Genomic DNA, 256788 nt, shown 5'->3' on the forward strand with positions numbered 1-256788 from the left:
GAACCTGCAGGTGACAAAGATAGGCGACCAAAGCCATGGCGGTGCAGCCTGCCAGCATATGGTGCAATCAGGCCACTAGTTGGAGGGGGCAGGTGGCTGTGTCCATGCTGTAGTGCCCTGCTGGAGCTCAGTGAGGTTGGGCAGGCAGGAAAGGCAGGGCAGGTGACCAGGTGCAGGGAGAAAAAGAGGGGTCTCATACCATGGTCCTTGGCAGTCTGGGGAGCAGGGATGGGAGGTTCGTGCCACTGTTTACCTTGTTTCACTCCGTGTGTGTCTTCTAAGTTTCTCTGTGACCTGATGGGAATTCCATTGCTTCTTGCCCAGGATCGCTGCTGTCTTTGTCTCAAGATGACCACATTGTGCCAGACAAGTTAGCTAGGCACCTCTGCTCCATCCCTTCTTGTTTGCTGTTTTCAGTCACTTTCTTCTTCCATTTGACGTTCAATTTAGTTCTTTATCCCTTAATTTGGTGCTCAGGGTTCCAGGATTGATATCTATATCTCTTTGACTAGGTTTTTCAGGCCTTTGCTGCAGAGAGATAGCATGGTGCATCTGAATAGTCCACCATCTTGATTCTTCCCCTGAAGCCAAATTCTTGAAGATAGAACAATAGAAATTATACGATCTGAAAAACAGAAAAAGACTGGAAAAAATGAACAGAGAGCCAAGGACTTGAGGTACAAAATGAAAAAGTGTAAGATTTGTGTTACCGAATTCCAGAAGGAGAAGAAAAAGCACAGAGTGCAGAAAAGAAATATTTGAAGAAATAATGGCTGAAAACTTCCCAGATTTAGTGAAAGATATAAACCCGCAGATTCAAGAAACTCAGTTAAGCCAAACAGAATAATCCTAAAGAAACCTATTCTAAGATACATCATAATCAAACTGCTGAAAACTAAAAACAAAGGAAAAAACTCCTGAAAAGTAGTGGCAAATAATGTGCCTTACTTAAAGGGGAACATTTGAATGACAACAGATTTTCCGTCAGAAACCACAGAGGCCAGAAAGAAGTGGAATTTTTTTTTTTTTTTTTTATAATTGTGGTAAAATATAAATAACATAAAACTTTCCATTATAACCATTTTAAGTATACAATTCAGTGGCATTAATTACATTCACAATGTTGTGCAACCATTGCCACTATCTGCTTCCAAAACTTTTTCATTGTCTCAAACAGCAACTCTGTACCCATTAAGCTTTAGGCTCCTGACACTTTTGGGATCCACACAGGAGACTGGATTATTGTCAGGGCTGTGGAGAGTGACACACATTCGAAGCAGCGCAGTCAGCCCGCATCTTTGACTTGAGCATGACTGTTTGTTTCCTACATGGGTCAAAATCCGATGGACAATAGATTTGGTTGCTATACAACATATGCACTTCCCTCATTTATGTCAGCAATTACCGAACCCTTCCAAACTGTTTCGAAGCCCTGACATTTGGGCTGTTTCCACCTTTTGGTGATTGCGAATAATGCTGCTATGAACATTGGCTTAGAAGCATATGTTTCAGTTTCTGTTTTTAATTCTTCTGGGTATATACCTAGGAGTGAAATTGTTGGGTCATATAGTAATTCTATGTTAATTTTTTTGAGGAACTGCCATAATGTTTTCCATAGTGACTTAACAATTTTACATTCACAACAACAATGTATGAGGGTTTTAATGTCTCTACACTCTCACCAACACTTCTTATTTTCTGAATTATTTTTGGTTGACAGCTGACCTCTTAACCACTGTGCAGCCAGGGCTTCTTAAAACCAAACAACAAACCAAAACCCAAACCAGTTGCCATCGAGTCGATTCCAACTCATAGTGACTCTATAAAACAGAGTAGGACTGTCCCAAAGTATTTTCAAAGCTGCAAATCTTCACAGCCACCACATGTTTGCCAGTTTGTCATACTTTGGTGGCTTGTGTGTTGCTGTGATGCTGGAAGCTCTGCCACCAGTATTTCAAATATCATCAGGATCACCCACGGCAGACAGATTTCAGTGGAGCTTCCAGACTAAGACAGACTAGGAAGAAGGACCTGGTGGTCTACTTCTGAAAAAAACTAGCCAGTGAAAACCTTGTGACTAGCAGTGGAACATTGTCTGATATAGTGCTGGAAGATGAGCCCCTCGATTGGAAGGCACTCAAAATACGACGCGGGAAGAGCTGGCTCCTCAAGGTAGAGTCAAACTTAATGACATGGATGGAGTCTAGCTTTGGAACCCTCATTTGCTGATGTGGCACCACTCAAAATGAAAAGAAACAGCTGCAAATATTCATTAATAAATGAAATTTGGAATGTATGAAGTATGAATCTAGGAAAACTGAAAGTTGTCAAAAAAGAAGCAGAATGCATAAAGATCGCTATCTTAGGCGTTAGTGAGCTGAAATGGACTGGTATTGGCCATTCTGAATCAGACAAATGTATGACTGTCTATGCCAGGAATGACAACTCAAAGAAGAGTGGCATTGCATTCATGTCAAAAAGGACATTTCAAGATGTATCCTGAAGTACAGTTCTGTCAGTGATAGGATAATATCCATACACCTACAAGGAAGACCAGTTAATATGACTATTATTCAAATTTATGCACCAACCACTAATGCCAAAGACGAGGAACGTGAAAAATTTTTACCAACTTCTGCAGTCTAAAATTGATCAAACATGCAATCAAGGTGCATTGATAATTACTGGTGATTGGAATGCAAAAGTTGGAAACAAGAAGAATTGGTAGTTGGAAAATATGGCCTTGGTTATAGGAACAACACCGGTGATTGCATGATAGCATTTTGAAAGACCAATGGGTTCTTCATTGCAAATACCTTTTTTCAATAACATAAATGGCGATACCTGGACCTCACCCAGTGGACAAAACAGGAATCAAATCCACTAAATCTGTGGAAAGAGATGATGGAAAAGCTCAATATCATTTGTCAGAACAAGGCCAGGAGCTAACTGCAGAAAAGACCATCAATTGTTCATGTGCAAGCTCAAGGTGATGCTGAAGAAAATTAGAACAAATCCACAAGAACCAAAATATGACCTTGAGTATGTCCCACCTGAATTTGGAGGTCATCTCAAGAATACATTTGACATATTGAACACCAATGACCAAAGACCAGATGAGTTGTGGGATGACATCACGCATGAAGAAAGCAAAAAGTCACTAAAAAGACAGTAAAGAAAGAAGACCAAAATGCATGTCAGAAGAGACCTCTGAAACTTGCTCCTGAACACAGAGTAGCTAAAGTGAAAGGAAGAGTTGACGAAGTAAAAGAGCTGAACACAAGATTTCAAAGAGCTGCTTGAGAAAACAAAGTGAAGTATTATAACAAAATGTACAAAGACCTGAGCTAGAAAACCAAAAGAGAAGAACACACTTGGCATTTCTTAAGCTGAAAGAACTGAAGAACAAATTCAAGCCTCAAGTTGCAATTCTGAAAGATTCTATGGGCAAAATACTGAACGACACAGGAAGGATGAAAAGAATACACAGAATCACTGTACCAAAAAAAATTCGTAGACACTCAACCATTTCGGGAGGCAGCATATGATCAAGAACCAATGGTACTGAAGGAAGAAATCCAAGCTGCACTGAAGGCATTGGCGAAAAACAAGGCTTCAGGAATTGAAAGAGTACCAATTGAGATGTTTCCGCAAACGATGCAGTACTGGAGGTCCTCATTCAGCTATGCCAAGAAATTTGGAAGACAGCTACCCGGCCAAGCGAATGGAAGAGATCCATATGTGTGCCCATTCCAAAGAAAGGTGATCCAAGAGAATGTGAAAATTATTAAACAATATCATTGATATCACACGCAAGTAGTATTTTGCTGCAGATCATTCAAAAACGGTAGCAGTAGTATGTCGACAGGAACTGCCAGAAATTCAGATCAGATTCAGGAGAGGACATAGAATGAGGGAATATCATTGCTGATGTCAGATGGATCCTGGCTGAAAACAGAGAATACCAGAAAGATAGTTACCTGTGTTTTACTAACTATGAGAAGGCATTTGACTATGTGGATCATAACAAACTATGGATAACATTGTGAAGAATGGGAATCCCAGAATACTTGTGTTCACGAGGAACCTGTGCATAGATCAAGAGGCAGTTGTTCAAACAGAACAAGGGGATACTGTGTGGTTTAAAGTCAGGAAGGGTGTGTGTCAGAGTTGTATCCTTTCACCATACTTATTCAATCTGTACGCTGAGCAAATAATCCGAGAAGCTGGACTATATGAAGAAGAATGTGGCATCAGGATTGGCAGAAGACTCATTAACAACCTGCAATATGCAGATGACACAACCTTGCTTGCTGAAAGTGAATAGGACTTGAAGTACTTACTGATGAAGATCAGTATGGATTACAACTCAACATAACAAAAGCAAAGGTCACCACAACTGGACCAATAAGCAACATCATGATAAGTGGAGAAAATATTGAAGTTACCAAAGATTTCATTTTATTTGTGTTTTAATTATCTGGTGCTGCTCTAACAGAAATACCACAGGTACCTGGCTTTAACAGAGAAATTTATTCTCTCACAGTCCCGTAGGCCAGAAGTCTGAATTCAGGGCATCAGCTCCAGGGGAAGGCTTTCTCTCTCTGTCGGCTGTGGAGGAAGGTCCTTGTCTTCAATCCTCCCTTGGTCGAGGAGCTTCTCAGGTGCAGGGACCCCAGGTCCAAGGGATGTGGTCTGCTCCTGGTGCTGCTTTCTTGGTGGTATGAGGTCTCTCTGTCTCTCCGCTCACTTCTCTCTTTTATATCCCAAAAGAAATTGGCTCAAGACACAATCCAATTCTATAGATTGAGTCCTGGCTCATCAACACAACTGCCACCCACCCCCCTCATTAACATCATAGAGGCAGGATTTACAATGCATAGGAAAATCATATCAGATGGCAAAATGGTGGACAATCACACAATACCAGGAAACATGGCCCAGCCAAACTGATACACACATTTTTGCAGGATACAATTCAATCCATGACAGCTTGGATCCACAGTCAACACCCATGGACGCAGCAGTCAAGAGATCAAATGACGTATCACGTTAGGCAAATCTGCTGCGAAAGTCCTCTTTAAAGTATTGAAAAGAAAAGATGTCACTTTGAGGACTAAGCTGTGCCTGACCCAAGCCATGATATTTTCCATTGCCTCATATACATGTGAAGGCTGGACAATGAATAAAGAAGACCAGAAAATTGATGCCTTTGAATTATGGTGTTGGCAAAGAATATCGAATACCATGGACTGCCAGAAGAATGAACAAATCTATCTTGGAAGAAGTACAGCCAGAATGCTTCCTAGATGCGAGTATGGCAAGAGTTCATCTCATGTACTTTGGACATGTTATTGGGAGGGAACAGTCCCTGGAGAACGGCATCATGCTTAGTAAAGTAGAGGGTCAGTGAAAAATAGGAAGACCCTCGAAGAGATGGATTGACACAGTGGCTGCAACAATGGGTTCAAACATAGACAATGATTGTGATGGTAGCACGGGACCAGGCAGTGTTTTGTTATGTTGTACGTAGGGTTGCTATGAGTCGGGTACTCAAAGGCACCTACCAACAACATAACAAATCTTTACTGAAGTGAACTACCACATTTTTCTTCCCCAGAGGGGCTGATGGGTTCTAACCACCTACCTTTTTGTTAGTAACAGAGTGCTTAACCACTGTACCACCAGTGCTCCTAAACCAAACAGTAATTAAACTTAATCAGTAATGAATGCCTGCCTGGAGCATTATGCTTTTCTAAAGAACTATCTATAAGGAATCAAATTGACAATGGCAACTGGAAAGATTAAACAGGAAACTTAGAGGGCAGTGAGTTTATGTTAGTGAGGAAGGAACAATTCAGAAAAGGAAGGTGAGAATGTTGGTACAACTGGAAGAATGTAATCCATGTCACTGAATTGCGCCTGTAGAAATGGTTGAATTGGTGTATGTTCTGCTGTGTATGTTCTCAACAACATCAATAACAACAACAAAATAAAAGAATGTATTAAAACAGGAAAAAAAAAAAACGAACCTATGGAGCAGTTTTACTCTGCACACATGGGTTCACCATGAGGCAGATGCATCTCCATAGCAACTAACAAGAAGTCTAACCTTGGATCATCTTCTTTTCTGACATTTTAATTTTGCTTATGTTTATGATTCTTTGTTGTTTCCTTTCCATTTAAGATTGTAAGTAAAGTGTCCAGTAGACTCCCTGGCACATAGCGAGTGCTCATGATTTTTGCCATATGAATTACATTTTTTCCTTTATTAATAATTTTTATTGCGCTTTAAGTGAAAGTTTACAAATCGAGGCAGTCTCTCACACAAAAACCCACATACACCTTGCTACACACTCCCAATTACTCTCCCCCTAATGAGACAGCCTGCTCTCTCCCTCCACTCTCTCTTTTCGTGTCCTTTTCACCAGCTTCTAATCCCCTCCACCCTCTCATCTCCCCTCCAGGCAGGAGATGCCAACATAGTCTCAAGTGTCCACCTGATCCAAGAAGCTCACTCCTCACCAGCGTCCCTCTCCAACCCATTGTCCAGTCCAATCCATGTCCGAAGAGCTGGCTTCGGGAATGGTTCCTGTCCTGGGGCAACAGAAGGTCTGGGGGCCATGACCACCCAGGTACTTCCAGTCTCAGTCAGGCCATTAAGTCTGGTCTTAAGAAAATTTGGGGTCTGCATCATTTTTTTCCTTTTATCTCTGGTTTTACATTCTACAGTGACTGCTTCAAAAATTTTAACTGAAAAATTATATTATTTTGAAAAATAACTTTTGTCTTCAAAGACTGAGCACCTTGCTTTTGCTACCCTCTTTCTTCCTTCCTGGTTTTCATGACAATAATTTAGGGTTAAAAGCCCTACGATTTAAAAAAAAGAAAAAATCCTTTCACAATTTCTGTCTTTCAAATTGTTTGTTACCATAGCAACAACAATTATTTGGACTTATCAGCCTCAGTCTCTGCTGAGAGGTGTTTTTATTTACTTATTTCTCTACCTTTACATAGTTTCAAGGGTCATTGCCAGTTCTTTCTCTCTTTTCATGATTCATGTCTCAGTGACTTATTGTACAATTCTGAGCAATTTTTGCAGAAAAGGGACTTAACTGCATAGTGTATTAGTCAGAACTCTGTGGTTTCAAATGGAAGAAACATCTCAAATTGTCATCAGGAATTTATCTCCATCTCTCAACTCGACTTTTCCTTGTCACTTCTTCATTCTCAGAAGTTGTTTCTCACATCATGGCATGTTTGACCCCATATTCATAACCACTCCCCTAGCACCCAGCAGAAGGGGAGCACCTGTTTCCCAATAAAACCAAACCAGTTGCTATTGAGTCGATTCTAACTCATGGCAACCCCTTGTGCATCACAGTAGAGCTATGCTTCATGAGGTTTTCAATGGCTAATTTTTTGGAAGTAGATCACTAGGCCTTTCCTCTAAGGTGCCACTGGGTGTTATTGGAACCTCCAGCATTTCAGTTAGCAGCCAAGGGACCCTTTCCTATTAGTTTCTGCAAAAAGTCTGGGGTTGAGCGTCATTGACCAGGATCAGATCACACGCCCATCTTTTAAACCAGTGTCTATGACTCTGATTGGGGAGTCATGAGTCACACGCTTACTCTTGGAACTTAGGGGTAGTGTTAGCCTTCCAAACCACATGAGAGTGCCTAAGAGTCAGTTCACCAAAGAAAAATTCGGTTGTTGCTGCCAGGAGGAGGAATTGATGCTGAGCAGGCAAAAATAACAAATGTCCATTGTTTTTTAAGATTCTGCAGATCTGTGAATTGTCACCACTCTAGAGATATAATAAAGAAGACATTCAGATGGCTAGCCATCCATCCAAGCTAGACCTTATACTTAGATGGTGGCTTAGCATGGTCTCACAGTGTTCTAGAGCCTGGATCTCACCTTTGCACTTCAAAAATTTGTTGTTGTTGTCACCGTAGCTAGATCACTGTTCCCTCTGGGCCTGGGTCATGCTAATATAACTCAGTAACTGTATACCTAAACTCCATATTAGAATGAATAGTAACTGCCACAGACCTGAACAGGGCTGTCTGTCCTCTGGTCAGCACATGCTCCCTGTCAGAAAAGCAGAAGTGAAGCCACTTGTGGGTTGCTTAGTGCCAATGGAACCTGGAGAAAATTAGTGTATCACAGTTGTATCATGCCATGATGGTGTGGTAGTTTAAAACATGTCCATAAATGCTGGAAGAGTACAGAGAGAGCATGCTACAGGGAGAGAGATCTGTATGTGCAAAGACCAAAAGGCAAGAGAGAAGTTAAGACTAAGCTAGCTTGACAGGAGCATCGAGGGCAGAGAGCAGAGAGTAAGAGGAGATTAGGTTGGAAGGGTGGTCAGCAAAGGCCTCACTCTGAGTGTAATGAGGAGCTATTGACTTGCTCTAAGAAGGAGAGTAACTGGTCAAATTTCTTATAGAAAGAGCTTTCTAGATAAAGTGAGGAGAAGCAATTGGAGATGGGCAACCGTGAAAGCTGGGAGAGGAACTGAAAGGCGGTTGCGATAGCCTAGGTGAGAGAGCAGAAGAGAGAGAGTATGAAGCTTTAAACAACATAGAGGCAGTGGGGATGAGGCGGCTACATTTAAAACAGTGCTTCAGAAAGTTTAATAATATGTGAACAAATCACCTGGGAGATCTTAAGATGCAGATCTTGATTCAGTAGGTCTGGGGTGGGACCTAGGATCCTGCATTTCTAACAAGCTCCCAGATAATGCTGATGTTGCTGGTCTGGAGACCACACTTTGAGTAGCAAGGATTTAAGGAACCTGAAGAAATAGAATTTACGGGAGTGTGTTACCAGTGGGATGGAGGCGTGGCGGGGAGCGGGCGGGGGAGTATTCGAAATAAGGTAGAATGAGTTGTTGAAGATAATGCCCAAACTTCCAGCTTGAGTGTCTGGATGCAAGGTGATGCTATTTGTCCACAGGCACAAGCTGAGGAACAGGTTTGGGTGGGGTTGATAATAATGACTGATAACCTTTACTGGGTACTTACCATGTGCCAGGCTGTTTACATACATTATTTATGCTGCACAACAAACTTGTGACGTACAGGTACCTCTTAAGTGAGAAAACTAAGGCCAAGGTCCTACAGATCGTAAGTGGAGCAGTCAAGATTCAAACCCTCCGGCAGTGTGAGTACACAACTTGTGCAGTTACCCAATAGCATTTTGGATATGTGGAGCTGAAGCACCTTTCCCACGTGAGGCGTCACATCAAACTGTCCAGTGGGCAGGTGGACAGGATGACCTGAAGTTCAAAACAGATATTTTGAGCAACGGGGATATTCTGGGAGGAATTAAGGCAAAGGAGTGAAAGAAATCATCCAGGGAGGGTATGTAGGGTCACAATTTACCCCTTTGGGGGTGCTATCGATCTTATTCCTTTTTTTTTTTTTTGGCGTTAATATTGCAGAGGAGGAATCTGAAGAGAAAGTTTTTAGCTTTTTTATAAATAACTTTGTTTTTTGATTGGATGCTGTGTTTGTTCTTTACACTTGAAATTTAAGAATTTTTCCAAATTGTCTTAGAGTTCGTTTCTGCTTATTAGTTTTTCTGAATCCCAGTGAACTCACTTCCTTTCCGCCTCAGATCTTTTCAGTTATATTAATTTATATTACTTTTTTTTTTATTAATGCCTTTAATTGATTTGTTTGGTCTTCTTTTGGGGGATGCCTATAGTTTGAATCTCCATGATGTTCTCCACCTCCATTATTTTCCCTCTTAAAGAATTTGATTCCTGTGTTCTGTATTTTTGAAAATTTTCTTGAGCTTATCTTCTATCTTGCTGATTTGATTTTCTGCACTGTCAAGTCTATTTCTTATTGCTTTGGCTGTGTTTTTTTACTTTGGTTATTGTGGTTTGGATTTCATGGTACTCTCCATTTATCTTGGCCTGTTCTTCAAAAGATGGAATGTCCCCTTCTAATGAAGAAAAAAAACTAAGTGTTTCCTAAAATTGGGTTCTGTTTCATGGACTAAATATATTTCAAAACAGGAATTTTTGGCTTTAGCACTTTATTCCTTTTCTTGCCTGCGACAATCTTTTCTCACAGAGTTAAAAAAAATTGTTTATTCAAATTTTGAGATTGACTAGTTGATCTTTGCTGATGTGTGGAAGTCCACAGTTGGTGGCTCTTGGATTGCATGTTGGCTTGGGAAGTGATTCAGAAGCAATGGATTATCTTCTCACTGTCTTAGCTATTCTTGGCTTCTACCTGCTTCAGGATTCCAATTTTTATTTTCCAATCGCTGGTGTTTGTGACTATCTTTGAGCCTCAGTGTGTCCGTCTCATTTTCTCTAAGTCTTCATGTTTTGTTTTTAGCATTTCCATCGTTGGATTTATATTTCTGGGTGTCCGTCTACCAATCCGGGTCTCAGTCTCTAGAGGCCTAGTGTCTTTCTCTGATGTCTCAACCCCACTACTCCCTAAGCCCTTACTCTGTTTTATATTTCTCCATAGTACTTATCCCAATGTGCATATTACATATATTTGCATGCCTCTTCAGTCTAGAATATAACCTCTATGAGGGTATACTTTTTTTTTTTCAGTGCCGGATCCCCAGGAGCATGGTAGGTGTTCAACAAATATTTATTGAAGGAACCTCTGTCTGACTCGCAGATCCTCTCAGAGTCTGTCGTTTTGGTCTCACATTTGTTTTACACTTTCTCAGTATGTAAATGTCTCTTTCCATCTCGGTCAGGCCTTTCAGTTTCTGTCCTTGCGTCGAAGCCTCTAAATTTGTGTGTGGGCTACAGATTCGCGGCCTGTCCCAAGCCCGGCGGTGTGTGGCGCGTCGTCGGGCCTCATGCGCTGTCCCGGGTTGTTCTCCGGTTCTGTCAGGAACCCCCGCTGCAGGGCTGTCTCTGCTCCTTAGCGTCTCTCCTCACGCTCTGTTTTGTAGGACCTCTCCCGACGCCTCCGTCTCCTTCGGCGTCTCAAGGGCCGCCTCCGGCGCGCAACTCCCCCACAGCCACACGTGACCGCGCCGGCGGCGCCTCCACAGCCGCCGCAGTGCTCCGCCCTAGCCGGTCGCTTTCGCCAGCCACGCACGCCCCGCCCCCTGGCCGCGGGGAGCCAATCCGCGCGCACGCTGCTTGGCCTCTCCCCGGCGCCCTCCTCGGCGCGCGCCCCGCCCTCCGCCCGCTCGCCTGCCCGCCCGTCAGTCAGGCAGTCGGTCTGAGCGGCCGTCGGCTCTTCAGTTCGCCTGAGCGGCGGCCTCCATCGTCCTTCACGGTCAGCGGCGGCAGCTGCACCGGCGGCAGGCGGCCCCTCCGGGAGGCGCGGCGGGAGCCGAGCGGCAGCCGCGGAGCGTCGAGCCCAGCGCGGCGGAGGCGGCGGCGGCGGCGGCGGCGGCGGCGGCGGCCCGGCAGCCAACATGGCGGCGGCGGCGGCGGGCGCGGGCCCGGAGATGGTCCGCGGGCAGGTGTTCGACGTGGGGCCGCGCTACACCAACCTCTCGTACATCGGCGAGGGCGCCTACGGCATGGTGTGGTGAGTGTCCGCGCCTCCCGCGGGCCCGGCCGCCCCACCGGCGCGGACACAGCGGCGGCCTCGCCCGCCCTCGGCCTCTCGTGCCGTGGCGACCCCGACCCCGGGCTTGGTCGCGCGCCGGCCGGGGCCTGGGCCCGGGCGGGGCCTGGGCGTTGCTCACGGCGCTTATCTGGCCGGCCTTTGCTCGCCGAGAGGAGACGGGGGGCGGAGGCCTGGAGCCCTGGCCCCCCGGACCCGGCGCAGCGGCGGCTTTAAAGCCCGGTCCCCAGGGAAGGGACGAAAACGTCGCCCCTCCCTCCGTCCCTCCCCAGTTTGCTCGCCTCGTAGCCTTCTTTTTGACGTTCGATTGTAAAACCGGGAATTCCTTCCGATGCTTGTCAGTGGAGGTGGCGGTGGCCTTGAAAGCGGTTCGCCTCGGCTTGTGTGCAGAAAACCAACATAATTTATGATTTTTCTTGCTTCAGTTTTCCACGAACGGCCTTCATGAAATATTTTCAGTGGTGCTTAATGGTGCTCTCCTGCGCAGGCTTTCTAAAAAGCATTAGTGACACCAGTGTGGGTTATGGAATATTTCAGTTCCTAAGTTTTAAAATGGATTTTGATATCGTACTGTTAGCGTTTCACGAAGGCCAAGTCAGCCTCGCCCTCTTGATCTATTAAAGAACCTTTTGGAGTTGGGCCTAATTTGACGTTTTTTTTTCATTACCCCAGGTGCGCTCTCTTAACTGCACGAATGCATCGAGCTGTTTTAGCAAAATGACTGGGCTTTTCTCGTCAATATTTTAGCGGTCAGTATAAATATATGCAGCCTTAACGGGGTTCTCGTAGAACCACGTATAGTCAGTCTCCTTCATCTTGATCCAGATCCCTCAGAAACGTTTGTGGAATGAGAGGCTGTGTTGTTTTTATTAGCCCGAACTAGCTGTAGTGTTTTGTGCTGAGAAAGACTTGTAGAAGTGTAGCCTTCCTTACACCTAAATCTTCTTGTCTGTGTTTATGTTTGATGAAGAAAGCAAACTGGTATTTATTGAACACTTTGTGGCAGGTATTGTGCTAATTACTTTATCTCATTTTATTTGAACAGCCACCTTGAGAGGGAGGAAAAGGCAGCAGTATCCGTCTTTCATAGGAGCGCCGGTGGTGTGGTGATTAAGCACTTCGCTGCTAACAGAAAGGTTGGTGGTTCCAACCCACCAAACCCTCCAGCCACTCCACTGGAGAAATATCTGGCAGTCTGCTTCTGTAAAAATTACAGCCTTGGGAACCCTATGGGGCAGTTCTGCACTGCCTTACAGGGTCACTGTGAGTCGAAATCGACATCACACAGTGGGTTTGGGGTTTTTTTTTTGCATCCCTCTTTCAGGTGAGAATGCATTTCTAGGTAAAGTCAGTTACGAAGGTCATACAAGTAAGGTGTCAGACTTCAGATTCAGTCTGAGATCCAATTTCAAATGCTGCTGCTCTTTCCATTGCACCCTGCTTCCTTAAATAGTATTATTAATAATTTCAGAATTCTAGCATGTTTTACTGTTACCAGCAAGTCTATTTCTGAAATGTATTCAAATTTGAATGATTATAATTTTAGAAATGACATAGGGGCCATGTTTTACGAAGTTACTTAGCTAGGTAGAAAGACTAGTTAAAATTATTTCTTAAGAGACTTTACTGAATCTTGAATATCTTCATTCTCTGCAGGAGCAAAATGCTTCACAGTATATAACTGCGAAAGTTAACATGAATTCATGGGGTTAGGAGCCAAAAAAGAAATTAAATTAGGTCAGGCCTAAAAGAAATAAAAAAAAAAATAGGGCCCTATAAAGTACTGGAGTCTGCCCACAGCATTACGTCTGTGTCTGCATTTCGCTGCCATTAACACCTGCTGGTAAGTGTGCCAGTGAATGTGTCTCATGAGAGGCTCAGAATTGCCGACCACATCCTTTGGCCCTTCTTTTTAAAATTCACTCATCTAAAATGTGGACTGGAAAATCTTCACATTTCTGTTGAAAGTTATTTTTCTACCTGATAAAATTTTTATTAGTTTGAATACGATTTAACTATTTCTATTGCTGCTATTGTCTTGTTTGACCTTCCGAGTTGTCATTCAAGTGAAATATTAAGTCCTCTTACTGTGACTTTCCCTTCCTAAGTAAAACTCAAATATAAATAGAATTTGAATCCTGAGTCTTAGCTTTTTACCTTCAGGTTGATAAAATACACTAGTGAGAATTTGATTTTCTACACAGCATATTATTAGCATATAATAAATGTTGATTAACTGTTGGGTTTGTGGAGGGTTTCTTGGTTGAAATGTTAATATTTGAATAGTGATCTTTTAAAAAACCTAATGTTCCAGAAGGATTTTTGGGTATTCTTTAGCAGTTTTTGTCATTTCCTGAGTCAGGTCATTAGGCATTGTGCCTGTTCTGTGCAGAGCCCTTTCCTAATAATTGTGTGGAGGATATAAAGATGGAAGAGTGGGATTTGAGTTGGGCCTTTAAGAGTGGGTGTGATTTTGATAGACAGATAATAGGAGCAAGTGACAGCTTGAGCTGCAGAATCTAATCCTGGAAAAGTACTACTTAAGTGGCAAGCTGTGTAGGACTCTGAAGACCAACTGAGTTTGACTGTAATTTTGTGTAACTGGGAAGCATCACCATTTTTAAAAGAGACAGTCACATAGTTAATTTTGATTTTGGAGGGGATGATAGAAAAAAACTGGAGTGGGAGAATCAATTAGGCTGTTAGAACCATTTGTTGTTATTAATTGCCAGTTGAGTCGATTTCTCCTCATGGCGACCTTGCGTATAACAGAACAAAACATTTGCTGGATCCTTGCCATCTTCATAATTGTTGGTATGTTTGAGTCTGTTGTGGCTGTTATGTCAGTCTATCTCCTTGAGGGTTTCCCTTGTTTTCATTGGCCTTTTACTTTACCAAATATGATGTCCTTTTCTAGTGATTGGCCTTTCCCGATGACAGGTCCAAAGTAAGTGAGTTGAAGTCTCATCATCCTTGCTTCTAAGGAACATTTTGGTTGTATTTCTCGTAAGACTGATGTGTTCATCCACAGCGCATATTCAGTATTCTTCGTCAACACGCAGTTTGGACATATCAGTTATTTTTCTGTCTTCAGTTTCATTATCCAACTTACAACCATTTACTACCACCACGAGTTGCCATCAAGTCAGCTCTGACGCATGGTGATGCCATGTGTGTTAGAGAGTAGATCTGTACTCCATGGGTTTTTCAGTGGCTGATTTTTCGCAAGTAGCTTGCCAAGCCTTTCTTCCAAGGCGCCTCTGGGTGATCTTGAACCTCCAACCTTTTGGTTAGCAGGTCAGCGCATTAACTGTTTGCACCACCCATCTGGAGATGCAGTAATACGATGGCAGAGGAAGGTAGCAGATGGAAGTGAGAGACCTGGTAGGGGTAGACTCAGTAATGGGGGCTCTCACCAGAAAAGTGATAGGTTGTGGCAAATATGGGTAGAATCAGGGAATAATGAGGCCTTAAAGGGTAAGATGCCAAGAGAGGTGGGATTTAGATTTGAGAAGAATTTCTGAGACAGAACAAGACTGGGTTCTATGATTGATTAGATATGGGCGTTTTTGTTAATTCCAAGGCTTGGAGCTTGGATGGTGGTGATGCCATTATCAGAGAGAAGGAATACAGGAGGCAAAGCAGGTTTGTCAGGGAGAAATCCTGAGTTCTGGTTTGGACTTGTTAAGTTTCTGGTGCCTGTGGGCTATTTAAAGAATATTGAGAAGGCATCTTGAAATTTATAAGAGGGAAGCTGGAGGTGAAAATTCATGTAAACAGTGATTGAAGTTTTGAGTGGATAAGCACAGATTCTTATTTGGGGTCATTGGCTGGGTGAAATTGCTGTTAGAAGTTTTTGTATGTTCATTCTTTTGGTAAACAATACATAATGTTCAATAGATTTTCAGAGAGGTCCATTATTCCCAGAAAGGTTAAGAACCACTGAGGTAGAACAAAAAGACCAAGGAGGTAACTCTCGCAAAAAAAAAACAAAACATTTTAAGAGGCAGGTAAAAGAAGAGGAACCTGAAGAGGACTGCAGTATTGTATAAGAGGAAAATGGGAGGGGAAAGGAATGAGAATAGAGAAATGGAAGCCATATGTTTGATCATCTTACTGCCTAAGATAAGAAGGATCTATTTTAGATAAATTGAGTTTGAAATACTGTTTCTGAATGTGACAGAGAGGTCCTGGGGTCATCCCCATAGAGGTATTAATTGAAGCCTTGAGAGTGGATGGGAAGAGGAAAGATCTGAGAAATGAGTCAAATGAATGCCTGCCATTATGTGTCAGTATAGGGCAAGTTAGGAGAGAGGGCAGAGGAAGTCAGAGACTGGAGACCCAAGAAGGCACGTACGTTACCAAAGGAGCCAAGGGAGATGGGCAGTAAGGGACTGGTATTGAATACTATGGAGGGAGGGCAAACAGAATGAAGCTGAAGACAGGCTGCTCTTGGATTTGTTGATTTTCAGCTTTCCTAAAAAACAAAACAAACAAACAAAACAGATGGTTCCAACCAAAATTTCATTGTGATCATATTCCCGATGATATAATATTGTGACCTATTAAAGTTTTTGTGATTACGACAGGCCAGTAGAACTACCATTTATTCAACACTTTTTTTTTCTTTGTAAATATATTAACTCTAATTCTCTTAAAGGAAACAATGGTGGTATGGTGGTTAAGAGCTACAGCTGCTAACCAAAAGGTCAGCAGTTGAAATCCACCAGGCGCTTCTTGGAAACCCTATGGGGCAGTTCTGCTCTGCCCTATAGGGTCACTATGAGTTGGAATCGACTTGACAGCAATGGGTTTTTTAATCCTCTTAAAACGAAAAACCAAACTCACTGCCTTTGCAACCTTATCCTCTTAACCACACTGCAAAGATGATTACCTTTTTTTTTTAAACTTACAAGGAAACTGAGATACAGAGAGGTTAGTTACCTTGCGGAAGGGCATACACTAAGGAAGTGATACAGCAGCCCAGTCTGTCTGATTCCTAAGTAATACTCACCAAAGATCAGAGTTGAGGAAATAGATGCTTTCAGCAACAGAAAGGATCTGTTGTCTCCTTTTCTTTGTATCACTTTTAAGCCTTCTTTTAAACCTTCCATGCAAGATCATTCACTCAGAAAACATTGACTGAGCAACTATTGTGTGCCAGGTTTCACATGGTCCCTGACGGTTAGTAACTCTTAGTCCAAACGGTGGGATGGAGTTGAGCGGTAATGCAACGATTATACCAGTGTTACACAGGAGGAATATGTGAAGTGGCGTTAGAAAAAGAAGGCCTGAGTGACATGGGAGCTGTCTTTGTGGGGTTTCACAAACTTTTCAGCAAGGTGTTGATGTATGACTAGGAACTTGCCTTTGAGAGTGCGTTTTAGGCTGAGGGAAATGTACGTGGGAAGGCACAGAAGTATGAAAACAGCACATAAGGTTAGCGAAACCACAAGTTGATCTTGTAGATGAGAGAGTCATTGGATTTTATAGTGTTGCCTTCATCGTCTTATACTTTCTACCCACTCTTGCTACTAGTGGTACTCTGTGGGGGTGATTCTACCCTACTCCCCCTAGGGACATATGGAAATGTGACGGAGACTTTTTTTTTTTTTTTGGTTGACTTGCGGGGGTGCTATGGCCATTCAGCATGTATGTGGGGGAGGCAGGCATGTTAAATGGCCTGCAGTGCATGGTGCAACCCCTCCATAAGAACTGTCCTGCCCAGAATGCCAGTGGTACACCCCCCTACCTGAGAAACATTGGGCCCTATTCAAGTTCTTCCTCTGAGACTCATCTCCTCCGTAAACTTGCCCCCCTTTACTCCTGCTGTAGCACTCCCTCTCTTGAACTCTACTGGGTATTTGTACCACCTGTTTGAAAGGCAGGAACAGCAGTGGTATATATCATATATGAAGGCCTGGAGACAGAGATCTGGATTCATATTCTTAGTTTGGCTTGCTGTTAATTTAACTGTTAATAAAGAAGTCTCGTGTATTCTTTGGGGCTCAAAGATAAGGAAGCCAGCCTACACAAGCAACAGAAAAATGTTTTTGAACAGTGTAGAGTACAAGAAAAACTCAGAACAAAATTAAGTTTTGTATTATTACCATACATAATGTGCTCCTGATAGCAGCTTATAACTGATATGCCATTCCCATGAATTTAATTTGTATAATCTAAGTTCTCAGATATTGATAAAAAAATTTTATGAAAAGCATCCAGTTGAGCTTCTTAGGAACTGTATATAGTTTATTTCTCACCTTGCTCACAGTAATGTTCCCATTCATTAAAAAGCAGCTCTGGTTCCCTGGCACGCATCCAGCGCTTCCTGTGTCCCTGCCTAGCCCTGATGCTGTATCTCTCCCCTTTGCTTTTCTCTCCTTCACTGCTGGGGAGAGGTGCCAGCGCCACATCCAGAAGCTATGTGCTGTTTTCTGCTGCCACTAGACAGGCCAGCTGGCCTGAGCTGACTGCTGGAGGGCTTTAGGCAGCAGGAATGGCCCATGTGGTACCACAAGGAAGGGGGAAGAGATTCCAGGAGAATTCTGACCCCAGGCTTTCTGGAATTCCACGCACAACTGCAGGGGAAAGCTTATAGGCAGCTCAACAAATTTATGAGCTTCTGTTTCATCGTCTGTAAAATGAATGTGTTGAGCTATGACTATAGTTTCCTCCAGGCTCCTTTCAGAGGGGCTTTAGGCCTTTACCCCAAATGGAGAAACCTCCTGTGTAGCACATCCTCTCCCCCAACTGATACATTACCTCTCCCCGCTTCCTTCCTTTCCTCTCTCCTCCCTCCCTCTGTTTTTTTCTTTCTTTTTCCCTCTCACCTTTCCTCCTTCTACCCTTCGCCCTCTTTCCTTTGTTTTTTCTTTTTTTTTGTCCATCTATCTTCATATGTATACCTACTGAGATTAGCAGGGTAAGAGTTTCTTTGGGAAAAAAGTTCAATTGCTTAAAAAACATTGGGAAACCATTGGAATAGACGTTCTTAGATTCTCAGTCTTATGGTAAGCTCTGAGTCCTGAACTGATGGCCGTTAGGAGCTGGGAAGTGGAGTATAGGGGTGTGGGGGTGTCTGCATGGGATAGGCCATGACCAACTGGCTAACATTAGTGCATGCCTGCCTTGCTATAGGTGCTGTGCTTTCAGATTTGTTCTCATTTAATCTTTTTTTTTTTTTTTTTTATAATTGTGCTTTAAGTGAAAGTTTACAAATCAGGTCAGTCTCTTCTACAAAAATTTATACACACCTTGCTGTATACTCCTGATTGCTCTCCCCCTAATGAGACAGCATACTCCTTCCCTCCACTCTTATCTTTTTGTGTCCATTTGGCCAGCTTCTAACCCCCTCTGCCCTCTCATCTCCCCTCCAGATAGAAGATGCCAACACAGTCTCACGTGTCTACTTGATCCAAGGAGCTCATTCTTCGCCAGTATCATTTTCTATCCTGTTAAGTCCAGTGCTTGCCTGGAGAGTTTAGCCCTCAGTTTTGAGACTTTTTTTTTTTTTTTTTCCACTGTCCAGATGAGGTACCCAGGGCTCAGGTAACCTGTCCAAGGTCACACAACCAATAAATATAAAGTAGATCTGAGATTTGTATAGACTCCAAAGACTGTGACCTTTTTTTTTTTTTTTTTTTAAATACTGTAGACTTTACTCTGTTCTACGAAGCTACCTGGAAACACACTTCCTACAGCCTGGATTCTTGAATATGTTGGCATTAAAGTGTAAAATGATGACTGTCATAGCAGATGACATGGGCCTGATGAGGAGAGTGGAAGAGGGAACAACTGAATACTTCAAAGGGTTGAGGGAAGTAGGGTTTAAGCAACTTAGTTTTTATCAAGAGGGTAGTGTTGATATTTTTTCTCACCCCTCTTACTTACCTTCACCAATTCCTTGATTTCCCTTCCTTTAATAAACATTGTTAAATACCAGCTGTGTACCTGTCCTGTACGCTAGATGGTAGAAACACAGTGGTAGTAGTCCTTACTCTCATGGAGTTCACAGTCCAAGAGGGACGTAATAACCTTTAGTGAGTATGATGAGGAGCAGAATGTTGCCAGAGGATATTAAAGGTGGCTCTAGGATAGTCTGCGGAGTAGTCCGGAGAGTTTCTAGGTGCAAGTAGTGTTTAAGCTGGGACCTGGAGAGTGACTTGGAACTAGCTGGAGTGTTTCAGATTGTAGATGTACAAAAGTAGAGTGGGGGAAACCTATTAGGAAGTATCTGCAGATGAGAGATTGTGGTAGCTTGGACTAGGGTGGTGGCAGTGGGTCTGGAGAGAAGTAGAATCATGGTTGTACGTTACAGAAACCTCCTGGAACTAGCTTGAGTAAAATGAAAAGTTCATGATTAAGATCTGGGGGTCTTTGTCTAGATACTCAGGGACAGGAAGTATAGTTAAAGCTTCAGGTGTGGTTGGAGCCAGGAACTGGAAAATAGTCAGACCAAGGCAGTTACTTTTACATTTATAAAATCTTTTTATGTGCTGTTTCTCTGCATAGCTGGATTTTTTTTTTTTTTTAAACCACTTTTTACCACTTCCCCATGCACTCGGCCGAAGATAGCTGGCCCTAGCTTCTCGAAGGTATGTGCCTTCAGTTCACTTGACAACCAGAATACTCTTGAGTCCAGTTTCTGGGAGAGGGAATCTGACCCAGCTTGGGGTAGTGTCTACCTCTGGTCTCATCAGCTGAGGCCCAAGGTGGGGTCAGTTAATAAGGCAAGGCATCTCTAAGGTGGCCAACAGATGCTTCTCATTGACTGCTGACTGACTAGTTTAAAGTTCTTAATGCCATTTCCCCTGCTCTTCTCCAGAGTGAAACTGTTCCCTGCTGGTGGAGCCTGTGGAGAAAGGAAGGAAGGAGAGGACTGGAGAAACAGCAGGGGCCAAAGGGCTTTGGGTTGCTTTTAGGTCTGTTCTGCCTTTCTGTTTCTGTCAGTTTGGGGTTATAGCTAAACTGAATGTAGTATTTAAAACAGAATGCATTCTCATGGCCCCCAGACTTTCTGGAGCCATGGAAGTTGGATGAACCCCTGAAACTATTGTTCTGAGATAATCTTTAAACCTTAAACCAAAAAATCCCCTGAAATCTTCTTAAAACAAAACAATAGTCTAGCTTAACTAGTGAAAAATGCCTGCCTTCAGCATTATGCTTTTTTAAGAACTCTCTATATGGGATCAAGTCAGCAGCAACTTGAAAGATAGGAAGCTTAGGGGGCAGTGAGTTCATGTTAATGGAAGAGAAACAACTCAGAAAAGGAGGGTGAGAGTGGTTGCACGACTAGAAGACTATATCAATGTCACTGAATTGTACATGGAGAAGTGTTGAATTGCTGTATGTTTTGCTGTGTATATTCTCAATAACAACATCAAAAAAAAAAACCCCAAAATGCGTTATCTAATATTCGGTACATATATAACATTAATGATATATATGTGAGTTGTGCAGCCTAACAATAAACACCTGAGAACCCACCACTCAGTGAGTGAGTTCTCAACCAGATTTTCTTAGACAACCATTACTGTGTCCCTGGCCACACCACAGGGTTTTGTCTTCTTTCTGGGAGTGTGTATGGTAGAGTGAGTGAGAGCATGAGTTTTGACCATTTATATACCTGTTTGCAAGTTTCTCAACCTGAGCCTCGTTTTCTCACCTGTAAAAAGGGATAATGATACCCATCTCTCAGTGTTACGAGGATTAAATGAGATCGTGTACATGACACAGTGGCTGCAACAAGAGGCTCAAGCATAACAACTGTGAGGATGGTGCAGAACCGGGCACTGTTTCGTTCTGTTGTACACAGGGTTGCTATGAGTCGGAACCAACTCGACAGCATCTAACATACAACAGCAACGTGAAGTGCGCTTAGGACTCAATGCCTATTTATGCCGTTAATGTTATTACCTTGAAGGAAATGGACCCAGTAAGACCTGGGCCCTCCATAACCTCAGTCTCTTTGAATATCCCCCTGGAACACAAAGCAGCATGTGTAGAACTAAAGATACTAGACCTTGGAGCCAGACAAGTTGTGCGTTGAACTCTAGTTGCATGATCTTGGGCACTGGCACTCCCGTTCTTTAAGAGTCACAGCATCTTTTCTGTGCCAGGCCCTGGGCCGTTTTCCTGCCCTCCCTTAAGAGGGTTACTATGTAGTGTTGAAGACAGACTGATAAGGAAGTAAATGACTGTGTAAGGTGGTATGTGCTTTGAACAGAGTAAAAACCACAGTTAGGAGCTGTTCAGGACAGAACAATTAACTCCGCCTTTGGCTCCCAGTCACTAATTAGTTCATCAAATAGTGTATGTACAGGCGCTGTTCTAGGTGCTTGGACATGAACCATCTAGCTCTCAGGGATTTTCTAAGCTGTGGGATGCCTGGCAGAATGGGAGTGGCTTGAAGAGAGCGTGGTGGGGGCTGGAGAGGGTTGGAAAGGCCTTGGGGACCCTGGGACCCTGGCCTTAAGCTCCTTCTAACGAGTTTCCCTTTATTTCTCTTTTTGTAACACTTATCACAAACACAGGTCTAAAATACCTTTTTCAAAGTCTGTTAGCATGTCATTTAATTTTAAAAGGTCCTTTCTGCTTTTCTGCATTTGAATTGAATAAAAACTAAAAAGAAAGTAGCTTATGCACAAACCTATTTTTTAAGTGAGTTATTATTGCTGTTGTTATTAAACGGACACGAATCACCTCTGACCAGCTCCTACAGTAAGCAGATCATATTTGTTTTCTTTCTTTTTTTTTTTAATAATTTTTATTGAGCTTTAAGTGAATGTTTACAAATCAAGTCAGTCTGTCACGTATAAGCTTATATACACCTTACTCCATACTCCCACTTACTCTCCCCCTAATGAGTCAGCCCTTCCGGTTTCTCCTTTCGTGACAATTTTGCCAGTTTCTAACCCTCTCTACCCTCCCATCTCCCCTCCAGACAGGAGATGCCAACACAGTCTCAAGTGTCCACCTGATACAAGTAGCTCACTCTTCATCAACATCTCTTTCCAACCCATTGTCCAGTCCCTTCCATGTCTGATGAGTTGTCTTCAGGAATGGTTCCTGTCCTGGGCCAACAGAAGGTTTGGGGACCATGACCGCCGGGATTCCTCTAGTCTCAGTCGGACCATTAAGTCTGGTCTTTTTATGAGAATTTGGGGTCTGCATCCCACTGCTCTCCTGCGCCCTCAGGGGTTCTCTGTTGTGCTCCCTGTCAGGGCAGTCATCGGTTGTGGCCGGACACCATCTAGTTCTTCTGGTCTCAGGATGATGTAAGTCTCTGGTTCATGTGGCCCTTTCTGTCTCTTGGGCTCATAGTTGTCGTGTGACCTTGGTGTTCTTCATTCTCCTTTGATCCAGGTGAGTTGAGACCAATTGATGCATCTTAGATGGCCGCTTGTTAGCATTTAAGACCCCAGATGCCACATTTCAAAGTAGGATGCAGAATGTTTTCATAAAGCCATAGTCCCCAAACCCCCACCCTTGCTTCGCTGACCTTTGAAGCATTCAGTTTATCCCGGAAACTTCTTTGCTTTTGGTCCAGTCCATCTGAGCTGACCTTCTGTGTATTGAGTATTGTCTTTCCCTTCACCTAAAGTAGTTCTTATCTACTAACTAATCAGTAAAAAACCCTCTCCCACCCTCCCTCCCTCCCCGCCTCGTAACCACAAAAGCATGTGTTTTTCTCAGTTTATACTGTTTCTCAAGATCTCATAATAGTGGTCTTATACAATATTTGTCCGTTTGCCTCTGACTAATTTCGCTCAGCATAATGCCTTCCAGGTTCCTCCATGTTATGAAATGTTTCACAGATTCGTCACTGTTCTTTATCGATGTGTAGTATTCCATTGTGTGATTATACCACAATTTATTTACCCATTCATCCATTGATGGACACCTTGGTTGCTTCCAGCTTTTTGCTGTTGTAAACAGTGCTGCAATAAACATGGGTGTGCATATATCTGTTTGTGTGAAGGCTCTTATTTCTCTAGGGTATATTCCGAGGAGTGGGATTTCTGGGTTGTATGGTAGTTCTATTTCTAACTGTTTAAGATAACGCCAGATAGATTTCCAAAGTGGTTGTACCATTTTACATTCTCACCAGCAGTGTATAAGAGTTCCAATCTCTCCGCAGCCTCTCCCACATTTATTATTTTGTGTTTTTTGGATTAATGCCAGCCTTGTTGGAGTGAGATGGAATCTCATCGTGGTTTTAATTTGCATTTCTCTAATGGCTTTGTTTTCTTTTTTCTTATATCTGTTGCCTAAAATAATTTTTGAGAATTTGACGCCATATCATAGTTCTTCCCTCATTTAGGAATTATATTCTATTGTAAGATAAGCTGTGGTTGACAAATAAAACTTGATGGGGCACTTTAAGCAAAAAATTAATAGTTTACTTCTCAGCCAGTCCAGTCTCTACACAAATTCAAACTTTTTTGTTTGCTGCTCTAATTTGCAGTGCTGTTAATTATAGCATTGATGGATTTGTATTTCTAAGCCCAGTGGCTTGCAGAGCCTTTTGCCCCAGGGATTGGAGGGTTGGCTGATGAGTGAGTGGGCTGCAGAGCCTTAGAATTCCCTTCAAGGCAGATGAGGGCCAAGGCAAATTGAGAGAAGATGAAAACTGCAGCTCCTGCCAGTTAATAAAGTCCCACATTTTACAGTTTGGACTTTAATATGGGTTAACAAGCTTTTTCAAAATACTCGTATCCCCCTTAGAGGGTGAAGCCTCATTCACTTTTTTTTTTTCAATTGTGCTTTAGGTGAAAGTTTACAGAGCAAATTAGTTTCTCATTTGATAGTTTGTACATACAGTGTTTTATGACCTTGGTTTCACCCCCCACAGTGTGTCAGCACTCTCCCCGTTTCTGCCCTCGTTTCCCCATTTTCTTTCATCCTAATTTCCTGCCCTTCTTGCCTTCTCGTCTTTGCTTTTGGGCAGATAATGTCCTTTTGATCTTGTATAATTGATTGTCCTCTGGGAATGACTTCACTTCCAGGTTGAGAGGGTGTCTTAGGGACCATAGTCTTGGGGGTTCCTCCAGTCTGTCAGACCAGCAAGTCTGATCTTTTTTGTGAATTTGATTTTTTTCTACAGTTTTCTCCTGCTCTGTCTAGGACTCACCCTCTGTTGTGATCCAGTCAGATCATTTGGTAGTGGTAGCCAGGTACCATCTAGTATTTCTGGCCTTGGTCATGTAGGCTGTGGTTCATGTGGTCCATTAGTCCTTTGGACTCATTGCTCCCTTGAGTCTTTGGTCCCCTTCACTCTCCCTCCCTCCAGACAGGAAGAAACCAGTGGTTGTATCTTAGATGACCACTCACTCACTCACTCACTCACTCACTCACTCACTCACTCACTCACTCACTCTTTTATACTAGACTGATTATGATTATTTTTTTAATCTTTTCTATTCTAATTTTTAAAATATTTTTTATTGTGCTTTAAGTGAAAGTTTACAAATCAAGTCAGTCTCTCATGTAAAAACTTACATACACCTTGTTGCCTAGTCCCAATTACTCTCCCCCTAATGAGACAGTCTGCTCTCTCCCTACACTTTTTCATGTCCATTTCGCCCGCTTCTAACCCCCTCTACCCTCTCATCTATCCTCCAGGCAGGAGATGCCAACATAGTCTCAAGTGTCGACCTGAATCCAAGAAGCTCACTCCTCACCAGCATCCCTCTGCAATGCATTGTCCAGTCCAAACCATGTCTGAAGAGTTGGCTTCGGGAATGGTTCCTGTCTTGGGCCAACAGAAGGTCTGGGGCCATGACCATTGGGGTCCTTCCAGTCAGACCATTAAGTCTGGTCTTATGAGAATTTGGGGTCTGCATCCCACTGCTCTCCTGCTCCCTCAGGGGTTCTCTGTTATGTTCCCTGTCAGGGCAGTCATCTGTTGTAGCCAGGCACCATCTAGTTCTTCTGGTCTCAGGATGATGTAGCCTCCTGTTCATGTGGCCCTTTCTGTCTCTTGGGCTCGTAATTACCTTGTGTCCTTGGTGTTCTTCATTCTCTTTTGCTCCAGGTGGGTTGAGGCCAATTGATGCATCTTAGATGGCTGCTTGCTAGTGTTTAAGACCCCAGACACTGCTCTTCAGAGTGGGAGGCAGAATGTTTTCTTAATAGATTTTATTGACTTAGATGTCCCCTGAAATCATGGTTCCCAAACCCCTGCCCCTGCCACGCTGGCCTTCGAAGCATTCAGTTTATTCAGGAATTTTCTTTGCTTTTGGTTTAGTCCAGTTGTGCAGACCTCCCCTGTATTGTGTGCTGTCTTTCCCTTCACCTAAAGTAGTTCTTATCTACCATCTAATTAGTGAATACCCATCTCCCGCCCTCCCTCCATCCTCTCGTAACCAAAAAGGAATGTTTCTTCTCCAGTTAAGCTATTTCTCAAGTTCTTATTATATATAAAAAAAAAGACTGATTATTATTATTTGTGAATTGACCAACCAGCAAGCATAATGAGTCTGTCTCTAGCCTTCTTCTGTTTTTTTTTTTTAATAGCTTTATTGGCGTACCATAAAATCCAGCCATTGCAAGTGTTCCATTCGATGATTTTTAGAAAACTTAGAGTTGTGCATCAGTCACCACAATGCAGTTTTAAAAACATTCCTACCACCCCAGAAAGCTCCCTCTTACCATTTGCAGTCAGTCCCTACTCCTGCTCTCACCCTTAGGCATTCACTGATCTGCTTTCTGTTTTGCCTATTCTAGAAATTTCATAAAAATGGAATCATATCAGATACAGTTTTTGTATCCGGTACTTTCACTTGTAATGTTTTTGAGATTCATCCACATTGGGAGATCAGTAGTTGGTTGCTTTTTTTTTGTCAAGTAGTAATTAATTGGATAGCTGTACCAAATGATGAATATTTGGAATGCTTCCAGTTTTTGTCTGTTATGAATAATGCTGCTGTGAACATTCATCTACAAGTCTTTGATACATGTTTTAATTTCTCTTGAGTTAGATGACTAGGAGTGGAATTGCTGGATCCATATGTTAAGTGGTGTGTGTGTGTTTGGGGGGAGGTGGTGGTAAAATAATCTCACTTTAAACTGTAATGAGACTGCTACTTAATTAATTGAACAAATATGAGTACCCTCTGCCCAGGCTACTGTTCCATCACTGGGAATGCAGTGGTAAACAAAACTAAGTCTCTGCCCTTGTGGAGCTTGCTTTTCTGTGGAGAAGGCAGGCTGTGGTGGTGAAGTGCTCTGAGGAAAAACAAAATGGGTCAAGGTTGTAGAGTGGAAAGGAGAGAGAATTTTTTTTTTCTGTGATAAAAAAAAAAAATTAATGCTGCGTAGTTTTAAAATCTTGAAGCACTGAAATGTATAGAAAACTTGTGAGTACAGTACAAGGAAGTTGCTTTCCCTGCACCATTTGAAAGTAAATTGCTGATACAATGCCCCATCTCACCTGAAATACATTTGTATATTTCCATCAAAGAAGGACACTCTTGGGGAACCATGATACAGTCATTGCCATTAGGAAATTAACATCGACACATTAATACTCTCTACTCTTTCTTTTTTTTTTTTTTTTACTCTTTAGATTCCATTCAGAAGTCTGAACTGGATTACAGTCACATGTTGCATTTAGTTGGCATGTCTCTGGTCTCCTGCAGTCTGGAACAATTCCTCAGACTTTTTTTTTTATTTACTTTCATGGCCTTGACATTTTTGAAAATTGGTGGGTTTTATCTTTTTAAGAAACCATCAGACTATTTTCCAAAGTAGCATTTTTCGTTTCTGTCAGCAATGTATGAGGGTTCCAGCTTTCCACATCCCTGCGAGCTCTTGATTTTGTCAGTCTTTTTGATTATGTCTGTGGTTTTTATTTGCATTTCCTTGATGACTAATGATGATGAACATTTTTATGTGCTTATTAACCATTCGTATATCTTCTTTGATAAGGTATCTAATCATATTTTTTGCCTGTTTTTCAAAATCCTCTTTTCCCATTTGACTTTGATATACATAGTTAAGCACTCACCAGATTTTCCTTTAGAGCAGAGATAGCCAAGAGTTTGATGCATAATTCTAATCTACACATGAGACAACATCAGACAAACCCAGTTTAGGGACGTTCTACAAAATAACTGGCCTGTGATATTCAAATATGTCAAGGCCATGAAAGCCAAGAGAAGGCTGAGGAATTGTTCCAGACTGAAGAGTCTAAAGAGGAGAACTAAATGCGATACATGATTCTGAACTGTCATAATTGGCGAAGCGGGAATGGAGTCCGAAGATGAGATGGTAGTCGTGTGTCAGTGTTAATTTCTTGATTTTGATGGTTGCATTGTGGTTATGGAGGAGAGTAGTCTGGTTTTGTTTGTAGGAAATGTTGGGGGTATTAGGTATTGGGGGAAACAAGGCATCATACTGGCAGACTCACTCTCACACACTTCAGGGCGTAAAAATTGGTTGTACTGTTTTTGTAACTTTTCTGTAGTTTATGATTTAGATCCTTTCTGCTAAAAAGTCTCTTTTAGGAAGGCACTTGCAGGAGGGTGTGCCGGAATTTGGGGTAAGGCATCTGAGAGAAAGAACACTGGCTTGGGAGTTAGGAGACCTGAGTCTTGGTCCTGCCACCACTGACACATTGCCTAGGCTTGTGGAAGTCACTTTCCTTCTGCTGGTTTTCGTGTTTCACACCTGTAAAATGAAGGGATTAGGATGACCTCTAGGGTCCCTTCTAGCTCTAGTGTATTGTTACTGCCCTCAGGGACATTGCATGAAATTTACGCATATATGTATATATACATATATGTATATATATATATATATATATATATATGTACATACGCATATAAGAACTCAGGTATAGATTATGTTTCACTGTTTCTGGAGAGCTGCCTATTTTAGTGTAATTTACAGGAAACCTCTGGATAATTATTATTGAGATACAAGAAATGGGAAAACTTTAGATTAAAAAAAACTAGCAAACTGATTTACTTTAATGTTAAAAGCCTGTAAAAATGGTGTGGCGGGTGTGTCTGACCTCCTCTAACTTCACAAGGGGGAGGAGAATCAAGATCAACAACCCAGAGCTGGTTCTTCATGAGCCAGAGGTCAGACGTACCTCTACCCTCCAACCTTTTTACCAATCTGGCATAATCTGTTCCTCCCAAGGCACTCTCTACTTTCTGCTGGGTTTGATAATTCATTGCAATGGTCACAAAGAAGTCACAGGCAGTGCTCACACTTACGGGGTTTATTAGACGACTAAAAAAAATCCAAATCAAACCCACTGCAGTTCAGTCGATTCTAATTCATAGCGACCCTATAGCACAGGGTAGAACTGTCCCATAGGGTTTCCAAGGAGCGGCTTGTATATTCACACTGCTGACCTTTTGGTTAGCAGCTGAGCTCTTAACCACTGCACCACCAGGGCTCCATTAGGGGAGTAAAAGTTTACAATTCAGGATCAGGAATGACTTGGGATACAGTTCCTTGGTCAAGACAGCTTCTTGGCTGTGCCCACAGGTAGGCCTCTCCCTAGCTCTCACCAGCAAGTGCCCAGGAGCACCCGACGTTGCCAGTAACACTCGGCCCAAAGGCGCGCAGCTCTCCCGCTCTGTAGATTGGCATGCCTAGCTTCGCTGACAAGTGCCTGGAGGCAGTCCACTCCACCAGGAAGCCTCCTGCCCGAAGGTGCTCAGTTCTCTCACTCAGTGGGTCAGCATTCCCGCTGTAACCGCCCTGCTGGGAAACCCACTACCGTCTCCCACCAGCCTCTCGGTACTGCTGCCACAGCTTCTAATCATTTTACACTGTATCCGATATTACAGCTCTCTCTGTCTCCTGGGCCTAGGAGGTTCTTAGCACAGGGAGTCTGGGTTCAAAGGATGCACTCCACTCACGTCTCTTCTTCCTTGGTGGTAGTGAGGTACCCTCTGCTCTGGGTTTGACTCTCTTTTAAGCCTAGCAGGGGAGGAAAACTGACCCAGTCCCTTCATACACCTTATTTGCATGGTCCCATCCACACAGGGGTTCCACACACTTCATTTGCATTATTAGCAAGCTGTCCAATCCCTTGGTAGGCCACAGGCATGTTATTTGCAAAAACCCAGAAAAACCCAGTGCCATCGAGTTGATTCCAACTCATAGCGACCCTATAGGACAGAGTAGAACTGTCCCATAGTTTCCAAGGAGTGCCTGGCGGATTTGAACTGCCGACCCTTTGGTTAGCAGCTGTAGCACTGAACCGCAACTCCGTCAGGGTTTCCTGTTATTTGCAGAGTCCTACTCAATCATTTTGTAGCAGTCACAAGACCATGGTGATAAAGGCCATATAAAAGGGATTCATCGCATTGCAAAGCCCAAAGCTAAACACTTGAGGAAAATGACTGTATATTTAATGCTCTGATAGTAAACTTAGAATTTCCTATTACTGCACCTAAGTAGGAGCCCTGGTAACGCCGTGGTTAAGCACTCGGCTACTAAGCAAAAGGCCGGTGGTTCAAATCCCCCAGCTGCTTTGCGGGAGAGAGATGTGATAGTCTGCTTTGGTAAAGATTACAGCTTTGGAAGCCCTCTGGGGCAGTTCTCCTCTCCTGTAGGGTCACTGTGAGTTGGAATTGGCTTGATGGCAATGGGTTTGAGTTTTGGTTTGGTCCCAGAGTAGTTCATTACTTCAAGGGATTAGATTATTTATTAGTAGATTATTTGTTTCCTAGTGACTGGAATGAGTGTTAATGCTGCCATGTTGGTATTGGGGAAAAAATACATAATGAAAATATAGTTGCAGAGAGGAAAATACTTGAATAGAACCAGTTAAAAGTAATCCCGGAAAGGAAATAACCAGGTACAGTACTATTTATAGAAGAAAAAATTGCAGCTGCACAGCTAAAGAAAATAAAGCAAAAAACAATTACTTTCCCAGTTAAGTCTTTCCCACTGAACAAAATAGAGAGTAAAACATGTAGAATTCACCTTGGCCACAGAGTTTGAGTCAGTAGCTAAGTCCTGAGTACTGCTGCCTACTGCTTTGATTTGTTGTTGTTAGTTGCCGTCAAGTTGATTCCAACTTCTAGCGACCCCATGTGTGCAGAATAGAACTGCTGCATAAGGTTTTCAAGGCTGTGACCTTTCAGGAGGAGGCACCACCTCTGGGTGGGTTCGAACCACCAACATTTTGACTAGTTGTTGAGCCTGTAACTGTTGGGTCTTCATTGAAGCTTTCCTTCCCTTTTCAATCTATTAATGCTGAGCCTATCCTCAAATAAACTAATGCCTTTCCCATTAAATCAACTTTGTTTATATCCCATAGTTGAGACAGACCTCCCCCCCACAAAAGATATATGTGTAATATTTATATATACATATCAATGTACACGTTTGCCACAAGTTTCTTTTTACTGCAGGACCATATATACATATACAAATATTTGATTTTATGTTTCAGACCAGTGAAAATCCAGTTGTTAGCATGCTAGATTAAGACTGCCCCCAAGAATGTTCATTACCTAATTGAGCCATTCTACTTATCAGTATGAATTGTTAGTTTTCAAGCATTCTTTCAGGACAACCCTGATTATTTATCATTCATTCAAATGACAATAAAAGTGATATTCTTCAGAAGTGTTGTAAATTCTTTCTGTTTTTAGTCCAAGGGGAGCTGGAAGGAAGAGGCATTTGTAAATCTGTGTCCATGCTGACATAACTGCCAGGAACAGTCATTTATCCCATGCCACCAAGAAAGTATAAGACAGAGATATCCACGAGAAAGCCAAAGTTTTATAGTAACTTTAGGGGTGCTTCTGGCTACCCCAGCAGGGCAGAATTTAGCATTCAAGAACTGGTAAATGTGTGTCTAGCATCCTAGAATTTAATGCTTACTTTTAAGGGTTGAATCATGTTCTCTGTTGAAATCCTAACCCCTGTAACTGTAAATGGAAACCTTGATGGCGTAGTGGTTAAGAGCTATGGCTGCTAACCAAAAGGCTGGCAGTTCGAATCCACCAGGTGCTCCCTGGAAAATCTGTGGGCAGTTCTACTCTGTCCTATAGGGTTGCAGTAAGGCGGAATCGACCCAATGGCAATGGGTTTGGTTGGTTTTGGTTCCTGTAAACAGTAGTCCTGGTTGGGCAGTGGTTAAGTGCTCGGCCAGTGGCTTGAACCCACTGACTGCTCTGCGGGAGAAACATGTGACGATCTGCTTCTGTAAAGATTACAGCTTTGGAAACCCCATGGGGCAGTTTTACTCTGTCCTATGGGGCCGCTATGAGTTGGAATCATTGTGATGGCAAAGTGTTTGGTTGTGGGTATTTTTGTGTGTGTGTGTGTGTGTGTGTGAATATGACCCTGTTTGGAAATAGGAGGTTTCTTTTGTTATGTTAATGGCTCTATACCAGAGCAGAGTGGGTCCTAAACCCATTCACTTTTGAGTTATAAAAAGAGCAGAATAGACACAAATATCCATGGGGGTAGGGGGAAGATAGCCAACATGAGAAGACCAGTCTACAAGCAAAGGAGTGCCAAGGATCGTTAGCAGACACCAGACACTAGGAGGGAAGCTCACAAAAAGAATTGGTAGGCCTGAGACCCTGATTTGGACTTTTAGCCTTCAGAACTGTGAGAAAATAAATTTCTGCTCTTTAAAGCCACCTACTTACGGTATTTCTATTATAGCAATGCTGGGTAATTAAGGCACTTACCTATAAAAATGTAAAGTTGTAAGATATTTTTGTCATGTATGGTTCCTGACTTCAGCAGGGAGTCTAGTGTTTCCCCATTAAGTAAGACATTGGTGTTGGGCTGAGGTATTTTATTTACTTCCATCACCTCCCATTTTAGTTGTTTTAACATAAATGGGTAAATTTCATCAAATGTGTGTTCTGTCTCCATGAATTTCTCTCTTTAGCAATACTAATATGAGGATTGTATTAATGGATTTCCTTTGAACCCGTACATTTTTAGACTAAACCCTGCTTGGCTATGTTGTAATCTTTTTTAAATGTGCTGTTAAATACTATTTGCTAATATTTGAAGATTTTTGCATTGATATTCATTAAGTGAAATTAGTCTTTTTGTACAGCTTTTGTCAGGTTTGGGGTTTACTGTTACACTTGTTTCCTGAAATGAATTCAGGAGTTTTTTTCCCCTGTGTTCTTAGATAGCATTTAGCATTTATTTTACAAACTAAACACGCTCATGTAACCAGCCAGCATTCAGGTCAACAATCAGAACCCTAGCATCCCAGAAGTCCCCATTGCACTCCCTTGCGGTCCTCGCTTTCCTAAGGTAGCCTCCGTTCTGACTTCTAAAAGCATTGATTCATTTTATTTTGCACTTCATATAAATAGAATTATATAGTATGCTTTCTTTTGTGTTTGGCTTCTTTTACTCAATGCCAAGTTTGTACGGTTGTGGATTGTTCACTCTCATTGCAGTATAGTATTACATTATATGATTATTCCACAATTTATTCATCCATCCTGCTGTTGATAAGCATGTGGGTTGTTCCCAGTTTTGATCATTATGAATAGTGCTACCATGTACATGTGTACATGTGTTTTGGTGAACATATGTGAATGTTTCTATGAGTATATACCTAGTAGTGGAACGGCTGGGTCACAGGATATGCATAGGGATTCACTTTAGTAGGTATTGGCCAGTTTTCTAAAGTGGTTGAATCAAATTACACGTCCATGAGCAGTGCATTAGACTTTAGGCTGCTCCATGTCCTCATCTACACTTGGTATTTTCTGTCTTTTTCATTTTAGCCATTCTGGTGGGAGTAAATCAGTATATATTAGGTGTTTGGTTTTTATTTCCGTGATGATTTTAGCTCTTTTTGTTATGTTTATTAATCATTTGGCTATTTTCTTGTGAAATGTTGAAGTTTTTGCCAAATTTTTCTATTGAGACTTCTGTCTTCTTTTATTGGATTATAAAAGATCTTCATATATCCTGGATATGAGTCCTTTTTTGGGGATTGTGTATTACAGGTATCTTCTCAGTGCTATGAATGCCTTTTTATGCTCTTAATGGAGTCTGATTCATTTTTAGATTATAGTTCTCTAGTGAATTTTGTCATCTATTTTCTTGAACATGTCAATCACAGCTATTTTAAAGACCATCTTTGATAACACTGATAATTGGGTCATCTATAGATCTGTTTTTGTTTATTTTTTCTCTTGTTCCTGTTTCTTTGTAGGTTTGGTAATACTTGAGCGAATACTAGACATTTTGTATGAAAACAGTAGAGGCTGTGGCTGACGTTTTTCTCCAGAGGGTTCACCTTAATCACCAGTAGGTAGATAGAGTGAGAACAGATCACTGTAACCCAATCAGAATGAGCTGATTTGAGGCTTGGTTGCAGTTTTTATATGGCTTTATCTAACTCCATTTTTTGGTTCTGTTTTGCTCCTAGAGTGTAGCCATCCATGGATCCTAAATGAGAGCCTCAGATGTTTACTAGGGCTTTTAACCCTGATGGATCTCAAATTACAATTTCTGTCACTTTAATACTGTAAGATTGCAAGAAATTCTTTTTTTCAGATAGCTTTTTGCTTAACCTCATGTCCACGATTTTTAGGTGTGATGAATCAGGCAGAGTTTTGCTGAACTTCTGGGCTTCCATATTGCTGGAAACAGAAGTTTAGAGCATTTTCTTCATTATCATTCTTTTTTTTCTTTTGGTATAATACCGTGTGTATTTTTGGTGAAAGTTTACACAGCAAATTAGATTCCCATTTAACAATTTCTGTATATATTGTTCAGTGACATTGGTTACATTTTATACAGTGTGCCAGCATTCTCACTATTTCCATTCTGGTTGCTTTCTTTCCATTAATCTAGCTTCCCTGCCCCCACTTACCTTCTTATCTTTGCTGAAAGGTTGGCGGTTTGAACCCGCCAACCACTTCGAGGGGAAAGATGTGGTAGGCGGCTCCCATAAAGATTTACAGCCTTGGAAATCCTATGAGGTAGTTTTACTCTGTCCTATACGGTCGCTATGAGTTGAAATCAACTCTGTGGCAAAAGGTTTGGATTTTGGAGAATGGATAAAGATTGCGAGCATCTTTTCATGTGTTTGTTGGCTACCTGAATGTCCTCTTTGGTGAAGTGTCTGTTCATGTCCTTTGCCTGTTTTTTTTTTTATTGGATTATTTGTTGTTGAATTGTTGAAGTTTTCTATATATTTTAGGGATTAGACACTTAACAGATACGTCATTCCCAAGGACTTTTTCCCAGCCTGTTATGTTCTTTTTTTACTCTTTTGATAAAGTCTTTTGATGACCATAGTATTTAATTTTTAAGACACCTCAATTATCTAATTTGTCTTCTGTTTGTGCATTTTCTCCATTTGTGTTTATTTAGGTAGGTCGAGTATTTCTAGAAATTTGTCCATTTCTCCTAGGTTTTTTAATTTGTTGGAGTATAATTTTTCATAAGATTCTGTTATGATCCTCTTTATCTCAGTTGGATCTGTTGTAATGTCACCAGTTTCGTTTCTTATTTTGGTTATTTGCATCTTCTCATTTTTTTCCTTTGTCAATTTGGCTAGTGGTTTGTCAGTTTTATTGATCCTCTCAAAGAATCAACTTCTGGTCTTGTTGGTTCTTTCTACTCTTTTCTGTTTTCTATTTCATTTATTTCTGCTTCGATCTCTATTATGTCCTTTTTTCTGGTAACTTTGGTCTTCTTTTGCCCTTCCTTTTCTGTTTGTTCAAGTTGTCAGGTTAAGTTATTGATTTTGGACCTTCCTTCTTTTTTAATGTATGCATTTATTGCTATAAATTTTCATCTGAGCACTGCTTTTGCTGTTTCCCAAAGAGTTTGCTATGTTATTTCATTTTTTTTTGATTGTAAGTATTTTTAAATTTCACTTTTGATTTCTTCTGTGACCCAGTAGTTTTTTAGTAATGTCTTACTTAGTTTTCATGTATTTATTTTCCTTGCTTTTCCTGTTATTGATTTCTGGTTTTATACCATTATGGTCAGGGAAGATGCTTTGTATAATTTCAATCTTTTTAAATTTATTGAGACACGCTTTGTGTCCTAAAATATCAATCGTAGAGAATGTTCCATGTACATTGGAGAAGAATGTGTATTGTGCTGCTGTTGCATGGTGTGTTCTATATATGTCTATGAGGTTGATTTGATTAGTAGTGTTATTTAGGTCTTCTGTATCTTTGTTGATTTTCTTTCTAGTTGTTCTGGCTATTGTCAAAAGTAGAACTATTATTGTAGAACTGCTTATTTCTCTCTTCCATTCTGTTGGAGTTTATAAATTTTGGAGCTCTGGAATTGGGTGCATATTTATTATTGTTATCTCTTCTTGGTAAATCGACCCTTTAATCATTATATAATGTCCTCCTTTGTCTCTTATAATGAACTTTGATTAAAATCTTCTTTTGCCAGAAATTAATATTGCTACTCCTGCTCTCTTTTGGTTACTGATTGCTTCATATATATATATATATTTATTTATTTTTTTCATCCTTTGATTTTTAACTTATTTATGTCTGCATCTAAGGTGTGTCTCTTGTGGACAGCATATTGATGAGTCATGTTTTTTTGTCCATTTCTGCCATTTCATTTGTTGACATTCAGTATGATTATCAATAGGCATGAATTCACTGCTGTTGTTATACTTTTTTTCTGTTAATAGTTTCTTCTTAATTTTCTGTGCGGAGTTCTTTTTGTTTATGAATTTTCTTTTCCTGTCATTTGTTATTCTTATTTTGTGTTTACTGAGTCTTTTTAATTTTCTTCTTTATTTTGATGAGTAGACTTATTGATTTTCTTTGTGGTTACCCTGAAGTTTACTTTTATCCTCCTATATTTAACACAGTCTTATATATTGAAATTGCTTTGACTTTATTTCCATACAGAAGTTCTATAACTGCACTGTTTTTCCCCCCTAATTTCACCCTTATTTGCAAAAGACAGTTTTGCTGAATATATGATTCTTGTTGACAGTTTTTTACTTTCAGGTCTTTGTGTATGTTATCCTGTTGCCTTCTTGCCTGTATGATTTCTGACAAGAAGTGAGCACTTAGTCTTATTGATGCCCCTTTGTAAGTGATATTCGTTTTTCATGAACTGCTCTCAAAATTTTTTCTTTGTCTTTGGTTTTGGAAAGTTTCATTATGATATGTGTTGGTGAATTTCTTTTGGGATCTATGCTGTACGGGCTTCATTGAGCTTCTTGGGTGGAAACCTTCTTGTCTTTCATGATATTTGGGAAGTTTTCTGCTATCATATCTTCAAAAGTTCTCTTTGTACTCTTTTTTTCTCTCTCTTCCCATTCTGGAATTCCTATTATATGTAAATTATTCCTCTTGATGGTGTCCCATGTAAACCTTAGGCTTTCTTTATTTTTCTTCACTCTTTTTTCTGATTGTTCCTCAAACAAATTAGTATCAAGGAATTTGTCATCTATTCCTCTGATTCTTTCTTCCATTGGTTCATTTCTACTTCTATGTCCTTCCATTGAGTTGTTTCTTTCTGATATTTTATTGAGAGTATGTTCGTTTCTTTTGCTCTAAATTTTTTTTTTTTTTTGGTTTTGTTTTGCTGTATCAGGAGCTTTGCTTCTTCTTTCTCTTTAGAATGCCTTTCTTCCTTTCTGTTAATTGTTGTTATTTTGTGGTACTGTGACTTTGGTGGTGTTGGTTGACTGGGTGTGATTTTCTCTCACTAGTTGGTATGGTGAGTCTCACATCCGCGTGAGTCCTCTGTTGTTAGGCATGTGTGTCTTCCCTTACAGGATTGAGTGAAGGTATAAGAGCAGGTCCCTTCCCTTATATGAGGCAGCAGGTGTTGGGTGGTCAGAGTTCCTCCTCAGCTCTTGTGGGACAGTGTGATCCTTCTGTGTTGGTGCTAGCAGTTAGTACATCTATTGGAGAGTAGGGCAGGTCGTCTTCATAGCCTCAGGGAGGCAGTGCTACCCAAATAGACAGGATAGGCCCTCTGTGCGCGCACGAATTGGTGTCTCAGTAGGTGGTGGGAGATCAAGGGCTCTCAGTGCATGTGTGGTCGGCCTGCAGGAATTGGCTGGGTTTGGTATGGGTGCTGACGCAGGTGGGTGGTCATTGGGTGAGGGCACAGGGCTCACCCGTTCATTGTTGGGCAGGGGCACAGTTGATGCCTGTTGGGATGCGCCAGGTGATTGCTGATAAGGGGGCGTGCCTACTGGGCCATGCTGTGTGTTCATTGGAAGGGTGCATGGGGACGTGCCTGCTAGCACTGGGCTAGGGTGTGGGGCATGCCTGCCAGTTGCTGGGTGATGGTGCGGGGTCCATTTCTGGTCCCAGTGCAGGCGTTGGGGGGGATCGCACCTGCTGGTCTCTGGACTGGGGGTAGGGTGCGTGCCTAGCTATTGATGGGCAGGGGCGTGCCTGCCTACCACTGGGCGGGGGTTCAGGGATTGTTCCCGCCAGATACCAGGTGTGTAGCTTGGAGAGTGTGCCTGCCTGTCGCTAGGCATGGGTGCAGGGATGCTCCTGCTAGGCTGCACCAGGCTACCAGTGCTTGACCTGATCAAATGTCGGGGAGGCTGGCTGTGTAGGGGACCTCTAATTGTTACTCTGTGGTTTTAATATTCAGTGGGTGTTTCCTGTGCAAATGGTCAGGCACTGCCTCTGGTAAGTAGGCTTACCCCTAGTTCCTGGCTCCCTCCCTTCTCTGTGGTAGTCAGTATCGCTGGTGCCCTTGCCCACCTTCCTGTACTTTCCTTTTTTAGGTGTGGCTTATGTTCTGCTCACATCGTTTCATTCTAGATTTGTTTACACAGTATCTCTGCCTCCTATTGTGAATTCTGTAGAGTTGCCTTCTTGTACTCCTCACCTAGGAATGCTGTTTGCTTTGTCTCAAGATGGCCACACTCCTCAGGGCCAGCTGGCAGAGCATTGCTGATTCTTAAATCTCCACATCTGCTATTTTTGTTCAGTCTCTTTTTCCATTTGGTGCTCGGTCTAATTCCTCAGTCTTCTTTTTGATGCTCAGGGTTCCAAGGTTGCCATCTGTATCTATTTCACTTGGTTTCTCAAGTCTTTGTTGTATAGGGATACTGTGGTGTACCTATCTAATTCGCCATCTTGGAGTCCTCCGTTTTCGTATCATTCTTGCACTTACCACTATGTGTTGTTGTTAGGTGCTGTCACGTCAGCTTCAACTCATAGCAACCCTATGTGTACAGAACAAGATGTTGTCTGGTCCTGTGCCATCCTCAAAATAGTGGGTATGTATGAGCCATTTGTTGCAGCCACTGTGTCAATCCATTTTCACTGTGGCCAGACATATATTCTAGTGATTGCCTTTGCCTCTCCAGTAACCTGGAATGTTGGAACTGGAAGAAGTCTTAGAGACCGTCTTCATGTTGTCCGGTGATTGTCAACCAGGGAGATTTGTAAGGGATGCTGTGAAAACTAGAACACTGGAAAGGAAGTGGACTTATTTTTCCTGTTTACTCTAAGAACCTGAACTTAGAGTACTTTTCATTTGTATGCACAAATTGCCGGTTTCTGGTGATCATGAACTTTGTCTAATACTGTTCCTTTTAGGTTTGGAATTTTCAAAAATGGGGGGAAAGTTATATTTCCAGGCATGAGTAGATGTCTGGGAAATAGAGTTGTGGATATTAATTCAATGACTGCTTAGCAACAATCACTATGTAAGGAACTCTGTATTGTATTATAGAATTAGTAAGATATGGTCCCTGTCTTCAAGGTCATTCCATGGACTCCTTGCACCTGAGTTAGAGAGGTCTCGCAGAAACTCTGTGTAATACATTCAGAGTTGCACTTGGAAGCTCTTCTACGCTAGCAGACGCCTTCAAAGCCTGGGTTTCCCTCTCAGGCTCCCTTCATTGCTGTAGCTTTTTTGTACTAATTCCAGAAAGGCCCATAAATGCCACCAGGAACCCTGAAAGCTACCAGTTACAGGTAAACATTAAACAAGGGAAAAGTAAATGGAGGTGGGCAGGAGGATATTTCAGTTTCTGTGGAGGGGGGACTGGCTTATACCTTTGATTACATATACAAGAGTTAGGATCCACACTTGGGATAATTGGAATAAAGATCATGTGAAAGTAGATTAATAATGCAAATGCTGTCTTTTATGTCATGCTTTATACTTTCTTTGTGGTAAAAATATGTATATCAAAACATTTGCCAGTTCAACGGGTTTTACATGTACAATTCACTGACATCGATTACATTCATCATGTTGTATAATCATCACTACTGTTGCTTTCCAAATTATTCTACCACCATTAATAGAAACTTGAGTGCCCCCCAAGCAGTGACTTCCCCTCTGCTCTTTATTGCAGCCACTGCCAATCCATCTCATTGAGAGTCTCCCTCTTTTTCACTAACCCTCTACCTTATAGAGTATGATGTCCTTCTCCAGCAATTGCTCCCCCTTGATGATGCATCCAGAGTAAGGCAGATGAAGTCTCACCATCCTTGCTTCTAAGGAGCATTCTGGCTGTATTTCCCCCATGATGGAGATATGTTTTCTTTTGATAGTCCACAGTATATTCAGTATTCTTCACTAACATTATAATTCAAAGGCATCAGTTCTTCTTCGGTCTTCCTTTTTCCTTGTCCAGCTTTCGCATGCGTATGAGGCATCTTAGTCATCAGAGTGACATCTTTGCTTTTTAAGATTTTAAAGAGGCCTTTTGCCGCAGATATTCCCAGTGTGATGTGTTACTTGATTTCTTGACTGGTGCTTCCAGGGGCATTGATTATTGATCCAGGTAGAATGAAATCCTTGACAATTTCAAGTTCTTCTCTTATGCCACCATTACCACTGTGCTTTCCCGTATTATTCCACCACCATTAGCAGAAACTCAGCACCCCCTAAGCAATGACTTCTGCTTTCCCCCTCCCTCGCATCCCTGGTAATCATTACACCCACTCCTCACTTAGCAGCGTGGTTAGGTTCCAAAGAATAGGCTGTTATGTGAAAATTGGTGTTATGCAAAAATGGAGGATGACCACATCAGATCACAAAATATTATGTGGGACATATATGTCCCTTTGGACCCAAGAGTTGGAAAATGTAGGTGGCCAGACATATATCGTTAATGTGTTAATGTGTACAATACTTAGACAGTAGATTTTTTACTATTGTTGTAAATGCAAAATGACAGATAACGAAATAGTCAATAAGTGAGGAGTAGGTATAGTAAGCTTTGGTCTCTATACATTTACCTATTTTATGTAAGTGGGATTATACAGTGTTTGTCTTTTTGTGACTGATCCTTTATACTTTTAAGATTGCTTTCATGTCTACCATAACATATTCACAATTTTGTAGGATAGGTATCTCTGTTAAGCAGATGGGGAAACAGACCCAGGTAAGCGTGGTGACCTGTCCACAGATATAACAGTCAGCAGTTCAGCAATAATCAGGACTGAACTGGAGGATTTTTTATCTGAGAAGTCCAGCAGTGAGAGACAAAATTGATGTAGGAGCAGCCTACTTTTTTTTTTTTTTTTTTAACTGATAGAGAGATCTCTCTGTGTTTCTGTAGGATATATTAGCAGTGTTAGAAGAGACAGTTGTGGGAGGAAGGCCTCAGGGAAGGAAGAAGGAGCGGGCCACTGGCCTGTACTGAGCCACAGTTGTCTCTATTGCTGTTGTGCATGTTGTGGTCTCGGGTGTGAAGGCAAGAGGAGCTGTTCTTCCTGAGCTCAGGGGAAGAAAGCAAGGGTGCAGAAGTGACCAATGTCTCTGTAAAATCTGGCCAAGATTAATGTACGCCAGGTGGCCTTTGCTTCTGCGTGAAGGAAGAGGTGAGGTTGGGTATCTGCCAAGAGTGTGTGAGGGATTAAGGGCCTGGAAAGTGTGAAGAAAGTTTGGGACAGCAGTTGTACATTTGAAAGTCAACTAGAGCTAAATCAAAGGACTGGCCCTGCTCCTTGTTGGTCCTTGAGAGTGGGGGCTTTGTTCCCTGCCGTGTCCCCAGTACCTGGTACACTGACTGCTCAGTAAATATTTGTCTAATCAGTCAGATGAAATAATACCAGCGATGGTACCTTGAGGCTGGTCAACTCTGTGCTGTCCTCAGAGTTTTCACCTTCTCCTATTTCTATTCATGTCTCTATATTATTTGAATACATGAATGAAAGAAGGAGTAAGTTCCTCACTGAACTATAAGCCTCTTTAAGAGCAGCAGAGAACACACCTCATTTATCAGCATAGAAACTACGTTTTAAATCTCAGCTCTGGCACTGATAGATGGGTGACTTAGAGCACATCATTTAACTTCTCGGTCTTATTTTACTCTTTGGTGAGACTGGTATCATGCCTTTAGTGTTGAAATGACTACCTTAACTGAATCACCGTATAATTCGCTGAGCAGTTTTTCTTGCATTCCGATATGGGCTAGAGAATAAAACACTGGACCAAATGACCGCGGGAGACAGGCTGGCAGGACTCTGTGTGAGCAGGTAACTTCGCGGAGCTCGTTCCTTGTAGGGTTGTGTTGTGTAATCAGTCAGCCCTGGATGCTTGGCAGCTAAAGTAGAAGTGACTCATTCAGCAGGCAGTGTTTTAAGCGCTTTTTGGGATAAAAATATGATTAAGACACAACGCTTACCTTAGAGGGGCCATTAATAAATATGGTACGGAGCTTACAACTTTGAAGTCTGTGTGTTTTTCCCCTCTCCAGGTATGCCCTTTGTTCCTATAAAATTACTCTTAAGCCATGTGTTCATACCGTATTACCACTGTTAATGAATTAATGACATTAAACATCACGAATTAAGGAACATTTTATTTTTATTCCCATGTGATAGGTTTTCCAGTTATTGCCAAGATTGTTGTTGTTAGTTGCTGTAGAGTTGACTCCAACTCACGCTACCTTATGTATAACAGAATGAAAACTTTGCCCAATCCTGTGCCATCTTCAGTATGTTTGAATCCACTGTTATGGCTGTTATGCTAATTCATCTCATTGAGGGTTTCCCTTGTTTTTGCTGACCGTGTCCTTTCCCAAACATTTGCTAAGGCTACCTGTTGCCATCAAGTTGATTTCCGACTCATAGCGACCCTATAGGACAGAGTAGAACTGCCCCATAGGGTTCCCAAGGAGCAGCTGGTGGATTCGAACTGCCAACCTTTTGGTTAGCATCCAAGGTCTTAACCACTGCGCTACCAAGGCTCCTGTTTGCGAAGACTAGACTTTGTAAATAAATAATACTCATCATCTCATATAACATTTATGATGAGTGGCAGAGTCTGTACTACACCAGTTACAAACAGGATTTGTTTGATTGTTGAATACTTTGGGGAAAAGCTCTTTTTAACAGTTAGCAGGTGAGTCCGGGGGAATTTCCATTTTCCTCAGCCTTGTGAAGGAAACCCTGGTGGCAAAGTGGTTAAGTGCTACAGCTGCTATCCAAGAGGTCAGCGATTCAAATCTGCCAGGCGCTCCTTGGAAACTCTATGGTGCGGTTCTGGTCTGTTCTATAGGGTCACTATGAGTTGGAATCAACTCGACGGCAGTGGGTTTGGGTTTTTTTTCCAGCCTTGTGATGGGGGCTTTAGCAGCTGCCTGATAGTATTTATTTCAGGTGTAGGCCTTATGGCAGGGCATACAGCCTCCCTGAGAACAGGGAAGGTGGAGTGGAGGGAGCAGGGGAGAGGACAACCTGCTTTGTTTGTGCGGGTTGGAGAGGTGATTTCTTCCCAAAGAGGTCTCAGAGAGAATTTTCTGCATATAAATCGTTCTTCTCTTTGTTCCTAGAGTTAATATGAACTTGATTTTTTTTGTAATGGTTTTAATGTGTATGATGAAACTACCAAATTGCTTTGTGGTGTTCAGGTTTTTTATGAGAGACTTGTAGCTGAAGAAAAGCATATTGATGATGGGTTCAGTTATTATTACTAATAGCAATTATAAAGAAAACTTTAACTGTTTAAAAATGTTTTCCTGAAATATGCATACAGCAAAATGCATGTATCTTAGTTGTTCAGCCCAGTGAATTTTCACAAACTAAATGTACCTAGGTAGCTAGTACCCAGATCAAGAAACAGAATATGATCAACATTCCAGAAGCCTGCCCCTGCTTCCTTTCAGTCACTGCCCGCCCCTCACCTACCAGCATAACCATTATCCTTACTTCTAACAGCATAGATTCATTTTGCCTGGTGTTGTATTTTATATAAGTGGAATCATATGGAGCGATTCTTTTGTGTCTGGACATTTCTTTCCCGCAGCTTTGTGAGAGTCATCCATTTTGTTGTATATACTTGTAGCTTAACGTTACTTTTTAATGCATACTGCTGACAGGCTAGGAAAGGACTTTCCTCATTTTCTGTAATTGGCCCTGTGGCTTTGCAGCACTGTTAACTCTCCTGTTCTAGAGAGAAGTCTTTCACTGGTCTTAATACTCTCTCCATTCCTTTTATAGAACTGACACCTGCAAAGTTTTTCATTATCGTTTTTCCTGATTTCATTGCTGTATTCTATTAATAATATAATCTGTTGTTGTGTAACAAACTACCCTATGATTTAGCGGCTTAAAACAACAACAAACCCTTACTATCTCACAGTTTCTGTGGGTCAGGAATTCAGGAGGGGCTTGCCTGGGCAGTTCTGGCTCAGGGCCTCATGAGGTTGCAGTCAAGATTTCAGCTGAAGTTGCAGACATCTGAAGGCTGGGCTGGGCTTGGGGGATTCATTTCCAAAGGCTCAGTCACACAGCTAGTAAGTTGGTATGGTTGTCGATGGGGAAGAGAGCAAGCCTCAGTTCCTCCCTCTAGAAGCCCCTCCACAGGCTACTTTTGAGTATCCTCACTGCATGGTGGCTGGCCAGGCTGGCTCTAAGAGAGAGCATCAGGCAGAAACAATCTTTCTGTGACCTAGCCTCAGAAGTTAGACGGCATCACTTCCACCACATTTTATTTGTTAGAAGCAAGTCACAAAGTCTGACCTGCATTCCAAGGGGAGGGGGTTTTTTGGAGGTTAGGGAAGTCATCTGTTTTATAGACTGCTATTTTTTTTTATCTAGTGGAATTGTAGCCAAACCCAAAAACCAAACTGTTTTGTCGAGTTGATTCCAACTCATAGTAACCTAGTTTTAAAACTCTTCTAAACAGAATAGTTGTTTTAGTGGAAGAGTTGGAAACTAATGCCCACTACCACGGTACTGGTTGTAACAAAGCTGTGTTAAAAGGAAAGTCTGTTGTTACAGCGCAAGGGTAGTTAGTATTATTTTATTTGTATACTATATTTATAAATACCAACATTGTGAGGGGAATAGGTACCTGGAGCTTAATGTTCAGTGATTCTGTCTTCTGTAATCATTTGATTGCTATGTCTATTCCTAATTAATCTGACCTGTTTTTTAAAAATACGCTAATAATTCTTTGGGTTTCAAGCTCTACTATATGTATGTGTACATCTAAATATTGAGCTACATACACTCTGACTATATCGCCAAGGCTCAGCAGAGCTATAAAATGATGCAACTCAAGTAAATTATCAGATGGATCAGAAGTATACACTTGCTGCACTTAGTTGGGTTTTGATCATCTGCAGTGTGCTTCCTGGTAGCCTCTGCGCTCTGCTGTAACCAGAGAGCCTTGCCCTTTGCTGAAGACCAGAGTTCCTTTTGCCCTTCTCCTGTCTCTGCCACTTTATCATCGCCAGACACATGCCTATACCCAACACATCTGCAGTACTGAGTTCTTATTTCATTAAAATCAGAAGGTGGTGGTGTTAGGTACCATCGAGTTGATTCTGACTCATAGCAACTCCATGTGATGGGGTAGAACTGCTCCATAGGGTTTTCTTGACTATAATCTTTATGGAAATATATTGCCAAGTCTCTCTCACAGAGCTGCTGGGTGGGGTTCAGACCGTCAACTTTTCATTCAGCAGCCGAGCACTTAACCATTGCACCACCAGGGTAACCTGTTGCCACCAAGTCAATTCCGACTCATAGCAATCCTATAGGACAGAGTAGAACTGCCCCATAGGGTTTCCAAGGATATAATCTTTACAGAAGCAGACTGCTGCATATTTCTTCTGTGGAGCGGCTGGTGAGTTTGAACTGTTGACCTTTTGGTTCGTAGCCAAGCACTGTGGTTCCAGGTTTCCTTACCACCAGGATTGGAGCCCATTAGCACTGGAATCGATTCTAAGGGTGGAGACTGATTGTTCAGGCGAAAGTCTCATACAGGTCTACAGTCCCTTAATCACAGTTCAGGTTTTCAGAGCTTTTTGGATTTCTTTTGTAACACCTTTAGGGCAAAACCTGACCTGAACTGTCATGAGGCTATTTATAGTCCTTATTTTTCCCATTTGGTGTGATTATTCATCTGTTTTGCTGCAGAAATTTCAGTGTGTGGGATTGCTGGGTACAGCAGCACCAGACCTTGCCAGGGATGTTGTGTGATGCATGTATATGCACTGTATTACCTTTTTAAAATGTGAAAAATATTAAATTCCGAAACACCCCTGATTCCAAGGGCTTCAGGTAAGGACTCATGAATTCGTTGTTGTTGTTAGGTGCCATCAAGTTGACTCCAACTCATAGCTAGCTACCACATGTATAAAAGAACAAAACATTGCCCAGATTTACGCCATCCTCACAATTGCATGTTTGAGCCCGTTGTTGCAGCCACTGTGTCAGTCTATCTCATTGAGGGTCTCCAGCTTTTTCACTGATCCTCTACTTTACAAAGTATGATGTCTGTTATGGATTGGATTGTGTCCCCCCAAAATAATGTACTGTGTGGTTGTCCTCCATTTTGCGATCTGATATAGTTACCCAGTGTCTTGTAAATCTGACTTCTATGAATGAGGCAGGATTAGAGGCAGTTACGTTAATGAGACAGGACACAGTCTACAGGATAGGTTGTATCTTGAGTCACTCTCTTTTGAGATATAAAAGAATCGAGCAGAAAGGAAAGGGACCTCCTACCAACAAGAAAGAAGAGCCAGGAGCAGAGCATATCCTTTGGACCTGGTGGGGTCCCTGTGCTGAGAAACTCCTAGACTTAGGAAGATTGATGACAAGGACCTTTCCCCAGAGCTGCCAGAGGGTGAAAGCCTTTTTAAGATTTTTTTTTTCGGTTTGGTGAAAATACACTCAACAAAACCTACACCCATTCAGTAGTTTCTACATTTACAGATCAATGCCATTGGTTACATTCTTCACATTGTGTCACCATTCTTATTATCTCTACCCATATTGTTTTCATTATCATTAACTTTTACTCTCTGTACCCCTTAAAGTTGTCATCTGTGCTTTAGAGTCATTGTTGTCGTTTGATTAAACCAAAACCAAACCCAGTGCTGTCGAGTCGATTCCGACTCATAGCGACCCTGTAGGATAGAGTAGAGCAGTCCCATAGAGTTTCCAAGGAGCGCCTGGCGGATTTGAACTGCCAACCCTTTGCTTAGCAGCCAGGCTCCGTTCATTTCTTCCGGTCTCATGGCAAAGGAGGTAGTAGTTCATGGAGGCAATAAGATCTGTAGACCCTTTCTTTCTACTATTCCAGGGTCTCCTTTTTCTTCTATTGCTCTAGGCAAATAGAGAACACTTGTTGTATCTTGGGTAGCCACTTGGAATCTTTTAAGACCTGAGGTGCTGCTCACCAAACTAGGAGGTAGAACAGAAACTCTATTAGGCCAGTTGACTGGACAGACTCAGGAAGCTGTGACCATAAAAACTTTGGAACCAAGAAATCAAATCTCATGAGGTGTGTTTAGTTGTACCTAAGTAGTATCTACAAGTGGCCCTTCCCCCTTTTGGGCTGGTGGTGTTGTAAAATTATATGTAACGTATTTACGATTTTGCCTTTGTTTTTCCTCTGGCACACAGCTTAGTTTTATCAGTGATATTAGTCAGGCTGTATAATCATTACCCTTTAGCACCAGTTTCCCATCACTGTAGATAAAGCTTCACTGTTTCCCTGGGAATGATTCCCTCTCTCCCTCCCCCTTCCCACTCCTGGTAACTACTAGTAACCTTTGGTCTCTGTATATTTACCTGCTCTTGTCGTTTCATATACGTGATACTATGTAATGTTTGTCTTTTTGTGATTGCCTTATTTTGCTCAGCATGTCTTCGAGTTAATTTGTGTGGCAGTGTGTTTCAAGACTTCAGTTTCCTTTCAGGCTGAGTGTGGCAGTGTGTTTCAAGACTTCAGTTTCCTTTAAGGCTGAGTAAGTAGTCCGTTGTGTGTATGTACCATATTTTGTTTATCCATTCTTCTTTTGATGGGCATTTGGGTTGTTTTCACCTTTTTACTGTTGTGACTACTGCTGCAGCGAACATCCGTTGCCATCGAATCAGTTCAGACTCACAGTGAACGTAGGTGTACGTATATCAGTTCCTGTCGCTACTTTTAGGTCCCTGTGGTGCTGTTTAAGATTTTAAAGAGGTCTTTTGCCACAGATTTGCCCAATGTAATACATACTTTTCCAGAACTCAGTACAGTTTGTAATCCTCAAGTAAACAATATAATTTGAAAATTCATGTCAGTTTTTCATTGTGGAAAATGTAGAAAAGTACATATAACATAAGAAACGTTTACCTATAACGATACTGGAGACCCTGGGTGGTGCAAACAGTTAAGCGCTTTGTACTAAACCAAAGATGAGTGATTCAGATTGACCCAGGGGCACCTTGGAAGAAAAGCCTGGTGATTTTCAATAAAAAGATCACAGCCAAGGAAAACCCAGCGGAATGCAGTTTTGCTCGAGACACATGGGGTCACCATGAGTTGCAATCAACTCAACAGCAACTGGTTTATGTCTGCTACCAACATCCTGGAACTGTTTTCCCTAATAAAATTGGGGTTATGTAATTTGCTATTCTGGTTCTTTCACCCAGTGTTATATATATATTCATTTTCCAGGCTATTAAACATTCTTTGAAAACAATCACAATTTTAATACCATGTTGTCTGTCATTCATACATTTAAAAAAACAATGTATTTAAGTGCCAAAACAAAAAGGGTATAGCTTTTAAAAATAAAATTTTAATTTTAAAGTAGTTTGGATTTACAGAATTGAGAAGATAGTACAGAGAGTTCCCGTATACAGGTATCATCTGCTTTTCAGAAGTTCACTTTATACCACTCTGCTTTTACAGAAGATCTTCATTAGTACCTGCTTTTGCTAAGGGAGAGAAATCAGAAAAGAATTTTCGCTTTTACGAAAAAAGGCGAAAAGTGGAAACAGCATTCAGTATTTGTTTTGCAGCGAGCTATCAAAGAGACAGAGTGCACCCTGAGAAGGGAGAGTGGCGTAGCCCCCACCTTGAGCCTCAGGCCCTTCCCCAGCTCCCTGAGGGTGGGAAAAGGACAGCGCAGTGGGTCTCCAGCCAGCTCTTCCCACCCATCGACCCCCTCCCTTCCTCCAGCACACTCCTTCCCCACCGCACTTCTTTTGTGCACCTACCCTTTCTCCCTTTCTCCAGGATCCTGGTGGGGCATGATCCACTGTCTGCAGTCTCCCAGAGAGCCTGGACAGGCAAGCTGGGGAGGTAATCTTCACCCTTCTCTCTAGGAGAGGAAGTCTGCAGCAGAGGCACCCCAGAGCTGAGGCCAGTCCTCCCCTTCCCCCCTCCCCCGCCAATAGCGTGCACCATCTGTCACCTCTCAGCCTCTCTCTGTGGGCCTCAATTCTAGGTGCTGTGAGGGTGGGGGGAGCAGCTGATCTGGCCTCTCCATCCTGGCTTCTTCCCAGGTGCCCCTCAGCCTTTGTCCTTGCCTCACCCCCTTGCACCTAGCCGTGGCCATCCCTGGGCTGTCGGGGGGTGCCTCGTAGTCCCTTCTGTAAGGCCAAGATGCTGGACACTCTGATGAAGGAGATGGGGAGAGTGGTGACCTGGGGGGTGGCAACTCTAACCTGGGAAGGGGATGGCCCTCAGGATCTGTGTCCTAGTTAAGGGATGTCTCTATCCTAACCAAGCTCCTTCCCTGGGAACTACACTAGGCATCGAGCTGCCATAGCTTTAAGTTGTGTCTGTGAGCATTTGTGCTTTATCTTGTTTTATTTATCGTATCATACCTGCTTTTGCTATAATGTTATTTTAGGTTTTATGTGTTATTTGATATGATTTGGTAGGTTATTTTTTGGGTCTGGGAACACCCAAAAAATTTTCACATGTAGATTAATGGTAGTTGCTTCTTCAGTTTACGCCATTTCACTTTACGAAAGATTTCATAGGAACGCTCTACTTTTGGATAGTGGGGGAAGCTTGTACTCCATACCCAGTTTTCCCTATTATTAATGTCTTATATTAGTATGGTTCACAGTAAATGAACCAATATTGATAAATTATTAACTGAAGTTCACTTTTTTCAGATTTTCTCTGTTTTTACATCATAACCTTTTTATATTCCACTTATATTACATTTAGTCATTGTGTCTCTGTAGGTTCCTCTTGGATATGACAGTTTCTAAGCCTTTCCTTATTTTTGGTGACCTTGACATTTTTGAGGAGTTCTTGTCAGGTTTTTGTAGACTGTTCCTCAGTTGAGTTTTGTCTGATAGATACATATTTTGTTTCATGGTTATACTGGGGCTATGGGTGTTTGAGAGGATGAACACAAAGATAAAATGCCATTCTCATCACCTTGTATCAAGAGTACATACTTTGAACATGACTCAATGTTCATGTTAGTTTTGATCAACCGGCTGAGGTAGTATGTGTGTGTTAGGTGTCTTCATTCTGAAGTGGCCCCCCCCCCCCCCAGCTTTCTGTATTGTACTCTTTGGAAGCAAGCCGTTAAACATAGTCCGCACTTATGGAGTTATGCTATACTTCTTGAAGGTGGAGTATCTACACAAAGTATCTGGAATTTTTCTGCACAGGCGATCGGTCTCTTCTCATTTATGTATATCAGAATGAACTCATGAATATTTACATTACACTTTGGGTTACAATCTGACACTATTTTGTTGCTCAAATTGTTCCAGCTTTGGTTATTGAAAAGTCTTTCAGTTGGCTCCCATGAACCCTTGATGACATACCTACTTTGTTATTTATTTATTTATTTATTTAGTACCTTACTTTCTGGTACTACAAGAGGCTCCAGGCTCATCTTGTGTATTTTCTGCTCCCAGGGACTTAACTTGTTTTAGCAGCTTACCAAACCAAAAACCAAACCCAGTGCTGTCGAGTCGATTCCAACTCATAGCGACCCTATAGGACAGTAGAACTGCCCCATAGAGTTTCCAAGGAGCACCTGGCAGATTCGAACTGCTGCCCGTTTGGTTAGCAGCTGTAACACTTAACCACTACGCCACCAGGGTTTCCTTTAGCAGCTTATTGAGATATAATTCACATACAGTATAAATCACTCATCTAAAGTACACATTTCCGTGGTTTTTAGTATATTCACAGGTATGTGCAAATATTACCACAGCCAATTTTAGAACATTTCCATCACTTCAGAAAGAAACCCCTATACCTATCTTCCTCCTGTGTTTCCCTCATCCTGTCTTCCCCTCACCTTCCAGCCGTAAAACCAAAAAAAAAAAAAAAACCTGCCGTTGAGTGAATTCCAACTCATAGCAACTCTATAGGACAGAGTAGAACTGCTCCATAGGGTTTCCGAGGAGCGCCTGGTGGATTTGAACTGCCAGCCTTTTGGTTAGTAGCCAAACTCTTGACTGCTGTACCACCAGAAATCTTTCTGTCTCTGTAGATTTGCCTATTCTGGAAATTTCATGTAAGTAGAATCATAATATGTAGTCTTTTATGACTGGGGTCTTTCACTCAGCGTATTGTTTCCAAGGTTCATCCATGTTGTAACATGTATCAGTACTTTATTCCATTTAATGGCTGAATAATATTCCATTGTATGCATATATTACCATTTATTTATCCAGCTTGGATGTTTGACTTGTTTCCCCCTTTTGGCTGCTCTGAATAATGCTGCTGTAAACAGTCATGTACAAGTTTTTGTGTGGACATGGTTTTCATTTGCTGTTTAACTGATTAACGAACCGTCAGACAGTAGTCCAAGGTGGCTGCACCATTTTACATTCCCACTAGCAGTCTGTGAGGGTTCCAATTTCTCCACATCTTGGCCAACACTTTTTATTACGTGATATTTTAGTTACAGCCATCATAGTGGATATATAGGTGGTATCTCATTGTGGTTTTGATTAGTGGTCCCTGGTGACTAAGGATGTGGAGCATCTATCATGTGCCTATTGGTCATTTGTATATCTTCTTTGGAGAATATTTGTTCAGATCCTTTGCCTATTTTTAATTGGGTTGTTTGTCTTTATGTTGTTGAGTTATGAGAGTTCTTTATTCTAGATAGAAGTCTCTTATAAGACATATGATTTCCAAATATTTTCTTCTATTCCGTGGGTTGTCTTTTCACTTCCTTATAGTGTCCGTTGAAGCACAAAAAAAAAAAAAATTTTTTTTTTTTTTGGTGGCGGTGTTGCTATTGCTTTTGGTGTCATATCTAAAAATTCATTGCCAAACCAAAGTTATGAAGATTAAGCCCTATGCTTTTTTCTTTGAGTTTATAGTTTTAGCACTTATATTTAGGTCTTTGATCAATTTTGAGTTAATTTTTGTATATGGTGTGAGGTAGGGGTCCAACTTCATTCTTTGGCAGGTAGCTATCCAGTTGTCCAAGCACTGTTTGTTGAGAAGACTGTTCTTTCCCCCAGTGAATGGTCTTGACACTGTTGTTGAAAAAAGTTGGCCATAGACACAGGAATTTGTTTCTGTATCATCAATTCTCTTTTATTGATCTGTATGTTTGTACTTAGCCGGTACCACACTTTTGATTGCCATTGCATTGCAGTAAGTTTTGGAATCAGACAGCGTAAGTTTTGTAACTTGGTTCTTTTTCAAGATCTTTGGCTATTCTGGGTCCCTTGAAATTCCATATAAATTTTAGAATCAGCTTGCTAATTTCCACAAAGGAGACAGCTGGGATTCTCATAGGAATTGCGTTAGATCTGTATACATTTGCAGTGAACGATCCAAAAATAAAGAAAACAATTCCATTCACAACACCATCAAAGAGAGTAAAATATTTATGGGGAAAAGTCTCATGCTCATGTATCAGAAGACCTAATATTGTTAAGATGGCAATACTCCCCAAATTGATTGAATCTTTACGGGAGCAGATCACCAGGTGTTTTCTCACATGGAGTCACTGGTGGATTCAAACCATCAGCCTTTTGGCTAGCAGCTGAGTGCTTAACCATTGCATCACCAGGACTCCTTCCATAAAGATTACAGCCTAGAAAACCCTATGGGACACTTGCACTGTGTCACATGGGGTCACTATGAGTCAAAAATTGACTCAATGGTACCTAACAACAACGATAGGGAGAAAACATCCCATTTTTCATCATTAAGTGTGATGTTTAAAAGAAAGACAAGCAAAACCATTGCTGGTGAGTTGATTCCAACTCATGGTGACTCATGCATTCGAGTAGAATTGTTCCATGGGGTTTTCTTGACTGTAATTTTGATGGAGCAGATTGCCAGGCCTCTCTTCTGCAGCACTGCTGGGTGGGTTCCAACTGCCAACCTTTACTAACTGATCGCAGACCACTTGTGTCCCCTGGGACCTATAAGTATGATGTTAATTATGGGCTTTTTCATAGATCCCCCCTTTGAGGAAGTTGCCTTCTATATCTAGTTTGCTGTGTTTTTTTTTTTTTAATCATGAAAGGGTGTTGGGTTTTGTCAAAAATTTTTTTCCTGCTTTATTTTTTCGGTTCTTGAGAACATTTTTCCTCTTTCAGATTTTGAGGACTTACGTATTTATGAAGAACACAGCTCTGTCACTTACAATTGGTAATTGGTCAGTTAGAGCTCCTTTGCTTCTATCCCCCAACAGAAACTAGAGAATTCTCAGGAAAATGGCCTTTGTCTTCACTGCAACTTCCAGACACTGTTTCCAGTTCTAAGGCTCAACTATTAAATGGCCTCCTAAGTGACTAGGGATTTGTACAGGATTTCTTTTTTATTTAAAAATTATGTTTTTATTTTTCTGACATTATATTGGTCAGTTTTATAATAAAAGATTTAAAAACCAACAAAGAGAATCCTTTTGCTGTTAAACAGTTACTGAAAAGAGGTTTTGTTTTATTTTTTTTTTTTTACCCCACCCAGTGCTTTTTCATTGACTAATCTAGTCTTGAACTTTGCCTGTGTCCTGCCCCAGAATCTGAAAGAGAGGAGAGCCTTTGGGCTTCCCTTTCACAGCCAGAACCTCTCAGGATTGATTGGTCTCTCCTGCTCCCCTCTGCCTTCTCATACTCTCGGGCTGGCCTCTTTTGCTTACCGCATCAGACCGCAGAACCATGCCTTCACTCCGCTGCTTGGGCAGAACTCAGAACCGATGCCATGCACGCTGCTTCATGTGCTTGGGCTTCCTTGATTTGATCGTTCTGTTTTGGTGGCTTTTTCCTTAAAGCCTACCCCTCCCCCCCATCAAAGATTTTGTTCTTTCTGGAGCATTTGATGTTTTAGACTACTACTTTTTAAAAAGTATCTCCACTTCTTTGCTGAAACAAACCTGGTTTTCCCAAGTCTTGGACCCTTTGTTCTTAGTTCTTTGGCCCTCGTCTCTTCTTTCCATACAGTCTCTCTGGGTGACCTCATCCAAATTCCTGTCTTCAGCTACTGATTAGGACTGATGATGATGACTCTCCCATCCTAAAAATAAAACAAGGCCAAACCCCAAATACCCTTCCACGCACTACCATCCTTCTGTCTCTTCCAGGTCACTCCAGATGGGTTGGGGGCAGTTGTCTGTTCTCTATGCTTCTACCCTTCTTACTCTGCCCTTTTCTGTGCAGGATCTTCCTTTTTTTTTAAATACTATATTTTTGTTTTATTTTATTATATTTTAATACTATATGATTATATCCAATTTTGTAATGTTTTTATATGTCTGTGAATCCCACATGTAATATCAGCATAACCTTAAATTTTGTTAAAAACAGGTCACTTACATAGCTGTGCCCCACATTTTGGGCGTTTGGATTGCTTCATTTTTTTCCCACCACTTCTAAGTGATGGAACTCCTCTTTGAGTAATTTTCTTGAAACCTATTTCCTAAAAGCAGAATGACCAGGTCAAAAATACAACTTTTGTAGTATGTTACCAACCATATTACTCTCAGAAGCAGTAGTTGAATTTATGCTGCTACTGTTGATCTATAAAATAATCTTTATTTGGTTTTCCTGTTCCCTTTTGCTGTGACAACGTGGTTTTATCGTTTTACTCATAAATAGATGTGAGATAGTAGCTTGGAATTGCAGGTAGAGCCTTGTAGTTGTCTAGTTTTTGGTTTATTTGTAAGGTTAAACTTTTTTCTAAGTTTTACTTGTTTGTCTGGTGTTTGAACTATGTTCAGATTTTTAGACCATTTATCCATTAGAAGTTGGGCATTAATCTTGATTTTCTGAAAGCTTTTTTAATATTTATATAACCAAATTTATTGATGCATGGTTTGCTTCAGAATTGGTGAGATAATACTAAGGCTTTCTTTTGGTTTAGCCTTTAAATCTGTCTGGAAATCAGTTGTGTAGGTTCTCTTTTCACCTTGATAATGCTCTTTGATGCACAAAAGTTTTTAATTTTGATGAAGTTCAGTAAATAATTTCTCATTTTGTTGCTCATGGTTTTGATGTCATATCTAAGAATCCATTGCCTAATCCAAGGTCTTGAAAATTTACCCCTATGGTAGCTCTTACATTTAGGTCTTTTTATTTGGAAACTCTATGAGGCAGTTCTACCCTGTCCTATAGAGTAACTATGAGTTGGAATTGACTCAGTGGCACTGGGTTTTGATTGTGGTAAAATACGTATAACAGGATGTTTGCCATTTTAACCATTTTTAAGTGTACAGTTCAGTGACATTAATTGCATTGACCATGTTGTGCATTCATAACCGCTATCCATTTCCAAAAGTTTTTCATTTCCCCAAACCGAAACTCAATACCCCGTAAGCAATAACCTCTTATTTTCTCCTCCTCCCAGTCCCTGCTAACCACTAATAAACTTTTATGTCTGTCCATTTGCCTATTCTAGATATTGGTCCTTGATCGATTTTGAGTTAATTTTTGTACATGGTGTGAGGTAGGAGTTCAGCTTCATTCTTTTGCATGTGGAAATCCAGTTGTCCCAACATTATTTGTTTTCCGCATCAAATGATCTTGGCACCTGTGTCAAAATAAATTGCTATAGATGTATGAGTTTATTTCTGGACTTTCAGTTCTATTCCATTAATCTGTGTGTTTCTCCTTATGTCAGTTCCACAGTTTTGATTACTGTAGCTTTATGGTAAGTTTTGAAACAGGAAGTGTGAGTCCTCAAACTTTGTCCTTTTGTTTTGTCTATTTAGGGCCAGTAGTTTGCTTTATCAGTATTTATTAGATTGCTTTCTACATTGTCTAATTTCACATGAGTTGTCATATTAAACTTACAGATATTTACTTACGTCTCCTTGACTCTGTTCCGTTGGTCTGGTTTATTATTTTTAACAACCTGGCTTTGTAAAAAATTTTACTATTATATTCCCAGGTATCTGGAAACCCTGGTGGCGTAGTGGTTAAGAGCTACGGCTGCTAACCAAAAGGTCAGCAGTTCGAATCCACCAGGCACTCCTTGGAAACCATATGGGGCAGTTCTGTTCTGTCCTGTAGGGTCGCAGTGAGTTGGAATTGACAGCAATGTTTTTTTTGTTTGTTTCCCAAGTATCTATTTTTAATACCTTGAATCCTTGTTGGTTTTCCTACTCTGGTGGCCAAGATAAAAAGTATCATCAGGATGCCATTTATCTCCCTCTCTTTCATCCCCAAACCTTGAGCCTTTTTGTTTCCCTGCCCTGTGTTGGTTGCTATTAGCCGTCTAGAGTGAAGGAATCCCTCAAGTTGTATTTTTTTTTTCCTTTAATTATTTTATTGTGTTTTTGGTAAAAGTTTACACACAAATTAAGTTCCTATTTAACAGTTTCAGTACATATTGTTCAGTGACATTGGTCACATTTTCTATATTATGTCAACATTCTCATTATTTCCATTCTGATCCGTTTCCATTAATCTAGCTTCCCCCTCCCGCCGCCCCCCAATCTCATCTTTGTTTTAGGATAAATGTTGACTGTTTGGTCTCATACAGATTTTTTTTTGAAAGGAGTATAGTACTCATGGGTGATACTGTTTATTTTATGAGCTAACCTGTTATTTAGCTGAAAGGTGACCTCCAGGAGTGGTTTCAGTCCAAAGTTTAAAGGGTATCTCAGAATGTTAGTCTCAGGGGTTCCTCTAGTCTTTACTGGTCCAGTAAGTCTGGAGTTTTTTAAGAATTTGAGTTTTGTTCTCTAATTTTTTCCCGTTCTATCTGGGACTGTCTGTTTTGTTTCTGGTCACAACAATTGGTAGTGGTAGCCAGGAACCATCTAGTTCTTCGGATCACAGGGTAGAAGAGGCTGTGGTTCGTGTAGGCGGTCAGTTCTCTAGACCAGTTTCTTCTTTTAGTCTTTGGTATCCTTCTTTCTCTTTTGCTCCAGATGAGTAGAAACCAATAGTTGTATCTTAGATGGTCACTTGTAAGCTTTAAAGATCCCAGATGCTACTACTTACCACACTAGGATGTAGAACATGAACTTTGTGGACTGTGTTGTGCCAGTTGGCCATGTTGTCCCATGAGACTATGGTCCTAAGCTTTCAAAGCCATCAAACCAATTCTCTGAGGTGTTTGGTTATGACTGGGAAGTATCCATGGCTGTGGCTCCTATGTGCTTTATTATATATATGAATATATATGCAGCACAAACAAGCATGTATATGCATATGCCTGTGGTTGCACCAGAAACCCTGGTGGCGTAGTGGTTAAGTGCCACAGCTGCTAACGAAAAGGTCAGCAGTCCAAATCCACCAGGCGCTCTTTAGGAACTCTATGGGGCAGTTCTCCTCTGTCCTGTAGGGTCGCTATGAGTCGGAATTGACTTGATGGCAATGAGTTGGTTTTTGGGGTATGGTTGCACCTATACGTGCATACATATACACACACATATGCCTTCCTGTACGCAAATATGCATACATATCTCCCTATGTAACCACTCACTTATTTTTTGGTTGTTACTGCTATTGTTTCAGAATTGTATATGTTATAGCATTTACCAATAACATCCTTTATTATTATGTACTTCTTAGTGTCATTGTTACCTTGGTCAGGTTGTGCACACTTCACTCACATTCAGTATTGCCTTTTGCATCAGCAAAAATAACAAGTGTCTACTGTCTAGAAAGTGATTCTCCTCCCTTTCCCTCCCATCTCTGGTAACTACCAAAGAACGTTGATTTCTGTATGTGTACCTACTTACTTTTGTCTTTTTTTAAAAGTGGGATCATAAAGTATTTGTCCTTTTTTGACGGACTTACTTCACTCAGCATGTCCTCCAGATTCATCCGTGTTATGAGATGTTTTGCAAACTGATTATTCTTCATAGGTGTGTAGTATTCCATTGTATGTATATATCATGTTTATCCGTTCATCTTTTGATGGGCAGTTAGGTTGTTTCCATTTTTTTGCTATTGTGAATAATGCTGCAGAGAACATAAGTGTGCATATGTCTATTCATGTCACTGCTATTAGTTCTCTAGGATATGTACCTAGGAGTGGGATTGCTGGATCATAAGGTAGTTCTATTTCTAGCTTTTTGAGGATATACCATGCTGTTTTCCATAGTGGTTGTACCATTTTACAATCCCACCCGCAGTGAGTAAGGGTTCTAGTCTCCCAGCAATCTTACCAGGATTTGTTTTCTGTTTTTTTTATCAGTGCCATTTTTGCAAGAGTGAAATGGTACCTCCTTGTAGTTTTGATTTGCATCTCTCTAATGGCCAGTGGTTGTGAACATTTTTTCATGTGTTTGTTGGCTCCTTGGATGTCCTCTTTGGTGAAGTGTTTGTTCGTGTCATTTGCTTGTTTTTCAATTGGATTGTCTTTTTGTTCTTGAGTTGTTGAATCAAGTCAGACTCTTAAGGTTAGCACCTGAAATAGCAGAAAATGAAAGGAATTTTTTTAAAGGCCATGCTTGTTTTTTCTTTTTTTTTGGAGATATAATTCACATACCAAAAAATTCACCCTTTTAAAAGGTTACAAGTTGTGTAACCATCACCACTTCCTAATTCCAGAACCTTTCATCACCCCAGAAAGAAAGCCATTAACGGTCCCTCTCCATTCTCCCCCCATCCCCTAGCATTTTTTTTTTTTTTTTTTTGAGGAGCGTGTGCCCTTTTTACAGTAGAGAACCTGTCCTACTTGATCTTGTAACTCTTTGGAGTTGCATTCTTCCTTATCTTTCTACACGCAGTATACTGTTGTGTTATCAGGATTTACTTTCCAGAGTCGTTAATTGCTATTTGTTGTTGACACTATGAAATTAACTTGGAGAATGTCATCTTTACTGATTTTTAGTTGAGTTCAAGGGTGTGTGTCTTTTTTTTTCTTTCTTTCTGCATTCTCCAGTCTTTTAATTTTTTTTCCTTCTTGTTATTTAGATTTTGTTATTTCTCCCTTTTCTGAGCCTCTTCCTCTTAGGTTTAACTCTTACCAGTAGGCATACTCTGTTCTTCCCTTCTTGTCAATGATACCCTTTTTTGGTTTGTTTTCAAATCCAAAAAATATTATTTGATTATTAGCTATGGTTTCCAAACGGTTACTCTTAACTCTTTTCTGTGGCCCATATTGTAGATTCATTACCTTTATCTGTTTTCTAGCTCTGATGGTTTCCCCTGCATTGTCTTCTATTTAAACTGCCTGGCTTCTGTCATTATTATTGTTAACCATCTGATGATTGACATTCTGATTGGCTCATTCCCTTTTTTTTTAATCCCGTTTCTGCTGTTTGCTGCCTCCAGAGGTATTTTAAATTCTTCTCTAATGTGTTATAGTTCTGCAGTTACTTATTCTGATCTGTTCTTATTTCTCATTCCTCTTATATTTACCACTTTCAGCATACTTAGCCCAGTTCCATCTTTATCTGTCTCCATTTTCAGACTTTTAGATTCTTCTGCCAAGGCTTCTCCTTTTGTCCTGGGCCTTTATAATTTGTTTTTGGTTACTGCTCCTAGGCCCTGGGTTGCCCTTTAAAATTGCTTGCTGTGCTCCTTGCAGTTGAGTCTTATCTTTGTTCCTTGTTTGTAACATGTTTGTTTATTTTGCTGTGTTATGCAGGAGGAGGCATTCTGTACCATTTGTCACTTAGCTGTCTTCCCAAAGTTATGTAAGATATTGTGGACACATTCTTGTATAATGGAAAGAACGCTGAGTTCAGAGGAAAGACCAGGGGTTGAGCCTAGCTTTCTCATTGGGTGTCTTTGTCCAAGTCTGTGGTAGCACTTTAACTCTTTTGAAGTTTTATATAGTTGTCATGTTCTAAAATGTTAGCATAATTTTTATATTTAATGAAATGTAAGGAAAATTAGTTTATAGTGATCAGTAGTGTCGTTGGCATATCAGTAATAAGAAATGAGATTGTTGGGGATAGGAGTCTGATAAAATTGTCTCCTAGGTGGCAACAATATTGTTTGCATTTGTGTTGAATTTATGAAGTCATTTCACAGATACTTAGTCATTCTCCCAAATGCCTTGTCCTACAGGTAAGAGATAAGTATTGGTTCTGTTTAACAGGGAAAGATTGCGGTTCAGCAAGGTTACAAGCACAGAGTTGTGACAACACAAAAACTTGAATTCAGGTTTCAGGATGTCTAAGACCAGTGCTTTTTCTTTCATAGTAGGGGTTTGTAACTTGACTCAAAATAAAACTTGAGTAGTTTTAAGGGTATTTCTTCAGATACATGTCACTCTGTCACTTGCACTCAGTAGGTTTCCTGTAGAGAGGGAAGGCGGAGTTTCAGCAGTTGTCCTGGAGACCCTCTAGTACTCAGAGCATTGCAAGGGCAGTGTTGGAAGCACAGCTGTTATCTGCAGGAGGTGGAAAGTTGCTATGTCACCACTGTCTCTGGGAGTATTTCTCTCTGTGTAGGTCTTTGATTGTGTTTGGGAACAGATGTCTTTATTGCACAAGGCTGAAAGCAAGGGGATAATGTGGAAAGAAAAAGAAAGGAATTAGATTCAGAAATAAGATTTCCACAATAACTTGAGCAATGAAAAATTTGAGTGATTTCACAAAAACTCATAATTCTGCCTGACCAGTAGCCTACGGAATTCTTGTAAGCCTCTGAAGTCCTTTGGGGACCCTTTGTGTATACTCTCAGATTATTGAAACACAAAACTTCAGCTCAGAACAGACAAGTAGGCCTTACGGAGACTAGAGGGAGGAACTGAAAGGTCATCAGGCATGGAGGAGGCATTTTTGTTGTTCTCTGGAGCAGCAGGCCTGTTTTCTGTGGCTCTCTGTCGACTTCTTACTTCTCTTTGCAGAGTGAAGTCTGGGTGTATATAGCCCATCCCAGCATCCTCAGCTCTCCAAATTGACCTCACCCTACAGCCTGGTGTCTCTGGAGCCTGACCTGGAGGCTCTGATCCCAGCTGCAACTTCTCTGGTGAGAGATGCTCCCCAGTCAGCCATGGCCAGGAGTAGCAAGTAGCACAGACAAAGCAGTGGGGCAAATTCCTGTGGGTAAGGGTGATGTGGGCTGGGCAGGTAAAAGGGGTCATCACAGAAGAATCACCTGGGAGGAACTCTGAACAGAATTCCAGGCTCCAGCCCCACAGGTTTTGTTCAGTCGGTGTGGAGTGGAAACTGGGCACCCACACTTGTAAAAAGCTCCCTGGATAGTTGATGCCTACTCACATTTGGAAATCACTTTACTACAATACATAAATCAGTGCATATTTGTATTTGCATAAGAAAATAATGGAAGAATAAACACGAAACTAATAAAAATGGTTACCAGCAGGTTGGCTTGGGTCAGGGATGGGAACAAGATATATATACCCCTTTCTATCAGGTTATGTTTTGTTATTTGGTTTCTCTCTTTTTAAACTTTCAACCCATTAAAAAAAAAAAAACAACACTCCGGCTTAACAGTTACAAAACAAAAAAAACCTCATTTTACAAAAATTGAAGATATTGAGGATTAGAAAGTTGTCAGCCTCTTTATGTGGCCAGGTTTCTCATTTGTGGAGTAATTCCAATTCTTGATATTATATAAATGTAATTCATTTTTCCTCAGCATAATCTTATAGAACTCTGTATTCGTTGACAGGAGAAAGGGGGCCCAAAGGGAAATTGGAAGAATTTGTGTTCTCTTGTCTTTATTCTCTTCTGCAGAGAGGGTTCTTACATAATAGACTAAAACCATGAGATATGGACCCAGGACAAAATGGGCTGAGAAGAGGTTGGAGCAGTGGTTCTCATTCTTAGTAGTACATTAGGACCACCTGGGGTTCTTAAAAAAAAAAAATCCCGGTGCATAGACTGCACCCTAACTCCGTTGCCGTCAAGTCAATTCCGACTCATAGTAACCTTAAAAAAAAAAGAAAAACAACCTTATAGGACAGAGTAAAACTGCCCCCAAGGATTTCCAGGGGGCAGCTGGTCGATTTGAACTGCTGACCTCTTGGTTAGCAGCCGAGCTGTTAACCGCTATACCACCAGGGCTGCTTCCTAAGCCAAATAAGCCAATTTCTAGGCATCAGGGTGGGCATTTTTTAAAACTTCAATTGCAATGTGTAGCCAAGGTTAGAGCAACAAGAAATTTACTACCATTATAGCTTTGCCCATTTTCTTCATTTTTTTTCTTTTTTAATGTATGAATCAGTCGCTAACATTTATTGAACATATGCTTTGTGCCAAACACTGAGTGTTTTATGTCTTCAGTTTATTCCTCCACATCTTCGCTTGCTGTTACCTCTTTTTACCACAAGTTAACTTTGTTCCTTTTAAGTCTTAGTTTCCCTCCTTTTCATATCCTTCCTTCCTATTCCTGTTCCTTTTTTTTTTAAAAAAATTTGTTACGCACACACACATATTAATTATGTATGTATAATTTTTAACATGAGCAAATCGTTTTTATTAACATCTTATTTTTGAGATAAATTCAGACTTACAAAAAAGTTTCAAAGATAGTACAGAGTTCACATATACCCAGCTTTCCCTAATGTTAATGTCTTACATAACCATAGTACAAAAATGAAAAGCAGGAAATTAATTAAACACAGATCTTGTTTGAGTTTCCCTGTTTTCCCACTAATGTCTTTTTTCTCTTCCCAGATCCAGTGTTGCATTTAATTATTGTGTCTCCATAGTCTCCTCCAGTTATAACTTGTCTTTGGGCTTGTCTTTCAAGGCCTGACACTTTTGAAGAGCTGTTTTATACCCTGTCACTCAATTTGGGTTCATCCGATATTTTCTCATGATGAAAAGTAGGTTATGCATCTTAGGCAGAATAGTTTGACAGAAGTGATGTTGTGCCCTTCTAAATGCCTCACATCAGAAGGTTCATAATGTCAATTTTTTTTATTCCTAGAGATGTTTAAACTTTAATCATTTGGTTAAGGTGATGTCTGCCACGTATTTGCACTCTGAAGTTATTATCCAATGATGATTAATAAATATCTCAGGGGAGATACTTGGAGACTGTTTAGATGTTGCTTAAATTTCTCATCCATCCTTGAATCTTGTCTGAAACAATTATAGACAGTTCCCAGGTTATGAACATCCCACTTATGTATAACCCATAGTTATGAACCAACCCTTGTAAAGCCTATTATGTTAAAAATTCAAGGTGCATACAGTGGTTCATAAGAAGAAATGAGCACTACTTTGCAATGTGCATCAAAACATTATTATTACTGTATTATGTTAAAGATGTTTTAGTGTATCTGGAAGTATTTAATGTTTTTTGTGCATATAAAGTACACTATATACTATATACTAAGACAAACATTTGACTAACGAACCGTACCTAACTGTTGCGGCTTATGTACAAATTCGCCTTAAAGACAGGTCTAGGAACAGAACTTGTTCATAATCCGGGGACTGCTTTTATTGTGGTGTTTGCCTAATGCTCATTTTTCTATTTTCCTCATTCTTTCTGCATTTATTAATTGGAGTTCTTCTGTAAGGAAGAGCTGTCCCTTCTCCCCCATTTACCTATTTAATCAGTTGTTATACCAGTATGGACTCATAGGTATTTACTTTACTCTATAGGTTATAATTCAGTACCATCATTATTTATTTTGTTGCTCAAATGGTTACAACTGTGGCCTTTGGGGAGTCCTTCTGGTTGACTCCAAGGCCCTTTCAGTAAGCCCCCATCCTTTTTGAGCACAGTCTTAACTTTCTGGTATCACAAGATGCCCACGTCTCATCTTGTATTTTCCTTGTCCCAGGCCTGGAATTAATCCCTTTTCTAAGGAGCCTTGGTTTCTTTCATTGGAGAATGGTGTTTAGAAAAAAAGATCTAGGTGATGTGTTCACTGGTACTGGGGTGTTGTTGCTTATAAGTTTTCTCAGTGGACAAAGCGAGGAAAATATGTTTGTATACTAATCCAAGCTTCTACATGTCTGTATTTCTGTATCTATCTGTTAGTATGGGTCTGTCTATATACATGTTAAAAACTATGAGTTCATACTGACACCTCTATTTCTAATCAACTTAGTTTATTTTAGCCTTCCTCCTTTCTCATTTGTAATTCTTCTGCCAGCTTAGCTTTTATTTTTCATTTGTTTACTTCTACTCTATGCAGGGAGCCCTGGTGGTGCAGGTTAAATGCCTGGCTGCTAACTGAAGAGTTAGCAGTTTGAACCCACCCATTGGCTCTGCAGGAGGAAGACCTGGCAGCCTGCTCCCGGAAGGAGTACAGTCTAGAAAACCCTATGGGGCAGTTCTACTCTGTCACATGGGGTTGCTGTGAATCAAAAATCAACTTGCAGAGGAAAGGTCTGGCAATCAACTTCTGTAAGATTACAGCCATTGAAAACCCTATGGAGTGCCATTTTACTCTGAAACGTGGGGTTACCGTAGGTTGAAATCAGTTCAACTCAGTCAGTGGGTTTGGGTGTTTTTTTGGTGTGACATATGATTGGTTCACAGAGTCAGAGCTGTACAGAAAGATGTATCCAGAGCAGTGCCGCTCCCTTCTCACCCTCCTACCCCTTTCCCACCCACTCCCTGTGGGTAGCCAGTCTCTAGTATCTGGTTTATTTGTGCTATACTGTGTAAATAAGCAGATGCATCTGTTTTTTCTGTATCCCCTACTTGTATGAACGATGTTGCTGTTAGCTGTTGTTGAGTTGATTCTGACTCCTGGTGAGCCCATGAGCACAGAGTAAAACTGCTCCACAGGATTTTCAAGGCTGTGACCGTTTGGAAGCAGATCTCCAGGCCTGTCTTCCAAGGCACCTCTGGGTGGGTTCGAACCGCCAACCTTTTGGCTAGTAGCGCCACCCAGGTAGGCATAGTATAAATCTGTTTCACACTTTGCTTTTTTAACAGTGTATCTTGGAAATCACTCCGTAACACTTAAGAGATTTTCCTCATTCATTTTTTACAGCCATATACAGATAGTCCCCAGATTTGAATGAGTTTCGTTCCTAAGTCTGTCTTTAAGTCAAATTTGTAAGTTAGAACAGTTTGGTATGGTTTGTATCTAACGTTAGTCAAATATTTGTCCTAGTATATAGTGTACCTTTCTATGCATTAAAAACATTAAAGAAACACTTCCAGATATGCTAAAACATCTTTAACATAATAATATTTTGATGTGTCGCAAAGTAGTGCTTGTTTGTTCTTATGAACCATTGTATGTACCTCGAATTTTTAATATAATGGACTTTACGGGGTTTGGTTTTTAACTAGAGGTTATACACAAGTCGGATGTTCATAACCCGGGGACTGCCTGTAGCACTCCATTGTGGGGGATGTACCATATTTTATTTAACCTCTCCCCTATTTAGGGCATTTCGGTATTTTGCAGTTACGGATAATGCTGCATTTGTATCTTCATATCATTGGAAGTGTTATCTTCAGGATAGATTCCTAGGAATGGGATTGCTGGCTTGAAAAATAGGGACATATATATAATTTTGTTAGGTATTGACAAATTTCCCTCCAAAAGAGTTGTGCATTTGATATTCCCACCAGCAATATATGAGTTATTTGCATGCATATATTTATATGTGTGTGTATATATATAATTGCATATTTTTTTAAACGTCACATACACATGGATGATTATCAAATTTTGCTCAGAGTCGTCGTCTTTTCCTTGTCTACGTCCTCTTCTCTCAGGATGGTTGTTTAAAAAACAAAATTAAAAACTTTAACTGCAGAAACTTCTTTTATAATATTTACATCATATTTTATTTTTTGTTGTTGAGAACACACACAGCAGAACGTTCACCAACAATTTCTATTTGTACGATTCAGTGACGTCGATTACATTCTTCAAGTTGCACAACCATTCTCACCCTCCTTTTCCAAATTGTTCCTCCTCCATTAACAAATTCACTGCCCCCTGAGTTTCCTATCTAATCTTTTGAGGTGCTGTTGTCATTTTGATCCCATATAGATATTCTTAAAAGAGCACAATACTCAAGGCCATCTAAGATATATCTGTGGGTCCCGTCCTGTCTGGAGCAAAGGAGAATGAAGAAAATCAAAGACACAAGGAAAATATTTGTCCAGAGGACTAATGGACCACATGAACCACAGCTTTCACCAGCCTGAGCCCAGAAGAACTAGATGGTGCCCTGGCTACCACCACTGATCACTCTGTCAGGGATCACAGTTGAGGGTCCCACACAGAACGGGAGAAAAATGTAGAAAAGAATTCAAATTCACCAAAAAAGACCAGACTTTACTAGTCTGACAGAGACTGGAGGCACCTGTGAGACTATGGTCCCCAGACACCCTGCTATCTCAGAACTGAAGCCACTCCCGAAGTCCACCTTTCAGCCAAATATTGGACAGGCCCTATAAAACAAACAATAGCACACATTAGTAATGTGTTTCTTATTTCACTCAAGTATACAAGACCAAATGGGCAACACCTGCCCAAAAGCAAAGATGAGAAGGCAGGAAGGGACAGGAAAACTGGACAAATGGACATGGGGAACCCGGGGTGTAAAGGGAAAGGGGAGAGTGCTGACATGTTGTGGGAATTGGAACCAGTGTCACAAAACAATTTATGTACGAATTTTTGAATGAGAAACTAATTTGCACTGTAAACTTTCACCTAAAATGCAGTTTAAAAAAAGGCACAATGCTCAAGGCAGACATTCTTTACTAGTTAAACTGTTGTTTGATTTTAAGACGACTCCAGGGAATATTTTTGGTTTCGTCTTTAAAGATTATCTCAGGGTAGTAGGTTCGGGATTTCATCTAGCCTCAGTGGCTCCAGAAAGTCTGGATTCCATGACAATTTGAAATTCTAACTGCAGAAACTTTTTAATGGAAAGAAGGAAAATTAGTTTTTCAGAGCTAACTGGAGAGTTTCTTACTGGCATTTTAGAGTTATAATTATATATTCCATTTTTCTACTTTACCTAGTTTAGCATCTGTTACATAACATCCCCACCACCTGCCTAGTTGTGCAAGCAGCTCTTTTCAGTTTAGATAATAATACTGTGTACCTCAAGTTTGAACAGTTCCCCCTCCTTAGAGAGTCATTTTCCACATGTCTGAAGCAGGTGTTAGTATTTCTGACAGGCAGTTCACAAGAGACCTTCATGTTTCCTTTAGGTTTCAGTGATAGGGGCCTCCCCCTTTGACTTGTCTTGATAGGGACCTCCCCCTTTGACTTGATACAGCTTACAAAGGCATGCAAGGATAAAACAACAACAAAAAACCAAACCCATTGCCATTGAGTCAGTTCTGACTCATAGCAACCCTGTAGGACTGAGTAGAACTGCCCCATAGGGTTTCCAAGGAATGGCTGGTGGATTTGAACTGCCAACCTTTTGGTTAGGAGCCAAGCTCTTAACACTGCACCACCAGGGCTCTCTTATGAAATAAAGCTGACTATCCTATTTTCAGACCCTAGCTCTCTACCCTCCCACCTGCCTTCCCCTGTGTACCCGGGCTAGAGACCCTCATCTTTACAGACCTCTCTGGCCTTGCTTCCATCACACCCTTGTCTGGCTTCTCTCTGCTGACCTCGTCGCTCTGACCCTTGATTCCCTTCTTCTCTCCACCCTCACGTTACAGGAACCCATCTGTTGATTTTAGCTGGTCTTGCTCCTAGGCAGTGATACGTGCTGGAGAAACTAACTCAGTTAGGATGGTTGGCATTACTAAAAATCTCTGCTGGACCGTCAACATGATCTTTTTACTTATCCCCATTCAGGTCCCTGTCTCACCTCCCCGGTATCTGGTTTGCCTTTAAGCCCACTCTCCCTACACCTCATTTATAGCACACACGGTAAAACCTACAAAAGCCAGAACCTGAATAAGGCAGAAACCTGTCATAGAAGGAAAATTCAAATATTTTCTGCTAATAGAGCGTAGTAGAATAGGGGTACGATTGCACTCTGTCAAAGGCAGAAAACTTGAAAGACCTGGAAAATCAAGGCAGTCCCATTGATTTCCAGCTCTCACAGGTTTTTGACTCTTGTTTCAGGGAGGCAGGTTTTGACTTGTCCTGAGCACAAACATCTAAATAGACTAACTTGGAAAACAGTACATTTTCTTCATCATTATCATTATGATTATTTTTATCTTTGCCTTCACTGTCTACCTTCTTCAACTTCTTTTCAGATGACCTGCCAAAACCTAGCTCCTGTCGCAGTACTCTGTTGAGTACTAGGGGCAGTTATGAGCCTAACCTTGGTTCATCACCACCAAGGAGGCAGGGCCAGTGGAGGACTATTTCTTGCCCCTTCTGTGGTGTAGTGGTTAAGAACATGGGCTTTGGAGATCAGCACACCTGGGTTTGAATCGTAGTTGTAGCTACTAGTTGCGTAATCAAGGGCAGGTTAATTGACTCCTCCCTGTCCCTCAATTTCTTCATCTATAAAATAGGGCTGTGGTGAAGATAATATGAAGGTTGTTTCCAAAGCTCTTAGCACTGTGTTATGTGCTTAATAAATGATGGTAATTAAAATTAACGAGATCTTTTCTAATTTTCGTATTCTGTTTGAGGCCCAGAGGCACATGGAGCTGTCCATGCTCCTGTCCTGGAACACTTGGCCTTGGAGGAAACGACGCTCTTGGTCTTTGTTAATATTACTTCTGGCTGTTGTCATAACTCAGCCAGTGCCTCTCAGCTAGTGAGGGATAGGACCAGAATTTGAACCTAATCTGACTCTTAAAAAAAAAAACCCCACCAATTGCCATTTGAGTTGATTCTGCTTCATGGCAGCCTCGCGTGTCAGAGTGAACTATGCTCCATAGGGTTTTCAGTGGCTGATTTTTGGGAAGTGGAGCACCAGGCTTTTCTTCCAGGTGCCTCTGGATGAATTCAACCTCCAGCCTTTCAGTAGGCAGCCGATGATATTAACTGCACCACTGAGGGACTGTTACCAGAAAGACTGAAGAATGCGCATATGGCTATCCAAACTTGCTCAGGCTCTGGACTCTCCCTGTCTTTTCTGGAGAGGTAACAGCATTAATGACATCAGATTTTACGACGTGATACCTATACTATACTGGAGCATTGATTCTTAAAATAATGTAAAATGCAGTTGGCCCTTTGTATTCTGTCAATTCCTCATCCACAGATTCAACCAACTGTGGATCGAAAATATTCAGGGAGGGAAAAGTTCCAAAAAGGAAAACTTGAATTTGCCATGTGCTGAGCACTACAGTGAATCTGGGAATGAAGTGGTGTGCAGGCGTAACCTGCTATAACCTCACGCCGTCTCTCAGATCCTCAGTCTCCCTCCAGCACTCATTGTTTGAGCATCATGCACCTCGCATCTCCTTCGTTGGCTACTTGTGTTGTGCGCACCCTTCGTTTCTGTGAAAAAATGGCTCCTAAAAAGCAATGAGGTGGTCAGAGCAGTCCCTCAAAGGCTAAGTGTGAAGCATTGAGAAGAGAGAGAGGAAGGAAATTAAGGCTAGTAAGAGATGGCTGAAGCTCTGGTGGTAGTTAAGAGCTGGGCCGCTAACCAAAAAGTCAGCAGTTTGAATGCACCAGTGGCTCCTTGGAAACCCTGTGGAACAGTTCTACTCTGACCTACAGATAGATTCACTATGAGTCAGAATCAACTTGAGGGCAGTGGGTTTTAACGGATGGCTAGTCTAGGTAGTCTAGCAAAGCGCTACAGCCTCAAGAACTTAAAGACCTTGGACAAATCAGCATCAGCTGATGCCCCGGCAGCACGAGCTTCCCTGAAGAGCTCAAGAAACTCAGAAAAGCTACCTTCCAGAGCAAGTATTCAGTTATGATGAAACAACTATTTATGTAGCATTTACATTGTGTTAGGTATTTTAAGTAGCCTAGAAATGATTTAAAGTGTACAGGACGATGTGAGTAGGTTATATGCAAATACTATGCCATTTATATAAGGGACTTGAACATCCTTGGGTGTTGGTATCTGCGGGTGTCCTGGAACCAGTCCCTCATAGATACCGAAGGACAACTGTAATGCAAAACATTTACTATTACTGGAGTAAGTTTTAAAGCTAAATTGACTTTAGATTAGCTTTTATTTGTTCGATTAGTGGTTTAGACCCTCTAAAAAAAAAAGCAAAAAAACCTTTGTACTGGCTTTTTTTCTATTAGTGAATTATGAGAGAACCAAGCTCAAGTAAGAAATACATTTTCTCTTAAAGTAGTCATTAGTATTATCTACCTACTTATTTTTGGAACATTAATTTGGATCAGTCAAACTAACTTAGCATCTGAAGACAAGTTAATTTTTATCTTTGAAACAAAGTACTGTAGTTTTGTGTTCAGATAATTAAAGTTCACCAAAATGGGTAGCTTAGAGAACAGCTTAATAGCTTTCTCTAAAAATAACCCATTCACAGTTGATAGGTAGCATTTTAGTTGCTTAACAACATGTACAGTATATAGTACTTGTGCATGATATCTACTTTATTTAGACAGATTTTATTGTCAGCAAATATTGAGCCTCTGCTATATGACTGTATTGTACTGATAGAAGTTTGGGAAGGATGGGGAGAAAACCCAAACATACCAGACGTTTTATATCAAAGCCTTAGAAATCACTGCAGAGGTCTGGACATTTATTCTAATGATACTGCCATTGCGTAAAACCTATTTGGAACAATTCCCCTTGGAATTACTTTTATATGAGCCTATGAACCAAGGAAGAAAATCAACCCTGTAATTTTGTAGTACAGCTCAATTTTTTTTAAATCACCTTTTGAGATACAATTTATATACAATAAATGTGCCGTTTCTGTGTGTGCAGCTTAATGAATCTTGAAAAATGTATATGCTTGTGTAACCACCACCACAGTGATGGTGTGGGACATTTGTATCACCCCAAAAAGCTCCCATGTTACCCTTTACAGTTAATCTTTTCCTCAAATAACTATAGCGTAAGAATAGCATCAGCTGTAAAAATGATGTGGCAGCAGCGTCCTTTTCGCCTGACTTGATAAGGGGAAGGGAAATCAAGATCATCAGCCCAAGGCTGATCCCTGTGGGGCAGAGGTCAAACATATCTCCGCCTTGAAACCTTTTTTTCCAATTCTGACATCAGCCATTTCTCCTATAGCACTCTCTACTTCTCTGTTGGTTTTGATAATTCATTGCAGTGGCCACACAGTTATGGGGTTTATTAGGGAAGTAATAGGTTGTAACTCGGAGTCAGGATCAAGAAGGATATAGGCAAAGTCTCCCTTCTTTAGTGCAGGACAGCTCTCTCAGCTTCTCTTGGCCCCCAGAGGATAGGCTTCTCTCAGCACCACCCCCTCTTGGCCCCTTCAGGACAGGCCTCCTTTCTTGGTCTTTGGCCCCTACTTGGGCCTACCCTCTGCCCTGCTCGGTCAGGTGTTACCAAGCTCTTTAGCTCCACCGTTAAGTGCCCAGAGGCACCTTATTCTGCCAGGAAGCTTCTTGCCTAAAGGTGCTTGGCTCTCCCATTTCGTGGGTTGGCATACCCACTGTGCCATCTTGTGCCAGTCTCTTGGTTTTGCTGCCACAGTTTCTCTGCCAATGCTCCTCACCATCTTAAGCCATCTCTGGTGTTACAGCTCTCTGTCTCCTGGATCTAGGAGGTTCTCAGTGCAGGGACCCAGGATCCAAAGGACACACTCTACTCCCACCTCTTTTTTCTTGATGATAGTGAGGTCCTCCCTCTGCTCTAGAATTGGCTCTCTTTTTAAGCCTAGCAGAATGGCAAAACTGACTAATCCCCTCGTTAGGGTTCCATATACCTTATTTACATGGTCCTACCCCCACGGTATTCTGTGCACCTTATTTGCATTGTTAGTAGGCTGTCCAATCCCTGTGGTGGGCCACGAGTACTTTATTTGCATAGCCTCACCCTGTCATTTTGTGGAAGATACAAAACCGTGGCAAGAAAGGCCATGTAAAAGTGATGTATTGCACTGCCCACAAGTAAGCTTTCTATCACTGTAGATTAGTTTCAACTTTTCTATAAATGAAATAGAAAAGCATGTACTCTTTTTTGTGCCTGGCTTCTTTCACTTAGGATACTGTTTTTCAGATTCATCCTGTGTGTGTATCAGTAGTTGTTTCCTTTTTATTGCTGAATATTTCATTCATGTATGTAAGGTACCACAGTTTTACCCTTCCCTTGTTGATAGATATTTGGGTTCCCAGTTTGGGGCTATTATGAATAAAGATCCCACAAACATTTGTATACAAGTCTGTGTGGGCATATATTTTCATTAAAAACTCTTGGGTAAATACTTAGAAGTGGAATTGTAGGGGTTGCTATGAGTCAGAATTGACTTGACAACAAGGGTTTTTTTTTTTTTTTTTTTTTTAAGTAAGTGAAGGTCCCTAGGTGGTGCAAATGGTTTACACTCCACTGCTAAGGTTGGCTGTTTGAACACACTCAGCGGTGCCACAGAAGAAGGGCCTGGTGATTGGCGTCTGTAAAGATTACAGACAAGAAAACCCTATAGAGCAGTTCTACTCTGTAACACATGGGGTCGCCCTGAGTCAGAATTGACTCAACAGTAGTGGGTTTAGGTTTTTTTTTTCTTTGTGTAATAAATGAGAAGACAGTAGGGGGTCAGTCGTAGATTCTTGTCTTCCATGCCGGACACCTGGCCAGTGCACCTCAAGCACAGCCACCAGCAGGCTGTCAGTGAAAGCTTGAATGTTGCAGTGATACTGAACAGTTTAGTGGGGCTTTCAAACTATGACGGATAGGAAGAAAGGCTTGACGATCTGCTTCGGAAAATCAGCCAGTGAAAACCCTGTGGATCACAGTGGGTGGTCAGATCCCGTTGTGCGTGGGGTAGCCATGAGTGGGGGCAATTCAAGGCCAGCTAACAACGACGACAACATGAATGTTTGACTTTTTAAGAAACTGCCAAGATGTTTTCCATAGTGGTTGCACCATTTTGTATTCCCACCAGCATGAGAGTTCCACTTTTGTACACCCTCACCAACTCTTGGTGTGGTTGGTTGGTTTTATTTTAGCCACCCTAATGGGCATGTGATTTTAATTTACATTTCCCTGATGACTCATCAGTCATCTTTTCGTGCTTATTGTCACACAAAAAATGTCTGTTAATAAAAAAATTTAATAGACTACTTTTCAGATCCGTTTTCTTTAGGTTTACAGGAAAGTTGTGTAGAAAGTACAAAGTTCCCATATATCCCGGACACACTTTTTGTCCTGCTAGTAACATCTTGTGTTTGTGTGGTACATTTGTTGTAATTGATGAGCCAATATTGATACATTTTTACTAACCAAAGCCCATAATTTACCTTGGGTTGCACTTTGTGGTGTATAGTCCTGTGGGTTTTTCAATGCATATTGTCATGTACCTATTTTTAAAATTAGATTGTTGAATTCTTATTTTGAAGTTTTTAATATAGTCTAAATATAAGTTTTATGTATTGCAAATTTTGCCCTGTCATCTGCACAGTTCATTTTTGACCCCAGTTGGCATTCTCTCGCTTGCTCACTGGCTGGGTCACCAGATCCCACACAGCAGCCTTTCCTTTCCAGTCTTGCCTTCTGCGCCCACATCTCTGAATGTTGCATTTCCTGGGGTTTGAATCTGGACCCTCTTCTCTTATTCTGTGTTCATTTTCTCCCTGTGACTTTGGAACATCATTAGTTGCCCGTGTCACTCCAGATTTATGCCCCAGTACCCTGAACTCCAGACATGTGCGTCCCATTGTCCTTTTGACCACTTCCTTGGTTATTTCAGTCATCGCAAACTTAAAAACTTGCTCCCAAACGGAGATTATGTCATAACCCCCGCCCCCGTCTGTTCCTTATCTTAGTATATGTCTCCACAGTCGTCCTAGCTACTCTTCACAAGACTTTGTTACCTTTTTTATTTTCTATATCCAGTCCATCAAGTCCTTTTGATTCATCTTTAAAATACATTTTTGTTTTTTTTTTTTCTGTCTCCCCTGTGAACGCTGATTGACCACTGTAAGAAGTTTTTGTTCTGTTGTTTTAATTGTGTCACTGCTATTTCACAGTGCCTCAGGCCTGGGGTGCTAAATGTCCTGTGGTGGGTGGTACAGTTTCACCCTGTGAAGACGACCCATTTAAAATATTTGGTGCTTATCCAAGCGGCTGTCATCTCTCGCCTGCACTATTGCAGTGCCACCTGAATGGTTTCCTTTTCCTTTTTACGATTTGTTTTTTATATCACTGCTGGAGAGATCATCTAAAATTATAAATTGGGTCCTTTTATTCCCCAGCTTAAAGTGGAAGTGCATTTAAGATCAATCTTAAATCCTTAGCACAGCTGCAGCTCATCCTGTTTCTTCAGCCGCATCCTGAGCCAGGCTGTCTCTGCTAGGTACACTCCAGCCACAGCAGTCTTCGTTTGGGTCCACAAATACTCTGGCCCAACCCCTCCCTGCTTGTCTTCTCTGCCACCTCTCAGCCTTGCTAATTCCTGGTCATACATCAGGTTTCTGTTTAAATGCCACTTCCTTAGAGGAGGAGCCGTCCCTGAGCCCCTAATTTAAGCCACGTTCTCTAGTTATGCATAGCCATGTTAATTATATCATTTGCATTTTTCTTTAGCAGCCGGCATAATTTATATGTTTATAATAAACCCAAAACCCACTGCCTTCGGGTTGATTCCAACTCATAGTGATCCTATAGGACAGAGTAGAACTGCCCTATGGAGTTCCCAAGGAGTGCCTGGCGGATTTGAACTGCCAACCTCTTGGTTAGCAGCCGTAGCACTTTACTACACCACCAAGATTTCCTATATTTATATTTCCTATATGAGGAAAACCCTCAGTGAGATGGGTTGATACAGTATCCAAAACAACTGACCCTAACACAGCATCAGCGGTGAAGGTGGTGCAGGACCAGGCAACATTTTGTTGGCTGTGAGCCTGAGTCAGCTGCACTGTGCCTAACAACAGCATATACAGATACAGATACACGTGTGACACATACACATGTGCGTATGACTCTTCATGTCTCCCCCACCTTAGGATGTTTATGAGGGCAGGAAGCGTTTTATTTTCGTATCCATAGTGCCTAATACAGCATAAGTGATTAATAAATAGTTGATAATAGTTGACTGTAACATTTAATGTTTTTTATTCAGTATGCTTGTGTTAAGATCACAAACTGGCATTTCTTTCTCTTGAATACAAACATCTGTCCTTGTTTCCTATCTCTGTCATTTCCACTGAATCTATAAATTGCTCTTATAACAAAGGTCCTAAATCGTTTTTGTGCCATGAATTCCACATGGTGAAACCTTGACTCCTTCTCAGTTTCATGTTTTTAAATGAATCAGATAAAATATGTAAGATTTCAAAGAAAATCAGTTGTATTAAAGTACTGTTTTTAAAAATTCAGAAAATAAATCTGTAATATATGTGGTTCTTTGCTGTAAATAACAAGATAAAGCAGCAGGTTGAACAGCTACTGTAATGTCAGAGTGGTGATGCATGTAAATGATATTCTCTGACTTACAGCTGTAGTTTTCTCAACTGGTCTTCCTGTTTCTAGTTTTAGCCTCATTCTATAGGCAGTTGGAGGGCAGTGATGGATCGGTGGTAGAATTCTCCCCTTCCATGCAGATGACCCGGGTTCAATTCCCAACCAGTGCAGCTCAAGAAAAGCCACCCTCCCCCATCTGTCAGGGGAGGCTTGGGTGTTGCTGTGATGCTAAACGGGTTTCAGTGGAGCTTTCCAGACTAAGACTGACTAGGAAGAAAGGCCTGGCAATCTACTTGGGAAAGTCACCCAATGCAAAGCCTACGGATCACAACAGCCTGATTCTTGACCGATTATGGGGGATGGTGCAGGACTGGGCAGTGTTTAGTATTGTTGTGCATGGGTTACTGTGAGTTGGGGGTCAACTTGATGGCAGCTAACAACTGTAGGTAGTTCTATACCTGTATTTCTGACTGGGTCACACTTATGACCCGAGGATTTCCTAATATTGTCAGAATAAAGTATGGATTTCTCAGTCTGATGTGACCTTTTGCCCTTCTCATGGGCATGTTATAAACTCCAGCCATATGAACTACCCAGCACTTGTATTTAGACTTCCATGCCTTAGCTCCTCCTTTCTCATGAACTGCCTGTTAAAATCTTGCCTGCCATCTAAGCCACAGTTAACATACCACCTTTTGGAAGAGGGCTACAGATAATGTGAATGCATAAATGATTAATATTTAAAAGTTCATTTTGACCGTAGTTTGAATGTCAGTTTTACATCAGAGTAAAAAACAGCAATCTATAATAATTTTTATAGGTATATGATGTATTTAAAATAGCCATTTTTTGTAAAACAGAGAAAACCCTCTAAACTCCTGAGAATTCAGTATCTTTTATATTTTAACGTACTTTGATTGCTGCTGAGTACTTACCTGCCTCCTATACAATACACACGAAAATAGAGCCTGGACATAGGAAGAGACAAGACTTGGAAGTAGTACTACATGAGCCACGTTCACAATTGTTGCTTTTTGCACAATAGGAAACGTGGCCTTGAAAGAAGGAGATGTGATTAGAAGTGGAAGATGTGAGCAGTGTTCCATATAAGCCAGCGGGGTGGAGGAGGCTCCTTAGATCCCACAGCATGGACTGCTTGTAGAGAACACGCTGGCTTGTGTGGAAGTGGAAGTGCAGGGATCAAGTTGGTGCACCGCTTTCTGAGAGGGTGTGGGTCTGCTCTCACCAGAGAGTGGTAACAGTGCCGAGCGCCAGCTTTCGGGCCATAGATAGTCCGACAGTATGTAGAAGGAAACAAGTACATTCAGGGTGGTAGGGGGAGGCGGAGGACACGTATGTTATGGGGACTGGTAAAAGAAATACTGTTGGTTTGAGATTACAGGAACTGTACCACAAAAGTTGTTGTTAGGTGCTGTTGAGTCGGTTCTGACTCAGAGAGACCCTTTGTTCCACAGAATGAAACACTTCCAGGTCCTGCACCATACTTACAATCGTGGCTTTGTTTGAGCCCATTGTTGTAGCTACTGTGTCAGTCCATCTCGTCCAGGTTCTTCCTCTTTTTTCCTGACCCTGTACCATACCAAGCAGGATGTCCTTCTCCAGGGACTGGTCCCTTTTGATAACATGCCCAAAGTATGTGAGATGAGGTATCACCATCCTCATGTCTAAGCATTCTGGCTGTACTTCTTCCAAGACAGGTTTGTTTGTGTTTCTGGCAGTCCATGGTATATTCGGTGTTCTTTGCTAGCACCATAATTCAAAGGCATCAATAATTCTTCGGCCTTTTTCATTGTCTAGCTTTCCCACGTGTATGAGGCAATAGAAAATACTGTGGCTTCGGTCAGGTGCCCCTTAGTCCTCAGAGTGACATCTTTGCTTTTTAACACTTTAAAGAGGTCTTTCACAGCAGATTTGCCCAGTGCAATGTGTCGTTTGATTTAACTGCTGCTTCCATAGGTGTCGATCGTAGATCCAAGTAAAATGAAATTGTTGACAACTTCAGTCTTTTCTCTGCTTACCATGATGTGGCCTATTGGTCCAGTTGTGAGGATTTTTGTTTTCTTTATGTTGAGGTGTAATCCATACTGAAGGCTGTGGTCTGTGACCTTCATCAGTAAGTGCTTCAAGTCCTCTTCGCTTTCAGCAAGCAAAATTTTGTCATCTGCATATCTCACGTTGCTAATGAGTCTTCCTCCAATGCTGATGCTATGTTCTTCTTCATACAGTGCAGCTTCTCAGATTATTTGCGCAGCATACAGATTAAGTATGGTGAAAGGCTACAACCCTGACACACACCTTTCCCGGCTTTAAACCACGCAGTATCTCCTTATTTCTGTTGGAACAACTGCCTTTTGGTCTATGTACAGGGTCCTCGAGCACAGTTAAGTGTTCTGGAATTCTCATTCTTCGCAAGGTTATCCATAATTTGTTATGATCCACACAGTCGAATGCCTTTGCATAGTCAGTAAAACATAGGTAAACATCTTTCTGGTATTCCCTGCTTTCAGCCAGGATCCATCTGACAGCAGCAGTGAAATCGCTTGTTTCCCATTCTCTTCTGAATCCAGCTTGAATTTTGGGCAGTTCCTTGTCGATGTACTGCTGCAGCCACTTTTGAATGCTCTTCAGCAAAATTTTACTTGCGTGTGATATTTATGATAGTGTTCGCTGATTTCCGCGTTCTGTTGGATCACCTTTCTTTGAAAAGGGCACAAATATGGATCTCTTCTAGTCAGCTGGCTGGGTAGCTGTCTTCCGAACTTCTTGACGTAGACGAGTGAGCACCTCCAGCGCTGCATCAGTTTGTTAAAATGTTTCAGTAGGTGTTCCATCAATTCACGGAGCCTTGTTTTTCCCTAGTGCCTTCAGGGCAGCTTGGGCTTCTTTCAGTACCATTGGTTCTTGCTCATATGCTACCTCCAGAAATGGTTGCCTGTCAACCAGTTCTTTTTGGTACAGTGACTCCGTATATTCCTTCCATCTTCTTTTGATGCTTCCTGTATCATTCAGTATTTTGCCCATAGAATCCTTCAGAATTGCAACTCAAGGCTTGAATCGTTTCTTCAGTTCTTCAGCTTGAGAAATGCCAAGTGAATTCTTTCCTTTTGGTTTTCTATCTCCAGGTCTTTGCACATGTCATCATAATACTTTACTTTGTCTTCTCAAGCCGCCCTTTGAAATCTTATGTTCAGCTCTTTTACTTCTTCATTTCTTTTGCTCCCTTTAGATACTCTGTGTTTAAGAGCAAGCTTCAGAGTCTTTGGTCTTTTCTTTCTTTCCTGGCTTTTTAATCGACCTTTTGCTCTCTTCATGTATGAAGTCCTCCCACAACTTGTCTGGTCTTTGGTCATTAGTGTTCAGTGCTTCAAATCTGTTCTTGAGATAATCTCTAAATTCAGGTGGAATATACCCAACGTCACACTCTGGCTCTCATGAGCTTGTTTTAATTTTCTTGAGCTTCAACTTGAACTTGCATATAAGCATTTGATGGTCTGTTCTGCAGTCAGCCCTTGGGCTTGTCCTGACTGGTGATACTGAACTTCTCTGTTGTCTCTTTCCACAGATGGAGTTGGTTTGATTCCTGTGTATTCCATCCACTGAGGTCCACATGGATAGCTGCTATCTGAAAAAATGTATTTGCAGTGAACAAATCGCTGGTCTTGCAAAATTCTGTCATGCGATTCCAGCATTGTTTTATCACTAAGGCCATATTTTCCAACTACTGGTCCTTCTTTGTTTCCAACTTTTTGCACAAAAGTAATGCTATTCAAATTAATAAGGTCTTAAGAGTAAAGTTTTTGAAATCCTGAATTCAGCATGGTCCAGCTCAGGCACACCCAGCACATGGCTACACTGGCCACCTGCACACCCTGCAGGATCAGTTTGTTCTCGGTGGATCCTGGGACACGAAGGGCTACTGATGCTCTGTGGAGGGTGTGGCTAGATGAGGGCAGCAGTCCCCACAGGTGTCCTGGTCATTTCCATCTCTGTGTTTCCTCTTGCTTCACTTAGTGCCCATGCTTGTCTGTCAAAGCCTGCTTTCAGGGTATGGTTTATATGCCTCATTTCCTTATTTGGAATTAATATATCCAAATACCCAACTCCTTTGTGTGTCAGAAGTGCTTTACCAGAATAAAAGGCAGTATACATTGTCTGTTCCTGTCTCCTTCCCTCGCTTAGTTGGAAGCTTCTTAGGAGCAGTGTCATGCTTTGTTTTTGCCACCAGTCCTAACAAAGTCGCACAAGTGGGAAGTGCTTGATGAGTGTCTTGACAAAACCACAGCTCTGGCATCACTCTGAAGTTGTTGTGGAAACCCTATGAAAACAGGAAATGAAGTTAGTTTAGCATGACTTGTTCATAATTGACTCATGCTGGTTCCCTTTTCTTCCCCAAGTGATCATAAAACATCTGTTAAATGATCTACTCCATTATTTTATGAGCTCCTACTTCCACATTTACTGGTCAGTATCTTTCTGGAATCTGTTGAGTCCCACCACCCTAGCCCTGAAATTAAGACATAGCTAAGGAGCCCTGGTTCCTTTTTGTTGTTGTTTTGAACTGTTTTTATTAAGAAATAATTGTTATACAGTAAACCGTACATATGTAAACGTGCATTTTGACAAATTTTAACATATGCACTCCTGAAATCACCAACACAATTAAGGTAATGATTCATCACCTGTAAAAGTTTCCTCACTTCCATTTGTAATCTCTCCCTGCCTTTAGCACTCTCCCACCCCCTCTTACCCCTGGCTTAGGGCAATTCTCCTGATTTTCTTTCTGTCTCTATAGATGAGTTTGCATTTTCTATAAATGGAAGTACTTTTCTTTTGGTCTGGCTTCATTCAGCATAATTATTTTGGGATTCATCTGTTGCTTATATCAATATTTCATTCCCTTTTATTGCTGAATAGTAGGAATTTTGAAAATCGAGATAAGATATATGCACCTCTAGTCTTGAGCTTGCCCCATTCCCCCAAATTTATGATTCTGAGGATAGAATTTATCTGGGATTTGAGGTCGTGCTCAATATCATTGAGCTCTTCAAGGGCAGAGTATTATTTATAATTTTGACAGCACATAACAACAGCAGCAGAAGTATTAGAATAGTCCTCAGTAGATAAGACTTACTGAACCAATGCTGGATAGCCATTTCCCCCCTTGATTCAATTAAAAAAATAATAATATACCCAATTCCGATAAAAAGTAAAATGTATTTATTTTATTTTATTTTTTGAAGAAGTTTCACAGCTTTTAAATCAAAACCATATAAAGAGGTACACAATGAATGGTTTTGCTCTCCTCTCTGTCCCTGTCTGTCCCGTTCATGCCTGGCATTGTCCCTCCCTCCACCACCAATCATACTACTTTGTCATGTATCCTTCTAGAGTTCCTTTATGCAAATATTAATCTACTTTATTTTTTATCACAAAATAGATAGCATACCATACACTGTTCTGGACCTTGCTGTTTTTTTCCCCACTTAATATTAGATCTTGAAGATGTTTCCACATCATTCCTTACTTCAGCTGTGTGTTATATGGATAACCACTCTCCTGTTGATGAACACTTTTTAAAATTAAACTTTTAATATTTTGAGATAATTGTAGATTGACACATAGTTGTAAGAAATAATACAGAGAGATCTCAGTTCCCCACAGTGATAGCAACTTGCATAACTATAGTACAGTATCACAACTGGGAAGTCGACACACCAACCTTATTCATGTTTCACAAATTTATAAGCATTCATTTGTGTGTGTGGCCAGTGAAAACCTTACGAATAACAGCAGAACATCGATAATAGTGCAGGAAGTTGAGCCCCTCAGGTTGGAAGGCACTCAAAAAATGACTGAGGAAGTAGTTGTTGTTGTTAGGTGCCATAGAGTCGGTCCTGACTCATAGTGACCCTATAGAGTCAACCTTAATGACAGGGATGGAGTCAAGCTTTTGGGACCTTCATTTGCTGATGTGGTACGACTCAAAATGAGAAGAAACAGCTACAAACATCCATTAATAATCAGAATGGGGAACATACAAAGTACAATCCAGGAAAATTGAAAGTCAAAAATGAAATGGAATGCATAAAACATCGATACCCTAGGCATTAGTGAGCTGAAATGGACTGGTATTGGCCATTTTGAATCAATCATATGGTCTGCTGTGCCAGGAACGACAAACTGAAGAGGAACGGCATCCTGTTCGTTGTGAAAAAGAACATTTCAGGATCTATCCTGAAGTTCAGAATCGACTCGATGGCACGGGGCGGGGCGGGGGGGATCCTGAAGTACAGCGCTATCAGTGACAGGATAATATCTATACATCTACAAGGAAGACTAGTTAATGCGACTATTATCCAAATTTATGGACAAACCACTAAGGCCAAAGATGATGAAATTGAAGATTTTTACCAACTTCTGCAGTCTGAAATTGATCAAACATGCAATCAAGATGCATTGATAATTACTGGTGATTGGAATGCAGAAAGTTGGAAACAAGAAGAAGGATTGGTAGTTGGAAAAAATGGCCTTGGTGATAGAAGTGACACCAAAGGTCACATGATAAGAGTTTTGTAAGACCAATGTCTTCTTACTCGTTGCAAATACCTTTTTTCGGCAACATGAATGGTGACTATACACATGGACCTCACCAGATGGAATACACAGGAATCAAATGGACTGCATCCGTGGGAACAGACGATGGAAAAGCTCAATGTCATCAGTCAGAACAAGGCCAGGGGCCAACTGTGGAACAGACCATCAATTGCTCATATGCAAGTCCAAGTTTGAAGTTTAAGAAAATTAGAACAAGTCCAGGAGAGCTAAAGTAAGACTTTGAGTATGTTCCACCTGAATTTAGATACATCTCAAGAATAGATTTGATGCATTGAACACCAATAAAAGAGATTGGTCTTTGATTTTAGTTTTACTTACTTTCTATCATCCTCAGTTTTTATTTATTTTTAAATACAGTAATGAGTTTAAATTTAAATTATAGTAATGAGTTAGGAAGCTGTTCGTATTTGTTTTTAACATTGAACAAACTATGCTTTGAATTGTTGTTTCCAAAAAGAGCAAGTTTATCAGTTAAGAAAAAAATATATATATATGTATTTTAAGATTAACCCATCCAAAGGCTGTATAGTCACAAATTAGATTAAGATCCCAAACTGTACAAGAGACACATTTAAAGCAAAAAAAAAAAAAGAGATGTACGGCCAGTAGAGGGTAGCAGTAGGGGCTAAGTAAAGATTAAACTCTTAAGTGAAAAAGAAACCAGTTGGTAATGTCGAAATGATTTTAAAACAGAGACAGTTAAGAGAGACCACAAACTCCATGATAAAAGTTATCCCAATAAATTATATTTGCCAGGTATCGGAACAATAAAATACATAAAACAAAAATGAGAATTCCAAGGAGAGACTAACAGATACAGAGTTGTTGGTGACAGATCGTAAACTCTTTGTGATCAGTTCTGTGACAGTTTATGTAAACAAAAAAAAAAACAGCAAAATGAATAGGCAGAACAGAACAGACCCAGGTCCACCCTTCCATTGTCAGGATCTCACTTTCTTTTCAAGTGTAAATGGATGGGGATGGTCTCCGCTACCTGATTTAAAAGGAGCTAGTGATTATTTATTATATCATCTCGTGTTGATACCGTCAGGGGCAAGCTGACCATAAAGTCTCCTACCCCCATGACCTTATTCTTATAAGCAGATTTATGGCTGTGTTTGACTACCGTTCTCCAGTAAAACTAGAAATTTATAATGTTAAGTTTAAACCAGTATTTTCCATCTATTTTAATCTGTGTTCTCTCGATGAACTCGTGGATTTTCTATGATTTTAATTACCCCAAAAGCATTTTATTTCTAAAAATATTAGTAATTTGAAAATCAGTGGTGTCGACCTTCATACAGCAGACCAAAGCAAAATACTATTTGAATGGTGATTCCTTTATTTAAGAAAACATACTTCATTTTAGAGTATTTCAAGGCAGCTGTGTAAAATGTATTAATGGTGTTGTGGGAGGACTGAAGAGTATGACAGAGTTTCTCTCAGAGCACAGTCTTGTGATAGAGTCAGACAGATGCCTCAGTAATTCCGGTAATACAGAGACTGTTAGATAAGATTACATAAGCATGAACGTTAGAATAAAGTTATTTTACTGTTCTATATTTTTACTACTTACCCTGAAGAAATAAGAAGAGCTTACTCTCAGCAGTCTCTCATGGCCTGCCATATTATTTCATTCCTTTGGTCAGTGGAACAGATGTTGATATTTCTTAATATGAAAAGCTCTTATAGAAAAGATTTTAATAGAATATTAATCATAAGAATAGTAATAATTATGATTCAAATCCATCATAAAATTGAAAGTGTAATTTTTGTTACTATTTCTGCTTGGTATTCTATTAAGTCAGACCTAAAGGACAGCTTGGGAAGAACTGAGGCTCTCTGCTATGGTTTGGAGTCTCTGGGTGGCACAAGTGGTTAAGTGCTCAGCTGCTAGCTGAAAGGTTGGCAGTCTGAACCCACCTAGAGGTACCTTGAAAGTAAGGCCTGGCGATCTGCTTCTGAAAGGTCTGAGCTTTGCAAATCCTATGGAATGCAGTTGGAATCAAATCGATGACAAATTAACAACAAGAACAACATGTTATGGTCATGAAAGTATTTTTGATGAATACTTTATAGGCTTTGTTAGGTTCCTGTCTTTATTAGCTGCTGTCGAGCCTGCTCCTGTCTCATTGTGACGCTGTGCACAATGGAATTAGACTGTTGTGATCCACAGGATTTTCATTGGCTGATTTTTTAGAAGTAGCTCTCCAGGTCTTTCTTCCTAGTCTTTCTTAGTCTGACTACCCAAATACCTTGGTTAAGTTTCTTGAAAAAAAAAAAAAGTAGTAGTGTCATATTGCAAGTAAGAGAAACAAAGTTGATGCAAGCAATCAAGATGTCCTCTTGCATCTGTTTTTGTTAAGAGATTTTGTTAAGATGCAGTTAATGGTCAATTTGAATGTTTCTGCTGAGTCAGAGGAATCAAATACAGTTGTTGTTAGTTGCCTTCAGGTCAGTTCTGACTTATGGCAACCCCATGTGTGCAGAGTAGAACTGCTTCATAGAGTTTCTGAGGCTGTGACCTTTCAGAAATAGATCACCAAGCCTTCCTTCCAAGGCATCTCTGGGTGGGTTAGAACCTTCAACCTTTTGGTTAATAGCCAAGTGCTTAACTGTTTGCACCACCCAGGGACTCCTAATACAACAGTAGGAAGTCGTTTGGAGGCTGAGCTGATTACGCTCCCCAGAAGGTGGTTGCTGTTTGAAGCAGGGCAAAAACTGTGTGTGGGGGGAGTGTGGGGGATAAGAAATCTGTTCCTAGGTTTATGACAGCGGGCATCCACCCAGTTAACTAGACACTCATTTGAGTTTCAGTACATGCCAGTGTGGGAGCCCTCCTTCGCTTGAGGCCTGTCTGTGGGTAATGTCCGTGCTGCCTTCATGGGTCTGAAATAAGTAGTACACAGAATGTTAAAAATGTACTACTTTACCAATTGTGTCTTTCTGCCAAGATGTTGGGAGGGCTGTTTTTAATGCCATCTCTGTCTGTCTCTCTTTTTAGCTCTGCTTATGATAATGTCAACAAAGTTCGAGTAGCTATCAAGAAAATCAGCCCTTTTGAGCACCAAACCTACTGCCAGAGAACCCTGAGGGAGATCAAAATCTTACTGCGCTTCAGGCATGAGAACATCATTGGCATCAACGATATTATTCGAGCGCCAACCATCGAGCAGATGAAGGATGTGTATCCTTTCCAGGCAACAGACTCCAGTGCTTGGTCATCTTGTTGAATAAATATAACTTGAAATTTTCTGAACTTATCAGAGTGAAGTAAGCATCTTAAGGGGAAATTGGAATCTGCTTGCCATTTACTATAATGTTTACATCATTTAAAGCATTTCTCCGATTCATTCTATTAGTTGTCTGTATTATCTTTTGGGCACATCCATTATATTCTCTGTCAGTTTCAATACGGGTTTCCTCTGAGTGTAGTTATAGAAGATCTTGTTTAATACCATTTTCAGTCGTGTTTGTTTCCCATTCAAGGTATGGTTTATTACAGATGAGAAGAGGAAGGGGCAGTGGACTAAGAAAGAGGCTGCCCTGGTTATCTACCCGGTCAAGTGCAGACTGTCGTAATCTTAGACAATGTTACTTCACCCCTTTAGATCTCAGTTTTCTCTTTTAAAGAGTCTTGGTGGCACAGTGGTTAAGAGCTAGCTATGGCTGCTAACCAAAGGGCGGCAGTTTGAATCTACCAGCCGCTCATTGGAAACCTTATGGATCAGGTCTGCTCTGTCCTGTAAGAATCACTATGCATTGGAATTGACTCGATGGCAACAGGTTTGTTTGTTTTTTTTTCTCATCTTTAAAAGTAAGGAACTGGACCTTCTTATTTTTAAGGCCCACCAACTTCTGAAATTATAGAAGTAACTATAATTTAGAAATCTGGACTAAGCGGGCCTAGGAAAGGCTATATTTGAAAGGTGGAGGCATTAAGTATACTGAAGAGAGTAAACTGCAGAAGAGAGAAGGTTGTCTGTTCAGGGTAGTACAGCATTCCTACCAGTTTGCTCAATTTGCATTCTGCCCCTCCAGGGAGAGGCAGCTCACTGTCTCTAGGCAGCCCTTTCCATTTTTAAACAGCTGTTACTAAGTTGTGATATTTTAAGTGAAATGCCTTCTGCTGCTACCACCTGGTGGTCCTGCTTTACCTTTTGCCATGAAAATCAAGTCTCTTTCAACCAGACTTAATGATCTGACTGAGACTGGAGGAACTCCAGAGGTCACGACCCCTGAACACTCTATTAGCCCAAAACTAAAACCATTCTCAAAGGCAGCTCTTCAGACAAAGATGAGACTGGATTATAAGACATAAAATGATACTGTTGAGGAGTGTGCTTCTTAGCTGAAGTAGACACATGAGACTAAGGGGGCAGCTTCTGTCTGGAGGCGAGATGAGAAGGCAGAGGGGAACAGGAGCTGATTGAATGGACATGGGAAATACAGAGTGGAGAGAAGGAGCATGCTGTACATGGTAGGGAGAGCAACTAGGGTCACATAACAATGTGTGTATAAGTTTTTGTATGAGAAACTGACTTGTAAACTTAAAGCACAATAAAGAATATATATAAATTTTTTTAAAAATCAAGTTTCAGAAGATAGTTTTTGAAGTTATGTTTCCTTTGAATCTCATGATGCAACTCATCTGCATGAATCTGTAGAAGACAGAACAGTATTTATACAGAAATGAATGAAAGAAAAGACAATGCTAATGAAATATTATGGTGAAGTTAAAAGCTAAAGGCCTGTATAATTTAACTTCTGTAAGAAAGAAGGTGGCCATAGCTAAACTTCTAGGTGCTTAGGTACATAGATAGGCAGGAAAGCAAGAGGAGTCAAACTAAAACTAGCACTATACTTCCCATTGTCATGTTTTTTTAGGGTCTTAGCATTAATTGAAGAGTCAAGCAGATAGACTGAGGTTTGGATTTAGTAGCAATGTATTTCTAAACCAAACATTTTATGGTTGGTTTTTGAGGCAATAGGGCAAAGGAGGGGTGACAAGGGATGAAAAGAACAGTGCCGTTGTAAGTTGTTGCTAGACCAAGGAGTTGTTAGATGCTGTTGAGTCAATTCCAGCTCATGGAACCGACATGTTACCGAGTAGAACTGCTCCATAGGGTTTTCTTGGCTGTAATAATGGAAACAGATCTACAGGCCTTTTATTCAGCGGTACCACTGGGTGGGTTCAAACCACCAACCTTTAGGTTAGCAGTTGAGTACAAACCATTTGCACCTCCTAGGCATCTGGGCCAAGGATAGGAGTATATGGTGCTTACTGGCCAATATCCTTACCTAGCGCTTTCCAACAGCCTTGGAGGGGGCTTGTTGATGGTGGACAACTTGGAGACCAAGAAGGTGAGATTGGCCAGTATTTCTGTAATGGCCTGTTTCAGATCTCAATCTAGATCACATCAGATCAGGGAGGTATAATGCCTTTTGTCTCACAAGACCTGAAAAAGAGTTAACTACTTCAGATTCCTTCAGTGAAGGTATACCCAGTTTTCAGTTTCTCATTTCCTTCTCAGGCCTCATGATGTAATAACAGACCGATTGGGAAGAGGATGTGTTTTGTTTTCAGTGCTTTACTAAATGTGATCAGCTATTTGGTGTGTTACCTTAACCTGTCCAAACAGATATATAGTACAGGACCTCATGGAAACAGATCTTTACAAGCTCTTGAAGACGCAACACCTCAGCAACGACCATATCTGCTATTTTCTTTACCAGATCCTCAGAGGATTAAAATATATCCATTCAGCTAATGTTCTGCACCGTGACCTCAAACCTTCCAACCTGCTGCTCAACACCACCTGTGATCTCAAGGTCAGCCAGGTTATTTATTCTTCAGGTGATAATTATTGGAAAACTCATTTACTGAGGCATATTTATATTTATCCAGCACTATGTTTATTATTCTTACTTAAAACTACACCAGAAATACATGAAAACATTTTTATGGAGAAAGGGTAAGTAAAAAATGCTAGTCCTCTTCATTTCTTCTCTACTCCATTACTCCTTCCTCTCCAGAGGTAACCACTGTAACAAATTGATGTTTTTTTTTTTTCCCAGGCTTTTTTCTTTGCACTTCCATGTGTACTGTTACATATGTAAATAGGGTCATGTACAATATATGTAAGTTTAAAAATTACGTGTTTCATTGGTGATTATCTTTAATACATTTTATCAAGAACCACTCAGAAAACAGAAAATTTAACCTCACTGATGTTTATATGTAATAAGGCATTCCAGATAAACGGGAAGAGCCCGGATCCCCTACAGTCCCCAGGGTTCTCCCGAAAATATGTAGCGTTTATATAGTTTAATAGGCAGCAGAGCTACATAAGGAGGGCGATCTAGGGATGTGTGTTACGTGTGAAGAAAGGACGTGGGTTCAGTCTAATAAAGTGCACACGAATTCAAGAAGACCTAAATAAATGGAAAGACAGCCTATGTTCATGGATTTGGAAGACCTGATACTGTTAAGATGGCAGTACTTTCCAAACTGACACGCAGATTCAGTGCTGGCTTTTTTGCGGAAATTGACAGTGTGATCCTAAAATTCATATTGAAACTCAGGGGACCCAGAATAGCCCAAAAGGTCTTGAAAAAAGAACAAAAAAGTTAGAGAACTCACACTGCGTGATTTCAAAACTTCTTAAAAAGCTGCAGTCATCAAGACAGTGTGGTAATGGCATGAAAATAGACAATGAGAGCAGTGGAATACAATTGACAGTCCAGAAGTACACTTACGCATTTATGATCAATTGATTTTTCAGTAAGGGTGCCAGGCCAATTCAATGGGGGAAAGAATAGTCTTTTCAACATATGGTCTGAGAATGAGGTTGAACTTCCTCTTTACACCATACACAAAAATTAACTCAAAATAGAACATAGCGCTAAATTAAGAGCTAAAACTATAACATTCTTAGAAAACGTAGAAGTAAACCTTTGCAGTCTTGAGTTAGGCAAAGACTTCTTAGATATGACACCAAAAGCACAAGCAACACAAGAAAAAACATACTGGATTTTATCAAGATTAAAAACTTGTGCTTCACGTCACTAAAGAAGACATTCAGGTAGCTAACAGATGCATGAGGAGATGCTCATGATCATTAGCCATTAGAGAAATGCAAATCAAAACTACAGTGAGATTCCACCTCACTCCAACAAGGCTGGCATTAATCCAAAAAACACAAAATAATAAACATTGGAGAGGTTGTGGAGAGACTGGGACACTTATACACTGCTGGTGGGAATGTAAAGTGGTGCAACCACTTTGGAGATCGATTTGGTGCTTCCTTAAAAAGCTAGAAATAGAACTGCCATACAATCCAGCAATCCCACTCCTTGGAATATATCCTAGAGAAATAAGAGCCTTTACACAAACAGATACATGCACACTCATGTTCATTGCAGCACTGTTTACAATAGCAAAAGGATGGAAGCAACCAAGGTGCCCATCGACAGATAAATGGATAAATAAATTATCGTATTGTCACACAGTGGAATACTATGCATCGATAAAGAACAATGATGAATCTGTGAAACGTTTTATAACATGGAGGAATCTGGAGGGCATCATGCTGAGTGAAATTAGTCAGTTGCAAAAGGACAAATATTGTATGAGACCACTATTATAAGAACTCGAAAAGTAGTTTAAACAGAGAAGAAAATATTCTTTGATGGTTACAGGAGTGGGGAGGGAGGGGGAGGGGTTTTCACCAATTAGAAAAGTAGATAAGAACTGTTTTAGGTGAAGGGAAAGACAACACACAATATAGGAGAGGTCAGCACAACTGGACTAAACCAAAAGCAGCAAAGTTTCCTGAATAAACTGAACGCTTCGAAGGTCAGCGTAGCAGGGGTGGGGATTTTGGGACCATGGTTTCAGGGGACACCTAGGTCAATTGGCATAATACACCTATTAAGAAAATATGCTGCATCCCACTTTGGAGAGTGGCGTCTGGGGTCTTTAAAACACTGCCAAGCAGCCATCTAAGATGCATCGATGGGTCTCAACCCACCTGGAGCAAAGGAGAATGAAGAACACCACAGACGCAAGGTAATTATGAGCCCGAGGGACAGAAAGGGCCGTATAAATCAGAGACTACGTCAGCCTGAGACCAGAAGAACTAGATGGTGTCCAGCTACAACCGATGACTCCCTGACAGGGAACACAACAGAGAACCCTGAGGAAGCAGGAGAGCAGTGGGCTGCAGACCTCAAATTCTCATAAAAAGGCCAGACTTAATGGTCTGACTGAGACTAGAAGGACCCTGGAAGTCATGGTCCCTAGACCTTCTGTTCGCCTACGACAGGAACCATTCCCAAAGCCAACTCTTCAGATAGGCATTGTTTTTTTCTTATGGGATAGAAAATGATACTGATGAGGAGTGAGCTTCTTGGATCAAGTAGACACATGAGACTATGTGGGCAGCTCCTGTCTGGGTGGGAGATGAGAGGGCAGAGGGGGTCAGAAGCTGGCTGAATGGACACGAAAATAGAAGAGTGGAGAGAAGGAATGTCCTGTGTTGTTAGGGGGAGAGCAACTAGGAGTATATAAATTTTTGTATGAGAGACTGACTTGATTTGTAAACTTTCACTTAAAGCACAGGAAAAAAAAAAAAAGACTTGTACTACAAACTAAACCATCAAGAAAGCAAAAAAAAAAAAAAAACCCCACAGAATGGGAGAAAATACTTCCAAATCATATCTGATAAGAGACTTGTATCTAGAATATATAAAGAGCTCTTACAACTCATTAATAAAAGATAAATAGCCCAATTTTGGGGGCAAAGACTCTGAGTAGACATTTTTCTAAAGAAGATGCACAAATGACCAGGAAGCACATGAAGAGATTGTTGACATCTTTAGTTATCAGGGAACTGCAAATCAAAACCACAATAAGATACCATTCACATCCACTTGGGTGGCTATAATAAAAAAGTCAGATAACAGAAGTATTGGTGAGGATGTGTAGAAATTGGAGCCCTCCTACACTGCTGGTGGGAATGTTAAATGGTGCAGACACCTTGGAAAACAGTGGGACAGTTCCTTAAAATGCTAAATATAGAGTTAACGTATGACCCAGCCATTCCACTTCTAGGTATATACCCAAGAGAAATGAAAACATGCATCCACACAAAAACTTGTATGTGAATTTTTATAGCAGTATTACTCATAATGGCTAAAAGGCGGAAACTGTCCAAATGTCCATCAGGTGATGGATAAATAAAATGTGGTGTATCCATACAATAAAATATTATTTGATGATGAAAAGGCATGCTCTACTGATAATACCTCATGGGTGAATTTTACAAACCTTATGCTAAATGAAAAAGTCCAGCCATAGAAGACCACATATATGATTCTATTTATATGAAATGTCCAGAATAAGCAAATCTATAAAGACAGATGGTAGATTAGTGGTTGCCTAGTGCTGGCATGGTTGGAGGAGGAATGAGGAGTGCTGATGCGTACAGGGTTTCTTTTTAGGGTGATGAAAATATTCTAAAATTGGATTGTGTTGATGGTTATACAACTCTGTGGATATAATACTAAAGTCCACTGGATTGTACACTGTAAGTGGAGTGAATTGAATGGTATGTCAATTATATCTCATTAAAGCTGTTTAAAAGCATATGGATGTATAGCTGTAATTGTTTTCTTTGATTTTGGTTCAACAGACATTCTTGTGAGAATCCCTGTAAGGTATGCCAGGCAAGTGAGATGGGTATCTGCCCTGAAATCTGAAAACTGATAGGTTAGAGATCCAGTAGGGCAACAGACAGATGTTTATAATAAAACGTGCTATAACTGAGATGCTGAATAGAGTGCTGTGTGAATGCAAAGGAAGGGAAGGGTTCGTTCTGGCTAGGCATTGAGGGGCATCAGGAAAAAAGTGGTGTCTGTGCTGGCCCCCTAAGAATGGGCAGGCTTTCAGTAGGCAGGTGGCTGGGTTGGCCATAGGGTGTTGTAGACAGAAGAACAACAGAAATAAGAGTAAGAGGTAAGAGATATTACATAAAACAAGGTGTCCTCCTAGGTGTGGATGCAGCATTGGGTGAGTGATAGGGAGCCATTGATTATAAGGTGGAGAGAATGGTTGGAAGAGGATCGCTAGGAGCCTTGTGGAACTATCTAAAAGAGGCTATTCTGTGGTGGGTTCTGTTGTCAGGTGGTCAGCTTATTGCACTCTCATTGGATATTTGAAACAGGATGGCCGATATCTTGTGAGGTGTTGTGCAGGATTCCTTCTTGGATTGTTTGGATTCTCTCACCCATAGGAGCTTTCTGATTCATGTACTTTCCACATGGAACGTAGCCTGACAAAATAAGGGTCTTAGTCATTTCCCATCGATCTGTGCAAGTAAAAGCCAGGCTGGATACAATGGATTAAAGCTGCCTTTAGGGATGGCCGCCCTGCTTCTTTTAGTTTTTTTGGTTTACCCTGCTTCTTTGGCTCTTGATGGTTTTTTTTTTTTTTTTTTTTTTGAAAATGACGAATATTTTTGTGTCTTAGTGCTTTTCTTTTTTCTTTTGGTTTCTTATCTCAACCCTGTTATTGTAAATTGCTTTTGCTTGTTTTTAGAGAGACATTCTCGATGAATGGAAACCTTAGTGGCGTAGCGGTTAAGAGCTACAGCTGCTAACCAAAGGTCAGCAGTTCGAATCCACAAGGCATGCCTTGGAAACCCTATGGGACAGTTCTACTCTGTCCTATACGGTCACGTTGAATCGGAATCGACTCAATGGCAGCAGGTTTTTATTTTTTTCCACTCAGTGAATATTTTAAGTAAATAATGTTCCTGCAAAAAGTTGATCCTTATTTTTGCTTAAAACTGTTCATTTTTGAGAATAAAAAACTACTTTTTCTAGGGCCATTTTACACATCAAAATTTACATCCACACTGATAAATGTGTTACTGGCCATCTGTATAATTCAGGCATTGTTTTTAAAACCTTTTTTAACACACAGAGGCAGAAATAAAACAGGATATTTTAAGTGCTTTAGGTAGATAGTTGCTGTGGAGCTGACTCCAACTCACGGCAAACTTATGTACAACAAAACTAAACATTGCGTGCTCCTGCATCAACCTCAAGATTGCCGGCATGTTTGAGTCCATCATTGCAGCTGTCATGCCAGTCCATCTCACCGAGCGTCACCCTTGCCCTCACTGGCCCTCTGCTTCACCAAACGTGATGTCCTCCTCCAGCAATTGGTCTCTTCTGATGACATGTCCAAAGCAAGCAAGCTGGACAGTGTTCTGTTGTGACCCATAAGGTTTCCATTGGCTGACTTTCAGAAGTAGATCATCAGGACTTACTTTCTAGTCTGTCATAATCTGAAAGCTCCACTGGTATCTGTCCACCATGGGTTAACTTGCTAGTGTTTGAAATACTGGTGGCATAGCTCCTAGCATCACAGCAGCACTCACGCAACTACAGTACAATGCCACCACAGTACGACAAACTGATAGATGGGTGTTGATTTAGATGTTTATAGTAGTACAGCTCACCCACATGTGAAATGTGCGTATGCAGTGTGCATCATTCGTGTGGTATATATTCAGCAAAGAGCCTCATTCCAAAGATAAGTACAGTGTGTCGCCAAAGTCACTGACTTGTCATAGTGAGCATGTCCAAAATGCAGGGCAGGGTACGTGGCAGTTCAGTATGTACGAATGAGAGTTGAGAGAGTGCCAGTGGGAAAGAGAGTCTTTTCCATCCAAATTTTGGTCACTGTCTTGTGGGGACAGTGATGCCTGTCCCATGGACCCCATGCCTAGGAAGTGACCAGCAGCCTTACTGAACTCTTGTTGTTTAGCTCCTTTTGAATATTCAATCAGGCAGTTGTGTCATTTTTTTTTTTTTTCACCCATTGGCTTCTGTGTTGCTAGAATATTTCCTACAAGCATAGAAAGGTCTGAAAGGACTGACATCAAGGGGCAGTAGTGTGTGTAGAGTTTGCCTTTTGGCAGCACCAGCTTCCCCCTTACACCCACATTGACGCCCTTCCTACTCAAGCTAGAGGTTGAAAAGCTTTTCCCACATCTCAGGGGTGCAGCCCTTGGTGGACCAAAATCCGAACTGGGAGGGTGAGGAAGCGCCCTTCATTGGTACCTCCCATCAGGCCTCTGGGTGGAGCTCCTGTGCTCTTGTAGCTCTTTGAGGCCAGGCACATGGTCTACCCCCCACTAGCCCCTGCCTCTCTGGGAACCAAGGAAGTCATGGCTTTTGCCCTCACACCCTGACCCACCATGTCCCCTCCCGCCTCTATGGCCACCATCTCTCATGAGGCTGCTGGACAACATTTTTACACTGAGCCATCCTTCTATGTCCCTGGGTGCAAACAGTCTGTACCCGACTACTAACCTAAAGATTGGCAGTTCAGACCCACCCAGAGACACTGTGAAAAGACCTGGTGATCTGCTTCCATAAAGATTACAGCCAAGAAAACCCTATGGAACAGTTCTCTGTAACATGTGGGGTTGCTATGAGTCAGAATCAACTTGATGGCAACAGGTTTGGGTTTTGGTTTTACCAGGGGAATTTGGTCTATAACTGCTTGTGCCCTTGCTGTTCGTTAGACTTCTCCACAGAAGTCTCAGTAGGAATTGCAGGATGTTAGAATCACAGTGCATAGGGTTCTGGTTGTACCCGTAAATTAGGACCCTGGAAGATACAAAACTAAACATGTCTGTTTTATGCATGTTTCAAATTTTTATGAAAATTTGAGGGTACGTGGCCCAAAAAGTAGCCAAGAAGAGGTGCTGAAGTTTATAGCTCATTTTATGTTTCTTATACCATATCCTATTTGTTGGTATTCTTTTGTGTGGAATTGTACTATTAATTACTTTTTTATTTTGTAGCCTTAGCAGTTTATTGATTGATGCCAAGTAAAGTTGGTTCATCTTTGATGTTGTGTTAAGAGGAGTTTACAAAAAAAAATAAAAAACCATGTGAGCTTTCCGTTGATGACCATGAAATGAAATCTTTTTAAGGACTTTTTTTTTTTTAATGTAGCCAATGTTTTTTTCAAACCTGCTGGTTCTGTGCCATGTACTAAGTGTAGGGGATACAATCAATCAATAGTGGACCCTTTACACCAACTCACTACTCTGAAAATTGGTAATTAAAGAGAAAGAAACATTTCTGTTGTCTTTCCAGTGGATGTGTACATCAGGGTAAACAAATAGATCCAGCTGATAAATGATGGCTCTGCTTTTAAAAGAATGTCAGCTAATAAATACAGGAGTAATGAAAGTAGGAAAGGCTACCATTTTGCAACCCCCAGTGAAATAATTGATTTCTGCAGTTTCATCCACACATCCCTGCTCAGATTCCCCTGTGCTGGGCTACTGTGCTGCCTTCCCATGGAGGCTCCCTCTTCACCACACCCCCCAGGAGACACTTTTGAACTCTCCTCAGAGGCCACATCCCCCACCTACATCCCAGCTAGGCTAGGCTGCTGCGGCTCACCCCACCCAGTGGCTTTTATACTGAGTTATCCCTGGAGGGAAGAGATGAGGAAGAGCAACAACACATTTGGTTTACTTTTAAAGAAATAGATGTTTTGCAGCCTTCAGAGTGATAGAGTAAGTTATCTTTCCTGGTGAAGGAATGCTGTTCTGATTTTTTAATTTTTCCTTCTCCCTTAATATTTGCCAGTTTGAAAAATTATAATTTTATTAACATGATTAATAATTAATGTAATTTTTTAAAATTCTGGTAACTTTATACCCTGATCACTATTTTTAAAAAAGATTATCAATGATTCAGATATTGTGGGAAATGGTTGTTCCAGAGTCTGTGCCCATTACTCCCCCCCAAGTTGTTTTGCTTCCTCTAAACATTTAAGTAAGGCATTTATTCAGCAGATGTTGAATGCCCGCTATGTACATGACACGTAGGAATAAAAAGCAGATCGGGTGCCTTTTCTCATTTGCACAGTTAACTGTCAGTGTGTGGTATGTACTCGATGTAAGTCTAACAGAGTACTGTGGGAGTTCAGTGAGCAATTAATTCTTGGGGGTGGTGTGGATTCCTGGGAAACTTCTGAGAAGAGGTAACCTTTAAGCTGGGTATTGAGGCGCGGCTTCTGCGGAGGTTCTGTAGGCTGAGAGAGTACAATGGCTAGAGTTAGCCATCAGAGCTCCAGAGGACACAGGATTTTCTCAGCACTCATCCCTGTGAAAAGTGTGATCCACATGCAGAGTGGCCGAGTAAGTGGAGTAGCAGATAAGGCATTTGTTCCTTTGAAGGTGCAGTATATATTTTGAAGTCTGTCAGAAGACAGGGAACTCAGGTATGTGCAACTTTTCTTGACTGGATGGTGATGCCAATGGCCAAGACTGGGAAGGCTAAAGGAATACATTTGTGATGTGAATGGAATCTTTCTGGATTACTGAATTAGCGTGCCTATAGGACATCTACACAATCGTTACTGTCCAGAAGGGCTCCAAGTCTCTCGGAGACCACGTCTCTTACAGACTTGTCCCTTCCTCCCTCATCCTGTGTTCAGGTCCTTATTATTTCTTAGCTGAATTAATGTAGTAAACCTCCAAACGAGCGTGTCTTTTTTCCAGTCTACCATCTACCCCGACCATCTTTAACTTGTCCCACTCTTTTTTGGGTTAGTTCCTTGGGGGCCAAGGAGTTAAAATATTTTGCAAGATGTATGGGACTAAATACATTATAGTTGTATCTTCTATACTTTGGAGTCTGTCAAGATTCTTGGCACATAACAGCAACAAAGTATTACGTGGCCAGATAGATGAAAGGCCAGCAGGTACTTTTGTGTCAAGAGAAAATTAGATGCTGGAGATTTTTTAAGTGTGCTTTCAGAATATGAAAAAAGAATTAAGCTTTGGGAATGGATTTGACTCCGTGGAAGGGACAAGTCTTTGGAAATGCTTACCACCATGGCATAGGTGAAAGAAGAGCGGGAAGTGACGTCTGAGAAATAGAAGGGAGGTGTGGGTTGAGGAGCTGATGGGGGGAGCAGTGGTGATCCAGGAGAACCAGCAGGAGGCCCTCCTGGGTGGTGGTTGGCAACCTTGCTGGAACAGTTTTGACAGGTGCCCTTAGGGGGATTGCTATGGGCTGAGTAAATTATGAAGGTCGCAGTGCCTCTTGAAATGTGTCCTGTTAAAGACTTCCCAGCCTGTAGGTTGTTATGGCTGCCCATCAGGTTGTCGTCAGGATGAAATAATGATGAACGAGTTTGCCAAGTTCCCAGCATTGCGTCTGCCACCTAGTAATGGTAGCAACTACTTCCTGTCATTATTATTGCTGTCATCATTTTCCTTTGGTTGATGTTTTGATATAAGATTGGTTAGACTCTCTAAGAATGTGTTCCATTTTTCTCTCTCAGATCTGCGACTTTGGCTTGGCCCGCGTTGCAGATCCAGACCATGATCACACGGGCTTCCTGACGGAGTACGTAGCCACACGTTGGTACAGGGCTCCAGAAATTATGTTGAATTCCAAGGTGAGGACCAAGTTTGTAAGTAAAGAAAACAAGGAAGCAAAAGAATGTTAGGTGTGTGTTGCAATAAGCCTCTCTCTGTCCAGCCTCTGTTCCCATTTGTATCTTGGCTTGGCCCATCTGGCAGGCCCAGGTCTGCATGTGCTGTCTGGAAATCTCCTTGCTCATCAGTGAACTTCTTGGCCCTGGGTTTTAGCCTCTCCCCCTCAGCTGAAGTAGTGCCGACATTTACAGAGTTGGAGGGTGTGCTTTTCTGTGTGCCAGCTCTCAAGTGATCTGTGCCCCAGCCCTCAGTTAGCTTTCCTGAAGTCCTGTCTATGGCAGCTTTCATCCCTGGTGTTGCTGCCGCCACCAGAGGTTATCCAGTAGTGTGTATTTCTTTGAGCATGGACCAACTCTGTTCTACACAGGTCAGATTTATCTGATACTGAAAAATATCTCTTCAGCAAAATTACAGTATAATTTGTTGTACTAGAACAAAACAGAGGCATGAAAAGAATATAAGCTGCTAAATGTACTTTATAGATTCTTTGGAAATTGTATGGTAGTCCTGCTTCCAAATGAAATGTATTTTAGAGAGTGCGTTCATATTACACTTAAACTATTCTGACAAGTTCTGAGCTCTGTGTCTTGGTTATAAGAAATGATCGAGTAAATTTAGGAAAGCAAAAAAAAAAAAAAAAAAATCAAGTATGACTTCTTTGTTAAGTTTATGAGCCAAGTGGCAAAAATTGAAGACCACTCTGGAGACTGAGATCAGTATTTTTAGTATTTTATTTGCTTTGGCAAGTAGTATGTGAATAATGTGTCAGAAGTGGGGAGTTAGTACATGTGACGTACTTCCTAGATAAAGAACATGCGATTCTGGAATTAATTTCCATCCACCATAATGTAACATTAAGATATGTGAGAGAAGCAATAAAAACAGACACTGGCCTCTGTGTCTAGGACCCATAGCCCAGGAGCAGTCCCAAGAGGCTGCATGGGAATGGAAGAAGCAGGTCTAGTTGGCACATAGGCCTCGTCCTCTTCCTCCCTCCTTTATGGTAGACAACTGTATGTACAGTAGTTGCTTTGGTGAGGAAATGGAAATTGTTTGAAGCAGTTATTGTTGATATCCGACATTGGTTTAGTTATGAAAGTAAAATTCCATTTAAGTGAATGCCATTATCAAGAAGGAGTTCATGTAACAGATGTTTCAAAGGAGAAAATGCTGTGTTCTCTTCGGTGTTACAAATAATTCCCCACGGCAGCTGCTTTCTCTGGAGCATCCACGTCCAAGTGACAGCCATTCCGGCACAGAGCCGGTGCGTGCACATGCATGGCCTGTGGCAGGGGAGAACTTCAGCTCGTGCAGCCTCCCTTCGGACTTGAGGTGTACCCTTGGCTTCTGTCTCAGTCCCCCCAGAAAAAGCAACATGCAGGGTGGGCTCTGGACTTCCTACTTGCAGATTTGCTATAGAGAAAACCAATGGTTAATCCTTTTTTTTTATTTGCAGCACCTCTGAGAATGTTGTTTTCAGCAATGTATTAATTTTTTTCTTTTCATTAATTTAGAAAATTTCCAGTCCTGTAGAAGAATTGAGGGTACAATGAAAACCCATATACCCTTTACCTCTATTCACTAGGCGTTAACAGCTTACCGTTTTCCTTCCCCTTCCTTCCCTTTCTCTCTGTCTCTCTTTCTGCTGTCCATCCCCTCCCCACTTTTTTCCATCCTCCCTCTGTCCGCTTCTCTCTCTCCCTCATTCCTCTCTCGTTTCTCCTTCTCTTCTCCCCTCTCTCTCTCCCCTTTTGTCAAAGCATCTGACACTTCGCCAACATAAACCAGCACTTTACCCCTAGAGCCTTCAGGCACACGTTTCCTAAAAGAAAAGGAGGGGTGTTCTTTGCCATAGCCACAGTATCTTTAGCATGCCTGAGACAATTAGCATTAATTTAGTGACATCATCAGCATATTTCCCGAATGTTGCCAGTAGTCCCCCAAAAAGTTCTTTACAGCTGTTTTTGTTTTTTCAAACCACCGTCTGATGAGGATACATGCATTGCACTCATCTGTTAGGTCCCCGTCGTTGCCTCCAGTCTAGAGTAGCCCTCCCAGCCCCATCTTCTGCATGGCGTGGATACTTTGTAGAGTGCAGACCTGTCATTTCACAGAATGGTTCACATTCTGAATTCTTCAGACTGCTTCCTCGTGATTCAGGTCACACATTTCTGCCAAGAACACCACAGATTCCGGAGACCATGGGTATGGATGCCATGTTTTCCAGCAGCCTTTCACCCAGTAGTTCAGCATCCCCTGGTGACCCCGGCCTGTATCAGTTATTATATTGGGGCGTGCAAAATGGTGCCATTTTAAATTTCTTGTTCCTTTTACATTTATTAGCTAGCATTCTTTCATGAAGAAGAGCTTTCTCTCTTTGCCTTTATCTCTCACCTTTGTTTTTAAAAACACTGTTATGGACTCATGGACTCTTTTTTAATGTGCTGTCCATTTTCACTATTGCTTATTTTTATTTTTTGGATACAGATACTGTCCCAGTTTTGGCAAGCTGTTGTGCTGTGTGTATATGTATTCCCATCATTTTAGTTTGAGAGACTTTTCAACCTTCTCAAACCTTCTGGCCTCAAGACTTCTTCAATCTCTTAAATAATAATAATAAACCCATTACATGTTAACGTAAATATGGTATCTTTCAAAAAATCGTCTTTATTTTCCACAAAAGCAAAAACACCACGTTTTATTGAGAAAAGTGGCATTGTTTTATATTTTTGCCAATCTTGCCTAATGTAAACATCTGGATTCTCATATTTGGTTCTGCATTCAGTCTGTTATGATATTTTGTTATAGTCGAGGTTAATGAGGAGAACCTGTCCTCACACATACAGGTAGTTGGAATAGAGAGGAGCAGTTAGTAGTCTTCTCAGCTACTTATGGCTGTTCTCCCTTGATGCTACACCAAAGCTCAACAAGTGGTAATTGCTAAAGGTTAATTGCTGTGTGAACTCTGAAACCATGTCAGTGAACCTTAGTACTCTGTTAGATTAAAATCCACCTGGCATTCAGACCCAGGCATAATTTTGTAACATCAGGCGTCATTTGGAAAATATTGGTTCATCGAATAATGCGTATCTTCCAAATGTCACATTTCATTTACAGCATCATCACATATCACGTAGCTTCCAGGAAAATCCCCTGTACGCTCGACAGAATGAGTGAAGAAGGTAAACAACAGATTATAGTAGGGGCCCTTGAGGATGCCTAAGGGTCTCTAGACCACCCCTGGAAAACTGCTGGGCAGAACTCTTATGTAACCCTTAGCCCATAGAGGAGTGTTTCAGTATCCCCAAGGGACATTTGACAGTGTCTGGAGACATTTTTGGTTGTCACAACAAATCCTACAATACAAAGGATAACAGCCCCACCACAAAGACTTTTCTGGCCCAAAATATCAGTAGTGCTGAGGTTGAAAAACCCTGCCTGTAAACAACAATATTCTCTAACATGACCCTAGTATACCTATCCAAAGCAGGAAATTTAACACTGATGCACTATCTGATACATAGTTCATATTCAAATGTTGAATATTGTCTCAGTAATAACCTTTATAGCTTTGCTCACTCCGGTTCAAGATCACACATTGCATTTAATTGTCATGTTTCTTTAGCCTTGGGTGGTGCAAATGGTTTGTCTACTAACTTAAAGGTTGGCCTAAAGATTGGCGGTTTGAGCCCACCTCTTGGTGCCACAGAAGAAAGACCTGGTGATCTGCTTTCATAAAGATTACAGCCAAGAGAACTCTATGGAGCAGTTCTATTCTGTAACACATGGGGTCTCCACAAGTCAGAATTAATTCAGCAAGTTTGCTCTGTTTGCTTTGCTTTGGTTTTTTGGTTTTTAATCTGGAATAATGCCTCAGCTTTTCTTGACCTTGACATTTTTTGAGTCCATTGCTATTGAATCAGTTCCAACTCATAGCGACCCTAGAAGAGTAGAACTGCCACGTAGGGTTTCCAAGGCTGTAACCTTTATGGAAGCAGACTGGCACAGCTTTTGAAGAGTACAGGTCAGCTGTTTTGTAGAAAGTCCTGCAACTGTGTGTCGTGTATTTTTTGGCATGAATACCACAGAAACAATGCTTTGTTCTTCCCAGTGCATTATATCAGAAGATACATCTGGTTTCTGCCAATATTGGTGATGTTCATGTCGATCTTTTGGGCAAGGTGGTGTCCCCGGATCGCCACTGTAAGGTTACCATTTCACCCTTTGTCATTAATAATTTGAAGGGAAATATTTTAGAGACTACATAAATACCCTCTATATCAAATGTTCACCCACTAGTTTTACCATCCATTGATGATTTTGTAACTCTTCCATTCCGCCTGTATTTTAATTCTCTCTATTTATTTATTCACGATTATTTTATTCAATGAGTTATACCATTCCTACCATATATATTTTGATGCTCAAATTGTCCCAGTTTTGGCCAGTGGGTGCCCATTCTGACATGTTGCCATTAATGTTGGACGTGTCCTTTCTTCTCACAAGATGTTCCCAAGCTCACCTGGGGCTTTCTCTGTCACAGACCCAGAGCAGTCATTTCTCCAAGGAGCCCTGGTTGCTTTGAATGATTTCTTTTTTTATGTGTTGTAAATTTTCCCCTTTATTTAGCTTTCACCCAGAGCAAAAGATATTTTAGATTTCAAGAATTTTAGAAGGAATTATTTTAAAATACAGTCCTATTTTGCCATAACAGTAGATGTGATTATTGATTCTTAGTTTATTTTCCAGAAAAATTTCACTGTGTTTCCCTTAATTTTACTATACTATACCCTAAGTGGCACAAAAATATTTTTCCGCAGCTATTCTCCACATTGTTTCTTCCATTCACCAGTACACCTACCATTTGCCGTAAACTTCAGCTTAACATTTCTTCAAGAAAAATCTTTGCACTGTTGTGTGATTTAGACAAGATAATTATTCCCCTGCCTTTTAACAGAATTCCTTTAAAATAAAAAATTATACCTGAAAAATGAATAGAAAAAGAAGACGAGAATATTGAAAATAAGGATGGTAAAATATGATGGAGCCAGTACACATTTTCTTTTCTCAGAAATCAAGGCTTTCAACCTGACTTTTTTTTTTTTTTTTAATGATTAGCAAAATGGATGAAGATATTCTAGAAAATAGGAGTGCCCCTTTGTTCTGAGTTGATTTCCAGGTTTTAAAAATGAGTAAACGGGCCACAAATTCCTGAAAGCATGGTGTGGGGACAGTGTCTGACCCCTTCTAACTTCACAAGGGGGAAGGAGAATGAAGATCAACAGCTCAAGGCTGATTCCTGTGAGGTGGAGGTCAGACATGCCCCCTCTCTCTGCCATCTTTACCAATCCTGACACCAACTCTCCCTCCCACAACACTCTCTGCATCTCTGCTGGGTTCCATAATTCATTACAGTGACCACACAGAACTCCCAGACAATACTCATGATTATGGAGTTTCTTAGGGAAGTAAAAGGTTACAATTCAGGTTCAGGAACGCTCAGGATATAGTTTGTCCATGAGGACAGCCTCTTCCCAGCATGCACACAGGCATGTCTCTCTGGCCCTCAGTCTCTGCCCAGCTCTGGCAAGTGTTACAAAGCTCTTTTAGCTCTGGCAGTTCAGTGCCCAGAGGCACTCTACTCCCCCAGCAAGCCTCCTGCCCAGAGGCACTCAGCTTTCTCTCTCCATGGGCTGGGAAGTCCACCATGCCATCTCTTGCCATCATTTCTCTGCCACCACTTCTTGAGCTCTCTCTCTCTGTCTCTGTCTCTGGTTCCAGGAGCTTCTCACCGCCATTTCTCTTCCACCGCTTCTCTTTCTCTCTCTTTCTGTCTGTTTTCCTCGTTCCAGGAACTTCTGAGCGCAGGGATCCCAGGTCCAAAGGATGTGCTGTCCACCCCTGGCTGTTCTTCCTTGGTGGTGGTGGGATTCTCTCTCTCTCCCACCTCTGGGATGGCTCACCTAAAGCCCAGCGGGGTGGCAAAACTGACCAGTCTGTTTGGTGGACCACAATTACCCTGTGTGCACAGTCCCGCCCAGTGACTCGGGTGGGAATTACAAGACCACAGCAAGAAAGGCCACAAAAAAAACGATGCATCACACTGCACTGTTACTCCATTTTCTTTTTCCAGCTCCAGTTTATAAAGATTCTAGTTCTTCCTCTCAAATGGCTTGAAAAAAAGAATGATGTATGCCTTAGAAATTCTACTTTAATAATAAGGTAGTCAACATTGAAGGAAGCAATAAAACCAAGTTATCCTGGTTATTCAGGATCTTATAAGAAATTCAAATTATCATTTGTTTATCCTTGATATCTTTGTGTATTTTTGAATTATGTTGCCAAAGGAAAAGCTAAAATTCTTAGCAGCTCTGTGCCTGTCATGTAGGAAAACCTCACTGTGTTATGTAGCAAGATGTTATTCGTGACCTTTTCTCCCTGCAGGGCTACACCAAGTCCATTGATATCTGGTCTGTTGGCTGCATTCTGGCAGAGATGCTCTCCAACAGGCCCATCTTCCCTGGAAAGCACTATCTTGACCAGCTGAACCATATTCTGGGTAAGGTTGCCAGCCCTTAGGGTTGATTCATTGAGTTTGCCTGCCCACAGCTTCTATCAGAACCACCTTGTTAAATTAACAAGCGCTCTGAAACCCTTACCTAGGATAGGCATGAATGTTTAACCCTCCTCGATTTAAAAACTTTAAGGACCCTTTAAAACCTTGTTAAAGAGGGATAAGCACTGGGAGGTGTTCAGTTACGCGGGTTCGTTCTGTCCTTTGCTGATGATGTGTAGTAGGTTTACCTTGGTCATGACACTTAACAGCTAATTACTTTATCTGACAGGTATTCTTGGATCCCCATCACAGGAAGACCTGAATTGTATAATAAATTTAAAAGCTAGAAACTATTTGCTTTCTCTTCCACACAAAAATAAGGTGCCATGGAACAGGCTGTTCCCAAATGCTGATTCCAAAGGTAAGCATTAAACCCAGACCCAGTACCCAGTGCCGTCTTACGTCATTTAATACTCTTTTTGGGCTTAACCCTTTGTTTGTTTTATTTGTTAAATTGTAAGGTAATTAGCCTGTAGCTCTTGCATTAATGACTGGAGAATGAATGCTTTCTTTAGTGCTCACTATTGCTTCTTTCGCTTTCTTACTTGGGAGCAGTGGCAGTAGGATAAGAGAGATGTCTGCAAGTGACTGTCTGGTCTTCCATCTTTTGGTTTCTTTGCTGCTTTGTAACTTGGATTAAGTTCACACTTGTAAGATTCGGAATTCCAGGAGCCTGCAAAACAGAAATTACCCCCTTTTTTATCTTATCATTTGATTATTTTTAAAGTCAGGCTTATTGAAGGATAATTTACATACAGTAAAAAAATTTTTTTTTTTTTAAATACACCTCCTTTAGGTGTGCAGGTCTGTGAGCTTAACAAATGTATACAACTGTGTAACCACCACCATAATCAAGATATGGAGTCTTTTCACCATTTCAAAAAGTTCCCTAGTCTCTGCAAATCACTGACCTGATTTGATTTCTGTCCCTATGATTTCTCCTTTTCCTGAGTGGCTTATAAGTGGAATCTCACTATGTGTAGCCTTTTGAGTCTGGTTTCTTTCACTCAGCATAATGCATATGTAATCCATCCATGCCGTTGCACGTGTCCTTCTCCTCAACAAATGGTACGGGGATGATTGGCATCCATATGCAGAAAATAAACCTTGACCACACTGCACACCTGATACAAAAATTAACTCCAAATGGAACAGAGAACTAAATATAAAAGCAAAAACTATTAAACTTTGAGAAGAAAACAGGAGAGAATGCTCGTAACATTCGGTTAGAAGAAAATTTCATAGTTATAACACCAAAAGCACAAGGCATAAAGGCAAAGGGTGATAAAATGGATTGTATTGTGTGATTTTTAAAGTTAACTTTGTGTAATAATTGTATTAGCTTTTATTCCTATTTAACATTTATTAAATATATTAGAAAAAGCTTTTTTTTTTTTAACTTTATATTATGATAAAACTGGTAGGCAGTATATTGGCTCTCCCCAAACATATCCACATCCTCATCTCTAGAACCTCTGGACATCTTAAGTTATATGGTAGAGGGGAATTAGGGTTGCTAATCAACTGGTTTTAAAATACACCTACTCCTCACTTATCAACTGTCTCATTATCCAACATGTTACATTTACTAAAATAGTAAAAAATGTAGTACTGTCTTGAGTATCTTGCCCACTAACAACATACATCTGGCAGTAACGAATAACCAAGCTGCGAGGCGAGACTGTGATGGCTAAGTGTCACCTTGGCTGGGCCATGATTCTCAGCTGTTTGGCAGTTATGTAATGACATAATTTGGCCATTGCGTAATGATGTGGTCATCCTCCATTTTGTGATCTGATGTGGTCATCCTCCGTCTTGTGATCTGCTATAATCATCCTCCATTTTGTGATCCGACAAGAGCAGCCAATCAGTTGAAAAAGGAGTTTCCATAGGGGTGTGACTTGCAGCCAGTATAAATGGGTGTTCCAGCAAGGGTCACTCTTGCTCTGGATCCTGCGTCAACCAGCTGTAGCTTTACAGATGATTCTGAAAATGCAGGAAGTTTATCATTCAGAGGTTTTATGTCTAATTAATTTTGTTGTCCTGTACTGTGATGATTTTGTACCATATTTTATTTAAGTTTTTATACACAATAAATGAACATTTAATACATTGAGTTTCCACTTAACTTTGAAGTGTGTATTAAGTCAAGAGTCAGTCAGGAATCATAAGATTAAGACAGTTACATTTGTTTCAGGTCATCTCTTGCACATTAAATATGGTAGGCTAAAGTAAACTCTCAAACACAGTCTTGATAAGGCCTAGGCTACCCTAAATTTTGCATAATGCTGCATAACAACCTGGTCTTTATAACCTAACCATGTAGATAAGTGAGGAGTGGGTGTAAAGATTATCCTGGATTACATGGTGGGCCCAGTGTAACCACAATGTAATCTCCTTAAAAGGAGAAGAGAGAATTGGAACAGGGTGCTTGCCAGTATCTTGGTGCTTGTCTTTCCATACTTGTTCAATGCATACGCACAGATAAAATGCATATTTTTACCCAAAACTTACTTTCTAAAAATAATTATTAAAAAAATTAACATCTTTTGGTAAAAATTTTAAAAATTGTAGAAATATTTAAGAAGTTGAAATTCTTTTAAAATTATACTTGAAAAGTCACTATTAACAGAATAGTGTCTTGAACACCTTCCTTGTCAGTATACATAGATCTGGCTTATCCTTAATGTTTTTTTTAACTTCGACAACTGTCTGCTTAGATGTTAAATTTGTCTTATGTATTGCTCCAAGTCAAGGTTCAGAAACATTTGATTGTTTAGAATTGAGTTTCTTTTGAATATAGGAGGAACTATATCTTTTAACATCTGTGATACGAAGGTAGTATATTATTGGAGACAGTTTGGAAGAATAGGTAAGAGAATAAGAAATACTATTAATTACAAGGATTCCAGAATAACAACCTTTAACATTTTGCCATACCAGGGTGCGCATTTTTGCCTACCTAGTTGTAATTTTATAATTATATAATCTATTCTCATTGCAGGAATTGTTACTTAGAACTTCACGTGCATGGCACATGCTACTGATTAAATTGATTTATACACTATATTGCCCTACAGATGTTCACTGAATTTTATTTCCTAAGTTCCCTTTTTAAAGAGTTATATATGTAAGAAGGGGCCCTGGTGGCACAGTAGTTAAGAGCTTGGCTGCTAACCAAAAGTTTGGCAGTTCAAATCCATCAGCCGTTCCGTGGAAACCCAATGGGGCAGTTCTGCTCTGTCTTATAGGGTCTCTGTGAGTCAGAATCGAATAGATGCCAAAGGATTTGGTTTGGTTTTATACATAACAAAACTGCATACTTAAGACTTCATGGAAAATAGGCCTACTCTCAGGCTTCCCTTTTCTGTTTGTTTCCCTACTCTCTTCTGTCTGTAGTTAGTTATGGTTTGTGTCAAATCACCTGTAAGTTTTTTGTAGCTTATTTTTCTTAGGTCAAGGTTGTGAACTTTGAGGTTGGTTCATTCAGATAATAGCATCACTTAAATGCAGGAAGTTAATTTTTTTTAAATAAGTTTTTTTATTGTACTTATTAAGGGTACGAAGAAGATTCCTGCTTTTATTAAAAATTACAGATAATGACACTGTCACATGGGAGTAGTGTGACTTGAATGTGCTTAATTTAGGTTGGAGCACACTGATTATTCTTCATTGTGTTCAAGGGTACGCTGTAGATTGTGCTTATTTCATAAATACTTGGTTTTAATGGCTGTCATTATTGAAAAAAAATCTGAAAACAATTTTTTGATGAGATTTGACAAGATTTTTCCCTTCTTTCTTGACGTCACACAGTTGTTCTTTAGAACTAGAACATTTTGCACTTAAAATTTTTTAAAATGTGTCCAAGGCCCACTAAAATTCTTCTTAGGAGAGGTTTTTGAACAGCTAGAGACTTCTGTTCCCAAGTTTTAGAGGCGGTAGAGAGAGTTACATAGGTTGTACACATTAATTCTGGCAACAGAATCCCATAATGATGGAAACTTTTCCAAATATGCATTTTCAAAGTGTTCTTCCCAAGGCTACTTCTTTCTTTCAAAAACCACTTACTTTCCCGCTGGGTGTTCAAAGGGCCTTTCTCTGATAGTCAGGCATGTGGAGACTGCAGAGAGCCTGCTGGGGGAGGAGATGTTGGCATCTCCCTGCAGCTCTTTGTCCACTGGTGCTCATATTTTTAGTTCTATTTTCAATCTGTGGTTTTTGCCGGACTTTTTTCTTTTTTTGCATTCTTTTTATTGAGGTAATGCGTATATAACAAAAATTTTATTGTTTTATTAACTTTTTAAGTTTATAATTCAGTGACATTAATTACAATCACCATGTTCTGCTACCATCACCACTATCCACTTCCAAAAGTTTTTCATCACCGCAAACAGAAACTTAGTATCTATTAAGCAAAAACTCCCATTTCTCCTTCCCCCAGCTCCTGGTAACCACTAATAAACTTCTGTCTCTATGCATTTGCCTATTTTAGTTATTTTGTGTAAGTGGAATCATAAACAATACTTGTCCTTTCGTGACCGACTTATTTCAGCATGATGTTTTCAAGGTTCATCCATGTCACATGTATCAGGACTTTGTTTCTCTTTATGGCTGAATAATGTTCTATTGAAAGTATATACCACACTTTGTTTATCCGTTCATCTGTTGGTGGACACATGCATTGTTTCCAGTAAGTTAATTTTGAAATGCAGGTATTGAGTAAATGTAATGAAGATGGGGGAAAGGACTATAAATAGAATAAGGAAAATGGAGCAATGGGGGTTGATTGTGCAGGGGTGAGCGGTAGTAGAACATCATGTGTTAAGAGCAGCCAGACCTCCTGGTTTAGTCGACAGCCCAGCTACTTACTAGCTGTGGCCTTGGACTGACTACTTAACCTCTCTGGGCCTCTGCTCCCTCATTCCATAGTGCCTGTGTCACAGTGTTTGAACACTATACCGCTATCTTTTGTAGGTCTAGATTTTGAGATCTCAGACTTTTTCATTTATATCTCTTGGAGATCTTTCCATATCTGCAGATGTTAGGAGTGTCTACATAATGTTACCTCGTGGAGGGGACTCATAAGCATGTTGAACCAGTTTCATATTGGACATCGAGATTCACATCTGTTATCTATTGCTGCATAACACACTGCTCCAAAACTCAGTGGCTTAAAGCAGCCACTGTGTGTTTGTTCATGAGTCTGTTGGGCTGGATGCAGTTGGGTGTGGGTCTGCTGGCCCTGCCTGGGACCAACCATGCTCTGTAGTGTTGGTGGCTTGCCTGGGTTTGAGTGGTCTGAGGTGGCCTCACCATGTCTTGTAGTTGGTTTTCCTCCATGCAGTTGGCTGTCATCCTATAGTAGGCAGAACTGGGTTTCTCACAATGGAGGACACGTTCCACAAGCAGAAGCTACAAGGTTCCTAAGGCCAGGTCTCAGAATATCAACACTCTGCCAACTTCTCTTGGCCTAAACAAATCAGAATCAGCCCAGATTCAAGGGATGGGAAATAAGTTCACCCGTTGATGGGAGGTGCTGCAAAGAATTTGTGGCCATGTTTAATCTGCTACCAGTTGTTTCTCGTTTTTTATTCTAACATACTTACATTCACTCATCTATTAAATAGATTGTTCCATGCCATCAAGGGTCCTAAGGCCCTGAACATAGAATAGCCAACCCATTGCCGTTGAGTCGATTCTGCTGACCTTTTGGTTAGCAGCCAGACTCTTAACCACTACGCCACCAGTGTTTCCAGGAACTTGCCTGCAGGGATTTGTATGAAAATGCCATGAAGAAATGAATGGAAGACTGCAGGGAGCTCAAGAGCTTAAAACTCTTCAAGCTAAAACACTGGAGCTCTTAAATCTGTTTAATGATAGTTCACAGAAAAGGAAACGTTGATGTCTCTTAAATACAGCAAAACGTATTCGTTTTTACTCATCATTTGAGATAATGAAAGATAGAAGGTCAGTAATTCCTTTGTTTTTCATTTTCCCATTTATCAGAATAGCAAGCATCAGAAGGTTTGATAACCCACTGTATGGGCAAGGCTGTGGGGAAACAGGCTGTGTGCAGAGATGACTGGTGGCATGTAGACCAATCACGTCTCTGTGGAGGGCAGTTTGGCAAGTCTGTTGCATGTCTTTTATTCCAATAATTTCACGTATTGAACTTTTTGGTTTGCCAACCAAATGGAGAGGGGAGTGGCATTTTAATTTGTTTTTCGTTAAGAGTGAGGTTGAACATTTTGTTCACGTTTGTTGGAAATCTGATTGCTGAGTTCTTCGAACCAGTGGTATTGTCAATTTTTTCTTCAAAGGAGTCTTGCTGGGAATTTTCTCCAGAAGGACTCTAGTGAGGGGGAAGGAATGACTGTTACTCAGCAGATGGTGCTGAGGTAGTGGAATATCTATTTGGAAGAAAACCAATTTAGATCATTACTCACACATCAAGATGACTTTCAAAAGAATTGATGATTAAATACTTTTCTTTTAAAAACTATACCATTAAAAACTAGCAGTGTTTAGAGTATTCAGTATTTTTCTGATCTCTGCAAAGCTTTGAAAACAAACATGAAGGAATGATAGATTTGACCACATAAGAGAAAGGTTAGGCAGATCAAGGAGTCAACATAGATATAAGATATTCCAAATTGAATGGCATGGGGAGGATCCATGTCTTCACTGTCACCATGACGAAGACAGTACAGCATAGCTCGTGTGGGCTTGACTGGCTTCTTGAGGTCAAACCCTGCTGTGCCACTTGATGTCTTTACTTCAGACAAGTTATTTCAACTCTCTGTTTCACGTTTTCCTCATCTCAGAATTGGAACAAATTGTAGTTCCCACCTCTAGGGCAATCAGGAGTGTTAACTGAATTATTATTAGCTATAAAAAAAAAAATTTTTTTTTTTTTTTATTAATGTTATTATGCACAGGAGTCCCTGGGGGCCACAACCCATTAAGAGCTCAACTACTAACTGAAAGTTTGGCAATTTGAACCCACCCAGAGGCATCTTGGAAGAAAGACCTGGCAGTCTATTTCTGAAAGGTCACAGCCTTGAAAACTCCATGAACACAGTTCTACTTTTCACACAGGGGGTTGCCATGAGTTGGAGCCAACTCAACAGCAACTGGTTTGGTTTTGGCTTTTTAATATTATGCTCATTATTATTATTAGTGTGGAAACCCTGGTAGCATAGTGATTAAGTGCTGTAGCTGCTAACCAAAAGGTCAGCAGTTCAAATCCACCAAGCGCTCCTTGGAAACCCTGAGGGGCAGTTCTACTCTGTCCTATTAGGGTCGCTATGAGTCAGAATCAACTCAATGGCAGTGTGTTTCAATGGGTTTATAACAGGGTAGGGAGAAGTCTTAAGGCCTCAATGAATAAATAGAGGACAAAAACACAATCCACAGGAAATACTGAGATGAGAACTACAGGAGGAACAGTTTTGGGAACAGTGATAGAGAATTTGGTCTTGGTCGTGTTAAATTTAAGACATCTGTTAGGCATTAAAAACAAATATTAGTCACATGGTTGAGTGAATTATGATATAGCCACTTAAAGGAGTATTTTGTTACTATCGTTAGGTGCTGTCAGGTTGATTTCAACTCATAGTGACCCCGTGTGACAGAGTAAAACTGCCCCATAGGGTTTTATCGGCTGTAATCTTTACAGGAGCAGATCGCCAGGTCTTTCTCTCAAAAGAGCCACTGGGTGGGTTTGAACTGCCAGCCTTTCAGTTAGCAGCCAAGCACTTAAACAAATTGTGCCACCAGGGCTCCGTTAAAGGAATATTTTAATATAAAGCTACTAAAAGTTGTGGTGAAACCCATGTGAAATTGTTCACTACAGGTTAGTAAGTATGCATGAGTAAGCCCGTGCTTTACCTTGCTTATTGGGTGATCCACCCCTGTTAACCAGTGAATACCTTATGGGTCACACTGACCAACATGTTTGCTTGGGACACATCATCGAGAGGGATCAATCACTAGAGGAAGACATCGTGTTTGGTAAAGTAGAGGGAAACTCAGTGAGATGGGTTGCCACAGTAGCTACACGATGGCCCTGAACATAGCGGTGAACGTGAGGATAATGCAGGACTGGGTACATCTGTGTCTCATACTGTTGCACATAAATTGTAATGAGTCAGAGTTGACTCAACAGCAGCTGTGTATCTATCTATACTGTTTTATTACCTACAGACAGTTATATTTATAAGTCTGATACTTGGTTGAGAGTTTTAGGCTAAAGATAGATCTGGGATTATTTAATACATGGCGTTTTAAGTCACGCAAGAGGTTGAGAAGATATCACAATGAGATATGTAAGAAGCTGGAAAACACAAACCTTCAATCAGCTGTGGGATAGGAAGAGGGACACTTGAAGAAGAATGGACAGAAAAGAGCCAGCATCATGGGATTTCTCGGAAGCAGAAGATGGTACTGTAAGAAAGCGGGCCCGTTCCACATGTCCATGAAGCAGAAAGGTCTAGGTTTCCCCGTTAGCAGGTTGCCGGTGACCACGCAGGAATAGTTGAGACAGTGAATATGAGTGGGAAGTTTCAGGTAGAAAGTAGAGACAGAAATAACTGGTCCAGATGAGGGGAGAGGGTTTGTGGTCAGCCCCCAAGTTGCAGAGGATTAGCTCTGAGCAGGGAAAGGACCTCCTCTTTCTTGGAAAATGTGGGTAAGTATAGAAGTGGATCAGGTGCGTAGGGCATCCGGGAAGATCACAGTGGTGGTCTCAGTCTTCTCAGCACCCTCAGTAAGATCTGTTGAGAGTAAGTGGGTCAGTTACCAGGAAGGATGTGATTCAGGTGGTGAGAGCTGTGAAGATTGGAGAGAGAATAGAGGAGTGGCCTGACCAAGGATTCCCTGGAGCTGCTGAGGGCCGAGAAAACCAAAATCAGACCAGTTGCCAGTGAGTCAATTCCAACTCATAGCAACCCTACTGGACAGAGTAGAACTGCCCCATAGAGTTTCCAGGGAGCGGCTGGGGGATTTGAACTGCCGACCATTTGGTTAGCAGCCGTAGCTCTTAACCATTGCACCACCTGGGCTCCTACTGAGGGCCCAGAGGAGGTAAAAACTGTTGTAGCACAACAGTTCCCAATGGTTTGCTCCCTAGACCCCAGAGAGTTCCCAAGAACCTTTAGGGTGTCCATGAGGTTAAAACTATTCTCTCACTATAATACTGGGACGTTATTGATATTTCTCTCTTTTGACATCTGCACTCATAATGCAAAGGCAGCGGTGAGCAAAATCTTAACACAGCTCAGTGCGGTGGCACCAGGCATCCGCGTGGTCGTTGGGTTCTTCACTTCCACGCACTCAAAGTTGAAAACAAACACCAATTTCATTTGAGAGTGTCCTTAATGAAGCACTAAAAGCTAGTCATTTCATTAAGTTCAAGCCTTGAGTAGACATCATTTTAATGTTCTGTGTGACAGAATGCAAGCACACACAATATTCGCCCGCATCCTGAGTGCAGCGGTTTCCTTGAGGAAAAGCACTTGTGTAGTAGTCTGAGTTGTGAGCTGAATTGGCAGTCCTTTTTTTTCATCGATCCTCAGTTGTTGTTAAGAATGTCAAGGGGTCCTGAGATGAAAGTTTGAAGTTTGCGGCTGCTGTTGCAGTGGCACAGCTTTCACACCAGGTAGGCGAGCAAGGGCAAGCCCTCACTGGCTGCTCAGCCACTAGATTTGAGGATGGACGTGACCGGCTGCACACTGCTCAGGGTTTTGCCGGACAGGTGCGATGGACCCAGAGTGCTGTGGAAGTCAGTCAGATGATCTGCCTCTGGGGTCTGGGCCAGGACAGGAGGGAAGCCATGGACAGTCTCGGGGTCAGGTTGCTAAGCTCTTTGAAGTTACAGAGAAGGGTGGGATCCTGGGGGTGCCAGAGAGAATCAGAGATTTTGGTCACATGTCATCCTTGCCTCCCAGCCTCATGGGGAAAAGAAAACTTCCCTCCAAGTGAGCTCACCGCTGCTTAAGCTCTGCGCAGTAGTCCTGCACCTCAGGCCATCTGGGTGGCCCTCAGGCCATCTGGGTGGTGCTGCTGATTGCTCTGGGGATGGGAAGGGGGATCAGCCTCCTGCAGCTGCTTCACCCCTTTTCTCCTGCTGGAGCTGTGAATAATGCAGAAATAGCACTTGCAAGAAAGGAGGCTGGAGAATCACTCGTTTTTCAAGGAGCAAAGGAAAAGCTGTCTTCCTTTGAAATTTTTCTTTTGGTTTAAAGGCCTGCAATTTAAGAAACTAACAGATCTGTTTTAGAAATGCTTAAGCTGCGAAACGTCCCGTTGCCTTGATGTGCTTCCTTAATACCAACGAGATTTGGGTGGAAGTACCCCCCCCCCCAAAAAAAAGATTAGTATCAACACTGGTAGAAGTTGACTGTGGCCAGGTCCCCTTAGGCTTTTCCTGGCACAAGTGGTATCTAACTAGACAAAAGGTCAAGTGATCTTTAATCTCCTCTCAATCAAATCCTTGAGAAAATGTCTGTGAGCTCTTTTTTGGGGAGGGGGTTGGGGCTAGGGAGTGAGGCAGGCTTTATTACCTATGTTAGAGCAAAACAAACCTAAAGCTCAGTGAGGGGTAGGTCGCATGTTTGACACTTACCATGTATTCTGTAAAGCTGACACATGAGTTGGAGGTATTGGGTTCTTGACCACGTGTCACCATCCTAGCCCATCAGAGGCCTCCTCCTACCCTACCCTGTGTCCTGGCTGTAGACTGAGTACTCCCTCTGCCGCCCACACACTGCTTAAGGAGCCCTGGATTCCTCAGAGTCTGCTCTGCTCTGAAAAGGTCTGAAGTTATTGCCTGTAAATTCAAATGTCATTGTTCCATAATTTCTTAAATACACTAGTGAGTATGTATTGAAAAGATTATAAATTGAAAGTAAAAATAAATTAAAAAATGTAATTCTTAGTTATTGAAATTCATTATATGTTAACTTTTCCATGGATTAGGTTTTTTTATTGTTGTTAACTGCTATTTTTTACACTTACCCCTGTGAGAAAGGTTCCCTGTCATGTGGAATTTCTCATCACATCCACCATGTGGTTTCCCACATTTATAATCCTGTTGTCTTGATCAGCAGTTGGCCCAATGGTGGCATGCAACAAGGGAGATCCCCAATGAGATCCAGAGCTGAGGATGAGAGCAGGTGTGCACAAATGTGTGTGCGAGTGCTTGCACGCACACACACACACCAGCCACCCATGCCTCCCCTCCCCCTCAGTGACCTCAGGCAGCATGTGCTCCTTGGCTCCCCCTGGTCCTCAAGGTTGACTCATGGGCACATGAGCACTTGCTTCTCATGGTTGACAGGCCTACTCTTCAAGGTTCAAGTGATACTTTTAGTGAGGAAATGACTGAAACTTAACGTATTCAAAGTAGTAAGCTAGATGCGATTTCTTAAACCAGTCATGAATATTAAGTTATACCAAATTTTGTATTTGGTTATTAAATGATGCCTTTTATTTTTAAAAAATAAATCTGCTTTTATGGCTCAAAAGCGTATGTTAATTTTGTGGATGAGGTTGATGTTGCCACCTGCAGGTAACCTAATAAATTATCACTGTAAGAAAAGAGGCTTCGTTAAGCAGATGCCAGAGGGCTTTTGTGTTACCTGTTTCATCTCTCTTTGTTTTAATGTCACTATATTCTCTAAAAATGTGTGTTCTTTTTATTGACTAGTAGTTTTTGAGACTTGTAGTAGGTTTTCAGACTTGTTCCTTGTAGCCCTTAGATTTCTTAGCGGTGCCTTACAGGCCGTGAGCTGGGACTTAAAGGAGGATGGGGTAGCCCCTTTCTTAGACTCCACTTAGGATTTAATTTGAAGAAAGGACAGGATGCTTTAAGTTAAAACCCCTGGTCTGGAATAGCAAGGTCCCCTGAATAGCCAAACCGGTCTTGAAAAAGAAGAAAAAAATAGAAGGACTCACACTTCTTGACTTCAGACCATACTGTAAAGCTGCAGTAATCAAAATAGCCTGGTACTGGTATAATGATAGACATATAGACCAATGGAAAAGAATTGAGAGTCCAGAAATAAACCCATAAATCTATGGTCAATTGATTTTCAAAAAGGGTACTAAGTCCATTTAATGGGGAAAGAATAATCTCTCAGTAGATGGTGCTGGGACAGCCAGATTTCCACATGCAAAATAATGAGGTTGGACATACACAAAAATTAAAATAGATCAAGGGCCTAAATGTGAAAACTAAAACCATAAAAGTCTTAGAAGAAAATACAGGGGTAATGCTTCAGGACCTAGTTTGTTAACAGTGGATCCCTAGATGTGACTTCAAAAATGCGAGCAGCAAAAGACAAAACAGATAAATTGAACTTCATCAGGATTTTGGAGAACCATGTATCTGATAAAGAGTTTAATATCCAGGATATATAAAGAACTCCTACAACTTAACGAAAAGACAATCCAACCAAAAAATGAGCAAAGGATTTGAATAACCTCACCAAAGAGGTTATACAGTTGGCTAGCAAGCACATGAAAAGATGTCCATTGTCATTAATCATTCCCATTTTCCCATTGAGTCAATTTCAACTCATAGCAACCCTATAGAATAGAGTAGAACTGCCCCATAGGGTTTCCAAAGCTGTAAATCTTCACAGAAGCAAAGTGCCACATCTTTCTCCTGCAAACGGCTGGTAGGTTTGAACCTCTGACCTTTTGGTTAGCAGTCAAGCGCTTTAACCACTTCACCACCAGTGCTTCTTCATTAGTCGTTAGGAAGATGCAAATCAAAATCACAGTGATGCAAATCAAAACCTCGTTCCCACTAGAATGGCTATGATGAAAAAAGGTGGAAAATAACAGATGTCATGAGAATGTGAAGAAATTGGAACACTTACCCATTGTTGGTGAGACTGCTGTGGAAAACAGTTTGGCAGTTCCTCAAAAAATTAAACATAGAGTTACTATACGACCCAGCAGTCCCGCTCCTAGGTATATAGCCAAGAGAATTGAAAGCACAAATACAAACAAAAACTTGTACATCAGTATTCATTGTAGCATTGTTCACAAAAGCCAAAAGATGGAAACAAACTAAGTGTTCATCAACAGATGAATGGATGAAATGTGACACATACATACAGTGCAGTTTTACTCTGCTGTATCAAGAGAAATGAAGTCCTGATACGTGGTGCAGCATGGATGAACCTGATGCTGAGTGAAGTAAATCAGTCACTGAATGAATAACGTATTTTATAAGGATCAGCACAAAGCTGGATCCTATAAGGCAGAGGTTAAAGATGTCCCAAATGTCCAACATTTCCAAATTGATGTACCACTCCATCATCTCTAACATCAACTACTCCTCCCTCCCCCCTTCCTGCAGTACTCTCCCTTCTTTTGGTTCCATAATTCACGGCAACAACTCACAGAACTCACAGACTGCATCAAGGAAATGGCTCACGTGATTGTAGAGGCTAGCAAGTCTCAAATCTCTGTGTCAGGTGTAGGCTTCTCCAGACTCACGTGACTGCACAGGCCAGCGAACCCAAATCAGCAGGCCAGGTGACAAGGCTGCTGGCTCATAAGGCTGCAGAATCTGGCAAATCAGGTCAGATGATAGGCTGCTGGCTCACAGGGCTGCAGAGGCTGGCAAATCTCAAAATCGGCAGGTGGGACGGCAGGCCGCTGGCTCAAGTCCCAAGAACCGGAGGTCAGACAGTGACGAGCCAGATGCAGGATCCAGTTACAGAGAGAGAGAGAGCTCCACCACAGCACCCACATATATGCGTTGGATGCGGACCACACCTTAGGGAAGGGCATGACTTGAATAAGGGTGTGGGACTGGTGTCACGGACTCCTGCAAGGCTGACTCAAGATATAGCCCACACTAATCCTGCGTCAATAATATAGAGGTTAGAATTTGAAACACATAAAATGGAGGGTAATTACATCAGATCACAAGGTGGAGGACAGCCACACGATACTGGGAATCACGGCCTAGCCAAACCAACATACAACCCCAACCATCACGAGTTCCATATACTTTATTTGCATAGTCCCACTCAGTCATTGTGTGTGGTTCGCAAAGACCATGGCTGGAAGGACCATATTAAGTGATTCATTGCACAGCAGTAACAAAAGGACATTGTATGATCCCACAAATATGAAATAGGCAAATGTATAGCGACTGAAGTTTATTAATGGTTGTGGGGTGGGGGAGGAGAAATCTTAGCTTTAGAGACACTGAATTTCTGTTAACGGTGGTGGAAGAATTGGAAACGAATAGTGGTGATGTTTCCACAAGATGATGAACCTGAGCAACGTCATTGAATTGTACACTTAACAATGGTTAAAATGGCAAATGTTTTGTTATAGTTTTACCACAATAAAACAATTTTTTAAAACCCACCAGTCCAAGCATCATTACATTAAAGGAGACATAAGATAGTTTTAGAAGAACCCCCTTTTGCTACACCTCTTTGCCAGAACAATAATTATTTTCTACCATGTATTTCATCATGATAAATGGACAAAACCACCACGTGTCAATCAGCTTGTCGTACTGTGGTAGCTCATGTGTTGCTGTCACACGGGAACCTTTGCCACCGGTATTTCAAATACCTGCGGGGTCACTCTTGGTGGACAGGTTTCATTGGAGCTTCCAGACTAAGATAGACTAGGAAGAAGGACTTGGCAGTTCACTTAAGAAAATTGGTCAGTGAAAACCGTATGAATAGCAGCCGAATGTTTTCTGATATAGTGCCAGAGGATGAGCCCCTCAAGTCAAATGCACTCAGAATATGACTGGGGAAGAGTTGCTTCCTCAAAATAGAGCTGACCTTAATGGCGTGGATGGAGTCAAGCTTTTGGGACCTTCGTTTGCTGATGTGGCACAACTCAAAATGAGAAGAAATAGCTGCAAACGTCCATTAATAAAAAGAACGTGGAATGTACAAAGTATAATCTAAGAAAATTGGGAAGTCATCAAAAATTAAATGGAACGCACAAAAATCAACCTCCTAGGCGTTAAGTGAGCTGAAATTGACTGATCTTGGCCATTTTGAATCAGACAGTAATATGGTCTGCTATGCCGGAAATGACAAAGAGGAATGGTGTCACATTCATGTCAAACCGAACATCTCAAGATCTATCCTGAAGTACAGCACTGTCAGTGATAGGGCAATAGCCATACACCTACAAGTAAGACCAGTTAATATGACTATTATTCAAATATATGCACCAACCACCAGTACCAAGGATAAAATCGAAGATTTTTACCAACGTTTTGCAGTCTGAAATTTACCAAACATACGGCCAAGATGCATTGATAGTCACTAGTGATTGGAATGTGAGAGTTGGAAACTAAGAAGGATTGGTAGTTGGAAAATATGGCGTTGGTGATAGAAACAATGCTGGACATTGCATGACAGAATTTTATTAAGACCAGAGACTTGTTCATTGCAAATACATGTTTTGAACAACATGAACGGTGACTATACAGTTGGACCTCACCAGAGGTAAAACTCAGGAATCAAATGGATTACATCTGTGGAAAAGGACAATGGAAAAGCTCAGTATCATCTGTCAGAAACAAGGCCAGTGTTCTGACTGCAAAATAGACCATCAGTTGCTGATATGAAAGTTCAAGTTGAAGCTGAAGAAAAGTGCAAGTCCACAAGAGCCAAAATATGACCTTGAGTATATCCCACCTGAATTTGGAGACCATCTCAGGAATAGATTTGACACATTCAACACTAATGACCGAAGACCAGACAAGTTGTGGGATGACATCAAGGACATCATACATGAAGAAAGCAAGAGGTCATTCAAAAGAAAGAAAAGACCAAAATGGATGTCAGAATACTCTGAAGCTTACTCTTGAACATAAAATAGTTAAAGGAAAGGAAGAAATGGTGAAGTAAAAGAGCCAAACAGAAGATTTCAAAGGGCAGCTCGAGAAGACAGAGTAAAAGATTATAATGAAATGTGCAAAGGCCTGGAGTTAGAAAACCAAAAGGAAAGAACTTGCTTCTTGGCATTTCTCAAGCTGAAAGTACTGAAGAAAAAATTCAAGCCTTGAATTGCAATTTTGAAGGATCTTAAGGGCAAAATATTGAATGATGCAGGAAGCATCATGAAGCAGATTGAAAGAATACGTAGAATCACTGTACCAAAAAGAGTTGGTCAACATCCATCCGTCTTAGAAGGTGTAGCATGTGATCATGAACCAGTGGTATTGAAGGGAGAAGTCCAAGCTGCACTGGAGTCACTGGTGAATAACAAGGCTCCAGGAATTAAGGGAATACCAATTTAGATGTTTCAGCAAAGGAACACAGTGCTGGAAGGGCTCACTAATGTATGCGAAGAAATTTGGAAGACAGCTGTCTGGCCAGCTGACTGGAAGAGATCCATAGTTGTGCCCATTCGAAAGAAAGGTGATCCAGTAGAAGGTGGAACTTACCAAACAATATCAAAAGTATTACACGCAGGTACAATTTTGCTGAAGATCATTCAAAAGCAACTGCAGTAGTACATTGACAGGGAACTGCCAGAAATTCGAGCAGGATTCAGAAGAGGTTGTGGAACGAGGGTTATCACTGCCGATCTCATTAGCATCTTGGCTGAAAGCAGAGAATACCAGAAAGGTGTTTATCTGTGTTTTATTGACTATGCAAAGGCATTTGACTGTAAGGATCATAACAAATTATGGATAACACTGGAAAGAATGGGAATTCCAGAACACTTAGCTATGCTCATGCGGAATCTGTACATAGACCAAGAGGCAGTCATTTGAACAGAACAAGGGGATACCGCTTGATTTAAAGTCAGGGAAGATGTGTGTCAGGGTTGTATACTTTCATCATACCTATTCAGTCTGCATGCTGAGTAAATAATTCAAGAAGAGGAACACGGCATCAGGGTTGAAGGAAGACTCATTAACAACCTGCGATATGCAGATGACACAACCTTGCTTACTGAAAGCCGAGAGGACCTGAAGCACTTACTGATGAAGATGAAAGACTACAGCCTTCAGTATGGATTATACCTCAACATAAAACAAAAATCCTCACGACTGGACCAGTAAACAACATCATGATAAATGGAGAAAAGATGAACGTTGTCAAGGATTTCATTTTACTTGGGTAAATCTGCAAAAGACCTCTTTAAAACATTAAAAAGCAAAGATATCAGTTTGAGGACTAAGTTGAGCCTGACCCAAGCTATGATACTTCCAGTTGTCTCATATTCATGGGAAAGCTGGATAATGAATAAAGGAGACCAAAGAGGAATTGATGCCTTTGAATTATGGTGTGGCCTAAGAATATTGAATATATCATGGACTTGCTGGAAGGACTAACAAGTCTGTCTTGGAAAAAATACAGCCAGAGTGTTCCTTGGAAGTGACGATGGTGAGACTTCGTCTCGTGTACTTTGGACATGTTGTCTGGAGGGATCAGTCCCTGGTGAAGGACATCGTACGTGGTACAGTAGAGGGTCGGTGAAAAAGAGAAGACCCTTGATGAAATAGATTGACACAACAATGGGCTCAAACAGCAATGGTTGTGCAGATGGTGCAGGACTGGGCAGTGTTCCGTTCTGTTGTACATAGGGTCACTATGAGTTGGGACCAACTCGACGGCACCTAACAACAACAGCAACAACCATGTATTTCTGATACCTACCTCTGATAACTAAATGCGGAAATATTTCATCTGCATGTCCCTTCACCCTTGTCTCAGCCACTGTGAGCCATGCCCTTTGATCATTCTTATGACTTGAGGTAGTGCCTGGACATGAGCTCCCAGAGGCCAGTAGGGTCATCTCTTCATCATCCACCCCTCCATGTTCAGGTGGCCCCAACACTTGCCCCCACTGCTACATTCTTTACGTGGAAGAAATGTTCAGGTGCCAACCTCTGTGGGGAAAAGAGGACTTTCAGCCTTAGGCCTTGGAGAAAGACTCCAAGTTGCTTAGTGGGTGGTGGGGAGTGATATACCCTTGACTCCCAGTCATGTCTGGGAAGGAGGAGGCATGCAGTGGGGCCGAGGTCAGGTGACTGTTTTCATCTGTGACCCAGAAACCTAGGCTTTGTCTGTATGCTGAGAGAGACACTGACTATTGCAAACATGATTTTGGAGTTGATTTGGGAGAAGTATATACGTGAAGTCTTTGTTTCTGCTGCCAACAAAGCAAAGCAGTGATCTAGGAAAAGCTCAGGCTTTGAAGGAAGGTCTGGGTTTGAGTCCTGGCTCTTCTACTCTCCAATTCTGTGGACTTTAGCTGATCCCTTGACCTTCCTGAGCATTGGATCTGTGATTGTCAGAAGGTCAGTCCCTACCCTTTCAAGGTCACAGGAGGCACAGAGAGTTGATTGGCACTGCTGTGCTGGCTGCTTTCCCTACGGGATGCTTAGCTGATTGCTTTGTGAGGTTAGTTACTTCAACAGGGATGGAAAGTGTTTAGGTGACTATTCCTTCTGCTTCTCACCACTGCAAATCATTTCTCTTTGTAGCTCTGGACTTACTGGATAAGATGTTGACTTTCAACCCTCACAAGAGGATTGAAGTAGAACAGGCTCTGGCCCACCCATATCTGGAGCAGTATTACGACCCAAGTGATGAGGTAAGAGCCGTGCCCTGGCCACTTCTTCAGGGATGTGAAGCTGATTGACAGCTGTTATCATCGTTATTTCAGTTATATAACATTACATTAGTTTGTGGGCATTGAAAAATCAAAATATAAATAATGTTAATGGATTGATTAATTTCATTTTTTGTCACTGAGTATTTATAGGGGTTCTTTGATGTAAATAGATACATATTTAAATGACTTGCTGATTATTCATAGAATATTTGTCCATGGTGAAAAAAATTAATTTATAGAAAAACATAAGATTCTTTTGTAATCTTGTTACACGCTAATTAAAATTTTGGAGTATTCCCTTCTCAGTCTTTCATTTCTGTATCTAAATTTTAAAAATAAAGTAGGGTTTACCCTGAGGGAGCAGGAGAGCAGTGGGATGCAGACCCCAAATTCTCATAAGACCAGACTTAATGGTCTGACTGAGACTAGAAGGACCCCGGTGGTCATGGCCCCAGACCTTCTGTTGCCCCAGGACAGGAACCATTCCCAAAGCCAACTCTTCAGACATGGATTGGACTGGACAGTGGGTTGGAGGGGGATGCTCGTGAGGAGTGAGCTTCTTGGATCGGGTGGACACTTGAGACTATGTTGGCGTCTCCTGCTTGGAGGGGAGATGAGAGGGTGGAGGAGGTTAGAAGCTGGCGAAAAGGACACAAAAAGAGAGAGTGGAGGGAGGGAGTGGGCTGTCTCATTAGGGGGAGAGTAATTGGGAGTGTGTAACAAGGTGTATATGGGTTTTTGTGTGAGAGACTGACTTGATCTGTAAACTTTCACTTAAAGCACAATAAAAATTATTTTAAAAAATAAAGTAGGGTTCATTCTTTCGGTACAAACATGAGCATTTTCCCGTGATACTAATCTTCTTTGCATGAGATTAACCTCATTTTTGACAGCTCCATAATATATCTTCATATAAAGATACTGTGATTTATTTAATCAAATGCATTTATTTTAGTATCATACCCCACCCCATCAGTTTCAGGCAAATTTCATTATTTGAACATTCAGAGCCTTGAAACATTTGAAGATTTTTCTAGGATTTCTAAGAAGTTCAGAAGAACACTTGAAATGGATTCTGTTGCTCTCAGACCGTTTTTGAAGCACTCACGAGAAATGTGGTTCAGGAGTGTGGGTGCGTGCTTACTGTCGTCGTCCTTTTCTGCTGGACGTCAGGCCGGTTGTATAAATTTCAGGATGTAAGCCACAGTTATTTTATGAATCAGGGAATTATTGTCCTAATCCTCACAGCATTTGTCTGTGAAATGTTTTGTTTTCTCTTAAAGCCTATTGCTGAAGCACCGTTCAAGTTTGACATGGAATTGGATGACTTGCCCAAGGAAAAACTCAAAGAACTCATTTTTGAAGAGACTGCAAGATTCCAGCCAGGATACAGATCTTAAATTTGTCAGGTACTTGGAGCTATAACCCATACAGTAAACCTCAACAAGGAAGAGAGAATATAAACTAAATGATATTAAAAAAAAAAAAAAAAAAAACAGTATATTCCTGCTCAATGGAACCTAGCTTTAATAATTACTGATTGTTTCATAATTTAATACTGGAGAAATCAGACTTTGTTTTTCACCAGCAGTTTGTATTTTGCTGTAGATTACAATGACATGACGTGACATGACATTGAAGTAGCAATCTTTATAATAATAGCTACAGTGGGACTTTGGTGTTCAGTCACAGGGTGACTTACTAAGACAGATTGTTGTGGAAATAGACTAGTGGAAACAAATTTGAGATCTTACTGAGAATTTTATTTACTTCATACATTTTAGATACTCAAAAATGTTAACATTTTTAGGGGCATAGGAATTTTTTCTAAGCATTGAGAACCTAGAATTGTATTCAGTAAATAATACCATAAGTTAAGTGCATATATGGTACCAATCAGGACAGAGAAATACTGATATTAGGTGTTGAAGAAGGAAAACAAGCCAAAGTGAAAAGGGAGGACGATGGAGATGAGAGAGAAAATCATGTAAGATTTTACCGAGGAAATCTGCAAAGAAGGGAAGTTGGAAGTACATCATCCCCAGGAGTAGGGAAGAAAAAGGGCTAGTGTCACACCAAGACACAGATACTTATAACCTACTTCAGGAGCGCAGTCCTAGTGTGCGCAGAGGGTGTTTAACCCTCATGCTTGCCAGGAAACACAGACGTCTGATTGCCTTGCTCTCCCCAGGGAAGACCCCTGGCCTCCTTCACAGACCATGGGCATTTGGGCCTCAGAAACCCAGGGCCCTCTCCAGAAGCTTTCAGGCAGGAACATGGCTACACAACTGAGGCCGTGTGCGATAGGCCCGAGCACTGTTCCACTTCAGACGGGGGGATATGGGCAAGCAAAGCTAGGACAGCTTTGTCAAGAGGAAGCTGAGCTGCAGCCGTGGCAGAAGGACTGACAGGAGCCTGGGCAAAAGCTGCACAAGCCCAGACCATAAGGTGGAGTAGGAAATTGGACAATATTGGTAGATCAAAAAGCAAGTGTTCAAAAAAAAAGAGACTGCAGATCTTGACTTCGGTGGATGTATGGCAAGACGAGGGAGAACAGGATTTGCATCAGAACTCTGAAAACGAACGGTGATGTAGAGCTAGGACAAAGACTGAAGCAGTCGGTGGGAAACTCCTTGGGGAGACCCAGCACGGAAGAAGCCGGAGGCATTCTCAGACAGGCAGCAGTGTGTCGTATGGGGTGTAGATAGGCAGCCCAGGTAGGGTGTGGACATGCAGCCCAGGCTGTGCTGAGGTAGCACTGGGACAGGAGGCAAGTGGGTGGGGTTAGGGTATTGCCATGCAACAGCAGTTTCTGCAGGCGTGCTCATTTGGAAGTTTCTTTCAGCTCAACCCTGACTCCATTCTCTTTGGCCTTTTCATTATTATATGTGGAATCTGGAGGCGATGGCTCAGACTGAGGGGTGGTCCCTGGTTGACTCTGTATCAGTGTCCCCAATGCACTCTAGGGGTTTCACACAGAAACCACGGAATTGATCAGAAAGTAGAGAAGCACTAGACAGCAGAAAGGGGGAGTGGGTGACTTTCAGGTGGGTAACTAGAGGAGGTTGCCTCCTGTCTCCAGCTGAAAGTGCAAAGGGGAAAATGATGTGAACCAGGGTACTTGATTACCACATAGTGAGGGTACTGGGATGCCTGCTGTCACCTCGGTGAGGGGAGCCCAGGAGGACTGCCCCTGACATGGTGGCACCCAGCGCCACCGCTATCAGGTGCCTCTTAAACCCTCCTGCAAAGCCAGGCTCTTCTGGAACCTGTACCACACGTGTCACAGAAGCAGAAACAGACAAGAAACGTGCCTTTTCCTAGCAGTGCCTTTGTTGGCAGAATCTAACCAGAAGCCAGCTGCTGAGGAAGTTAGCAGTGCAGCTTACAGGCTTCCTGTTCCCTGTTGTTAAGAACAAAGGACAAAAGAAGGGTGGAAATGAGCTGACAGCCGTGCCAGACCAACTTGCAGAGGGAGAGCAGTCCACAGGCAGAACAACTGTGCATACGTTCCATGTAAAACACCTCTGGGCTTGACATAGCTGTCAGTTTTGCATCCTTCATTCACTCACCATTGAGCACTTCCTGATGCCAGCAACACGGGAAGCAAAGGTGAATAAGACCCAGACTTAGCTTTCCAGAAGCTTGGTAGCAAGAAATACGGAAACCAGCAAGGGATGTGGGGCAGTGTTCCAGGTGCTGGGCCAGAGGTGGGTGCCAGGACACAGTAGACCCCCGGGGAGGAGGGGCCCATTCTGTGTTATAAGGGCCAAGGGCTGCAGTGTGCTGGGCAGGACTTGGAGGAAACAGTGGAGACTTTCAGTTGAATCTTGAGAGCAAGTGGATATTCGCTCGTGGGTGAGGGGAACGCAGCCATGGGGAACCGGAGAACCTGGGTCTGAGGAGGCCTGAGAGCCGCTGAGCCCTGGGACCACATCCACATCCAGGCCTTAGGAAGAAGCCAGGACCTCTCCTACCAAATTAGGTTGCTCTGGTGGCACTAAGGATGTGGAGCTTCAGGGAGCAGGGGCCACGGGAGGGCGGGCGGAAACCAGACAATACAAAGGGAACCCATGAGGTGACCCCTGGAGTCAGTGTAATTGGGCAGGGTCCAAAATCTCTCCCAAGGCCCGTCCAGCTCTGAGACCCCAGGGTTGAGGAATCATTTCCAGTGGAGAGGTGTGGCACAGACTATCACCTCTGTGTTTTAGCTCCTCATTTCAGGGACATGCGAGGTACACGGTACTGGGTTTCCAACATTCTTGAAATGACACCGTTCTGCTATTCTGAAATTGAATACACGCATGCTCCTACCACCTAAATTCTACAGTTAACGTCTTCCTGCCTTCTCAGATACCTAATTTCTTCATCTACCCATCAGTCCATCTTTTTTTTTTTTTTTTCCCCCATGCATTTCAAAGTAAGTTGCTAACATCCAGACTGACTTTTGTAGTTAATCATCTAGAATATTAGTGAGTCCAGGCAGATGGGGCAGGGAACCAGCCTCTTCCACAAGCACTTCATTCTGTAAAGTCAGTACACTTCCTGTTTTTATGAGCAAGGGAAAGGAAGATCTAAGTGTGTAACCAATGTGCTGAAGACTATGCAACATCAAGGGCACAGCTAGTGAAAGAGTCCAGGCCTTTTAAACCCAGAATTCTAATCTCTCCATGTGGCCTCTGACTAGATTCGCTGCTTGGGAAGGGTCTAGGGAGTCATTCATTGTCATTTGGAGCATTGTTACTGAGTTCTCAGCTACAACAAAGAGATGAAAACAGACAAAAAAGCCAGTTGCCATGAAATGGATGCCAACTCACGGTGACCCCACATGTGCAGAGAGTAGAATGCTCCATAGGGTTTTCATGGCTGTGGTGTTTCAGAAGCAGACCTTCAGGCCTGTGTTCCAAGGCTCCTCTGGGTGGGTTCAAACTGCCCACCTTTCGTTTCGTAGCCCAGTGCCTAACTGTTCGCACCACCCAGGGACTCCTAACAAAGAGATTAGAAGTTGCAAATCTGAGTGCCTGGGCTATGCAGATGCTGCAATACATGGGGACATTCTAGAAAGGTGCAGTAGAAAAGAACTGGAAAACACACTCACATGGGCCCATGGAGCCTGGCCGCAGGGCCCTTTGGTGGAGAGTGGCAAAGACTGCTCCAGAGGAGGCCCTCAGGTCACCCTGCTTGCCAAGGAACTGGTGTCATGGTGTCCATAGTGTGGTCCTGAGTTGTCTTGGCAGTTCTAAGTATGTTCAGTATACTGTTTAAGGAGATCAGTTGTAGTAATGTTTCCGTTGTGCAGTTAATAAATTTTAAAGACACACAGTGTTAACACTTTATGATAGGCCTTATCCTTACCTAGACAGCTCCATAGTTTCCTTCCCAGGAGGCTGGTGAAGGTGGAGATAGGTGCCTGCCCTTCTTCCTCATCTGCCTGTTGGTGAACTTCCTTAAGTGGGGTATTAGCCTCTTCTTCCCTTGGTTTCATTGACAGTGAAAGCATTTTAGGGCAGCTTCCATTTCCTGCCTGTTGACCATGGTCAGCCTGCTGGATGGGAGCCATTTCCCCTCTGTGAGCACCACCTCCACATCCCACCTCTGAGCTTTGACACCTGTCCTGCTGCCCGAACTGTTGAGTGATAGATGGACCAGAGGTGTCAGAGGGCTTAGTAACTGATCAGAATGGCATTCTGCCAAGTCGTCATCCAGCAGACATCTCACACCAGCACAGGTCCTCCGAGGGCAGGGACAGCTCTGTTTGTCTGCACTTTGAGGCAGTCGGTCACCTGGGCTTCCTCGTCAGAACCACAGAACCGAGAGCATGGTAAGAGTGACTACTTTTTCACTTCTCCCCAAGACGGTGCACCAGCAGCACAGGTCTAGATAGGAAAGGTAGCAGTCATTCACTGCATACAGCGCGTGCCTTATGCTCCAGTGGGAGGACCACTCACCTGTAAGCAATTTAAGTCAATTTGGCTTGGTAGACGGGTTCTCCAAATGAAAATCAAGGCAGTAGGAGAATGACGGGAAGGCGTGCGCTTGTATTGTGAAAGTTGCCCCCATGGGCCCTGCAGCCGTGCACAGACATATGGAGAATCAGGTGGACCCCTTCCAGGTGCAGAAAGCGAGTGCAGGCCAGTGGCAGCCTGCTGCCTTCCTGTGCACCAGCTTGAGGCCTGGAAGGAAATTCGCTGTCAGGTCACCTCGGACCTGGGCAATCAGAGCCATCTTTCCCCCAGGGACAACACTGGGGCTTCTGCCTTCCCAGAACCCCCACTGGCCTCACACTTCAGCCAGGACCTTGTTTTGCTTATTATGCTTTTTTGTTCCGTAGAGAAAAGTCAAGCCTCATTAACAGCATGTCCTCTGCTGCCTGTGCAGTCCACGTTGTCCCACCTGGTCATCCAGAGAGGAGACTTGCTAGGAATAGGAGGAGGCAGACGGTGTGTCTGTGTATAGATATATTGTTTTATAGAGACCCTCAGGGTATGGTTTTGACCGCTGGAGTGGTCAATATTATATAGTTCATAAAAGGCACCTCAGGAACCTTGAAGCTAGCCTGGCTGGGTGTGTGGGCTGAGTGTGTGTGAGTGTCTCCCCTGTGAATGCTGTCAAAACAACCTCTGAGCATGTCCAAGGGGAGGTACCTGCCAGGTGAGGCCAGAGTCCAAGTGGTCCCAAGAGAAACGACCTTTTGGCCTGAGTTTTTTTTCCCGTTGCTTTTGTACTTTTCAGCTCTCCTGATGCTGGCATTGTCGTACTGTGGTTCGTTCTGACCCGTGGGTGTATTCTGTTCTGTCTCAATAGGACAAGGGCTCCGAGGACTGGACGTCTCAGACATCGATGTTCTTCCCAGTTCTTGACCCTGGCCCTGTCTCCAGCCCATCTCGGCTTACCCACCTTGACTCCTTTGAGCCGTTCAGCGGGACGGTTTCTGGTAGTTGTGGCTTTTATGCTTTCAAAGAATTCCTCAGTCCAGAGAATTATCCCTGGTCCCTGTGTGTGTCACCACCGGTGACGTGCGGCAGTATGTACTCAGCACACCGACTGCTTACCGTTGCTTTAGTCACTAATCGCTTTCTGGTTTGAAAGATGCAGTGGTTGCTTCCCTCCGCCCCCAGCCCATTCCTCCACGCGCCCGCTGACCCCGTGGTCTCCCACAGGTAATGGTGTCCAGCTTGGCACTGGTCACTGGCGTCTCACTGTACAATAGGGAAGGCTCCTACTAGGGCACTTTAAGGCAATGACGGCCCCATATTTGCACTGGACTTTGGACTATACTGTCTCCCAGGGCAAGCATGCATATAAACACCTCTGGTGATGTCGCAGACGGCAGCAAGTGCTCCTGGCACGGGGATCCCCAGGGGGACACTTATCAGCTCACTCTCCTCACACCACGTTAGCCACCAACATACTGAAGTTGTGTGCCACTTGCCCAGCTTTTAGAAGTCAACCATTTTCCTAGATAGAAAGGAATAAGTGCCGCACCTAGCATTATGAATTTCCCGTGATCACCTGTACCATTTATGGAGGTAGAACACATGCCCAAATGTGTGTTACATGCAGTGCTGAGTGTTTGCAAGACTTGCAGAAAGAGTTAAAGCAGCAGCTTCACTCAGCATCTGGTGAGCGCTGCACAGGGGTCCCGGCACCCTGAAGTGGGGGTGTCTGGAGAATTGGGGAGCATGCTAATCCGAATGTTTTGTGGCGACGTGCCACATGCCCGCTATATGTGTCCCCCCGGGCCCCTCCCCACAGTGTGGGTTCAGTCACGGCTCTCATCGCCTGCGGATTCAGCAGGGGGACCACTGCGTCTTTCAATGAGAAAGTGTACAACTCTTTCCTTCTACAGCATGTCAGCATCTCAAGTTCATTTTCCAACCTACAATATAACAATTTGTAATAAAGCCTTCATGAGCTCGTGACATGAAGCACTGTTCTGTCATCAAGTACTCTCAAGCGTTTCTGGTTCTGCTGAGTTCAGACCCTCCGACAAAGCTAGCACTAGTCCCGTGTGCGCTGTGTCCACTCCTCCCTGACACTGTGTGCTGTGGAGTTGACTCGGTATTCTGTGCCCATGCGGCACCTCCTCCCAACTCCCCCACTGCTCTCTGTGGTGAGAACTTTGCCTTGTTCAATAATTACTGTACCCTCGCATGACTGTTACAGCTTTCTGTGCAGAGATGACTGTCCAAGTGCCACGTGCCTATGGTTGAAATGAAAAATCTATTGTTACCTCTGAGTTGTGTTCCACGGAAAATGCTACCCAGCAGATCACTTAGGAGAAATAATTCTATTTTTAGCTTTTCATTTCTCAGCAGTCCTTTTTTCCTTGTTTGATTTTGACAGCAGTGGAGAATGAGTTATATAAAGACTGCCTGCTAATATGAATAGAAATGCCCTTGTAACTCATGGAAATAAATGTACATCTGCTCTCTTCACGTTCATGTAAGATTCAGTGTTGATTTCCTCTGGCTTAGGGTGTGAAGGGCCCGTCAGGTTCGGCTTGTGCTTTAGAGCAGAAATGCCCATGGGCCTTCCTCCCCTTGGGGACAGCCCAGCCTTTTCCCTCAGCACAGCAGAAGCAGTCTCGACCTTCTGTATTCACTTCATAGATCTAACATGTTCTGTCCTGCCCTGAGGAAGAAGCCCTGGCATCCTAGGTTGGGGTCACTGCTTCTGTTTAAGGAGGGCTTCCGTGTATCCCCAGGCCACTGCCTGCGTCACCCAGCCCCGATGTTGATGCCCCCCCGCCCCATACACACACACACCCCGTGGCTGAAGAAGGCTGCCTGGCTCATCCTCAGAGAGCAGAGCCACAACTGGAGGCTTGGTCCTAAAACACACGACTTTCATTTATTTCCCTGCTCACAGCTGCCCTGTGAGGTCCACACGGCATTGACAGGATACAGGGACTTGACTGTTATTTGATACATTGAAAACTCAGTTTTCATCTTAAAAGGAGCATTGGCAGTTTACTTCATTATTTTTGTTTTTTAGTACTTTCTTTTTAAGTGGAATGTCAGTGTTATTATGACATTAATTTCACAATACTCTTTTAAATAGAAAGCCATAGCCTTGGCTACTAATACCTGGGGGCTGTGGCCTCTTTCCCTCCCCCTTCTTGGTACTGTGGAGTCAGACTGGCCTGAAACCACTAACTGCATTCTAGAATCACTGTAACCATGAGTCGTGAGCTTTCTATTAATCATGTCAAACGTAATTTAACAGGCCAGAGAATGGTCGCCACCCAGGTACCTGTGAAAAGTAGTAGCTGTTACGTGTGAACGACTCATATTGGCTCTTAATCCCTTTCTAGAAATGTACAGATGGGGTCATCCAGATGCACATTGGTGACACTGAACGCCTCCATTACCATTGCGCTCAGACAAGCGTTCAGACACATGGCTCTTTTGGTGTCTAAAATGTAAGCAAAAAATTCCAGTTGAAACATTCCAACCCTTTCATTTAGTATGGAGCAAAAACATCCAACGAGCAAGTGAGAGGATTTGAGAGAGTTCTCACGCTGCCTCTGTGCCATCCACAGGGTCTCAGAGCTGTTGGAGACACACAGGGCGCGTGATGCTGAGTAGGAGTGTCCTTGCACTTATGTGCTGCGTGTAGTGCAGGGGGGTTGCAGGTGTAGCTGATGGCTGTGGCAGTAAGTCAGCTGTCGGAAGCCACATGTGGCTCATTAGTGGCTGTCCTTAAGGAGCCACAAAGGCCGACTGTCCATGCTAATATCTTGACCCTTCAGAGGAGACTGTTGGATCTTTATTTGCTTATATGTTACTACGGTTTTTAAATTGATAACTTTTATATGGTATGGTAACAGTATGTCAATAAACACGTACATATGCACACATGCTTTGGGTCCTTCCATAATACTTTTATATTTGTAAATCAATGTTTTGGAGCAATCCCAAGTTTAAGGGAAATATTTTTGTAAATGTAGTGGTTTTGAAAAACCTGAACAATCCTTTTGCTTATACATTTTTAAAGCATTTGTGCTTTAAAGCGGTTATGCTGGTGTTTGAAATACAGCGCTCCCGCAGTGCAGATGAGAAGCATGAACAACAGAGTAAACACGTGGCTTCTCTGCCCGTGATCCAGTGCCACCTGACGGATCAGAGAAGACTAGAGCCAGCATATTCTCAAGGGTTGCACCAGGTTTCCTTAAAGCTCGTTGCCTTTTTTTTCTGTGTGTGTGTGCTGTTTCTCCGTGTAGAGCACTCAAGAAAGTTCTGAAACTGCTTTGTAACTGCTTTGTACTGTTGGTGCCTTCTTGGTATTGTACCCCAAAACTCTGCATAGATTATCTAGTATAATGGTAAGTTAAAAAAATGTTAAAGGAAGATTTTATTAAGAATCTGAATGTTTATTCATTATATTGTTACAATTTAACATTTATTTGTGGTATTTGTGATTTGGTTAATCTGTATAAAAATTGTAAGTAGAAAGGTTTATATTTCATCTTAATTCTTTTGATGTTGTAAACGTACTTTTTAAAAGATGGGTTATTTGAATGTTTATGGCACCTGACTTGTAAAAAAAAAAAAAACTACAAAAAAACTTAGAATCATTAAATTGTGTCCCTGTATTATCAAAATAACATAGTACTGTGCATGTATAGTTTAATTGGAATTTCATATGTGAAAATATGAAATTATCTATTCCTTTATTACAACATTTCCCAAATAAGTGTGTCTTCCTAATTTAACTGCTTATAGTGATTAGTGAGAGAGTCAGAAACTGCTGCTCAGAGGGCCTAGGGGTGGTAGCGTTCCGCCAGGTTTTGCCAGGGCGTTCCTTAGACCTTGTGTGTGGTGGGGAAAGGAAAGCAGTGCTGGGGTCCTGCTGCGTCTTTGACCATCAGTAGCCCCAGTGCTAGGGCAGAGGTCTGAGCAGCCCCTTTTTTCAAAGCAGGAAGTCATGAATGTATTGGGGACCCTTGGACATTTGGTTCTCATCAACATTGGACATTGTTCAGTGACTTATTTACAAGACCAGAAGTATTGGAAAGTATTTTGGTGTAGCGTTGTAGAAAGAGCACAGGCTTTGGGTCCATAAAGTAGGTTTCAAACCTGCCCCTGTGCTGCCAGCTGCAGCTGGCATTGGGTGGTCACCGCACTGCCCTTCCATCTCTGCACTTCTGTCCCCAACTGTGAAGTGGAGCCAGTACCACTGGCCTTGCCTATGGTGAAGGTTATACAGCTCGTCTAGCATTCAGCATAGTACTCAGTAAACGGCCAGCCTTCCTAAATGTGCTCTTTTAAACTGTTGTACGATGGCACTAAAGGTTTGCTACCTGAAGTAACTGCTTTCTGTTAAGTTGGAGAAAGGAAGACCTGTCAGAAACCTTCAGAGGAAAGAGTTGGTCCAGCCTGAACTGGATGTTTTTGATGGGTATTTGAAACACTTTTGAAGCATAGAAGCGTGATTTTCTTTGCTTTCTCTTTGAGAGATTAACATCTCCACTGTTTCCAAGTCCTGTAGAAAGGAATTAAGATAATTTTCCTTGTTCCACATGGAAGTCTGATTCGCACATTTTTCTAGGTTAATTTTGAGGACTGCTTACTCAAGCAATGGCAGTACAGGCCACCGGCTAGTTGCTTAGATCACTGTGTTTAATCAGGACCCAAGCATCTGGAGCAAGCTGGCTGGGAGGAGGAGTAGAAAACACAGCTGGGCACGGGGCAGAGGGCTTGGGTGTGTCCACAGAGGCGAAGGCACGGCCTCTGGGCATCAGCATCTTTGAGTCTGAGAGGAAGGAGCCTGTGAGGGGGCGAGACACACTGACTTGGGAGGGTGGGGCTGGGCCGAGGGGCCAGGGGAGGGCACGGCCAAGGGGAGATAGAGCCTCCTCTAAAGCTGGCACCAGGGATGGCTAAAGGCAGTTCATCGTCTAGCTCGTCTATCTCTCGAGGAGGAGATGGAGTGAGGCCATGCTTCATGAGGCATCTTTTCAGCTGAAGGGGGGAGACAGTCTCTGCCAAGGATGAGGAAGAGCCGTTATGCAAGCACCAGCCCAGCCCGAGAGCCAGGGCACTTCTCCTGCGGTGCCTTCGATAGCTGAGCGGGTTGGCGGGGCTGGGCCAAGCAGACATGAGCAGGAGACAGGCTGAGAGACCGAGGGCAGACCATGCAGGCTGTGCTGGGAGCTGGATGGAGGCAGGCACATGGGCGTGTGTGGGGGCAGTTCACAGCATGGGGAGCAGGCGTTGCAAGGAGGCGTGGTGGGAGAGGTATGTTGTCAGATTCCGGTCAAGTCCAGCCTCTTTGGAAATGGCATTTTTCTCGGTGTATCATGAGTTGGAGGCGTGTCATGAGTGGGGTTTACTGAAGGAGAGCAGAGAAGGGCTATGCTGGGGAACCAAGTAAGCGTTGAGAGGTGTCACCGTGTAGGCACTAACCTGAGGTAAGGTGGCAGCACTAGCAAGGATGGAGGAAAAGAAGACACTCCAACTTCTGTTGCCCAGTGGAAGAATCAGTCATGGGGATCTCCGCTTAGCATCACACTGACTTTGGGTTTGGTTCCATCCACACTGACCGAGTACCCTCTTCGGGGCCACATCAAAGACATGTCCCTGTCTTCTAGACAGCCCCTAAACATGTGAGTCTCAGAGGGGAGGGGATGAGAGGGAGAAACCTACCACACAGAGACCAAGAAGGCGTGTGTTGAGTAGCTCCATGGTTGGTCTGTCTGTGGGTCCACAAACATGGATTGAAAAGCCCAGTGATTACAGCAGGAATGTGAGAAATGACCATTCTACATCTACGGGCAGACTCGAGTCTCTGAGAGCATGAGGAAGGTCTCTGGGCTGTCATCCCCTTCACGTGGGCTTTGAAGCCACCACAGAACCGGGGGCATGCACAGAAAGTAGGCGGGAGGCCTCGTGTTTTGACATTAAATGCATTGTTCATCACCTGGGAAAATCCTATTTTCTTCTTCCCTTCCTCCTCCATTTCCTGGCTTGTACTTGCCTTTCCAAAATCAAGTGCCGGGAACCCTTAAAACAATGCTCAGAGTTCACCGTGAGGCCCACTGGCTGTCCCTTTACTGACTGGGCTGGCGAAAGAAGCCCAGCTCCAGGGCTCAGAGCAGCATGCCGGGAACAGGCCAGGGAAAGAGATGCCAGGGATGCAAACATTAGGGCATCATCCAGTGGGGAGCGGGGAGAGTGTCCTGAATTCCTTGGCCAGACGGAGCAAGACCGGAAGGTAGCAGAAGCCTGCTGTCAGCTTTGGAAAAGGTGGGTGGGGAGAAAAGGGCTGAGGGCAGCAGCCTGAGGGGGTACATTGTGCAAAGCTGTTAGGCCCAGGAGGAGACAGGGAGGGAGGTTTTGCAACATTGTGAAAACAAGGAGACTGCACAGATGGGCAGTGCAGTGGGAGTAAGCCGGCTGTCCTCCAGGCACTGCACACTGAGGCTGGTGAGCAGTCAGGCTGGGGCCCAGCAGCCACGTCACTCTTCCCAGAGGCCTGGGCCCCGTTTTTTTTTCCATCTCATCCCCAAAGAATGCTGTTACTTCCTTTCCAGAGGTGCCACTACTACCTTTTGGAACGCTCATGTCAAGTGTTACCATCCCCTGGGCATGGGGGTGGCTAGACTTCATCAGCTAGGAAACAGGGTTCTAAGGTGGAATCCCTACACAGGAGGCAGGTGGTTCTGCAAGACCAAAGGGAAGACACCATCATGGTGAGATGTGGACACAGCACGAAGAAACTGACACTGCTTTGGAAAAAAAAAAAAAATGCTTTCGAAAGGTTTTGCTGCTCTTGTACACCACAGAGGAGTTTTCAGAGTTTTAGCACAAGTACCCTTTCATGAAAGGAAATCTGTAACAGTTCACCTGCTCTGAGTAAGCATGGCTGAGAGGCCCAGCACCCCACCTGTCTACCTCCAACAGAATCATGTGACATTTCTGCCATACAGGAACCCGAAATGCCAGTAAAACAAACCATGGAAAAGCAAACACCGAAAGAAAAAGACTGCAACTGAAGAAACAGATCAAGGCCACAGAGAACTGACATGCAACAGTGGGGTGGCTAGGGGGCAAAAGGGTGGCCCAGGGGAGGGGGTCACTGTCAGGTCACCAACTGGAGGGCCTGATGAGTTCCCCTGAATGCTGGTTGAGTAGGTGAGGTAAGGTCATCCTCTTCGTTTAAAAGGAAATAAGAAATTGAGAGACCGAAGTCATAAAGGGGGAGGCAATGAATGATGAGAAAGATGAATTTCTAAGCCAGCAGATACTCAAATACCCAATATTGATCTCTGTCTCATGTGCCAAACCCACAAAATGTGCTTCAAATTTTGCAGTCAGTGTAACATCAGGCTGCCCTTATGGGGCTGACAATCTGGCAGGGACCCAAACTAAACCCACTGCCATCATGTCAGTTCCGACTCAGCAACCCTATAGGACAGAGTAGAACTACCGCATAGGGTTTCCAAGGCTGCAAATCTTTACAGAAGCAAACTGCCACATCTTTCACCTGTGGAGCGGCAGGTGGTTTTGAACTGCCAACCTTTCAATTAGCAGCCAAGTGGTTCACCACTGTACCACCAGGGCTCCTTTCTGGCAAGAAAGACAGGGATAGAATACACAAAGAAGTAACTACACATCGAAGTGCTTAAAGGAGAACAAATGCAGAAATGTGTGCGTACAGCGTGAGGTAGAGACACAGACTCTGCAGAGCTAGGAAAGGCATTTTGACTGCTGGATTGAAAATAAAAACCCATCAATCTGTCTCAGTCAAGGAAGGAAATGCCTGGCCAAAGCAGATTTCAAAAAGGAGAGAGCTGTGCTTCCAGCGCTGGCCTCCTCTGATGGGCAGGTGACTGGGAGCAAACGCTGGGACCTGGCACACTATGCCCCTGGATGCAGGACCTGTGGCCTCCTGTGACGGTCAGGTGACTGGGAGCAAACGCTGGGACCCGGCACACTACGCCCCTGGACGCAGGACCTGTGGCCTCCTGTGATGGGCAGGTGACTGGGAGCAAACACTGGGACCTGGCACACTATGCCACTGGACACATGACCTGTGGCCTCCTGTGACGGGCAGGTGACTGGGAGCAAACACTGGGACCCGGCACACTACGCCCCTGGACGCGGGACCTGTGGCCGCCTGTGACGGGCAGGTGACTGGGAGCAAACGCTGGGACCCGGCACACTACGCCCCTGGACGCGGGACCTGTGGCCTCCTGTGACGGGCAGGTGGCTGGGAGCAAACGCTGGGACCCGGCACACTACGCCCCTGGACGCGGGACCTGTGGCCTCCTGTGATGGGCAGGTGACTGGGAGCAAACACTGGGACCTGGCACACCATGCCACCGGACACATGACCTGTGGCCTCCTGTGACGGGCAGGTGACTGGGAGCAAACACTGGGACCCGGCACACTACGCCCCTGGACGCGGGACCTGTGGCCGCCTGTGACGGGCAGGTGACTGGGAGCAAACGCTGGGACCCGGCACACTACGCCCCTGGACGCGGGACCTGTGGCCTCCTGTGACGGGCAGGTGGCTGGGAGCAAACGCTGGGACCCGGCACACTACGCCCCTGGACGCAGGACCTGTGGCCGCCTGTGACGGTCAGGTGACTGAGAGCAAATGCTGGGACCTGGCACACTACGCCCCTGGACGCGGGACCTGTGGCCTCCTGTGACGGGCAGGTGGCTGGGAGCAAACACTGGGACCCGGCACACTACACCCCTGGATGCAGGACCTGTGGCCTCCTGTGACGGGCAGGTGACTGGGAGCAAACGCTGGGACCTGGCACACTACACCCCTGGATGCAGGACCTGTGGCCTCCTGTGACGGGCAGGTGACTGGGAGCAAATGCTGGGACCCGGCACACTACGCCCCTGGACGCAGGACCTGTGGCCGCCTGTGACGGTCAGGTGACTGAGAGCAAATGCTGGGACCTGGCACACTACGCCCCTGGACGCGGGACCTGTGGCCTCCTGTGACGGGCAGGTGGCTGGGAGCAAACACTGGGACCCGGCACACTACGCCCCTGGACGCGGGACCTGTGGCCTCCTGTGACGGGCAGGTGGCTGGGAGCAAATGCTGGGACCTGGCACAGTATGCCCCTGGATGCAGGACCTGTGGCCTCCTGTGATGGGCAGGTGACTGGGAGCAAACGCTGGGACCTGGCACTCTATGCCCCTGGAGGCAGGACCTGTGACCTCAGGCTGGGAGCACGCACCTCATTTAAAGGGGAATTCCTGAGTGGTGCAAGCAGTTACTGTGCTCAACTGCTAACCAAAAGGTTAGCAGTTCAAGTCCACCCAGAGGCACCTCAGAAGAAAGGCCTGGTGATCTTCAAAAAAAGCAGCCATTGAAAACCCTGTGGAGTCCAGTTCTACTGATACACATGGGTTTGCCGTGAGTCCATGTCAGTTCGACAGCAACTGGTTTGCTTTGGTTGGTTTTCACCAAGAATGGCCCCAGTCGTGAAAATTAATCCCTTGAACTGTGTACTGTGCAAACAACACAAAGAACAGTTAATAAAATAGGAAGCGGGGACGAGGGTAGAGAAAACGGAATGCCTTTGCCCCTGACTTACTTCCATCTTCTGTGTCACGAAAGATGGAGACGTCAGAGAGTAAGCACACTTCTGTGGTGCCGCCGAGGGCAGTGGACACAACTTCACCCTGGCTCCAGGACACAGACTGGAAGGGTGACAGGGGCAAGCTGCAGCATAATTCTGCCTGACTTCTCTCTAAAGGAAAAGGAGGACCTATAATGGACTTGGAGACCCTGGTGGTATCGTTGTTAAGAGCTACAGCTGCTAACCAAAAGGTCGGCAGGTCAAACCCACCAGGCGCTCCTCAGAAACTGTATGGGGCAGCTCTACTCTGACCTATAGGGTCGCTACGAGTCGGAATCGACTCGATGGCAATGGGTTTGGTTTTGATTATAATGGAGTATTAAACCAGGAAGGTTCTGAAAGAGCAAGTCAGACCCAAGGTATTTCTTCCTGTTTTTTAAACCAAAAAACTCAAACACGCTGCTGTCTTAACAGATGCCGAAGCATGGTGACCCCATGTGACAGAAAACTGCTCCACAGGATTTTCTTGGCTGTAATCTTTACAAGACCAGATCGCCAGGCCTGTCTTCCAGCACCCAGTGGATTCGAACTGGGAACCTTTTGGTGAGTAGTCAAATCCAAACCGCTGGTGCCACCCGGAGCTGGCCACCAAGCAGACACCGGAGATGCTGCATGTGGACTTCAGCAGGCGTGTGCCCTGATGTGATGGCACTGGGAGGAGGGCATCGCAGCCACCGAGCTGGCACACCTTTCTGACGTTGACGCGCTGGAGACAGGGCTGCCCTGTCTGTGCAAGTTCCCTCTGCTTTGAAGGAAGAACACGCTATCATTGAAGTAAATGCCACCACACCTAAGATCAGAGAGCGCAGGGTCTCCATGGAAAAGGATCTCTGACCAGAAGACAGACACACCAAGGCCAGCCCCCTGCGCATTGTGCCCGGGGAACTGGTCCTGGCAGCCAAAGGAGGCTGGCAGGTCTCCATGCAGACGTGCCCAATGAGCTGTGACCGGGGCTGGGGCAGATGGCAGAGCTGCTCGACGGAGCCAGGGAAATCAGGGGTGTGGTTCAAGTCCTGATACCTCACTCTGTGCCGATGCCAGTGCTATGCTCCCCGGTGTCCTGTGTGCGAGGACGAGGACGCGATGCAGGCAGGGAGGGTGCCCTGTGTGTGCGTGTGGTGTGGTGTGTGGTGTGGTGTGGTGTGGTGGGTGGGAGGTGTGTGTGTGTTGTTGGTTTTGCTTTTTGTTTTTCCTTTAAGGTAACAGGTGTGCACTTCTGGCTCTGAATAGAAATGGAGGACGAGGACATGATGCAGGCTGGGAGGGTGCCGGGTGTGGGTGTGGGTGTGGGTGTGTGTTGGCTGGGTCTTTTTGCTTTTTGTTTTTCTTTTGAGGTAACAGGTGCGCTCTTCTGGTTCTGAAGAGAGATGGAGGCTTCGGGATTGCAAACAAACGCCCTCGGCCCGGCCTCAGGCCTCCGCACGACAACTCCAGGCCCGGTCCCCGCCTGCAGCCTGGGGCGCCGCAAGGCCCACTTAACGCACCCAAGCGCGCAAGCGAAGGCGCGTACGTCCGCGCGCGGTCTGAGGCCCCGCGGAGACGCTGTTCCCCCAGCGGCTGAGACTGAATTCGCCGGCTGTGGCCCCCACTGTGGCGCCACTTTTGAAAGAACCCGGAGGAAGCTGGAGGAGGGGCCGCCCGGGAGCGGCCAGGCAGGCTGCGCTGCAGCAGAGCCCTCCTTCGGGGTCAGGGCCAGAGCCACCCCCTGAGAGCCGCTCGCCGAGGTCCGCGCCGCTCCCCCAGCGTGCCCCAGGTTCAGGCTGCACACTCCTGGGACTCTGGGAAATTTCTAAAACGCAGTACAAATACTCTGGACAGAAAGTTACGTGGGGTGGTTCAATGCTTTGTATTATTTTGGAAGGAATTCCTGGGTGGTGCAAAGACTAAGGCGCTCAGCTGCTAACCAAGTGGTTCGTGATTTGAATCCATCTAGAGGTGCCTTGGAAGAAAGGTCTGGTGATCTACTTCCAAAAAATTAGCCATTGAAAACTCTATGGAGCACAGCTCTACTCTGACACACGTGGGGTTGCCATGAGTTGGAGTAGATTTGTGGCAATTGTTTTTTTTACTGTTATTACTATGTACATAAATGTACAAATATACGTAGAAATGTATATACACACACATTTAAAAGGATGAAAGGAATTACACTACAGTGTGACTCATAACTGGTTTATTACTTTGGTAACCCAAGGAGGGGAATCATTAAAACTAGAAAACATTAGAAACTAGAAAACATGTGGTGTCTTGTGGAAGATACTGTTTCAAATTACAAGTGGATGGGCTGCATTAAAAAAAAAAAAAAAAAAGCCAAACTCATTGCCGACGAGTCGATTCTGACTCATAGCACCCATATAGGACACAGTAGAATTGCCCCATAGAGTTTCCAAGGAGGGGCTGATGAATTCGAAGAGTCGACATTTAGGTTAGTAGCTAAGCTCTTAACCACTGCGCCACCAGGGCTCCACCACTGCATATACCAAACCAAACCCAGTCCCGTCGAGTCGATTCTGACTCATAGCAACGCTATAGGACAGAGTAGAGCTGCCCCATAGAGTTTCCAAGGAGCGCCTGGTGGATTCGAACTGCCGACCCTTTGGTTAGCAGTCTTAGCACTTAACCACTACGCCACCAGGGTTTCCACCACTGCATATAGGCACTAAAATTCCAGAACATTCCTTTTTACAAGATTCTTTCATTTTACCTGTTTCCATTAATGCCTTCTTTTGTTTGTGCTGCCGAAACTAGACCTTGGTCTGTATTTAAGACTGCATTCCACTTCCCAGGACTCTAATATATGCATTGCATCTTGAAAGCAATTAACATGCCTCTGTCAAAATCTTCTGGGGTCAATAGGAGCCCCATAAAACTCATGGGTGATGGTTATCAAATCTCCTTAGTCATTTCTAATTCCAGTGAATCCCCCAGGATCTCTCTTCATCAGATCTGACAACTCATCCACTCTTGATCACACCCTATTTTTTAAGACTTTTTTTTCTTTTTAGTATAATTTTAGATTTACAGAGTAATTGAGCAGGGTCCCATATACCCATCCTGCAATACACTACACCCAAACTGTGAGGTACTCACAGGTCATTCCAGATTTCTAAATAGCCAGGAGACCATTAGAAAAAGGGGACCAATCACTAAATGTGATTTCTCCGTGAATGTCACGTCCTTCCGATCAGAACCTAAACACACATTAGCACACAGACAGTAGCTTTTATTACTTACAAAAAGAAGCAGACAACATACAATAAGCAAAGTCTCCCCTGGATCAAAAGCTGTCCAGGCAGAGATGGAAAATTTCTATACGCGCCTCACTTTGTGTGGTAGATGAGTGACACAAGGGGGACAGTTAGTTACATGACGGGTCAGTCCCCCTGACTTATGGAAGCTGTTCCAGTGGAGTTAGAGAACTCTTCCATACATGTTTCCATTCTGGTGAAGGACACAAAAAGGGGGCCTACCTCCTGTCAGTCCACCTGGCCAGGTGGCAGGTGGTACAGTTACTTTATAAGAGAGTATTCCCAATTCCTCCTACTCATCCCATAACTCTCACTCTCAAATTAGTCCACACTCAGACTCCAGTAATTTGTCAAAATTACTATTTAACTGTTTCCATCTATTTACGGCTTCAACCACTTCTGCTCCTGGGAAGATGTGATACTTTGTAGTCACCTGTCTCCCCAATTTTTGGGTGGTGGTTTGTCCTGTGACCTCAATTCTCTGATGGATTTTTAAAAAGTCATTGATTTTCAGTTTGTTCATCTTTTTTCTTGTGAGAGAAGTGATGATTTCAAACCTCTTTACGTGTTAGAGCTGAAACTGGAAACCAATTCCAACTCATAGCAACATTATAGGGCAGAATAAAACTGTCTCCCATAGGGTTCCCAAGGGGCAGCTGCAAGATTTGAATTGCCAATCTTTTTGGTTAGCAGCTGAGCTCTTAACCACTGTGCCACCAGGGCTTTCTGAAACTGGAAGTCATCCCTATATCTTATACTTTTTACCCAATGCCTTGTATAACAGATGCATCTAGAAGGGCAGGGTTCTCATCAGGTGTGGTTGAAGAAAACCATTTGACTCCACTGTCTTGGACAAAGAGGAGGACTACAGAGAAGTATCTCCAGGGCCACAATTTACCAGGGTCAACACAAGCAGCAATGAAGAAGGGTGTCATGTGTGACAGGAAGAACTGGAATTGATAAAACATCTTTCATGGATGACTGATAAAGATTTATTTTATAAAATACAGTAAAACCTGTGAATGCTGAAACCTGTGTGTCTTAGGCTGGGTTCTCTAGAGAAGTAAAACCAGTAAAGGGTATAAATATATATATAGAGAGAGAGAGATTTATATCAAGGAAACAGCTCACACGGTTGTAGAGGTTGGAACGTCCCAAATCCGTGGATCAGGATAGAGGCTTCTCCTGATTCACAAAGCCATAGGAGCTGGCAAACCTAAGATCAGCAGGTCAGAGAGCAGGGCCCTTGCTCGTAGGCTTGAAGATCAGTGAAACCCAAGATCAGCAGGCAAGACCACAGGTAAGCTACTAGCTCAAGTTCCAAGAACCAGAGGTCAGGCAAACAGAAGCCAGCTGCAAGATCCAGAGCAGGCAAATCCAGAATGCCCACTTATATTCAGATGCAGGCCACAAGCCCAAGGAAACTCCCTTTCAACTGACTGGCTACTCACAGCAGATTCCATCATGGGGATGATCACATATCAAATCTCAACAGGGAAGTGATCACAGCATTAAACAACTGCCAATACACTAAGAATTATGGCCCAGTCCAGTTAACGCACAATCTTAACCATCACACTGTATAAGGTAGAAGCCTGTCAGAGAGGGAAAATTCAAATATTTTCCACTAATAGTGATTGAAAAGTGGTTATATTGCACCTTGTCAAAGATGGAAAACTTATGAAACCCACAAAAACAAGGCCATCTTGCCGAGTTCTGACTCTCACAGGTTTTACTGTATATAAAGAATCACAAATATACAAAAGCAGTGCCTCATTGCCAATAGATGGCCAGTCAAAGAATACTGCCTGCTTACATGGGAAAAACATTAAGTGCCATTAGTAACATCAACAAAAGAGAAATTACAAAAGCCAAATGTTGTGAATTTGTAAGGGAAGATGTCTCCTATGCCATTGCTAGCAGTATTGTAATGAGTACAGTGGAATCTGGCAGCATGACTGGAATCCATCAAAAGATGTGTTTTGACTCAGTAATTTCATAACTGGGACTTTTTCCCATGACAGTAATTCAAAAGAAAAAAAGCCACATGTACAAAGATATAACAGCATTATTTGGCGACCTGGTGGTGTAGTGGTTAAGAGCTCAGCTGCTAACCAAAAGGTCAGCAGTTTGAATCCACCAGCCACTTCTTGGAAACCCTATGGGGCGGTTCTACTCTGTCCTATAGGATCGCTATGAGTCAGAATCAACTCGACGGCAACAGGTTTTTTTGTTTGTTTGTTTGTAATAGTAAAAAGGATGTAAATAGCCTCAACATCCAAATTAGAGAAGTTCTAGTTTAGCAAACGTAGTGTCATCGATTGAATTATGTCCCCCCAAAACATATGTCAACTTGTCTAGACCATGATTCCCAGTAGTCTATTTTATGTGTTGTAAATCCTAAAACCTCTATGAGGTGGGATGAGAGTGGGGTGTATCTTGAGTTACACCCTTGCTCAAGTTACTGCCTTACTCAAGTCACACCTTTGCTTGAGTCACAGTTTTTGTCTTACAAGAGATAAAAGGAGAGAGAAGCAGGCAGAGACGGGAGGGACCTCAGTACCACTAAGAAAGAAGAGTCAGGAGTTGAGTGGGTCCTTTGGACCCAGGTTCACTGCGCTGAGAACCTACCTAGACCCAGGGTAGGATTGATGCCAAGACACATGGAGATCTCCAAGGAACCCCGGGCCCACAGATGTTGAAAGGAGACAAAGACCTTCCCCTAGTGCCAACAGAGAGAGAAAGCCTTCCCCTGGAGCTGACACCCTGAATTCAGACTTCTAGCCTCCTGAACTGTGAGAGAATAAATTTCTATTTCTTAAACCCATTCACTTGTGGTATTTCTGTTATAGCAGCACTGGATAACTAAGACACTTAGCAATTCCATACAACAATTAAAAAAGTGTTTTAAGTTTCTCATATTACCTTCCCTGTGCTGTTATTCTTCCCCCAACATGCAAATGTGAGTCACACTTCTGAATTAGGTAGCTTTCTGCCTATTCTGCTGAACAGATGTGGCCTGTTCTCTTGTCCCACTTGTCAGGAAGTTCCTGGGGAGCATGCTGTTTGACTTGTTCCTTTTTGTACACCCACCACCTATGTCAAGTTCTGGTGCACAGAATGACTCCAAAGCCTTGGTGTTCAGAGTGTGGAATGCAGACCAATACCATCACTATCACTTGGAGCTTGTTAAAATGCAGAATCCCAGGCCCCCACTAGGTGGTATCATACCAAAGTCCATATTTTAACAGGATCCCCAGGTGATTAATATAACTTTTGAGAAACCCTGTGTGTTGGATTAATAACCAAACCCATTGCCGATTCCAACTCATAGCGAATCTATAGGACAGTAGAACTGCCCCATAGGGTTTCCAAGGAGTAACTGGTAGATTCCAACTGCTGCCCTTTTGGTTAGCAGCCAAGTCCTTAACCACTGCGCAATCAGGGCTCCATTGGATTAATGGCTACTCTTAAAACACAAATTCCCATCATTAGTTACAGTCGTAAGATATGTTGAGTCCTACTTCTGGAACCTGTGAATGTGACCTTTTTTGGAAATAGTCTTTGTGGATGTTGTGATGAGGTTATACGGGATTAAAGTGGGCCCTAATTCAATGACTGGTGTCCTTAAAAGGAAAGGGAAATTTAGACACAGACACAGAGAGGTGAACACTGTGTGAAGACAGAGGCAGAGATTGGAGTTATGCAACTGAAACCAAGGGACAACAGAAGCCAGGAGAAAGCTGGAAGAGACAGAGAAGGATTCTCCTCTAGAGCCTTCAGAGAGAACATGGCCCTGCTGGCACCTCAATTAGAGACTTCTGGCCTCCGTAACCGTGAGAGATGTAAATTTCTGTTGTTTTAAGCCACCCAGTTAGTGGTACTTTGTTACAGCAGCCTTAGGAAGCTAATACAGTTACTATTTCTAATTAAGATGTATACTTTATTTTTTCTGTCTCACTGTAGTAGCCTGGTCCTTATCTTCTTTTGGATTCTTCATTTGCAAGAAAAATGGAGAAATCTCCGCAGCAGTTGGCAGACTCCAAGGACAGCTGGTACCATGGCAACTGCTTCCATCAATAACGTAATTTCATCTCTGCTTTTAATCTTTCTCTCTTCAGTCCTAAAGATGGAAATTTTCTTAATTTGGAAAGAACAGAAGATGACTTGTGGTTGCCATGTCAACAGCAAATGCATACTAATAGGCTTTAATATCATAACAGAAACTATTAGGGAATCATAGAATTTTAGAACTCTAAAGACTGTCGAGAACACCCATCCCTTCCCCTGACTTGACAGATGAGAAAATTGAGGGCCAGAGAGGTTAAGTTCCCTGTTGGCTGCACAGCAGTTCTTCCAGTGTGTGTTGAAATTGCACTTTGGAAAACTGACCAGTCCTGGTCAACCCTTGAATTTAAGGTGGGATTTTGGAATGGAAAGAGCGTTTAAGAGAATTGCTTTAGGTGTCTGTCTAACCCCCCAAATCCATCACACTAGACTCCTTTGGGGGAGGTTGTCTGTGCCGTGGGCATCTCTATGCTCATAGCCCCCATTCAGGTCCCAGTTCAAGCATGTCACTCAACAAATTATGTTGTGCTGTATGGGAACTGGAGAACCTCTGACAGGCCCTGGGAAAATTGCAATTTCATATCTTCTATATTCTTATCCATTTTTGGAATATATGTGTTGAACTTTGAATCAATAAACATAACACGGGTTTTCTGGTAGTTTTATAATATGATTGAATACGAGTCCTGTCTTCTCCTTCCTAATTTGGTGTCCTGGGTTAAGGCTCCTCATTTTTATTCCTCAGTGATCTTTTCCAGTGCAGAGGGTTTCTGAGAGGAAACAGCTGGGCATCAAGAGGAACACTAACGTTTCTTGAGCGTGGACTCTGTGTCAGGCAATTCAGATCTCATTTAATCCACAACCACCTGGCAGAAGTCATTCACCCCACAAATGTTCTAGTCACTGGAGCTTCAGCCAAGAACAAACCAAGTGCCTGCCCTCACATACTAGTGAGGGGAAACATAATAAATCAAACAAGAAAAAGCAGAATGTTGAGGTGATGGTGAAGGTTAGAGAAGAAAAAGCTGAGTGGAAAAGACAGGGAGTAGGGGTTGAGGGGTGCTGGTCTCCACAGCACGGAGGGAGAAGGTGGCTCTAATGAGAACAGATTTGATCAGAATCCTGAAGGAAGAGGTATCTGGGAGAGGACACTTCCAGCAGAGAAAACAGCAAGTGCAAAGTGTCTGAGAAGGAAACATGCTTGACAGCTTAAGGAACAGCAAGAAGACTGGTGTGTCTGGGGACTACGTGGTAAAGAATTTAACCTTACCCAAAAAAGGAAGTTTGTTCTTTCCCCAAGGCTTCTGGGGGGTAATCTCTGTGTCCTTGGAATGTCATGCTGACAAGACTGTCTTTGTTTACCTGGGGGCCTTGAGTCATGTGGATAGTTTAACAAGATGGAGGGTAGTCGCACCAGATAGTATTTGAGGTGGAAGTGACCACACCAGAAAGACCAACAATGTGATTTAGAGTGGGGGCTTTAGGTCATGCTCAGAATCGCTAGAGACTGAAGACTGAGATTAGCTATCTGGACAATCAGTCCTGCTTAGGTAATGGAGCGCCAATAAAAACTCTGAACAGCGAGACATGGATGAGCTTCCCCAGTTGGCAGCATTCCATGTGTGTTGTCAGACATCAAAGCCAGGAAAGTAATGTGTCCATGATCCTGTGGGGAAGAGGGCAGCAGAAGTTCCTATTTGTTACCTTTCCTAGACTCTTCCCTATGTGCTTCTTTCCTAGACTGATTTTAATCTATATATTTTCTCTGTAAAAAATCATAACTGTGAGTATAACAGCTTTCAGTAAGTTCTGTGAGTCCTAACAGTATTCTTGGGGACTTCTGAACTTTCAGTTGATGTCAGGAGTGAGGGAAGTCAGTGGGGACACCTGAATTTGCAGTTGGTGTCAGAAGTGAGGGTAGTAATGTATGCACTGTGCCCTCTAAAATTCTCAGATTTGGTGTCAGAAGTGGGATTATCTAGTATGACCCTGACTCACTGAAACATATGGCTTGGGAAAAAGAAGTTTGACAGGACAAACTATGATGAACTTTTGGTTCCTGGATGGCCATGGGGTCATGCATGGTATAGAACTGCAGCCCTGTTGCAATCAGTTAACGGAGATAAAAGTTACCAATGGACTTAGAAAGGATGGATCCAGCTCCCAAGGAGTTAGCTCACTGTATGCATAAGGAAATACAGACTAACAAGGCACAAGCGAAATATTCAATCCCTTGGTTACTGTTATCTGTAATAGCTAAAATAAAAGTAAGGGAAAATCTCAGAGTGGATCCTGATGTTGGGCCAAGCTCAGATTCCAGCTGGTCTGAGCTGTGTTACTAGCTTTAAGGCTGCTGCTACCAAAGGCAAGTTAAGCTGAAAAACAGATAGCAAAGAAGTTTTAAAAACCCATTGCCATTGAGTCTATTCCAACTCATAGCTATCCTACAGGACAGGGTAGAACTTCGCAATGGGGTTTTCAAGGACCAGCTGGTAGATTCAAACAGTCGACCTTTTGGTTAGCAGCTGAGCTCTTAGCCACTATGCCACCAGGGCTCCGCAAAGAAGATTAGAGTGACAGAATAAGAGAATGGGGAAAAAGGAAGGGAAGATTCAAGAAACTTGTCCCAGAAGGGTGGAAATTTTTTAGTGGTTATTAAGAAATGGGATGAATAAAGCAAACATTGATGTGTGCAAAGCAAAGGTCTTGATGCATCAGTGTCAGAGGCTGAGTGGACAGATGAGAGCCCAAGCTGATCCCCCAACATTGAAGAGTCCTAAGTTAATCTTCTCTATTTTTTTTAAAAGCCAGAAGGCAAAGGTGACTATGAGATGCCTAACAATGGTCCTGAAATCTAATCAAGATATGAACTGATAAAAGGGCCTGAGTTCCTTGGCTCAACCCCTGACTTGGGATTCAAGGCTATGTGCACATAAATAACAAATGGTCAGGGGATGGAGAAGAGATGTTGCTGGGATTCCTTGACTAGTTGCTATTGGGCTTTGACTGAGTGTGCCCCTATTACTGAAGGATATAGAATAACCCTGAAACTTGAAATATCTAAATAATGTCTTGAATGATGTCAGTGAAACTTTAATAAGAAAGGCAATGCACAGGAGAGTTCCATAATAAAATGAAAATGCTTTGTGCAGGAACATGTTACTGGGGGAATGTTAAAAGATACTCACCATATTCATGAACAAGCAGCCTCTTTTCCCCCCAGGAATGACTTTGGAACCACCTGAGGAGGTGGTGGATCCTATGACCACTTGGGCCATTTGGATGGTATCCTATGAACAGCTCTTGATTGATTAACAAAGAGCTGGTTGGTTTATGGATGGCAGTTCCAATGGGAATGGACACCATTCTGTTTAGAAAGACACCACTCTGATTGAAGAAGATAAACAAATCAGCTCATTGGGCTGAATTGCATGCTGTTTGCCCCTATGTTTGGATTTTAACCAACTCATGGGTGGTGGCCAATGGCCTGGCCATATGGTCAGGCAGATGGGGAATGGAAAACTGGACTATTAAAAGAATACCCATATGAGGCACAGCCCTGTGGGAATTTAAAGGGATGCATTAAAGTAGGGCATGTTGATGCCCATCAGAAGAACCCCCATCCAAAATCAAAAGATAATTGGAAATAGCAAGTGCACATCCTGGTGTGTTTGCTTGAGGTGGTTACCTGGGTCCTGTCAAAGTGTAAAATAACAAAAACTCTGTAAGGAGAGAAATGATAGAATTTTATTGAGGATTTTTTACAGCCGAAGCTGGGGTAACACTTGGTAAAATACCAAGTGTGCCAAACACCTAAAAAGGAGAGAGTTTTATATGAGAGGGCTGGAGGTTACACATGAATAACAAGTAAACCTTTCATAATATCGATTAATCTATTTTACACCACAGACTTTCTAGGAACAAACTGTGTAGGCAATTTTCTGAAAAAAATCTTATATAAACATCTTTTGGGAGAACATTGTTATTCCTTTTCTGGAACATTCTTACCATTTGCTTAACCATAAATCATAACTTTGTCATACATTACCTACAAGCGTTCTTTCTGAGAACAAAACAGTTTTATCATAGTCTTAAGTAAGCATAACCACGTACTTGTTCACTCAAGGGGAGGTAGACATATTCTGAAAGCAGAAACAGAGATCTAGGGCAAAATGGGGAGTCTGATTCAGACTTGTGTCAGTCACTTTAGTCATGCCAACCACCTCAGTTTTAAGGTGCTCTTACACAGCCCCCAAAATGAGTAAACATGAGGGACAGAGATGCACCTTTTGTGACACAAAATCCCAATGTTAATGAAGTCATATCAAGCGGAGTAGGGTGGACCTAAACCTAATCTGTGTAATAACAAGAGAGACAGAGACTGCAGGTAGCTATGGGGCAGATTCCCCAGAGGGAAGCTTGACTGGCAAGTCGAGCTAATGCTGGTAACCCTGGATGCTACAAAATGGGCCCTGACAGGAATAGACACTTACTCTGGACTGGGCTGTGCTTACCCGGTTTTATGGATTGAGTTGTGTCCCCTCAAAATATGTGTTGAATTCCTGACTCTTGTATCTGTGAATGTGATCCTGTTTGGAAATAGGGTTTTTCTTTTGTTATGTTAATGAAGTCATACCAAGCAGAGTAGGGTGGACCTAAACCTAATCACTCTGAGTTATAAAAAGAACAGAGAAGACACAAATACACACAAACATGCAGGGAGACAGACACCATATGAGGATTACCTATAACCCAAAGAACCAAGGAATGCTGGGGGCTACTGACAAAGAAGGAATCAAGATGGTTGAGACCCTGATTTGAACGTTTAGCTCCCAAAACTGTGAGAAAATAAATTTCTGTTCTTTAAAGCCATCTACTTGTGGTATTTGTGTTACAGCAGTACTAGGTAACTAGGACACCTATCTGGTAATAGGTGCAAATGCTCAGACTACTACAAGATGACAGAATTGTACCATTTTCAACCACCAACTCACATTTATTCAGACTAAGAAACACATTGGAACCCCACAATGTCCAACAATGGCCAAACAGATATCACATCAAATGGACATATTATTCTCAGAGTCATGGTTTGATAGAGAATTGGAATGGACAACTGAAATATTCATTGTTTAAAACCCGAGGAAATAAAGGCATAAATGGCTGATTTACACACTGTCTTAGTTACCTAGTGCTGCTGTAACAGAAATACCACAAGTGGGTGGCTTTAACAAACTGAAATTTATTTCTCACAGTTTAGAGGGCTAGAAGTCCAAATTCAGGGCACTGACTCTAGAGGAAGGCTTTCTATCTCTGTCAGCTCTGAGGGAAGGTCCTTGTCCATTTTCAGCCTCTGTTTCTCAGTGTGGCATCTATCTTCCACCATCTCTGCTTCCTTGCTTAATGTGCTCTTTTATATCTCAAAAGAGATTGAACTAAGACACACTCTACACTAATAGTGCCTAATTAACATAACAAAGAAAACCCATTCCCAAATGGAATTATATTCTGACCTACAGTGATCCTATAAGATAAAGTAGAACTGCCCCATAGTGTTTCCAAGGAGCAGCTGGTGGATTCAAACTGCCGACCTTTTTGTTAGCACCTGTAGCTCTTAACTGCTATGCCACCAGGCTTTCCACCACAGTTATAGGGGTTAGGATTTACGTTACATATTTTGGGGGGATACAATTCAATCTATAACACACACCTTTATGAGTGTTGCTCAACATGAAGGATGCCAAGGGATGGTCCCCATTAGATAGACTCTTCTGCTTATTTGAGGGATCTTGGGAATAGGGTGTGGGGGAGAGTGGTGGTAAGACTTTTTCCCCACATCATCTTAACTTTCTATTTTCCTACCTAATGCAGTGCAGGTATTTGAAACTGCAGGTGTTGAAAGCAAGGATGATTCCTAGGCAAGAAACTGTAGCTACACTTTTAAACCTTTATGTCAGAATTCCTAAGGGCCTGATGCCTTCGCCCTGCTGCCGGATGGAAACCCCAGGTTTTGCTCAGTGCGACATGTCACAGCCAAGAAACGAGGCCAGGGTGGGAGATCAGAAAGCTGTCTTTATTTCGTGGTACAAGGAAAGGAAGAGTTGGGGCTGCTGCCTCCACCACTGCTCAGCGAGGGCGAGAGGGAAGGTTACTTTTATGGGATTTACAAGCAGGAAATTCATACAAGTTACATCAGTAACGTTCCTAATCATACTGCACAGGCAGAGTGGGGTTTACGTATAACTTCATGGATGGCATGTTCAGAAAATGGCGGTTAAACTCCACCCAGAGGCAGGGAAGTTACTATGTATGAGGTACTTAATGAGCTAAAAGGTTATCCAGAATGTCAACATGGTGCCTAAACTGGTTTCCGCCCATTTCCTCTAGTCCTGGGCAGCAGTTAAGGAAAGGGGAACCAGGATGTTAATATAAAGCCACGGGGAGTGTCAAGCAAGGGAATCAGGATGGGTCGTGTCAAGCAAGCTGATTGAGGCGGTGGAATTTGCCACAGCCTGGGGACCTGTCTTAGCCCCAACTGGAAAAATTAGGCTGGACAGTGAATAAAACTGTATTGCTTAGTTGTTGAGATAGTCCTCCAGTCCGTACCTACGTAACCTAACCCTACGTGAATGTGAGTGGACTGAGGGGGAAGCACTTGCTAGACCAGTACTGCTGCTGACAATATAAATGCATTTTTTACTGTGGGTTATAGTTATACAGAGTTGAAAGGTGCTAGTCAGTGATCAGTAGTGGAGTCAGTATCTGGATCAACAGAGAACAAAGTCCTTGCAGGAGAGGGACCAATGAGCTGACAGGTCAGGGGTCTGCAAGGATTGGGTAAGAGTCGTGCAGATACACCCATCATTCAGACCCTCCAGTGATGGCTGTGCCTCTGAGAATGATGGTAAAAGTCATTACACAGGTAAAATAGTGAGGCTGCTGAGAAACTTTTCAGAGATGAAGAGGTCTACAGAAATAACCTAAGCGACCAACCACCACAAGTAGTTGGATACTTAGGTATATTAAGTTTAATATTATGCAGTCACTAAGAATATTTATTAAAACTGTGCAATAACTTGGGAATATACCCCCTCCAAAAAAGGAGGATACAAAATTATGTAAACTTTTGATCACATCAAAATTAGGACTTTTTTTTTTTTGTCTCAACAAAGAATAGCCTGAGAAGGTTATTTCCAATATCTAAAACAACAAAAAAATATGAATGTTTAAGATAATCAAAGGAATCCTGAAAATTCACAAGAAGAAAGCTGGAAATTGAAGGGTGTGGACGAGCAGTTCAGGAGGCCTGAAATGGTTGCAAGCCCACGTGGAGACGCTCAAACCCACTAGTAAAGCTCACCTGGAAAAAATGCATCTTAAAACATTCAGATCCTACTTTGCGGCCAGCGACTTGGCAAAAACTCGAAAGCCCGGTAGTATCTAGTACCTAGGTGTTTGTGGACGCAGGGAGTCGGAGGGATCAGTGGAGAAAGGGCTAAGAAAACTGTGACAAGTGTGTAAAATGGATATCCAGCTGAGTTCCAAGTAATGAATTAGATGCACATCCAGCGACATGGAGAGATCTTTTAAGTGTATCCAACCAAAACCAAGCCCATTGCCTTCCAGTCCATTCCAACTCAGTGGATTGTAAAAAAAGAAACAGAAACCGCGTACAGAGCGCTAAGGGGTATACAACTACTGCAGTTATATACATTGTGACCTCAACTGCGGAGTTTAAAAACCAATCTATAGGGCATATGGCACCGACAAAATCATGACATTAGAGGCGTCCGGAGACCTGAGGTGGGCTGCCTGAGGGTCGGAAACGCTTCCCGAAGATGGGGCGTTCCATCAGGTTCGATTTGGGGGTTCAGGAGCAAAGCCAGGGTCCAGGTGCAGATGCAGGGCTTCTCCGGTGGAGCAGATCCTGGAAGTCGCCTGCAGAGATCAGGGGTGGCCGGGAGGGGAATGGCGCAGACGACCATCGCTGCCGGGACCTGGCCGAGGAGGGTCCGCCGGAAAGCCCGGGCCCGCGCACGACCGGCTCCTTCAGCCTCCTGCCTCCACGTCCCGCGGGCGCGCCCCTGCTCTCGCTCCCTGCTCGGAGCCCAGCGCTGCCCGAGGGGCGAGCCCCTGGGGCAAGGCGGCACCGGTCACCCGGCCTGTCCTCGGGCCGATGCGCGCCGGGACCAGCGAGCAGTCTTCCGGCTCCCAGGGCGCGGGGTTCCCACGGCCGGAGATCTCCGCGGGCCGGGGCACCCTAGCCCGCACCGCCCGCGCTTGCGCAATGCACTCATTTTCCGGCCCGGCGCGCGCCTGTTGTCCCCACGCTCCCGCCCGTGCGCCCCTGCCCGTGCGCCCGCCCCTGGTGCACCGCCCCTCCACCCTCAAAGGCCGGCTCCAAGGCTACCTTGCACCGCCGGCCAATGGGAGCGAGGCGCGCCCCTCGGCACGTGCGCCCCACCCCGCCTCCGGCTCGAGCCGGCCGAGCGCGCGGACCGGGGCTCGGGACTGGGGGCGCGGGCGCGGGCGGGGGCGCGGGCGGGGGCGCGGGCGCGGGCGCGGGCGGGGGCGCGGGAGGGGCGCGGGGACAAGAGCGCGCTGATTGGCCGGCGGCGCTCCGAGGCCGTTAACGGCGGCTGCCCGGCCGCGGCTCCAAAACAAAGGCCGCGCCGGGCGGGGGATGCCGCGCGCCCCGCGGAGCCGCCAACGGCCGCAGCGCGTCCCGGGCCGCGCCGGGGCCGCCGGAGCCGGGTTGCGCTGACCGGGCCGGGCTGATGGGCGTGCGCGCCGGGCGCGGACCGGGCGGCCGTGAGTACCGGGCGGGCGGCGCCGAGGGCGGGCGCGCGGGGCACCTGTTGGGCGTCCCCAGGGGCAGCAGGCCGGGCCACAGTCTGCTTGTTGGGGTTCTTGCATTCTCACTTTGTTTTAGGGGGTTCACTGGGTTTGAGAACAAACCATAAAGCTTCATCTTTGATTTGTTTTCCTCCATGCCCCCCGCCCCCCACCTCCGGGCTTGAAAGATTTAGAAAGAATTAGATGCCCAATGATTACAGATTTTTCCCTCTTTAAAAAAAAAAGGGGGGGGGTTGCAGTTGATAAAAGGAAATGAGGACAAAAGAGGTCTCCTAGGGGGAACTGGTTTCAGGTTGCCTTCATCAAGGTTCTGATGAACGTGAATTGTATGCGTTCACCACTTGTGGCTCGGAGACTGCCAGAAACCGCCTCCCATACCGGCCTGTGATTGACATCGTTGATTTCAAACTATGTGGCGGATTCTAGGGTGGGAGGAAAGTGAAGTTCCATTTTAGATATTTAATAGCCATGGAGTACATCAATTTCCCCATCATAAGCATTTTCTGCTTAGTTGTATTTGAGTAGGAAAGCACTCTTTCCGGAAGTACACACCTTTACCTGCCCCTTCCTTTGGTAGAATGTTAGTTTCCTCATCCCCCAGCCCCTCATTCTCAAACTCCTTCCCAAGCCTCAAGATGAGGCTTACTTCCTCTTTTTTTTTTTTTTTTCACCTTAACAAGCTGCCCCCTCCCCTCACCTGTCTGCCTTCTAGGCTCTGCTCTGTTCTATGTAGATGTCTGTCCCTGTGACCTGTATACTAGCGGGAGCTCTACTCAATCTGGTGTCATTTTGTCCTATAATCATGCCATACCCCCAAGCCCCACTGTAGAATGTTGATGCTGAGGACCTCCAAGACCCCTGTGCTCAGCCCCCTTGCATCCCACAGGGCTAGGGTATCTTCTACTTGTGGGTCTCACTCTTAGATTCTGGGGATCCTTCAGGGCCAGGACCATGAGCACAAGCAAGTAGCACAGCATCCGGCCCATGCTGGGTACTTTAAAAAAGCTGATTGATCCTGATTACCCATCTGAGCAATAGTCTTTCTGTTGTTTAAGCAGGCATCTTATTTTGGAATAATGTTAGCTTTCCAGAAAAGTTGCAAAGATGATACAGTTTCCTCACCCAGTTTTCCCCATTGTTGACATTCTACCTTGCTGTGGCACATTAAAACTCAAACACAGAACTGCTGCATTCTTTTAACTAAACTCCGGATGTCGTCTTTCCATTTTCAAAGCACTGAAACTTGTAAAGCACTGTCGTCATGTTGAGAGCAGTGTGACTCCTGCCTGTCCTCACTGAGTCCCATGCCATGTAAAGGTGCCAGGATGGGCAGCCCCATGGGTCGTTTTAATATAGTCTTCTCCCTGAAAGACTGAAAAATGAAAAATGGTTTAAAACATGAAGTGACAGAAGGCCCCTACTTTAAAACCATCCTCTGACATTCTTAATTAGAGATTTGTTTCATTTTATGAATTTATAAAGAATAGCTGGTGCAGTGATTAAGAGCTTGGCTGCTAACCAAGAGGCCAGCAGTTTGAATCCACCAGCTGCTCCTTGGAAACCCTATGGGGGAGCCCTACTGTGTTCTATAGGGTTGCCATGAGTTGGGGTTGACTCGACGGCAGTGGGTTTGTTTTGTTTTGTTTTTAGTTAGCTCTATAACCAGAGAAACCCCCAGGGAGTGGAGATTTTGACAAGGGGTTTGGAAGGCAGTCGGAGAAAGTTCTGAACAGCCCAGACGAGGCAGGCTGAGGGTTCTGGGTGTCTGGAGGGCTGTGGGGGACCCCTGGGATGGAGGCAAGAGGAGCAGACAGCTCTTCCCATGGAGCCACATCCTCCTGGGAAGCCATCAGTAGCAATGGGAATATGTACTCTTGGGGTCGAAGCTCTGTCCCATCCATGGTTGAGCGCGATCCTCTAGCACCTTCCAAGCCAGTACCAGGGTCCTGGTGGCGGTTTGTGCTGCTGTCGAGACCACTTGTTAGCCCTCTGCCACACTATAATGATGACTGTCTGCTGGTCACTGTCGGGTACTTGTCAGCCAGCACCTGTAAGGCACTTACCTGATAACCTTGTTTGATTCCCTGGACCTCCTTGTGACTTGAGTATTACCCCATTTTGCAGATAAGGGAACAGAGCAAATACGAGGTGCATTTGAAATCAAATCCCAGGAAGCTGCTCAAGGCAGGTGAGACCCTCTCGGCTTTTCTCTTGCCCAGCCTCATTGTGTGCCCTGTCCTCCCAGCGTTGGCACACACCCTGAGCCTGGCCACTTCCGGGTCCTCTCTGAGTCTCTGCCTTTCCCTTCCTTTGCCCAGCACAGGGCTTTGAATGTTCGGTGTGTTTTACTTAGCATGTGATTTAATAAAGTCATGTAAGACGGTGAATCTCTTCTCTCCCTTCAGTCGGGTCTAGCTCTAGTACTGGAGAACAAGGGCGAAGTTGCAGGTATGGATCCTGTCTCTTTCCCCTTCCTGTTGTTGTTAGCAAAGAGGTCCTATCTCACCTCCACTGGGATGTGTCTCAGTGCCAAGGGCTGTGGGAAACTTTGTTGCCAGGGGTAGAAATAAAAGAGCATACTTAGAAAAGAAACTGTAATGTATATCCGAGAAGGGGGAGGAGAGTCAGGATCAGCACAAAGCTATTTCCTTTCCGTGGCCACGCAGAACGCACAGACCATACTCAGGATTATGGAGTTTATTAGGGAAGGGAAATAACTGGCTATAGCTGAGGATCAGGATCAACTTGGAGGTAACAGGATACAACTCAGGAGGCAGGAGCCAGTTCTTTAATCAGGACAGCTTTCAAACAGGAGAGTTGTCAGCTCCTTCCTGATGTGCCCACAGGCAGACCACGCTTCTCGGCTTGGCTAGCCTCCTCTCAGCCAGGCCAGCAGGCTCTCCTGTCAGCCATGCTGGCCTCTGCCCTGCTCGATCAAGTGTTATAGCTCTTTAGCTCTGCCCACAAGTGCCTGGAGCCACCCCGCTCACCAGCAAGTCTCTGGCCCAAAGGCACTCAGCTCTCTTGCTCCGTGGGCTGCCAAGCCCGCTTCAGCTGCCTGTCTCCATGGGCTGGTAAGCCCACCGTAGCAGTTTTTGGCCAGTCTCCTGGTTCCCGCTGTCTCTCGATGCTGCCACTTGTGCTGTTGCTTCACTGTCTCTCGGTGTGCTCAGTGTTACAGCTCTCCCTCCCCTGGGTCTAGAAGGTTCTTAGCACAGGCCTCCAGGTCCAAAAGACTCCTCTCCAGGTTCTTCCTCTTGGTGATAGTGAAATCCCCCTCAACCTCTGTGAAACTGGCTCCTTTATAAGCCTGCTCTTCCCACCAAGACTGGGAACTGACCAATCCCCTTAGTAGGCCATAGTCACCTAACTTGCTTAGTAATCAGCCAGTCCCTACAAGGGTTTTATGCACTTTATTTGCATAGTAAACTCTAATTTCTGCAAGGGTTTTCTGCACCTTATTTGCGTGGTAAACTTTCCAATTCCTGCAAGGGTTTTCTGTACCTTATTTGCATAGTGAACTGTCCAATCCCTTTGCAGGATTGTGGCCTAGGAAATCATCTGGCAGAACTACAAACCCAGGGCCAGAAAGGCCGTATATAAAGAGAAGCTCATTGCACTGCAGAAACCAAAACCAGACCCATTGCTGTCAAGTCGATTTTGACTCAGGGTGACCCCACATATTACAGAGTAGAACTCCTCCATAGGGTTTTCTTGGCTGTAATCTTTATGGAAGCAGATCGCCAGGCCTTTTTACAGTGCCTCTGGGTGGGTTGGAACTGCCATTCTTTAGGGTAGTAGTCAAGGGCAAACGGTTGGCACCACTCAGGGACCTAGAAGGAAGGCTCAGTGTGAAAATGTTGTCCAGCAGTCTCATGGGACACGATGGAGGTAGAGGCAGGAGGGGACATGGTGGGCCAGGGCTGAGGGCGAAAGCTGTGGCCACCTTGGTTCCTCTGATAGGCAGGGACTGGTGGAGGGCATACTGTGCCTCACAGAGCCACGAGAGGACGGGAGCCGCATCCAGGGGCCTGATGGGAGGAACCAGGGAAGGGAGCTTCCTGCCCCTCCCAGTTCGGCCGTTGGTCCACCAGGGGCTGCATCTCTGAGATGTGGGAAAAGCTTTTCAGCCGCTAGCTTGGGTAGGAAGGGCATCAGTGTGGGTGTAAGGGGGGAGGTGGTGCTGCCAAAAGGCAAATCGCACCCACACTACTGCCCTGTGATGTCAGTCATTCTGGACCTTTCCATGCCTGTGTGAGCATGTGTTTTGGGGAGTGTGTGAGTCTTAACAGTCCGTGCATACACTTGGTGTGAAATTCAACAAGTATGAAAGCAAGCCACCGTCCCTGCCATCCTCATCCTCATCCCCACCGGGGCCTCACCTTGGGCATGTTTCCTTTTTTTTCTCTTTTTTTAGTGTGCTTTAAGTGAAAATTTACAATTCAAGTCTGTTTCTTATACAAAAACTTACACTGTTACATGACCCTAGTTGCTTTCCCTACAACGCGACAGCACACTCCTCCTCTCCAGCCTGTATTCCCCGCGTCCATTCAACCAGCTCCTGTCCCCCTCTGCCTTCTCATCTCCCCTCCAGACGGGAGCTGCCCACATAGTTTCATGTGTCTACTTGATGGACATATTTCTGATGTGTGTTAATCTGCACCTTTATTGGTGCATTTCACCAGGCTCTGTTGGTTAGACTTCAGGTTGTTTCCAACCTTTTGTTACTACAAGCGATATTGTTACAAACATCTTTTATCCATTATTTTGAAGAGGCGTGAGTCCTCGGGAAAGTGGTACCCGGGGTCATGGGCGTGTTAATGGGTATTGCTGGGTTGCCAGGTTGCAGAGTGCCCTCACCAAGGTTGGGATCCACTTAAAAAAAACAACCTGCTGGGCGTAAGGCAGCTCTCAGTGTGACTTCAGTGTGTGTGGGTGGGTGAAGTGGAGTGTGTGCCTATGGGTCTGCAGGCCCAGGGCCCAGGTGTGGACTCTGGCTTTGAACCCCTGAGCTACAGTGTTCTCACTGTGCAGCCGACCTCTCTGGGCCTCGGTTTTCTTGTCTGTACAATGGCCCTATCGGGAGCACACCCTCTTGGGGTTGCTGTGGACTCACCTGATTCTTGCACAGTGAGCTGCTTAGAATGGGCTGGCAGCAGCTGTCAGGATCACAAGAGCCTTGTCTTTCCTTCTTGAGCTGACGGTTTTCCTGCTATCCATTTTTCTGTGATAGTGGCCTTTTTAGATGACTTTTGTTTTCAACTTTTTAACTCCCAGGAGTGAGTGGTAGAAGAGATGGACCCCGAAGCTGGGCATCCCAGCCTGTGGGGGAAGGGAAAGGGCCCGAGAGTGAGGATGGTGTCAGAGGAGCTGCCTCTTCTCTTGTCCCTGGAGGTGTGGAGGAAGCGGGCCTCGATGTCCCCTGTATGGGGTGGAAGAGGCCAGGCTACGCCCATGCCACCTGCCTGGCTCTGTTTTCTTCATGACCTTTCACTGCACGTGGCAGAGGCCTCTCTCTGAGCAGTGTTTGCATCCTGCAGGTCCCAGAAACTCTGCCCACCAGGCATGCCAGTGACTTAACTGCCAAGCCCAGCTGGTGCCAGCTCCTGCCTGACCTGGCAGTGTCTGACACGATGTACTCGCTTTCTTAGAAGCCTTTGTCTGGCTGGCTGGTGCCAAGACTGTCTCCTTTACTGCTCACAACAGCCTCTGGACTTCAAGGGGTGAAATGGTGGAGCTGGACTTGAACTCCTGGGTTGGGTGGTGCTGTCCTGTAGGGAGCCAAGTGTGCTCTTCCCGGCCCAGGATGAAACAAGAGCTGCTGCCTAGAACCTTGAGAGGACCCCTGGCACCTCAGTACTTAGGTCCGGTTCCTTAGAATGGCAGATACCACCTGGTTTTCCTGGCCCACTGCTCCCCGACCCCCCACATGGCTGCATGCCCACCCTCCAGGCTTCAGACTTGGTCGCTAGCCCACAGGGCCCCCCAACACCCCATTAGGTTTCTCCAGGCCCACTCATCAGTCCCCTCCTCTGTAAAGTCTCCGTGGTTCTATCCATTGACACTTCGGGCCTCCTTGAAGAGCAGCTTCACAGGCGTCGCCTCATGGCCTTTCTCCCTGACCTGTCGGGGGACACTCACACCCTGGCCACTGGGTTTTTAGTGAATGGGTATTTGCCTTGATCTCCTGGGGCTGCTGTAACAAAGCTCCACAAAATGGGTGGCTTACAGAACAGAAATTCATTGTCTCTCAGTTCTGGGGGCCAGGAGTCTGAACTCAGGGTGTTGGCAGGACCAAGCTCCCTCCAGAAAGCTCCAGGGAGAAGATCCATCATGGCCTCTTCAAGCTTCTGGTAGCCCCAGGTGCACCTGCAGCATCACTCTGTCTCTGCCTCCCTCGTCATGTGGCGTCTTCCCTCTGTGTCTTTCTCTGTCTCTTCTCCTCTGTTATCAGGTGTAAAAATGGTGGTCGTGTCGGACCTCCTCTAACGTCAGGGGGATAGAAGAGAATCAACATCAGCACCAGCCCAAAGCCAATTCCTGTGAGGTGGAGGTCAACCTTTTTGCCAGTCCTGACACCAGCCCTCCCTCCCGCGGCACTCTCTACTTCTCTACTGGGTTTGATAATTTGTTGCAATGGCCACATAGGCTCATAAATCGAACTCGTGATTATGGGGTTTATTAGGGAAGTAACAGGTTACAATTCAGGAGCAGGACCAACTTGGCAGTAACAGGAACAACTCAGGATACAGTTCCTCCATCAGGACAGCTTCTTCTTAGCCATGCCAATAGGCAGGCCTCTCTCCTGGCACTTGGCCCTCACTCTCGTCCCTAAGTCTCGACCTGGCCTCTTCCCTGCTCAGGCAAGTGTTACAAGGCTCTTTAGATCCACTGATGAGTGCCTGCAGGCAACCCGCTCTGCCAGGAAGCCTCCTACCAGAAGTTGTTCAACTGTCTTGCTCTTTTGGTCGGGAAGCCTAGCCTGCTAGTCCCATGCTGCTGCTGTCTCGTGCTGTCTTCAGTGTTACAGCTGTCTGTCTCCTGGGTTTAGAAGGTTCTCAGTGCAGGAACCCTGGGTCTAAAAGATGCACTCTGCTGCTGGCTCTTCTTGACAGTAGTCTCCCTTCAACCTCTGAAATTGGCTCCTTTTAAGCCTAGTGGGATGGTAAAACTGACTAACCCCATACAAGGGTCCCATGCACCTTATTTACATGATCCCTGCAAGAATTCCATGCACCTTATTTGGATTAGCAAAACTGCCCAATCCCCTCCGTGGGCCACAAGCACCTTACTTGCATAGTCCCACCCAATCATTCTGTGGAGTCACAAGCCCATGGCTAGAAGGGCCATATTAATGCAATTCACTGCACCACATAAGGGCACCACTCATATTTGATGAGGACCTGGCCTGACCTAGTATGGCCTTGTGTTAACTGATAACATCTTCAAAGACCCTGTTTCCAAACAAGGTCCCATCCACAGGTACGGAAGTTAAGACTTGAACATATCTTTTTGGAGGGCACAGGTCAATCCATAGCAATATTTTTGTACTTCTTACTTATTGAAAATTAAGGGGAAAAAGTTTTAATAGAATTTAAATTTGAATTTTTGTTTAGTATTTACTTTTTTGTAAAAACTACAAGCAGATAAGGGAAGAGGCCTGACACGGTGGCAGGTCTGGTCCTGAGCTCGACCCTGAGCAGCTGGGGCAGGCCCACCTCCCAGAGGTGCCTGTTGACAGCTGAATGGATAAACAAACTGTGGTACATACACGCAGTGGAATACTATGCAATGATAAAGAATAACGATGAATCCATGAAACATCTCACAACATAGATGAATTTGGAGGACATTCTGCTGAGTGAAATAAGTCAGTCACAAAAGGACAAATATCATGTGAGACCACTATTATAAAAAAACAAGAAAAGGTTTACACAGGGAAAAAAAATTATTTGATGCTTATCAGGGATGGGAGGAGGTGGAAGGGAAAATTACTAACTAAATAGAAGACGTGTTAATATTGGTGAAGGGAAAGGCAATATACAATCTGGGGTAAGTCAACACAACATGACCAAGGCAAAGGAAGACATGCTGAGAGGAACAAGAATAAAGTGCAACTACGGTAATTACAATAGCGTAGACAATCCCACAACAATATTATAAACAATAATCTATGAATGGTTACATAGGTAAATACATATGCTAGAGAGGTGTGAGAGGGTGTAAGGGAGCACACTCACCTGCAGATATAGGTTTGGTTGTGACTATTTCTACATACATGTAGGTGTTGCATGTATATTAATATAGACAATAGAATACACAAGGGGCACAGTCATGGGAACTTCTTAGACATAACCAAACACCTCAAGGGACAAAGTTCCTAGGCTTGAAGGCGCAGGACCATAGTAGACTCGAGGGACATCTACGTTAATTGGTACAACATAGTTCATAAAGACAATGTTATGCATCCTACTTTGGTGAGTAGCATCTGGGAAATTAAAAGCTTTTGAGCAGCCATCTAAGATACAACTACTGGTCTCTTCTTATCCAGAGCAAAGGAGAGTGAAGAAAACCAAAGACTCAAGGGAGCAGTTAGTCCAAAGGATTAACGGACCACATGAACCTCAGCATACACGACCCCGAGACCAGAAGAACTAGATGGTGCCCGGCTACCACTACTGACCACTTTGACTGGGATCACAACAGAGGGTTCCGGACAGAGTGGGAGAAAAATGTAGAACAAAAAATCAGATTCACAAAAAAGACCAGACATACTGGTCTGTCAGACACTGGAGGAACCCCCAAGACTATGGCCGTAAGACACCCTTCTGACCTGGAACTGAAGCCATTCCTGGAGACTACCTTTCAGCCAAACAATAGACAAGCCCATAAAATAAACAGTAACACCCAAGAGGAAGGAATGTGTTCCCTAGAACAATCAATTATAAGAGATCAAAAGGACAACTTTTCCCAAAAACAAAGATGAGAAGACAGGAAGGGGTAGAAAATCCAGATGAAAGGAAACTGATAACCAGCCCAGGGTGGAAACGGGGAGAGTGCTGACACACTGAGGGGAATTTAACCAATGTCATGAAATACTTTATGTACAAACTATCAAATGGGAAACTTATTTGCTCTGTAAACTTTCACCTAAAACAATAAAAAAAAACTAAAGAAGTAGGGTAACTGCAAGGTATGGACATGGGCCTGATTCACACTCTCTTAAAATAATTCCAAACCCACTGCCATGGAGTTGATTCGGACTCATAGCAACCACATAGGGTTTCCAAGGCTTGTAATCTCAGTGGAAGCGGACTGCCACACCTTTCTTCTGTGGAGCAACTGGTGGTTTTGAACCATCATCCTTTAAGTTAGCAGTCAGTTCAACTACTTCTTAAAAATAATTAAACATGCTTATTTTAGGAGAGAAACTTCTAGAATCCAGAAACTTGTTTTTTGCTTTAAAAAAAAAAAAAAACACCGCATGCCTCTATCTCTTTGGGAGGGTGGTAGCTGCCCTCCAAACTGGGGAGCACGTTGTCCCCAGAGGCAGACATGAGTCACCTGGTGAAGGCAGAGCATTTGCCTCTCAGTTCAAGATGGCGCCCCCCTTGCCAATCGGTTTTGTAAAAGCCAATGGTAAGTTGATTGTTTGAAAACTTGGCCCTAATGCGACAGTGGATGTCTAGTTAGACCCCTGACAGTATGGCCCCCAGACACCCTGCTAACTCAAAACTGAAGCCACTCCCAAAGTTCACCTTTCAGTCAAAGATTAGACAGGCCTATAAAACAATAACACATGGGAGGAATGTGCTTCATAGATCAATCAAGTATTTGAGACCAAATGAGCAACACCTGCCCAAAAGCAAAGACGAGAAGGGACAGGAAAATTGGACTAGTGGAAACGGGGAACTCAGGGTGGAAAGGCGGAGAGTGCTGACAGATTGTGGGGATTACAAGCAATGTTATGAAACAATTTGTGTATCAATTTTCTAATGAGAAACTAACTTGCTCTGTACACTTTCACCTAAAGCACACTGACACAAGAAGCCTACTTACAGCACAGCACAGCAGATTCCAGTGACCACAGGCCCTGGTCTGGCTGCTGCTCTGCCACGACGCCCTTGAGGAGGGGCCAGAGCCAGTGTTGCCGGTGTATGACCCTCGGATGCCATAATTAAAAAATAATATTTGTAGATAAGGAATAAGGACCAATAAAACAGACATCTGTGTACCTTTCACTGTCTTAACAGCAAATCCCCCAGAAGACTTAGTAATTTCTCCCCGTAACTGTTTCCTCTCCCCCGCCCATCGCCAAAGTAGAGGTGCTCACGTGTTTTGCGTGTTTGTTCCTTGTGGAAGGGACGAGAGAATAAGTGTCCTAGCGCTACTGCAAGGGACCCGCCTCAAGGCCTGGCCACAGTTGTTCTCCGACTGAATTTTGACTTCGGCCTGCCCTGAAGGCTAAAACATTTCTCCAAAAGACACTGCAGCTAACCAGTGTAATGATAGACACTCATGGCATTTAGAAACCCAAAATAAGTGGAAAAGAAGTCCCTGGGTAGTGCAAATAGTTAACACACTCGGCTGCTCACTGAAAGGTTGATGGTTGGAGTTTGCCCAGGGGTGCCTCAGAAGAAAGGTCAGGTGATCTACTTCTGAAAAATCAGCAATTGGTGGTAGAGGGGGAACCCAAACAGAAAACTCTTGGCAAGTTCCACCTTTTCTGTGCTGTCCCATTAGATGGTAACTGAGAGTTATAAATAGGAGGTGTGACCCTTTCCCCTATTATAGTTATGGATACAAGTGATGCCACTTGTTCAAGAGCTATGATGAGTGTGGAAGGCAGTTTCTGTAGTTCTCTACTGAGGTCATTTCAAGCCGTGTTTCTGCCATAAAGGGAACTCTGCTAACTCTAAAGACACACACAACCAGCTTTTGAATAACCAAAGATCCTGTCTCTCGTACTTTTAATGCCTTTGTCAAAAGGAAGTCTGGGGAACAGAGAGAAGAGATAAAGCAAGTTTATTCATTTAAGTCTTGTCGGAATACAAAGAGAGAAACTTGGGTGAAGGTATTAAAACAGATTCAACATGATATCAGTAAGGAGTGATGTCAGAAAGAAAATCATTGCTTTTTAATGGTCATTACCAACTAGCAGAAAGTGTATGGATTTGAAGAAGCTGTTGACAAGCTCTCTCTTGTGATGTTCTTGTAGACGTTATGTAGGAGGTGGGCGGACGGAACAAGGTGGAGCTGGGATTGTGACTGGGAGAGCTGGTGCATGCCGGTGGGGACCTAAAGGACACTTGTCACCGTGACCTCAGTGGGATGTGTCACTATGTTCATCAAAAATGGGAGGATGCTATGATTCAAGGGCCCAGCAGGTCGGATATAATCTAATAAAATGTAATAACTTGCAGCTAAATGTGAGACCTTGTCCTTAATTCTGAAAATCCCAGGGGAAATCAGGATGGACCCAGCGTGACTTAATAGCAGCTAGGAGGAAACCCTGGTGGTGTAGTGGTTAAGTGCTACGGCTGCTAACCAAAGGGGTTGGCAGTTCGAATCCGCCAGGCACTCCTTGGAAACTCCATGGGACAGTTCTACTCTGTCGTATAAGGTCGCTATGAGTCGGAATCGACTCAACGGCACTGGGTTTAGTGGGAAGGAGGGTTTAAGGTTTTGGGGATCACTAATTGAGAATGTCCAATGTAATCAGACTTCTTCAGAAATACCTTAACACTTGGTTGTGAAGACCGTATATCTGGAAAAGAGTATGGGTTTTGTAATGGATTGGATTATTCTCCCCCACGATGTGTGTCAACTTGGCTAGGCCATGATTCCCAGTATTGTGTGGTTGTCTACCATTTTGTGATCCGTTGTGATTATCCTATGTGTTGTAAATCCTAACCTCTATGATGTTAATGAGGCAGGATTAGAGGCAGTTGTGTTAATGAGGCAGGACATGATCTACAGGATTGGATTGTATCTTGAGTCAATCTCTTTTGAGATATAAAAGAATCAAGCAGAGAAGAGAGGAATCTCATATCACCAAGAAGTGCATCCGTTGGACCTGGGATCCCTGTGCTGAGAAACTCCCAGACCCAAGGGCAGGTTGATGACAAGGACCTTACCCCAGAGCTGACAGAGAGAGAGAAAGCCTTTCCCTAGAGCCAGTACCCTGAATTTGGACTTCTAACCTCCTAAACTGTGAGAGAATAAATTTCTGTTTGTTAAAGCCATCTACTTGTGGTATTTCTGTTACAGCAGCACTAGATAAAACAGGTTTCATTTTAGAAGATAAGTGTGCCAAAATTTCCTCCACCAAATCCTTGCTCAAATGCTCCTCTCTGTTGGGAATTGTACCCAGCTATTAATTTTTGTTTATGATATGAAATTGGACCCAACTTCATTTTCTTTTCCTACGGATACCCAATCATCCAGCACCATCTTGGGGGAAAATCTGCTCTTTTCCAGTGAGCTGTAATAGCAGGTGTCCCTGTACTCACAGGTGTGTTTCTGGGCTCTCTCATTGTATTGACCTATTTTATGGTCCTGTGCTAGTTCCACACTGTCTCGATGACTCTAATGCGAAATGACAAGACTTGCTCTCTGGTGGAGCAGGCGCTCCCATCTTGTTCTTCAAGAATGTTTGAAGGAAAAAAAAAAGCGTTTTGGCTGGCTTTGGCCTTTTGACGCTTTGAGGATAAGTTTTACAATCAAGTCCTTCGTGCTCACTTGTGTGTATGTATACACACATACACAATCTGTTTGCATTTAATTACAAAATTTGGAGAGAATTTGCATCTTTTTAATATCTTGCAGTCTTGATCATGGCATATTACTCCATTTATTTAGCCTTTCCTTAATGTCCCTCGAAGTTTTAGAGTGTACTCTGTAAAGGTTTGCATGTGTTTGAATTTATTCTTAGACACTTTGTATTCTCACACTATTGTAAATCGTGTCTTTATTTTTTCACCTACATGCTGATAAAGAGAAATGCAGTTGAGTTTGTACATTAATTTTTTGCTTATTGATTCTGATATACCTGTAAATTTGTTTGGATTCTTCTGGGTATGTAAACATTTGTAAATAGTGACTTTTCCCCCTTATAGTCTTTATACCATATGTCTTTCTTTCTTTCTTTTTTTGCTTAACCGAGCTGGCTAGGACTTTCAGTAAAGTGTTCAATAGAAGTGTTTTTGTAAAGGGCACCCTGGCTTTATTCCTTAAATTATTTTCCCCACTCTAAAAGAATGTTTTCTAAGTTTTACCTAAGTATGATATCTACTATAGCTTTTTTTTTTTTTTTTTTGTAGCTACCCCTTAACAGATAAGGAAGTTCCCTTATACTCTTTGTATGCATGGAATTTCTTATTTTTAAGTCATTAATGGATGTTGAAGCTTCCCTCCCCTCCTCCCCCACCCCCCATCTATTGAGGTAAACAGATTAAGGGAGAAAAATAGGTGGTAAATTTTATCTAGTTTTATTAAAACTAAATGTTTTAATTTAAACCAATCTTGTATTCCTGTGATAAACTCAACTTGAACATGGTGTTAGATTCTGTTTAGTAATATTTATCAGGATTTTTGCATCTTGATGCATGGGGAGAAAATTATAGCAAATTCCATTCTTCTACTGTCCTGGTCGAGGTTTGGTGTCAAGATTAAGCTAACCACGTTAAATGAATTGGCGAGGACTCTGTCTTTCTCTTTTTGGGAAGAGTTTGTGTCAGATTTGAGTTATTTTTTCCCATGAACGCTTTGTAGAACTTACCAGTGAAGCCATCTGAGACTGTAGATTTGTGCGTGTGTATGTGTTGGGGGAAGAAGCTTTTTACCAGTAATTCAATTTCTTGAATGTTTACAGGATTAATCAGGTTTTCTATTTCCTCATAAGTCACTTTTGATAAATTATATTTTTCTGGGAATTTATCTGTGTGGTCTGCATTTTCAAATATATTGGCTTAAATTAATCACATCCTCTTATCTATGAATCTGCACTAAAGAAAGGTAATATTTCTTTTCCATTTCTGATCGCTTATTTGAATCCTTCCCATCACCCCACCCTCCCTCTCTGTTTCTGTCTCTCGTTCCCCTTCTCCCTCTCTCCGTCGATCAGTCTTTCCAGAGGTTTGTAAATATTATAATCTCTTCCAACTAACTTTTGTTTGTTATACCGTATCCATGTTTTTCTTTCTGTTTCATTATTTTTGGGTTATAATTATTTATGTGTATTATTTATTTCATTCTTTATATTTTGCTTCAAGTTGTGTTTCAGTTTCTTTTCTCACTTCTTGAAGATGGATGGTTAGCTCATTAATTCTACCTGTCTTATTTTCTAGCATACATACTTTAAGATTATACATTTCGCTTTAAGTACTAGTAAATTATTTTATTATCATTCTGTTAAAAATACTTTCTAATTTCCATTATTCTTTGACCTGTAGATATTTGGAAGTATATTTCTTAATTTCTAAATTATGAGGATTTTTCTAGTTATATTTTATTATTGATTTCTAACTTAATTGCATTGTGGTCAGAGAATATATAGTGATGTCAGTCCTTGGGAGGGTCTTGAGGCTTGTTGTATGGTCTACTTTTGTAAACGTTTTTGTGTTTTAAATGAATGTGGATTCTGCAGTTCTTGGATACAGTTTTCTACAAATCAGTTAGGTTCAATATATTCATCACATTGTGCAAATCCTCAATGTCCATGCTGGTTTCTTTTTTGTGTTGGTCTACTCTATCAAGCTACAGTGTTATAGTAAATTATCCTGTTGTGATTATAAATTTATTTGTTTCTCCTTGTAGCCCTGTGAATTTTTGATTTGTATGTTTTGAGGCTGTGTTATTGGTTGCATAAGATTTACACTTGCTGTTTATCTCCCTGCAAGCTGAACCTTTTATTATTATAAAGTGACCCATTTTATCTGTCTAGTAAAGTTTTTTGCCTTAAAGCCTATTTTGCTTGATATTAATATAGTTGTAGCATCTTTCCTTTGCTATTTGTATGGTATATCTTTTCTATCCTTTTACTACTTTATTGTGAATTGCATATATCTGAGAAATACACAAAAACAAATGCACTACTAACAAATAATTATAAACCATATGTCCATGTCACCACCACCCAGGTTCTGTCCTTATTGTTTCAACATTTTGCCTCCTTGTTTTTTATTATTTTTTATGATTCATTTATTTTTTGTTGTTGCTGAGATTGTGTCCTTATTTTTAAGATGTGTCTCTTGTAAAGAACTTATAAATGGATTTTTTTATTTAGCTAAAATTCACGTAACATACAATTAACCATTTTAAGGTGTGTACAATTCAGTGGCATTTAGTGTGTTCACAATGTTGTGCCATCAGCACTTCTCTCTAGCTTCAAAATTTTTCATCACTCCAGAAGAACACGATGTACTTATTAAGCAATCACTCCCCATTTTTCCCTTTCCCCATTAGATTTTGTTTTCCGATCTAGTCTGAAACCTCAAACGTTAATATTTAATCCATTTATATTTATTGTAACTATTAATATATCTGGGTTTAAATTTTCTTTCTTTGTGTTTTCCATTCCTTCTATCATGTTTCTTTTCCTTTCTTGCCTCCTTTTAGATTGACATTTTGGCATTACCTTATATTTCCCTTTGCTGGTTTGGAAGTTATATACTTGTTTTCTATTCTTACAGAAGTTTCATTAGAAATTATAACATTTATTCTTAATTTGCCAGAGTATAAATTTAATCAATACTTTGATCTTACTTTTTTGGACATTACAAGAACTAGAAATTTTATCTCACTTAATCTTTCATCCTGACTTTTTGATGTTGCTATTACAATTATTTACATGGACCAATAACATGAAATTTGCCTTCTAAATGGAGGGCGCGGAGAGACTGAAGAAAGGGGTAGGCAACTCCAGGGTGGCAGCAAAGGAGTTTATTAAGGAGACTTACAGACAAGGTGAGTCCTGGGCAGCTTCAGGACCAAAGCGGATCTCTGCACCCCACAGTGGGAAGGCAGAGGTTTTATAGTGGCAGTGGACAGTACTGGTTACATACCAGGGCCTTACTTAAGGGTGACTTAGCAAACTGTAGTGAACTAACAGACCACATGAGGGCATTCATGTTCAGTCTCTCAAAGTCTGTTTCCCCTTCAGTCCACCCCTTGAGGCCAGCTCCTAGAGTCTGGTACGTTACCCCTCTTGTACCATAGTATGAGAAACCCCCACTGGACACAGATATAGAAGTGGGGTCAGCCAGGTACAGTGTGGTGCTTGCGCATGTGCAAGAGACAGAGATAGTTACTGTGTGCCCAGAGCAAGGGAAGGCTTCTCTGATAAGGAGAAGGAACTGGGAAAGAGAAGGCAACCCAATTCCCAGCCTCCTTATCAGAGAAGTTCTGGCCTAAGGCCTTTACTTAGGCAGCCTGCATGGGAGGCATAGAGGCAGACCATTCCCCAATCTATCTATATATATAAACCAAAACGAAACCCATTGCCTTGAGTTGATTCCAACTAATAGTGACCCTATAGGACAGAGTAGAACTGCCCCATAGAGTTTCCAAGGAGCCTGGTAGATTCAAACTGCCGACCTTTTGATTAGCAGCTGTAGCTCTTAACTACTGCGCCACCAGGATTTCCATATACATACGTGTGTATATATATACACACGTATGTGTGTGTGTATATATGTATGTATATGTGTGTATATATATCCACAAGACATTGTAGTCCTATTTTCCTACACATTTTCTCATTTTCTGAATTTATATATATATATATATATATATAGCCACAAGACATTGTAGTCCTGTTTTCCTACATATTTTCTCATTTTCTGAATTCTCCGTTCCTTCTTCCTTTAGGGTCTAAAATACAGACTTTGTCTTGGTGGTGTTTTTCTTCTGCCTGATGCACACCCTTGAACCTCCTTTAGTAATATTTTGCTGAAGTCAGAATTTTTAATTGTCTGGAAGTGTCACTTAGCCTAATCCTTGAAAGATATTTTTGCTAGATATACAGTTCTGATATAGTAATTATTGTCTTCCAGAACCTTAAAGGTACTTTCCTCTGTCACCTTCTGGGCTCCATTGTTCCATTTGGGTGGTTGTTCTGTGGAGAAGGTGATCTTTTTCCCTCTTCTGGATACTTTTAAGAGTTTTCTTTTCTTTGTCTTTGGTGTTCCGAAGTTTAATCATGACGTATCTAGGTGTGGCGTTATTTTTATTTACCCGAATTGAGATTATTTGGCTTCTTAAATCTGTGGATTGTCTTTCATCAGTTCTCTAAAGTCCTTAGTCATTACCTCTTCAAATAGTGCCTCTGCCCCAGTTTCCTCTCACTTCTCCTTCAGTAAGTCCAAACATCTTCTCACTCTTTCCTTTGGGTCTCTTAGTTTAATATTTATATTTTCACCTTTCTGTCTCTCTCTCTCTGCCTTATTCAGAATAATTTGTTCTGACATATCTTCCAGTTTGTTAATTCTCTTCTCATCTGTGTTTGGTTTGCTGTTAACTCCACTGAGTTTAATGCTGTTTATTTCTTACAAGTTCTATTTGTGTTTTTCCCCAAATCTACAAGGTCATTTTTTTATAGTTTGCTGTCCCCTACACGAGGAGCCCTCATGGCACAGTGGTTAAAGCACTTGGCTGCTAACCGAAAGGTCAGCAATTCGAACCTACCAATGGCTCCAAAGGAGAAAGATGTAAAGACTTACAGCCTTGGAAACCCTATGAGGCAGTTCTACTCTGTCCTACAGGGTCGCTGTGAGTCGGAATCAAATCAACAGCAGTGGGTTTGGTTTTTTGGTTTTTATCCCTTACGTATATTCTCAAGCTTGTTTATTTCTTTAAACTTGCTAAGTAGAGGAGTTTTGTAATCCGTGTCTGATAATGAAAATTCTGTAGGTCAGTTCCTGATGCTTGTCTCTGCCTGTTCTTGTTCATGGTGCCTTGTTTCCTTGAGTGCTGGGTTATTTTTGCCTGAGTTGCTCATTGTCCTTGAAAAATTACTTGGGATTTTTCATGAAAGATACCATCCTCCAAACTGGATTGTGCTGGCTTCTGCCAACTGTCTCAGGACACTGTCACCCTGGAGCCACTTTAAACTAAATTCACCACTTGTGCATTTTGGGTACTTCCTCACTGTTGTGAATTTGGGCTGTAAACCCAAGTGAGGGCTGTCTTATGACGACTTCTCAGGGACACCTGATCTCAAAGGTGGGCTCACTTCTGAGGGGCTGCACTTGCACTGCACACGGGTACCCCCGTTAGACCCTGAACCACAGGCCAACCTTGGGCCTTTAAAGAGATGTTCAGGTTTGCTGGATTTAGGTAAATGCTTTCAGGGAAGGAGCATCTGTTATGTTCAGCTCACTTCTCTGGTTCCTGCTTTTCCTGAGATGGGGTCTAGTTGTCCCTCATTGTCTTGTCAGCACCTTGATGCCTTTAAGAAAATGTCTTTTTATCTCATCAGAATTTTTAGTAGTTCTCAGTGGGAAGGTTGGTCCAAATACCTGGCCTATCATAGTTTTACAAATGGAAATTGATTTTTAGTAAATTATAAACCATCTTTTTTTTATTTACCTTTTTGTCTTTATATTTGAACTACATTTCGTAAGCAGCACATTGATAGCTTCTCTTTTTAGTCCAGCTGGACTTTTTCTTTTGGAGAGCTTGAGACCCATTAATATGTACACACATACAAATTAATATATACACATGACACATATATCCATCTATATATGATACAAGTAAGTAATAGTGGTCTCAAGTTTCCTGAAGTTCACATGCACACATACTTGAATGTGGTGAGGGTAAGATGTTGTACTGAGCTCAGGAGCAAGGCCCCCAGGGGATGACACGTACTTCTGTGAACATGGTTAACGGTGGCCTGTGGGGACAGAGAGAAGGCTCATGTTCAGGCTGTGTGCAGGGGCACGCTCTGCAGCCACACCAGAATCAACCCACTGCTGCTGAAACTCGGTTTTTAAAGGAATTGATCACATTCAGATGGACATGGCATCCTCCAGGGCTGCCCGTGCCTGACCTCTGCTCTCAGGTTTGGGGAGATGACCGTCAGCTGTGGGTTTGTCCTCAGATCAATTCTAATTGGTGGAAGTCACACATACACATTAAAGGTGATATTTTAAATTATGACAAGTGTGCTTCGTTGTTGTTCTTGTTAGGTACCGTCGAGTCGGTTCCGACTCGTAGCAACCCTATGGACAACAGAATGAAACACTGCCTAGTCCTGCACCATCCTTTCAATCATTATGCTTGAGCCCGTTTTTGCAGCCAGTGTGTCAGTCCATCTCATTGAGGGTCTTCCTCTTTTCCCCTGACCCTCCACTTTACCAAGTGTGATGTCCTTCTCCGAGGACTCGTCCTTTCTGATAACACGTCCAAAGTATGTTTCACCATCCTCGCTTCTAAGGAGCATTCTGGCTGTACTTCCTCCGAGACAGATTTGTTCATTCTTTTGACAGCCCATGGCATGTTCAACATTCTTTGCCAACACCATAGCTCAAAGGCATCAATTCTTTGGTCTTCCTTATTCATTGTCCAGCTTTTGCATGTAGATGAGGCGACTGAAAACACCATGGCTTGAGACAGGTGCTCCTTAGTCCTTAAAGTGACGTCTTTGCTTTTTAACACTTTAAGGAGGTCTTTTGCAGCAGATTTGCCAATGCAATGTGTCATTTTATTTCTTGACTGCTGCTTCCAGAAAACATGAGAATGCAACAGTGTGGCCCAGTGTACAGCGCACGTGGTCAAGTACAAAGACAAGCAAAGAAGGAGAAAACAAAACCCAAGGGAGGTGGAGCCAGGCTGTGGGGCTTCACCGTCCTAGGCGGCGGGCACATGGGTGTTTGTGCTCTGCCTTTCAGATGTTCACAAGCATTGCTTTGTGCCTATTCAAAACTTACTGACAGTTGTAAAAGGTGGCCATCTACTGAAGATGCCCTGTACTCAGAGGTGGATGGCCTGCCTTGGCGGGTGGAAGGGGCCTGGTGAGGCTGTGGCGGAGCCGGGAGGACAGGGTCTCCTGGTGTCCTCGGGCAGGGCTGGGCTCCGGCAAAGGTGCAGGAGTGGAAGGAGGCTGATGGCTGGCACAGGTTGGCATCCAGGGGGTGGTTCTGACTTGCAGGCTGGACACCCGTCCTGAAGCAGGATCAGGAGCACCATCAGCCCCATGAGCACGTGAAGAGCCCACATCCTCTTGTGTGGCAGGTGCAGTGGCGTCCTCAGAGGTGATGTGTGTGTGTGCTGGGCGGGGATTTGGGAAGCACTGATGGGTTGCTGGCTTGTCACTGGATTGGAGAAGCCTGACATGCAGTTGGGAATGAAAACCTGGCGCTCTCGTTGAAGGTTGGAAGGAGAGAGGAGCTGAACATCAGTTAAACCGGGAAGGGGGCGGAGGTGAAGCGGGCAAGCAGGTGGAGCAGGCCTGGGAGCTCTCAGCGCGTGTTCCTTTTCCCCCCTCCCAGCTTGAGTGTGGGGAGAGGCCTGTCTTTTCTGCTTCCTCTGAAAGAAAACCCCGGAGCGCCCAGCCTTCCTGCAAAGCATCTGTCAGGAGGAGGCTGGGCGGGAGCTGACATCACTCAGAAATGGCGGCTTCCATTGCTGCGCATTACAGTGCCAGGATCTTTTATGTCCCCGAGTGCCTTGTTTTTTTTTAAAGGCATGATAATTTCTTAGCAATTGCTCAATACATAATCTATCACTTGTCTTCGGAAATGTCATGTGTCTCCTGAAGCCACACGTGTGTCAGATGCGTTTGAGCAAATGTTTTCCTCAAATTATTTGTAAAAGTAGCTCATGTGCTGCTTCCAGCTATGTCCAGGGTGGCAGACAATCATTAGGTCAAAGTTCTTTTTAAAAAAGTAATTTTCAGAATTTTTTATTGTGCTAAAATACAGATAACATAAAATTTGCCATTTTAACCATTTTCAAGTATACAATTCCCCGGCATTAGTGGCATTCACCGTGTTGTGCCACCTTTACCTCTATTCCAGAACTTTTTCATCACCCCAAAGAGAAATCCTGTGCCCAGCCCCTAGCAAAGCCTAATCTACTTTCTGTCTCTATGAATTTCTCTGTTCCAGGTATTTCATATGAATGGAATCATACAGTATTTGTTCTTTTCAATCTGCCTTCTTTGACCCTGGAGCCCAGGTGGTACAGTGGTTAAGCATTCAGCTGCTAACCAAAAGGTCCACAGTTTGAATCCACCAGCTGCTCCTCGGAAACCCTATGGGGCAGTTCTACTCTGTCCTATAGGGTCACTGTGAGTCGGAATCCACTCAATGGCAATGTTCTTTTTTCTTTCACTCAGAATGATGTTTCTAAGGTTCACCTGTGCTGTAGCACCCATGATGTACCAGGTTGTGGTATTATGGCTGAATGATATTCTGTTGTATGTATGGACCATATTTGTTTATACATTCATCTGTTGATGGACACTTTGGGTTGTTTCCAGCTTTTGGCTATTGTGAATACACCTGCAATGAACACTTGTGTACAAGTATCTGAATCCCTGCTTTCAGGTGCCTTGGATATATACCTAGGAATGGAATGTTGGGTCATATGTTAGCTCTGGAGCCCTGGTGGCACAGTGGTTAAGAGCTATGGCTGCTAACCAAAAAGTCAGCAGTTCGAATCTACCAGCCGCTCCTTGGAAACCCTATGGGGCATTCTACTCTGTTCTATAGGGTCGCAATGAGTCGGAATGACCTACTGCAACAGGCTATGTTAGTCCTATGTTTAACTTTTTGAGAACTGCCAAACTGTTTTCCACAGCGGCTACACCGTTTTTGTATTCCCACCAGCTATGCAGCAGGGTTCCCATTTGTAAATATTCTTTTTATATAAAATTAATATTAAAGAATTTATAACTTCTAGCCCAGTCCCCTGCTCTGAAGTCTTCAAAACCCATCAATCCTGGGTTCTCCCACCAGAGGCCTATCTACAGAAAATCACGCCCATGGCAAGCACTGAAATTTCACCCTGTCCAAACATATGACACAGTCCCCGCTGCAGACCCCTCAGGTGAGTGCTCAGCGGGTCCTGCACGGCTCACGACCCCACAGCCCCGTGAAGGTCATGGCGAGGAGGCTGTAGGTGTGGCCCTGGGAGCAGTCTCGGGATGGCGCCCCACCCCTGCCAGGCCTGCAATGCCCGCTGACCTTGGGCGCTGACAGCAGGATCGGGCACCCACTCCAAGAGGCAGGGGCGCCTGTTTCTGTGGATGGGGGGCTGCGAGGTGGGGTCACTGCAGAGTAGGGCTATGGGCATCCCCCCGAGGACGTGCCAGACCACGGACAGTATATGTGGCGTTTGGCATACCGGGTTAATAGAAACTGCTTGGTATCACTGCCCCAACACCCCTTCATGTGGCCCTGGAACGCACCATACCTGCCATATCTTACATACACTAACTCCGCCGCCTGTTGCAGCAACTCAGGCCACAGCAGCATGGCAGCAGCCAGGCAGCCAAGCGTCAAGAAGGCTTTCACTGCTGGCCATGCCCCTGTTCGCTGCCAAGATGCCCAAGAGAAAGTTTACCTTGGCCAAAGGGGTAGTGAAAAGGAAGCCCAAGAGGAGATCATTGAGTTGTCAGCTAAACCTGCTCCTGTAAAAATGGAAACGAAGCCAAAAAAGGCAACAGGAAGGGCTGAATCTTCAGACAAACTGGTGCAGACCAAAGGGAAGAGGGAGCTGCAAAGGGAACAGGTTGAAATGGCTAACCAAGAAACCCAAGATTTACCTACAGAAAATGGAGAAACTAAAGACAGGAGAGTCCAGCCTCTGAGGAAGCAGGAGAGGAGGCCTGATTCATGTCATCTACCACGTTTTATCAGTGGTCCTTGCATCTCCCTTCTCGTACAATCCAGAAGAACATTTTTGTCAACTGTTTTGTAAATGAAAGTTTTTTAGTGTCTCTAGACACATGTTTAAGAAGGAGGGAATCACACCTCATGCTATTTTTCTTCTTCTTTAAATTTTATTTTGTTGTTGAGAATATCAGCAAAACATACACAAATTCAACAGTTTCTACATGTACAATTTAGTGACATTGAGTACATTCTTTGAGTTGTGCAACCATTCTCAGCCTCCTTTTCTGAGTTGTTCTTCCCTCATTAACATAAACTGACTGCCCCTTGAGGTCCCTATCTAATCTTTTAAATTGCTATTTTCAATTTGATCCCGTATGCAAACCTGTTGCCATTGAATAGATTCCAACTCATAGCAACCCAATAGGACAGAGTAGAACTGCCCATAGAGTTTTCAAGGAGCGCCTGGTGGATTCGAATTGCCGGCCTTTTGGTTAGCAGCCGTAGCACTTAACTATTACACCACCGGGGTTTCCTGATTCTGTATAGATAGCTCTTAAAAGGGCATAATGCTCAAGACAGATTTTTTTACTAGTTAAGCTAAACTATTTTTGGTTTTAAGATGACTTCAGGGGATATTTTTGGTTTAAGCTTTAAAGATTATCTGGGGATAATAGTTTCAGGGGTTCATCTATCCTCCATGGCTCCAGAAAGCCTAGAGTCTCTGGGAATTTGAAATTCTGTTTTGCATTTTTACCCCTTTCGATCAGGATTCTGCTATAGAATCTTAGATCAAAATGGTCAGTAATAGCAGCTGGGCACCACCCAGTTCTGGTCTAACGGTAAAGGAGGCAGTTGTTCATATAGGCAGTTAGCCACACATTTCACATCCTCCTCCTATTCCTGGCTACACTGCATCCCATTTTTTTTAAGTGTAAATGCTTTTTTTTGAAGAGATGAAATCATTTCCTTGCTGTTTATTTTTTTGGTACAACCAGAAAATAGTGTTGAATTGTGGAGGTTTTGACTATCTTTTGGGTATCATCGTGACATTCTATAGGTGAAAGGGGGACGTTTTGTATCCCGTAATAGAAAACACACTAAATGGCAATTTGGAGTCATGCATTTATATGTCTTGAACATTTTAAATTACTTCTATTTTTCTGTTATTTTTTTAGTAGAATTGTTTCTTAAAGAAAACCTCTCCCTCATCAGTGGCTCCCCCGTCAGAGCTGTGTGTGCTCTATGACATCTTTGGTTTTGGTAGTCCAGTTTTCCTAATAACATTGTTATGTGCTGTGAAAGGTTGGAAATTTGGACAGAATTGGAAATTGGTACTTGATAGCCTCAAAAGGAAAATTTCCCTCCAAATTTTAAAGTTTGGAAAGCCATTGGAATTTAGAAAAGAATTATAACACATGACTCTTTAGATTTTTGGTACGAATGTTAAGAATTGTGTACAAATTGTTCAGAATGTCTTTATACTGATCCTCAAAACAACCAGTGAAATATCTATTCTCAAAGAATAAAAACAAACAAAAAACATGAATCCTAAATGTAGATCCTTTGACGTATCTGTCTCTTTTTAACCCATGGTTTTGTCTTTATTTGCCGACAGGTTGTGACATTTTCTCTCAGCCAGCTGTGTGGACAGCGCCACACACGCTCCTGAACAACGACGGCTCTTGCCTGCATCTTGCAGTGTTTCTTCTGTCAGAGAGCCCAGCAGAGTTGCGATTCTTCCAGTGCCGGCCCTGAGCTGAACGAGGAACGCCCAGCGGAGATGGTAAAGATGACAAAATCCAAAACCTTCCAAGCTTATCTGCCCAACTGCCATCGTACATACAGCTGTATCCACTGCAGGGCCCACCTGGCCAACCACGACGAGCTCATCTCCAAGGCAAGTGGCTGTGTCAGACGTTAAGGCAACACCAACACTGCCGGGAGTGTTTGTCATCCTGGCACCTTGTTCATAGACGAGTGTTTAGCCATGATGTGACTTCCATGTGTGGCACTGTCTGGGACCTAAGGTTACTGTGTTCTAAGAGTCTAGGGCCTTCTGATTGAGTGTGGTCATACCTCAATCTTGGTCATGATCTTTACACATATGGGTGAATTTTTTGTAATTTTTCCTAGTTTTTCCCTGGTTTAAAATATCAGTGGTAAAATGATTCTGAATGAAAAAAAAAAAAACAAAACATTAGATACCAAAGAAAACAATTCATGTACTGGTTCTTTTCCAAGCAAGTGCAGTGGTTGGTTTGCTTGTTGTCAAGTTTCTGTGAGAGTTGCCACTGTGGCTTCATAGCTGAGAGGCGCTCAGGGCCCAGGCAACACTGGTTGATTCTGCCCCAAGAAGGGAGGGAAGCCGCACCTCAGCTGCATATTAGGAAGGCTGTTTCCTCCTCAGGACAGGCCAAGGGGCTTGAAATTCAGCTGAGGACAGAGGGGAGAGGGGAGAGGGAAGGCCGGTACTGAGATACTCCAGGCTGGTGAGGCTGCCCAGGGCGAGAAAAGCTGCAAAAGGAGAGGAGCTACTTTGAGAAAGCTGAGAGGGGCTGTGGGCTGGCAGGTGGCCCAGGGCTTAGGCAGGGCTTGAAAGAGGGGACGTGGTTTGAATCAAGGAGGAAGTGCTGAGGTGTGTGGGATGTGAGGAGACCTGACTCCCCACATGAGGGCTGAAATGGGAGGGTGGGCCTTTAGCTGGGAAGCGGGGGAGGATTCCAGAGGACCCAGTGCAGGCCCAGGAGGGAGTGTCGTAAAGAAGACCTAAATATATGATAGAAATGAATATTGGGTTTTATAGATAACAGAGAGCATGTAACTCTGCCTTCAACCAATACTTGATTGGATATGCTCAAAGGGGAATTAGGATTTGCTGGAAAGAAACACAGGCTTTTTATTTCAAGCCTTGCGTGTATCAGGGGCTTAGATGGAAAACCTGAACCCCACCCAGGAAATTTGCGTTTGAAAAGATCTGCAGACCTACCCAGAACTGCTGAGAGAACAGGAGATTTGCATTTGAAGGAAAGACCTTCAGAAAAAAAAAAAAAAGACTCTTTCCTTTTTGAATTTCAAGCAAGCGGTTTGGATGCTTGGAGGCAGGAAATGTCATTGCCTATCAGAAGAACACCTTTCCAGGACTGGAAGTTAGAGGGAGCCAGCAAGTAGACAACCCTGCTTGTGGTGACCACCTGGGGCCACTCAATGAGTGGAAGTGGCCGAGGTGCAGCAATGAAGAAACAGGCTGAGTTTGGACGTGTTGCATTGGCACCCACTGACCTAGCCCACAGAGGTTGAGGATGACAGAGAGAGAAGGGGCTGGCTGGTCTGAAGTGCAGGGAGGTGTGTGGACTCCTGAGCCTGCGGCTGGTACCCATTGACCTAGCTGGGATGGCTAGGGATGAGCTGACCAGAACCTGACTGAAAGAAGAGAAGGATGTTTGACACTGTGAGCTGGTATGGACTGCTGCAGTTTGATGGCTTGCTCTGGACCAGACCTGGTTATGGATGCAGACGCTCAAAGGTCCAACCAGAAGATTCTTCAAACCAAGGAGCATGTTGTGTCTCCTCAGAGTACTGTTTTGGTAGGGATGGGTGATTTAAATATTGGCTGCCTAAAATAGGGGGAGAGAAAGGCATGAATTGGCTGGCTTACATGCTTTCATGGGTGCCATTGTTGTTGTTAAGTGCTGAGTCAATTCCGACACATAGTGCCCCTGTGTACAACAGAATGAAACAGTGCCCGGTCCTGCACCATCACAGTTGTTGTTATGCTTGAGCCCATTGTTGAGCCACGGTGTCAGTTCATCTTGTTGAGGGTCTTCCTCTTTTTCGCTGACCCTCTACTTTACCAAGCATGATGTCCTTCTCCAGGTATTGGTCCCTCCTGATAACATGACCAAAGTACATGAGACAAAGTTTCATCATCCTTGCTTCTAAGGAGCATTCTGGCTGCACTTCTTCTGGCAGTCCATGGTATATTCAGTATTCTTCATCAACACCATAATTCAAAAGCATGAATTCTTCTTCGGTTTTCCTTATTCATTGTCCAGCTTTTGCACGCATATGAGGCAATTGAGAATACTGTGGCTTGGATCAGACGCACCTTAGTCCTCAAAGTGTCATCCTTCCTTTTCAACAAAAATGTCAGCACTCAAAATGAGGATCCTCACTGAATAGTTTTCTCTTTTCCTTATGGGCCAGGGCAAGAGAGGGTAGGGGAAGATGTTGATAGGATTATATGATTTAGTCGTAAGTGTTGATTGTTAACATGGTTAATTGTAATTATAAAAATTGTAATTTTAAAAGCTCTGAGTATGAAAGAGTGGACTAATGGGGAGGCACTGTAACCAAACGCCACTCGGGTTCTTGTCCTGTCTTATTAGCCGAGTGAAATAAGACGGACACTGATTTCAATGGAAACAGAAAGTGGCAAGTTTATTGTCTGCACATACAAGGAGCACGTGGAGTCTAGTGACCTTAAGGCCACGTGCTCCCTGACTAAGTGGGCTGTGCAGCTTTTTGTTTCCAGTGGCTTCAGGAGGTTGGGTTTGGTAGGTACCGGGAATTTACTGCCTTTAGCCCTCCCATGCCGATATTTGAGGAGGAGGGTGTCAGTTGAAGGATTGTGATTCCCATCTGTGTGTGCTTCAAGCTGTAACTAGGGGTACTCAGTGGACAGAGCCACCACCTGCTGCGACTTCCTGCTCAAAACAAGCTTGTAGTTAGCGAGACAAAGAGAGGGGTTAAGGGGTGTTGAGTGGGGTTTTCAGTATGACAGAGCAGCCTGTTTGAGCACTGCTGGACTGGAGTACAGTGGCCAGACTGAAAGTCCCTTAAAGGTTTTGCTGTGCTGACACCTCATGAGGCTTACCGCAAGGAAAAAATCTCTCTGTTAAATTTTATCAGAGGCCAAAAAGGCTGAAGCCAAGATGACTTTTGGAGAGCCTGACCGGATCAGATGGACACCTGCAGCAGACCGGAATGGCTGGTACCTGAGTAACCTCACCCTGAGGACTCTTTTGCAGTACTGAAGGACTAATTGTTAATGATTGTTTTGGACTGGTAAAATGATTGGGAGGGGGACGTTAATCCTTTAACTATGGAAGGGCCAATGGCTAGAAGAGTCAGGGGGTGGCCTATGGTGCACTGCATTACTTAATATGGTCCTTCTAGCCATAGTCTTTGTAACTCCCACCAAATGACTGGGTGGGACTGTGCAAATGAGGTGCTGTGGCCCACCAAGGGGATTGGATAGCTTGTTAATAATGTAAATAAGGTGCATGTCACCCTTCTGGGGGTAGAACCAGGCAAATAAGGTTATGTGAAACCCTGACAAGGATTGGTCAGTTTTGCCATCCCACTAGGCTTAAAATGAGCCATTCCAGAGGCGGGAAGGGAGGATCTCAACACCACCAAGAAAGGAGAGCCGAGATCCCTGTGCTGAGAACCAACTAGATCCAGGAGAAAGAGAGGGGAGCTGTAACACAGAAGACAGAGAGAGGCAGCAGAGCCAGGGCAGAGAGGGAGAGCTGAAACACCAGGGATGGCAAGAAACAGAAGCAGAGAAAAGGCGGCAGCAGAGGCAGCAGAACCAGAAGGCCAGCAGGAGACACCGTGGTGGGTGTGCCAACCCATGGCTCAGGAGAGTTGAGCTCCTTTGGGCAGGAAGCTTCTGGATACTTATTGGCAGAGCAACAAGAGCTTTGTAGCACTTGCCCAAGCAGGGCAGAGGCCAGCTGAGGGGCCAAGAGGCCAAGGGCCAGAGAGAGGCCTGCCTGCAGCACGGTTGAGAAGAAGCTGCCCTCATGGAACAGCTGTATCCTGAGTGTTCCTGAACCTGAACTGCAACTTACTTTCCTAAGAAACCCCATAACTGTGAGTATGGTCTGTGAGTTCTGCGTGGCCATTGGGATGAATTATCAAACCCAGCAGAGGAGTAGGGAATGCCATGGGAGGGACAGCTGGTGTCAGAACTGGTAAAAAGGTTGGAGGTGATGGCCATATCTGACCTCTGCCTCGTAGGAACCAGCCTTGGCTATTGATCGTGATTCTCCTTCCCCCTTGTGAAGTTAGAGGCGGTCAGATGCCCTCGCCACACCGTTTTTACACCGTGTTAGCAGCATACAGCTCACACTCAGTGAATGCCCCCTGAGGAGGCCTGTGGTCTGGCCCATCCCCTGAGGGTCTGTCTCTCTCCCGCTGTCAGGAACCTCGAGCTGGTTGAAAATAAAGTCCATCAGGAAGGTATGCTTTCCAAGAGCCTCTGCTTAGGCCTCTCAGTCAGCTCAGTGAGAACATTTATCCCTTGAGTGTTAACTAAATGATGGTGGGAGGTGGTCTCCTTCCTGTTCGTCGTCTGAAATAAACACCGTCCAGCAGGCCAGTTTCTGCTCCCCTGTGGCTTCTGTGATTCCTTGGTCCTCTCAGAAATTTCAGGTAAGATGTGGAAGTTCCTCACACCTTGGTGTTTTGGGATGTTGTCTAGGCGTGCTTAGTGTGTACACAGCGTTGTCAGTTCATGGAGCGTGGGGCCGCCAGAGCCCCCAGGCAGGGGGTATGTGGCATAGCAGTGACACGGTAGCCTGCCTGAGTGGGTGACCACGTGAGGGCTACCACAGACTGCTCTTTTGACACACACCGGGCGTGTCCTGATGCGGGGGGCGTAAGGAATTTGAGGTGCCTCTTTCAAAGAACCCCAAAACCATTAAACTCTTTTAAAAAATTATATCAAGAGAGGAAGCCTACAAGGCAGTCAGTGGAAACTGTTATCAATCATGACACTGAAAGGTCATTTCAGGATGGAAAGAACGCAGGGAACCTCGATTCTCAAGTACAGGGGTGCCTGGAGGTCCCAGACCTGGCATTTCAGCTTAGGGGAGAGATGCCCATCCTGAGCTGCTTGTTTTTCTGCTTTGCATGATGTTATTCCATGTGGAGGGGCTCACTGAAACTACAGAGAACTCCTATCACATAAAGCAGAGTCCAACTCACAGGAGGCTGAATGCCCCATCTCGACAGGCTTGTCTAGCCCTGGAGTCTATGTTTGTCCCTAACAGGATCTCCTGGCCCCAGGAGCCTGTCTTCCTGTGAGGCAGCGCTGATGGTTAGACTTTATCCAGCCCAGGGGTTAGCAAACCAAACATGGCCTGAGACCGGCTTTTCTGAAGTTTAATTGGATCACAGCTACACTCACTTGCTTATATACGGTCCACGGCTGTTTTTGTGTTCCACGCAGTTGAGGAGTTGCAGCCGAGACGTCAGGCACTGTGAGGTCCTACAGTCTGGCTCGTGACAGAAGCCTGCTGTGCCTGCCCTAGCAGGCCGGCATCTGGATCCAAACCACGACCTGATCACATCACTGATCACAACCCTGTCTAGAAACAAGGATGTGCAAAATAAGTGAAAGAATTAGGAGACTCAGGCTGATAAGGATGTGTGGAATGTCTTTAAGATGATATTTATTATCCTGAACACTTGTCCTGGAAAACTACTTCTGGGATCAGCTCTTTCTAAATGCAAGCGCCTCACACCCGGTGAGGTCACTGTGTCGGAACCCCGAGGCCCCACCTATCAGTGGCTTAGAACAAAGGCTCATTGTCGCTCAGGTGGGATGTCCACCATCAGTTGACTGGAGTGCAGCTTTTTTCATTGTCAAAGTAATTCCTGCCCATCATCACAAATGAAAATAATGTGTGGTGTAAAGCACGAAGTGAGAATTTCCTTTTCCTCCTGCCTCATCCCAACTCCATCCCTTAGTGGCACCACCTTTTTTTTTTTTTTAATTTTGTTGTTGGTGAGAACATACACAACCGAACATACACCGGTTCAACCAGTTCTACATGTAGAATTCAGGGACGTTGATTGTGTTCTTTGAGTTGTACAACCATTCTCACCCTCCTTTTCTGAGTTATTCCTCCCTCGTTAATGTAAACTCACTGCCCCCTAATGTTCCTATCTCATCTTTCAATGTTGTTAATTTGATCCCATATAGTTATTAAGAGAGCACAATGCTCAAGGCAGACATTTTTTACTAACTAAGCTAAGCTATTATTTGGTTTTAAGAAGACTTCTGGGAATACTTTTGGTTTAAGGTTTAAAGATTATCTCAAAGCAACAATAGTTCCCAGGGGTTCATCCAGCCTCTATGGCTCCAGAAAGTGTGGAATCTATGAGAATTTGAAATTCTGTTCTACATTTTCCCCCTTTTGATCAGGATTCTTCTATAGAGCCTTGAATCAAAATGTTCAGTAACGGTAGCTGGGCACCATCCAGTTCTGGTCTCATGGCTAAGGAAGCAGTTGTTCATAGAGGCAATTAACCATACATTGCATTTCCTCCTCCTATTCCTGACTCTAAGGAGGCCTGGTGGTGCAGTGGTTGAGTGCTCGGCTGCTAACCGAGAGGTCGGTGGTTCAAACTTACCAGATAGCCTGTGGGAGAAAGTGTGACAGTCTGCTCCTGTACAGGTTACAGCCTTGGAAACCCTGTGGATCAGTTCTACTCTGTCCTGTAAGATCACTGTGAGTTGAAATTGACTCAACAGCCATGGTTGGCTTATTCCTGACTCTTCTCTGTTGTTCCAGGCAAATAGGGACCAATTGTTGTATCTTGAATGGCCTAGTGCAAGCCTTTAAGACCCCAGGAACTACACAACAAACTAGGAGGTACAACAGAAGCACTAAACACGTTATTAGGCTAATTAACTGGGAGGTCCCATTAAATCATGATCCTAAACCTCCAAACCAAGAAAACAAATCCCATGAGGGTATTTGGTTGTATATAAGCAGCCTCAGCAGCTATTCTTTTTGTATGTGTGTGTGTCATTGTAAATATGTCTATCACACAACTTTTGCCAGTTCAACTTTTTACAGCTGTACAACTTACTGTCACAATTACAATAACTGGCTGCAATCCTACCCTTAATCAATGACATTTTTCCATCACTATAAACCGAAATTCAGTGCTCTGTAACCGATAACCCCCTTTTTCCTCTCCCTCTTGCCCCTGGTCACCACTAAGAAACTTTGGTCTCTGTACATTTGCCTTTTCTTATTGTATAAGTGAGGTCATAGGGTATTTGTCCTTTTTTTATTGTGCTTTAGCCGAAATTGTACAGCTCAAGTTAATTTCTCATACCAAAACATATACACATGTTGTTTTGTGACATTAGTTGCAATCCCCACAATGTGACAGCATGCTCCCACCTTCCACCCCGGGTTCCCTGTGTCCATTCAACCAGTTCCTGTCTCTTCCTGCCTTCTCATCCTGTCTCCAGACAGGAGACACCCATTTGGTCTCATGTGTCTGCTTGAACTATGAAGCACACTCTTCATGAGTATTATTTGGTATTATAGTCCTGTCTAATCTTAGTCTGAAGAGTGGGTTTTAGGCATGGTTTTAGTTCTGGGTTAGGAGAGTGTCCAGGGCCATAGTTTTGAGGGTTCCTCCAGTCTCTGTCAGACCATTAAGTCTGGTCTTTTTACGTGAAATTGAGTTCTGCCCTGCACTTTTCTCCTGCTCCATCTGGGACTCTCTGTTGTGTTCCCTATCAGGGCAGTCACTGTTTTTTTGATTGACTTATTTCACTCAGCATAATGTCTTCAAGCTCCATCCATATTGTAGCATGTATCAAGACTTCATTTTTCCTACTGGCTGAGTAGTATTCCATTGCGTGGATGTGTACCACATTTTGTTTATCCATTCATCCGCTGATGGGCATTTATGTTGTTTCCACCTTTTGGCTATTGTGAATAGTGCTACAGTATACACTGTTGTACAAGTATCTGTTTGAGTCTCTGCTTTCAAGTCTTCTGGTAGTTCTATTTGTAGTTTTTTGAGGAACTGCCACACTGTTCCCCAATGGCTGCGCCATTTTGCATTCTACCACCAAGGAATAAGGGTTCCAATTTCCCCACATCCTCACCAACCTGTGTTATTTTCTGTTTTTTTTTTTTTTTTTTAATCTTAGCCATCCTGTTATTATTAGGTACCATTGAGTCAGTTCCAACTCATAGCAATACTATGTACCACAGAACGAGACACTGCCCAGTCCTGCCCCATGCTCACAGTTGTTATGCTTGAGCCCCATTGTTGCAGCCACTGTGTCAGTCCATCTCATTGAGGGTCTTCCTCTTTTCTGCTGACCCTGTACTTTACCAAGCATGATGTCCCTCTCCAGGGACTGATCCCTCCTGACAACATGTCCAAAGTATCTAAGAGGCACTCTAGCCATCCTTGCTTCCAAGGAGTGTTCTGGTTGTCCTTCATTCAAGACAGATTTGTTCCTAGTGGGAGTGAAATCGTATCTCTTTGTGATTTTGATTGCATCTCTCTGATGGCTAATAGGAAACCCTGGTGGCGTAGTGGTTAAGTGGTTAAGTGCTACGGCTGCTAACCAAAGGGTTAGCAGTTCGAATCCACCAGACGCTCCTTGGAAACTCTATGGAGCAGTTCTACTCTGTCCTACAGGGTCGCTATGAGTCGGAATCGACTTGACGGTACTTGGTTTGGTTTTGGATGGCTAACGACGCTGAGCATCATTTCATGTGTTTGGTGGCTGTCTGAATGTCCTCATTGGGGAAATGTCTATTCAAGTCCTTTGCCTGTTTTATAATGGGGTTATTTGTCTTTTTGTTCTCAAGTTTTATGTATATATTGGTTATTAGGTTCTTATCGAATACATGGTTTCCAAAGATATTCTCCCCATTGGTAGCTTGTCTTTTCACTTTTTTAGTAAAGTCTTTTGATAAACAAATGTTTTAATTTTTATGAGGTAGTGGCATCACTCTTAGTACTTTGGTATATGTCATCATTTTTCTTTCCTTTGATGCTAGAAACACATTTTCCACTTTAAATGGAGGGTTTTCACAGCACTTTATCTTACAGCTGGCTTTTCTTCCCTTAACCCTCTTCTTTGAAAGCTCTGCGTGCCCACTGTGCAGGTCTGCTCCCATCCACTGTTAGTGTCTGTGTGAAGCCGTGCGTGGGAGCGTTTTTCTATCTCACTTTCTTTGCTACTACGAACCCTGGGACAGTGGCCATTCTTGCCACGTTTCCTTACACACTCAAGCTTGTCTGTTCTCACAGTAAGTTCTTAGAAGTGGGGTTTCTGGGTCAGACAGTGAGTGCGTTTTACATTTTGAGAGACATTGCCCAATTGTGTTCCCATCCTCACAGTCTCCTGCACTTGAGCTCAGGTGACAGTTTTGCATTTCCTTGATTGTTTTTGAGGTCAGTCATGTTGTGTTTGGTCATTTGAGGCAGGCACAGGGCAGAAGAGCCCCTGCCCATGTGGCATTCTCTCGGGCCCTAGAAGAATGCGTATTGGGAGAGATGAGTCTTGGGACTGCCCCACTTTTATCCAGAGGCACAGTGTCCTATTCTGTTCATTTGAATTTTATCATAGTATTTTAAGAATACTTGGACATACCCTCGAAACTCTTGTCCTGAGATAATCCTTAAACCTTAAACCAAAAATATCCCCTGAAGTCTTTTTAAAACCAAATAATAGTTTAGCTTAGCTAGTAGAGAATGCCTGCCTTGAGCATTATACTCTTTCGAGATCTATCTATATGGGAGCAAACTGGCAACAGCAACTCAAAAGATTAGATATGAACCTTAAGGGGCAGTGAGTTTATGTAAATGAGGGAGGAACAATTCAGAAACGGAGGGAGAGACTGGTTACACAACTCGAAGAATGTAATCAGTGTCACTGAATTACACATGTAGAAACTGTTGAGTTGGTGTATATTTTGCTGTGTATATTCTCAACAACAACAAAAATTAAAATTTACAAAAAAACAGCTTGAACATACTGTGAGCTATTTCTTAGCTCGTAATATTTTCCTTGGGCGAGTATGTCCCTAGAGGCACGTTAGGAAAGGCTAAGTCATTTACTCCAAGGACAGTACCATCTTGGGCTGTGATTTTTTTTGGGGTGGGGGGAGGGGATAGAAAAGTATGAAGACTTCATCTTGCCCCCCGCACCACATCTATGTGATGCATCTGACCTGCTTTAGAAGGGGCAACAGGAGCATTTTGAGGGACCTGTAGGTTTTCAGGGGAAGACAATCTCTTTTGTGATACCATCTTATAACCTTTCTAATTGGATCCAGTCTTTTGGCCTGATGAAGCTCACGCTTTGAAAGCTGGTTTTGCTGTGATTTTACAACAATGCCAGCAGAACGTTGAGGCTGCTGGAGTCAGCCGCTTCACTGCCTTGGGATGGACGCCATAGCACTGGCTCAACATAATGGCTGCTTCTCGTAGGATGGGGTTGTGGGCTGGTGGCGCTGAGTCTCTGCTCTTTCGTAACTTCTTCCAGACCCATTAAACCAAACCCGTTGCTGTCGAGTCAATTCCGACTCATAGTGTTGCAGGGCAAGGCTTCCCAGCTCGGCACTAAGCCTGCCTAGGTTCTTGCCTTCTTTTTACCAAGAATGACCAGGAGAGGCTCAGAGGTTCCACACGAACAAAGATTTATTAGTGGCAGAAAGAAGGCAAAGGCTCTCGAGGGAGAGACGAGAGGGGTTTCTACCTACGCTAGCCTCTAGTCTCTTTCTGAACAAAGGATTTCCTAGGATTTATAAAAGTTTTTAGGTGGGAAAACGGCATCATCTTTATTCATTAAATGGGTGGAGATTTCCAGGAGAAGGGGAGGGACTACGAAAATCAAATGCCACGCAGTTAGAATTCAAGATGGATTTCCTCACAGAGGTTGCTGGAACTAAGATGGAGTCTGTCACAAAGGCTGCCAGCATGTGGAACAGGACTTATTCTGGAATGTTGTGCATGCGTGATGCCTCTGGACCTTGGTTCGAGTCCCGGTGAGGGATCACTGCTTATGTTTGTCTCACGTGGAAGGTCATTCATAGGCCACGTTGATCTTTACTGCGCACGCTCGGCACCTGGTGGGGACTTAAAAAACCACCTTGAAGAAGTAGTTATCTACTTGATTAGTCAAGGACGTCTGTTAACGGAATGTGGAAAGAAAAGATTAATTATTCAGAAAGAAATACATTCTAACAACCCATGGCGGGGTGGCGGTGAAGCTTGTGCGTGGGTTCCGATCCAGGAATTTAGGAGTATTGAGCCAGAATTCCTCTACCTCAGCCAGTCTGATTCCTTGTCTGTCTCAACAGTGAGCCTGTAGGACAGAGTAGAACTGCCCCGGAGGGTTTCCAAATAGCACCTAGTAGAATAGAACTGCCGGCCTTTTGGTTAGCAGCTGTAGCTCTTAACCACTCCCGGTAGAGCTAATTAAGACACTGAACAGTCTCTCCGGGAGCTCCAGGGTGTGGTTACTTCCGGGCTCGCCTCTCGGAAGGGAGCTCCTGTGAGATGCCTGTCCTGAGCTCAAGTCCCAGGGCCCCCAGGCCTGTAGCTGCCCACCCCCACCCCCACCCCCACCACAGGGCACTGTGTGTCGCACTCTGCAGAGCAGCCCTCAACTCACACCGAGTTCCCTTCTTGAAAAGCACGGTTTCTCCATTTCCATCCCAAGATGCACAACTCAGGACTACATTTTGTCTCACTGAGCAAAATCTTGTAATAAAACATTTTTCTTCTTTGCAGTCCTTCCAGGGAAGTCAGGGACGAGCCTACCTCTTCAATTCTGTGTGAGTATTCCTGGTCAATACTCGCATGGACAGGTCACACTCACTGTTAAATACACATACCTCTTCTGTACATCCATTTAATTGGTTGGCTATTCACAGCTGGAATGTGCAAATACACTCCGTCAATGATGTGAAAGAACTCTAGGTTTGCCCATAAAAGCATAATTCTTGTATCCGAGAATTTAATCTTCCACACACATTTTGGTTTAATTGATTCCTGTGTGAGACAGGCTTTGGTTTTTAGTGTACTCGGCAGAGCTGCAGCCATCTCCTCACAGTTGTCCCCTCCTGGGATTCTCGTGGGGAAATAAAAAGCAGTTTGATCTCATAAAAGGTGGTAGTGGGCAGAGGGTGGGGGAGGCGGGGAGTTAAGAAGGAACGGTGCTGGCTTCTGGAAAGTTCCGGTTTCTTCTAGTAAAGGATGGGCTCGGGGAAATTAACGCCACAGATTGGAGGCAGGTGGGAGCGAGTCACACCCCCACAGGCTGGGTGGGGGTGGGGAGTGCTGCTGCCTGCCGTGGGGTGCCCGTCCCTAGCACTGTCCCGCACCCCTTCTTCTCTGCAGGGTGAACGTGGGCTGCGGCCCCGCCGAGGAGCGAGTTCTGCTCACGGGTTTACACGCAGTGGCGGATATCTACTGTGAAAACTGCAAAACCACCTTGGGCTGGAAATACGTGAGTACCCGTCTTACTGTAATATGTCACAGAACGCACCCATTTACTATAATAAATAAAACATGTTACAAACAGGCACAAAATTAACACACAAAGGAGTGAGCTCTCCCACTGACATCTGGTGGAGTGGAACGGTCAAACAGTACATCTTTTACGATAAAATTTCTTTAAGCCAATTAAAAGTGTATCTGATCCCATGGGCACACCTACATTTTCATGAACAAAACCAGCATCTGGTGGAGAGAGCCGCCCACTATCTGCAGACATGGCTGTCCCGCCCCTGCTGCTTGGACTCTCAGCCCCACTGAGCGAGGGGGGCCCTGAGGCCCAGCAGTCAGGCCCAGCCACCTTGGGGAAATGCCATGGCTGTGCCTGTGGCGTTCATTTGCAATAACAATCCCAGCAGACCCTCTTGCAGCGCCAGGTGCCTTGGGCTCCTGGGTCTGTTTAGGATCTAAAGATAGGATTCAACCCCCCTCCTGCCATGGGCTCTTACTCCTTCCCCCCTTTCTCCTGCACCTTGCGTGGGGTGCGACCCCCCACCCCCACCAGCTCCATCTCTCGAAAGCACAGAGGGTCTTCTCATCCAGAGAGAAGCTGCCCTCTTGGCTGCCCTCCTCCTCCCCTGCTGCCCAAACTTGACGTTACTGCTCTGCCCCTTCACCCCCCACCCCCCACGCACTGATACTCTCCGAGGCCGGGTCCTCATTGCCAAGGCCACGTTTCTGTGTGGTGCGCCTGGAACCTGCAGCGGTGGCCTGGAGAGGCACCTTCTGCTTGGAACCTGTCTTCTCCACCTCTCTGGCCACCTAGCCTCCTTTGTCTCCTTCCGGTGCCTTCAGCCTCATGTGGTTCCAACCACCTGTGTGTTGGCATCTCCCAGACTGTCCCTCCAGCAAAGGCTGTGTGTCCAGGGCCTCCTGGCAGGCCTGTGCACAGAGCGGAAGTTGGGGGTCGGGCTGGGTGAGTGCCCCCTTTGAGAGCCCTCCTGCCCTGGCCACCCGGGGCCATCTGTCTGCTTGCTCGCTCGCTCTCAAATTAGGTATGAGGTGCACAGTCTACAGTGGGAGTGTGTCCACAAGGCCTGCCTGTGCCCTAACCCTCTCACCTGGGGTCCCCGCATCCGCACCAGGTGCTGCCCACCTGTCCTTGCAGCTTCTTCCTTTACTGCAACGCTCTTTCCTGTCTGCTGGCCTGAGGTGGTGAGCGCAGTAGGCAGGGCATGCCAGCATGGGCTGTACACATATCCTGGAACAGCGTGACAGAGGGAGCTGGGGACACCCTGCCCGTCACAACTCACCCACGAAGGTTTCCCCCCGAAGGGCATTCTGTCCCTCCGGACACCTCTGGCTATACGTGTACGTGTGTACTTGCTGTCAGTCTCCTTTCAGACGGAACTCCTGAAAGGGAGCTTCCCCCGCTTTGCACCTCCGCAGCTGCCCTACACATGAACAGATTCAAATCCATACTTCCCCACACATTCAGTCATAATTAAGGACAGACACAGAGTAAACCCACACTGACTGGATGGCACTGTCCCCTAAGCTGTTCTCCCTCTGGGCGGGAGATGAGTGAGCGCTCTCCACACTGGGGAGAAGGAAACGGGAACACACACGGCAACATCTGTGTGCAGATAACGGATTGCGCGCTTCTTTGCCAAGAGTATAGTAAAATTGAAAAAATGAAATAGATTCTGTCCTGACACCTTCTCTCTCCACTTTTTTTTTTTTCTTTTCCCCAAGGAACACGCCTTTGAGAGCAGTCAGAAATATAAGGAAGGAAAATTTATTATTGAGCTTGCCCACATGATCAAAGACAATGGTTGGGAGTAAAGCGAGGCTTGTCGTGCTATTTGAATGCCATTTTGTGAAAGAGCTTGTGAATGTACCGGAGACCTGGGGTTGTCCTGGATGACACTGTTTCTTGAACTTTAAACCTCACAGGCGTCTGTGCCGGCTCCTTGGGTAAGGCCCACCCTCCGATCTGTTCTCTTCATGTACATGGTTGTTTCTGAAGTTTTTCAATGACCCCTTTCTAACTTCTCAAGTTCCAGAGAAAGAATTAACCAACTGGTGACTTACCTGTCTACTTAATATCTTCACTGTCTGTAGGGTGGGGCCTGTTTAGAGAGCAGTGCCTCACCCCCCCTTTTTCAAGTGGTGGTATCTTTTTTTTTTTTAATTTTTTTGATTTACAAAACTACACATTGCTTGTTCCTCTCACAGATGAACTGTTAAGAGCATTGTGTTCCTTTAGGAATATTCTAGAGAAGTCAATGAATTTACACATCAAGAGGGGTTTTTAAGCCTTGTTTGAAAACAGGACATCCCTGGTAACACTTTACATAAGCTGCAAATAGGGAAGGGTATCTAACGGGAACATTGATTTAAGCCACTGGATTTCTTATCCCGAGAGCAGTGGATCAGGTGTCAGAGAGGCAGGGCGTCTCCTGTTCTCAGCAGTGGCAGTCTTTCCAGCTTCTGATCCCAGGCCCACCCTGCCAGTGGTGACAGGGGCTCCATGGCAGGGAACTGCTTTGCTCCATGTAGTTAGGCTTTACACGCCGCACAGAGCAAAAGTCGATTTCATGTCCCTGATGAAAAAATGATTTTTGCGTATGAGAAAGGCCAGAACCAGCAGAAAGAACTTCAGCTGGAAATTGAAGATTCCTCTTGAGATCGGCCAGATTGTTTTCAAGTAGTTCAAAAAAGGTTAAAATTGCAAGATAGTTTAAAGTTTTTTAAGTGATGCAGTCTGGTTTGCTGGGTGGGCTGTGCCCCTCCCCTCTCGCCTGACTGTGCTAAGTGGAAGAACATGAAGGGTGCTGTCAGGGCCTGTGGTGGCCTGGGCCTCTGCAGGACGCGGCACCACGTAGGGTAGTGGATTTGAGACTCCCCAGATAGTGCCTAGCCTGCCTCATGGCTGCCAGGCCCACCGCCCGTGCAGGGGGGCAGGAGAAAGGTCCTGGAGGCAACCCAGAAGGAAATGTAGCAATTTGCCAGGCAGGGACTGAGGGGCAGAGCCTGCCACAGTAAGAGAATGGCCTGCAGTCTGACTCTAACCCTGTCCTAAATCCAGAGCAGGGCTCTGCAGGTGCTGAGTGCTATGCTGGCTTGGCCTCTCACCGCTGGAGCTTACCTTTGGGCCATCCCTGCCCCACTCTGGGCCCGGTGGCAGTGAGGTGACATCCTTGCTGGCACAAGCCCTGACAGACACATGAGCACAGCGCCTTCATAAGCTCATTTCCCCTGTAGATTTAGGCTCTCCCAGCGTGGTCTGTATTTTTCCAGGTCGTTTACAGCTTTTAGAGCACGCATCCACTCACCCAGTGGCACTCGCTGCCCAGGTCTGAATCTGAGGACGCCTGTCTTGTAGACTGCCACATGAAGTCCCCAACTCTGGCTTCAGTGTTTAGTTAAAACCTAATGGGGCTGAAAGACATCTTGAGGGTTGGGAACTTAGCTTGAGAACTTAGTTGTCATTCCACTTGTGGTTCTTGGTTCCCTTTTACGCGTGGGAGTTTGCCTCAGCCTTGCTGGAGGCTCCTAGAAGGGTGGGACACAGCCGGGGTTGTGTTGACACCGGAACTGCTGGGGGGCGTGAGGCGGTTGGATCCCCAACCTCTGCTCCGGAAGTGGTTCTTAGATTGAAGAGACTTTTGTATATACTAAAATTATATTTAAAGTTTTATATGTTCTGAGCGAGTTTACTGCTCCTTCTATTTGAGCACTTTGGTTTCTTGTACTGTTGTCTTTTGTGGTGGCATTTGAAGTTTTTTTACTAGCGGTCTTATTATTTTTTTTTTTTTGTCATTGATACCAACAAAACTTTTATCACTTTTGTGTTGGTCTTCTGCAAAATACAAGCTCCTTTTCAAACCAAATGAACTGACCATGAGCTGCTTCAGGGAAGTGATACTCACCAGCTACAACCAGATGTGCTGGTGAACTGTGCTGGAATGTTCCACCCTCTTAAATTCCTGAACAGTGAATATCATCCAGTGAATTTTATTTATTTAAAATATTTTTCCTTAAGACAGTGGGAGGTGATGCCAGGGTTATAAAATATGTCATATGTAACAAACTAGGGCCATGTTCTGGGAGAGTGGGTGTTTCAGGTTAGCTTTGTCGCTATTTTATATATACATAGTATTTTTATATCTTCATACTTACTCTTGATGGCATCTGTCAGGTTTTAAAAAGGATCAGAAATGGACATTTTCTCAAAAAACCTTTTAATTTACCTGATGATCTCACCAGGTGCTTACAAAATCAAAGTGGTTTAATATTTAGAAAACTACAATTTAAGCTCTGAAACGAACTACAGAAATGCAGACAGCAAGGCTCCTGGTGCCCACTGTCCTCTGCGCTGAGGCCCCAGCCCTTGGCCTGGCAGGGCACGCGTGGGTGAGGTGCTGTGGCTCCGTGGGCCTGCCCTGGAGGAGCAGCTGGGAACAGCAGCCAGATTCCTGGAGGCTCACCTCACGGCACAGGATTGTGGAACATCACCATGGAGCGCCACCGTGTCCTCTGGCCGCACGGCCAGGCCTGTGGTTCTCTCTGTGTCTATGTGACGTTTAGAAATAAAGCTTTCAATGGTCACCATCTCTGCACTCTGGTGCTGCCCTGCCCTCCTGTTGCACCACAGGGGCAGGTCACCCCTCTGTGGGAGCCACGGGCGCCTCAGGCCCAGCACGCGTCACACCAGTTCCTGTCTCAGAAGCACCATCTCCAAGGCTCAGAGCTGTCAGAGTCCAAACACAACTGGGGCTGCGGTCTGGCTGGGCTGCTCACCCCGTTCCGTCCTGCAGGGCCAGTCCACCCTCCACCTGGGTGCCTGTACACACCTCTCAGCACGGGCTGGTCTCCACAGTGTGCGTCCACACTCCCTGGCCTTTCCAGGACCTCCAGCCCCCCGCTTGCACCTCTAAGCTACCGCATGCACCTGACCCACAGCTACAGTCTCACCCAGCCCATCACACGTGTGACACGGGCTCTTGGGGGCAGTGCAGACTGCACACCTCCCACAGGTGTTACCCAGACGTCTGTCTGAAGGTGGTCCTTGAAGTCCCTGAGGACATGGTGGGTGTGGGAGCCCAGACCACCCCTCTGCAAAGAAGCTGGCTGGGGTGCAGGCTGGAGCTGGCTGGCTAGGTGAGGCATGCGGAGCTTGTTCTTGGTGTGATGAATGGCTTGAAACACGGTAACAGAGGTGTGTCTCCTGGGACTGCCTGGCGGCTGTGCAAGCGAGGATGAGCAGAAAAGAGGCACGAGTGAGCGGAGACTCTGCTGTGCCGTCCAGGGAGGGGCACAGGGCTGGCATAGGTGTCTGCAGCAGAGATGGAAAAGCAACGAGAGCCAAGACATGTTCTGGAAGCAAGAGCTGTCAAGACTTGCAAAGACTTAGAGGTCTTGGGAGAGGGAAAGGAAGAAACCAAGAAGCAAGTCAAATTTCAGCTTGATGAGCTGGGAGGTGGCAGGGCCTGCTGAGGGTGCTGCTATGGGCAGGGGGAGGTCAGACAGCACAGTAGGGAGGGACATGCTACCCCTGAGGCTTGATGCTCTTACAGCCTTGGGGCTAGGAAAGATGGGCCGGGTGTTCCAGGATGAGTTCGCAGCGCCCACTGCCTCAGGACAGAGGTCAAGGGAACAGAGCCAGGTTGGTGTGAGCTGAGGAATGAACCGAAGCGAGGAAAGGTAGGCAAGTGTAATCCTTCTGAAGATATTTTACCAAAAAATGGGGGGGTCAAAGGAGGGCTCTGGAAGTTGGGGGCATGACTGCCACTGGCCCAGCAGCATCAGAGCAAGTGGGGAAGCAGCAGCGCCCAAGCCAAGCGATAGCCGAGCACACGCGGGGTGGTGTCAGAAGTGGTCATGCCAACTCCCCAGGGCTCTGCCCCATCCTCCTCCAGGACCAGTAGGAGCAGGAGGCTGCACCTGGCATGGAGGGGTGTCTTGTGACTCAGGCAGAGTGGGGCCGTGCATGGAGCAGCGCAGGCACCCACTGGACAGATGAGGCATGAAGGGAGGAGTGGTGGGAGGGGCGGCTGTGGCGGCGCCGGGCCGGTGGTCACTGCTGGGGGCACTGGCCTGGGCGAGCCGGACAAGCAGGAATAGAAACGGGTTCTGAGAGGCGCACCAAGGGTCTCGTCCAGGTTGTCAACTGCACTGCCACTTGAAGCACAGGAGGCTGCTGACAGAGGCCACGCTGGCCTGAGTGCTCAGCTTCTGATTCCTGGGGTCTGAGAATCCTTTTTGACAAGTCCCCAGGTGATGCCACGGGCCCAGGAACTGACTGGGTAAACAGACCAGCCCTGAGATGACAAGGGCATGGGGGTAAGAAAACGCCCACACCCCTGCTGGGAGACAGCCAGCACTCTGCAAGGGTGTGGGGAGGGGAGGCTGGGTTCCCAAGGCCTGAGTGGCTCTCAGCAGAGGGGGTCTGGGCAACAACAAAGCTTTATTGAGTCTCTGCGGGAAGCCAGCCTTCGGAATGCAGAAGCTCCAGGTCGGCTACCAGGAGCTGAAGTCCCCAAAGCCTCTGCTGGGCCTCTTCTTAGCTGTGGGGGCGGCGGTGCTAGTGGATGGCTCTTCCTCTGCTGCCCGCTTCCTGGGAGGATAAGAGCCAGACTCTGCTGCCATCTAGGTTCCCAGGCCCCAAGCTGGACACCACATCCACCCCCCTGGCCCCCTCACCAGCCCCACCCCGTGGAGGCAGCGGGCATAATGTGTGTCCCCACGCACACCCACCTGCACACCCTATCCAGCCCTGCTGGAGCCTGCCTGCAGTGAGCCCTGCCTGCAGTGAGCCTGTCTGTACTGAGCCCTGCTTGCAGTGACCATGCCTACAGTGAGCCCGCCTGCAGTGACTGTGGCACAGAGCTCAGACGTTATGCTGCTTCCTCCCCATTGACCAGGCCAGACTCATGGGCATCAGGAATACTGGTGGAAGGACACACCCAAGACACTGGTTCCCAGCCCCACTCACGTGGCCTCTGGGCTGATGTACTTGCCAACCCCCTGGCGGTACGCTTGGGGTCCAGGGCTCCCCAGCTGGGGCTGGCTTGTCTTCACAGTGGTCTCCAGGGCCTCCTCTTTCAGCTGCGTCTTCTTGCGCTCCTCAGCGATCTGTGGGGAGCAGGACATGGCTGGGCCAGGGCCAGCACGGCTGGGCAGTACCTCCTTGGACAGAACTCGGACTCACAGGTACATGTGCCCACCCCCCCACCCCAATAAGAAGGACTCACCCATGGTCCCCCTGAAAGTGGCAGCCCTGCACCCCTCACCTGAGCATCAGCCTCCTCATAGGGGTCCACAAACACTGTGGTGGACTCGATGCGGATCTCCTCCTAGTGACAGAGTGGCAGAAGGGAAAGGGCACTGATCAGGGCCAGCAGGCTCCTCCACCTCCTCCCTCAGGGGCCCAGGCCTGAGGTTGCAGCCAGGAGGGAACAAGAGAGCCCCTTGGCCCTCCCCAGGCACATACCTTAGGGCGGTCAGTTTTGGGGTCACTCTCCACGTTCTCCATGGCTGTCAGTGTGTCGAAGCCTCCAACAACCCTGAAGCAGGAAGAGGTGAGGTCTAACCAGGCACCCCTAGGCCAGTCCCCAAGGCATTCCAGGAAGAGGCACCTCACATGGATGACAAAGTCGGATGGGCAGGGCTGGGCTGGGACAGGGTGGCATGAGAGCCCCACCATCAGCAGCTGGGCTATGAGCAGGGAGAGGAGGGGCCAGCAAGCCGGGGCCTGTGGGCCATTTCTGGCTCCTGTGTTTTTGTAAATAAAGTTTTATTTGCACAAAACCACCCCCATTTGTTTACACTCTGGCTGCTTCTGTGCTACAACAGCAGCGTTGAGTAGCTGTGACAGAGATCAGAGGGCCCATCTGGCACTTTACAGAAAAATTTTGCCAACCCCTGGACTAGAAGAAAAAAAAGACAGGGTGCAGTAACATCAGAAAGAGGGCCCAGGGGAGAAGGGAGGCGGGGCACCAAGAGCAACTGGCCAAACAGGGCTGGAACTGAGTCTTGGAGAGCCAGCCTCACCCCAGCAGATGCTCCAAACCCCTTCTCCTGCCACAGCCACAGCCTTCAGACAGAGTGACAGTAACCACGGCAGAATGGGCGTGAGGCTCCGGTCGGGGAGGCAGTGGGGAGACCCACCGGAGAGAACGCCCTCAGAGCTGCTGCCCTGCTGACGGCCCAGGCACCATACAGCTTCTTACCGCCCAAAGATGGTGTGCTTCTTGTCCAGGTAGGCACAGGAGCGGAAAGTGATGAAGCTGAGGAAGGAGGTGAGAGGGTGAGGTGGAAGCACGTGGGACCCCGTCCAGCCTGCCTAGGTCCTCCCACATCCCAGAGCTTACTCTAGAACCCAGAGCTTGCACAGGCGGACACTTGTGTGTGGCTTCCAGCCCCCACCCAGGACAGGCCGCCAGATACTCCAGGCCTTGTGCGCCAGGAGAAAGCCTAGCACGGCCCCAAGGGAAGCAAGCAATGGGAGGTACTGTGTGTCTAGGCCTGCCCTCCCCCGGCCACAGCTCACCCACCAGCAGTACCCCATGCCCAGAGCCAGTGGCTCATCGCCCAAGCTTGCCCAGCACAGGCTGTGGAAAACAGGAAAAAGGAACAGCCTAGAGACAAGTGGGTCAAATTCTGGCAAAATAAAAATTATCCAGCTGACCCAAGGAGTGAAGCCTCCACTAAGGAATCGTCATGAAAAACTGACACGAGATGCGAGAGCTGTCCTGGACCAGAGAGGGCTTCTTGGCCGAGTTCCCACTAAGTTTCAATGAGCAGCTGGAGCCAGTGTCAACTCTCCCAGGCCACAGGAAGAATGCCAGCCCCCAGTCGCTGCATGCAGGCAACGTAACTCTAAACTAAGGCCGGACAAAGCCAGTGTAAACACCCAGCCCCAGCTCCCGCCATACAGACAGTGCCGGCACGCTAAACACCAGAGCAAGAACCCAGTTGTGCAAGAGTGACCCACCAGGGGTCAGTCCAGGAACCCAACTCTGCTACAAAACTGGAAAATCTACTCAACCTGGTGGCTACACCCACAAACCCAAGGGAGGAAAAAGCTGACGTTCGCACTGACAGATGCTAAAAAGGGACCTGAAAACCCAGCAACCTCTCCTAAAACAACAGGCCCAATGACAAACGTTCTCAGGTGGCAAAGGAGCACTTCCCCGGAGAGCAGCAGAATGCCCCCTCCCGTGACCCAATGTGGCCCAGGATGTGATGGTGGAGCACGAGGAAAGAGGAGAGGACCCCATCTCACTGAGGGGCTGGACTATCTAGGGAACCAGGAGCTCTAATAAAAGCTTCTGAATTATAACAGGATTTGATAACTGGCTAGATGACACAAGCAGTCACCACTTAGAACTGGAATGGGGGGAAATCCATTTATGATAATATCACAAACTATAAAATGTTAGAGAGCAGCTTTCTCCAGGAAGGCATCGGACCCACGCGCAGGGAACTATCAAATCGCAATAGATATAAAACCCACCGGAAGAGAAAGTCAGCCCTGATCTTTGATTGAAGATGTAACATATGTATCTATTCTTCCGAAATACAGATGTGGTGTAGTTCCAATTAGCAACCCAACAGAACTCTCAAAGCTTTAGATTAAGTGATCTTACAGTTCACATTAGAGGATAAACAACCAAAAAGAGCCAGAAAGTGTGAAAATGAACAGTGAGTGGGGACCTACCCACTAGAACATACTGCAGAGAGGGCCGATACAATCAAATAAACACAGTCTGGTGGAGGAACAGACAGGAAGAGCAGTGGAAAAGAATTAAGTCCGGAATTAGATCCCAACTTACATGAGAAGTTAACATATGCCTGGAGAGGAGGGAAAGAGGTCCTCCTGGCATATCTGCTCGAAGCAGAGTCCTGTGCAGCAGAAAGTTCTCAGCAGGACACCTCTGCTTTAGGATATACAGGATTCACGGGGCCTGGCTCCCTGGAAACTGTCCCCCCAGACAGGTGGCCATGGGGGGTATGGAATGGAGCTCCCACTGTGGGAGGCAGCCTGCACACCTTGCCCATCACTCTGGGCCAGAGAGCACACGGCCATGTGACAGGGAGCAGGCACCCCTTGCCTGTGCCCACCTGTGTCACACTCGACCACGGAAAGACCTGACTGACTCCACAACCTGATAACCTGTGTTAGTCAATGGCGAGGCCAAAGTCAATGAAGAGAAAGATGGCTTATTCTCTGAGTGATGCTAGCAGAACTAGCTACCCATCTGGAAGAAAACAAAAATGCTTTGCTTATCATATGCAAAAATACTGGATAAATATGTAATACAGAAATTAAGATCTTCCAAAATTCCAGAACACATACAATTGACGTGGGGAAGCTTCTTAAATCAACTGAAAACTCAAAACTATTAGAGAAATATATTTTAATATGTAGTATTTAAAAAAATAGTATATGGTATCTTTCTAATTAAATTTTAATATTTGGAACACAGATAACTAACCTACAAAGTCTTAAAAAAAAATACAAACCACTTAATAAAAAAATAGAGTTGACAAAAGGACAGGTAGACATTGAAGATTTTTAAACATCAAAGAATGGAACAGATGAGATCATAAAGCTCCTAAAGGAGGAATGTACCAAGGCTGACCGAGAAAGGAGCAGAAAACCTAACTAGAGCGAAAACCGTGAGAAGAGCAGTTAAACTGCACACATACACACACATCCCTGTACACACACACACGCACACGCCTCCACCGAACAGAAGACTTTATAGGTGAATTCTACCATACAGTCAAAAAAGAGATCACCCCACACCATTCCGGAAAATACGAAACGAGGCTAATATAACGTGATGTCAAAACCAGACACAGATAACACGAGAAAGGGAAGAGGCCAACTTGGGAACACAGACACCCAACTCTTAAATAAAAGTGCTTAACAAGCCAAACCTAGTGAATTTACAAAAATATACCATAACAGAGGTGAGCTGCAACGTATTTTCTGACGCTACAGCTCACAGGAGGGCTGGACACTGGAAAATCTTTAATGCCCTAAGAACGAACACTCCCCCTCACAAAGTGCCCACAGGCATGTGGACAGCGGCGCCAGGGCAGCTGGCTCACGTGTGTCCCCCTCAGCTGTGACCAGGGCAGGACAGGCCTTCCTGCCCACAGGGCTCCCTCCCGGCCAGGCCTGGCTGAGCCTTCTTGCGTTCTCTCCCAGGGTCAGCCCTGCGCTGTGGTCTGAAGGTGGCCTACCCACTCCTGTTCCCTCCCCCGTCACCTCCACGGGCGCTGTCTCAGTAAATCTCCTGCCTGTTTTATCCTGGGATCTGTTCTCAGACACAAGCGCTATTCATCACAGCCAAAGACTAGAACGATGTCCATCAAACATAAAATGTACAAACTGTGCTGTGCTCACACAGACACTGGGCACACCCCAGCCCTAGGGGAGACTGCCACGGCCTTCCCTGAAACCTCCGAGAGACAGGGTGCTGGGATGGGGAGGGGCTACACACTTCAAGTGGACATTCCAGGATGCCAGCACCACCTCCACCAGACTCCACTTCTTTCTCCTCAAACCTCCTCATGCCGCCTCAGTCTTACTCCCAACTGCTGCCTCCCGTCTTCCCCCAAACCTCCATCTCAGTCATCCTGGGCCCCACCCACCCCTCATTCCCAGACTTCCCTCCTTGGTTCATGCCTCCCTCAACCTACTGCTTTATAATGACAAACATGTCCGGGGGCCCACGGCACCTTAAAAATAAGCAAAAAGAACCACAAGACCCTCTTCAAGGCCACATTCATCCCCTTGATCCCACTGTCCCCAAAACTGTCCTCAGTGCAGTCATCCACACCTACAAGTGGCCCAATCTTCCTTCCCTGACCCCTCGCATGCAGTGTTCTGCCCTTGCCCTTCCTCCTCAGCCAGCATGTTCCACACTCTTCCCCCCATGCCCTTTCTTGGGGGCCCTGCAGCCCCTAGACACCAGGGATGCCCAGATCTTTGCTTTCAGCCCATCCTCGCTCTCCTAGGTCAAAACGTTGACCTGCTGGGACAGCTCCAGGTGGGTGTCTCATAGCTCCTGACAGGTCAATGTTCAAGACAGAGTTCTTGGTAACCTAACACCTTCAAACACCTTTTCTGGGTTTGAAGGCTTCGGACCTTAGTCTCATGGGACAACTCAGTCAACTGGCATCACCAAGTTCATGTCCTGCATCCTAGTTCGGTGAGTAGTGTCTCGGGTTTAAAAGCACATGAGCAGCTATCTAAGATACAACTATTGGTCTCTACTTGTCAGGAGCAAAAAAGAAAGGAAACTGAAGTCTCAGAGAAGAAACTAATCTGTAGGGCTAATAACCTATACAAGCTATAGCCTCTTCTATCTTGAGACCAGAAGAACTAAATGGTGCCTGGCTACCACTACCAACCATTCTGATCAGGCCCATGACAGATAGACTCCAATAGAAAAGGAGAAAAACGTGGAAAAAAACTCAAATTCTTAAAAAGTCCAGACTTACTGGACCAGTTAAGACTAAAGGACTCCCTGAGACTCTTTAAACTCTGAACTGAAACCAACCCCTGAGGTCACCTTTTAGCAAAATAACAAATTGGTACACAAAGTATATTATCCGTAAGTATCGCCAAACCCGTTGCCGTCAAGTCAATTCCGACTCGTAACGATCCTATAGGACAGTGTAGAACCCATGAGTACAGTGTTCCATTAAAAAACCATCTATGTGAGACCAAAAGGTCAACAATTACTCTAAAGCAAAAATGAGAACGGACGGGAGCAGGGAAACTAGAGCACTGGAAATGGAACAACCAGAACATAATTAAAGAGAATGGTGACACGCTGTGAAAAATGTTAACTAATGTCACCGGACAATTTGTGTAGAAACTGCCAAATGGGAACCTAACCTGCTGTGTGAACTTTCATATAAAACATTATTTTAAAAAAGAAGAGTTCTTAGTCTCCTCCCCCAGTGTTCCCATCTCGATAAATGGCACCACACCCAGCTGGCAACCCTGCCTCTGTCCCCATGGTCAACCGTCAGGTTGAAGCCACCTAGCCCTCTCCACCTGCCTGCCCCCACCCCACCCTGGGCACCACCGCCTGTCCTGCCATCCCCCCACCCTGCCTTCACTCTCTGCCCTCCCCGCCAAAGCTATACATCCATTCTGTACAGCAGCTGGAGCCTCGGAGAACACCATTCTCCTCCACTGAAAAAACTCTTGTCTTTTCCCTTGAAGCCCTTCTGTGTTTAGGTACTAAGAATCAAATTCAGACCTTTCCCACAGCACCCCTGCTGGCACCCTCTCCTGCCAGTCTGCCTCCCGCACTCAACCCTCCCTTCACATGGGTCTACATTCAGTGTGTGAAACATGTGAAACTCTCCATGTATGGTCCCCTCCCCTGTACACACACATCAGCCACCTCCTCCAAGAAGCCTCTTTCAGTCTCCCTGGTAATTACTGACTTCCTCTTTCATAAGGAGCCCTGCTGGCACAGTGGTTGAATGCTCAGCTGCTCACCCCACCAGCTGCTTCCCGGGAGACAGATGTGGCAGTCTGCTTCTGTAAAGATTACAGCCTCGGAGACCCCGTGGGGCAGTCCTACTGACATATAGGGTCACTATGAGTTGAAATCAATTGGACAGCAACGGTTTTTAGTTGTTGACAGGAGTCCCCTGGGTGGTGCAAATGGTGAATGCCCTCGACTGCTAACCAAGAGGTTGGAAGTTCAAGTCCATCCAGAGGTGTTTCGGAAGAAAGGCTTGGCAACTTACTTCCGAAAAATCAGCCACTGAAAACCCTGTGGAGCCCAGTCCTGCTACGACACGCGCTGGGTCGCCGTGAGCTGCATTCGGCTCCGCAGCAACTGGTTTTTGGTTATTTCATAAGCACACATCACAACGTGTAGCACTGTCTGTGGACTTAGTCTGCGGTGCCCCCTTCAAATGCAGGTGCACATGCCTAGCACACACGGCAGCCTAGCACACACGGCAGTGTCCGTGTCATGGGCATATGGAAATCTCCCTTGGGTGTGCTGCACGCGTTCTGAATTGGACTCACGAGAAGCACAACCTCTAGGGCAGAGCTGCAGGGCTTTGGGACCACCCCCCACCTCACCCACCATGCCACTCACAACTGAGACTTGTTGCTGTTGGGCCCCGAGTTGGCCATGCTGAGGATACCCCGGCCCGTGTGGGAGAGGTTGGGCCGGAACTCGTCTTTGAAAGGCTTTCCCCAGAACGACTCTCCACCTGGAAAGGAACAGCAGGTTGGCAGCAGGTATCCTCGAGGACACGAAGAGGGAGCCTCTCAGAAGGCCTTCTCAGGTACCCCCTCCACAGGCTGGGTGTCGACCTCATGCCAGACACGCTGCAAGGGGGTGGTGTTATGGATTGAATTGTGTCCCCCCAAAATATGTGTTTTAAATCCTAATCTCTATGCCTGTGATTATAATCCTATTTAGGACTAGGTTGTCTTTGTTACGTTAATAAGACAGGATAAGTGTAGGGTGTGTTTTAAGTCAATCTCTTTCAAGATACAAAAGAAATTAAACGAGCAAGCAAAAGCAGCAGAGATAGGGGACGACAGATGTCAAACCACATGGAGATCTCTAAGGAACCAAGAAGCAGAAGCTGAAGAGACAAGGACCTTCTCCCAGAACCAACAGAGAGAAGGCGTTCTCCCAGAGCCAGCGCTCTGAATTCAGACTTCTAGCCTCCTAATCTGTGCGAAAATACATTTCAGCTTGTTAAAGCTATCTGCTGTGAGATTTCTGTTATAGCAGCACTAGATAGCTAAGACGGCAGGCAAGCTCACTGTGCCTGGCCCACCACCTGCCTGCCAGCTGCCCCCTCAGCAAGTTCCCCTAAAATGACTGGCTCACCCCTAAGCAGGCTTGTGTCCATTTCAGTGCTTTTTGAAATTTGTTCATTTTTTAGCATTTTTAAGAAGCTTTACATTGGTCTCAAGAGTACCTCCCTTGTAAGAGCTTAAGAAGCAGTGGCACTGAGGAAGAGGGAGCTCAAGAGCCGCACACATGCTCCTGTCACATTTCAAACACATGGCTTTTGGTTTCCTAGAATTCTGCTTATTCTTAACGTTGGCACCTGCCTCCAGGGAACTCAGGGGGAGAATGATGGAGTCCCTAAGGAGATCAGACTCACGGCGGTCGGGGGCAGCATAGCTCCAGAACTCTGTGCTGAGCCCCATGGAGCGCCAGGCACTGGCTAGGTGAGCACAGGCAAGAGCACCTGGTGGGCCTCCAAGGCTCATGGCACCCTGTCGCAAACTCCCCTGGCTCTGCCCAGCCCCTGCACCCTCACATGGGAGCATCCTTGTGTGGGGCCCAGCCCTGAGGACAGAACTTGAATGGTCACAGTTGCAGGTAGTTATCACTCACATGGGAGTGCTGGAATGGCCCTGGGACAAGCAGCTGACAAGCTGAGGTAGGCTTTAGGAAGCAGTAGAGTAGGGAACCAGCCGGGTCTAGCCTCCCTGGCTGGCTCCCTCTTGCCCTGTCAGGTAGCACTGTGCCCTAGATGGTGGTGGCAGCCCTGCGGCCCCCGTGCAGCCTGGCTCCTTTGCCGTCAGTCGGCTGACCACAGACAGGGCCCTGGCTCTCCCTAGGCCTCAGGGTCCTCCTGTTACACAGGATGCATCTACCCACCTCACCTGGGGGCCGTGTTTAGATGGTGGTAGGATACTGGGGTGCCGCAGCATTCCTGGCTAGAGCTTGCAGGACACTAGCACCCAAGCCCCATGGGAGTGCAGCTGGGGTGGGTGGGTCTGGGAGGCCAGACTAGCTCAGTGTGCTCATGCAGTGCTTTCTCAGAACTACGCCCGCTCTCCCTGCCAGCCACTGACGGCAAAGAGCAGGACGGAATGGACCTGGACTCTGTGGAGTGGCCCACTGACACACCCCATCTCCCACCTCAACCCCCTGTACAACACGAGAGGCCTGGGGGATGTGCTTGGGGGCTCAGTGGCGGCTGAGCTGTGTCTGACCCAGGTCTAGGTATATTCCACACCAAGCTTGCACTGTGCACCCCACCCTGCTCCCTTGTGCCGGACGGAGCAGCCAGAGTAGCCCAGGGAGGAGGGTCAACACCAAGACCTACCCGTGCCAGTGCCAGTGGGGTCACCCCCTTGGATCTGCAGGAAGAACAAATGGCAATGAGTAAGCTCCACCTTCTGTACAGAGGCTCCTGACCCCTGGCCCCTCCTACCCGCTGGGGCTGACCCTCGATGAGCCATTCCCCACTACCCTCCCTTCCAGGGGCCGCCAGCTGCCCTATTTCCTCCCCTCTCACTGAGGCCCCCGCCCTCAGGGCTGCCCACTGCCCAGCTCCCTGCCCTCAGGGCTACCCACCGCCCAGCACTGACATCCACATTCATGCAACCTCCTGGTTTGACTGAATCAGAGTCCCACTTGTCCAACAGGCCCAACGCGCTCTTGGTGAGGACAGGGTCCCTCCTAGGCACCTCGCTGAGCAGACCTCCAGGCCTTGCCCTGGCAGAGTGGCCTGGCCCGGGTGCCCCTGGGAGGGGTGGGGAAGAGCCAGCCCAGGTCCCTCTATGCCCTGAGCACGTCTGCAGCTGTGCCAACCTGCACCACTCACCACGAAGTTCCTGATGGACCTGTGGAAGATGGTGCCGTCGTAGCAGTGCTTCTTGCAGAGCCTGATGAAGTTCTCACAGGTCTTGGGCGTCTGCAAAACAGCCCAGGTGCTGCTGTGAGGAACGCAGCAGTCGGAGAGAAGCTCCAAGTGCCACCCGGCCCTCATCACGAGGCAGAAGACGGCCACTAGCAGCCCTCAGAGCCCAGACCCCAGCCAGTCCCACCAGACTAGTAAGACGGGCCAAGAGCTCAACAATGAAGCAGCACGTGGAGCACCACGAGAAGGCACCAGAGTGCAGCTATGGGACTACACCCAATGTGTGCATGCACCTGCCCAGGAAAGGTCCACAGGAAATGCCCCAGACTACTAACAGGTCTCCCCAGGGTGGGCACTTCCCTGATCTAGACAAGTGGGATGTTTTGTAAGCGCACACTTCCATTCCATATCGACAATGTGGCTGCCAGATGACCACACAGAGCCCTCAGAGTTCGGGGAGTGGGCCGTGGCTTGCCCTCCCCGGGACACCGGCCTCCCCAGCCCCGCTGGGCTAGCCCTGCACCCACCAGGTCGCAGTGCAGCTCCAGGTTGAGGTCACCCCTGTTGGTGTGGAGCCGCACGTAGCCCTTCTTCTTTACAAACTGGTAGCGCAGGACGTCTTCATCGATGGCGGCTGCAAACAGAGGACCTGAGCTCCCCAGCCTGCTTGTCACCCTGAGGAAGCCCCATCCCATGGCCAGGGGTCCAGACCTTGGACAAACAAGTTCAGGACTAGCTAACATCTAGCCTGGGAAGGGGCCTGGCTTGGAAAGAGCCCAGGGTGGGAGCCCACGGGTCTGCCTGGACCTGCACAGGCTCAGCTGGGCAGCACGGGGCAGGACAGGGTGAGCCTGTGGGCACCGTGAGCTCAGCAAGTAAAAGAGGCTCCTGGAAAAGCCTAGAAGTGGTGGCGGGGGTGGGGGAAGAAGAGTGTAGGGGTGAGAGGGCTTAGGGCTCAGATGGCAGGGAACACGGCAAGAAGGGCACTTGGGGACAAGGCCAGTGGCAGCCTGGGCAGATCATGTGCAGAGATGGGACCTCGAGGCAGGGGCCCCGAGGGGCCTGGCCTGGAGCCTGTGTCAGGGAGGCCCCCTGCAGGCAGAACAAGACAAGGAGAGTGCCTTCTAGCTCCATGCCTCCCCAGACACAAAGCCCACGTACAGAGGGCCTGGCCACCCTGGGGTGACAGCTGGCATGAAAGCAGGTGCCAGGGAGGAAAGGAGGCGTTTGCCCTCTGCTCTCACACCCTGTTCCACTGCAGAGCACAGGGCAGCTACCTGCTTCATGCGTCGTCTCTGGAGCCATGGCGGTGGAGGTGAAGGAAGCGCTGACCTTCCCAGTGGAGTAGTGGGCCTGCAGAGAGAGTCCGACCAAACATCAGCAAACTGGGAGCCAGCCCACAGGAGGGTGTCCGGCCCTTCAGCACGTGCTGTTCCTGAGGCTCAGAAGGGCTTCTCCAAGAAGGCTCCCTTGACCACCTTCCCGGCGCCCACCTCCCCAGACTCTTCCGCCAACTTACGGCGTTCAGCTTGTCCACTTTCTTCTTCTCAGGGGCCTTCATGGTGGCCGCCAGAACCTCGTCCCCTTTGAACTCCTTGTAGAGCTCCTGCAGGGTCTCCCGGGTCTCCGCGTTCGTGTTTTTCAGGTAGTAAGACGGGTCCTGTTTGGCTTTTTCTTCATCTGCAAAAGAGTGCAGAGTGGCCCTGAATAGCCAAGCCCCAAGCAACTCACCCAGAGGCGTGTGACAGGGACAGACGACCAAAGCTGATGCAACAGGTGACACACAGGTGGGCTAGACTGGGGCAGCTCTGCCCTGGGAGGGCCCCTCACAGCTGCACTCCTGCTGTAGAGACATCACCTGCCACAGCCAATGAGGGCAGGTGCTCTGGGGGGGACAGGGGATGACTTGTGTTCCTTCTTTGTATTTATCTGTGTGTTCCAATGTTTTTACAGTACGCTTTGCTTTTGTAATTTGAAGAGTCATCTTCATTTAAAATAAGAAGTGGTTGAGGCCTTCCCAGATGTAGAATGCCCATCCCTGCCCACCCAAGAGGGGTGTGTGTGCCTGCCTGGTGCTGAGGGCTTCACATACCCCACCCGCTGGGTCCCTCCAGTCCCCTTTAAGGACTAGCTGTCCCACGTCACGTCAGACTCCCTGACAGGCGGGTTCGGCCAGGGCAGCCCAGCCAACCTCAGCAATGACAGCTGAACCCCATTCTGGAAAGTTGGGGCCATCTAAGCCTGAGGGGGTGCTCGGTGCTCCAGCCACCAGGAAGTCACACCCGTCACCCGGCTCAGCTCCAGTCTGTACGCACCTGGGTCTATCATTTTCATATTGTTCTTTACATGAAAGAAGTTGGAGACGTTAAATTTGTCCAAATTGGTGGGATCCTGTGGCAGAGAGGAAACATGGAGCAGAGTGAGTCCGGCATCGACTGTGCCACAGTCCCTGCCAGCCAGACCCCAGCACAGGCAGCAAAACACAGGCAGGCCAAGGGGAAGAAGGAGGCCAGCTGCTGCCCTGAGGCTCCCCTGCGGGGGAAAGAGGTGCCGAGAGCCAGGTGCAGGACTCTGTCCTGGGCAGGTGGTAGAAGGACACGTGGGGTCAGGTGGAGGCGGTGGCACAGACTAGCTGCTCCTCAAACTGTGTCCCACCTGGAACACAGCTGACCAGCTCCCCTTGCTCTTAGTTAGCCACGGGACGAACCGAGTCTTGGCAGAGGGCATGGCAACTCCTCACACGGCATGGTGACAGGGCCAGCTCCCGGCCTCCCCACCTCCAGGCCACCTGTGCAACACCCTACATTCCCTCTTCCCCAGGCCGCCAGGAGAAGAGACCCGAGCAAGTGTCACAGGCCCTCAACATGGTGAGCCCACCTTGTTCCAGGGCCATGGCAAAGAACCTGGACTGACCACCAACCAGAACAGGACAAGCCGCAGAAGGGACTGCACCTCCTGGGCGTCTCTGTGCACTGGGCCTTACCCATTCTGGCGGCCCAGCCAACACTCCTCCAGATGCCCGACTTCCTAAGTCAGTGTTCCTTGGTTAACTCACTCATGGTCAACAGACACCCACAAACTAGCCCTGGGCCCCAGCCCCTCCCAAGGAGGCCAGAGGAAGGCCAGGCCTGCCAAGTGGCCATTCTGACACTGAGGTGTCTCTGGGCAGAGATGGCCCTGACGCCGCTGGGGGTTAGGGTGTCCAAGGAGTAGGTGTGCCAGACATGAGGAAGCAGGTGCAGAGGCCCAGTGTGACTGACAGCAGACAGTGGGGTGCAGCCAGCAGAGGGCAGCTGGGGAGCTTGGTGGGGTCATCTTCCCTGCAAGCAACTTCTGCAGTGGAAGGGGACACATAACCTGAAGGGTGATGATGTCCTGCCGGGAGAAGGGCTCATCGGTCAGCAGGTCCCGGAAGTTCTTGGCCTTGATATTCAGCTGCTCCACTGCCTACAGCCAGGAGGAGACCTGGGTTATGGTGCCGCCCCAGACTCCGCACAAGAGTCTGGAAGTGGGGAGGCTGGGAGCCGGCCATGTTACGGTGCTGTGTGAGAGGTTAGGACGATGATAAGGCAGCCGGGCACACACCACAGGGCTCTCGGGAGAACAAACTCCCAACAGTGGCCCCACAAAGCTCTCCCGGGAAGCTCCTGAGAGGCACAGATCAGTAAACAGGCTCACAAGGCCACTTCGTCACCCATTTCCAACTTTATGAAGCAGCTCCTGAGCACCAGGCCTGGTGCTAGGACGGGGGCACGTGGCTAAGGAGCAGAGAAGCCTTCCTCACAGTCTAGTACAGCTCCTGCTCTGCCGGCGGGGGCGCTACATTTAGCCTCCCACCCAGCGCAGAACCGCAACACATCGCAATTCACACCCTGGGGCCAGACCCACCTCGTAGGCATAGACATTGCCCGTCGTTTTGATGGCCACGATGTGGGTGTTGTTGGTGAACACGGTGAACAGCACAGGGCAGTGATATTTACCTAGAAAGAAGGCACAGTCAGTCCATGTCTCCCACCTTGGCTTACCACATGAAACCCAGCGAGCATTAAGGAAAAAAGTCCAAATGAAGACCACTTCGGGCCAGGGCAGGTGAGAACTCGGCCTGGGTCTGTGAGACAGCCCCAGGCAGAACTCCTGTGCCTACATGCCCAGAGCTGAATGCCAGAGGGACAGTCAGCTGCTCAAGCCCTTTCTCTTAACCATTAGTGTACCCCTATTCATTCTGCATGGAAACCCTGGTGGCACAGTGGTTAAGTGCTATGGCTGCTAACCAAAAGGTCAGCAGTTCGAATCCACCAGGCGCTCCCTGAAAACCCCATGGGGCAGTTCTAGTCTGTCCTATAGGGTCGCTATGAGTCGGAATCGACTCAACGGCAATGAGTATCCATTCTGCAAAACCTACCCCTGCATCTCCTTTCTGGGAAGAGTCTGCTCTGTGTGGCCCCCAGCCCACCCCTTAGTGATTACCGCCCCTGGCCTCCTCGTCTTGAAGTCTTGCCCGCCTCAGAAAACACACATCCAGCCTTTTAAGGTCTTGTCCTAGAATGCTCTTTCTACCTCTCACATCCACAGTCAACTCAGCAGCTGACCTGTCAGTTCTTCCTTCAGAACACACCAGAACCTGCCACTTCTCAAACTCCCCCCTCACCCCAACCCCTTGCTGGGTCGATAACCTTGCTAGCTGCTCTGCCTGCTGCTGCCCCTACAGCCAGAGACCCTGTGCAAATGTTAAGTCCCAACAAGTTAAAAAAAAAAATAAAAAAGAGGGGGGGAGAGTAGGGAGATCTTATAGGTTAAAAATCTGTAATAATTTTATACATTAAGAGACTCAGAGATGCTATCAGCCACACACACACGCACCTATGCAGACTTTGTGGAAAGCCTGATTTGAAAACTCTAAAAAATTATAATTACAAGAATTTGAACACTTACTGAATAATTGATGATAGTAAGAAACTCCTGTTAATTTTTTTAGATGCGATAACGATACTGTGTCTTTTTAAGTCTTTATCTTTGGAGTCCCTGGGTGGTGCAAATAGACAGTACTCTCAACTGCTAACCAAAAGGTTGGAGGTTCGAGTTTACCCACCGGTGCCTAAGAAGAAAGGCCTAGTGATCTACTTCTGAAAAAAGTCATTGAAAACCCTATGGAGCACTGAAAACGGACACACAAGGGGTCGCCCTGAGTTGGAATCGACTCGATGGTCACTGGTACAGGTATCTTTTAGAGATACCCACCGAATCTAAGCCTGAACTGATACCATGTCTGGGATCACTTCAGAGCCATCCTCAGGGGTGCTGGGTGGGTGTACAAATAAAGGCAGGCCACAAGGCTGGATGATGGATACATGTCGGGGGGGCACATTATGCTATTTCTACTTTCATGTTTCTGGAATTTTCAATTAAAAACAAAGCAAAGAGGCTGACTGCTGGGTCAAAGTTGTTAAAAAAAAACAGAAGTCAAGTCAGCTCTCGCCTCTCCTCTCAGAGGTTCCTTGTGTGCCCCCCAGGCCCTACAGGACTGCTGTGCTCCCTGTCCCATCCTGACCTCTCTAGCTGCATCACCTGCTTCTGCCCCTCACGCACACTATTCTAGAACGCTGGACTCTGGCTATGCCCAGAGCACACCACCTCAGGGCCTTTGCACAAGCCGTTTCCTCAGTCCAGGATGCTCTTCCCTCAGATGTTCATACCCCTACTTCCTCCCTCAGGCAGATTTTTGTTCCACTGCTGCCTTGTCAGCAAGTCCTCCTAAGGGCCTCTCTGCCCTTACCCCTTTTCCTTTTGTCCCTGGCAGAGTCAGCACCTGACATATCACTGTGGACTGTCTTTTGGTTCCCCCCCACCCACCAGGACGCAGGCTCCTTGCAGGGACAGAGTGTCTGTTTTGCTCTCTACATGTGGTAGCCCTCAGTAAATATCTGCTGAAGGAGACACAGCCCATGGCCCTCCTGAAACTACTGATCACTGAGGGGTGAAGGGACATGAAGTTTCTTTGTCACCAAAGCTCACACACTCTGTCACCCTGAGCCCTGTGCTTCCTGAAGATGTAGTCAGATGTGGCCCGGCCTCAGTGCTTCAACATCTCCCCAGAACACTCACCACCAGGGAGCACAGCCAGCCTCCTAACCATGCACACTCACATGGGCATGGCCACAAAGAACCTGGAACAAGACCAGGGTTCAGGGCAGCTCAAGCAGCTGACCAACAAGATCAGCAGGGGCACATAGGGGGCATAAGGCACACGGGGACTCCAGGGCTGGGCTGGGGCTTTATAACCAATGGTTGAGAGAAGCCCAGCCCAAAGGCCTCCTGCCAGATCCGTCCAGACCACCTACCCACTGCCTGGCTGCCTCCCTAAGCCTGTGTAACTCGGCCAAAGCAGCTTTAGCCTCCAGTGATGAACAGACCACAGCCTCTGCCTAGATGTGGCCTGTGACTCACAGGGCCCAACTGCCCACAAAGGATGTGGTGGAAAGAAGACCCCAGCACCCAAGAGTTTACCCCCGACTTGTCCTGGCTTCAAATTACCTGGACCTTTAGGAAGAAATCATGTTACACTTTTTTTGGGGGAGAAACTAAAAGTAAGTGCCCAGCCTGATCAGAGAAGAAAGACTGACTCTGTACACAAATGTGGGCAGCAGGGGCCTTGGGTTCTGCGGGCCAACCCTTATCCTTAAGTTGGCTGTGAAAGTGACGCTGCAGTTGAACCATGTCCCCCCAAGTATGCCTTGGAGTCCTGACCCCCGTACTGTGGATGCGATCCCGTTTAGAACAGAGTTTTGTTATGTTAATGAGGCCGTATCAGGTTTGAGACATACCCCGCGGTGGCGTAGGGTATGTCTTAAACCTGATCGCTCCTGAGTTATAAGGAACTGCGTAAACCACAGACGCAGACAGGAGAAGATCCCACGTGGGGATAGCCGAGGGACTGAGGAACAGAAGCAGAAGGAGACAAGGATCTTCCCCCAGAGCCGACAGAAACAAAGAGCCTTCCCCTAGAGCCGGAGCCCTCAATTCAGATTTTTAGCTTCCTGAACTGAGAAAGTACATTTCTGTCCCTCAAAGCCACCCACTTGTGGTATTTGTCACAGCAGCACTAGGTAACTAACACAAGTGCTTACTCACCTTCATTGTTCTTCGCAAAATTTAGCTTAATCAAGGACCGTCCATCTAGTTTCTGGAAGAAGAAGGAAGAATTAATAATTCTGAACTGTATATTATGAATTAATAATTAATGCAAATAATATAAATAATTTAATAATAACAAATAAGTGACTGATATGAAAAAAACGCCAAGGCTATAAAGCTGAGCGAAAGAAACTGGAAAAGTCTCTGGACATCTAGCCCTTTGCAGCTATGAATGGGAGGAGTGGCAGGTTGCTGCCCTGGGAGGCCCCGAGGCACAGCACTAGTGAGGATAAGGGCAGCCACGGACCAGTGGGCACAGGGGGGCTTGGTTATGCACCCCCCTGCTCTAAGGGAGGAGAGGTTTGTAAACACACAGACACCAGCTCTGTTCACAGGGGTGCCTCTGGGCTGGAGTATGAGGCTACAGGGAAGAGGGTTGTTTTATACTCTGCAAAGTCTAAGCTTTTTTCTGGTAAGCACAAATTTCTTCTGAAATTTAAAAACGGATGTATTTCTTAAGCAGGGTAGTGGGTACGCGAGTGTCCACCTTATTGTTCTGCTGTACGAATACTTGGGGAAAAAAAAACATTAAAAAGTGAGAAAAAGAATAAATACACCAACATGCTGGGGAGTTGTGTATGGCGATGTGAAAGTGGGAGCCTCTATATGCAGGTTTCCGTAATATGTTTACAACCCCATATACTAACACAGTCACAGCGGCCGTGGTACAGGTGCTGAGGGTAGGCTAGGAGAGGTGTGAGAGACGGAGGAGGGAACACTGAGTGCTGTCAGCCCCTGGCTCAAGCCCCTGGCTGGCACAACCTCTAGCCCTGGATCTCCTAGTGTTGGGTGGGGGCAGGGAAAGGAAGACACCAGCCTTCAGCCTTCCTCTCCCAGACCTCTGGCCCAAGCCTCAGCTCCACGGTCCTCGTGTCCCAGCCCCATACGAGGCCCATCCCTGCAGGGCAGGCCCTGACTGGCCACATCTGCTCCTCCACAGCTGGCTGCATTCCAATTACCGCCCCCCAACACACACACACACACAACTGTGCAGGCAAGGATCAGGATGGTGCAGCAGGGTCCCTGCCCTCAAGGTTGCTCTCACCAGAGAGTCCTTCTCCTTCAGGCTCAGGTACCCGAACACCACTCACTTCTGGCCCCCGAGAAGGGGCACAGGGCCAGCCAGCCCAGGACCGGTGCTCATGGCAACCAACACCGCCAGGACCTGCCTCAGCAAGCAGTGAGAGGGGCTCTGCTGAGCCCACACATCTGCCAAGAGAGCCCTGAGCAAGGCTACGATGACAGCTTCATGGATAAGAATTGGCATAATCCAATCCCCCAAATGTGGAGACTGATCCAGTCCCCGCCTTCTCACTTCATCATCTGCCCCGCCAGCTGCCCATGCAGCATACTCTCTCTGCCCCGAGCCACCCAGGGCGAAGGAGGACCTTACAAGTTAAGAGGACACTGCCCTTGGGTTCATTAATTCACCGGGTTACATAACTCACAGAAGATAAACTTCTGACTACTGGTTTTATTATACTAAGAAGGATATAAGTCAGGATCACTGTAAGGAAGACACATACAGGCGAGGTCGGGGAAGGTTTCCAGTGCAAACCTGCGGCATTTCAGAGAGGGAACATCACCCTTCCTTCGCTGACGAGGATCTTCTCCAAGCCTTAGGGCTCCAGGCTTTTATAGGCCAGTCCTGCATGGTTGGCTAAACCATGCCTCCTGAGCTAGCTGCTATCGGCCTTCCAGGTGACTCTTTTCTGGTCTGGCCAACCCCCACGTGCCAGCACAAATCCTCAGGCGTGGCCTGGAAGTCCCAGACCAAGGCACCCCAATTATTCCAAGGGTTATTTCTCCAGAGCCAAGGACAAAGTCCACCTTCCTTAGGATAAAATGAGGCCCTTTACCCCACAGAGGCCCTTTTGAGACCAGGCCAGGGAAGGGCAGCAGGCACTCAGTACAGATCTGCTGGACTGGCGAGGGGGCCTCTGCAGAAACTCATCCAGAAAGGGCCGCCAGGCAAAGGGGAATGGCAGAGCGTCAGTGAGGCGAGCCCACAACATGACCATGGTCCTGTCCCCGGGGGGCTGGCAGTGCAGAGCCACCACCATGACACGTTAGGAGCCCCAATGAACATCTGTAGGGCAAAGCTACCCAACCAACAAAAACCCCACAGTTGCGACTGAATGAACGACATCCACCAGGAAAGAGAGAGATGACAGGTGTGGACAAGGGCACATGACAGATGTGGGCAAGTAAACAAAAGGGAGACCCTCGAATGCAGACCATAGGGAGCAAAACCCACCACTGACAAAGCCAAGAGCAGAGCCTTAGAAGCAGAGGACCCCGCCTGACGCCTGGGCGGCTCTGCTGAGGCAGACACGCCACAAGGCCAGGGAAGACACACATCTAGAACTCAGGAGCAGAGAGCCAATCACAAAGGGAACAGGCCAGTGGCAGAGCCCATACTTCAGGAAATCAACAGAGAACGTCTCCCTGACTGAGGTCAGGACCTCAGCAGTGGCTCCTAACCGCAAACCTCACTAACAACATGGCTGGTCACTCTCACTCGACAGGGAGAGTAAGGATAGAGCAGACAACCAAAGGAGCGCGCTCTCCTTTAGGGAGGCAACACTACAGATGCCCATGGCAAACATCGGGTAGGAAAGCACAAAGACTGCAGCTGATCCGAGAATACTTGCCACAAGCCCAGCTCACCAAGTTTCTCATTTCCTCAAAGAGCAGGGAAAAGGAAACTGGTGAACCACCCTCCCAACCTGAAAAACATACACAGACTCCTACACCTGCCTAGCACGTGACAAGGGCCGTGGACAGGCCTCCAGCCTCAGAAGCTCACAGCCACAGTGCTCTCTGCACTGGGCCCTCAGCCCCAGTGGATGGGCTGCTCAGGACCCAAGCTCTGTCAGTAGCTCTGGCTTTTCTTCTTGTTAGCACAGTGTGCCCCAAGTCAAAAAAAGTGGTGGATGAGTAAGGTAAATATAAACACATCCAACAAAGAGGGCAAAGCCACTGGGTAAAATACAGGCGTTCCCTGCTCTGCTCAGAGCTGGGTCCCTGAGACCCCTGATGGCTGAGAGAGTTCATGGCTGAGGAACTTCAGGTCTTGTGGGGAGGAACAGAAATTGTGAATTAACTTTTTTTACTAAAACACAAAAGAAACACCAAGTTGTTGTTAGGTGCCGTCAAGTCAGTTCTGACTCATAGCAACCCTACGTACAACAGAACAAAACATCGCCCAGTCCTGTGCCATCCTTACAATCGTTGTTATGCTTGAGCCCATTGTTGCAGCCGCTGCGTCAAGAGCACACTAAATAAGGACTAAACCAACAGCATCTCACCACCCTGTGCTGGCAGCCAGGGTGCTATGCTCATCCACTCGCCACCTGCTCCTCCCACTTGAGCATCACGGCCCCGGGTTGCCTTGTGCCTTGCTGCTACCACAAGCCTGCAAACCAGTCTGCCTCTCCAAAAGGCCTCCGGGGAGCGCTCTCAGTCAAAGGGCTGACTGGGCCACGCCCAGCTCGCTGTCTTTAAGGTCAAGCCAGGCCAGGCTCCTGACCCTGGCAGACACGGCCCTAAGCCCCCTGGCTCAGGCCCTCTGGAGCCAGTCCCACTCTGCCCACCCCCCAGAACCTCACCTTGCACCCCACGCTGCCCAGATAAACCCCGACTCTTCTCACACTGTTCTCTCGGCCTCACACATCTGTGTGAGTGGCCCCCACAAAGGGCCAGTGAGGGGGAGGGAGACCCCTGGTAAGACGGATTGGCACAACATGCCAGTGGTCGTGAGGGTTACACAGGACCAGGCAACGTCTCGTTCTGTTGTCCATAAGGTTGCCATAAGTCAGAGTTGACTCGACGGCAGCTATCTAGCTATCTATGCATGCCAATAAGAAGCTGCTTAACCTAACGTGATAAAAATACAAACTAAAATGATTTTTTTGCCGTAAGATTAGCAAAACTAAAAAAAATAGATGGCATACGATGCTGTGGAGGGATTGGGGAAACAGGCATTTTTGTCTGCATGCTTCTGGTAGGAGTTGAAAATGAACTTTGGAAGGCAACTTGCCAAGGGCTCCCAAAACTACAAATGCTCCCCACCCTTAACCAGGATACTCATTCATGTGCCCAAGGGAACATGTGCAGGATATCCCTGCACCCCTCGTCACTGATCGCAAATGACTTAAATTCACTACGGGACCCCATGCAGAGGAATGCTGTGCGGCCTCAGAGAGCAAGGCAGGGCTTGACACACAAGCCTGCACTGAGCCCTGACGTGTGCTGTGGCCGCACGTGCAAAGCAAGGTACGGTGGGGTTCACGCAGGATGTCTGTGGCCAAGAAGGGAAGATACATACATGTATCCATACGTGCACATACAGGGAATAGTTCCAGAAAGGAATGGGTGTGTGAGGTGGGAGGGAAAGGAGAGTCCTTTCTCGCTGTGCCCCACGGATGGTTCTTCACCTTGTCTGGACACACACAAAGACCACGAGAACACAAGGGCAGGCACCGGAGTGCTTCCACCTGCTCAGCCACCTACCTCTCCGTTGCTAGGGTTGGTCCCGTACTTCTTAAGCCAAGGGAGGATGCTCCTGAGGGGAGGAGAGAACAGCAGGCATCGTGATGGCGGTGAGGTTCAGCCTGGGAACAAAACCTCAGTCCTGGAGGGCTGGTTCTGGGTATGAGACCTGGGACTGGCCTTCCCTCCACTTTAGTTCTGGTATCAGAAGGCAACTCGGAGAGCTCCTTTCCTTGTCAAAGAAAGCAGGGAACTAATTCTGGATCAACGGGCTTCAAAATATGGTCAGGGTTTTTTACCACGCTTATGTATAAACAATAAAAAAAAAAACCAGCCAAAAAAAAGGACAAATAAATGTGATCTGTTCATACGATGAAATACTACGCCAGCATTAAAGATTATACCCTCAGAGAATTCTGAATGACATGAGGGCAAAAGCTCTCATCTTAAGCGAGTGAAAAATGTATCCAGAACGATCTTCATAGTATCATCTTAACCATGCTACTATCTCGTACAAAAAAAAAAAAGCAGCGGGGGGTGGGGGGGGTGGGTATAAATATTAACAGCGGTTATCCTAGATAGTGTGATTATGATAAATTTTTCCTTCTTTCTTTGTACTATTTTCTAAAATGAGCCGGAAACAATTAGAGGGGCTGATATATGCTAGAACATAAGCCTGGGCGTAACGCTTCAAATACCTCCACCTTGATGATGGCTCTGCTTCATAAAGTGTAATGTATTCAGTTCGGTGCCATCCCAAAACGCGTAAGGGGGGCCCACTAGAATAATAACCCCCTCGTGCGGGGTCACCACCACTCCAGGCAGAACCAGCAGCACCTGTCAGCCAATGCTGCCTGCCCAGGGGTAACAGCAGCACTTATGCCAAGTCCCTAAGGCCCAGGTAGCCCCTCCTGGGTCCCCAAGAGGTCCACCCAGGGCTCCTGGGGCCACTGGGACCAGGGGTCTGGCGACCTAAGCATTGCCTCCTTTGGCAATGCCCAGAGCTCCAGACCCTCCAGCTGGCCCAACACCCTCTTCCTTAGTGGGTATCAACAACCTGTGTTTGTTAGACCAAAACGTGAGGGAACACTCACAGCAAGTCAAAGACGATGCCTTCAGGGGTGCACACCGGGTAGACGAACGGCTGCAGAGAGAGACTGAGAAAGAACACAAGTCACTCCTGGTCAGCTGCTGGGCACCTCGTCACACAGAGGGCTGACCAGGCCACCGGCGGCTCCTCCCTTCTTCGGCCATTCCTTCGACAATCCCTGGGGTTCCTCACAGTTTGTGCTGGGTGCCAGGACCAGAGGTGACCCCCAAGTCACTGCTCTTCAGAAGCTCCAGGTTTATACTCCCAGGACAAACCCGTAAGTACAAGGCCAGGTCCCAGGAGACAAGCTGAGGGGCCCTTGGGAAGAAAGCAGCCAGATTCCTCTCCACGTGCTCTGCTGTGTCATGTTCTGGTTTTGTTACCATGTTCAAGTGCAAAAGGGGTAACTGGTAGTAGTCTCGGGGAGTGTTAAGGATTGAATTGTGTCCCCACAAAAAGATACGTTCAAGTCCTAACCCCCGTATGTATGAACATGACCTTGTTTGGATACAGGGTTTTCCTTTTGTTGTCAGTTCAGTTAAAGGAGGTCATGGAGGAGTAGAGTGGGTCCCCATCCTAATCCCTTCCAAGTGGTATCTTATAAAAGGGGGGGAACAGACCTGGAAACAGAGTCACATGCAGGGGAAGACAGCGTATCTGTCTACAAGCCAAGGAACTCCAAGAAACGCCTAAGACTACCAGAAACTGAAGGAGACAAGGAAGGATCTTCCCCTAGAGCTGACAGGGAGAGAGTACGGCCTTGCTGACACTCTGAACTCCGACTTTTAGCCCCCAGAAACGTAAAACAATACGTTTCTGTTCTTCAAAGCCACCCACTTCGTGGTAATTTACTATGGCAGCCCCAGGAGACTAAGAAGGAGGCAAGACTGGAATTTGTTCTCCAAAACCTCACGTAGCAGGCAGGCCAAGCTCTTCTACTGAGGACAGCCCTCCCCCACCCCAAGGGATTCTGGGGTTGGGGGGCTACTGTGGTCTGTGGGTGCCTTGCCTGCCCATCCTCCCACGTTTTCCAGTTCACAGCAGTGATCCAAGAGGGAGGCATGTGTCTCAGGCAGGACATGAGTTCCCAGGAGCCCTCAGTGAGTTCTGACACATGAACCTGGGGTAGAGAGCAGTGTCGGCTCAGGACTGCCTCAACCATTTCCCATCTCATAGAGAAGCTCTGCCTGAGAATGAAGCTTTAAGCTACAGAATCACCTTGCAGTCTGGCCATCATTCTCGGTTCTTTCTAGCTGGACCAACACCTTGGGCTAAGGAGTAGGGGCTGACCAGATGAGGAGGGACCACGGGGGTGGGGGCCGATGCTGACTAAGCCTCAGGAGGCCTGATGTAATCTAACATGGCCACACGCTGAGGCCAATAAAAGCCCTGAGCTCTGAGGTTCAGATGAAGCTTTGTGGTTGACAATCATGCCCCGCAGAGGGTAGCATGTCCCTCCTGGGGATATGGAAGTGCCACACTGTGACCCCTCCCAGACCCAGCCCTATGCATCTCTTCATTTGTACCCTTTTTTGTTGTAATAAAGTTGTAGCTGTAAGTATCACAGACTCCCCATAAGACTCTGTGTGTTGTTCCAGTGAATTAGCAAAGCCACAGGGGCAGAGAGCCAGCAGGGGCTGGTGTCTGCCTGTTTGGCATCTGAAAGCAGGTGTCCTTCTAACGTGAGCTGTGATCCAGCTCTGGGTGGCTGGGGTCACAGAGAGAGTGTGCCGCGTAAGCAGCTGGCAATGCAGATGGAGAAGTGGCAAGGTGAAGACTGGATCCATTTCCACACTCTGGGGACTGGATTCATGCTGATCCTGACTACACGGTTAGCAATGAAGGCGGGATTTCCTCACTGTGCCCCTTGTTTAGTACAGACGCCAATGTGGGGAAAAGCAGAGCCAAGAGACGAAGAGAAACTGCACTCTGGTACCTCCTGGAGCCAATACCCTTTCCTCCTGCATGGGGTTTCTGCCACTAGTCATAAAGAACTCTGGCTGACCTGGCTTCTGGTTTGTACATCAATCACTTGTGAGTTTGGTCAGCACAGGCCAGCCCTGACAGCACTAGGGCCCTGGCACCATAACCAAGCAGGCTCCTGCCTCCAGGAAACCTTCTTTGGGCAACCACCTCCCTCTCTGACTCAATCATCCAGTCTGCCTTTAATAGTGGTGGTGGCGCTGTATGTGACTGACCCAGGACAGGTCACAGTACCAAAGCAAACTCTAAGCGTCATGATAACGCACATGTCATCTTCTTTCAAACATGATCTAAAGGGGCACAATTTCAAAACGTAAGTTTTACCCATAACCCAAGGTAGTTAAAAAATGGGCCACCCCCAGATCTGAGGCCCTTGGGAGAACTGAGAACCAAGGATGAAATCATTTCCACAGTTGTCATGAGACTACCCATCCTCAAAAGGCCCCCTACCCAATCTCAGTCAGACCACACTCCCCCGAGGCTGACAAGAGAACCTAAGAGACAGGCCTGGTAGGCATGGGGAGAGCTCCACCCAAGGGTACCTATGCCTCACCTGTCCCCCTTACCGATGGGACTGCCAGGCCCCCAGTTCTCGGCTGTAGCACTGTGGACACACCCCTCTGCCCCTTTCTCACGGCACTGTGGTATCTGGCTGACCTGCCTCAACCAGGGTGAGGCAGGTGCTGGCATCACCAGGAGAGCTTTGCCAGCAGGCACAGGTTCAGCATGCCCTGACCCATGGAATCAGACCCCTGGGGGCCTGTGTGGACACGCATGCTCCTCCGGGAGACCTTGCTCTAGGAGAGAGACCCTGGAGGGCAGAGATGCCATGGCTTATGCTTGGGGAAATGCAGGCCCAATGGGTCCACCCGGTCTGCCTACTCCCACAAGCCCCCTGGCCCTGACAGGGGCAATGTATTGGGGTTTTGGGGTTCACTTCACCTAGTCCTGCTTCTCCAACAGACCCTCCCTCTGTTCATGCACATAAGAATTAGAGCTGGAAAGAAACATCTGAAGAGCTCTGCATCTGGTCCCTCTCCCTCCCCACCCCACCAGTGAGCTGAGTTCCCAGGTAAGGGACTGAGGAGGCTCAGGAGTCCTGACTATTGCTGCTGCTGTTATTACCTAGAATGTGGAACAAAAGTAAAGCATTAGAGGCAGGGGCCTGGTCAGACAGCTGGGTTCAAGGCTCAGTGGCACTACTTCTGGTGTGACACCTGGTGAGGGGCTTTAGTCTTCAAAGCTTCAGTTTCCTCAAGCATAAAATAGGCTTAGCAATAGGATCTACCTACCTGAGAGGGCAAGAATGAGGTTAAAAGGACAACGCTTATAAACATAAACTCAGAATAAGCAGAAAACACTTATCAGCTGTCGTCATCATTGGCTGCCCCTTCTCCCAGGGCAAGGAAGAGCTGGGTGGGGGGGACACAGATGGGCCCACATCTGGATCTCCAAGGATCAAATGTACTATCAAACACCTGAGTATTAGAAAATAGCGACAAGGGAAAGATCAACTTTCAAAAAACCTTACCTGCAGTGGTCAAAAGGTAAACGACGAAAATTTGTTTTGGGGATATCTGTTTGAAATAAAAATTTGGGCTATAAGCAAATTTGATTTATGCACTCTTACCAACAAACCAATTACATTTTAAGAAAAAGATCATTTAAATTGGAGTCTCTGGGAGGTGCAAACAGTTAATGTGCCTCAGCTGCTAACTGAAAAGGTTGGCGGTTCAAGCCCACCCAAAAGTGCCTTGGAAGAAAGGCCTGGGGACCTACTGCTGAAAAATTGACCACTGAAAACCCTATGGAGCACAGTTCTACTCTGATACACGGGGTGGCCATGAGTCAGAGTCAACAGCAACTGGTGTCCAGTGAAAAGAGCACTGTCCTGATTGCTAATATGAGTAAAACTAGCACAGGCTTCTTGGAGAGCAAACGCCCATAACTGCAGGAATATTAGGACTGTGGCAGAAACCCAGCTGTGGGTGCTTAAACAAGTATGTGCCTTTTCCTCTAAGCTTTTTTTTTTTTAATGTACCTCATGTGTTTTGGTTATATCTATTAAGAGTTTTTTAATCCACAATCTCAATGGCTGTGATCTTTTAGAAGCAGATTGCCAGGCCTTTCTTCCACAGCACCTCTGGGTAGATTCAAACTTCCAACCTTTTAGTTAGTAACCAAGCACTTAACCATTTGCATGCCATTCAGAGACTCTGCTGCCTGGGTAGTTTGGGATATTATTCTTTTTACTCCTTATTAATTTGATAGAGAAAAATGCCATTTTAACCTACATTAAAAAAAAAAATTACTACTGAGATTAAACATTTTCACACATGTTTAGCTATATGTCCTTTTCTGAACTGTGTCCTCAGTCTGTCTACTGTAATTTCTACATTCTTAATTTTTACAGGCTCACTGCACAGTGATGAGATCATTCCTTAATTCCTCCCCTCAGAGGGAACTGAAAGATTTCATACCTTACCTGGCTTCTTGCCACCATAGAAGTGAGTATACTCAGCACAGGTAATGTACCTGAAGAAGAGAGGAAATGTTACTACCATCAGAGGACAGAGTCTTTGGAAGTAAGTCATGAAACTTCATCATTTGCTCATTCAGCAAATGCTTATTAAACACCCATGTGCCAGGCACAGAATGATGACACAAGAGACATGAGGATGCACAAGCTAACACAAACAGTCCTGCTTGGCTCTGAAGGAAGTTAGATGAATGTAAAACAAGGCCTAGCGAGGAGAAGGAGCTGGCCACGTGAAGATCTAGGCAACAAGCTTTCCAAGCAGAGGGACCAGCAGGGATATCAAACATAAAAGCACTGAGGCAGGGAAAAGCTAGGTGTGTTCTAGAAGAGAGGGGATGCCATGGGAGACAGTGTCTGCGGGAAGGTGTGAAAGCAGATGAAAACTGAGACGTAGGTGGTAAAGCTGAAAGAAAGCTGTTAAAGGGTTTTAAGCAGGACCTTGGTATCACCTACTGTAAGTCTAACAAGGATCACTCTGGGTACTATGTGTAACGGACAAGCAAGACAGGAAGCAGAAAATCCACCCAGGAGGAGGCTACCAAGGTCCAAGAAGGAGATGGCATAAATTCCACCTGGGTGGAAGGGGGTGGGTGAGGTGAGCTGGAAAGACTGGCAACTGACTAGAGGTGAGAGTTGAGAGAAGTAGCATCCCATCCAGCTCCCAGGCTTTCTGATCTGAGTAAACTGATTGGACAGTGGTGAGGCAGTGAGATAGGGAGAAAGAGCTTCAGTGGCTAGAAATCGAGTTCAGTATTGGACATACTCCATTTGAGGTGTCTGTGAGGCCTCCAAGTGGAGATATGGAGTAGGCAGCTATTGCCAAAACTGGAAAGATCAGCTTGTAGAAGACTGGGTGAGAACATCCACGGAAAACATACATGAAGAAGAAACCTGGTGCTCGCTGACCTACAGAGGTCTGGGAGAGAAGGAGGAGTCTAGCAAAGGAGACAGAAAAAGAGGCCACAGAGAGAGACTGGAGGAACTCCTGAAACTACGGCCCCCGGACACTGTGTTAACCCAGAACTGAAACCATTCCTGAGACCCACTCTTCAGATAAAGATCAGACAGGACTACAAAACAAAAAATAATACACCAAGGAGTGTGCTTCTTAGTTCAATCAGATACACAAGACTAAATGGGCAGCTCCTGTCCGGAGGCAAGGTGAGACCGCAGGAAGGGACAGAAACTGTTTGAATGGACACAGGGAACCCGGGATGGAAAAGGGGAGTGTGCTGTCACATTGTGGGGATTGCAACTAATGTCGCAAAACAATATATGTATAAATTCTTGTGTGAAAAATTCATTTGATGCTTTGAAGGCCAGTGTAGCAGGGGCAGGGGTTTGGGGACCATGGTTTCAAGGGACATCAAAGTCAATTGGCATAATAAAATCTATTAAGAAAACGTTCTGCATCCCACTTTGAAGAGTGGCGTTTGGGGTCTTAAATGCTAGCAAGCGGCCATCTAAGATGCATCAATTGGTCTCAACCCACCTGGAGCAAAGGAGAATGAAGAACACCAAGGACACAAGGTAATTACGAGCCCAAGAGACAGAAAGGGCCACATGAGCCAGGGACTACATCATCCTGAGACCAGAAGAGCTAGATGGTGCCCGGCTACAACCGATGACTGCCCTGACAGGGAACACAACGGAGAACCCTTGAGGGAGCAGGCGAGCAGTGGGATCCAGACCCCAAATTCTCGTAAAAAGACCAGACTTAATGGTCTGACTGAGACTAAAAGGACCCTGGTGGTCATGGTGCCCAGACCTTCTGTTGGCCCAGGACAGGAACCATTCCCGAAGCCAACTCTTCAGACATGGTTTGGACTGGACAATGGGTTAGAGAGGGATGCTGGTGAGGAGTGAGCTTCTTGGATCAGGTGGACACTTGAGCCTATGTTGGTATCTCCTGCCTGGAGGGGAGATGAGAGGGTAGAGGGGGTTAGAAGCTAACAAAATAGACAGGAAAAGTGAGAGTAGAGGGACAGAGCGGGCTGTCTCATTAGGGGGAGAGAAAAAAAAAATTCTTTTTTTTTTTTTAATTGGGAGTAAGTAGCAAGGTGTATATAAGTTTTTCTGTGAGAGATTGACCTGATTTGTAAACTTTCACTTAAAGCACAATAAAATTAAAAAAAAAAAAAAAAAAGGCTCGACGCACTCAACAACAGCTGCATACCAGTATTAATGAGCTAAAAGATACATCAGGAACACCTGTCGCACTCATAATGCTAATAAACAAATGCCTTTACATAACCAAACAAAAAAAAATTCATTTGAGCTATAAACTTCCACCTAAAGCACACTAAAGAACGAAAAAGAGGCCACAGAAGAGAAGGAAAACAAAGAGCCCCTGGTGTCCCACACACCAAAGAAGCAGCTTCAGAAGAAAGGAGTGGTCAACCGTATCCTCTGATGCTGAGAAGTCCAACAAAATGAGGACTGAGAATTGACCACTAGCTTTGGCATCGTGGAAGTCACAGGGACCCTGACAAGTGCCGTTCTGGGGCAAAAACATGACTGTAGTGGTTTCAGGAGACGGCAGAAAACTAGTAGACACATACATTTCAAGTCTTGCGATGAAGAATCAAAAGAAACACGGTGGTAGCAGGAGAGGAACACGGGGACAAGGCAAGGCTGGTCTGTTTGGAACTGGGAGTCACTGCAGTGTGTGTGTGCGCGAACAGGCGTGAGGCAGCCAACCCCGTGAGCACGGAGAGTAGGGGCCAGAGGGACCACTTGCAGAAGCCCAGCGCCCCAAGGTGAGAGGAGGGCCCAGGAAAAAGCGGCATAGGGGTGCCGCTCCCGTTTGAGGTTCCACTTACATCTTGTCCTTCTGGTGCTGTCGCTTCCCCATGGCGGCGACAGACGGCAGCGGCGACTGGACGAGCGTGAGCGGGCACAAGAGACAGCCGACAGTAAGACCCCGATGCTTTAGCCGAGATCTATGACCAGTTCCGGGATCCGAGGTCCCGCCCCGGAAGCGAGCGCTTAGCATGCCGGGAAGTGTGGCCCTGGCGCGGAGCGCGCATGCCCAGTCCCTGAGCGTCCAGCTGAACTCACCCACTAGGGCGTTTGCGCCCAGGGCGTTGAGATGCTTTCTACTCGAAGACCTCTCTTTTGGGGGGCCTCTCTCCGGCTTGTCTCGCTTACCCGCCTAGCCTGCGCGCAGTCCCGCCCGGGCTCTCAGGCATTTTAAAAAGCCCATCTGGAGCCGCAAGTCCTACTCCTGTCCACACTGGCTGGCTAGCTGCTCACCGCCCGCCCATTCACCCACTCTCCTCGCTGCCTCCAGGCCCCTGTGACCCAGTGGCAGGTGGTCACCAAGCCTGGAGGCCCCAGGCCCTCACTGGTCTCTATTGACTCTTCCGCTGGACCCCTCCTTGCCCCAACCAGAACGTTTGTGTACCCCCATCTCATTTCTAGCCTCTGTTTATACTCAGGGCCCGGGGGATCTTGCTTTAAAAATCACTTGTATCCCGTGACTACCAATGCTAAGCCTGTGCTCCAGACTCCTGACCTTTACTGGGTACCCACTGACCTCAAAGTTAAAATGCCTGGTCAAAGAAGAAGTCGCCATTCCCCACCCCCTCCTGCCACCGTCCCCCAATTCTCTTGAATATACCATCACCAACCCAGTCACTGGAAACCAGCTGTCCTTGCTTTTCTCATTTTACTGCTGGTTCCTCTAGGTTCCACTTTAACGACACCTCATAGAGACCTTCCTTGATGCCCCCATCCCAGGTGGCTGTCCCCAGACCTCTCCATTCCAGCTCCCATCAGGCTGCTTATCACAGTGTGTCAACTCGTAGTAATTCATCTGCGTGCTGGTTTACCCCCACCCCCCTCATAGACACACACTGCTTGGTTTATCTACAGTTCCAAGAAAGGTGTGGAGCACATGCAGGGGTTCAGCATCTGCTAATGTGCCTTCCTTGAAAGATATTTAGTGAGGACTCACGTTTCACATGCAGGTTTGGTGCTAAGGTTGGGAGTGAGGTGACAATTAGTCATACATCTTTGAAATTCCTTAGAAAGGTGCCAAGTTGTAAAGTGACACATCAGCTTCCTCCAGGGAGAAAACATGTTTCTACATCTATGCACCAAGTAAGGTTTGTGTTTAGGGGCTAGGTGTAGGAAAAAGATGGTAGACATGCAGCTCAGTTGGGTCAAATGAGGCCCAACCAAGGGCACCACTCGTTCTTTGAACAAAGTGCATATGGCTGAGTTTTCACATTAGGGTACAAGCGATGAGTGCTGACCTGACCACCTACTGTATGCAGGCTCCGTCAAGGGACCTTGGGCTGGCACTACTACCCTGACCATCCCTTTGGGCTAGAGGGAGCACTAAACCACGCCGAGGGAGCCCAGCACCCACCCCAGCACAAGCACAGCACCTCCAAAGAATCTTTATTGATTCATCAGGCCATGTCTGTAGGGAAGTGGTTATGCGCTCCCGTGGTGGGGCACCGAGTCTGAGCTGCCAGGGTCGTTCTCTGAGTCATGGTCAGGTCTGCGTACCGGCTGGAACTTGAGTAGGACAGGTGGGGTGAAGATGGAAGCCTTCACGGGAGGGGATGGCATCTCCTCGGTGCTGGGGGAGCCACTACAGGTTGAGGTCCTGCACAGAGACATCCAAGAGATGCCCATGACGTGGGCCACCAGAACCCAGGACCATGTACCCTCAGCACCCTGCTGACATATTTCTACTTCCAGAAACCTCTCTTATGAATGTGTGTTCAATGCTGTTCATTGCAACAATCTCTTATGACTATAAAAACCTAGAAACAATCTAAATGTTCATCAATCAAAAAACCAGTTCCCATTGAGTCAACTCCAACAGATGGTAACCCCATGTGCGTCAGTAAAACTTGTCCCATAGGGTTTTCAGTGGCTGATTTTTCAAAGTAGATTGCCAGGCCTTTCTTCCCAGATGCCTGTGGGTGAACTTCAACCATCAACCTTTCAATTAGCAGCTAGCAGTTAACCGTTTATGCCACCCAGGGACTCTGACAATGCCCAAGAGTCCTTCACTTTTAAATTGTACTTTGTAGCAACACTGCAAAAATGTTCATTGTCACCCAGCAATCAGTCACCTTCCCCCTCCCAACCCCTCTTCTGATCTGATAGCCTATGAGTGCATAATCACATATAATCATATTTATAATTTTAATGGTGCATAATACTCCACAATTACGTGAATGTACTTTTGAGCGGCTTTGTTATTCACTTTTAACTGATGCTGCCATAAATACTTTTACACACAATGTTTTTTTCCCTTAATAATTTCCTTGGGGCCAGTTCCCAGGATTAAAAACACCAGATCAAAGAATGTGAGAACTTCCATGGCTCCTGATATGTTTTGACAGATTGCCTTTCAAAAGGCTCAAGCCTTTAATTTTGTGCTTCAAAAGACACCACCAAGAAAGTAAAAAAGACAACCTACAGAACAGGAAAAAATATTTCCAAATCATTTTTCTGAAAAGGGATATGTATCTGGAATATATAAAGAACTCTTACAATTCAACAATATGAAGACATACAACTCAATTAAAAACTAGGCAAAGGATCTGAACAGACATTCCTCCAGAGAAGATATACAAATGGCCAATAAGCACATGAAAAGATGATTCACATCCTTAGTCATCAAGGAATGTAAATCAAAACCACAAGGAGATACCACCTCACACCCAGCAGAATGGCTAGAATCAAAAAGACAAATAATAACAAGTGTTACCATGAGAATATAGAGAAACTGGAACCTCACACACTGCTGGTAGAAATGTACAATTAGTACAGGCACGTTGGAACAGTCTGGCAGTTTCTCAAAAGACAAAACAGTTACCATATGACCCAGCAATTCTTCTCCTATGCAAACAAGGGCCACACAAAATCTTGTACATAAACATTCGTAGCAGCATGATTCATAATATCCCCAAAGTAGAAACCCAAAAGTCCATCAACTGATGGCCATTTATCTAACAGAATGTGGCATATTCATACCATACTATGGAATATTATTGGGCAATAAAAAGGACTGAAATACTGATTCATGCTACAACATGGAAGAAGCCTGAAAACATCATTCTGAGGTGCAAGAAGCCAGACACAAAGGACCACATATGTATGACTCCGTTTATATGAAATGTCCAGAATAGCTAAATCTATAGAGACAGAACATAGATTTGTGGTTCTAAGGCTGGGGGGATGGGGAGATGGGGGGTTGTTGGTGATGGCTAAGGGGTACCGGGTTTCTTTTTGGAGTGATGAAAATATTCCAAAATTGATTGTGGTGATGGTTACACTCCTTTGAAAATTAAACTTAAAGCCATTGAATTATACACTTTAAATAGGTGAATTGTATGGTATGTGAATTATATCTCGATAAAAACGTTTTTTACAAAAAGGACTATAGTGCCAAGCTACCGCCACTGATCTTTGTGACAGAGATCACAATAGAAGGTTCCAGACAGAGCAGTAGAAAAATGTAGAAAAAATTCAAATTCACAAAAAAGACCAGACTTACTGGTCTGACAGAGACTGGGGGAATCCCTGAGACTATGGCCCCCAGACACCTTCTAACTCGTAAGTAAAGCCACTCCCGAAGTTCACCTTTCAGCCAAAGATTAGAGAGGCCGAAAAAACAAACAATAATACAAGTGAGGCATGTTCTTCTTAATCAAGTATAGGAGACCAAACGGGCAACACCTGCCCAAAAGCAAAGACGAGAAGGCAGCAAGGGGCAGGAAAACTGGACAATTGGAAATGGAGAACCCAGGGTGCAAAGGGAGAGAGTGCTAACACATTGCGGGGATCGCAACCAATGTCAGGACAACAGTTTGTGTAATAATTTTTGAATGAGAAGCTAATTCGCTCCGTAAACTTTCACCTAAAGCACGCACACACACAAAATTAAGTGATGTTGAAATGGCAAATGTTTTCTTATATATAATTTTGCCACAATAAAAAAGTCAAGTGAAAAAAAAAATGGACTAAGCCAGTGTATAATATTTTCACAGCAAAAATGAGAGTCTCTTTCTAAAGCTTTGATAGCACTGGATTTTATCATTGTCTCTTTACTCTGGACTTTTTGATAGGTATATAACATACACCCTAGCAATCTTAATATGTACATTTTCTGTAACTGAGGGAGTCAAAAACACCTTTAAAAGGTTGGCTTATCCTTCTGGTGTCCTCTTGGGTAAGTTTTCTGTTATGGATTGAATTGTGTTCCCCAAAACTGTGTTGGATACCTATACTTGTGGAAGTATCTCATGTGAGAATAGGACTTTCTTCGTTATGTTAATGACAACACATTAGTCTACAGAGTATTTTAAATCTATCACCTTAAAATTACAAAAAGAGCAGATTAGGCACAAAGAAGGAAGCTCAGAGGGGAAAATACAAGCCACATGAAGATTGCCAAGAAACACCAGAGAAGCTTAGACAAGGACTTTCCCCCAGAACAGACAGAGGGAGCCTTCCCCTAAAACTGGTGCCCGAAATCAGACTTCTAGTCTCCTGAACTGTGAGAAAACAAATTGTTCGAGCCACCTACTTGTAGTATTTCTGTTATGGCAGCACTAAGAAACCAAAACACTTTTCTATCAACTGGGAATTTACAATCACCTTCACAGAACTGTGTGCGCTTCTGACATAAAAAGTTACCTGATGCAATGAACCAGCCATTCTAAATCATACTTTAGAATAACATTCGAGGACACGAGAAATAATATGGTAAGTGAAAAAAAAGCAGGTGATAAAACCCACATTTAGTAAATCCCTACTTCACAAAAATAATCATGTAAAAAAAATTTATACAATTTGTATATAAATCATTGGGCTGTTGGAATCGTTCCCCTTCTGTTGAGCTTTTGGGTTGGTCTGTGCCCAATTTCTCACCATTACAAATTCTAGGAAAGGTGAATGGCTTTTCTAGCACCCCTGATTTTGTCCTCAGGGTCACTCCTGGAAGTGGAAGGGACAATCACAATGAACATCCTTCCAGCTCCTGTACGCACCATGATGATGCCTGTCAGATGGGGTTGGGTACCCAGGGGCTGGGGCAGAACCAGGACCGAGTTCAAGCCCAAGGAAGTCACAGAAGCAAGCTTACCAGGGGAAGCCAGGACAATGGAGCTTGTGAGCACTGTTTCCAGGCCTGTAGGAGAAATGGAAGCCTCCAGGGTTGAGGACCAAGGGAGTCAGATCGACCATGTGGCTGCAAGACGGGGCAGAAGGTGGCATGTCAGGCCCAGGCTTCCATGCTGACCCAGCTCCCACATGGGCTTTGTAACTCTGCCTTTCGCTACTCTGAGCCCCTTCAGCCTCAATGTCCACATCTACGAACATGGACTCCCCTTGTTGTGAAGATTAATTAAGAGGTGGCAAAGAAATGGCAACTGAGCCTGGCACAAAGGAGATGCCCCAAAATGCTCCTTTTCCTTCTCCCTCAAGCCCAGAATAAATCCTTTTCACCTCTTTGGGTTTGATGACAGGCCAGTCCAGTTTAACCTTACTTCAGAACTTGAAACTTCCACATTCTCCATCTGCAGGAAGCAAAGGACATCTTAGGCAAGTTCAGGGGCCTCACTGTGAAGAAAAACTCCTTATACAAAGAACTATGTGTTCTTTCCTTCATCCACCTAATACGTCAGACACATCCTGTGTACCCACCCGGAGCTCAGCTCTAGGGGTCCGAGGGATGGGATGGGCAGTGAGGGCTGAGGGAGGAGATGCTAACCCAGCCTAGGGGACAGACGGCTGCCTGGAGGAGAGGCCTGAAGTGAGACATGTAGGATAAGGGGAGTCAGGAGGTGCAAGCAGGTAGGAAGGACATTGCAGAAAAGGAGCCAGCATGGGGAGGGACACCACAGGGAGAAGCTGGAGACCTGGGAGGGGCCGTGGCTTCTACCTGTCCTTTGGGAGCACCAGGGTCTGCCTTGCTCAGGCTGAGGCTGGGGAGATGGAGCTCTGTGTCCCCAACTCCCACCTGCACCTTCAGCCTGAGCAGTCCCCTTTATTTGCTTTATCTACAGTGGTCCCACCCAAGACTCTGCCCACAAAGAGGATTCTGCGTGGTCCCAAACAGCATGGGGTTGTTTTGAGTTGGGGAGCCTAGAGTGGGGGGCACTCCCACTAACCAACTTGTTGGACAGTGGAGGGAAGGGGCCAAAGACCCTGGGCATAGTGTAGACAGGCGGTGATGGGGCCACCACAGAAGCCATGGTGGTGGCAGGTGGTGGCAGCAGCGGAGGTGGCAATGATGGAGGTGGAAGGCATGGGGAGGTCGCCCGGTCACGCAAGAGGATGGGTTCCAGTTTCTTCAGTTTTGGCTTCCTTCTCTTCTTTTTGGCATCTGTGACAAGAGGTGCCAGTTAGTGCCCACCTTGTGCCCAAAACCAGGTAGGGTAGGGGCCAAGCACAGTGGTACATGGTCAAGTTTTCCCACCATCCCTCCAACAAGGAGGGGAGGCAAGCCTCCCAGAGACTGCTACATGATAATGCCTATAGTCACTATTAGTAGGCGCCAACAAACACTGCCTCACTGACCCCACCACAGCCCCAAAGACAAAGGCTACTTTTTTCTCTACTGTACAAGTGGGACCAGAGACTCCGGCTGTACAAGGCAGAGGGAGGAACCATATTTGGGCTGCCTGATCCAAGGGCAACCTTTCTTGGGAAGCGATGGGTAGGTATCACAGCCAAGGAGGGGTGGTTTGGCCTGGTAGGGTCTGTCTGCTGCCCACCTCCTAAGCATGTGTCAGAAGCTGGTAACTTGGCCAACACCCAGTTGGGGTACCCAGATGCCCAACAGTGAGCCTACTGATTATAACATGTCTAAGGCAGATGGGGGAGAAGGGTCCTTCCTGTGAGGAAACCCAATGAGTAGCCAAAGAGTTGGGTTTAGAGAGGGAATATTTGAAGGGCAGGACCCTGGGGCCATCCCCCCATCCTCTCTCTGCCTTAGTCTTTCTCCTATGTTCAATTAGTCTGGCTATTTCTACCATTCAATTGATGTTGGAAATTACCAGAAAAGCAGTGTTAATGAGTTCCTCACACAGCCCAACAGAACAGCTTGTTTAGAATGATAATATTAACTATCACGGGAAGCACTGGCCTGGTGGCTAAGAGCCTATGCTCCCAAGCAACCCAGACCTGAGTCCAAGTCCAGGCTCAGCTGCTTATTATGTGACCTTGAGCATGTTGGCTGACCTCCCTGGGCGTCTTTTGTAAAACAGGGATAAATAACATGAAAGGTGCCTCTGGAGGCTGTGGTAATGGCTATGGGCACTATTGTTTCAACTACCAGATGAAATCATGTGAAGGGCTTACGCTCAGCTGCATGGAAAGGGGAACCCCAGGCAATCTGGGCCTCCAAGGTGAAATAAGTACCCTATACCACTAGTGACGTGTTAACACGAAACACAAATGCAACAAAAGAATGAAACCTGAATCTCCTCAAGGTTTTAGAACTACTGTCCAAGAAACACAAGGAGAGGAGAATGAGGCAAATACTACCAAGAGAAGACAACAGCAATCTATAAAGTAGGACACCCCAAAGGACAACATACAGCTTTTCAAAAGTCAAGGAAAGAGAAAGCAACCAAGAGGGGTCATTTATCTCAAAAGGGACTTCAACACAAGTGACCATCCGTCCTCATTTGCCCAGGGCCATTTGGCTTACACCTACTGTCCCCACACAGCTAGCAATACTGCCCCTTTCACTCTCTTAAGTGTTCCAATGTGGACACAAACTACATAGTCAGCGAATAAAAAGGAACTTAAAAAGTCCAACATCCAAACACAATGTGTAGGCCTCACTGGGTCCTGATATGACAGACCAACTGTAAAAAGAACTTTGTGGACAAACAAGAAGATTTGACTATGCACTAAGTAGCTCCTAATATGTCCAGTGTAGCAAGGACATGGAGACCTGGGTGATACAATGGTTAATGTGCTCACCTGCTAACTGAAAGGTTGGTGGTTCAAGTCCATCCAGAGGTACCACAGAAGAGAGGCCTGGCAATCTACTTCTGAAAAATCAGTCATTGAAAACCCTATGGAGCACAGTTCTACTCTGAGACACACGGGGTTGCAGGGAGTCGAAGTCAACTCAACAGCAACTGGTCTTTTTTTTTTTTTCACAATGGCATTGTGATTATACATGAACATGTCTATTTAGTAAGATGCATTCTAAAGAATTCAGTGGTGAAATGGTGGAATGTTTAAGATTTTTTTCTTAAAATACTTCAGAAAAAGAAATGGGAAGAGAGATGGAGAATGGATGAACTTGGGTTCACTACTCTATAGATCTGTGTACATATACGTTCACAATAATACTCACCTCACCACCACACCTAGTGCCGTCGAGTCGATTCCGACTCATAGCGACCTATAGGTACTAAATTATAAAAGCTCACTGCCGTAGAGTCAATTCCAACTCATGGCAACCCCATGTGTTACACAGTAGAACTGAGCTCCATAAGGTTTTCTTGACTGTAATCTTTACAGAACTAAATCACCAAGACTTCCTTCCACAGTGCCACTGGGTGCATTTGAACCGCTAACCTTTCAGTTGGTGGCCAAGTACAAAAATCTGCACCAGCCAGGGACCTATATTTTCACAATAAAAACTTTCAAAATAAACACTTTTTTTTTTTTTCAAGTGCCTAGCATGGGGCCAGGGACAAGTGGGCCCTGAGTCAGGCTGGCTGGTTACTTAAGCCAGGCACTGCCTGTGGCCCTTCACACACACACTCCAAAGCATCTGTGAGGCTAGAGGTGAAGGAGGGCTCTCTACTGGGAAAGGAGACCCAACTTGCTCAGGGTCACATAAACAGGAAGAAGCAGAGTCAGAGTTGCACTGTCAGGATGCATCCCTTTCCTGGTGAATGAAGCCTGGGCCGAGGGGCGGAAGATCCAACGGAGAGCAAAGGGAGCACCAGCTCAGCAGAGTCAGGCCTCACCCTGGGCGTAGAGGTGCACGCGGTGGATGCTCCTCTTCAGGTGTTCCAGGCGCTGGTGCATCTCCATGGCGTCCATGCTATTGCAGTAGTTCAGCTCCCCCTGGACAGCATAGAAGAACTTGGCCTGTGCGGACCCCGGGAGAAGCAGGGAGGGAGACAGGGAGCCTGCGGTGAGACACCAGCCTGCTCCCCAGGCTGCCCTACAGCCCTGAGGGCACAACCCCTGGGCATCTGGGCCTGGGGTTGGCGGGTGGGGGCGGGGGTAGGGGGTGGGGGGGTGGGGGTGGGCAGCCCTCCCCTCCATCCCTCCATCTCCCTCCCCTCCCCTCTCCCCGCCCCGCGGGGCCCGCACCCGGAGGAAGGAGAGGAGCCCACGCTGCTCGCACTCATCCTGCTTGCCCTTGCGCACCACCCGCTCGGCCAGCGCCGGATTGCGGTCGATGCTACGGAAGAGTCGGCGCAGTGCGCGCTCCGTGCAGGTGGCCGCCTGCCTCTCGTAGTCCTCCTCAGAGATGAGCTGGCAGAAGGTCACGCTCTGAGGGAACTCGTGGTCGAACTCATCCATGGCCTCCATCCAGAGGGCTGCCTGCAGGTGGAGCGGCGTTAAGGCAGGACTCCCCTGGCGGCCACCACGGGTGTTGGGGGCCCTGTTGGGACAGCGCCTCAGCGTTCCGAGCCTGTCCGGGAGCAGGCTGCCAGGACGCACCGGCTCTCCCCACAGGCGTCGAGCGACCAAGCCCCCCTCCCTCCACGGAGGCAGCCACCGCCACTCCCAACCAGCTCCAGCCAATCACCCTGGAGACCAAGAGCAGGGACCAATCCCCAAGGAGGCCGGGGGCGGGGACCAATTCAGCCGGAGCCAATCCCTGCGCGACTGCCGCACGTGACAATGACCGCCGCTCTGGGCATGCGCCTTCACGCCTTCGACCCGGGCAAACCCGGCTCAAGTGGGCTGGGCTGCAGCCAGCGTGAGCGGGTCAGGGCCTTCATGGGGCAGTGGTCATCGTCTGCCGGCCTTGTCCAGCCCCTCAACTGCCCTCCAGGCCCTCCTGGGCCCGGGCTTCATCCCATCACGGACAGGCGCCCTTCCTAGCTTCTCCCTCACCCAGGCAACGCCCAAAAGACGTCACTGCCCCCTTTCACCCCTAGAGCCCCCCCCCCCACTTTCCACCCTCTTCCTCTCAGGACCTAGTCTCCAGCTTCTCCTGCCTCTCCCCAGCTTCTGTCCTCTCCGCCTCTTTACAACCATTTCTTGGGTCTATACTCGCAGTAGCCTCTTCACACACATCTCTGGTCCCTCCTCAGTGTTCTTTTCCTCATGCCCCTCCCATACATCTTCAGAGGGTCCCGTCTTCATTTACCCACTCGTAGGGCTACGGTTGCTAACCAAAAGGTCGGCAGTTCGAGTCCACCAGGCACTACTGGGAAACTCTTTGGGGCAGCTCTAGTCATCCTATAGGGTCGCTATGAGTCAGAATCCACTCAATGGCAGTGAGTTTGGTTTTGCTTTTTTTGGGGGGGGGCTGGTTACAACCCAGAAACTGACTTAACCATCCCACATCTTGGACCTCCCTAGAGCTCTAGATCCAAGTGTCCGTTAGGACATTTCTCCAGCATCTCAAACTGAACGTGTCCAAATTCACACACAGCCTCTTAAGCACGAAACCTGCTCCTCTCCCCTCTCCTGCTTGGCCAGCTGCTAACCCCAACATCTACCCCAGCCACTAAGTGGGGGTGCCTCCTGAACTGTTACCCCTCTCTGCTCCCCACCCCCATTAACCAGACTTTTCCCTTCCCACAGCGAAACCACCAGCCCTCTGGATGCAAGAGGTAGCACTCACCTCCTCCTGCCCTTTGAGATCAGACAGCAAGGTAGAGAGCCCAGAAGGACAAAGTTGTGGAAGACAAGGAGAAACATGGTCAGCTCTGTGCATCTTGCCAGGGCAGGCAGAAGCTTCATCAGATACACCTGGGTTCAAGTCTCTGTTCTGCTTCCTGCCTCCTTTGTGGCTTACAAAATAGAACTTGAAAAAAAAAAGAAAAAATTATATATACGTTGCGGTTCTTAGGTGCCATCTAGTTGATTCTGACTCATGGTGACCCCATACGTTACAGAGTAGAACTGCACCACAGGGTGTTCAGGTGGCACAGTGGTTAAGCGCTCTGCTGCTAACCAAAAGGTCAGCAGTTCAAACCCACCAGCCGCTCCATGGGGAAAAGATGTGGCAGTCTGTTTCTGTAAAGATTTACAGCCTTGGAAACCCCATGAGGCAGCTTTATTCTGTCCTGTAGGGTCACTATGAGTCAGAATCGACTCAACAGCAATGGGTTTGGTTTTGGTTAATCTTAATGGAAGCAGATGGCCAGGTCTTTCTCCTGTGGAGCTGCTGGGTGGGTTCAAACCACCAACCTTTTGGTTAGTATCCAAGCACTTAACTATTTGCACCAACAGGGCTCCATATACATATATATGTAAAACCAAAGCAGTTGCTGTTGAGTCTATTCAAACTCCCAGTGATGCCATGTGTCAGAGTAGAACTGTGCTCCACAGGGTTATCGGTGATTGATTTTTGGGAAGTAGATCTCCAGGCCTTTCTTCCGAGGTACCTAAGAATGGATTTGAACCGTCAACCATTTGTTAGTAGCTACGTGCTTAGCCATTTGCACCACTCAGGGATCCATTAGTAAGGTCCTCTTTCACATAGCACCTTCAAAGGAGTCAATTGGACCTGACTGGACTCCCCACCCCCCAGCCCCCCCCCGCCCCATGTTATGCTGATAACCATACTTCACACTTTATACATTTATTCATGTTTTAAAAAAGTGTACTGTGCCCCTGCTCTGTCCCTGCCTGCAGGGGCACCTAGTCTAATGGGGATTTCAGTCACAGGGACAAGATTGAGATCCGGTAGATTCTGATGTGGAGGGACATTCAAGTGATGCAATGGAGCCCAGTGGAGGCTTCTACCAGGAGGAAGAGACACTTGAGTTTACGAGCCTCCCTGGGCATAGGGACCTCTAGCCAGTGTGCACAGAACCTGCACAGGGTGAGGGGTGGGTACCTCCAGCCACAGCCTTGGGATCAAAGAGTTGGGTTGGGCCAAGGAGGGGAGGAGCATGTGTCGTTACCCTTCATCCTTCCTATGGTGCCAGGGCTTCTACCCCCAAGGAACAGGCTTGAATGGTTGTCACTGGACACATGGGGGCCTCTTGCTTTGTGTTGGGTCATTGGTGCACAGGAATCCTGGGTCTAACGGTGGAAGTGACCAGGCTTCTTGGAAATTCAGCTCCAATTCCTCTCCACTCCAAATGGGAAGGGAGGGCGTGCTGAGTACCCTACAGTTCATCCTGCACCCCCAGGGTATATCTCCCTGTAAGAGAACAAGCTGCTATGGTTGGTGGGCACCATCTGCAGGCTTCAAATCCCAAGTCCACCCCAGAGAGTGCCACTTTTTTTTAAATTGTACTTTAAATGGAGGTTTACAGAACTAGCTTCTCATTAAACAGTTAGCACACACATTGTTTTGTGACATTGGTTAACAACCCCATGACATGTCAACACTCTCCCTTCTCAAACTTGGGTTCCCTTTTAACAACTTTTCTGTCCCCTCCTGCCTTCTTCTGGTGTGCCCTTTTAGTCTCGTTTTGTTTTATGGGCTTGTCTAATCTTTGGCTGAAGGGTGAGCCTCAGGAGTGACTTCATTACTGAGCTAAAAGGGTGTCCAGGGGCCATACTCTTGGAGTTTGTTTAGTCTCTTTCAAGCCAGTAAGTCTGGTCTTTCTTGTGAGTTAGAATTTTGTTCTACATTTTTCTCCAGCTTTGTCTGGGACCCTCCACTGTGACCCCTTGTCAGTCGGTAGTGGTAGCCAGGCACTATCTAGTTATACTGGACTCAGTCTGGTAGAGCCTGTGGTACGTGTGATCCATTAGTCCTTTAACCTTTCCCTTGCGTCTTTAGTTTTCTTCATTCTCCCTCACTCCCAGTGGGGTGAGACCAGTGAAGTATCTTAGTTGAGTATCTTACATGGCCGCTCACAGGCTTTTAAGACCCCGTAGTCTACTCACCAAAGTAGAATGTAGAACATTTTGTTTATAAACTACGTTATGCCAACTGAGCTAAATGTATCCTGAAACCTTGATCCCCACAACCCTCAGCCACTCAAGGAGTTGGGATGTGTCTATGGAGCTTACACGACCTTGCTTGTACCAGTTGTGCTGGCTTCCCCAGTATTGTGTACTGTCTCACCCTTCACCAAAGTTACCACTTATCTATTGTCTAGTTAGTGTTTTTCCATCCCCATTCCCACCCCTCCCTTGTAACCCTCAAAGATTGTTTCTTTTTGTGTGTAAACCTTTTCATGAGTTTTTATAGTAGTAGTCTCATACCATATGTGTCCTTTTGTCATTGAATTATTTCACTCAGTATAATGCCCTCCATATTCACCCATGTTGTGAGATGCTTTGCAGATTCGTCATTGTTCTTTATCATCACATACTACTCCATTGTGTGTATACACCATAGTTGGTTTATCCATTTATCTGTTGATGGGCATTTGCTGACCCAGGGGAGGCTGAGCATTCTGCCTCCTAGAAGGCCTGTCTGCCTGAGGGATCTGCCTCACCTTCCCCTAGACCCCCACCTGGGAGAACATTCTCTTCTGGGCCTGGCCCTTCTCGAGTCTTTAAGGAGAACTGGATCTGGTTCACCTCAGGGCTGAGCTGGGCCTGAGCCAGGCCCTGAATGACCTTCCACACAAAGTCAAAAAAACAAGTTACTGTGAAGTTGTTTCCAACTCACGGCAACCCCGTGTGTATCAGAATAGAACTGTGCTCTATAGCACTTTCAATGGCTGTGATCTCTGGGGAGTAGATTGCTAGGACTTTCTTCCAAGGTGCCTTTTGGTTAGCAGACAATCACTTAACCATTTGTGCCACCCAGGGACGCTTTCCACCTAAAGCAGTGGGCCTCTATTTCTCCACAAGGCCCTGTCTAGGCCTGGAGCCCCCAGTCTTACCTGGGAAGTCAGCGTGGAATGAAACCCTTCAGAACAGTGCTTTTCTGAATCCATGGGCTCTGCCCCTGTGTCCATGCAATTACAACCCAGACAGAGAGCTTGGAGCCAAACCTGAAGGATACATCTAGATCCAAACAGCCTGGAAGCCAACCAGTCCAGGCACTTACCATCTGGGCGTTCTCATTTCCTCAGCTGGGAAGTGGAAGGAGATGGCAAAACTCCCTCTGCCCCAGGTGCTGTGGGTGGCAGGTTGGGCCTGACCAATGCCCTTTCATCATTGCACTGCTTCCTAGCGGCCCACAGTAGTGCAACAGGGAAAGAGTGTTGGGCAGGCCAGCCAGCGCCTCTCCTGGTGAGCTGGTGGGCAGTGGGGATCCAGATATGGAATGCAGGCTTTGGTGGGGCGGGGCCTGGGCTTGGGGGAAGGGTGCCCTCTGACCCCGGAGGCCCAGGCCTGGCCAAGATCTCAAGTTTCCATGGAGAAGAGAGCCTGCTGAGCAGGGGGAGGGGAAGGCCTGCAAGACGGAGGGGCCTGGGCTGGGGAGGGAGAGGTGGCAACTGCTGGGGGGGATCCCCAAGGCTGGTCCCAGATGCTTTGACAATATCATTGCACTGCTTCTCAGCGCACAGTAGTGCAACCTCGTCAGAGCACCTGTGGCCAGAAGGTGGGATCCCAGCTCTCCCAATATAGGCAGGATGGGAAGCTCAAACAAGATGGGGCCTGTCCAGGAGATGGGGGCCAAAGGGGGTTTCCCAGCAGAGCTGCCATCCCTAAGGGAACCTCAGGACCCCAGGGCACGGGAGCCCTTCCCAGCACACTCAGGACTGCGATCACGAGGGGACCTGGGCCAGCCTCTTGTGGGACAGAGAAACCAGGCTCCGGGATAGCTCAGCCCCGGGACAGGAGCGGATGGGCCAGATGGGAGAGGCAGCACACACGCAAAGGCAATGAGCCGTGCTCCCGCCTCATTCCAAGGCCACTCGGGCAGCCCTCGGCTCCGGGAGAAGAAAGGCAGCCCCACCCCAGGACAACGTGTCCCTGCCTGGCTCAGGCCCCCAGCCCCAGACCTTCTCTTGGGCACAGTGTCCTGCCCTAACACAGATTCTAGTGCCCGGTGGTCCTGAGCGGAGCACAGGAACGGAGTGGGGGAGTCCTTACCCTTCCCGAGACCCCGGGGGAAGTCTCTGTTGTACCTCCTCACATCGCGCTGCGGGGAACGGCTGCCCTGCCCACGATCCCCACCCACCCTGGATCCCGCTACTCACGGCCGAACACGCCTTCCGCCTAGGGGCGGGGCAGGACGCAGAAAGTTAGCTGGAGCTGGGTCCTGCCCGGTCGTCCGCTCCTTTGCGCCTGGTAGTCCCAGCGCCGACTACTCGGACCTCGTGGCGCCTTGGCTCCGCGGGCTCCATCTTTAACCCGCTGACAGGCTGTGGGGCCGGCCTCTGGCTTGTTAGCATAGCGCCGCGCTCATTGGCCGGCGACGGGGTGGGGCTGAGGCCCCATCATGCCTATTGGCTGAACCCGGAGCGATTTCAAAAGAGCCTCTGGGCTGCGATTGGGCCCCGCCAGGCCGTCCGGACTCCGCAGATTTAACAATGAGTTCTACAAACACACTCTCTCCATTCATAACTTATCAAAGGGGCTTTGCCCGCCTTTTCTCTGGGCCAGTGTCGCCAAGTTTTCCAGTGGCGCCGGCGAGAGCAGTGCGAAGCCGGGCGGGAGGTGCAGGGCCGCGGGGCGGAGCCCACCTGTGAGGGAGACACGACCCTTAGGAAATGCCCGGGCCTTGGCCCAGCTTCCCGCTGAGCCGGTCCGCAGGCTGCTTGCTTTGCCTGCCGAGCTGGCTCCCTGTGGGGTATTCTGCCTCGGTGGGCTTCCGGCAGCCCCCCTCCCCACCGCTCCGACCTGCAGAACCCGAGTGGAGCTTGCCAGAGGCCACCAGGGTAGGACTGGGCTGCGGAGATCCCACCCTGGGGCCCGCGGGGCATAAAGGATCAGTGGGAGAGATCCACTTTTCAGATTAGCATTCACTGAGCGCCTACAACTGGAGCCAAATATGCCACCGGCCCTCATACAGCTCCTGTGTGTGTGTGTGTGTGTTGGGAGTGAGGGGGTGCACATTGCCCCCTCCCAAGGCTGAGAGCAAATGTTTTTGAGGCGTGCAGAACTGGGTTTGAATCTTTACGTCTGTATATAATAGCAGTGTGAACTGCAGCTAGTGTTTTTAGCCTCTCTGAACCTCGGTTTCCTCTTCTAAAAATGAGATGACAATCGAACCTGCTTCATAGGATTGTTGCCATGAGCAAATGAGATGTTGTGTAAATTATTAGCCCAGCTTGGCACTTAGTAGGTGTTCAATAAATGTGAGTTCCGCTGCTGCTACTTTTTATATTTTTGGTCTTGTCCTGCATTCTGCCCAGAGCCATCCTTCCTGCCCCCATATCATGGGCCTTGGTTGCCCAGGGATTCGTAGGTGCTGAGCACTGTTGGGTTCTGCTCTTAATAAACACTCCTCAAATCATTTGGGGGATGGGGAGAGAAAGATAGAGACAGAAGCAGACTATTACAGTTCCAGGGGCTAGGGATGGACCAGGCGGATTTTCAGGGTGTATAGTATGGGGGCAGTGGTCGCTCAGTGGTCGGATTCTCATCTTCCATGCTGGTGACCTGGGTTTGACTCCTGTCCAATGCACCATGGCCACTGCCTGTCTGTCAGTGAAGGCTTGTATGTTGCCATGACGCTGAACAGGTTTCAGTGGAGCTTCCAGACTAAGACGGACTAAGAAGAAAGGCCTATAGATCTGTTTCTGAAAATCAGCTACTGAAAACCCTAGGATCACAACAGTCATATCCACAACTGGGCAGTCATGGGGATGGCAGAGGATCCAGCATCATTTCATTCCTTTGTGCATGGGGTCACCATAAGTCAGGGGCTGACTTGAAGGCAGCGAACAACAACGGTCCACCCTTTTGGTGCCCCACCCACGTCCCTGCCAGCACCAGCAGCTCTGCCAGAGGCCTCTATTCTGGCTGTAGGAGCTCCTTATTCAGAGTACAGAGCAGAGAGAAGTGCCACAGAATAATTTCTCTCCCCCCCACCCCTCGCCTGTGCTGAAGCTCTCAGCCAATTAGGAAAGACAGTTTGGTGGATAAGCACCCCAGCTTCCTCGGTTAGGATAACTTTGATGCATGTTCTGCACTGTGTTCCAGAGTTCCCCAGTGGGATTACAGTCCAGTTGCCCACAAGGATAACTTGCTTAATAATGCACCCTCATGACTGCTTTGCCTTCCCCTCCACAACCCATGTTTTCTTGGGATCGCTCCTGATGACTCTCCTTTCACTGAAGACTTTGCTACAGGGTCTGTGATGATGGGAGAGGATGCTCAAGAAGTTTGGCAGTGGAGGGACCAGGAGAGGGTCTGTGTTTGAACAGAGTGGGGGTGATGACACACAACCCTGCCAACCGTCAGGCTTCACAATTGGCTAGAGCTTTCTTACCATCGTCACCTTTATTAATAAGGTCAATTGATTTCTCAAATGGAAGAGGCTGTACCCACACTACTTCCACTTGCCATCCCTGGCCTGTCCTTGATTCTGTGTTCTATCCTCCTTCAAGAGGTGGGTCCAGTTCCCACCTCCATACACAGCCACACCCTGGGGATGTTAGCAAGTCAAGGAAGTCTGCAATCTCCATCATCGCCTCTAGAGGTCACCTGCACACCAGTAAAGCTGTTACCTTATTAAAAACCAGTTGCCTCAGTCATTCGGACTCCTTGCAATCCGGTGTGTCAGAGTTGTGCTGTGCTCCCTTTTTTTAAGGATTGTCAGGCCTTTCTTCTGAGTCACCTCTGAATAGATTCAAGCCACCAACATTTTGGTTAGCAGCCAAGCATGTCAACAATTTGCACCATATTACCCGTTGGCGTCGAGTCGATTTTGACTTATAGAGACCCTACAGGACACAGTAGAACTGCCTCATAGGGTTTCCAAGGCTGTAATCCTTATGGAAGCAGACTGCCACATCTTTCTCCCATGGAGTGGATGGTGAGTTCAAACTGTGCTTAACCACTGCACCACCAGGCAACTGAAAATGCTGGAAGAGACAAGGATCTTCTGCTACAGCCAGCGTCCCGTATGCAAACTTCTGGCCGCCTGACCCAAACCAAACCAGGGCTTCAAATGCGTTCATCTTAGTTTGAACCCCTGCTGAGAATTTCATTTCCACCCCCAGATGTACTGAATCAGGATCTACATTTTAACAAGATCTGCAGGTGATTCTTATGTATAATAAATTTTGAGACCCACTGCTCTACTCATGGTTCTTAGAATTGGTCCCTAACCAGCAGCATTAGCATCACCTGGGAACTTGCTAGAAAGGAAGTTCTCAGCAGGGGTTCGAAATGGAACCAAACCCATTGCTGTTGAGTTGATTCTGACTCATGGTCATCTGATGTGCTAACAAGTACAACTGCCCCATATGGTTCTCTTCGCTGTAATCCTTACGGAAGCAGATCGCCAGGCCTTTCTTCTGTGGTGTGTTTGAACCACCAACTTTTGGGTTAATGGCTGAATGCAAAATGTTTGCACTACCCAGGGACCTTCCAGCTTCCTGAACTGAGAGAATAAACTTCCGTTTTTTTAAACCACTCACTTGTGGTATTTCCGTTACAGCAGCACTAGGGGACTAAGACAGAGGGCATGGGAAGAAAAGCATCAGACAGGTTAGGGCCCATTCAGCAGTCAGTGTTAGAGCTAGATTTTGCACAAGAAGAGAAGTGAACCAGCCAAGAGGGACTGGTGCCTTGTGATCACCCCCAGGCTCACAGTGAAACGCAACCACAGACCAACATTCTTTAATAACAAAGGCACTTGAGGACCCCTACAAACCCAAAGTCCCACCAAGTGGCCCTGCAGATGCCCAGCCCTCCTGCCCTCCATCCAGGCATTCTCGGCCATCAGAGTTCATCATGCCCTGTAGAGGGTTCTGCACTAGGTTTGATGAAGATGCCTTCCATGGCCTTCCAGGTGTTGTGCGCGTTGGCGCTGGTCATGCCATGCACCTCCTGCTGCCCTCGGATAGGGCTCCCGTACTGCTCCCCTGTGACCGACAGGAACACCGACGTGCCCACATGCTGGAAGCGCACGGAAGCCTCTCGTTCCCAGTGCTGCCCCGAGCAGCGCACTGTCCACAGGTCCAGGTCATCACCCTCGCCGTCTTCCCCAAACGCGCTCACCTCCTACGGGGGAGGGGGGCAGCAGTCACTGCAAAGGGCCCACTGAGTCCCCTGTGGCCTCTTGTCTTGCAGAGGCACTAACGCCCAGTGCACTGGGCCTCGGCCCTTCCCTGCACCTCTCTGAGCCTCAACTTCCACAGCTGCAACATCAACGCCACCACCTCCATCGCCATGACCCTCTCCACAAACACACAGTCTCCTCCAACAGGTCCATGCATGCCCTGGTCACTGCCCTGTTGATGGAAGCCTCCTTCTCTCCCCCTGCTCCCCCATTTCTAACCCCTTCAAACCACCCTCAGCCTTAAAGCCTAATTCCCAGGCTGACAGTGAAACCAAAAAAAATCCAACCAGTTGCCATCAAGTCAATTTGACTCAAGACAACCCCGTGTCAAAGTCTCAATTGATCTCAAACTTTTTTTCTGTCACCTCCCCAAAGCACTCTCTGCCCATGCCCTCCCTCCCTGGGTCTGGAAAGCCCTTTTCTTCCTGTGGGCCCCAGGACTCCTACTCATCCTTCTGCCCCCAGCCTGATTCCTCCGCCCCTTTGGTGTTCCCCATTCCCCACCCCAAAGGCTGTCCAGACGGCCCTCCCAGAGGGGCTCTTCAGCCAGACCTGCTTCCTCTCTGTCTAGCCCCTAGGCTGGGAGCTCCTGAGGCAGGACCCGAGCAGAGCACCTCTGTGTCCCCAGAAGGGGCATTAAGCAAACATTTCTGAATTGAACTCCCATTTCGCAGAGGAGTAAACTGAGGCTCAGAGCAGTTAAGAGGAAGCACCCCCCACACACATACACACCAGGAGCCTTTCCTGGGGCCAGCCGGGCTTACCTGGTTGTTGGACAGCGGCGACGCGAAGTGGTGGGTATGCAGGTTCTTGCCAGTGAGAACGTGCGTGAGTCTCACCACCTGCCCACAGCGCACCGGGGCCCCGCGCGGGCACCCACCCTCCGGGCTGCCCCGGATCCTCCAGTAGCTGTTGGCGTCGTCCGACGCCTCCACGCCTGTCACCGACTGCTGCCCGCTGCCTGAGGAGCGATATTGCCTCAGTCCGGCCTCGCCGCCCCCCCCACCCTGGGGTCCCTATCAATCCTGGACCTCCCGACCCTTGCCCCGGACACCATCAACTTCTCCCGACAACCCTAACGGCCCACCCTAGACCCCAGCCCTGGCCTCGGGTGACCCCTCCCCTGTCCTTTGGCCCGTTGTCCCCAACAACCCGCCCCGGCCCTTCTATCCCACGACCCCTCAAATCCCCGGCCCTTGACCCCGGACCCTCCGACAACTCCTTCCCCCGGCCCGGCGTCCTGACGACCTCAGGCGCCCGGCCCACAGACCCCTCAAGCCACCGCGCCTCCGCAGCCCCCGCCCCAGGCAGCCTCCGACCCCGGCCCAGCGCACCGGATCCGTATTTGATGTCGTGCGAGTGCAGCCGCACCCGGTGGTGCGTATTGAGCAGCTTCAGCACTGACCCGCAAGTCACGAGCCCCGTGCCGGTCTGGGCGCCGCTGCTGCCCCGCACCACGAGGGCCAGCACCAGCCCGAGCAGGGCCAACCCGGCAGCCCAGCCCCGGCCCGCACTCCACATCTCACCCGCCAGGCTGCGGCCGCTTGGCTCCGGCCGCTTCCGTCCGGGCCCCGGCCAATCCCGCGCTGACAGCGCCGGCGCTTCGCAGCCAATCGCTGGACGGCGCGGCGCTCTTTCCGCACTGCCATTGGGTCGCAGTGGCGGGAACCGCCCCCAGCCAGCTAGAGCTGCGACTGGGAGGGCGCTGGAGACACGAGGAGGGTTTTGATTGGTCCACGCTTGCGAGGACCCACCAATGAGTGCACGAGGAACGGTGGCTGCGGCTCCAAACAGGAGAAGAACGCTGAGTCGAGTCTGAGTAGCGGATGAGTACCGCTGGATGTCCAGCTTGGCGTCCCAGGACCCTCTGCGGGCGCGTGTTACCGAAGCCCATCGATTCTGGCTCTTCGGAGCCTGAATCATAGTCCTTGGGCCAGCGGCTGCAGAGTCTTGAGGTCACTGGACACTAGATTTTTGTGGTCGCTAGGTCGATGGACCCCAAAGTTACTGAGTCACCTGGTCATTCTGTCCCTGGACTCCAGGATTAGTTAATCTCCCAGTCACTCAGTCATCGGCCCTCTCTGACACTGAGTCACCTCAGTCACTGAACTCTGGGGTTTCTGAATCCCCTGGGCACTCAGACACTGGTTCCTTGTCACTGGGATGTCCTTGCATGGCAGAGAATCTCACAGTCACTTGGTTATCACTTAGCAAGGAGGTATAGTGCTGAGTGTAATGATAGGTTCTCACCAGAAAGCCCCAAAGCTGTCTCAGGAATTCAGGGCCCAAGGAGACCACGGGTCAGTGGGTACTAAGCCAATCCTGAGTGTCTGGCCAGTCCCAGGTCTCCTGAATATGCGGGGTTCCTGATCTTGCTGCCTTCTCAGAGGGCTGTCATCTCAGGGTGCAAGGAAGGAAAACTTAACACCACTGTCTACTTATTCATTCAAGGAACGTCCTTGAGGACAGACATTCCTTCAGGCCCTGTACTGGGGATGGTGGGAGAATTGACTCCGGGCTACATTACCCAATATGTTCACTAAGCATGCACTTGGGGCACCAGCAAAGTAGGGGAAAGTGTTAATATTTAATTAAATGCAGAAAAAGCATTCTGAAAATCCAAGAATATCCATCTTAATTACAACAACTTGTCATTTTGGGGTTTTCACGTTTAATCTTGCTTTTGTTTTTAATTACATGTGGGATAGGTCACCTTGATCTTTTCAGTGCTTTGTTGCTGCTGGTTGCTGTGGAATCAGCTCTGACTCCTTATGTATAATAGAATGAAAACTTGTCCAGTCTTGCACCGTTGTCACAATCATTGGTATGTTTGAGTCCATCGTTGTGGCTATTATGTCAATTCATTTCCTGGAGGGCTTTCCTCATCTTTGCTGACCCTCTACTTTACCAAACAAGATGCCCATTTCTAGCAATTGGTCTTTCCTGATGATATGTCCAAAGTAAGTCGAAGTTTCACCATCCTTGCTTCTAAGGAACGTTCTAAAACTTATTTTTCATTATTTTGGCAGTCCACAATATATTCAATATTCTTCGCTGGCACAACAATTAGAACACGTCAATTCTTCTATCTTCCTTTTTCATTGTCCAGCTTTTGCATGCATATGAAGCAATTGAAAAGACCATGGTTTGTCACATCTTAGTCATCAAAATGACATCTTTGGTTTTTAACACTTTAAAGAGGTTTTTTTGCAACAGATTTTCCCCATGTGTAATATGTTGTCTGATTTTTTTTGACTGTGCTTCCTTGGGCATTAATTGTTGACACAAATAGAATGAAATCATTGACAACTTCAACTTCTTTTATCGTGATGTTATGAGGATATTTTTTTTTTCTTCACATTCAGGCATAATTCATACTGAAGCCTGGAGTCTTTGACCTAAGGTGTCTAAATGGCCAAAGGTCTGCTATGGATTTGGCAGACCCTGCACTTGAGGAGCTTCTGATCCAGAGTGGAGGAAGCTAAAAAAAAAAAAAAAAAAAAACACACACACACACACAAGAAAGCTACTAGAACTAATAAACTAATTCAGCAAAGTGGCAGGATACAATGTTAATACACAAAAATTGTCGGATTTCTGTACATCGGCAATGAGCAAGCTGAAAAGCAAATTAAGGAAATAATTTCATTTACAATAACATCTAAAAGAATAAAATACCTAGGAATAGATTAACCAAAGAAGTGAAAGACTTGTACACTGAAAAGTATAAATCGTTACTGAAAGAAATTAAAGGAGACCTAAATAAATGGAAAGACATCTGCAATCACATCTTGGAAGACTTAATATTGTTAGCATATCAATAATACTCAGAACGATTTATAGATTCAATGTAACGCCCATCAAAATTCAATAGCTTTCTTTGCAGAAATGGAAAAGCTAATCCTCAAATTTATATGAAACTGCAAGGGGCCCCAAATAGCGGAAGAACTCTTGAAAAAGAAAAATAAAGTAGGAGGACTCACACTTCCTGATCTCAAAACATACTATAAAGCTACAATAATCAAAATAGTCTGGTACTGGATATGATCCAGCTATCCCACTCCTTGGAATATACCCTAGAGAAATAAGAGCCTTTACATAAACAGATACATGCACACCTATGTTCACTGCAGCACTGTTTACAACAGCAAAAAGAAGGAAGCAACCAAGATGCCCATCGATGGATGAATGGATAAATAAATTATGGTATATTCACACAATGGAATACTACTTATCAATAAAGAACAATGATGAACCCGTGAAACATTTCATAGCAGGGAGGAATCTGGAAGGCAGTATGCTGAGTGAAATTAGCTGCAAAAGGAAAAATATGGTATGAGACCACTATTATGAGAACTCGAAAAATAGTTTAAACAGAGAAGAAAATATTCTTTGATGGTTATGAGAGTTCGGAGGGAGGGAGGAAGGGGGTATTCACTAAATAGATAATAGACAAGAACTATTTTAGGTAAAGGGAGAGATAACACACAACAGAGGAGAGGTCAGCACAACTGGACTAAACCAAAAGCAAAGAAGTTTCCTGAATAAACTGAATGCTTCGAAGGCCACTGCAGCAGGGGCAGGAGTTTGGGGACCATGATTTCAGGGGTTATCTGGGTCAAATTGCATAATAAAATCGATTAAGAAAACATTCTGCATCCAACTTTGGACAGTGGCATCTGGGGTCTTAAACGCTAGCAAGCAGCCATCTAAGATGCATCAATTGGTCTCAACTCACCTGGACCAAAGGAGAATGAAGAACACCAAAGACGCAAGGTAATTATGAGCCCAAGAGACAGAAAGGGCCACATAAACCAGAGACTACATCAGCCTGAGACCAGAAGAACTAGATGGTGCTCGCTATAACCAATGACTACCCTGACAGGGAACACAACAAAGAATCCCTGAGGGAGCAGGAAAGCAGTGAGATGCAGACCTCAAATTCTCGTAAAAAGACCAGACTTAATAGTCTGACTGAGACTAGAAGGACCCTGGTGGTCATGGTTCCCAGACCTTCTGTTAGCCCAAGACAGGAACGGTTCCCAAAGCCAACTCTTCAGATAGGGATTGGACTGGACTATGGGATAGAAAATGATACTGGTGAAGAGTGAGCTTCTTGGATCAAGTAGACACATGAGACTATGTGGGCAGCTCCTGTCTGGATGGGAGATGAGAGGGCAGAGGGGGTCAGAAGCTGGCTGAGTGGAAACGAAAATAGAGACTGGAGAGAAGGAGTGTGCTGTCTCATTGGGGGAGAGCAACTAGGAGTATATAGTAAGGTGTATATAAATATAAATTTTTGTATGAGAGACTGACTTGATTTGTAAACCTTCAATTGAAGCACAATAAAAATTAAAAAAAAAAAGAGAGACTTGCAAAACGTTAAAAAAAAAAAAAAAGTCTGGTACTGGTACAATGATAGACATATTGACCAGTATAATAGAATTGAAAGTTCAGAAATAAATACATACTTCTATGGGCAAATGACTTTTGGCAAGAGGGCTAAATCCAGTCAATGGGGAAAGAACAGTGTGGTGCGGGGTCGGGGGGGGCTAGAGAGCAATCTGGGAGACAACGAATATGTTCTCTTGGACATGTCAATAGGCATCTCAAACTTGACATGTCCAAAGCAGAATTTTTTGGTCTCCTCCTTCAAACTGCTCCTCCCCCAGACTTCAGTAACTCAGGAAATGGCATTTCATTCACCCTTTGCTCTGGGATTTATCTCTTTTTCCTATCTCCCCATTCTCTCCTCCCCTCAGACACTGGTAACCACTAATCTTTTTTTTTTTTTTTTTGGTAGGGGGGAGTTGACAACTTTACCTATTGTAGGTATTTCGTATAAGCGGGATCATACAATATTTGTTCTGTTGTGTCCAACTTATTTCACTGAGCATGATGTCTTCAAGGTTCATCTATGTGGTAGCATGTATCAGAGCTTCATTTCTCTTTATGACTGAAATATATATATATATATATCACATTTTGCATATCCTGTTGGTGGGAACTTGGGTTATTTTCACTTTTTACTATTGTGAATAATGCTGCAAAAACATCAGTGTACATGTGTCTGAGTTGATACTTTTAAGACTTTTGGGTATACCTAGGAGTGGAATTCCTGGATTACATCATAATTCTATGTTTAACTTTTCTAGGAACTGCCAAAATGTTTTCCACAGCAGCTGCATCATTTTACATACCCAAAGAATTCATCTTGGTTTCTTTTTCTTTACTTCACTCCTCAGATCAACAAGTCTTGATGGCTCTGACTCCAAAATGGATCTTGAAGGTGTCTTCCCTGCATCCTCCACCACCACCCTGATCTAGTCATCCTGTCTTTGCTCTGGATGTCTACCATTGCCTCCTAACAGGTCTCCTTGCTTCTGCTACTCTGGTTCCTCCAATCCATTCTCCATATAGGAAAGGGGTGATTCCTTAGAAGCATAAATCAGGTCGTGTCAGGCCCCTGTTGAAAGCCACCAACGGCTTCCTGTCATGCTTAGAACCACAGTCAGGTGAAGACATGTCAGGCAACTTTCTGAGAGCCAAAGACAAATTCTAGGTGCAGCTGAGACTCCAGACCAGGAATGGGTGAACCCAGTCTGGTTCTCCCTTAATGCTGGTGGGGCCTGGTGGCTTCTTATGGCTCTTGCCTTTTCCTGACTCCACCTCTCTCAGGCTCTTAGGGCTGATTATGGCAGCTCCAGTGCCCTCCACCATCTCTGGCCACAATTTGTCTTCAGGTTCAGACTCTTAGAAGAGTATCCGGTTGAAACTCTTATCTATTGCTGATGGGAATGTAAAATTGTACAGCCACTGTGGAAAACAGTTTGTTCCTCAAAAAGTTAAACATACAACTACCATATGACCCAGCAATCCCAACCCTAGGTAAATATCTGGAAGAATTGAATGCAGGAATGCAAATAGAAACCTGTACACTAATGTTCATTGCAGCCCTTTTCAGAAAAGCCAAAGGGTGGAATCAACCTAAATGTCCATCAACAGATGTTATATACACACTAAGGTATATTAAAAAAAACTCATCCATAAAGAGAAATGAAGTCCTGATGCATCCCATAACATGGATGAACCTTGAAAACATCATGCTGAGCAAAATAAGTCAGATGAAAAAGGACAAATACTGTATGATCTCACTTATATGAAATAAAGAAATATATAGAAAACAAAAAGAAGACGGAAAGAATACACAGAGTCACTGTGCCAAAAAGAATTGGCCGACATCTAACATTTCAAGAGGTAGCATGTGATCAAGAAGTGACTAAAGGAAGAAGTCCACGCTGCACTGAGAGTATTGGTGAAAAACAAGTCTCCAGGAATTGACAGAATACCAACTGAGATGTTTGAACAAATGGATGCAATGCTGGAAGTGCTCACACATCTACGCCAAGAAATTTGGAAGATGGCTACCTTGCCAACTGACTGGAAGAGATCCATATTTGCGCCCATTCTAAAGTAAGGTGATCCAGCAGAATGTGAACATTGTCAAACAACATCATGAACAACGCATGCAAATAAAATTTTGCTGAAGATAATTCAAAAACAGTTGCGGTAGTACATCAACAGAGAACTGTCAGAAATTTAAGCCAGATTCAGAAGAGGATTGCTGACGTGAGATCTTGGCTGAAAGCAGAGAATACCAGAAAGATGTTGTCATGGATTT

The 256788-nt window shown here is 45.1% G+C and overlaps 5 protein-coding genes and 1 pseudogene across 10 annotated transcripts; 3 read left to right on the forward strand and 3 right to left on the reverse strand.

The window, feature by feature from the left end:
* The first annotated feature begins 11400 nt into the window (after nucleotides 1-11400).
* Nucleotides 11401-133630, forward strand: MAPK1 (mitogen-activated protein kinase 1). Its single transcript, XM_064272348.1, has 9 exons — nucleotides 11401-11528; nucleotides 85169-85351; nucleotides 87807-87996; nucleotides 97550-97666; nucleotides 104151-104265; nucleotides 104552-104683; nucleotides 122822-122931; nucleotides 124236-124361; nucleotides 129757-133630. The coding sequence occupies exons 1-8, from the start codon at nucleotides 11413-11415 to the stop codon at nucleotides 124350-124352; spliced, it is 1080 nt and encodes a 359-aa protein (XP_064128418.1). The 5' UTR covers nucleotides 11401-11412; the 3' UTR covers nucleotides 124353-124361; nucleotides 129757-133630.
* A 44488-nt stretch (nucleotides 133631-178118) lies between these two features.
* On the forward strand, nucleotides 178119-178884 carry LOC100664872 (non-histone chromosomal protein HMG-14-like; annotated as a pseudogene).
* A 1275-nt stretch (nucleotides 178885-180159) lies between these two features.
* On the forward strand, nucleotides 180160-197094 carry YPEL1 (yippee like 1). The gene is made up of 4 exons (XM_003419337.3): nucleotides 180160-180471; nucleotides 192150-192193; nucleotides 192759-192867; nucleotides 194610-197094. The coding sequence occupies exons 1-4, from the start codon at nucleotides 180355-180357 to the stop codon at nucleotides 194697-194699; spliced, it is 360 nt and encodes a 119-aa protein (XP_003419385.1). The 5' UTR covers nucleotides 180160-180354; the 3' UTR covers nucleotides 194700-197094.
* A 354-nt stretch (nucleotides 197095-197448) lies between these two features.
* PPIL2 (peptidylprolyl isomerase like 2) lies at nucleotides 197449-229807 on the reverse strand. Its single transcript, XM_003419331.4, has 20 exons — nucleotides 229648-229807; nucleotides 226772-226821; nucleotides 225818-225863; nucleotides 222308-222370; nucleotides 221235-221286; nucleotides 216657-216708; nucleotides 213417-213508; nucleotides 212886-212975; nucleotides 211844-211919; nucleotides 211048-211208; nucleotides 210806-210881; nucleotides 210056-210162; nucleotides 209493-209582; nucleotides 208992-209025; nucleotides 207008-207125; nucleotides 201092-201148; nucleotides 200353-200425; nucleotides 200153-200215; nucleotides 199855-199994; nucleotides 197449-199476 (listed from the first exon to the last, which is right to left on the reverse strand). Exons 1-20 carry the CDS (start codon nucleotides 229677-229679, stop codon nucleotides 199380-199382), a joined length of 1569 nt encoding a protein of 522 aa, XP_003419379.2. The 5' UTR covers nucleotides 229680-229807; the 3' UTR covers nucleotides 197449-199379.
* An 85-nt stretch (nucleotides 229808-229892) lies between these two features.
* On the reverse strand, nucleotides 229893-245614 carry LOC104846794 (uncharacterized). Of its 6 annotated transcripts, XM_064272350.1 has the most exons (9): nucleotides 245074-245614; nucleotides 241854-242162; nucleotides 240633-240815; nucleotides 239144-239377; nucleotides 238792-238915; nucleotides 235966-236180; nucleotides 235301-235371; nucleotides 234939-235043; nucleotides 229898-231443 (listed from the first exon to the last, which is right to left on the reverse strand). In XM_064272350.1, the coding sequence occupies exons 2-9, from the start codon at nucleotides 241908-241910 to the stop codon at nucleotides 231269-231271; spliced, it is 1164 nt and encodes a 387-aa protein (XP_064128420.1). In that variant the 5' UTR covers nucleotides 241911-242162; nucleotides 245074-245614; the 3' UTR covers nucleotides 229898-231268. The 6 variants fall into 6 exon arrangements, with proteins under 6 accessions (XP_064128421.1, XP_064128420.1, XP_064128425.1 ...); XM_064272351.1 differs by lacking the exon at nucleotides 245074-245614 and having other exon boundaries at nucleotides 229893-231443; nucleotides 239144-239438; nucleotides 241854-245046; XM_064272355.1 differs by lacking the exon at nucleotides 241854-242162.
* A 3035-nt stretch (nucleotides 245615-248649) lies between these two features.
* Nucleotides 248650-250650, reverse strand: SDF2L1 (stromal cell derived factor 2 like 1). The gene is made up of 3 exons (XM_064272356.1): nucleotides 250442-250650; nucleotides 249872-250068; nucleotides 248650-249049 (listed from the first exon to the last, which is right to left on the reverse strand). The coding sequence occupies exons 1-3, from the start codon at nucleotides 250626-250628 to the stop codon at nucleotides 248768-248770; spliced, it is 666 nt and encodes a 221-aa protein (XP_064128426.1). The 5' UTR covers nucleotides 250629-250650; the 3' UTR covers nucleotides 248650-248767.
* Between the last annotated feature and the right edge of the window lie 6138 nt (nucleotides 250651-256788).

The sequence above is a fragment of the Loxodonta africana genome, chromosome 19, assembly GCF_030014295.1.
Source record: "Loxodonta africana isolate mLoxAfr1 chromosome 19, mLoxAfr1.hap2, whole genome shotgun sequence".
NCBI lineage: Eukaryota > Metazoa > Chordata > Mammalia > Proboscidea > Elephantidae > Loxodonta > Loxodonta africana.

Coding starts and splice junctions, on each gene's coding strand:
- MAPK1 (XM_064272348.1), top strand. CDS start 11,413: ATGGCGGCGGCGGCGGCGGGCGCGGGCCCGGAGATGGTCCGCGGGCAG. Junction 97,667..104,150: donor AAATTATGTTGAATTCCAAG/GTGAGGACCAAG, acceptor TTCTCCCTGCAG/GGCTACACCAAGTCCATTGA. Junction 104,684..122,821: donor CCCAAATGCTGATTCCAAAG/GTAAGCATTAAA, acceptor TTCTCTTTGTAG/CTCTGGACTTACTGGATAAG.
- YPEL1 (XM_003419337.3), top strand. CDS start 180,355: ATGGTAAAGATGACAAAATCCAAAACCTTCCAAGCTTATCTGCCCAAC. Junction 180,472..192,149: donor ACGACGAGCTCATCTCCAAG/GCAAGTGGCTGT, acceptor TCTTCTTTGCAG/TCCTTCCAGGGAAGTCAGGG. Junction 192,194..192,758: donor GCCTACCTCTTCAATTCTGT/GTGAGTATTCCT, acceptor TCTTCTCTGCAG/GGTGAACGTGGGCTGCGGCC.
- PPIL2 (XM_003419331.4), bottom strand. CDS start 229,679: ATGGGGAAGCGACAGCACCAGAAGGACAAGAT. Junction 222,371..225,817: donor TTACCTTTTGACCACTGCAG/GTAAGGTTTTTT, acceptor GTTCTTTCTCAG/TCTCTCTCTGCAGCCGTTCG. Junction 211,209..211,843: donor TATGAAAATGATAGACCCAG/GTGCGTACAGAC, acceptor ACTCTTTTGCAG/ATGAAGAAAAAGCCAAACAG.
- LOC104846794 (XM_064272350.1), bottom strand. CDS start 241,910: ATGCTCCTCCCCTCCTTGGCCCAACCCAACTCTTTGATCCCAAGGCTG. Junction 238,916..239,143: donor GGCTCCTCTCCTTCCTCCGG/GTGCGGGCCCCG, acceptor GGGTCCGCACAG/GCCAAGTTCTTCTATGCTGT. Junction 235,372..235,965: donor CTCCACTGTCCAACAAGTTG/GTTAGTGGGAGT, acceptor TGCTTCCTGCAG/ATGGAGAATGTGGAAGTTTC.
- SDF2L1 (XM_064272356.1), bottom strand. CDS start 250,628: ATGTGGAGTGCGGGCCGGGGCTGGGCTGCCGGGTTGGCCCTGCTCGGG. Junction 250,069..250,441: donor CGACATCAAATACGGATCCG/GTGCGCTGGGCC, acceptor ATCGCTCCTCAG/GCAGCGGGCAGCAGTCGGTG. Junction 249,050..249,871: donor CGCCGCTGTCCAACAACCAG/GTAAGCCCGGCT, acceptor CCTCCCCCGTAG/GAGGTGAGCGCGTTTGGGGA.